We start from the raw sequence: 288,358 nt of genomic DNA on the forward strand, positions 1-288,358 counted from the left end.
TCTCTCTCTTAGGCCAGAATAAGTGCTAATGACTGCATGATCAGAAAGCTAGCCAACTTTGTAGCCAAGGCAACGAGCAGCGTACCAACAATGACTTGACTCACTGGCTAGAGCAGTTCTAGCTAATCGTATAGCCCTTGACTGTATACTTAATGAACAAGGAGGTATCTGTGTGACTGCCAATACTTCCTGTTGCACATGGATAAATTCCTCTGGGAAAGCAGAAATTCAACTGCACAAAATTAGGAAATTAGCACATTTCACCGAACAATCCACGGTCCTTTGATCACTTCAGCTGGTTACCTTCAGGTCTGGCCTCCTGGTTTAGAATCATTGAACTGGACTTGTCATTATTACTTTTAATTTTGCTTTGTAGAACTGTTATTAAGCTTTGTACCCATGGCCACCAACCCTTTGTAAAAAAACAATATGCCCAACAGGGTAATGGTAGCTCAACATTTTGAGCTGATCTCCCCACCCTTACAACACTTACAAGATATAGACTTTAAGTGGGAAATGCCCGAATTCCCCCTCCTACCCTTCCTTTTTACTCAAATGTGGCCTAAACGGTTTCCAACCTGGGTACTTTCTCTCTACTGTGAGACGTGACAACGAAAAAAGGTCCTTTCTGGTACTGAGGAACAAAATCACTAAATGCAGAAAACCTGAGTCCTGGTCATCCAATGAGAAACTGCCACATCTCAGCCAATGAGAAGTAACCACAAGCCTGAATTCTTCTCCTCCCCCAAACTTCCCTTCAAACTCTCCCTCCCAACCTCTTCCTTTCCTCTATAAAAGCAAGCCCCTCTCCTTCATTCCTAGAGTTGCCTACGGTTTGCCATAGTTTTCATGTTTCAAATTGCATTTCTTCTGCTATTCCCAAATTAACTCATTTTGGTGGTAAAATAACTCTTTTATTTTTAAGGCTGACATTCCCCATTCTTTGGTGAGAAAATAGGATTGATGAACTCTTGTAAAAACGTGAGCTTCTCTACACTGATGGAAATAATGGGACAGAATTCATAGTTTATAAGTGGCGTGATTTTGCAACTTGTTTTTATAAATCCTAACAGTTTTACTCCGTTTTGACATTTAAATTAAAATGGAATTAAAACTACAAAACTTCTGAAAAGAAGTCCCTTAACATTCTACAAGTCTTTTAAAAATACTGCTGACAATATGTCTACATATTTAAGCTCTGCTTAACTAAAATAACTACCCATTCAAATTAAAGACTCTATGAACTCTTATGCTTCGAAAGTATAAAGTTTAAAAATTATACTAACAATTTTCAATTAACTGATACTTTCCTCAGACAGAATCTTGAATTTTACAGGACTGAACTTGTAACAAAAAGGCTTTCTATAGGATTTAAGCCTCTCAGCCTAAACCCGTATAAAATAATCTGACATTATCTATAATATTAAGCACTGCGCTTTGCACTTTATATATACAGGTACATAATTCTTTCAAAACCCTTGGAGTCAGATGTGTTTCTCAATTCAGAATTTTGGGTTTTAGAATACAATACAGATACAGCATTTATTTTTTAACATCAGCAGGATTTGTGTTAGCATTCTGTAATTAAACATATTAATATTTCTACATCAGAACAGGACTTCATATTGTAAGTTCACACACAAATTTAGTTTTTAGAGCCCTCTGGATTAAAATAAACTCCTTTAACTCCTAACAGCCTACAAGGTGCATATCATTATTATCCCAAGAATTGATCAGCATGAGGTGCCAGTCTTCCTATACTTGTAATAGTTGTTAAGTGTATCTCATTTGTCTGTAATTGCCTGGATTTAAAAAAAAAACAACACAGCACCTTCAACACAAATCAAGACAACCTGCTTACAATACCTTCTATTAAGAGGTTTGTATTCCCAACAGACTTTCCTACTTAAGAAACTGTTAATATTCTGACCTTTTTAAGAATATGCTTTCCCAGCCCACATACAAGTAGAATCAAACAGTTCAACAACTTGCACATTTTCTGCTTGTCAGACAGGTGATTAATAAAAATCACTCACTGCACACCCAACTCATAAACCTGAAGAGGCAGTTACAGCATGGCAGTGGAGTCTCACAGGCCTAGGTTCAAATCCCTGCTCTGTCACTTATCAGTGGAGTAAATGTGGGCAAGGAACTTAACTTTGACTTCATTTTTCTGAGATATAGTAAGATGTTATCACTACTTCACAAGGCTGTTATAAATGAGGTAGTGTATATATAACAGTGACACCTGGCCATATTTGTGTGGCCACATTTGTGTACCACAAAATGTACAGAATAGCTACCACTGTTACCGCCCTAATGGATTGGCAACATATATAGGATTTTAGCTGATTTGGGGGGCAGGAAGTAGGTAGGCAGAGGTAGGAAGAGAGGCTAAGAGTTAATTTCAGAAACAATTTACAAGGATGGTCCAAACAGTAACAGTTGTGCGTAAATCAGTATTTCCAATTTGCCCACAAGTTCCCAGACATTTCCAAAATCAAATCTCTTGGTGTAAAATGAATCCACAATAGAATATGCATAGTTGCAGACAAAGGAACCAGATGAATGCTGATGATTTCTTACATACAACTACTTATAACTCTTTCTGGCACAGACACCATTATTTTGTCCTTTTAAGCTCTATCTTCTCTCCTTGGTTCCTCTGAGCGACAGATAACTGAAATCCATATTCTTATGAGACTATGTAAGAGCAGGCATGAATGGCTAAAGGTAAACTTCTTTAGAACTGGTTACAATGAAAAGTAGCTCTCCTAACAAACCACTCACCCATCCAGAAATTTTCTGAATGATTTTTGCAAATGTCAGTAATAGCTACAAGTCAGAGAGATGCACACTAATCTGGACAAGGAAGATACCAATACAATTAGTAGATCTGCATTAGGCAGATCAGATGGTAAATAGGCAATACTGCTCTGAATCAGTGATATATCTCAGAGATCAATGACCTAATCTGATATGTAGATAACTGGGGAAGGAGAAAAGGAAAGTAAAATGGGTAAGGATAGTCAAAACAATATTTAGGTTATTGAACTAAATTAAAATTTCTACGTATTCACGTTAACATAGTAACATATCCTCATTTTAAATATTTGAAATTTATAAAACTTATAGATACATTTTTATAAGACAGTCCAATTTTCTCCCTTGTTCTACATAGTTAGCCTCAGGAAAACAGTATCATTCAATATTCTGAAGTTAGTGAATACCATAAATCTAAGAGATGAGTATGTTTTTAAAAATGTAGTTATCAATGCAAACCATCCTTTCTCTCCATTTCCATATAAAGAAAAAGAAAACCAATTATTTTTTAAAGTTGGCCTGTAATTACCATGTTGAAGACTGAACTCTGTTATAGCTGGCAACCAAATCTGAAGGAGTTGGGACACAAGACAGAAAATTATCAAAATCGACTCTGATGTTTAAACTGTGGTACAGCCATCTAAAGAGATTACTTGATAGAAGAGTTCAAAGGAGTAGATTATCCCATTCAAAATTCTTTGAGGATAATGTGAGAATTCTGGGAAGTCATCAAGGTGCAAATGATTATAAAAATCAGGAGAACAGATGAAGAATCTAAGGTTAAGAAAAAAATGTATTCCAGGACTAATCCTTAGAAAAGAAAATAAGAAATACTAAGAGAAAAAAAAAATGTATCTTCTGAACAAAAGTTAACCAGAAAACTAAGAAAACCAAATTTAAGAACTGAAAATGGAAATCTAGAAAGAAAGCGAGACCAATTAATAGCTGAGAATATAGAGGATAACGATAAAGAGATTTTTAATTGAAACGGAGGGTTGCTGTTATTTTTTAACTTCCTGGAGGCTTATAAATTCTCATTAACTAGAATGGTGAAAGAGAAACAGTACTCCAGAGTGGTACCATATGCAGCAGTCTAATCCACTTCTCAAAAGTCCCTTCTTTACCCATAAATCTAGTGTACTTGTTTGAACCAGATCCATTTTGTAATATAGTCATGTATATTAGCAACTCCATTTGGCTCAGCAAAATCCTGAATCCCAAACATTAAGCAAATCTAGTCAACAGACAAGCGTACTTTAGATACAGTATACCTTTTTAAAGTACAAGCAAAACTAGTACTAGAATTCTATTTTAAAACAGCCTCTATTACAACAGTGTCCTTGCTAAGAAAGAAAAAAGTTGCCCTTTAGTGGCAAAAATGTTTCTTATTTAGAATCATGGACTTTTAACTCTAAGACGCTAAAGATTATTTACAAATAATGAAGACAAAGACAGGCTAAACCTATTGAAGATTATAAAGCTACTTGACAGAGATTTGCTGGAGCTAGCATTCTTGTCTCTGGTGTAGTGCTGTATGGCCAACTTACGTCACCTGTAGCAAAGCCTCCCTACCCCTTAGGACTAATGGTATACTGAGAAACTCTGACATACAGAATACTAAAACTACTATCAAGTTTCCTCAAGATGAAAATGTTATAAATTCATGCAAGCAAGAACTTAATTCTACCTTTCCTTCAATACTGAAGAACCAAAAAAGTAGTCTGTAGCTGTAAGTGGGCGGAAGGACGAGTAAAAATTCCCAGGTGCTTACATAAGCTTGTGTAAGGTTTGGGCAAGGCTGGTTTATCACGCCACCACCATCCTCATGAATCCCCCTACATTTCAAGTCAAACAATTAGATGGAAGGGACTGAATTCCCACTCTCCTGAAAGTTGAACCAATGGTTGATTTGCCTCCTGTTCACCCTATCCTCAGCTATGAGGGCCCAGTAATGCCTTGTGCCACATTGTGAGACCTGAGAGACACCAACCTCTATGGCATTATAGTTAACAATTATGGTCAGAAAGCAAAGTCAGGCCTACATGTCACCAATGGCCTACACTCTGTAACAGCTTAGACTGCAAAGTATTTTAATCATAAAACACTATTTTTCTGTCTCAAAACTATTTATAATGAGTTCCATAATTCTTTCATCAATAATTTTCTCTGTGCTAGATTATAAGCTCTTTTAAGTTAATGATCATGTCTTTACCTTTTGTATTCTCATGGTATCTATATACTCTAGAAACAGAGTACATACTAAATGTATACCTGTTAATTTACTCTCTCAGCAGCTACCCTAAACCACAGAAACCAAAGTAACCATGGGGACATGAGAAGGACTAATAAAGAAAAAATACACAAAAACAAAAAAACAAAACCCCAAACCAAACCAAACTACCAGTTATTTCAGGACTCCTGATGTGGCAGGAAAAAAAAAAAAAAAAAAAACAGCAAGAAGGTAAGTTGGGCTTTCCTGAATCACTATTTGGCCCAATTTCACAGATTATCCTTCAACACAGATAAATTTGCAGCATGTTAAACTCAGGTGTCTATGTTTTAGACAGGAATTTGGAAAGTAAGGACCAAAATCTCAGTGTAATTACAAATATTTCGCATATAACCAAACAGGAATTCCCTGTGATAATTTCTCAAAGCTCTCATTAAAAAAACTTAAGAAAAAGGTAAATAAACCAAACAACTTCATAGAAAAATTGTATTTACAACTCCATCCAAAAGCAGTTTTTAAAAGCAAACAATGTAACACTTGAAAAAAATCTATGCTCACCCAAAATTGCCAAGTCTAATAAATATTAACGTAATACTTCATCAAAAATAAGGCAATAACCCAAGATATTCATTAATGATTTCTCCACCTTCCATAACTAGGTAGAACTACTCTATCTAGTAGCAAATGATACTTCATTCCATTTCAGCATGTCTGAAATCCTTAAGGACAAAAGTGATAAAATAGGATCTTCATTCTTCATTAGACTCTTAGAACACTTGAAGGAAAATAATTTCTAAAGCACAAAGAGGTAAAGAGGTAAAACCTTTCAAAAAGATACTCGGTGTTCAAAATTCAAGAATGCAATATTAATACACAATGGGCATTAGGTGAATATATGCAATACAGTGATAGCAAATTAATTTATTTAGTACTTTTTCCATTCCATATCATCAGGAGGATTGATTTCAACTTTCCTTTTACCTACATCAGACCAGTTGGTACTCAAAACTGTACCACCAGACTCCATCTGCAATAAGAAATAAAAATAGATTAATCTCTAGACCATATAATCAAAATAGTATTTTTCTAAAAATGTTCCAAGCATAGAGTTCCAAATATAAGCTATGTTTGTCTCAATATAAACACAAGATATCATTTTGATTTAATCTTATGCTTTTCAGAGAAGTTAAGCATGTTCTCTACAACCTAAGAAGGAAACTCTAGAGTAAGGTACAAGCCATCATGTTCATACACAGTCTTATTTCCTTCTGCTAATCAGCACTGAGGCGTAATGTGGAACATCTACCTTTTGATGAAAATACAATTGGCTCCCAAAGAAAATTCTTAATCTCTTTCATTAAAGATAGTAGAGACCAGGCAAAGTAAACTCTTTCTATAGTAGCTGAACAGAACTTTAAGAGACCCTTCTTAAAGCTCTGTGACAATATATACCAGGGAACATGGAATTTTTTTCAAATCACACACAGGTGCTTAATATCAGTATCTCAGTAGAGAACTGGTTATCGATTTACCATCTACAGAATATACCTCCTACCAACAACCCTAGCATATTCATAAATACATTTTAAAAAACTTCTAGACATTTGTTATCTTAATGGAATAAAAATTCATCGACTTGGATGATAGCAAAAAACATGAATTATTAAAATCTAAACATTTTTACAAAACCAGTTGTGTTGCTAGCAAATGTATAAAGTTATACAATTACACTGGAACCTTGATATAACCCCATGCCCCACACTCTCTGTCAAGCTCTCTTACATGGGTTCCTTTGCATGGGATATTCTCCATCCCAGTTTTCTTTCTATTCTTTAGTTACCCTCTAAACATGACCTATCACCATTTCTCTGTGGCCTCATTTGACCCTAATCAGGACTCTACCCTTGTAGGATTTGTACTCTGCATGAAAATAGTTACCATTAATATAATACACATCCCACTACTGTTAGAATTTTAAGGATCTGATTTCTTTTATACCTGCTTCCCACCCTTGGTTCCAACTAAAGCTGAGAGCTCCTACAAAGCAAGAAAACTATCTTACCAACACTTACATACTAGATCTAAGCACAATCGTTGAGCACATGGCAGGCTTCAAATAAAATACTGATACCGATGTTTGTAACTGGTATGTTTGTAAATGGTCTGCATGTGGGAACAGACCTGTACTTGAATCAAACTACATGGTGTATAATGGGTATTTCAAGTAATGCCTTCTTTCATTAAGATGTAAGTGCTTGTAAACATATGTTAGCAGCATATGGGAAGAGCCCTATGCTTATCTCACTAATCTACACTGTGTATAAACTGTTGTTCAAGTAACATCTTCTCTCATTAACACAAACCCACTAACACCCTAAATCCCAATCCTAACCCCTAAACCTAACCCTAAAACCCAAACCCTAAACCTAACTCTAACCCTAAATCAAACCCTCTGGAGAGTTCTCTAAACTTCAGGATATAAGGAACATACTCTCACCCTGCCATAAACCCTAACCTAACCCTACATCTGAGGAAAAAAAATAAAAGAGAGAAAGTAGTGGTATATATACAATGGAGTATTACTAAGCCATAAAAAAAGAATGAAATCTTGCCATTAACAATGACACGATGGAGCTAGAAAGTAATATGCTAACTGAAATAAGTCAGAGACAAATACCACGTGATTTCACTCATTATGTGAAATTTAAGAAACAAACCAAAGAGCAAAGGGGAGAAGAAGAAAAAAAAGAGAGAGGCAAACCAAGAAAATAGCCCCTTAACTATAGAGAACAAACTAACGGTTACCAGAGGGGAGGTGGGTGGGGGCATGTGTTAAACAGGTGATAAGGATTAAGGAAGGCACTTGTGATGAGTACCAGATGTTGAACAGAAGTGCTGAATCTCTATTTTATAAACCTGAAACTAATATTGCATGTATGGTAACTGAAATTAAATAAAAACTTAAAAAAATAAGTAAATACAAACTTTATTTTTTTTATTTTTGAGACAGAGAGAGACAGAGCATGAATGGGGGGAGGGTCAGAGAGAGAGGGAGACAGAGAATCGGAAGCAGGCTCCAGGCTCCAAGCTGTCGACGCAGGGCTCGAACTCGTGAACCACGAGATCATGACCTGAGCCAAAGTCGGACACTTAACTGACTGAGCCACCCAGGCGCCCCATTAAATACAAACTTTAAAAAGAAACAAACTACTCCTAAAAAGACTACAGAAAGATTTAATTTGAAATTTGATATTTACTCAAGACATCTGTTTCCCCAATTTAGCATTTCCCTCTGAGTATTTTATACATGTTGGTCTTTTTGTCCCAATTAGACTGGGAGATCAGAGTCTATTTTGTTTGTTTTCCCACAGCACGTGGTATGTTCTAGGTCAATGCTGACAAAGGGTGGCTTGTTTTATGGGTGTAGATGGTTCAATTACTACTAGCAAAGCCTCTGTATGAAAATGGATGCAGATTCTATAATCTTTGAAATTTTACACACTATTCTGTCCAGCACACTCTTAAAAAAGTCAATATTGAAACTGACTTCTCTTCCTGGGGACACAGGGTAGATGTACTTTAGCCAATTCTTCCCATAAAGTACTATTAAAAATCTCTGACATTACACATATGTAAACAGACATAAGAAAACTCTAAAAGATGAAGGGAAGTAAACAAATCAGCTAGGGACCTTGGGAGCCAGGGAACAACATAATATGGTGGTGAGTCTCTGGGTTTTCTTTTTTGTCTCATGTCTTACAGCTGCTGCTGAAGAAGCTGGAAACACTAAGAGGCACAAATAAAGCTCCAACAAAAACCTGATTTCTCTAGCAAAAAAATTAGACAAAAAGACCACTTAGGAAGACAGAAAAGTTTTAGACTATAATCACTCCACTGCAGCTAAACACCACAGATAAAAACTATGGTTCCATTCCCACCCAAGGCCAGCAAAGGCTGAGTGGGAAGCCTAGACTTCCATCCATGCTGGGCTACCATGAACCCACCTCCTCTGCCACCTGTGGTGCCAGTGAAAATCACATAGATATAATATCTATCCCATTGCCAACAGTAACAAGGGGATGCCTGAGATGTGTAAGGAGGCTGATTAGGGTATCTGGATTTCTACTTCCATCTAGCAATAATGAAGGAATGCCCTCCCTTCCTCTGCCAGAGTGGCTGGGCAAGAAAGCCAACTGAGATGGAGGGGTGAAATAAGATCCAGTCTCACAGCAGAACATGAAAATGTCCAGGTTTCAAATGAAAATCACTTGTTGTTGGTAAAAAAAAAAAAACACCAAGAACCAGGAAACTTTCATACTTTTTTTTTTTTAAAAGGCAATCAATAGATGTTAATGTTGAGATGACAGAAATGTTAAAATTATCTGATAAAGATTTTAAAGTAGTCATAGTAAAAATGCTTTAACTGAGAATTATGAAGTTACTTGAAAAAGATAAATAGAAAAACTCAGCAAAGAAAAAAAGACACAAAAAACAGTCAAACGCAAAGTTTTAGAATTAAAACTACAATTGAAATAAAAAGGTAAGCAGATAGGCTAAAGAACAGATAGGCTAAAGAATAGAAGGGATAGAGAAAAGAATCAGTGATCTTGAAACCAGGACAATACAGATCACTTAATCTGCACAACAAAGAGAGAAAAGAGATAAAATGAAGATAGTCCCAGGGATGTGCGAAAATTGTAACAAAGTATATAACATTTATATCATCAGGTTCCAGGAAGGAGACAAAGGAGGCAGAACTGAAAAATTACTCAACAAAATAATGGCCGAAAATTTCCCAAATTTGTCAAGACACCTAAACCTACAGATTCAACAAACCCCAGTCAGCATAAACCCAAAGAAATCCTTGCTGACAGAAAATCTGTCATGAGCAGATCTAAAAGAATGATTAAAGAAAGTTCTCTAAAGTAAGAAAGAACAAATGACAGAATCTTAAAACATTACAAATGAAAAAAGGTAAAAATATAGGTAAATAAAATAGAATTTGTTTTTTTCTCTTGAGCTTTCTAAATTACGTTTGATGGTTAAGTGAAAATATAACACTGTATGATGTGGTTCTAAATGTATGTAGAGGAAATATTTGTGAAAATTATAAATGAGAAAGGGTAAAGAACATAGAGGGAGGTCTGGTTTCTATACTTCACTCAAACTGACAAGAAAAATGACACCAGTAAACTATGATAAGCTATGTATAATATGGCTACTGTAATATCCAGAGCTACCACTAAAAATGCTATACAAATAAGACACACTAAAAAATATACATAAATCAGAATGAAATTAAAAAATAATCAAAAGTACTCACAGGAAGATAGGAAAAACAAAATCAAAATACAGACCAAAAATAAAATGGTACACTTAAACTCCTAACATATCAAAAATTAAATGTAAATGATCTAAACACATCAATTAAAAGACAGTGACTGACAGAAGAGATTAAAAAACATAACCCAACCATTTGCTGTCTCCAAGAAATTCCCTTTAAAATAGTAGGAATCAATCAATTTAAACATGATATATAGATAGGTTGGAAATAAAAGAACGGAACAAGATACATCATGCAAACAATCAAAAAACAGAAGAATTGACTATATTAATATCAGAGCAAAGAAAATTACCAGAGCTAAAGAATGACATATACATATGTTAAAAAAGGCCAATCCACCATGAAGACACAGCAATCCTAAATGCATATGCACCAAACAGAGCTGCAAAATATGTGAAGCAAAATCAGCAAGGATACAGATTTCACAAGAATATCAAGATAAACCAAAAATTAAAAGATCCAAAAAACTGCTAGAATTGATCCATGAATTCAGCAAAGTTTCAGGAAATAAAATCAACGCACAGAAATCGGTTGCATTCCCATATACCAACAATAAAGCAACAGAAAGAGAAATCAAGGAATTGATCCCATTTACAGTTCCACCAAAAACCATAAAATACCTAGGAATAAATCTAACCAAAGAGGTGAAAAATCTATATACTGAAAACTATAGAAAGCTTATGAAAGAAATTGAAGAAAACACAAAAAAATGGAAAAAGATTCCATGCTCCTGGAAATGAAAAATATTGTTAAAATGTCGATACTCCCCAAGGCAATCTACATAGTCAATGCAATCCCTATCAAAGTAACACCAGCATTCTTCACAGAGCTAGAACAAACAATCCTAAAACATGTATGGAACCAGAAAAGACCCCGAATAGCCAAAGCGATCTTGAAAAAGAAAACCAAAGCTGGAGGCATCACAATCCTGGACTTTAAGATGTATTAGAAAGCTGTAATCATCAAGACAGTATGGTACTGGCGCAAGAACAGACACTCAGACCAATGGAACAGAATAGAGAATCCAGACACGGACCCACAAACGTATGGCCAACTCATCTTTGACAAAGCAGGAAAGAATATCCAATGGAATAAAGATAGTCTCTTCACCAAGTCGTGCTGGGAAAACTGGACAGCGACATGCAGAAGAATGAACATAGACCATTTTCTTACACCATACACAAAAATAAACTCAAAATGGATGAAAGACCTCAACGTAAGACAGGAAGCCATCAAAATCCTCGAGGAGAAAGCAGGCAAAAACCTCTTTGACCTTGGCCACAGCAATTTCTTACTCAACACATCTCTGGAGGCAAGGGAAACAAAAGCAAAAATGCACTACTGGGACCTCATCAAAATAAAAAGCTTCTTTCTGCACAGCAAAGGAAACAACCAGCAAAACTAAAAGGCCACCGACAGAATGGGAGAAGATACTTGCAAATGACATGCCAGATAAAGGGTTAATATACAAAATCTATAAAGAACTTATCAAACTCAACACCCAGAAAACAAATAATCCAGTGAAGAAATGGACAAAAGACATGAATAGACACTTCTCCAAAGAAGACATACAGATGGCCAACCGACACATGAAAAAATGCTCACCATCACTCATCACCAGTGAAATACAAATCAAAACCACAATGAGATACCACCTCACACCTGTCAGAATGGCTAACATTAACAACTCAGGCAACAACAGATGTTGGCAAGGAAGTGAGAAAGAGGATCTTTTTTGCACTGTTGGTGGCAATGCAAGCTGGTGCAGCCACTCTGGAAAACAGTATGGAGGTTCCTCAAAAAACTAAAAATAGTGGGGCGCCTGGGTGGCTCAGTCGGTTAAGCGGCCGACTTCGGCTCAGGTCATGATCTCGCGGTCCGTGAGTTCGAGCCCCATGTCGAGCTCTGTGCTGACAGCTTGGAGCCTGGAGCCTGTTTCAGATTCTGTGTCTCCCTCTCTCTGACCCTCCCCCATTCATGCTCTGTCTCTCTCTGTCTCAAAAATAAACATTAAAAAAAAAAAACTAAAAACTAAAAATAGAACTACCCTATGACCCAGCAATTGCACTACTAGGCATTTCTCCACGGGATACAGGTGTGCTGTTTCAAAGGGACACATGCACCCCCATGTTTTATAGCAGCACTATCAACAATAGCCAAAGTATGGAAAGAGCCCAAATGTCCATTGATGGATGAATGGATAAAGAAGATGTGGTATATACATACAATGGAGTATTACTCGGCAATCAAAAAGAATGAAATCTTGCCATTTGCAGCTACGTGGATGGAACTGGAGGGTATTATACTAAGTGAAATTAGTCAGAGAAACACAAAAATCATGACTTCACTCATATGAGGACTTTAAGAGACAAAACAGATGAACATAAGGGAAGGAAACAAAACTAATATAAAAATGGAGGGAGACAAAACATAAGTGACTCATAAATATGGCGAACAAACTGAGGGTTACTGGAGGGGTTGTGGGAGAGGGGATGGGCTAAATGGGTAAGGGTCACTAAGGAATCTACTCCTGAAATCACTGTTGCACTATATGCTAACTAATTTGGATGTAAATTTTAAAAAATAAAATTAAAAAATAGAAAAAAAAAAAGATAAAATTGATACTTCTACAACACTCCTCCCAACAACAAAATATACCTTCTTTTCTTTTCTTTTTTTTTTTTTAATTAAAAATTTTTTTTTCAACGTTTTTTATTTATTTTTGGGACAGAGAGACACAGAGCATGAACAGGGGAGGGGCAGAGAGAGAGGGAGACACAGAACCGGAAACAGGCTCCAGGCTCCGAGCCATCAGCCCAGAGCCTGACGCGGGGCTCGAACCCACGGACCACGAGATCGTGACCTGGCTGAAGTCGGACGCTTAACCAACTGCGCCACCCAGGCGCCCCTATACCTTCTTTTCAAGTGAAACATACACTTGAAATAGACTGAACGCTGAGCAATAAAACAAAGAATGTAAATGATAAAGTACATGGTCTCAAATCACAATGGAATAAAATTAGAAACCAGTAATAATATGATAACATGGAAATCTCCAAACACTTGGAAACTGAACAACATACTTCTAAACAACCCATGTGATGATGTCTCAAATGAAATCAAAATACATATAAAACTGAATGAAAATATAACATTAGAATTTGTGAGAGAGCTAAAACCCTAAGAAGGAAGTTTACAGCATAAACACACACAAAAGAAAACACAGTATCAAACCAATAATCTAAATTCACATCTGAACAACCTAAAAAAAATAGCAAAATAAACCCAAAGCAAGCAGATAGGAGAAAATAGCAGAAATGAACGAAATTTATAATAAAAAGTTGAAAAAAAATGAAGTAAACAAAGAGTTGATTCTTTGAAAAAAATTCACTAACACTGACAAACCTCTACATCAAGACTGGGGGGGAAAAAAAAAGACAAATTCCCATCACAGGAATGAAATGGAGTATCACTAAAGACTCCGCACATATCACTACAGCTTAGATAAAACAGAATAAATGCTCAAAAACACAAACTGCCACAAGACACTCAATATGAAATAGATAATCTAAACAATCCTATTAACTATTAAATTTGTAATTTAAAATCACACCAAAAGAAGAAATGCGCAGGCCTACATGGTTTCACTAAAGAAAAAATTAACACCAATTCTACACAATCTCTTCTAAAACACCGAAGAGGATAGAGCACTTTCTAATTCATTTATGAAGTTGGTATTACACTGATACCAAAACCAGACAAAGGCAGTATAAAAAAAGAATACTACAGACCAATATCCCTCATGATACAGATACAAAAATCCTTAACAAGGTATCTGAAAATAGAATTGAAGAACACATAAAAGGAATTACACACTATGACCAGGTGAGGCTTATCCAAAGGATGCAAGGCTGGTTCTTGTTGAAATCAGTCACATTAATCATACAAAATCACCACTGTTAACAGGTTAAAGAAGAAAAATTACATAATCATATTGATCACTGCAGAAAAAAAGCATTCAAATTCAAAAAGCCAACAGCCAACAGCTGTGCAGTGCTGGTGGTATAGTGGTGAGCCTAACTGCTACCTTCCAAAAAGTCAACAGCCACTCACGATAAAAATCTCACACAAGGAATAGAGAACTTTTAACCTGATATAGCATCTACAAAAAACCTACTGCTAACCTACTTAATGGTGAAGGAATGAATGGTTTTCCCTTAAGCTGGGGAACAAAGCATAAATATCCACTCTCACCACTCTTACTCAACACAGTGCCACAAATTCTAGCCACTGCAATATGGAGAGAAAAGTCACAAATATCAGGAGGGGAAAAAAGTCCCTATTTGAAAATATGACTGTCTACCTAGAAAATCGCAAGCAATTTACCAAAAAATCTCCCAGAATAAGTGAGTTCAACAAGGTCAGAATATAAGATAAACCAAACAAACAAACAAACCTGTATTTCTAAATACTAGCACATGACACCAAAGTTAAATCTACAATACCATTTACAATCACTCAAAACAAGAATTAAATATTTAGGTATATCTTGCAAAACATGTACAGGATGTGCTGAAAATTGCACAATAGTGATGAAGAAATCAAAAATTGGACTGGAAAATTCAACACAGTAAAAATGTCAATCTCTCCAAATTTATATACTGTTCAACAGGATTTTTTGGTACCTACAGACAAAACATTCTAAAGCTTATGTGGAAACACAAAGGAACTAGAATATCTAAAACAATTTTGAAAATGAAGAATAAAGTAGAAGGAATGACTTCCTGGTTTCAAAAGTTACATAGCTAAAATAATCAAGACTAGTATTAACAGAGGGGATAGATACGCAGATCAATGAAACAGAGAATCCAGAAATAAACTGAGACAAATACGCTCAACTGATTTTCGAGCAACACAAAAACAGTTCAAGGGAAGAAAGACAGTTTTTTCAACAAGCAGTCTAGAGCAACTGAACACACATAGGCCAAAAACAATCCCCCCCCCCCCCCCCCGCCCAAAAACCTCAACCTACATCTCTGCTTTATATAAAAATTACCTCAAAATGGATCATGGACTTCAATGTAATAAGTGAAAGTATAAAAGTTTTATTGAAAGGAAAAACACAACAGAAATCTTTCAGATCTAGAACCAGGCAAAGAGTTCTTACACTTGATACTAAAAGCATGATCCATAAAAGAAAAAAACTGATAAACTGGATTTCATCGAAATTAAATACTTTAGCTCTGCAAAAGACCATCAAGAAAGTAAGAAGACAAACTACAAGCTGAGAGAAAATATTTGCAAACTATGTATCTCCCAAAGACTTGCCAAATTAGTAGTGGCACAGTTTAAAGAGGGGAAGGGGTGGAAGGAAGTGGGTATGGCTATAAAATGACACGAACAAAGGTATCCTATGGCAGTGGAAATGTTCTCTGTCCTAACTATCAATAACATGGTTGTGATACTGTAGTTTTACAAGGAGATTCCACTAGGGGAAACTATGTAAAGGATACAAGGGACCTCTTATAACTGCATATGAATCCACAATTATCTCAAAGTAAGAAATTTAATTAAAAGAAAACCTTTTTAAGTCAACAGTGAAAAGTTGAATCATGACAAGTTATGACATAGTAACTTATGTGGAATATCTGAGTTTCTAAGACATTAACTAAATGCTAATTTGAATATCCCTTGAAAGAAGAGTGACATTTCCAAAGCTACTGGTAAAAGTCAAAGGATTACATCTTCAAGCAAAATAATCAATACAGTTCTACAGTGAGGACTTGTCATTAAAATTCCAAAACTTGAGGCCTAATTAGGTGGTATCTGTTGTCTGGCAAAGGCCTAAATTTTCTTATTCAATAGACAAAATTATTAACAAACCAATGAATAATTAACATGCACCTTCTACTTGCCAAACACTGTTCTGGAAGTTTCCCCTCTATGTTCTTCATCTCTGACACTGAGGCTATACATGGTTCTAATGGAAGCACCTTCAGCTACCGTGATAAATCCAACTACCATAATTAGAGTATTTCTTAAGCTTTCCAAGTTCTAACTTAATGACTAAAAAATATTTATTTGGAATAAACCACTTACTTCTCAACTACCCCACAAGTTTCCAACTTCCTCAATAATTAGTCTAAGTTTAGAGCGGGAAGAAATGTTCAGATGAAGCCTATTCAAAACCACAGTACATGCAATTTTGTTTAAAATTGCCTAATTTCTTTTAAATTTTCTGAAATTTACTACTAAAGTATGCTTTTTTCAAGCGTATGTTCTTACAAATGATTTGTTCATGGCACGTTTCACTTCATCAGAACCATCTGAATAGATCTGCTGAAATAATTTGTTTAAAGCTGCATCTCCCTCCAACTTCTCATTTTTTTCTTCTTCTTTGATCTCACCGACCAATTTATCCCAATTTCTTGTATAATGAGATGATGATGGATATAAGTTCTTTACATCTATGGAGTAAAAAAGATAGAAGTGATTAATCAACACGTGATGACTATGTCAAAAATATGTAAACTTTGTGACCGTGGTATAAAGAACATTGTAACAGTTTATAGTTCACTGAATTTCATATTTATAACAAATGTCTTTTTGGATAAAGTTTATTAATTTTGAGGGGGGGAGGGACAGTGTTTTATTTATCTATCTATTTATTTATGAGAGGCCTGGGGAGGGGCACAGAGAGCAAGAGAGACAGAATCCCAAGCAGGATTGTCACGCTGTCAGCATCGAGCCTGACGCGGGCTCTATCTCACAAAATGTGAGATCATGATCTGAGCTGAAATCAAGAATCAAGACACTTAACTAAGCCACCCAGGCACCCCTCTAATAAATATCTTTTTGATATATACATCAACAGACTTACACTTATCAAAACTGAATCAGTTAGTATAATGTAAAATCTGGGAATTTTTTTTGAGCAAAATAAAGTGTACATTTTTGGTACATTATCCAAGATTAGATTAAAAACAGACTCTTTGTGTTAATAATGGGGGGGACTGGGTGAGAAGTGTACTGGAAATTTTATATTTATAGAAAAGTTGCAAAAATAGTACAAATAACAAAAGATAATAAATAATAATAGTGTTTGTATTTATTTTTTTATTATGAAATTTATTGTCAAATTGGTTTCCATACAACACCCAGTGCTCATCCCAACAGGTGCCCTCCTCAATGCCCATCACCCACTTTCCCCTCCCTCCCATCCCCCTAAATAGTGTTTTTTAAAATGATGCTTAAGAAATTTCTCTTATAAATAAGATTTTAATAAATGTTAAAAATGTGGCTTTTCCTTGGGGTGCCCGGATGGCTCAGTTGGTTAAGCATCTGACTGTTGATTTTGGCTGAAATCATAATTTCATGGTTTCATGAGTTTGAGCCCTGTGTCAGGATCCGCACACTGATCATGCAGAGCCTGTTTGGGATTCTGTCTCTCTCTCTCTCTCTCTCTCTCCCTCTCTGCCCTTCACTTGCTCATATGCTCTCTCAAAACAAATAAATAAACTTTAAATAAAAAATGTGGCTTAGTTTTTCTGAGGTACTCCTGTATCTTTCAGAGTAAGTATAAACTGAAAATATAAGTAATTATCCATACAATTAGACAGTGAGTTAAGACTCCATCCTCTCCCCACGTTAAAATATTTGATTACTTCGACAGGAAATAATAATTCTTCTTGAATGATGAAAAATACACCAGGCAATAATCCAGAGCTCAATGTCCACTCACACACACATAGAAAACATTAGTATCTGTAGGGCATGTTGAAGTTAATGGAAGCTGTTTGCAGCCAGACAGGCTACTGACTAGCCCAGGGGCTCAGGGCACTGCCAAGACTACCCTAAAGACTAATGGAATCAAGAGCCCCTTCACCCCACCCCACCCCACACAAATAATTAAAAACTAATCGGGGCGCCTGGGTGGCTCAGTCGGTTAAGCGTCCGACTTCAGCCAGGTCACGATCTCGCGGCCCGTGAGTTCGAGCCCCGCGTCAGGTCCTGTGCTGACAGCTCAGAGCCTGGAGCCTGTTTCCGATTCTGTGTCTCCCTCTCTCTCTGCCCCTCCCCCGCTCTTGCTCTGTCTCTCTGTCTCAAAAATAAATAAACGTTAAAAAAAAAAAAAAAAAAAAAAAAAAAAAAAAAAAAAAACTAATCTACATAGTAGCTATAAGAGCAGTGCTGTTTACTCTCCAATGGAAATACAATGCAGGCACAAATGTGAGCCACATACATAATTTAAAAATTTCTAGTAGCCACATTACTAAAAAGAATCAGATGAAATGCATTTTAATATTTAACCTAATATATTCAAAACTGTATCAACCTCAACACAAAATCAATATAAATATATTAAGATATGTTGTAATTTTCCTTTCATAAGATCTTCAAAATCTGTATTTTATACTTCCAGCACAACTCAATCCAGACTAGTCATTTCAAATGCTCAGTACGTACAGTGGCGACTATACTGGAAAGTGTAGCTACAAAGCTTTAAAAAACACCCGATTCAAAGTTTCTCTATTAATATATTAGGACACATTAAAAAAAAAACTATCTAGGGGTGGCTGGGTGGCGCAGTTGGTTAAGGGTCCGACATGATCTCACGGCTTGTGAGTTCGAGCCCTAGGTCAGGCTCTGTGCTGACAGCTCAGAGCCTGGAGCCTGCTTCGAATTCTGTGTCCCTCCCTGGCTCTGCCCCTCCCTTGCTCATGCGCTCTCTCAAAAATAAACGTTAAAAATATATATATATATTTATTATTTATTATAAATATATTAGGACACACTGAATGTCCCTCTTCCACTACTGCCTCTCTATCTCCCGTTCCTCAAAATAGTTCAGAAAGGAGAAACCACTAATTGTTCATTTTGTTGTTCCATCCTTTCTCTTCGCCTATAAACCAACTTTCTCCCTATCTATCTCCCAGCAAAACTAAACCAAACCATAATACCTCACACAGTTTTATTTAGGTTAAGCATATGGTTTTCCAATCTACTCTTTCTCTACCAGTAATCCCCTCTTGATCTATGTACATTTTCACTAGTAGCCAAAGAAAACAAACAAACAAAACAATGCAGGTTACAGTAAATTAAGAGCCTAAAAAAACATGGGTTTAATTAATCCTAATGCTGACTCCCCAGAGAATGAAAACACAGATTCTAACTTCCACTTTACACACAAGAAAACTGGCTCAAACGTGTTAAGCAACTTGCCCTTATCTGCAGTCTCCAGCTTGCAGGACACAGGAATCTGACAAGCATATTAATTCCTTACAAAAATATACCAGGACAGGAGGAATAACATCTGAAATATCCAAGGCACTGTGTTTAGAAAAACTCTGCAACTGTAACACTAAAAATCTTTAGATTTAATCTCAGAAAAATTTTAACACCTGTAGATGAAAGATAAACTACTGAGGGATGGTAACCTAACTTCCTTGCTCATTCATTATAATATCAAACAATTGCAAAGATACTCATGTCAGCAGATTTTCCACTGTTAGAAGATGCAGCAACAACCAGTATCACATACAGAGTTTATGTAAGAACCAGACCCAGATCCTGAAGACCAGGGTTTAGTCCTCAACAATGAAAATTGCCAGGTGATCTTAAGCAATCTGCTTCTTCTCTGAGCCTATAAAACAGGGCTGTCTAATTCAGAGGGCTATTGTTAGAATTCAGTGATATACGGCATTTAAAGTGTTTCTCTAAAAAAAATATTTGTATGCCAGTTGGAGCAGCTCCTCTATTCCCCACACCCTTGGGCATCTAGCTGATTGGGACCTCCTGTTTTTTTTCATCTCAGATTTACTGTTGGCAGAAAGCAGGCTTCCAAGTGGACCAGGAGTGGGAAGGGCTTGGTCCGCAGCCCTGTGAGGCACAGGGCAGTAAGTCGATTGATGTAGACTGATCTGCTTGTTTCAGTCTGTCCCATAACAGGACTTTCTCAACTGGAGTTTGAATACAAGCCTTGAAAAAGATTGGCCTTGACCTTGTGCTTTTCTGAGAAAGGATAATTAATAGTTCTGGATGAATCAGTCTCACAAGGCTTTTGTGTAACCTGAAGACTGTCTAGGGGCCTTGTGTGCATTTTGAAGAATAAAGAATTGTTGAACTGTGGTAAAATTTCTAACTTGTATCTTCCCAATCTGGAGTAAGAAAATAAAATTCTTCAAATAAAAAAAAAAAAAAAAAAAAAAAAAAAAAATATTTGAACTATATATATAAACCTCAGCCCGCAAATCCCAGAGAGTCAGCCCCAAAAGAAATACAAAACATCTTTCCTATGTCTTTCAAATCAAGCGTGAAAGCAGAAGCTTAAGAGCTTAAATACCAACTTCAAATACTTCAATATAAAAACTATCTGTTGGTGTCAATTTCCTGGTTTTGCTAATTACACTATAGACTAGTTATGATGCTCTCATGCAGGGAAGCCAGGTGAAGGGCACATGAAAACTCTAAGTATTTCTGCAACTTTGAGGGGAATCTAAAATTATTTCAAAATAAAACTAAAATAAAATAAATGATCTACTGGCTAACTCAGGGTTTTCTAAAAGGTGCCACAAGGAAATGTGTTTTCTGTCACAGAAGAAGGCAGTGGAAAATCTAAAAGTGGCTGAAACACAATGTTAGCTCATTTTGGTCATCAAACTGGAACATTAACTCTAATCAAAAAGAAATTTTTCTCCTCTCATTAATGAGGCCAATGCTGTAAAATACACTCTTAGACTGTAGTTCTAGGAGTGTCTAGCAGATTAAATATTCCATTAGAAAAATACCTGTCTACTGCATATACTTAAAACTGACCCAACGTAATATATATATAATGGAGTATTACTCAGCAATAAAAAAGAATGAAATCTTGCCATTTGCAACTACATGGATGGAACTAGAGGGTATTATGCTAAGCGAAATTAGAGAGATAAATATATGACTCCACTCATATGAGGACTTTAAGACACAGAACAGATGAACACAAGGAAAGGGAAGCAAAAATAATATAAACAGGGAGGGAGACAAAACATAAAAGACTCTTAAATATGGAGAACAAACAGAGGGTTACTGGAGGGGTTGTGGGAGGGGGGATGGGCTAAATGGGTAAATCATTGTTGCACTATATGCTAACTAACTTGGATGTAAATTTAAAAAATTAAATTACATTTAAAAAATTTTTTAAAAATAGAAAGAAAAAAAAATTGACCCAATATAAAGTAGCCTGTCCCTTATTTTTTTTTTTTTTTTTTTTTTTTTAAATTTTTTTTTCCAACTTTTTTATTTATTTTTGGGACAGAGAGAGACAGAGCATGAACGGGGGAGGGGCAGAGAGAGAGGGAGACACAGAATCGGAAGCAGGCTCCAGGCTCCGAGCCATCAGCCCAGAGCCCGACGCGGGGCTCGAACTCACGGACCGCGAGATCGTGACCTGGCTGAAGTCGGACGCTTAACCGACTGCGCCACCCAGGCGCCCCAAGTAGCCTGTCCCTTAAAGGGTTAAAAACAATCAACCCTAGTTTTCTACTCTTCTCCTGGGCTTTTCTGTCTTCATGAACTATTTATGAGCACTTGTACTAAAAGAGCAACATAGTGAAATGGGTTAGATACTTTACACTGTCAAGCCCTGAAATTCCAGGAAATTAGAGTTGACAATATATTCTATTATTATTCTATAAGAAGAAAGAGAAAGAAAAGAAATAAAAGGGAAAGGGAAGAAGAGAGACTATTTCAGGAGAATAAACCACTAATTCACTTGCAACCTAAAAAGAAGTAATAGGAAAGGGCAACACACAAAAACAACCCCCAAATGATATCCTACATTAACTTGGTAAACAATAAATCCCAACTCCCTCAGGGTTTTTGTCCCCATTCATTTGTATTGGGTTTAAGAAGTTAGAACCTTCACATGAAAAGCTAGTTTGTATTCATTACAGAGCAATCTTCTTACACTCATTGTATTTTACCTTGGGAACATAAATAATGTAGGCAGAAAGAAAGTCCATTACTATTTAACTTCAACTATATAACACAATATGAATTTAAAGCTCATCAAGGCCAGAAAACAAACCTGCTACAAACTGTTTTGGAGTAGGCACATTTCCTTGCCCCTCTAGTTTTTCCCATCTCACAGCTTCTGTCTTTTTCATTTTAATTTCAATCTGGAAGAAAACACCAAACAAAATTTATTATTCAAAGTAAAATATACAAAACATTAAAAAAATGCAATTTCTTAAAGTCATAAACTTTTATAGGAATTAAAAGAACCCTTGAGATCATTTCCTTAAAGTATTCAAGGTTAAATTTCAAGAACTTGGAAACATTTATTTTTCTACTTAAAAGCCACCCTTCAAAAACAACAAACATACATACTATAAGCTACAATTAAGAAGAGTCTTAGGGCACCTGGGTGGCTCAGTCGGTAAAGATCTGACTTCAGCTCAGGTCATGATCTCATTGTTCATAAGTTCAAGCCCTGCATAGGGCTCCACACTGGCGGTGCAGAGCCTGCGTGGGATTCTCACTCTCTCCTCTCTCTGCCCTCCCTGATTCATGCTTTCTCTCTCAAAAATAAATATGTAAACTTAAAAAAAAAAAAAAAGTCTTGAAATCCATGTTTTTTTTTTCCAATGCAGTGTTCTCAACGAGAGGTGATTTTGTCTCCCAGTGGAATTTGGCAATGTTTATGGATATTGCTGGTCATCACATCCAGGGTGGGGGTTAGGGATGCATAAAGGGCAACCTTCCCAAAACAAAGATTTATACAGCCCCAAATGTCAACAGTGCCCCCCTTTGAGAAACCCTGTTCTAATAGAATCACTACATTTGCATGCACATTAACCTGTTTGAGAGTGGAGAACACTACCATTATATAAACATATTACAACTGGGGCACCCGGGTGGCTCAACCGGTTGAGCATTTAACTCTTGATTTCAGCTTGCATTGTGATCTCATGGTTTGTGGGATCAAGCCTCACATCGGGCTCTGCACTAACAGCACAGAGCCTGCTGGGGATTTTTTCTCCCTCGCTTTCTGTCCGTTCCCTGTTCACATGTGCGCAAATGCTCTCTCAAAATAAATAAACGTTAAAAAATACAACTAATGCTACCATTTTTATAATCATTCACTAATTATTAAACATACAATATGAACAAGCTGTAATTTTCACAGATGTGGTGGATTTTTTTAAATAGTAAAAACAAGTTCCTGACCATCTTGAAGTATGTGAGATATAAGATACTACAATAAAGTTAACCACGAGGCAAATAAATGTTCTAATAGCTCAGCAGAGATCACACCTGGGTGTAAAAAGAAAGAGTTTTAGCACACCTTGCAGAGCTTTGAGAGGTAGGAGCATTTACAATGGTGGAAAGAGGAGGTCTCTGGAGACGAAAGGAACAGCCTAAAACGAGCCCTGAGGTTTGAAAGGACACAAAGCATCAGGGAGTATGGACAAGACCAATTTGCCACAAGTCCAAGATTTATGTTAGAACAGTAAAAAACTACAGATGGAAAAGGTGTAAGGCAAATTATGAAGAGCTTATGAATGCTAGACTAGCTTCACTTATTAAAATGAAATTTACTGGGGCGCCTGGGTGGCTCAGTCGGCTGAGCGTCCGACTTCGGCTCAGGTCATGATCTCGTGGTTTGTTACTTGGAGCCCCGCATCGGGCCCTGTGCTGAAAGTTTGGAGCCTGGAGCCTGCTTCGGATTCTGTGTCTCCCTCTCTCTCTGCCCCTCCCCTCCTCATGCTCTGTCTCTCCCTCTCTCTCAAAAATAAATAAACATAAAAAAAAATTGTTTTTAAATGAAATTTATCTTTAACTCTCTAATCAAGGTCGATCCCCTAGGGTCTATTCTTAACCCTAACATACACTCACATAACACTTTCATCTATCTTGTTTTCCTTATATTTTAATTTTTTTCTAAGAAAAGAATTACTACTTTTGTAAATATGAAAAAAAATTATACAAAGTTTAACAAAAAGAAAAGCCTATTCACACTGGTTCTTTGACTCCTGTAGATCTGATAAATCATTTAAACTAGCAATTACTGGTAATCTTTCTACCATCTGCACTTAGTGACAGAATCCTTAAAATCTGCATTTCATAATAACTTAAAACACTGAGAAATTGCCAATATTTTTAACCAGACATGAAGTGATGGTATGGAAGGGGTTGTGGTCTCTGAGGATTTGTACTTTCTTTAGGACAGAAATGTAACCAAAAACTATTTTTATAATGAGAAAAACATGAAATGTCACTGGGAAAGAGACCAAAAGTGCACTATTTAAAAAAATTTTTTTGGGGGGCCTGGGTGGCTCAGTCGGTTGAGCGGCCGACTTCGGCTCAGGTCATGATCTCGCGGTCTGTGAGTTCAAGCCCTGTGTCGGGCTCTGTGCGGACAGCTCAGAGCTTAGAGCCTGGAGCCTGCTTCTGATTCTGTGTCTCCCTCTCTCTGACCCTCCTCTGTTCATGCTCTGTCTCTCCCTCTCTCAAAAATAAATTAAAAAAAGTTAAAAAAATAAATAAATATAAATAAATAAATAAATTTTTTTTAAGTTTATTTATTTTGAGAGACAGAGAGAGAGAGAGCATGAGTGGGGAAGGGACAGCGAAAGGGAGAGAGAACACGGCACAGAGCCTAACACAGGGCTTGAAGCCATGAACTGTGAGATTATGACCTCAAAAATCAAAGAGCCAAAATCAAGAGTCGGACACCCCAACTGACTGAGCCACCCAGGCAACCCAAAAAAAGCACAGTATTTTTAACATAATTTATGTGTTTAAATTCTACATAAATAAAAAAATAAACTCTACATAAATAAAAACAATTTTATAAGAATCTCTACAGTTCTCTAAAATGATGACTAATTTTTATAAAGTAAAATGCTATCAATATTTTCTCATATACAATATTAAGTGACAGTAATATTAGCGACAGTATTTTAAAAGTTATCACTGCTGGAATAATTATCAAAAAGGGGCAAAAATCTAGTAGCTGGCAATGACACAGCAATAGTTACTGAAAAGAGCTATTACCCTAAAATTTAAAAAGTCATTTCGCTTCTTTAATTTTCAACTCATCTGGAAGTGAAGACCTGGCAAGCAGTGCATCAACACTATTATACTTAACTAACCTCTGCCACAGAGCACCCTATATTCACACCTCACGTTCCTGCACTTACGCAGGGTCTATGAAAAGTTCCTCGTTTCACCTAAAGAGCAGCACACACTAACATTCATGTCTACTAAAAACAACTATAACCTGAGGAATTGTGTAGTATGAACAAAGAGGCCTTTATAAGGCCAAAGTCAAAGCTCTTAGTAACAACCTGTATCAAGTAAGACATGCTGACCTGAACTTGAAATTATACTTAATCCATTCACCAAAATAGCTGCACATAATAAACCACTTAAAGCAGCTTTTTGAAAAGACAAAAGTGAGGAGCAATACTAATTTTCTGTGAATTCTTTTTTACACGTATTTCACTTTCAATGTTTATATATGCTTTTTAAATTGAAGTGTTAAGTCTTAATGATTCTGGCAGGTACCTCCAGAGTTACCGCCAGCCCAACTTCAGGTACTTTTACTGTGACTATTAAGAAGCTATTCTATTTTCATTTAAGTCAAAAATAATTTAAAAGTTAACTTAAAACTTTGGTAGTGTGCTTGAATGCTACTCTCATATGCACAAGGAAGGCTTTCAAGAATGTCCCAAAGCAGTATTCACAGATTACTAATGAGAATCCCTGCTGTTCCAAACTGTCAGTTCACAAGATTTTGTATACTATCACCCACCTCTAAAGTCTTCTCTGCACAGTTTAATTTTTTCCAATGAAAGGACTTCAGATTTAAAGGGAAGCCATTACTTCAAAAGGGTCATGACATCCAGATACCACCTTAAGAGGAGGTTAAGCTCCCACTTCCTGCTACAGAGGGACAGTGAAGGCATCTTTCTCAACACTATGAGTTGTGGCAGTTTACTGCTGAACTTTCTTTTTCTGGTAGTTTTGACAACCACCTGTTTCAAGGCTGTAGTCATTAAATAATTGTTCCCGACCTTCAGAATGTAATTTTTCCCAACATTCTCTTAAACATTTAATTGCTGTATCTAACCCCTTCATCTGATAATAAACTCAAGTCTTCCTGAAGTCATACTGCACAACTACCATCTTTATTTTTACACTCAAACCATTTTTTTTAAGTTTATTATTTCAGAGAGAAAGAGAAAGAGAGAGAAAGGGGGCGCACAAGCAGGGGAGGGGCAGAGAGAGAGGGAGACACAGAATCTGAAGCAGGCTCCAGGCTCTGAGCTGTCAGCACAGAACCTGATGCGGGACTCAAACCCATGAACCGTGAGATCACGACCTAAGCCAAAGTCACATGCTTAACCGACTGAGCCACCTAGGTGCCCCTACACTCAAATCATTTTATAATCATTTTTTTTAAATGCAAAGAACAGTAATTAATGACAAGAAACTGAAAAATCTTCTCCAAAGTTCAACAAATTTTTTAAAATGTTTTTATTTTTGAGAGAGTGCGTACGAGTACTGAGTTGGGGAGGGGCAGAGAGAGACGGGGACAGGGGATCCAAAGAGGGCCCTGTGCCCGATGCGATGCGGCACTTGAGCTTGAGATCATGACCTGAGTTGAAGTTGGACGCTTAACCTACTGAGCCACCCATGCGTTCCTCTTCCCCAAAGTTCTACTCGCACAATTCAAATATCTGCTTTGTGTCTACCTGGGCCAGGCACTGTATTAGTACAAAAGGTCACAGTCTCTACTCTCCTTGAAGAAATTATTCAAGAAGCGATATTCCCATAAAGAATTCCAGCAGGTATCACCTCTAGTGAAAGATCTAAATATAGGGAAATATTCCAGTTTCCTGGAAAGAAGTATGCCAAAATGTCATCAATAGTGAGACTGAATAATTACTTTCTCTGCTCCTTTACGTTTTTCCAAATTTCCTATGATACACATTTATTGCTTTTACAATCTGAATAAAAATCTAAATAATCTGGATAAAATAACTATAGCAGTAACATTTCTTGAGCACTATTACATACCGTGTGTTTCATATATATCATCTCAGTTAAAAGAACAACCCTATAAAAGGAGATTACCATCCATATTTTAGAGATGAGGCAACCAAGATAGACAACTTGCTGGAAGTGTCTTCTGCCAGAAGTTTTACTTACTTCCTCACAAATAAACAGAGGTTGAAAATAAGGCAACTATCAGTTTTAGAGAAGGGTCATAGATAGATACTACCTGCTGGAAATATGGCCATGAGCAAGTAACTAATCTCACTGAGCCTTAGCTTCTCCTGTAAAAAGGGATTAATAGGGTCTACCTCATTTAGGGTTCTTATGGGGATTAAATGAGCCCATGCATGAAAAGAATAGAGCACTGTATCTGGCAAATAACTGAATGTTCTTATCATTATCTTTACAATCATTATAATCAGCTAAAAAATCTGTGCAAAGTATTTAACATCTCTGGATTCAGTTTTTACCTGTAAATAGGTGATAAAAATACCTGTATCATACAGTAATTGTTAGGATTCCATGTGTAGATAATACACAGCATTCAAAATAGTTACCTACTATAATTCTACACAGGTCAAACAGATAGGACTGACTAAATAAGCTACAATAGATGCATGCAATGAAATACTTTCCTGTAAAACATTTAAGGGCATGAAAAAAATATCCATAATATATGGCTAAATTTAAAAAGATAGTTACAGACAGTATTTACAGTAAAGTCCTTTTCTTTTGAAAATACATGAATATGCATTAAAAAGGTGAAAAGAATACACTTCAAAAACAATTTGTGCATTATCAGCAACTAATTATTTAAAACCATAATTACCACCACCACTGTTATCAAAAAGACATAAAACAACAATCCAAAAGTTTCTACATCCTGCCCAGACATCCCCAACTCCATCACATCATCATTAGGATTCTTCTATGAATATTAAAAAAAGGAATTCACGGGGCGCCTGGGTGGCGTAGTCGGTTAAGCGTCCGACTTCAGCCAGGTCACAATCTCGCGGTCCGTGAGTTTGAGCCCCGCGTCAGGCTCTGGGCTGATGGCTCGGGGCCTGGAGCCTGTTTCTGATTCTGTGTCTCCCTCTCTCTCTGCCCCTCCCCCGTTCATGCTCTGTCTCTCTCTGTCCCCAAAAAAAAAAAAATTAAAAAAAAATATATATAGGGGCGCCTGGGTGGCGCAGTCGGTTAAGCGTCCGACTTCAGCCAGGTCACGATCTCGCGGTCCGTGAGTTCGAGCCCCGCGTCAGGCTCTGGGCTGATGGCTCGGAGCCTGGAGCCTGTTTCCGATTCTGTGTCTCCCTCTCTCTCTGCCCCTCCCCCGTTCATGCTCTGTCTCTCTCTGTCCCAAAAATAAATAAAAAATGTTGAAAAAAAAAAAAATTAAAAAAAAAAAAAAAATATATATATATATATATATATAAAAAAAAAAAGAAAAAAAGAAAAGGAATTCACTCTGAAACTTCTCAAATTTTAGTAAGTTAAGGGAGCCATGGTCTGTCTCAAAATAAAGACACACATTTTTACCTCCCACAATTCCAGTCAAAAGCCTTCATATTTTATAGACATAATACAAAAAATTGCTCTGACTAGAAATAGGAATAGAACTTTTTTTAAAAAAATTTATTTTTAAGTAATCTCTACACCCAATGCGGGACTCAAACCCACAACCCCAAGATCAAAGGTCTCACACTCCACTGAATGAGCCAGCCAGGTACCCCAAAGAATATTTCTACAAAGCATTTTGAAAATTCTCACTTTTTTAGGAGGAGTGAATATTAACCTTTAATATGAGTATTTCACAGCACAGCTGACACTGAAGTTATAAGCCTGTGATTGTGAGCAGAGAATACTGTCATGAAATTAGTAAGATGGAACAAAAGAAACACTACAGTTTCTTAATAAATAAAATGAATTAATAGGCAGATAGGAAAGCTTGGATTCAATAAAAGGGAGAAATAACTGTCAGAGGTACTGAAAAAAAATGAATTCTGACTTGGAAAAATCTAGGTATGACACTGTAAAATATTTAGTTAAAAATGCTATTTCACTGATTGAAGGGTGCTACCTCTCTTATTTTCATTGCAAATTATATTTCCCTTGAATTAATAACACTTAACCAAAGATTATACAAGAATATGCAACATTTCTTCACCCTTGAAGGTGGAAAAGAAAAAAACCGAATTCCCAAAGATATCACCCCTTTAAAGCACACATTTTACAGAATCTCTAATTTTAAGCAGTTTCTTGTGACCAGAAGCATTCTTTTCTCAACTCACATAAATGATTCAAGATACCTGAATTCATATGAAAACCATGTGATTTCATTATTTTCTTAGTGCCATCACTAAATAAACCTCAGTAACCCACAGAAAGATTTGATTTTCAGTATTTAACAGTCTCCCTCTGCTGTATGAAAAAAGATTCTAAATTTTCATTTCCCTTAAGATATAATTAAGTACAATTATTTCAATTTGTTTCCCATAATATACAGCTTAAAAGTTGGTGGTCTAACAAAACTAATATATGTTACTTTCGGCTAGGAAAAGAAAAGTCATCTTCTTTACACATCTTTAGAATGGTAATTCTTTAATCTAGAACTTAGAAAAACCTAAGCAAAGAAGCACTAGCTTTCCAGAAATAAAAGTATTTCCCCTGGGCCAAGATGGATAATTTAGTAACTATGTAAACTTGGGGAAAGCATTTAAAGTCCATGAACCTCGGTTTCTTTTCATCTATAAAACTAAGAATAAAAATAATCTAACAATTTCAAAGGGTTAACATCAGAATCCATTTTAAATTCACTGAGGGGCATCTGGGTGGCTCAGTTGGTTAAGTATCTGACTCTTAGAGTTTGGGCTCAGGTCATGATCTCACAGTTCATGAGTTCGAGCCCCATGTCAGGCTCCCTACTGCTGGTGCAGAACCTCCTTAGGATTTTCTCTCTCTCCCTTTCTGCCCTCTCCCTTCCCCCTTCTTTCTACCCCATCTAACCCCCCTGTCCAAAATAAATATAAACTTTAAAAAATTAAACAAATGTATTCACTGAACAATTACTGAGCAGCCCTATGTACAACACACAGGGCTAGGGTTGACAAATTTAGCAAATGGAATATACTTACACTAAAAAATTATTCAGTTTGTAAAATTAATGGGGCATCCTATACTTTATGAGCCAATCTTACCTGGAGCATATACAAAGACATAAATATGACAAGCTTCTTATCCTCACAGACTAAATGCAAGGGAAATAAAATGTATACATAAACTACTACACAAAAAAGAAAAATAGTTATGTAGCATTTAAAGAAAGAGGAAAGGCACAAAAAAGGTAACTGGGAACACAGCAGGAGCACTGCAAAATGGTCAGATTCAAGAAGTACTCAAGACTCAAAGGAAAATAAAGAATAAGAGATGACAGTGCTTCGTTAACATCCTCAATTCTAGCCACACAGACTTCTGTATTTATTATCACAAATACTATTCTTCCATAAGTTACATGAGGCGACCCACTAACACAAGTTTTTAAGTCATTTACGCCATCTATTCACACAAGTCAGCTTCCATTTAAACTACTTCAAAAGAATATGCATTAACAACCTGTTGATAAAAATACCGTATGTAGGAAAATGCCTAATTCGTAATTTTCTCAACTGTCCCCCTCCCAAATCTAGCCATAGTTTTGTGGTTGATTACTTACCCATCTTCTTTTACTAAACAAATTCTACACTATGTGGATAGGGTCAATAGGACTACAATCTTGGTAAGATTTCATTCCTTTTTCCCACCTACTTTCTATCTTCCAAACAACTGTTTCTTCTCTCCCCCTCATAATTTAACAGCTTTGTACTTTGTAATCTTTAAATAAATTAGTGGGCAAATCATTTCTAACTAGATGCAAAAAATGACCACTTCTTTATTTTGCACTTTTGCTCAAATGCTCGGCAGATACCCTCTTCTTTCCGCAAAGCCAGTTACCATATTCTCCCTGACACTAGCTGACCTGATTCTACTCTAGGATATGAAAATTCACCCAGCCTTAGAACTTAAACTCAATAATTAATAACACAGCATGTTGCAGGACATGTTCGTAAAAAAGGTGCAGCAATGGAAAAAATCTACTTATATCATTTATTGTCATTAAGTCATTACATATCTCCATACAATTTTATAGATGAAAAAATTTCAGCACTCATTTAGTCCATATCTCTCATTTATACAGTGAAAATTTACACCTACAATAATTTTGTGACAATGTAAATTCACAGAGCAAAGAACCAGAGTCAGATTTTTTTGATTTTTCAGTTCAGTACCTGTCCTGTTAAATTATACTACCTACATCTTTTGATTGATATCTAAAACAATATATGAATTTTAATTCCATTGCATACTTTTTGAAAATATAAAGAAATCTAAAAATTACATAATTACTCAAACCACAGTTTGAGTTACTCAGTATTCGCTTGTTAACAAAGTATTCTAAAATTCAACTTAATTAAAAAACAGGAAAAAAAACCAGGCAGATTCATCTTCACAGTAGTATTTTTAACTGCATAAAACAGGGTGAGAAAGTATTTGTACATCAAAACAGACAAGTTCAAGAGAAGAGATACTCACTGTCAGTATCAAATCTTAAATAGAGGCTGATAATTGCTTTTTAAAAAACCTCTTTAAGAACTATTATATCAATCTTAATAAATATATAAACACTACTGAGGTTAAACTGATTTTTACATTCCACTGTCCCAGAATTCTGGGAGGGGAAAATTGTTACTCAAAAATTATTGTTTTTAATTTGAAGACATGTGCCTGAAAGGATCTATAAACTTAAAATCACATGGATGAGTAGTTGACCAATATTTCTAGATTTTGAAAACATCACTACTGACAACTATTTTAAAGTAATATCTACACCCAATGTGGGGTTTGAACTCACAACCCCAAGATCAAGAGTTGCATGCTCTTCTGACAGCTAGCCAGGTGCTCCCACTAACAACCCTTTTAAAATTGTCTTACCTTTGTTGAAAGTACTTTAAATGTGCTCTGTTCTGGTATTATAAGATGAAGAAGTCTCAGTTTCAAATTATAATCCTCTCCAGAAGGAAGTTTCACCAAAGCAGACAACTAATGAATACAAAATTAGCAGTATGTTTTATAATTTATATAATGAAGGATCACTTAAACTGAATATAAGAACAGAATTTCAATGCTGCTACAGATTGTTTTAAATACTTTATATAGAGTACCAGATTTAAGAAACTCAAAATAATCCTTTTTTTCTATCGGGTACCCTTTACATGGATTCTCACATACATCATTAAATAACAGAAAATAGTATGTTTCAAACAAATATTTAACATTTAAATCTCCAGAAAACTCAAGAGCAAAATACAGTATGAAACAAAAGTATTCATATGCAAGACATCTACTTCTACCACTAACTTAAATATCATGAAAGTTTTCTAGTAAATGCTAGCAAACCAAATGATTAGAGGCCATACTAATTTCACGTGGTTAGCAAATTCTAAGACATATAAATCACCCAACAAATAAGTAGATCTTTTTCACAAAAGTGTATCACACAAATGTACCAAATCACATCTTACTAATTAATGTCTTTTATTATTTGTCAACCAGATTCTACTGTGAATTTCAAATCTAAAGGAAAATTATGTACATCTAGCTGTGCCCTACAGTATAAACACTTTTGTCTCAAAATTTAAAATCACTCAAACCGAGAAGCAATGCTTTAGATTTGCATCAGCATTTTCCACATCTCAGGAAGAAATGACGTATCTGATAAACTGCTATAGGTTATTCTGCAATATACTATTTTGCAAATAAAAGTACGTAATCTCAAAATAAAAGATAGTTCAAAGACAGTAATAACCTCTTTTTCTGAAAATTCCACATTTACATTATTCTTCTGAACATTCTTGATCATGAGTGTAATGATTACTTGAGATTCTGTTTGATACCAGTCATACCTATTAAAAGAGAAAAAAAAACCTCAGAACATCTAATATTCTCAAAGTTGTTGCTTCTTTATGTTTTGTCAAGATAAAAACTACAATATGATAAACAACAAGAGCTCCACCTTGAGGAACAAAATAGAAAAGCAGCTGGTGATTCACAAACAATTTTATATAACTGTATTTCCTTTGATCTGTACTAATGAACAGTGAGGTATAATCCCTAAAATGTTTCCAGGAGATTTAAACACTTACATGATTTTCGGGTTTCTGACTTACATCTGTATTACTGTTATGCTTAATCTAATGTTGAAAACAAAACTGATTCTAAACAACAAACCATTATTATATACCATCAATAGTTTTACACTTCCATTTCAATCTAATACGAAGAAAAAGCACTCTATCCCTATTTTACAGATGAAAAAATATAAGCCCAGAAGGGCGAAGCAATAAGCCAGTCAGTGGTAGGTGTTACACTGGACCCACATCAACCTGACTTCATACTCCAAAATCTCTTAACTGAAGCTGGGGGCAACAGCCCTGAACACAATGAGCAGAAGCAAATGAGCTAAAAATTAAAATAACTTAAAAGTTTAACCCATCCTACCAAACACAACATTAAGCACAGTATCTTCTTTCAGTCTCAAGCTACATGGGAAAACTAGTGGGCCTAGAAATTCTAATTATGTGTATCTTTCCCACAGAAGGCTCTAAAACTGTAGGGATCCTCACTTTCAAATTAGATTAGATTAGATTAGATTAGATTAGATTAGATTATAAACTCCATGAGGGCAGAGCTATTTATCTATCCTGCCACTATTATATTCCTAAGACTGAGCACAGTGCCTGGTAATATGAAATCAATGTTAGATTATCTTACATTCTAACATCATAGTTATTATTTGATGTTTGTGTTATACTCTTGATGCTGCCACCAAGCTAGTCAAATTTCCCTGTCTATTTGGTACTTGGAGACTCATCCTAAATCTTGCCAGAAAGAACATGAATAAGTTGTTTTAACATTTTCAAGCAATTTTAGGTAATTAAAATGCACCTTGATTAACGACATATACTTTAAGAGTCTCAGTTTCCTGCTGAAATTCAGTGAGGATGCAAAGCTCCAGATCAATGCCTTGTGTTTCTGTTACAGTCCTAAGAATACGAGTTGTACACATGGCTAATGAATAATTAAAAATAAATTCAAATACTTGCTAGATGCTTAATTCATCATTGTAACTGTTGCCCTGAGCAATAGTAACTTTCAACTCATGTAGAATTATCCTATGAAAAATATACTCTAAAATATAAAAGGCACAATTCTGTCAAGCCTACTAACTTATTTACCTGTGTAATAACACCTAAAGAGGCTCTTGTCATCTCAAGGTGACATAATATGGAACCAGAAAAAGCAAGTTTAAAGTGAAGTGATTTTAATTTACCCTTAATTATAAAGACTAACAGGAATCAGCAAACAGCTCGAGAATTTGTTTTCTCAGGCTAAGCACTATTTCTAAAAAAACTAAAAAACACTTAAAATCACAAAGTAAGGACTTGCTCATTACTATTAAACAATAGGATTTTTCCCTTTAGACATACACATCATGCATTATTTCATGAAAAAGAAACACTTACTTGATTTTTGACTGATGAGTCCTCTGGGATGCAGACTGATTTTGGCAAGTTGAAAGAGAAAAATTTTTACAAACTGGTTTAGCAACTGTATATTAAAATGCACATATTATTAATCTACCCAGTGCTATGGTTACTTTGATATGGAGTAACTACATGAAAACGTCCTCAAAGACAAAGCATAATATTCATAATTGTTAAGTAACACTAGTCATCTCAAAAAATTAGAATATTCAGTATTTTTATAATTTTAAGATTTTTCTTCTAAAATAAAAGCATAAAACCCAAAATACTTTCTAAAGGTATGATTGGAAAAGCTTACATCTAAAATGTTCAGTACTAACTCTTTAAAATGAAAATAACAGGGGTGCCTGGGTGGCTCGGTCGGTTAAGCATCCGACTTCGGCTCAGGTCATGATCTCATGGTCCGTGAGTTCGAGCCCCGCATCGGGCTCTGTGTTGACCGCTCAGAGCCTGGAGCCTGTTCCAGATTCTGTATCTCCCTCTCTCTCTGCCCCTCCCCTGTTCATGCTCTGTCTCTCTCTGTCTCAAAAATAAATAAACGTTAAAAAAAAAAAATTTTTTTTAATAAAATAAAATGAAAATAACAATGACATTTAAAAAACCATTTTTCAGAAATAGTGTAACTTGGGTCGCCTGGGTGGCTCAGTCGGTTAGGCATTGGACTTGGGCTCAGGTCACTATCTTACGGTTTGGGAGTTTGAGCCCCTCACAGGGTTCTGCACTGATGGTACAGAGCCTGCCTGGGATTCTCTGTCTCCCTCTCTCTCTGCCCCTCCCCAACTTGCGCATGCACTTCTCTCTCAAAATAAATAAATAAACTTTAAAAATTAAAAAAAAAAAAAAAAAGAAATTAGTATAAACTTCATGCTTAGCAATGGCATCAAACATGGCTCTGGAATATATGAAGGAACATTTTCATGGTACCTTCCAGATAACAGCTTACTCCATTTATAGTCTCTCAGTAACAAACATTCTAAACTGCCCATCAAAAAACAAAGTGACTCTTGACCAATCCATACTTTCCTAAACTACATGTGTGCCAGTTAAAACTATGTAAATCTGAAAAACTTGCCCTGGGTCGTAAGTGACCTCTAAATTGCCCCTAAATGATAAGTGAAATGATGGGGTTTAAAGGAAGAAAATAAAACCCCTCTACAGATCTGAGTCTAACTCAGAATCACCCTCCAGCATTAACTATTGACAAATACCTCAATCTAGATATCAGATGGAGATAATGACTAGAACAGATTATTCCAGTTCACCTCGGTATAAAGATAAAACTACACTGGTGTCAACTACAGCAGCGACAAAATGCACTGTGACTATACAGCAATTTGTGTCACCAGACAAAGTATTATCCAAATGCTACTCTGTTGTTTTCAGGACTAGTTCCAATCCCCAAAATAGTAAGCCATAAACAAAAATACCAGCAGTGTGAAAGAAGCCAACTTTTAAATACTTCCCTCACCTATCATACTTAGGAATATACACAAGCCTTGGGGGTATAGGGATAACCAGACAGGGTTCACTTTTGGTGATATTCAAAACTCCAGTCGCTACATATGCACATACCTGGCCTCATGCTCACAACCTGTCTAAAGCAGATTAACTCTAGCAGACCCGGTTTACAAATGAAGAAAACCCAGAGAAAATATTTTCTCAGTGTCACAATGTAATTCTGGAAGACAAAGATGTACATTTTCATTCAGACTTGAAGAAAGAGACCCAAAAAGGTTAAGTAACTGCCCTCAGAGTTAAGACCACACACAAGTTTCCTAAATCCTTGTCATTTTATTGACTAAATTGTAGATGATCACTGCTAAAAAACCATTAGCCGTAATTTAACTAAAAAACCATTAGCCGTAATTTAACTATGCGTGTTATTTATAAACATTGTAGTTTAAAAAAGTCAAATAATTTTCAACTCCACCATAATTTTAATTTTTTTTAAATGTTTATTTTTGAAAGAGGGACAGAGTGCGAGCTGGGGGAGAGGCGGAGACACACAACCCAAAGCAGGTTCCAGGCTCTGAGGTGTCAGTACAGAGCCAGACATGGGCTCAAACTCACAAACCGTGAGATCATGACCTGAGCCGAAGTCAGACACCTAACCAACTGAGCCACCCAGGCATCTCTCAACTCCATCATAATTTTTAATTTTTCAGTTTTAAAAGACTTGAAAGTCTTCATGTCCAAACACCAAATATAAAACTAAATTAGACAGATAAACATTTCCAAATTCTAGTTAACTTTTGTGTGTGGGGTTGTTTTTTTTAATATTTATTTTGTGAGAGAGAGCAAGTGAGCGAGCATGCGTACATGAGAGATGAAGAGAGAGGGAGTATATATATCCCAAGCAGGTTCCGTGCTGTCAGTGCAGAGCTGGATGCAGGGCTCGAACACACAAACTATGACACCATGACCTGAGCTGAAACCAAGAGTTGGACGCTCAACCAACTAAGCCATCCAGGCGCCTCTGACTTTTGTGTTCTTATTAAACCACCATAAACCCTGCAAGTGCTTCCAAGGCAGCAACTGTTCAACCTAAATGTGAGGACGTTTCAGCAAGGAAAAGAAAAAAAAAAATAACCATCCTGACCATACTAAAACATACCAAATCAACTTGACTCATACATTAAATGAGCCCAATAATTTTCATGGCTACAAACCTCTACATTTATTTCATCAAACCAAAATGTATTATTTCAGTTACTAAAGGAAAAAGTATTTGCATCAAATTGCTTAAGATATAACTAAAAGAAAGATCAGTCTGAGTCCTGTCTCAAATATGCATGGCAAAATTATAATTAAGTAAAAACACGAAGGAGAAAAACTTTGTACTTACCACCTCAGATTGCGATCCTATTAAAAACATAAAAACATCTCCGGTTAACAATACACTTATAGACAAAGTTATACACATAATTTCTATGGCGCAAACATACTGACTGATTGCATAAATCAATTTACCATACATCCCAAATAAAAGAAAGTGGTTTAATTTTGCATTCTGGAGTCACTTTAGACTTCTTAGTAATTTCTTACCGGTAATATAATGATACAAATCTACCTAAATCATCCTTTCAATATAACAGTACCTTGGAAATCCCTATCTGAGGGAACTAGTTAAATTTATGATGTATAAAGTTATAAAGTTACAAATAAATTTGTTTAAATCCAAAAATGTCAAACATTTACTTCTTTGTAAACTGAAAGACCTTTAGAAACCTACATGCTTACCATCCTGAGCTTCTTGACACCTTTTAATCCAGACAGTGAAATCAGGATCTGTACCTAGAAAAAAAGAGTGTAACATCACTCATCCGCACCATCTAACATATTCATTCAACAAATACTTACTGAATATCTACTATGTTCCAAGCAGTGCTTTAGGCACTCGGGGATTCAGCAGTAAATTAGACAGAAACCCTTGTTGTACCACAGGTTATAGCAAGCGTAAAATTACAGCTACAAATACACTAATAGGTTTAACATCTAGACATTCATCCTGAAGAATAAAAAAAAAAAAAAAATTGCTTCTAACCAGTCAACCTTACTGGTTCCCAGATACACAGAATCTCTATTTCCCCTCACCCTCTTCTGTTAAAGGAGCTTCCTCCAGCACAACGAAATCAGATCTGAATTAGAGTCCCTACACACCATCATTTAGTGTGGAGTGGAAGCCTAGTAACAGACAGCTGGACCGGGATCTAAAGGCCTCTCCTGACCCAGGTTTTTTCTCCAAAGCAGCTACCTGCCTATTCTGTCTACTATTCTCTCAGTGGCCTTTCTTGTTACCATGCCATTCTTACCAATGGCAAAAAACACCTCTGGGGCGCCTGCGTGGCTCAGTTAAGCGGCCAACCTCAGTTCAGGTCATGACCTCACAGTTCATGGGTTTGAGGCCCGAGTTGGGCTCTGTGCTGACAGCTCAGAGCTTGGAGCCTGCTTCAGATTTGGTGTCTCCCTCTCTCTCTCTCTCTCAAAAATGAATAAACATTTTTAAAAAATTTTTAAAAAAACACTTCTGTACTTTGTGTAGTTGTCGTATCTCCAGATTCCATGGGAGCCAACAGACGACAGATGGTGAACTATACACTTAAAAGACAGCAATGCAAACATGTATGTAAGCAAATTATTACAAGACTTAGAACAATGATGATATCTAAACAGTACAGGGTCTAATGAAATATAATGTTTAAAATTATTAAAAGTATTCTAAATAAAAGTTTACATGCTCAATCTAATTACAAGCAAGATTATTTTGAAAAATAAAAATTTCTTAAAATGGGGTGCCTGAGTGGCTCAGTTGGTTAAGCATCCAATATGGGCTCAGGTCATGATCTTGCGGTTTGTGGGTTCAAGCCATGCATTGGGCTCTGTGCTGACAGCTCAGAGACTGCAGCCTGCTTTGGATTCTGTGTCTCCCTCTCTGCCTCTCCCCCACTTGTGTTTTCTTTCTCTCTCTCAAAATTAAACATCAAAAAAATTGTTTTAATTTCTTAATATGAAATTTCCTAATACATTAATTTATAAGTGAAATTCAACTACACAGGCCTTAATACCTACATACATGTACATACATATTCATTTTAGTGGGCGAAACAATTACATCAAAATCTTTGATTTGAATAACCTATTATTCAAATTAATCAGTAAATAAAAACCAAGCTTTCTACCATACCAAAGGAAAAAAAAAGTAATATTCTGAGTTATAAATTTTTTACCTTGTCTAATAAGGGAACCCTAACAATTTAACATAAATTTCCCTAAAATTAAAAGAGCAAATCTGTTTTTAAATTAAATATCCTCAAGAGCAATTTTACCAAAACCACACACCTTCATTTGAGGCAGATTGAAGTAATTCTAAGATAGAAGTCCATGACAAGAAGGTATTAAAAAAGAAAAATTTTAGATGGGGAACTTTTTTTGCTCTAAAAAAAGAAATAAAATAGGGCTTTGAAGTCTAGAAAGGGGAATGATTCATGTCTCTTCAGGGTTTTCATATATGTATCATACAAGAAAACTGGACTCTAGAATTTGCTAGGAGTGGTGGTACGCTGGCTTGCTAAGCGAGTAACCTAATGGTTCACATACTACCACTCTTTCCTAATTTGTAGGTTCCTATTGCAAAGTTGGGCGCGCTGTTCTCTCCCGAGCAGGTATACAGAAGAAAAGCAAATAATCAAAACAATAGAACAGTAAATTTTTAGAAATATAAAAACACAGTCATGCAATACTTTAAAGTAGAGATTCACAACCTCAGCACTACTGATATTTTGGACGAGATACTTCTCTCTGTTCTGGGAAATAATCCTGTACAACACAGAATGTTTACCAGTATCCCTGGCCTCTACTCACTAGATGTCAATAGCACATCCCCCATCCATCAGTCATGGTCATCAAAAATCTCTTCAGACATTATCAAATGTCCCCAAGGGAGTAAAATCATCCCTAGTTAGGAACCACTGCTCTAGAGAACTGTGAAAAGACTCTATCATTAGAGGAAGATAAAATGACAGTACACAATACACAATAAGAATTCTGTAGTCTACGATTATCTATGAGATTACTTACAACTTTTCTCTGCCAGTATTTTGCAGACTTTTCTGGTTTTTTGGCTCTTACAATTTCTATACATGTGCACAGATATCCAAACTACTAATTTTCACATACTTCTCTGAAGCTGACGTTAAAAACCCACAGTACTTTCAAAGCTCCAAGTTTCTTCCTATCACAATTTACCCAAACTGACACTACACTTCCTTATAAAAATCTCTGCTGTAAAACTTCCCATCTCAGCTACCTGAATAATAACTTAAACTGAATAGACTTCTGAAAAAAGAGCAAATGAAACTTTCACTTGTCTATCAGAAAAATATAAAGCCAGGCTAAGTAAAGGGAGCACACTGAGTCTTTATATACAGTTTTTAACTTCTAATGGCAAAGTTTACCTGTGATTTAAATGCTAAAGAAAGGACAATTTAATCAATTTTAAGTAAACTCAAATTTTGCAAACAACAGGAAATGTCAGTAAGAAAAGAAAAAAAGATGTTGGGTTTCTACAATGAACTTGAGATGAATTTGAGATTACACTAACAAAACTGAGCTGTGGTATTTAAAATACAGAAATAGTGGGTTAGTTTATTAACATACAATTCCAATACTTACTATCTAATTTCTGTCCTCCTACAAAAGTTTCTAGAGCAGCAGCAAAGTTTTTTTCATGGTATTCACATATCCTGCATGAGCATATTAAAAACAAATACCACACACACGTGAGATCATGAAAAAAGGCTTTCTTTCTAATTAAATATCTTAGCATGCTCTACTGGTAAAAGAAATATTTTAAGCATATGTTAATAAGCCAAGAAGTTTTCTAATATACTGTAACATTAAATATATCTCCCATTAAAACCCTATTTTGGAACTCATTTCAGAAGGAATTTCTTGATTTTAATTATGTACACTTGCTTATTCCAAAATATAGTTACACTAAGAAATTAAAGAAGTTTCTTAAGAATAAAGTTACACTTAACAGAAACAAGCTGGGATATAAAGTACACAGATACAGCGCTTTCACAGCATTAAATGTAGCTTGTCTAGCTTGGTTGAGAAATATATTCTCTAGTCACTTAAATATAGTAAATCCCAAACAATGAACAAAAAGGGGTATGAAATCCATCAGTTTCATCTATACCTTGCAATTACTCCAATCATTGCTATTTTAAAAAACACTAGTTATATATCTCCTATCACATACTAACTAGTTATGGAAGTATAAAATTATATTTAAAATTAAATCCTATTTCAGCTGTAAAATGTATTAATAAAATGTATAAATACAGAATTTACTATATACATAAAACTTAAAATTAATTCATTCAACAAACTAAACACCTACTATCTATAGTCCAGATTCAATAAGAAGAGTGGTTATTGCATACCCTTTTCTCAGCATAGCAATGGAATTATTTGGATTAAGTTCAAGAGATTTCCTTGCATCAGCAACAGCATCTATATACCAAAAAAAAAAAAAAAAAAAATGGGGTTTTTAGTCAGTTATTTGTGGATCCTAACAAGTTACATACAGAACTTGAATCAGCCTTAGATTTTTAAGTTTTCAAGTTTGAAAATGGACAAATGCTTCTAAATTAGGAAAAGCTAATCCAAGATAGAATTCAAAAAACTTTACCCTCATACCTTATGAGCCTAATATTTAGCTTCCTTTTTAAAGCTATTCAGTCTATGAATAAAGCTCTGTGATAAAGTTCATCTAATTTTCTCATTAACATCATTTATGTAATTTGTCTCAAGGTATTTAATTTTTCCCCACCCAGATTCTCTACCCAGAATAAAGTTACACAATACAGAAAGGTATTCTTTTTTATAAAAATTGCAAATAAGAACATTTCATTTAAATACTCTGTGAAATAGTAAATGTAATGCTATTTTTTGTTAGCATATAAAATAACTACAAATGAACTCCATATAAATTGTCCACCCACTGAAGGAAGAAAAGACACCCAGAACATCTGTTCGGGTGTTACTCAACAAGTTTGCCATGTTTCAGCTACTTTACACCTTGTATGAAAGACCAATTTAAAAATCCTCAAAGATAATCTCTACTGTGTATGATTCACTGTATCTTTGGCAAAATTTACAACTTAAGAAAAAATACAGTCAGTAAGAAAAGTTACCACAGTAATTCCCAAGAAGAATGTAACAATAAGCTCTTTGACAATAATATTCTGCATCATCTGGTTTCTGTTCCAAAGCCTTAGTCAGCTCCTAAAATATAAACATGTTGACTGTTAGTACATGTTTTTTTAAAAGCAACTGAATTCTAATTAAACATGATTTTTAATCAAATAACCTATTATCATAAGCTATTTGGAGAAAAGATAACAGGGAATTAAAATAAGTCTGGAGCTTTTCTTTGCAAGAGAGTCGGTATCTCCCCTTCTCCGCTCTCCCCCACCAAAACCCACAATCTAATGTAGTATCTTAGCACAATTCCTGGCCTACAGTAGAAACTCAATAAATGGTAATTATTATCACCTCATTTATTCTGAAGAATTTAGATGATATACATTGACCATCACAGATTTTCTCCTCCTAATTTGGAAAAGACTCAAAGATCATGTAGAAGTTGACATGCCTAGAAAATGCAAAGCTGTCCAATAAAAACAAAGAAACAAACACAAAACCTAGAAGTTAAATCTAAAGCTCAGGGAAGTTAACAGAATCAATAAAGACATAATCAAGCTTATCTGGCCCTCTCCTATCCTGTCAATGGCAGGGAACCCTAAGAAATTACAGCATTCTGTTTAAAACCCAGATACAATATCTCATAGAAAGCTACTATCAATTGATCAAGATTTAACATCAGATTAAAAGTTTGCCACCCTGGGCAGTCAAAAAAGTATGTTAAGTGGTAGCTGAAACAATGATGCAAGAAGACACAACATGATCACAATCGGCAAACGACAAATATAGGCCAATAGGAATGCTTTCATTCTCTACCCAGTGCTCACACATCCTAGGGATTTGGTAGTTTTCTTAAAAGGTAAAATCATTTCAAAAGCCACACATCATTAATTTTGCTTTAACCCAGTAGTGTGGTTCTCACAAAGCAATGTATACTATACATGGTAATCATTTACCCAAAATCCAACACACCTAAGATCCACACCATTTTTTACTATCTTCACCTCTACCATCCTGATTCAAGCAATAATGAAAATCAAGATCTGGTTTACATCAATAGGCATAAAATGCTCCAATGTCTTTCGCTGACTCAGGACAAAGGCCCAAGTTCGTCCAGTGACCTGCAAGGCCCTCCCTGATACTACCCTCTGCTAGCTTTTCAACCTCCTCTCTTACTACTCTTCCCCTTGTTTGTCTACCCTAAGCAAATTGGCCTCCTTGCTGTTCTTCAAACACCTTAGGACTCTGCACCTGCTGCTTCTCTCACTGGAAAGCTCTTTCCCCAGACATGCACAGAAGATCCATTCCTTTACTTTCTAGTTAGTGATGAGGCTGTGCCAGAGACAGGATTCAAATCCAGTCTGCCTGACTCCAAATATGGTTTTAAACACTGCCTCTAGGTAATGTTGTTCCAAGTATCTTTCACACACCAATGACATTTTATTAATGTGTTTTCCTAACACTTTAAAATTCCTAAGTTAAATGATACCATCTTGCACTAAACTTTCAACAATTTTGAAAAGAGTTAATAGCTTCTTACCTATCTACTCAAATATATCTTCAAACCAAATTTCTAGCCTCTCCTAAGCAAGAAAACAGGTACATTTCAGTTCAAAAAAGCTACTATAAATTATATTAATATCTGGATCATCTAATTGTTTTATCTTTAACGTTTATTTAAGAGTGCGAGAGAGGGAGGAGAGGCAGAGAGATAAGGAGAGAGAGAATCCCAAGCAGGCTCCAGGCTGTCAGTGCAGAGCCCGACACAGGGCTTGATCTCACAAACCATGAGATCATGACCTAAGCCGAAATCAAGAGTCAGACGCTTAACGACTGAGCCACCCAGGCACCCCGGGATTATTAACTTAGAAAGCATTTTTAAACATATGTTACATAACAAATCCAGGCCAGACACTGGGGGTACAAAGATAATTAAAATTAAAATGGAGTCAAGTAAAAACTTCTGAATTTCAAAGAACCAACTTGCAAATAACCTTTAAAAGCACAAACTAACTGGTTAAGGAGAAACAGTTACGTGATTCAGTTAAATAAAGCAACTTACTTGTTAGGCTGTTATTTTTGAAAAGTTACCAAGGGACAGAGCACAAACTGAACATTATGACACAAATTTAAATCAAAAACTACAATAACCAATTTACTTTGAATAAGCAATACACAGTATAATAAAACCAGAAAAAGTTAAGTTAAAACAATAATTTGTGGTTGTATGAACTACAACGGACTTGTGGCATGTTTTGAGAGTTCTACTGTTTCTGTGACAACAGTTGTTCACTGCTGGAGTACAAAGGGACTGAAGAAAGGTATCTCAGAAGGCAAGGACTTCAGTGCCAACATTTGAATCATAGTGGCAAAAGGTCATTATGTAATGCAGACCAATGGGAAACATACTGTGAACATGTCCAAATATATACTTCCATAAAATGGGTTATGCTATGGTCAAGCAATTTATAGTTCTAAAAATAAAGAAACTCAGTGAACTCTAAAGTATAATTACACTGAAATCTTTACCAAGATAATGACAAAGGAAATAAGGGAAAAAAAACTCCTTTTTAAGGCATTAAAATTTGGACCTGAGAAAATGAATTTCTAAATCTTTCCAGTTTTAGGCTTTGTAAAAATGCTACTCAACAAGATAACTTGTTGTTAAGGTTAAAAGCTAAAGCGGACTGCTCAGAGGGACCTAACTGCTGAAGGTATGTAGCTCTAGGTATCTCAATTTGACTCCATTTCCCTTTTTCTTCTAGCCACGCTAGTCCCCAATCACAGATAATAAACAAGAGTGTCAACCGTTCTCCTTTCCTAAACTATCTAGCACTGCTGAAAACAAAAACCACACAACCATGCACAACTGGTAACATTGCACATTTATGCTAACCAGCTACACTCTCAACAAAGCTATCAATGGTCAGCATCTTTAAAGTCAGCTACCAAACCTTTAATTATATTATACATCCCTAGACCTACCTCCTCCTCCAGAGGATGACCTTGATGCCTTAAACCCAGAGACTTATCACTTCTCAACTATATAACCTTGAGCAAGTTAATCTCTTTGGCCTCAGCTTCCTTGTGAGTAAAATGCAAATACCCACCTCAACTGTTCGAAGAATTATGGGGGGGGGGGGGGCGGGAGGGGGGGGCGGAGGGTGCCTGGCGGCTCAGTTAAGCATCTGACTTCGGCTCAGGTCATGATCTCATGGCTCATGGGTTCGAGCACCGCATTGGGCTCTGTGCTGACAGCTCAGAGCCTGGACCCTGCTTCAGATTCTGTGTCTCCCTCTCTCTCTGCCCCTCACCTGCTCACGCTTTGTCTCTCCTAAAAATGAATAAACGTTTAAAAAAAAAAAGATGCACAAAACCCCTGCCACCTTACAGTTTACAATGGGGCCCACTTTAGATAGGATGGTCTAGGAAAAAAAGCTGAGATGACATTTCAGCTGAAATCTCAATAGGTCTTATCTAGTCCCACTTCACAGGAAACCTGATCCAGAGTGACAAGAGGAATTTTCCTGAGGTTATGGATTTATTATGAAACCAGGATTTTGGATCCAAGCACTCTAATTCCAGAGCCTTTACTTTTTTCTTTCATTTTTTTTTTTTTTAATTAAACTTTACCCCCAGTGTGGAGCTCAAACTCATGACCTGAAGATCAAGAGTCACATGTTCTACCAACTAAGCCAGCCAGGCACCCCCAAAGCCCGTGCTCTTAACTGTTTATACTGGGTCTCAAAAGATCTCATAATCCATAAATATGTTTTCTCTCCCTAGTGAGCTGAGACATCCTGTTCAAGTGTTTGACTACCCTAGTTAGTCTCTGCTATGTTCTCAGTGTACTTCATCACCACTCCATTAGAATATTTACCTTATATTTTACTAATCTGTTGATTTGTCTCTGTCTCCACTAGAATGCAAACTTCCTCAAAGCAGTCTTTTCATCTTTAGATACCCGACTCCCAGCACAAAATTCACCAGTAATGTATATTGTATACTGAATGAATGAAAAAGGTGAATCAGCTTGATACATTTCCCCTTTAATCCTAATTGGATAGTCTTATATAAAAATGTAACATTTTAGGGGCTCCAGGTTGGCTCAGTTGAACATCGGGCTCTTAATCTCAACTCAAGTCATGATCTTGCAGTTTGTAAAACCAAGCCCCACATAGGGTTCTGTGCTGACAGCTTGGAGCCTGGGGATTCTACCTCTCCCTCTGCCTCTGCCCCTCCCCCACTGGCTCCTGCACTCTGTCTCAAAATAAACGTAAAAAAAAAAAAGTTAACATTTTAATTGATATAACATCAAGTGTCCTGAATTTCAAAATGACTAGCTGACTCTTGAACAATGAGGTGTGTTAGGGGCACTGACCCTCACACAGTCAAAAATCCAATCTAACATTTAACTCCCCAAAAACTTAATCCATAGATTTCTACTGACCAGAAGCCTAATAACATAAAGAGTCAACTGACACATATCCTGAATGTTGTATGTATTATATACTATATTCCTACAATAAAGTTAGAGAAAAAAAATTAAGAAAATCACAAGGGAAAAGCATTTACAGAATGGTATGTACTGGGACACATCCATGTATAAGTGGGCCAATGCAAACCCATGTTGTTCAGGGGTCAACGGTACTGCTAAACCAGCCCTTGAGAAAGTCTAGAGAGAAACAGCCTCTCATCAAGGTTCCAGGCTTACTTATCATTACCAATTACTTAGTAACTAACATTTACCTGTTCATCTTTATGAGAAGGTCTTCTCAAGCTTTAAAAAGAACACTTCCTCTTAAAACAACTGGTTCTCCCCACTCCCAGTTTCTGACTCAGGTCAGAAACTCAGGTCTGACTCAGGTCTCAGGATGGGTCCTGAGAATGTGCATTTCTAGCAAGTTCCCAGGTAATGCTGCTACAGGTGGTCTGGGGAGGATACTTTTGAGAATTACTTTCTACAACACTAGACTCAGTGTGGAAATTTGTGTCCTGAGGGCCCCATTCTGCCTCTAATTGGCTATATACATCTTTGTGACAGATCATTTGGATTTCTTTGGGTCTGTTTTCTTCTGTAAAATGGAAGGGTAAGTACTAGACCACATGAGGTGTAAGAACTTTGAGTCCATCTGAGGTGGGGCCCAAGCATTTGCACTTCTAATAAATTCCCAGGTGACGCTGATGCTTCTGGTTCAAAAGCCAAGGTACTAAAGCTAACCACATGCCTATTCTATGCAATTTCGTTCTTAGGAATATACCCCCAAAACAAAGTGCACGTGTTCACCAAGGTACACGTACAAGGAAATTCACAGTGGCTTTACTCATACCAGCTAATAACTGGAAATAACCTAAACATCTACTGTTAGTATAAACTGTTTTTGTTTTTTTTTTTTTTGAGAGCACACATGTGCGTGAGTGGGGGAAAGCCAGAGGGAGAGGGAGAGGGAGAGGGAGAAAGACTCTTAAGCAGGCTCCATGCTGAGCATGGAGCCGGAGGTGGGACTCAATCCCATGACCCTGGGATCATGACCTGAATCAACTGAGCCACCCACGTGCCCCTGTGCTGTATTTTTAACCAATGAAATACTACACAGCAGTGAAAAAAATAACTACTTCACACAATATGGACATATCTCACATGTTTAAAGCAAGACACAGTACCAAACTCAACTGGGTAACTAGTCTATTATTCCGTTTATAGGAAGTACAAGAGAAAGCAAAACTAATGGTGACAGAGATCAAAATGGGAGTTTTCCTGGTGGGTAAGGGGAATTACTGGCTGGGAAGAAGGATGAGGGAGCTCTAAGGATGGAAGTGTTCTCCATCTTGATCTGGGGGGATATACGCATGTGTAAAACTACAACTTCAGTAGCTGCAGACTTACGATGTTATACACACAACCTCAAAAAAATGTTCTTAAATAAAACAAAGGAGAAGTGACAACAAAATTCATTGCAACAATATCCTTTAAAAGCAACCCATATAAGCTAGATTTCCAATGAAGGCAGTGGGGCTAAGACCACCACAACAAATGTAGCTTCTGAAATTAACAGTTGTCTAGATGACCTACTGAATTATGCAGAAAAATGCTCAGTGCCTCCTGTAACATTATTCTAATCCTGATCCCAGAAGCTTCACTGGGAAACAGAGCACAACAGATGAACCAACCATTTTATCCGAGGGCCTTCATATCTAGACCCAAAAAAACACACCCCAACTTCAAAGGTTCTAAAGGACCTGGGCCCTGGCTTCCTCCTGGCACCATCACTCACTCCTCTTTCATCCCCCTCTAGTGAAATGGGCCTTTTTGCCGCTCCTTGAATCGGACAGCCTCAAGACTTTGCATTGGCTCTTTTCCTGCCTGGAATGCTCTTTCCCCAGAGCTTCACATCACCCTCCCTCAGGTCTCTGTTCAAACATCACCTCTTCATTGAGACTCTACTACCCATGTGGCAAATTTCGTTTAGCAGTCCTAGCTAGAAAAAAAACATCTTTTGCCTCAAACTGCTAACCTTACCTGTATTAGATATAACAACTGGACAAGGTTTGGTTTCCTCTTTCCCTCCTACTTCAAACCAAGAAAGCCCTGGCTGTAGTTTGCGACCAATTGCATCATGTATCCCTCGCTTGGGCTCTCTTTATTACTTTTAAATATTACTTAAATCTTGCTCTTTTGACTTTTCTTTCTGCCTTTATAGTCTTTCACTTCACACAAATACAAAGTGTCCTGTAAATACAAATGCAAGACATAATACAAGACTTTAATCCATAGCAATCAGTGTCTTGTACAAAGCAACTCCAAAAAAAAGTTCCGATATATGAGTGGATAATGAACAGTGACAGGACATCTGGAAATATTCAGGAACACGGTAAAAGGTTTTTGTTCCAGCAGTCTGCACTTTTTAGCACAGCACCTGGTATGTACGGATGGCAAGAATTATCATCAAGTGGAAAACCGAATTAACAAATATAATCAAGCCTAGATTTCACTTTTTCTCCTACTCACAAATGCCATTTAAAAACAAAACAAAACAAAACAAAACTGTTTCCAGGCCAACTATGAAGGTTAACTACGCCCCCAAGAAATAAAGAAGGCATTCCTAAGCAGCTACGAGGATGCAGTTAACGGTCTACAACTGGGAGGGGACATGAACAAGGTTCTGGAGTAACTGGGCCACTGTGGAACCGAGGACAGACGGACACTGTCAGGATTAAGGATGATACACAACATCAATAGTAACCCCGATCCCAGGAAGGCAGCGCTGAGAAAAGGCGGGGTCCGCTGGAACCCGTGGGGGCCGCGCTCTCCCAAGAAGAGTGGAGGAAGCAGAGACTGATCTCTCACCTCTAACGCCGCCTGGGGGTCCTCGTCGATCAGAGCATCTGAGAAGCTCCGGAAAAACCTGCCAGCGAAAACGACATGCTCACTAAGGAGAGGGTGAGTGGGAGAGGGAGATAAAAAAATAATTAGCGAAAAGAATAAAAACACGCACTTCTGGGCTGTTGCAGGTTCTGCTGCAGCTGCCGCCATCCCTAATAATCGCTGTTGCTGTTAGAGCTGCTACCACCGAGGTTACGAGCTGCGCCGCCGCCCAAGGGGGAAACTTCTGGAGAAACACAAACTGAGCTTCCGTCCTAAGTAGCCAACGAGCAGCCACGCAGCGTGCGGCGGGGGGAGGGGAAACGAAAAGCGAGCGCAGGGCGGGCTGGGACCGTGGAGGACTGAGTCTCGCGGCCGGCCGCGTCCCGTGACCAACACTCCCAGTCCCCCGCCCTTCGCAGCCATGGTTACGGACGCGTGGGCTATTTACGTCTCCGCACTCCAACAGAGCCTTGGGGGGGGGAGGGGGGGTAGTAGTTCAAAAGCATTTTTGTACCATACTGTTATTCCCCAGGAGCGTGTGACGCTTGGGAAAGTTTTGCACGTCTATTAATAATAAGCCACATCGGGCTCCATTTTCAGCACAGCTCACTATAATTCTTATCATGGCTCCCCGAGGCAGCCGAGGCTTTCATGACCTGTGACGTCATTCTGCACTACGTGTCTTTTCCGGGAGCGTAGTTCCGGCCTGTGCGTAGTTCCTGTGATTTATGCGCTGGGAATCCTAACGGACAAGGATTTGCCGGAAATCGTCCTGCCCTTGCAGATGCTAGACTGAAGGATGCACTTTGGTTCCGGTTCGCGTGTACTATTCCATTACCCAGGACTCCACAGCCGCAGGCTTTTTTCCTAGTTGGCTTCCCCGAGTGAGAAGAAAACTTGTTACATCTAAAGGCACCAAAGGGAGGAAGGTGGCCTAATATTGTGTCAGTACTGTTTTACTTTTCCCATCTAGTCAGGTCCTGTCCTCTCTCACCGCCCTTTGACACACGAAGATCTGATGGAAGCTTCTAGCAAGTTCCATGGACTAGGGGTGGAGAAAGGAGGAGGAAGTGGGAGCGAGCTGCCCAGTCAGTAGACATTAAACAAGTAAATGAACTTGAGTGTCTACTACATCCAAAATCTAAACTAAGCCCTGGGATTCAAAGATGTTAATATCCTCTCCAGAAATTTAAACTCATTGTTTTAAATGCTGACGTGAATGGGAATAGCCATAATAGCAAGGACAGGCACTCAGCCCAAAAAAAGGTATAAGGATGGATTTCTCAAAGGTGTGATACCCGAGCCCCAGCCTCAAAAGCTAAATTAGAATTAGGGCAGACAAGAACATGTGTTAGAAAAACGATGATATGAACTCTAAAATTGGTAGAGCCAAAATTCAAGTCAGGTGAAATGCCAGGTCATAAACAGGTAGATGTGGTCTTCTGAGGAGCTTGGATGTAATGCTCTTAACGATGCTAACCCATTACAGGATTTCTAACTTAAACAGGCCTTAAACAGTCACATTTGCATTTTTAAAAGTATGTTATTGTCTCTGTGCTATGGAAGAATGGTTAAAGGGAAAACAGTTGTTGGGCGACAACTGCTGTGTTTCAAGCCAAAGTGACCCTCTTACATAGGTCAGTAATTGTAGGGATGGACAGAAAGGTAAGAGCAGAAATATGTGAGGTAAAACTGGCTGGGTTTGCTGATCTTTTAGGATCAGTGCTTTTTGTGTCATATTAATAAGGCTTCACCTACTCCAAGGGCATGAGGCTATTTTGTGTTCTCTTCTAGATGCTTTATTAATTTAGGTTTGACATCCAGGACTATGATTTATCTCGTTAATTTTTGAGGAAGGTATGAGCCTGAGATCAAAGCTCTTTTCCCCCAATATGGATATCTGAGTGACCCAGCCCTATTTACTGAAAATGCTGTCATCTATTATTTCGCCCATTAAATTCTTTTTTTAAATGTTTTATTTATATATTTTGAGAGATAGAGAGCACGTGCACACGTGGGGAAAGGGAGAGAGAATCCCAGGCAGTTTCCATGCTGTCCGTGCACAGCCTGATGCGGGCTCGATCCTGTGAATTGTGAGATCATGACCTGAGCAGAAATCCAGAGCTGAACACTCAGTTACCACCCAAGCGCCCCCACCCCCACCCCACTAAATTCTTATGGTACTTTTGTTGTCAAGTAGAAGACCATGTGTATGTGGGTCTGTGTGTCTAACCTTGTACCAGTACCACACTATCATAATTAATGTAGTTTTATAATGGATCTTGAGGTCCTAGAACTTTTCAAGTTTGCCTTGGCTATTCCAAATCCTCTGTATTGCCATTATTTTATACATCTTATACAATTTATTTCCACTTAGTTACAAATTTTAGAATGAGCTTGTCAACTTACAAAAAAAAAAAAAAGCCTGCTGGGATTTTAATTGGACTTGCATTGGATCTGTAGATCTGTTTGGAGAAAACGGACTTAATATTGAGACATAAGTATCATTCATACACCCTCCATTTGTTTAAGTGCTCTTTAATTTCCCTCAGCAGTTTTGTAAATTTCAGTGTAGAGGTATCACATATCTTTCATTAGATTTATACTTGAGTATTCGGCTTTAAAACAAAACTTTTATTTATCTATTTTGAGAGAGAGACGGGGTGGGGGAAGAGTGATCAAGGGAGAGGCAGAGAGGGAGAGAGAGAATTCCAGGTGGGCCCCATGCTGTCAGCACAGAGCCCTATGTAGAGCTCAAGAACTGTGAGATCATAACCTGAGCCAAAATCAAGAGTCAGACACTTAAGCAACTGAGCCACCCAGGCCCTCCAGTTATTTGGTTTTTTTAATGCTATTTTAAATGACATTTTAAAAGTTTTATATTTAGGGATGACTGGGTGGCTCAGTCGGTTAAGCATCCAACTTCAGCTCAGGTCAAGATCTTGCGATCCATGAATTCAAGCCCTGCATCTGGCTCTGTGCTGACAGCTCAGAGCTTGGAGCCTGCCTCTGATTCTGTGTCTCCCTTTCTCTCTGCCCCTCTCCAGCTTGCACTCTGTCTCTCTTGCTCTCTCTCAAAAAATAAATAAACGTTAAAAAAGATAAAAGTCTTATATTCTACTTCTTTGTTTTTAATACGTAGAAACAGTATTTTTACATATTGACCTTATATTTCTTTTTTTTTTTTAACATTTATTATTGAGAGACAGAGTTCTTTTTTTTTTTTAACATTTATTATTGAGAGACAGAGCATGAGCAGGGGAGGGGCCAAGAGATGGGGAGACACAGAATCCGAAGCAGGCTTCAGGCACCGAGCGAGATCATGATCTGAGCTGAAGTCGGACGCTTAACCGACGGAGCCACCCAGGCGCCCCTTGACTTTACATTTCTAATACCTTGTAGGTTCTTTTAGAATTTCTATGATTACAATTTTTCATCTGTGAATAAAGATTGTTTAAGGTCTCGTGAAATGACTATACCTTTCATTTCTTTTTCTTGCTGTCTTTCACTGGCTGGTACATCTCATATAGTGTTGAATAGAATAGTGATAATGGGCTTCCTCTCTTGGCTATAACATCAGAGGGGAAGGCATTCAATAGCAAATGCTTTTTCTGCCTTTACTGAAATGTTCGTATCTATTTTTTTCTTTAAAGTGAATTACTTTGATTTTCAAGTGTTCTCTAAATGGCCAATATGCATAGGAAAAGAAGTTCTACATCAATAGCTATATTAGGGACATTAAAGTCATACTTTGCTACTAAACACTCACCAGAATTGTTTAAAAGGAATTCCAATACAAGCCTAGGCAGGGATATGGGGCACCTATAACTGGTGTATGTTGCTAGTGGGAGTATAAATTGGTGTCATTACCTTAGAAAACATTTTTTTTTTAAGATTTAAAAAAATAATCTCTACACCCTAACATGGGACTCGAATTACAACTCCAAGAGTTACACGCTCCACAGCCAGGCACCCCTAGAAAACTTTTGACACTATCTACTAAAGCTAGTCATACATATACCCTGTTACCCAAAAATTCTACCACTGGGCATATCCCCAAGAGAAAAGAGTACTTAGTTTGCATACACGAATATTGATTACAGCATTATACACAGGAAAAACTGGAAATAAATATCCTTTGATAGGAGAAAAATACTATAGAGCAATGATTAAGAATAAATTGCCAATACACACAACAACATGTAGGAATCTCACATACATACCTCACATACATAATGTTGAGTTAAAGAAGCCAGACAGGGTACATCTGGATTGATTCCATTTATATGAAGATAAAAACTATTGTGAGGGATACCAGAAAGTGATCTCCTAGCTGAGAAGAGCCATGAAGGAAACTTCTTGGATGCAGGAAATGTTACATATCTTGAACCAGGTGGCAATTACGCCAATATATTCAGATGTAAAATTTTATTGAGTTGTACACATAAGATTTGTACCCTTCATGCCTCCATAAATAGGAGGTAAAGATTTAAAACAAAACCAGCAACAGTCAGAATTTGAAATTTATGACATTTACAATAGCATCAAAAATATTAAATACTGAAAAATAAACCTGACAAAGGATACGCAAAAAGTATACATTGAGATTTATGAAACATTGCTGAGAGAAATTAAAGAACACCTAAACAAATGGAGATGCATCTATGGAGACTTAATATTGTTAAAATGTCAGTTCTTCCCAAATTGATCTATGGATTCAACATGATCCCAATCAAAATCCCAAAGGTTTTTTCTGTTTCAGTTGAGAAACTGATTCTGCAAATTCAGGTGGAAATACATAATTAGAATAGTCAAATCAACTTTGAAAAATAACAAAGCTGGAGAACTAACACTACTGATTTCAACACACCAACCTTTGTATGTATTGGCACAAAGATCAATAGAACAGAATAGAGTCCATAAATTCACCTGTACGTATACAACAAGTGATTTTCAACAAAGGTCCAAAGATAACTCAGGGAAGATAGCTGAAAAGGATAGTCTTTTGAGACTTTTTAATTGAAAGGGACAGTGTTTTCAACAAATTGAATATACAAAAGCAAAAAAAGTGAGCTTCCAATACATACCTTGCATCATCTATAAAAATTAACTCAAAATGGATCATGGGCCCAAATGTAAAATTTAAAACTATAAAACGTCTAGAAGGAAGAAAACCTTAGTGACCTGGGATTAGGCGAAGATTTCTTAAATATGACACTAACAGCATGACCCTTAAGAAGTTGATAAATCAGACTTTACCAAAATTAAAAGGTTTCTGCACTTTAAAAACACTTGCGAATCATATAGCTGAAGAACTTGCATCCAGAATACATAAAGAGTTCTCAAAAGTCAGTAATAAGAAAGCAACAGAATTTTTGATGGACAACAAATTTTAACAATCATTTCATCAAAGAAAATATACGGACGTCACATGAGCACATCAAAAGATGCTCAAAATCAGGGGCACCTGGATGCAGGAGCACTTGTATCACAACCAAACTCCTGGGGCAGCAGAGACAGTGATACAAAGCCTAGTGTTTAGTGCTTGGCAACAGTGGCTATGATTTCTCCACAAAATCACTTGTGCAGTTTGTTCCTAGCTGTTTGACTCAGATTGACTCCGATTCTCTAGTCCTTTTGTCTATTCTATGAACTATACAATATTCTTATAATAAAATTTCTTTATGCTGAAAACCAGAATCCATCTCTATTGCTAAGGACCCAGAACTCAAACTGGAAGACAATTTGGTATTTGGAAGTGGAATTCTCCAAAACTGACCCTGGTATGTTGTATAACTGACCGGGTATGTATAAAAGGCAGGATGAAAGGTACTGAGGACACAACTATTCCAGGGTGGGAAAATGGTGACCCTGGGACAGGGCATCAAACTTGTATCATCAAATGGTGTGTTCTAAAGCTGACTCTGGAAAGAGTATCCTGAGTGCTCATACTGGATGTGGCTGTGGAGGACAAGAAACCAGGGGGACACAGCTGATCTGAAAAAGACGACTGCGTATGATCTCAAACATCCCAGGCATGAAACTGGATCGGGCAACAGGATGGGACTTTGATCTCTCTTTGGGAGAGTAATACATGTTTTATGTAGGCATGAGCGTTTTTGAAAGTGTCTGTAAAGAAAGATGCGTGTGGGTGATGGTAGGCCACACCATTCTCCCTCAGTTCTTGCTGGGGAGCCCCGATTTTGTTTGCCACCATACACATCTAAGTCATTCATGGTAACCCTACTTCCTTGACCAGCAATTTGTTTAGGAAGGGGTATATGACAAATCTAGCCAACGAGCTCTGAAGAGATGGCTGTTCAGGGTATTCTGGGAAAGATCTTCTGACAAACAGAAACCTAGAAGGAACTACTGCAGCTATCTGGCAAGTATGGCAGAAGCCATCCTGGAAACTAAAGCAAAATGCTGAGGATGGGAAAGCAGAGAGGGAAGAAACCTGGTTACTATCACCCGAGTTCCTGAATTAACTAACCTGGAAACCTAACTCCAGACGTCTTATTTTGTACTATTTAATAATTTTAAATTGGGTTTTTGTTTCAGGCAACTGAAAGCACCCCAATCCGAACTGACAGGATTTGGAGAGTAATATTTGAAGATAAGGCTGGTGGGACCAAGAAGAGGTAAGACCATGCAGGACATCAACTCTCTGAGGACAGTGAGGAAGGGCTTGACACTAAAGGATTTGACATAATGAAACTGGAATAAACATTAAAAAAATTTTTTTTTAATAAAAAATAAAAATTAAAAAAAAGTGAAAGCAATAAATTGAGAACTTAAAGTAACAGTGAGTTGGGGCACCTGGCTGGCTCAGTTGGTTGAGCATCCAGTTCTTGATTTTGGTTCAGGTCATAATCCCAGGGTTGTAAGATCAAGCCCTGCATTGGGTTCCATACTGAGCGTGCAGCCTGCTTAAGATTCTTTCTCTCCCTCTGCCCCTCTCCCCTGCTCACACACACTCTCTCTCTAAAATTTAAAAAAAAAAAAAAAAAATTTGTTTCTTGAAAAAAAAAAAGTTCAGGGTGAGTTATAAAAGGTTAAATGTTGGAAAGGTCAAGGAAGATAAGGACAGAAATCTGGCATTTAGAAATTAACTACTAGTTAGTGACCTTTGCAACAGTAATTTCAGGGTAATAGGGCAAATGCAATACTATAGAAGGTTAAAGAATGAATGGGAACTGAGAAAACATCAGGTTTTTAGGTTAGGACAGTGAGAGTAACATCACAGGCCAGAGAGCTGGCTATGCTCCTGTTCAGGAGTTCAATATGAGGACATTATGTTAGGGGATGCATGGCTAGCCAGAGTTCTAGAGGAGAAAGAACTTTCCCATGACTCTCTTAGGGTGCTTAGCTGGGCCTAAAAATCAAACTGACAGTTTAAAGAAGGAAAGCATACCTATTTATTTTAATGTTTTACATGATGTGGGAGCCTTCATATGGAAATGAAGATTCAAAGAAATGTTAAGCCTAAGTGTTTTTATACTAGGTTTGATAAAGAATGGGAAGTCATGAAAAATGACAGAAGAAAAGGGTATGAACTAAGGGTAGTAAACTGAGGGAAATTTAGCAAGGCCTATTTGTTCAGATTCTTTTCTGCATTCCTCTGACTTCAGAGATTAAAATGCTCCTTTTAAAATCCCATTTTTGAAGAATATTAACTGACATGACAAAATGAGTAAGCGTGTAAGTTACTACTAGGTACAGGGGTATTGCATTGAGATTTTAATTTTCTTCTCTTTTTCTGGTTCTATGTTTTCTAAGTTTAACAATTAACTGATCTGACTTCTAATTAGAAAACTTGTTTTTTATTTATTATTTTTAATTTTTTAATGTTTATTTATTTTTGAGAGAGTGTGAGTGGGGGAGTAGCAGAGAGAGAGGGAAACAGAGAATCTGAGGCAGGCTCCAGGCTCTGAGCTGTCAGCACAGAGCCCAATGCAGGGTTCGAACTCACAAACCGTGAGATCATGACCTGAGCTGAAGTCAGATGCTTACCAACTGAGCCACCAGGCCCCCCAGAAAACTTGTTTTTTAGAGTGTGTTGAATATTATTGCTAAGAAAATTTCATTGTTTTCTAATTTATAGAGCTTGGCAATCCACGTGTGCCATGTAGAAGCTGCCGTCTGGCATAGCAGAAAGGAAAACTGAGAGGAGGAACTGCATTCAGCAATTCTAATCTGACCGATGGAGCTTATTATACGAATACTTAATAGCATTCCAAATACCAACATTTTCTGTATACTTCTTCTTAAGAAATATTTGCTTAAAACACAAACACTGAGAATTTTTACATGATTTATTTAATAATAAACCAATTAAAGATACAAAACGTTTAGAGGCTTCCAAAATTTAAATTTTTGCTTAAATACAAATTCACTCTGTAATATGAAAACATAGAACAAGAGACCTCTAAACATGATTTTTTTCATCTACAAAAGTTTCTCCTTTGCTGTACTAGAAAATTTGCAGAAAACAATTTTTCTTGTGAAATTAAATGTACATTATTTACAGTTGAAAAGTAATCTAAAAACTATTTCATTTCCGAGACTCAGATATATATGTATATTATCTTTGTACGCAACCCCCCCAACTCCCAATAAAAAAATGATCCAAAATATAAAGCAATTATGCTTTTATAGCAACTGACTACTCAGCCAGATGAGCCCAAGGTGTGGTTGCTTTCTGGGCCCTTAAGAAAGAGCCTTGACTCTTTCAGAATGGCAGTACATCATTTAGCACTCAGCAATGTAAGTTTACTGATGGGCCACGGTACACAGTGGCCTAAAAAGTTAATGAACACAGTATTTAGGAAGAATTCAGATTCATAGCAGATCTTACAGATAACAGAAGAATGAATTTTGTAGGTTGTAGGGCCAGTTATTTTTCTGCAATATGTTAGCCATATTTACATTAAGAAATAAGCTGATAATGTTTTAGTTGTTATAACTTTAAAATATAGGAGCTAGAATCATTAAATTTAGAACCAGAAAGGAGCCTAAAGATCATCTCGTCTAATCCAACATATCCCTTCCTTTTATGGGAGAACTGAGGCCCAAAAAGATCCAGTGGCTTTGCCCAACATCACACAACTAATTAGCAGAAGAGCCACTCTTAGGCTGACGCTTTTATACTATCCTGCTTCTGAAACAGGTTCAGCCGTATCATGGGCAACTTTCAATTTTTAATGTTGTTTTCTACATCTTCATAGTTCCTTATACAGTGCAACCAACTAAAGTCAATCTAACTGAAATTATAATTTTAACAAAGTATAAAATAGGTGTCTTGCATTTGAAAGGGTCAAGACTTTAACTTACGCAAGTGGAATGAAAATGGTTCCTATATAAATCTCCTGTTGCCTTGTATTTAAGTACTGTATTTACAAAAGAATCAGAAAAACTAATACCATGTAAAATTAACAAAGAAACTTAAAAAATGCTTATGGTATAGCAACTGAAAAAAATCTGAAAAGAATGTCTTCATAGTATAAAATGCCTGTTCCTTCACAATTGAATTCTGAAACATTTGCAGAACAAAGAGAAACACTTGGGTACCCTCCCTCATCTAACAAAGTCAAAATTAACTCTAAATTAATATTTTTAACAATTAACTACAAAATTAGGAACATCTGTAGAATTTATCTTAGAATCAGTTTGAATACAACTGGAAATGTTCAATTAAAAAACAATCATCCATAATTCCTTTGGTATATTAATTAAAAAGAGTTGGGTTCCAGCAATTCATTTTGTTTCACAGCTACCTGAGAGGCAAATCCATTGGAATTGGATACCACCATCACATAAGGCTGTGGCTGTTGCTCAGTCTTCTCAATGTCTTCTTTCAAATGATCTTCAACTTCCTTTTTCTCTACTTCCTGTATAAGAGTTTTTGTTTCTTGAGCTTTGATAACCGAAGTGATTACAGTGCCAGGTGGGTGAGCAACAAGTTGTGAACTTCGAGGAGAAAAGGTCACCACAGGAGTAGTAGCACTGAAGGACGGAGATGAAGCCATACTGACGGTTCCGTTGCAAATGGATTGAACATTGCTAGTAAGTACCTGCTGTACATGGGCAGGGCTCAAGACAATCGAAGGAGGGGAGCCTGGCTTCTGTGACTGAAGCATGACATTTTCTTTCAGTACTGTCATGGGCTGTGAGGATGGAATGGCTTGTAAAATAAATTTCTGAGATCCAGCACCTGATGATGGATCTGTGCTGGCTATCACTGTTGTGATTGGCACTGTCTGGAGTGTTACTGTATGCAAATGCTGATTCCCAGGAGAGACAACCACTGGAACTTGGGTTGGAGCCTGTATAGTCCTATTGAGATTATGAAATAAAAGAAAATCAGCATATTCTACACAACTGAAAACTTTTTTAACATTTGAAGTCATTTTGACAAAATATGAGTTATACATTTCAAATGCTACTCTCTGTATTTTCAACACAACATAAACATCGTACCAGACCCTGTTTTATAATGGAATGTCCAACACAAAACTCTCAGGCCATTAACTATGATACCATCTGCTGTACAAAGTGCCACATTAACACAAATGGGGAAGCAATTTCGTTGGGGAAGGAGGAGGATATCAAAATGCTTGGCAAAGAAGTTATTATGAACTGCCTGAAAGAAAATTAGAAATTTTATTTTTTTTTAAAGTTTATTTTTGGAGCGAGCGAGCAAGAGCACAAGCAAGCATGAGCAGGGGAGGGTCAGAGACAGAGGGAGACAGAGAATCCCAAGCAGGCTCCATACTGCTAGTGCAGAGCCACATGAGGGACTCGAACTCAAACCATGAGATCATGACCTGAGCTGAAATCAAGAATCAGATGCTTAACCAACTGAGTCACCCAAGCACCCCAAGAAAATTAGGTATTTTCAAACAAATGTATTAGATTCACTCTCATTATTTTTAATACTTGAGGGATAATATCATCCACATGTTCATCCACAATTACCAGAATTCATATGATTGTAATTGTTTTCAACCTGTTTCTCTATATATAGAGGGAAAATGCTCAATTAAAAAAAAAAACAAAACTCAGTCTTAAATGTATATTGAACAGAACTATAAGAAGAAATTTAATAGTTCACAGTTCATATTGTATTACATAAAACAAGTCATGAATATAATGAACTCATGGGGGTTCTTTAGGTTGGCATTGAGAGCAAACAATAAGGGCAAGCTTTGGCAAAAATAAATGGAAGCATGTTTCAGCAGTTTTCTCAGCTCAAATAATCTTTAACATAAAATCCTTTAATGTACATCAAGCTTACATAAGGTTGTTAATGATATCGTGAGTCAATCCAATTTTAAAAGTTCACTGGTGTGAAAATTATTGTTATGGCCTTTGTTAATATAAAACAAGCACAGCTGAAAACACTCAGCATCTGATCTCAACTGTTTCCTCTTAATTCTATGAAGCTATTATACAGAAGATAGATGACTCTTACTTCAAATGGTCAACAGCTAGGCTGGTGCCCATCACCCAAATGTTAATCATTGCACACAGATTATTATAGGCAGATTTTATATGTTACAGTTATGTGGCTTGTTACATATGTGAGAAATAAAATTCTGGAGAAAACAAATGGGTTAGCTAGGTAGACATAGGAAAAGAAAACTCAGTGCAGCTTAAGAGAAGTTCAAAGCAAGTGGAATGACACAGAATGACTAGGATCCTACCCACTGTGGTAGGATTCTGATTTCCAAGTTCAGATTCCAACCAAGCCGCCTCTGTGACAATCAGCCTAGAGCAGGATGTTAGCAGCTCTTTTGAAGGATGGAATTAGAAGAGAATATGAGCCAGGTAATGAAGATTTAATAGGTGGACAGGCTATGACTAGAAATAGAGGCCAGATATACTGATAATATTGGGCAGGCAATAAAAGAGTTGGAAGGATACAGAATAACTTTGGGATCCAGGCAGCTTTTCCAAAATACACTGTTCTTCCTTCTTCCCCTTGCCTACCTGAATCAGGGTATCTTGGGTGGAATCTGAGCCTGGGTATGTTATCTGACCCTATAGCCAGATATCATTTCTTAAATAAAGGGCTCCCCATGACAAGAGTTCATGGCCATGTACATGTAAATAAGATAGTACATGGCATATAGTAAGCACACAGATAGCATCGATAAATATGTACAGCCTTGCCACCCTGTAAGTTCTATTATCCCCATTTTACATATAAAAAATTAATGCACAAAGAGAGTGAACAGCTTGCATAAGGTGACCAGCTATGTAAGAGGCCAACTGCTGCAAGGCCTTTGTGCTTGACTGTTACAACACACTGCCACTTCTTCAGTCCCAAATAAATTCAGCTAAAGATGAATACTGTCTTTTCTATCTTTAAACTGTGGGCAGTTACACACCTTTAATACACAACTCCTTTTTCCTCTTTTCCTCATTCAGGTGTGGCACAAGCAATAACGTACTTGGAAATTTTCCATATTGCTAACCAGGGCTACCACTAGACTTTCAATGCTTTTATTCAAACTAGAAAAAGACATCCTTTTCTCCAAACACCTGACTGTCCTCTGCCAGAAAATATATATACTCATTTATATATATATAATGTAAATATCCTGGCTTATTTGAACAAATTCTAAAATAAGTGATTTTCACTAATACAAAAATTCAGAGATTAAAAGGTAAAATATCATGCAGCCTTTTCCCAACCACAGAAAATTTTAATTATTTTTTTCTTAGTTAATGATTAAACTGTCAGTTGTGTCTGGTTATATTATATAACAAAGGTTATGTTACAGTTAACTACTTTATAAAATTTCCTACACTGCTTGTAACCACTGGTATATACTGGTAATTTAAAATTCCTCAAACTTTCTGAGACTAAGAAAGGTATACAATGTAACATTTAGTTCTTATTGCATATCTACTTAGATGTCAAGGAAATGTCATTTAACTGTTATGATCACCTGTAACACCATTAACTGTTAAGATCTTTAGAGATGAGGAAACACACTCAGAATAGTTAATTAATCCAATTCAATGTCACATCTAATAATTGACGAGGTTGAAGGGCTGGAAAGTTACGTCTATAGTCTTCCTACTCCATTACTTTGCTTTTAAGATAATTTGCACATTATACATTTTTTGAGGCTAAGTGATTTAAGAGACCCTAAGACAAACTATTGGTGCTTGAATAAATATTACAGAGAAAAAAAATTATGTTAGGTTGGTATGTGGACTTGCAAATTTATCAAGGGACAATTTCAGGAAAATATTTTACCAGAGGTTTACTTTTGTTGTAGCTTCTTTAAATAACATGAAGCTAGAGTCAAAATTAAAGCACATATAAAATTAAAGCAGAGTAAAAACTGAGCACATATACCATAAATCATTTAGAAAAGCTTAACAGACATACATGGAATTATGTGAGATAAAAAGATATGAGCAAAGGAAAAACAGAAAAGAAAAAACATGTTGTTACTTCATTGTAAATGACTGGTAATTCACGAGAATCATGTGACTCAACAGGCAGGGTGGCAAATCATGAGCTCACTGCTTTGAACTAAACTTCTTGCATTAAAACACTGCCTTCACCACTTACTATATGTGACCAGGTTCCTTGGCCTCCTCATCTGTAAAATAAGAATACTACTACCCTATATCTCATTGATAAGTTAGGATATTAGACATTAATATATGGAAAGCATATAAAATACAGAGAGTGCTTTGAAAATGTCAGTTCTTATTGATATATTCATTGAATATTCTAAGTCCTATAAATCTTTTTTTAATGTTTATTTTCATTTTTGAGAGAGAGACAGACAGAGCATGAGTGGGGGAGGGGCAGAGAGAAAGGGAGACACAGAATCTGAAGCAGGCTCCAGGCTCTGAGCTGTCAGCACAGAGCCCGATGTGGGGCTCGAACTCATTAACCGTGAGATCATGACCTGAGCTGGAGTTGGACGCTTAACCAACTGAGCCACCCAGATGCACCCCCCTTTTATTTAATTTTTAATAATTTTAAGTCCTATATATTCCATTTTCTCTTAGCTACAGATCTTTAAGTGGTCTTTGTTTTTATTAATAAGTAGTTATAAAATTAAGAAAAACGTAGCCAAATTACTGCTATTTTACTTAGGAGTAATAATATGACAGTTATTTAGGAAAACCTCTTTATTCTTAAGAACTGTATGTTGAAATGATTAGAAATAAAATGTCATAATGATGTCCACTTACTTGACAAATAACCAAGCATGAAAAAGGGTAGAAATAGAGAGAAAACAAATAAAGCAAAATGCTATCAACTGTGAATCCAGGTGGATTTAAATAGGTGTTCATTGTACTATTTCAACCTGTTGATATTGTGAAATTTTTCATGATGAAAAGTTCAGGTAATTATAAAAAATACAAATAAAAAATAAAGAAATCACTAAATAAGGAAATAATCTAATGAAAAATGATTCTAATAATGCATTAAAATTTCAGAGTAATATGTACAATTTGCTTGAAATTTACTTAACACCTTTTCTTTCTATATAATGGAAAAGAACAATAGCAAAACCAGAGTAATTATATTCATTATTCATTAACTTTGGCCTTAACACATCCAGTAATTTCAGGGAATAAAATGCATTCCATTAGAGGCTTAACTCCTTTAAAATAAGTAGGATTTTTGAGAGATACAAATAAAAGATACAACCAAATGTGGGAACAATTTTTTTTAAAGTCAAAGGAATGATTAAGAATGTGTGTATATATATAAAAAAAGAAAGTGTGTATATACATACATATAAATAGAAAATGATTTATTCAATAAGGAAGTATGTTTTAAACTCTGAAAAGTTAAAGGTTTTAATTTCTTCATTATATAAGCAGTGCACTTAGAGAACTCATTATTCCGAGAGGAGATAAGAATGAATATATACACTATTTCAAAATAAAATCTATAAATCTGAAGGGGTGTTATGTGATAGAGACTATGTTAAGCAGAAGGACAATGAATAAAATGTGGCTCCTGCAGGGTTACATGTATAGGAGGAGACGAGCATTAAAGTCAACTGAAACACCTGGTTCAAGTCCCAGATTGAGTTGCACTGCACACAAGCAGTCAGCTTTAACTGTGGAAGGCAAGGAAGGAAATCATGAGCAGAGAAGTGAGAGCTGGTAGCGGAAGCTCCAGAAATTTAACTGCAGGTCTATGTGCAACATGAATCTAACAAAAGTTGTAAGAAAGTAGCATAGCAAAGCTGTGACTAGTAGTCTTATATAACAGGTTGGACTCCAGAGAAAAAATACTGGAGCCAGGAAGCAGGCAGGGAGTCCACAGAACAATCAGGGACCTTAGAAATGAAAATTCTGAAAAGTACACCAAAAGACAGTTTGCAAATCATGGATAAGGAGTATAATTACAGCATTTTAATATCTAGCACTATTATTCAGAAATTGACATTCAGAGTAATAAAGTATCCAATACAGTATCACAATTTAATATCCATCAGAACTAGAGTTATATGGACTTTTTTTATTGCAAGGTGGGGGGATTTGTTTTTATTCTCAAGGTGTAAAAAAAAGATGCTAAAAAATAACTGAATCACTCCAAGAAGGGGGTCCTAGTGATTAGCTTATGACTATTGGATGTTTCCTATTAACACGAATACACACAATACGACGACAAAGAGCCTAGAAACCAATGGGAGGAATCACGTACTTCCAACTAGATACTCAGTTATCACACAAAACCAATAGGACGTAGAGGAAAATAAAACATTAAAAAGAAAATAGATAAATAAGCACTCCCTTAATAACAGTGAAAGACTGATCCTTCCTGTCCAATTAAAATGGGACAAAGGTAACCTTTCTACTCCTTGCAAGTCAATTTTCACAATGCCACAAGTTTAAATGGACCATACAAGGAAGACTAAAACATCTAACTCTGTCTTGATTCTGGGTAATGCTTCTTACCTCAAGATCAACAGAACAAAAGTCCAGCATTTATATTCAGGAATATACAAATGTTAAGACTGAAGTCAGCTAATAAAAATAATCAAAGAATCATTTTTATTATATTTGGACGGGCTCCTATATTTTATTGTAATTCACATTCTGGAAATTCATGACTGTAGAAAAAGAGAATGTTGCAAATGTCCATCTAATTTTCTGCCTTTCCTCTTTTTCCCCATTCTACATCAATGAGACCAGTCCCAGATGCTGCAAAAGACCAGTTTAAAGCAGACAGGGTTTTCTTGATCAATTTGTTGTTTCATCTTTCCCACGGTTATGAGATAAATTTGATTTGATTGCTATAAAACTATTTTTCCAACTTCTGCTACTCTAAAAGCCCAAAAAATTAGATTCTTGGCCTCTTTGAACTTTAAAACTGTTCCGTGATAGGATCTTCTCAAGGAGTAATGTTGTTTCTTCGAACTCACTATATTCCAGAAGGTCATGATTGTCAATTTATGTTAAATTTTTACAGCTTCTGACTTTGAAAGGAAGATCTGAAACCATTCTCTGGAGTTTCTAATATGTGGATTGCTTCTTGTATGATCAATCCAATCGTACAACGGTACAGTAGACTAGACTTAATAGAATAACATCAAGTAATGTCAAAGTTTAAAAATAAGGAATCACTGATAGAATCAGAGGATTGATGTCATATACACTGCTGCTGAAAACAATCTGTTGAATAAGATTTCTAGCTTGAAATCAATACAATTTTTATTCTCACTTCTGAATCCTAAGGTATTTAACTAATAATGGCTCTGGTCAGAAACATCACATAATGAAATGCATCAATAACTTTATAGTTTTCTCACCTAATACTCTGAACGGAAGAATTTAATGTTTCATCCTGCATGCTACTGGTTACGGTTGCTTCTCCTTCTGGGACAGCTTGTACTGGCTGTACCACATGAATAGTCCGGAAGAGCTGGGTAGGATATGGAGACTGTGTGGGCTGCACTGTCCTCAGAACTTCTGATGGCTGTGCAGCTTCTGCAGGATCTTTGGGTTTTGTAGCTTTAGAATTTCCCGGCTTTAGAACTGTAGTGGCTCCTCCTTTTATCCCTGGACTTGAGGATACTCTCGATCTGCTTGCTTGGCTCCTACTTGAAGTAGTTGTTGAAGACAGTGATGGATCTGAAGACTCTATGCTGGAACCTGGATCCTCATCATCTATATAAATAAGATCTTTTGGCATTTCCTTGAACTGATACACCAAGCGCTGACCTTCTACTTTTGCCAGAATACCCCTTTGGTAATAGTACCTATTCAAAGCAGACAATTTTATCAATATTTTATTCAATTAAACATAAATTAAAATGATATTCAACAACATTAAAAATTCCCTAATAATAACAGAAGTCTCAAGTTGGAAACAAGTAGGAGAAGAATTTCAAAATGAAGGGTAGTAACTTTATATAAGATAGTATAATTAAACATACTGTTTTCTTTAAAAAAAATTGTTTTTACTGTTTTTATATTTGAGAGAGAGAGAGAGAGAGAGCACAAGTAGGCGAGGGGAAGAGAGACAGAGACAGAATCTGAAGCAGGCTCCAGGCTCCAAGCTGCCAGCACAGAGCCTGATGCAGGACTCAAACCCACGAACCATGAGATCATGACCTGAGCCAAAGTCTGACACTTAACCAACTGAGCTACCCAGGGGCCCCTTCTCTCTTTTTTTTTTTTTAGTGTTTATTTATTTTTGAGAGAGAGACATAAAGAGAGAACACAAGCAGGCAGGGGCAGAGAGAGAGGGAGACAGAGAATCCAAAGTAGGCTCCAGGTTCCAAGCCGTTGGCACAGTGTCCAACATGGGGCTTGAACTCATGAAATAGCGAGGTCATGACCTGAGCCGATGTTGGACGCCCTGCTGACTGAGCCACCCAGGTGCCCCAAACACATTCTTTTCTAAATATATATAAAACACACATACTTACATAGAAAAATCCTTATTGCCAACTAAACCTAAAACCAGTTCTGATGAGGAGATTGTTGACAAAGTATATGGATTATACAGTGAACTATCTAGTTCACTTTTCTTCATCTCCCCTTCTTCCAACTTGCCGGAATACTCAAATCTACTACAAACCTCAAGAATTTAGGGGATTTGTGTGTGGCTCAGTCGGCTAAGTGTCTGACTTTTGGTTTCAGTAAAGGTCATGATCTCATGGTTCACGGGCTGGAGCCCTGCGTTGGGCTCTGTACTGCCTTGTGGAGCCTGCTTGGGATTCCGTCTCCATCTCAGAGAGCAGGAATTAGAGCAGGGAAGGAGCACAGAGGGAGACAGAGGGCCCAAAGTGGGCTCTGTGCTGACAGCAGACAGCCCAAAGTGGGGCTTGAACCCATGAACCCTGAGATCATGACGTGAGCCAAAGTCTGACACTTAACCAACCGAGCCACCCAGGCACCACGATGATTGCTACTTCTAGTAAATCTTTTTCAAATAGATGTGTATCTTGAGAGAGAGAGAGCACAGAAAAAACAAACTAATAGTGAGCTTAAGAATAAAATGATACCCTAGTTCAAAATTTCACAGTATCTAACATTATTCTTGAAGCATTTATTCAGGTATACAGATCATATCTGAGATTTACATTTAAAATCTTGGGGCACCTGGGTGGCTCACTCAGTTAAGCATCTGACTTTGGCTCAGGTCATGATCTCACAGTTTGTGGGTTTAAGCCCCACATCAAGCTCTGTGCTGACACTCAGAGCCTGGAGCCTGCTTCGGATTCTGTGTCTCCCTCTCTCTCTACCCTCCCCTACTTACACTCTGTCTCTCTCTGTCTCAAATAAACGTTAAAAAAAAAAATTAAAGAAAATAAATAAAAATGCACCCTCTTATTAAGTACCTGCATTACCACTATTTGTTAACTTTGTGCTGAATTCAAGTTTAATGGCTCCAAACATATGACTCCTGTGGTCAAATTTCTGTTGATGGTTTACATTTTTTAGTCCCTTTATAAGGAAACTGTCTGTTATTTGCATGAAAGAATTTTTTTGAAGGAAAACATTTTCCTAGATTGGAGTCAGATTTCAATTTATACACATTGATTTTTTTTTTTTTTTTTTGAGAGAGAGAGACAGAGAGGGAGGGAGGGAGGGAAGGAAGGAGGGAGGGAAGGAAGGAAGGAGGGAGGGAAGGAAGGAAGGAGGGAGGGAGGGAGAGAATGAATGCATGCACAAGGGGAGGGGCAGAGAGAGGGAGACAGAGAATCCCAAGCAGGCTCAAGGTTCCGCACTGTCAGCACAGAGCCCGACCTGGGCCTCAAACTCAGGAACTGTGAGATCACCACCTGAGCTGAAACCACAAGTCAGATGTTTAAGCAACTGAGCCACCCAGGCACCCCTAAATACATAGTGATTTCTGTAAGTTGTGTGGTTTTAGTAATTCAATAATAAAATTCACCATTTTTGTAATCCTCTAACTTTTTAGAAGTTACCTACTTTGTAGTATTTAGGAAATAATATTCTTAACACAACAAACTACAAAAGCTTCATGTACCTGAGAGCTCTTCCCATGGTCTCGTAATTCATGTCAGGTTTGTTTTTGTGCTTTCCCCACAACCTGGATACTGCTTTGGAATCTACCAGTTTAAAAATGCCTTTTTCTCGCTGGGTCCATTTGATATATTTAGGACAAGTAGCTTTGTCCTGGAGCAGTGCCAGTAAAAACTCCCAAAGATAAATTGTGTTTCCTGAAACAAAAGCAATTTCTGTTGAACTGATTACAATTTCATTTGAAAGAGCAAAATTAAACACAACTAAAAGTCTTATGTAAGATGTCTGGACAGAGCAATCTTGGCAATTAGATTTGTGATAACTTAGGGAGGAAAAAAAAAACACTTTGAGAGGAATTTTTTCTTACCTCTTTAAGAACCATTACCTAAGAAAACCAGTGAAAAAGAGTTATACAAAACATTCAATAGTTGTTCTTTTTATATCAGAGCAAATGGATTGACCTTAATTTTTTTCATATTTGGGCTGCAGTTATGAAAATATGAGAACTTCAAAACAGTATTATAAAGTGTCTATGAACTGAAAGGCTAACCTGGCTGAACTCTCCCAAGAGACTCATTATTTTTTTTTTTTTATTTTTTTTTTATTTTTTATTTTTGGGACAGAGAGAGACAGAGCATGAACGGGGGAGGGACAGAGAGAGAGGGAGACACAGAATCGGAAACAGGCTCCAGGCTCCAAGCCATCAGCCCAGAGCCCGACGCGGGGCTCGAACTCACGGACCGCGAGATCGTGACCTGGCTGAAGTCGGACGCTTAACCGACTGCGCCACCCAGGCGCCCCAAGAGACTCATTATTAAATGAAAGGACACACAGGTACATAAAAAAATCTCTTGAATGGAAAAGTGCCAACTGTACTTTATAAGCATGTGGCAGCAATAAGATCCATTTCAATAAGCCAAGAGAGCTGGTAGTTTTTCCTTACAAAATGCAGATATTTTAAAGCAATCTAACTGTTACTTGACCTATAAGTATTACAAGGAAATTATAGTACTTACCCTTACCATCTTTATTTTTCTTCTTCACAGATATGTTCGGTGTAGTGGCTGGGGAATCTGGTCGTGGAGGTTTTGTTTTTCTCCCTGAAAACAGAACAGCTCTGTGTAAGTATCTGCCCTCAAAAGTGAAAGAGAATGAACAATTTAGCTGTTTATAAATGCTATTTGGTCATTTATCTTAAATTTTAATGCTTTATACATGGATCACACATAATGGTCTCCTAAATGCTATTTACTCAAAAGGAAAATAACTTCAGTGAAATTTTATCATTAGTGTAGGTTAGAGCATAAATACTTTTATGTAGGAAATGATATATCAGCTCATTTATAAAAATAAGGTTAAGTTGGGGCGCCTGGGTGGCTCAGTCGGTTAAGCGTCCGACTTCGGCTCAGGTCACGATCTCGCGGTCCGCGGGTTCGAGCCCCGCGTCGGGCTCTGGGCTGATGGCTCAGAGCCTGGAGCCTGTTTCCGATTCTGTGTTTCCCCTCTCTCTCTGCCCCTCCCCCGTTCATGCTCTGTCTCTCTCTGTCTGAAAAATAAATAAACGTTAAAAAAAAAAAATTAAAAAAAAATAAAAATAAGGTTAAGTTTAAAACATTATATCTTGTCTTTGAGGGAAAAAAACTGACAGTGCTTTCTTAAAATTTGGGGGAACATTCTTGATGTTGATAAGACTGGGGCTCAAAAAATAAGCCATACAAATTTGTCTGTTGGTTACATAAGCTTTTTATGGTAGGAGAAGTTGACTTTTAGCTTTTCTCACATCTGCATACACGTAGTTCTCAAATACTAGAAACGTCCCAAAACTTTAGAGATAGAAAAATATGTGAGGCAAAATTTTGGTGAACCACATAGTCTATTTTTATTTTCCTATGTATTTTTAATCATCTTATTTTTCTGTATCTCTTTTAATTCACACAAAACAGTTTTGCACATTATATATATCATAGTTATGCTTCATTCAATCTCTAAACAAGTCCATTCCAACAGTGTTAAATGTAGTTTGTGCAACCTTAGTCTGGCTCAACCAACTATTCTAAAGCCTTGTTTGTGATCTTCTTTTGCCATTTCTCTAGGAACACAACTTGGTGGCAATGTTGCCTGAGATTTAGGTTGAGATGATCATGCTGTCCGAATAGACTACCATTCTATACATAAGAACCAATGAAGATTAAGCATAAATGGACACCTTAGTTAGCATATTTTATCCCAACATTCTTCAGGCTCTATCTGGTCTAGGTCACAAGGGTAAATTCTGGATTAGTGCAATGTAGAGCAAGAACTTAGAATAACAGAATTCTAGAGATAAAGTCATTAGGTTAAGAACACATCCCCAAGCTGAATAGGAAACATTTCTTTTTTTTTTTTTTTTTTTTTTAATTTTTTTTTTCAACGTTTTTTATTTATTTTTGGGACAGAGAGAGACAGAGCATGAACGGGGGAGGGGCAGAGAGAGAGGGAGACACAGAATCTGAAACAGGCTCCAGGCTCTGAGCTGTCAGCACAGAGCCTGACGCGGGGCTCGAACTCACGGACCGCAAGATCGTGACCTGGCTGAAGTCGGACGCTTAACCGACTGCGCCACCCAGGCGCCCCAGGAAACATTTCTAAAGGTGCATAAGAGGATCAAAAACAGATCACTTTTGAGGAGCCTGGGTGGTTCAGTTGGTTAAGCATCCAACTCCCCTGCTCTCACAAAGTCACTCTTCAGGCTCTTCTTAATGCATAAATATAAAACCTAGTCAGCCAGGTATCGTGACTTCCATCACTGCAGGAATCTGCAGAGAACAATTCATGAGGCAGACACCTCTGGGTGACCACGTTAATGATAACAAATATTAGAAGTGAAGATATTAGAAATATTAGTTAGCTCCCATCCCTCCTACCCTCTTATTTTATGCTTTCTATTTACCTACCTTTTCTGATAACATCATTTTCTTCTTCCCACTGTTTTCACCACTAGTTTCAGTCAAGACAGAGACTGTTAGTAAACCTATCCAATATCCATCCTTTCCATTGGCTTCCTTACTATTCAAGATGGCAATGTGCACAGCTTCATGTGAGTTATACATTAGTTGGGTATAGAATTTTTGGTTGACAGTTATTTCTTCTTAATACTTTGAAGATAGCCAACACTCCCATCCTCTACTGGGAGCTTCTAAGCTGCCAATCTAAAAATCAATCCTCTTCAAGTTTCTCCTCTGGTTGGTTCGTTGTTTCTTCTTCTTCCTCTTCCTCTTCTTCTTCTTCTTCTTCCTTTTCTTCTTCTTCTTCTTCTTCTTCTTCTTCTTCTTCTTCCTCTTCCTCTTCCTCTTCTTCTTTTTTTGGGTGGGGCTAGGGGAGTGCTGTGTTTTGTATTTTTTTCTATAATGTATTTAGACCTGGACTTCTTTCAGTTATGCTACTCAGGATTCACCATGCTGGGATGTCACCTTGGAAAACTCTCAGTCATTACCTTTGAAGACTGCCTCCTCCTTGCTCTACATATTCTCTTTTTCTGGACCTTTGATCAAACATGTAGACCTTTTCATTCAATCCTTACATCTCTGACTCTTTCATGTTTTTTATTCTACATCAGATCTATATTGGAACTCATTAATGCTTTTAAACAGTGACTTATCTGTATATATATATAGGTTAAACCTATATATTATGTGTTCTACTTGGTTCCTTATGACATCAGTCTTCCACTATTAATTAGGATATTAGTCTTTCACGTTAAAAATAGCTTTACAAAGTATAACAGATATACAATAAATTGCATATGGTTAAAGTCTATAAGTCGGTATCTTCCAACATGTTTTTACCTGTGAAATCATCACTATGTTCAAAACAGCATATCCTTCCCTCCCAAAAGTACTTTGTACCCCTCTGTAAGCCTTACATCTTACCTCTCCCACTCTGCCCAATCCAAAGATAACCAACTACTCACATATTTTCTGTCATTATATATTAGTTTGCAGTTTGCACAATTTTATATAAATAGAAAAATATATATTAAAAAATCTGGCTTCTTTCCAAATTGGCATAATTATGCTGAGATTCATCCATTTTTGTTGTATGTATCAATAGTATACTCTATTTTATTGCTGAGTGTTACTTCATTGTACAGGTATACCACAAATTTGTTTATTTAATCAGCAGTTGATAGACATTTGGGTTGTTTCAAGTTTGGGGCTATTATTGCAAAGAAAATTGCTAAGAACATTCATTCATTCATACGTTTTTCTATAAATGTATGGCTTCATTTATTTTGGGTAAACACTCAGTAGAAGAATGGCTGGGTCACATGTTAAGCATGCATTAAATGTTTTAAGAAATTGCCAAACTGAAAAAAGAAAGAAAGAAAGACAGAAAGAAAGAAAGGAAGGGAAAAAAGAAAGAGAAAAAGAGGAAACAAAGAGCGAGCCAAACAAACAAAAAAATTCTCTGTGCAGTAAGGTGGGGTAATCATAGGGTTCACCCTCATTTGTTTCCTGTTTCTCAGAGATCACTTGCTTTTGTTGACTGATATCTACTTTTTAATAGCACTGTTTCATACATTTTGTCTGTATTTTCAAGTTGTTTAAATAGGAAAGTAAATCCAGATTCTGGAGATTTTTTAATTAAAATTTTTTTCCAGCTTTATTGAGATATAATGACATATAATTGTGTATCTTTAAGATGTACAATGCAATGATGTGATACACTTCTATGTTGTAAAATGATTACCACAGTAGGGTCAGTTAATATACCATCACCTCACATAATTACTTGGTTTTGGGGGTGTGAACATTTAAGATGTTAGCAACTTTCTCTATTAGCAACTTTTAAATATATAATACATATTGTACTGTTAACCAAAGTCACCATGCTGTACATTAGGTCCCCATACTCATTTTATACCTGGAAGCTTATATCCTTTATTGACATCTCCCCATTTCCTCCTCCTAGCAACCACCGTTTTCTCTCTGCTTCTAGGAGTTCAGCTATTTCTGATTCCACATGTGAGAGCACACAATATTTGTCTTTCTCTGACTTATTTCACTTAGCATAATGCTCTCAAGGTCCACCTATGTTTTTTAATGTGCAATGAACATGGGAATGCAGGTATTGCTTTGTTATCTTATTTTCATTTCTTTTGAATACATATATCCAGGTGTAAGATTGCTAGGTCATATGGTTATTTGTAGTTTTAACATTTTGAGGAACCTCCATGCTGTTTTCCATAGTGGCTGTACCAATTTACATTCCCACCAACAGTGCACAAGGGTTCCTTTTTCTCCACATCCCTGCCAACACTCATTATCTCTTGCCTTTTTGATGACAGTCACTGTGACAGGTGTGAGGTGACAGCTTATTGTGGTTTTGATTTGCAGTTTTCTGACAATTAGTGATGTTGAGCATCTTTTCATTACCTGTTGGCCATCTGTATGTCTTTTTTAGTCTATTCAATGTCTATTCAAGGCCCTCTGACCATTTTTTAATCAGTTTTCTTGTTGTTGTTGTTTTTTGCTATTGAGTTGTAGGAGTTCTTTATGTGTTTCTGAATATTAACCCCTTATCAGATATATGGCTTGCAAATATTTTCTCCAATTCTGTAGGCTGCCTTTCATTTTTTTGATGGTTTCTTTTGCTGTGCAGAAGCTTTTTAGTTTAATGTAGTCCCACTTACAATTTTTTCTTTTGTTGTCCCCAAATCATTGCCAAATCAGGTTCTGTCATTTCATGTTGTCTGGAAGAAGATGTTCCACCCGGTATTTTTTAACAGTCTCATTCTTTGACCTTGTTTTTCATTCTTTTGCCTTAATAATTGCAGTCATATTCACTGAAAGTTTGTATTTGATAATTCGACTGTCTTAAGTTCTTAGAGAAGTAATCCTACATTCATTCTATGTCTTCTGCTTCTCATTCAGGAATTATCTTCCTTATGTATTCCTTAATACTGCAATGTGACACACCTCAACAGGGCTTTATTTGAGGAAATTCTGTGCAGCTCAGGTTAAATGTAGGACTTGCCAGAGCAGTTTTACAAGAGCTTTTGCCTGGTACCCCAAAGTTATTACCAGCCTGGGTACACTTTTATGTTAATTATGTTAAGTATGGCTGGGAATGCACAAGTGCCTTGGACATCAAGACTGACATAACGTCTCAGCCCTTCAGTGTCAGTTCATTCTTAGTGTTTCTATTTCCCTCTTCAGTTTTGGCTCTTGGATTTACCCTTACTTTTATGTGAAGTTAAGTTACTGCGTGGTTGGTGATTAACCAAGATATTAAACTCAAAATATTATACAAGCTGGAGTAGAATCAGAAGGCAATAAAATGGAAAGAGCGTCAGACTTTAGTATGCAGATATGGTCCTAAATTCGTGAAAAGTTAAAAACTCCCTTTAAAATTTAAATCTAATTAAAATCTAACATTTTCCTCTTCAATTACTTACCTGTTGATTTCCAATTCATTATTTTTCCCTCAGGAATCTTATACTGGAATCTATGCTAGTGATTTTTCTAACTATGTCCTTTGGAAGGAAGCTAACTTCCCTTACACCAACCTCTTTTTGAGTTTGGATAAAAGGGTTTAGATAAAAGGTTGAGGCTTTAATTTTTTATTGAATCTAATATGGAGATGTACCTTTTATGTTTTGTACCCTCATTTTTTATTATGTGAGTTTTAATTGGTATAGAAATATCCTTGAATAAACATTATGTTTAAATTCCACTTCAAGACTTGACTGTTTGCCCTAAACAAATTAACCACCCACCTTTCTTTCTCTTAGGTTGTTCTGGCGATGATGTTCCTGGTGAGTGTGCATATGTCTCTTGAACCTGCTGAGTTTCCACCACTTCAGGAATCCCATCTAATGTGACGGATACATGGGTGATTGGGGCAACAACAATGTCATCTTCAGATGAACTAAATATATTATTATCTAATGGAAATAAAATATCTAATTATAATCAACTTTGTATTATCAAAATAATTTCATCACATAACTTCCTGTTTCTATGAAGATTAAAGTAGAAATAAAATCATGAAATCTAGTCTCTTTTTATTTCTTCTGTCCTAAATCAGACACTCTAAGTCAGACCAGGCTTGACAGGACTAATTCAATGCCTTCTCCGACTTCCTATCACCAGTCAATCTTGTTTCTCTTCTCCATTCTTCTCATTGCTGCTAAAGTTATTCTCTGAAACCCAAGTCTGGTTTGACCATATTATTCATTCTATAAAACTTTATATTCTGAAAATTAGAAGAAGAATAAAATTGACTTATTTTCCCATAGTTTACAGGGGAAAAAAGATAAGAAAACCCAAACTCCACAGCATGCCATGTGAAGCTTGCACAATTTGGATCAAACCTACTTTTTCCAATCTCATCTCCTGCCTACCAAGAAGGCAGCTACACCAAAGTTATACTTCAGCTAAACCAAAGCATTTTTATCCAAACATTTCTCTCTTTTTTACAGGTGTCTCTGGCTCAACCCATTCTACCTTGAATGCCCTTCCCTATCTCCTCTAGCCACTAAAAGCTTATCTTTTATATCCCAGGTTAGAAAATTCCTTCCATAAAGCCTGTCTCTGATATTTCCAACCAGAGTCCTCTTTCCTTCCAGAACATGCTGCTATCCCTCCCATGGCCTTTATTTTTGGCTTTTACAGTTATTTACATAAATATCTTCAAAATTAATCTGTGAACTGGAGGAAGAAAATAGTATCTGTTCATTTGTATATCACATTATTGCCTAATGCATTGTCATGCATACAGAAAATATTCAACATCTTAAACTGATTTAGGAATAATTAACTTAAATTAATAAATTAATGAGTTTGACTACTTTCTTGCCAGAAGAGCTCAAAGGAGAACATGGATTTAGATATAGATGAATAGGGGCACCTGGGTGGAACAGTTGGTTAAGTGTCCAACTCTTGATTTAGGTTCAGGTCATGATCTCATGGTTCAAGATCGAGAGAGGAAATCAAGCCCCGTGTCAGGCTCTGAGCTGACAGAGTGGGGTCTGCTTGAGATTCTCTTTTTCCCCTCTCTCTCTGCCCCTCCCCTGCTCACATGTGCACACATACTCTCTCTCTCAAAATAAATAAATAAAATTTTAAAAAACATTTAAAAGCAGATCAATAATGTGGCAGTGAATTTTTTGCCATGAGGTGTTAGAAATTTTTTCAATGAATTTTTGCCTATTCACTAGTGAATACCTATAGAGATCATTAAATTATAATAGTCTGGGCCATAAATACCCTAATACTTCTACCAATGAGGTTAAGAGAATAAATTCTGCAAAATCTGCTGACGACTAAATACTTTTTTATTCCTGGAGATCTCACTCTCCAATTTTTTTTTTTTTTAAGTGTTGTTTACCTGAATCCTTTAGTGAAGGTGTCTCAACTAATACTGTACCCTAAAATGTACTTGGGACACAAAAAATATAAAAACCTAATCTCTGGTCTCTTGGTATTTACCAACTCTAATAACAAGCAATGGCAAGAACAACTTTTCAAAATATATTCACATGAACAAACCAAACACATGAACACTCACTTATTCGTTTTTCATCCAACATAGGGCCAGGAGAATCCATATTGAGGAGTGCCTCAGCAGCCTCGATTGTTTCAATCGTTTCATCCCCATTATGACAGGAGGCTTCGACTACAATACATTTAAAGAAAACACAAGTTAGCTTTAAGACATCTATTGCTCTAAAACACAAAGATGTCTGGATACATCACTTAATACTTCAGTTTATGTATACACTTTGTATCAACAAATAAAATCTGTACTGAATATGACTCTTAAGTATTTCTCTACTTCTTTTTCTTTAAAAAAAAAAATCACACAAGGGGTGCCTGGTTGGTTCAGTTGGTAGATCATTAGACTCTTGATCTCGGGGTCGTGAGTTCAAGGCCCCATGTTGGGCTCAGAGATTATTTGAAAAAAAAATAAAAATTAAAAAACTATAAAATAGAAATAAAAAACTATACAAGATATGGGGTTTTTATTACCAAACAAAAACCTTTTGCAAGATGCTGAGAAGTAAAGAATAAGCAAAATAGAGCTCACATTCTGGAGGGAAAGCACTAGTTGTTTCTGTGATAATTCTTATTTCAAGAATAAATAAGACAGGCACTGACTTCAGTACAAAGGGTCCAGGAATAATAGCCAGAAATCTCAGATGTGCCACTAAACTAGTATGTCACTGGGCAAGTCATTTTGTGCCCACAGATTTCATATTAGAACATGATTGAGTTGATATTCTTAGGTCCCTTTCAGCTCTACCACTGACTTCAATACTCTTAGTTAACTAACAGGAATGAACATGGGTCTGTTAATCTCCAACTCTTTTCCCATTCTTCTATGACTGAATTGCTACCATCTCTAAAAAGTTTTAGTCATAGTCACATTACTAGGATCTAACCACCCTTTGATAATTAGTATTCTGGCACCATTCTCCTCTAGTGTGTACTGTAGAACACTAATTCCCCGACTGTGGATTTGACCTAGACCAAGTATTTTAATGTTCTTAAAAAATATTAATATGTACATGAAAATTTAATCCAGGTACATGCTAGATACTTGACACATCTCTGAATCCCAGAAAGAAGTCCAAAATAGTTTCACAGTGAATTCCTGGATGGCTTTTAGTCACTTAGCTCTAGCATTAGCACCAAGAAAATACATAAAGAGCTATAAATGCCTTCTTTTCATGGATAAATTCAAGATTCTTGAACGTGATATTCATCATCCAACATCTCTTATACCTCCTCCGTGCTATATTCCCCCCTCAATATCTGTGGGAAAAATCACACATCACTTTTAAGTTTGTATGTGTATGTATGTATGTGTGAATATAAAATCATGACTTTCAGGTTCAGGGTTGGATTCAGAGTATGTAACTTGATTAATAAAAGCCCTTTAATTTTACACAAGATTAAACAGTAAATATTAAACAGTAAATCTAAACACAGTACTTGAAGTAAAAGTTCTTTGTTTTCAAATGAATGAAAGTGATAACTTACACACTGTACTACTCTATTCCTTTTCAATTCAGAGAAGCAACAAAATCATCTTCTTTTTTATTAATGCTATAAACAGATTTTTAAGAAACTGATACGTCTTTGAAATTTAGCTTAACTTTGCATTAGAATATTATATCACTTATTATCCTAAATATTTTTGAACCAGTTCATTCTATCTTTAGATCAAAGATCTTTAAGAACCTACAAAATTCTTAACTGACTCCAAGTGCCTAATTGGCAATATTGAATGCCTAGCTCTCTTGAACAACTGTACTTGGAAATGTGGAAGATGCAATAGTATCAGACATGACCTTTTTCCTTGTCTATTGGTAACGGTACTCAGGTACTATCTAAGAAAATAACAAACTGATTAATTTTGTGGTACAGAATAGACTGACTAGAGGCATACACACCTATAGGCAACATATATCCCTGTAAGTTAGGAAAGTTTTCTGAAGAGAGCCCTAAGCTGAGTCATTTAAGACAGGATTTAAATATTTTGAGAGGAAAAGAGACAAATTAAAGCAAGAATAAAGCAGAAGCAAGGGCATTAGAAGAAGTATTACACATTCAAAGAAAATGAGAGAACTAGTTAATGCCATTATAAAAGAAAATGTGCAACTGCTAAACACTGTTATAACAACAGATTAGTTAACTTGCTTTTATACATTAATTTGGTTGACTGCCTTCCCAAGGAGGAATGGGAGTGGAAGGGAAAAACCGCTTGAAGAAGCAAAGAGCCGGACAATTCCTGAAAGATGAATACAAAACAAAGAAGTTCAGGGTCATAAACTAGTCAGCTCCTCTCAATATAGGAAGAAACTCCTAACAAAGAATATTTTGTCTCATAAGATAATGGTTAACACTGGGAGTCCCCACAATCTGCCAAGCCATAAGAGAAAATATAGAAGATGTATCTGCAGAATTCCAAATTTCAGCTAGTATCCTTAAAACCAAATATCTATAGGTCACATGGAAGTCAAGGAACAAGAAGATAGCCAAAATAAAAAGAGGCAGGATTTTAAAATAGCTTTAAAAAGCTGTTTTCAAAGGCTTTAAATTTCCCAAGTGGTCCCATTTCTGAATTATTACAAAAAGGATCCAAGAGAATCTGAATAGATTGTTGGCTAGTTTTTTAATTCTAAAAGTATATGTCCTTTTTACTTTCATGTCAAGATGCACAAAACTTCATTAGGAGACTAATGATAGATAGAGACTATAGTCTTCATTAGGAGACTATTTCCCCTGATTATAATGAAAAATAAATCAATTAATTTTACTGCCATATTCTATAAATAGAAATACTTAAAAGTCCAATTCCTCCATAGTAGTTAAAATCAGAGAAGATAAATACCTCACAAACTCTAGCAAAGTGATTAAAAGCAGAGCACTGTAACACCTCTTATTAAAAACTTTAGTGTCAGGGCACCTGGAGGACTCAGTAGGTTGAGCGCCTGACTCTCGGTTTTGGCCCCAGGGATGTGGGCCACAGATCAAGCCCAGCATGAAGCTTTGTGCTGAGGCATGGAGCCTGCTTAGGATTTGCTCTCTCTCTCCCTCTGCCCCTCTCCCGTATGCTCCCCCCAAGTACTGTCATGCATGTGTGAAAAGCTCTCTCTCTCTAAAAACAAAACAAAACAAAACAAAACAAAACAAAACAAAACAAAACAAAACACCTCAAGCCTCCTGAGGGCACCTGGCTGGCTCAGTCAGTAGAACACATGACTCTTCATCTTAGGGTTGTGAGGTTGAGCCCCATGTTAGGTACACAGATTACTTTAAAAAATAATAATAAATATAAAAACGTAAGCCTCTATTTAAAGTCTTGTAAATTTAAAGCTTAATAAAAAGCATATTATGGGTGCCTGGGTGACTCAGGCGTCCGACTCCTGATTTCAGCTCAGGTTACCATCTCAACAGTTAGTGAGTTCAAGCCCTCCCTCCCCTTACCCCTCCCCTCCATTCAGGGCACTATGCTGACAGCCCAAAGCCTGCTTGGGATTCTCTCCCCCTCTTTCTCTGTGCCTCCCTTGCTTGGTTGCACTCTCTCTCTCTCAAAATAAATAAATTTAAAAGAAAAAAGAAAAGAAAACGCATATTACTCCCTTTGTCAAGGCTTTGAAATTCTATGAATTGAGGAAAATGAACTACTAAAAGTAAATTTTTTTTTTTTAATTTTTTTTTCAACGTTTTTTATTTATTTTTGGGACAGAGAGAGACAGAGCATGAACGGGGGAGGGGCAGAGAGAGGGAGACACAGAATCAGAAACAGGCTCCAGGCTCCGAGCCATCAGCCCAGAGCCTGACGCGGGGCTCGAACTCACGGACCGCGAGATCGTGACCTGGCTGAAGTCGGACGCTTAACCGACTGCGCCACCCAGGCGCCCCACTAAAAGTAAATTTTAAAAAATCCAGCAAATAAGGCACAAATAACTCCATAATTAATTACCAAGTTCCAAATATTTATATAACTAGATATTTAATTACATAAACAAGTATAAAACAAGTTTGCTGGGTAGATGAAAATGATCTAATTAGTTTGTATAATAATTTAATTGCCTGCTAAGAAAAAAACAAGAAGAATTTCAAACCCTTTGTTAAGCCTTTTCTAATAAAAAAATTAAAACATATACAAAGTAGAGAAAGTCATATAATGAACCCATGTATCAAGAGCCCAGCTTCAATACTTAATAGCCAATCTTCCTTCACCCATACCCCCCAGCCTAAAACACACACACTGGATTATTTTATTTTATTCTTAAAATTTTTTTAATGTTTATTCATTTTTTGAGAGACAGAGAGCATGAGTGGGGAAGGGGCAGAGAGAGGGTGGGGGACACAGAATCCAAATCAAGCTCCAGGCTCTGAACTGACAGCACAGAGTCTGACGCAGGGCTCGAACTCACAAACTGCAAGACCATGACCTGAGCTGAAGTCAGATGCTTAACCGACTGAGCCACCCAGGCACCCTTATTTTATTGTATTCTTTTAAAGTAGGCTCCATGCCCAACGTGGGGCTTGAATTCACAACCCTGAGATTGATAGTTGCATGCTCTACCAACTGAGCCAGCCAGACACCCTTCACACTGGATTATTTTATTATTTTATTCTTTAATGTTTATTTTTAAGAGAGAGAGTGTGAGCAGGGGAGGGGCAGAGAGAGCAAGGCACAGAGGATCCAAAGCAGGCTCTGTGCTGACAGTAGCAAGCCTGATGTGGGGCTCGAACTCATGAACCATGTGTTCATGACCTGAGCTGAAGTCAGACGCTCAACCACTGAGCCACCCAGGCGCCCTTCACAGTCGATTATTTTAAAGTGAAGCCCGGCCTATTGTTCAATTGTAAATATGACAGTATATATCTCTAAAAGACAATACCATGATCATACCTTTTAAAAATTGTATTTTAAATCAGTTATCCAGTTAATACTGAAATTTCTTTAATGCCTCAGTTTTCTAAAAAAGCTTATTCAAATCAGGATCCAAACAAAGCTCATGCATTACATTTGGTGACACGTACCTCCTCCCTTTTTATTTTTCCTTTTTGCCATATATCTTTGAAGAAACAGAGTTATCTGTCTGTAGTTTCCCAGGTTTATGATTTTGCACACACCCCTGTGGTGCCACTCAGTATGTTCCTCCCTGGCCCATGTATTTCCTGTAAACTGGTAGCTGTATCTAGAAGCTTGATTAGATTCAATTTTTTTTTTTTTTTTTTTTTGCAAAACTGATTCTATGTGCCTCCTGAAGCAGTGCTATAAAATCTGGTAGTTTTCATTCAGTACTGTTAAGACTGAGAACCAGGTTCAGGTGTTATCAGCCTGATCTTTCCATTATAAAATTCTCCATCAGCCTTAAATAACTGACTTTAGCAGTTATTAATGATATCTGCCTAAATCCATTGTTCACAAGGGATTCCAAAATGGTGATAATTCTAATCCTACAATTCCTCCAGTATTTGTTAGCTAGAATTCTCTATAAAGAACAACTTTCCTTCATCAACTAGTTATCTTGAACCACAGTTCATACAATAAAGGTAAATTAAATACTTGATATTTTTTACATTATTTACTGATTTTCAGAATAATAAATGGGCTTTCTAGCATCTTTATAGAAGATAGAAGTGGCCATTTATAGAAGGGGCCATTCAGTTACTTTTTAGCATCATTGAAAATATAAAGGTTTTAACATATTATATTCTTCAATCCTTTGCAGTTGTAATTTTTTAAAAAGTTTACTTATTTATTTTGAGAGAGGGAAGAAGGAGTGTAGAGGCAGAGAGGGGGAAGAGAAAGAATCCCAAGCAAGCTCTGCACTGTCAGCACAGAGCCTGATGCAGGACTCAAACTCATGAACCGTGAGATCACGACCTGAGCTGAAACCAAGAGTTGAATGCTTAGTCAACTGAGACACCCATGTGCCCCTGAAGCTGTAATTCTTTTTTTTTTTTTTTTAATTTTTTAAATGCTTATTTTTGAAGGGGGGGGGGGATGCAGATAAGGTCAGAGAAAGGGAGACACAGAATCCGAAGCAGGCTCCAGGCTCTGAGCTGTCAGCACAGAGCCTGACGCAAGGCTTGAACTCATGAACTGTGAGATAGTGACCTGAGAAGTCAGACCCTTAACTGAGTGAGCCACCCAGGTGCCCCTTAATTCTTAATCAACCTCTAAACGTCCCATCTTTGGCCACTGGGAACTAAAGCTGGGGCCTGGGTCTTTCAGACATGACCCAAGTAATAGTTTTGTGCCTTCTGGGAAAAGATATATTACAGGCTATTCTTGTACATTTCCCATCCCAAACCCAGAACCAGTAGTTTCTCCTGGCTATCCTGGTATTGTTAGTGAAAAATTTATTCAGAGACTATAATCTGTACACTAATTTGAGGAACTCAAAACATATACATTTTGAAGGATTTAAAATTATTCTGAAGAATTTTAAACATATTCGAACATAAACAGAATAATACAATGAACTTCTGTGTCTTCATCACCCAGCTTTAACAATTATTGACTCATGGCCAATCTTGTTTTATCTATATCTCCATGCTCTCCTCTTCCTTATTATTTTGATGTAAATTCTAAACATCCTAATATTTCGGTAGTAAATATTTTATAATATCTAAAAGATAAGGGTTCTGTTTTGAAAACGTAAAAATACCATTATCAAACACTTTTTAAAAATCTATATTTCCTTAATATCAAATAGCATACAAATGTCCAACTGTCTGAAATATCATATATGGCGGATGGTGGGAGGAGGGTTGATAGCTGTTGTTTGAATCAGGATCCAAATAAGGTCCTCACAGTGCAACTGACTGATAAGTTTCTGAAGTTTCTTTTCATTACTATGTTACCTTCCATCTCTCTTTTTTCCTTGCAATTAAACCAAGAAAGTAGACTGCTTGTCCTGCAGAGTTTCCCCGTCTAGATTTTGCTAATTCTACTCCTATTGTATAGTTTAACATGTTTTTTCTACATTTGCTTTAAACTGGTAATCAGTTCCGAAGGCTCAATCAAATTCTGGTTAAATTTGGGGGGCGGGAAAGGCTATTTTTTGTATATGATAATTAGCTGGAATACCACAATAAAGAGAAACTTCTCATTTAATAATCTAGTTACTCAGTATATAGTTGAAACAGGGAAAGGAGAATAAATGTGTGATTCTTAACAGTTTTCAAAACAGCTTTTAGCATCACCTATTGGTGACCATTTTTTTGGTGTGTGTAGCATTATGAGATCATGGATTTAAACATATTAGATATGTTTCAACTACTGGTTATTGTCCTTATAATACTCAAGTTGTCCTATGTTTGGCTAAAAAATATTTGTCTTTGTTTTTTTAGAGAAGAAAATCGATCCTGAGTTCATACTAATATTTGCAATTCAAATGTAGCATTATAGAATTTAGTTTTGGAATTACGTATTTATACTGTGTGTTTACATAGAATTTATAGGATTATAGAATTTTTATTTAACTTTGCAATTTAACATTTGTATATCTTATTTACTCTCTAAATCTTGGCTTCTTATGACATTAACTTCATTATTTATTTGATTTGACCCTAACATCTCTTGCACACACACACAAGCTTTTAAATAACAACAAAAATATTACTGAAAACAATTTAAGATTCCTAAGCAGCTTTATTTTTAGTTTTTGCTTTTTAGGCTACATCTCATTAGGAAATGCATGACCTTAAAAATCACATCTCAATAGCTTAATGGGGTTCATCTGTTTTAGTGTGCTTCAATTTTTAGATACTGCTAATTTTTCCTCTTTTGGACTTAGTGTTGTTTTATAATTTTGTGAACATTTACATGGTTCCAAAGTAAAAATGACAAAACAAAGTATGTTTCAAGAATCTATCTTTCATCCCTGTCCCTTCCTTTTCCCTGAAAGAAACCATTCCTATTGGTTTTGTGACTTTTTTTTTTTTAGTTTTATTTATTTATTTTGTGAGAGAGAGTACAAGTAGGGAGGATGCAGAGAGAGAAGGGAACAGAGGATCTGAAGCAGGCTCTGTGATGACAGCAGAAAGCCCAATGTGGGGTTTGAACTCATGAACCACGAGATCACAACCTGAGCTGAAATCAGATGCTTAACCAACAGAGCCACCCAGGCGCCCCAGGGGGTTATCAATTTTTTAAATATAAGCAAAGAAACATACCATTTATATTCTTTGTTCTCCCTTAAATAAAAAGTAGTATACTATTTATGCTACCTGACCATTGCTTTTTTAACTTACTATACAGTAGAAATCATCCCACCGTTATATATAGAAATCACATCACCTTTTGTATTTCAGAAATGTGAGTCAAGCTAAATATGTTTAGTATCAATGTTAATTTGACAACCTTTGTTTATTCCATTCAGCTTCAGTGCTTAGATTGAGAAAAGCAAAATAAACGGGTACGTCCTACATGAAACAGGACAGAAAACCAAAAAAGTGCATCCAGCTTTTAAAAATATTTTTAAAATGTTAGCCCTTCATTAAATGGATAACAAAAATTTCTTCTGGCAATAATAAAACCCGCTAAGCTATTAATGCATGCATTTTACACCTTCTTCATAACAGATTAGCTGTGATCTAGCAACTAGCTAAAATCTATACCAAAGACAGAAGGCATGGATACTATGGTAACTTAGGGAATAATTTATTAAATACATTTGAACTTACTAGAAATTACTAAAAATTGTTTGACCTTGTAAAAACAGAAAAGAATCCATATGAAAGAAGAGACACTTAACGGTATTATTTAATAAGAGAAGATTTACTAATATAGTCATCACTGGTTACCTTTTATTTGAAAAAATATGATTTGTACCATCTCCACTAGTAATTTTACTTTTAGAACTTCAAAGGCTGGCAACGGAAGAAGAATCTCCACATACGTAAGAACTAATGGTCAAATGACTTTCAAAAAACCTTAACACCATGGGGCATCTGGGTGGCTCAGTTGGTTAGGCAACTGACTTTGACTCAGGTCATGATCTCACAGTTGGTGAGTTTGAGCCCCACATCAGGCTCTGTACTGACAGCTCAGAGCCTGGAGCCTGCTTCAGACTCTGTCTTCCCCTCTCTCTACCCCTCCTCTGCTCACACTCTGTGTCTCTCTCAGTAATAAATAAATGTTAAAAAAAAAAAATTAAAAAAAAAAAACTTTAACACCATAACCTTTTTTTTTTTTTTTTAAACATATATTCATTTTTGAGAGAGAGAGAGAGACAAGAGCATGAACAGGGGAGGGGCAGAGAAAGAGGGAGACATAGAATCTGAAGCAGTCTCCAGGTCTGAATTGTCAGCACAGAGCCCAACATGGGGCTCAAACTCACGGACTGCAAGATCATGACCTGAGCTGAAGTCAGATGCTTAACCAACTGAGCCACCCAGGCACCCCACACCATAACCTTTTTCTAAATGAAACTTTAGGTGGAACTCCAACATATGAGCACATAAAAGTGGTAGTTTACCATTATACATTTCTTTTATAGGTTCAGATATATATCAAACTTGATAGGAGATCAACCAATGATAAAATTGAAAGTATTTTGGTTAACATGAAAATCTGCAATCAGGGCACACAGATGATACCTGCAGTCTAATATAAGCTTCAAATGCATAAAAATAGTTCAACCTTTTCATTATTGAAAATTTCAAACAAAATCAAAATTATGGAACACAGTCTAATGAATTCTCACATATCCATTTTCAGCATTAACCACTATCAACACATGGTCAATCTTCTTTCACCCATACTCCAATCACTGCCTCCAAGGCCCCCTCACACACATCACACCCACACCCCCAGGATTACTTTAAAGGAATCCAAGAACCATATTTTATCTCTAAAAATTTCAGCATGTGTATGGTATGTTACTGGCATACCTAAAAATATTAACAATAATTCCTTAGTATCATCTGAAGTGCTACCTGGGACTCACATGGACAGTTTATAAACTCTTCTTTCTCCATCTCTTTCTTTTCCTGTAGTTTCTGCAAAGCACAACATTCTTCCCTCCTTCACTCTGAACTTAGGAGGGCTACAGGGTTCTTTGCTTTCTTATGACATTGCTCAAATAAGGATGGAAGAGTTAAATAAAAGCTCAGGTTGGGAGATTGAAAAGGGAGAAGAAATATGCAAACAGCAAATGTGGTTTTTAAAACATGGCTTATTTTCTGGACCCATTCAATATCAGTTCTATTCTCTAGGAAGCATGGATCCTGTTTGTATCTTGTTATTGGCTATCTTCAAGTCTAAGCCCAAGATGGAAAGAAAGAAGTAATTCTTTCTCCTAAAGATCCAAGAGCCGCTTTCCTAGTCGGAATTTCTTCTCCAAGGACCAATGTCTTCCTTGATGACTAAAACCAGGAATAAATACTCTTTCAGTGGAGACCCTTATTCCCAACCTACAGAGACAGCTGTAGCTTTTCACTAAGGCATCAAGAAATTACAACTGAATATACTAGAAAAACCCACTAGCTACACAACAGATATATGTATAGCAATAGTCATTCTGTTATACAAAACACACAACTCAGTCAGTAATGAATAAAAACCTCTAACATAATTTAATTCCCCAATTGATAAGGAAAGATTTATCAAAAAACTTTCATTGGGTTCCTCTGAACAAAAAATGTGAATAATGGAGAACATGCTTTGTAAAAAACGTATACAAAAAGGACAATATAAAAATTAAGAGTTGTTTGTCAATGTTATCAGTGGGGACCCAGTCACTTGGTGTATAATCTTAGGCAAATCATTTCATTATACCTAATTTCAGTTTTCTTTTTCTGTTGTGAGACATGAGATAATGAACTTTTTAAAATTTACTATGTTAAAAAAATAAAATAAAATCTACTATATTAATATGATGCACTGAGAAGGAGACAATGCTATTTTGGTGGTATTCTTTCTCCAAATTGCATTATCTCATTCCAGTCATGAGAAAATATTACACAAATAAAATTGAAGGACATACTACCATGTCTGATCAGTACTCTTCAAAAGTCTCAAGGTTACTGAGAGACAAAGAAAGACAGAGGAACTGTTATAGACTGGAAGACACCAAGAAGAAATAACTAAATGCAAAGTAAGATTCTAGACAGGATCTTGAAGCGAAAAAGAACATTAGTTTGAAATGGTTGGCATGCAATAAAGTGTAAGTTTAGTTAATGACATTGTGACTAATGCTAATATCCTATTATTTTCAAATTTAAGAATAAATATTCAAATAGCCTTTGCTTCCAAATAATTAATTTTCTCAAACATCTCCAACACCTACCTCTGGCCAAGACAGATGAATGTAAATGTATACAAATACAAATGCATGCACCAATTTCTAAAACTGATGAAAACAGCATTACCACTAGGTCACACTTCACAGTGAACTCTTCACATTTCTAATAGGCTACTAGTTCTGACTTAACCAGAAGAGAAGTCTTTTTTAAACCCTAGTACCTTATCCTACATTTGGTTCATGGCCTCCTATTTTCCTTCCTGTGACAGCAGTAAAAGAAGAACCTTCCTATATTTTTCCCTACAAACAACTTCCTATTGTTACTGAGAATATAGAGCATGGCATATTAAGTGCTCAGTGAATGCCTGACAAATCAGGTTGGCTTGGTTCTCCTTACATACCTCTATTTTGCCACATTCATCCCAATATATTTAGGAAAAAAGGAAGAGCAGGTGAGAAAGCACTACGAAACCCAGGTAGATGAGAAAGAAAATATGATTTCCCTCTCCCTGCAAGGCTCTAGCCTCTTGAAACCAAGCTAGGGACTCTTATGCCCCCAAAATCACAGGACTGAGAAACTGCCCCAGACTATGCTAAAGTACGGTGCTGCTGGGGACACACCTGTGAGCGTGATGTCATCGTCATCTTCATCTATGATTTCTTCCTCGGCAACATCCAGGGAGCTCTCAGTAATCATGTCATTAGGCTCTTCCACACAGGCTAGACCCGCGTAACTATTGAGAATATCAGCACCAGGAACATGTTCCACAATTACAGCAGGAAAAATAGCTGGATCACCAAGCTGGGAAGAGTGAGGGGAAAAAAAGAGGATTAACAAAGTGTTTGCTTTTGTTAAATACAACCAAAAAATATTTTCTGCTGGACATCAATTTAGTTCTTATATCATCAGTTACTGAAATCTTGACAATCTTTCTGGGCTGCAGAGAATGTGTATCTATTAAGGATAAACTTTTCTTATTATCAATCTTGAGGCTTAACCAAATTTTCATTGGAAAATCCTACAACAACATACTTTTAAACCACATTAAATAAAAAAACCTAGTATCATTAATTCATAAAAAGTGGCATACCAATGAAATGTACAATTAAATACAATCTCAACAAAAGTTTGACAGGAAAAAAACCCCACATAAACTTAATAAATGTTACATTGTCACTGGCACACATGCTGTGTTTAACAACAGCTTTTCACTCAAATGGGGAAATTAACTTTCATTTTCTATTTGGTCATACATCATGTAATTTTAGATCATGTCTATCACGATCTTTCTGTATTATTATTTCAATTTTTTTTGGTTTAAGAGTGGTAGAACCTCCTCCCTTAACCCGAGATAATTCATGTATATTTCCAGATACATGAATATTACCTTATATACAGAGTACAATTATCAAAACACTAATATAGTACTAAATTTAATCTATAGAGCCTATTCAAATTTCCCCAATTGTCTCACATTCTTTTAGTTATTTATTTTTAAATTTATTTACTTATTTATTTATTTAGAGTGTACACACACAAGCATGTGACCAGGGAGGAACAGAGAGAGAATGTGAAGCAGTCTCCGTACTGTCAGCACAGAGCCCAACACGGGACTCGATCTCACAAACTGTGAGATCAAGACCTGAGCCGAAATCAAGAGTTGGATGCTTAATCAACTGAGCTACCCGGGTGCCCCCCACTTAACGTCTTTAAAACACACACACACACACACACACACACACACACACGAAAAAGGGGCACCTGGGTGGCTGAGTTAAGCGTACAGCTCTTGACTTCAGCTCAGGTCATGATCTCATGGCTTGTGAGTTCAAGCCCCACATCCGGCTCTACACTGGCAGTGCAGAACCTGCTTTGGATTATCTTTCTCTCCTTCTCTGCACCTCCCCGACTCATGTGCTCTGTCTCTCTCTCTCAAAATAAATAAGTGAACTTAAAAAAAAAAAAACGGGAAAAAAATTCTAGTTCAGGATCCAATCTAGGATCATACATTTCATTCAGCAAATAATTGTATTTCTCCATGGCAACTCCTTTAATACAAATAATTTCTTTAATCTGAATCAGTTCTTCAGCTTTTCTTTCTCTTTTTATGATTTTGACACTTTTGAAGAGTACAGGCCATTTGTTTTATAAACGTCTCCCCCATCCCAATTTGGATATGCATGGTATTTTCTCATGATTATATCAACTTGCATTTTTGGCAAAAACACCAAAGAAGTAATGCTGTGTCCTCATTAAGAGGTCCAAAATATGTACATATTTGTCCTATTACTAGTGATACTAACTTTGATCACTTAGTTAAGATGGTATCTACCAGATAACTAACTATAAAGTTACTATTTTTCCTTGCATAATTAATAAGTATCTTATGGGAAGACAGCTCAAGACCATGTAAATATCCTGTTTCTTGAACATATTCCCATAAAATACTATCTTCTTCTGTTTTTTAATGTTTATTTATTTATTTATTTTGAGAGAGAGAGAGCGTGCGCACACAAGCATGAGCAGGGGAAGGGCAGAGACAGAATCTCAAACAGGCTCTGCACTGTCAGTGTGCAGAGCCCAATGTGGAGCTCGAACTCACAAACCATGAGATCATGACCTGAGCTGAAGTCAGACGCTTAACCACTGAGTCACTGAGGCGCCCCCAAGTATTATCTTTTAAAATGTAGGAAACTGAGGGTTGATGGGGGGTAGGAGGGAGGGGAGGGTGGGTGAAGGGTATTGAGGAGGGCACCTTTTGGGATGAGCACTGGGTGTTGTATGGAAACCAATTTGACAATAAGTTTCAAAAAAAATTTTTTTTAATTTAAAAAAAATGTAGGAAAAAGTTCCTGCCAATATGTAATAATGTCAGGTGTTTTGTAATTTTCCTTGAGTAAATTTACTGTGTTGAAATTATTATTTATGATTTCATTATAACTTACCAGCCTCAATCTTTTAAAATTAACATGTTTGTAGCACTGCCCATGGAGGTTAAATGCTACTTCTATCGTAAGAATTTAACTTCTATCATAAACATTAAGAATTAAGACATCACAGGTGCTAACCATATTAACTGTGCTCTGAAATTTATGGCTAATAACCCTAAAACATACTTGGATCATTTTATTTCAAAATGTTTCTTCCTATTTCAAAAAAGAGGAAGTTAGAAGTAACTGGCTCTCCGTAAGTTTTAAAACACCAAGTAGGAGACTCAGACATTGCACCATAAAACCCAGACACATGAGAGAAAGTATATAAAATGGCCAAAGCATAGTCATTTGGCTTTCCCTTCCTTTTAAGAGGTGAATGCTGCACATTCAACCTAGCATGAACATTTGCTCATTAAAACATCTCTTCTCTCTTAAGAGCTCAAGTTAAGCTCCTAGTCTTCTAATGAGGCTGAGCCCATGAATGATTTAATTTTCACATGATTTCATTTTATGCTGCAGCAGCTTTCTGTACCAGGTAAGAACAGGGCTTATCACCTCCATCCATTGGCAGAGTAAGAATCAGATTAAGAAACTTACCCAAGGTCACCCACGAAGTCAGAGACAGAGACATGTCAAGGCAATTCACAGGAGCAGTCCTCACCCAAATGAAACCAAAGTTTTACTGCCTATTCAAAAAATACTTGGCTTCTGAAATTTGGGGTAGTGAGTGTTAAGCACAACAGTAAAGCAAGGAAATTAGTTTCCTTTGAAGCAAAAGCTTAATTAAGAATGAAAAGGGACACATGGTTCTGTGATTTAGAAGGCAGCAACATGTGAAAAAGAAACACTATGAACCATGAGAGCTCAGGCATTCTCCATCCGACTTTAAATTTTCCTCACTTTAAATGAAAGAGGAGCACTAGCTGATTCTAAGGGCACTTCCAGGTTTTGTTTTGTTAAGATGTATTAAGGCATGGATCCTAAAGTTAAGGAGCTGTGCTGTGTTTAACGTATGACTTTCAATATCATCTTTTGCAGGGCCTCTCCAATCTGAGTCTATTATGGACTTTGTCGTGGGCCACAGCCAGGTACTTCCCAGGATCCCTCCCAATTTAGCTACGCTGTCTTCCTCTAAGGTAGTTGAAAAGCATGGGCAATTCTTTTCTAGTCCCCTGAAATGGAGATGTATATTCAAAGTGTTCTTCTCTAATTTCCCTTGTGTGCTATTAACTCATATAGAACAAACTGACCAACTCCAAATGTCATGTAACAGGCGTGAATCTATATATACAAAATACACGTAGGAACTCCCTCTCAGGTGACTGGAGAGAATCTCCCTCTTGATTACCATGTAATACACACTCCAGAAACTAGCTGCTGGTCTGAGCTCATGATAAATTTCTGCCTTTTACACTGCTTGACTAACAACTGACTCAAGTCTGAGTTACCAGGAACCTAAAAATTTTATGACTACACATTCGAAAATTCCTTATAGAGAAATGGTTCCCAACCTCTTAAATGAAGGTGTGGCAAAATTTCAAATGTTGAATTTTCCTAGATTTAAATTTTAAAAATGAATACAATACTGGGACTTGTATTAGGTTGCTAGGGTCTGTGGAATTACCACAGACCTGGTGGTACCATAGGACCACAGACAGAAACCTGTTGTCTCACAGCTCTGGAGGCTGGAAATCCGAAATCAAGGTGTTGGCAGGCTTATTCCTCCTGAGGTCTGTGAGGGACGGGATCTGTACAGGCCTGTCTCCTTGGCTTACAGATGACTGTCTTCATGTTCACATGCTGTTCTCTCCTGTACGTGTCTGTGTCCAAATTCTCTCTTTTCGTAAGGACACTGATCATAGTGAATTAGGGGCCTACTCTACTCCAGTATAACTTCATCTTAACTAATTACATCTGTAACATCCCTGTTCCCAAATAAGATCACATTCTGAGATATCAGGAGTTAGCATTTCAACACATGAATTTGGGGAGATGGGGTACAGAGAGCAATTCAACACCTAACAGGACCCAATTTAATTTAGCTTTAAGTCTATCACAGGACAGCCAGCTCCCTCTACCCTAAACAGCTTCTCTAGCTTATGGCAATTAAGATTATATATTCTTATATATATTCTAAATTGAGATTAGACATTATTCTTCAAGCTTAAGTGCTGAAGACCACCAAACCTTATGCACCTCAGTTTTTTCCACATCACTTCAACCAGACCCTTTCCCAAGATTTATTTAAAGAAGAACCTCAGGGGCACCTGGGTGGCTCAGTCGGTTGAGCCTCCGACTTCGGCTAAGGTCATGATCTCACAGTTTGTGAGTTCCAGCCCTGCATCAGGCTCTGTGCTGACTGCTTGCTCAGAGCCTGGAGCCTGCTTCAGATTCTGTGTCTCCTTCTCTCTCTGCCCCTCCGCCGCTCACGCTTTGTCTCACTCTGTTTCTCAAAGATAAATAAATGTAAAAAAAAAAAAAAAAAAAAAAAGAACAACCTCAGGAAGGTCAGAGCTCTTCATAAAATGGCCACATTCCTAACAGTCAGCAATAAGCTCTGTTACCTCCTTTTAAGAAATTAAGGTGTCAACACTTTGTTGATGTTCTAACAAAAATATGTTTCATTTGGCTGCCTACTTAAAAAAAAACAAATCTCCAAGTATCCCTAAAACTCTCTGTTTAAATAATTAATCATCTACTCTTCAGTCCCTTTAACTGAATCAGGGAACCTCAGTCAACTCTACCAGTGGATATCAACACCGATATTCACTGGGAAACACCTAAAAATATCAATACCTGACCCTATGTGGGAGCAAACAAATCAGAACGTCTGGGGATGTGACCAGGGCATGTTATTAAATTTCCTTGTGTGGTTCTAATGTGCATGCAGGGTTTAGAACACTGCTCTAAAGAATTACAAAATTCAAAACTGCATCCCCTAACCTGAGTCAACTTGATTTACGCCAATGTCTGACATACTAGTAATCCAAAACAACAAAGTTATATTACTTTATTATGACATGTTTTGGCACTTGCAGATTATTTTCCCATTTGTTTTTGTAACAGAACCAAAACAAATCACAAAACGATGGGTGGGAAGAGAGATGGAAGACTTCTTGGGATTATTACACTCTGTCAAAGATCAGAGTTTTCAAAGCCTCAGTTTCTATGAGCAAATTAAACTGCACTGATAAGCTTTCAACTGTTGTGTGACTTTATTGAGTGTCTTAACAACTCTGGAATGAAAAATACATACCAGTTTTCCTTTCTATTAATTTCAGGTAAATTAAACACATGTGTTGAAAGCGAAACTTCAACCAATTTTTTAGCATCCATAATAAAAATCAAACCAACTTTTGGCAGGAAGGAGAGTTCCCCAAATTTCAACACTGTCCACTATGGACTTGCCATTTGTTGTGGCTGATGACATATGTAGCAATACCATCAAGTTGAAAAGAGGAGGGAAGTGACCAATCTGTAAACAGCAATGTTACTCTCACCAGGCTTGCTTTTCCCTCAATATACCACAACCCAAGGCCCTAGGAGGATATTTAAGAAAGTATGGACCATTATTCCAACCATATGAAGTAAAGCTAATTCAACAAGTCTTTGGATACAAAAAGACAAAAGAACTTTCAAATAACTTGTTTGCCAAGCTTCCCTGACAGCAGAGCTCAATCTGGTACGAGGTTGTTGTGAAACATCCTGCCCAGATCCTCTATGAAACAGCTTAAAATGAAACAGCTATCAAATGTTTTCCTGAAAGAAAAGCAAGTTAAAAACAGTCTTTCAAAACTTCCCCAATGTACATACTCGTTTTTAAGATAGGTGCAAAATGAGCACATTTTCAAGTAGTTTTTACTATCACTTTGCCTCAAAACAAGCCAAAACCAAGAGTGGGGTGGGCCTCACTCGAGCAGTAATCTTCAACAGCTTCCTCACTCGGAGGCCACTCCAATAAACACACAAACACAGTTCATTTGCCATGAAAACACATCTTTAAGACACACTCCTGTGCCTTCTCTTCAAACCAGAATGCTGCCCCAAAGCCTCATCCTATGAAGCCACAGCTTTGAAAGTATTTCCTTCACCTATGATTTAAAAAACCAAAACACAAAAACAAAAACCCAATACCTCAGTCTATCAGGACACAATCAGACAATATTTGCCATGCAGCAAATGCACTAGAAACACACCTGGTGAAAACAGGATGCAACAGTAAGTGCTCAAGCTCTAGAGTTAGAATGATCCTATTTAAGGCCAAACTGTACCATGCCCTGGGTGTTTGAACTCCATCAAAATTTTCAGCCTCTCTAGTTTTAGTTTTCGTGTGTATCAAAAATGAGAATAACTTCTAGAGTTGTTGTAAGAATTCAAGACCATGTAAATATATCATTTGTTATACTGCATGGCACAGAGTAACCGTTCAACAAAATAACTGGATGATTAAGTACTTCAATACTGGATTTAGATAGAAATAAACACTCTTAAAACTTGGCTAACTTATATACGTATATCAAATCATCACATGGTACACTTAAACATGTTATATATAAATTACATCTCAATAAAACTTGGGGGGAAAACTTGGCTTACTATAATCTTACATTAACAGGCATGGTTTTTTGTTTTTGTTCTATTTGAATAAGAATAGTCCTTTCAGAAAAGCAATGAATGCAACCAGAAAAGTAGTGAACACAACCATCTCATCTCAGCAACAACCATTTAAGCTTCAAGGTGAAGCAAAAGCTGAAACATACATGTTTACTTTGTGACAATTTATCAAACTATACATTTAACGATTTGTGCATATTTTTTGTTTACGTAACACTTCAATAAAAAGTCTAAAAAGCAGAGGTCAATCTGATAGAAGAAATAGAACTTTAAAATGTCTCCAGTTCTCTCTGACCATTACTTTGAGACAGAGGTAAGGCAGAGCATTTGCAGGGAGAGGAGACTTGAACCAGATCAAACAAACACTATGGCGATATTTTATTCCCTTTTATAAACCATAAAATTAAAGGAAATCTCTAGACATGGCACATCTAGATAGATATAATCAGGGTGAGTGGTGAACAAAATGAATTTAAATTAAAAATCCTTTAAACAAGTTCCTATGGTGCATTTAAAAAAAATTAATAGATTTTTGGGGTGCCTGGGCAGCTCAGTCAGTTAGCTATCCGACTTCAGCTTACATCACGCATGATCTTATGGTTAGTGAGTTTGAGCTCTGCATCAGGCTCTGCACTGATGGCTCAGAGCCTGGACCCTGCTTCAGATTCTGTGTTTCCCTGTCTCTCTCTCTCTGCCACTCCCCTGCTTGTGCTCTCTTTCTCTCCTAAAAATAAATAAAAACTTAAATAAAAATAAAAAACTTAATAGATTTTTAAAAAGATGTATTTTGGGGAATAGATTAATACATGAACACATTTGTATTCCAAGAGTTTAAAGTATTGTCCCTTTTCCATATAGTTCCCCTCCCTAATAACTACCACTGTTACCAATACATTTTGAATGATTTTAGGAATTGATCTATTACATAAAACAAGCCAGAATTGTGCAATACATCTCCAAGGCTCAGCATAAAGTCCTGTGAAAGCTTCTTCACAGCCAAATTCTCTGCACACTTTAAAAACCCTGTCATTAAAACAGCTTCATTATCTGCAAATAAGAATACTTCTGTTGATTAACTCAAGCTCCCCATTACACGAGCTTATCCGTCTTTATTTTAAAAGAAAATGAAAAAGAGTTTTAGCAAACAGGCAGAAAAATTTATGTACCTATAGTACACACTGCCCAACACGTTGGTCTAAATATAGTTTTCCTTACTAGAGTGTAGTACATGAATCTAGTGTTTAAAATTTTTAGTATGCAAATGTATTTGGGAGAATGTGAAAATTTTACTTATTTATAATCGCTATAAAAGAGGTTTTACTTAATATTCTTCCAGATTCTCTTTTTCCTTCAGGGTTCTTTTTCTCTCTTATGGTTAAGAGTTTGGGCTTCCTCAATCAAAAAGACTCAATTCCAATGCAGGCACTGTCACATTCTACAGTGGTGTTTCTGGGCAACATTCATTTCCTCATTCAACCTCTAAGAGATTTCTCTTTACAGGGGGTTTCCTTATTCATAAAATAAGGATAACAATAGTTGCCACACCATACAGGGTTATTATGCTGAGGATCGAAAGAAAATATGTGAGAGCACTCTCTGCTTTGTGAAGACTGTGTATCCCAGGCAGCTGTCCTAACTTGGGCTCGAATAATACTTACTCTCCTCCTTTCTTTTAGAAATTCTAAAAGAAATTTTGTTCATTTTGTGTTGACACATCCTCTAGAGAAAATATCCTGCACTAGTCAGAATGACTAAAAATAAAATAATTAGAAGAAAAAGCAAGAAGTAAAACATTTTTAAATCAACTGCATCCAAGTGTGACACAACCAAAAACCAGTTGAAAAGTAGATCATTCAAAATAGACTCTTTGGAAGTTGAAGGAACAAAAACGTTATTTTTTAAAGAAAATCTAGAGAAACAGGTTTATTGATCTGGACTTTCTAGTCTGGAGAACCACTTGTCTTTCTTTTATAAATTTTAGATACAGTGTTTTAGCTGATGCTCAAGAGTCTCATTTCAAAAAAATCTCAGATGGTGAGGTGCCTGGCTGGAGGCTCAGTTGGAAAAACAAGTGACTCTTGATCTCAGGGCTGTGAGTTTGAACCCTATGTTGGGTGTAGAGATTACTTAAATAAATAAACTTAAAAAAATAAAAATAAAAATCTCAGATGGCTTTTTAGACACCACTGTGGACCCTACCTCCTCAAGTATGTAAAGAAAAGTGTGTGATTAATTATCAAGCCTCACAGAATAAAGGAACCTCACATGGAGATAATATTCCATCTTTTAGGAGTAACCTTTGGATAAACTTGTAAGAATTCTGTTTTTTTAACCAATATTATGTAATTTAATAAGATCAATTAAAAAGGAAAAAATGCATATTGCCCACAGGACCCAGCAAATGTAAGAGACAATAAATATTAGCTATTATATTAAAATATGTATCCATTTTGGGATTAGCCTACTAATGTGTATGTGCACACATTCCCCCAGGTTTTGGTATCAGTGTTATGTTGACTTTGTAAAAATGACTTAGGAAACTTCTCTCTCTGAACTGAAACTGTTTAAATGATTCATTAAAGTTTAAAATAACTTACCCATGAAACTCTTTGGGACTACCAGTTTTATGCATGTGGCAATTATTCCCTGGCAATTTCCTCAGGGCTTTTTTTTCATTGTTTCTAGTGCATTTTCATTTTAAACAAAACACCAAATATTCATTACTACCTTTCTAAAAACTTAGAAATACTTCAGTGCACTAGCTCAAATGATACATCAAATCCCCATACAGTTCTGTGTTTTTTCTTTTTCAGATTTTTATTTAAATTCTAATTACTTAACATATAGTTTCATATTGGTTTCAGGAGAATTCAGTGATTCATCACAAGTGCCCTCCTTAATCGCCATCACCTATCCAGCCCATCCCCCACCCACCTGCCTCCATCAACCCTCAGTTTGTTCTCTATCATTAAGAGTCTCTTATGGTTTGTTTCTCTCTGTTCCCCCCCCCTCCTTCCCATATGTTCATCTGTTTTGTTTCTTAAGTTGTACATGTGTGAAATCATATTGTATTTGTCTTTCTCTGACTTATTTCACTTAGCATCATACACTCTAGTTCCACCTATGTCATTGCAAATGGCAAGATTTCTTTTTTTCTGATGGTTGAGTAATATTCCATTGTGTTTCCATTGTATACACACACACACACACACACACACACAATCTTCAAGGACATTTGTTCTGTATTATGTCTTAACAGAAATATAAAGAAACCAAGTACTGTCAAAATTGGTGAGTCAATAAACAGCTAATAAGACCAATTACCCACTGATACTCTAAAACAATGTTATTAAATCAGAACTGGGATCCAGATATCTTTAGTAAATAGGCTAGGTAATTTTGAACAGTGCCCTGAGTGCCTTTGCAACTCTGCCCTAGGAATCTATTGTAAGATTCTAATATAGTTATTCTAGCTATCCAGTAATAAATGTGAGAGAATACAATAGGAAATGGAGAGAAATATTAACTCTGTCACAGAATCATTTGTGGGAATCAAAGTGTATATGAAATAGACACTGTAAACTATAAAGTGCTCCACAAAATGTTAGGAAATATTTTTACACTTCACTCAAGACTAGAGCAGGCAGTGTATTTCTGCCATGGAAATCAACTTGCAAAGCAGCAGCAGGGCACACAATTGAATATATAGGCTTCTTGGGGCGCCTGGGTGGCGCAGTCGGTTAAGCGTCCGACTTCAGCCAGGTCACGATCTCGCGGTCCGTGAGTTCGAGCCCCGCGTCAGGCTCTGAGCTGATGGCTCAGAGCCTGGAGCCTGTTTCCGATTCTGTGTCTCCCTCTCTCTCTCTGCCCCTCCCCCGTTCATGCTCTGTCTCTCTCTGTCCCAAAAATAAATAAAAAACGTTGAAAAAAAATTTAAAAAAAAAAAAAAAAAAAAAAAAAGAATATATAGGCTTCTGTCAGTCCCTTCACTTCCCAATGGCTCTCTTTCTTCAATATCCTACGTTTTTATAGATTGTAGATTTTTTATAAACATCATGATGCAGATATTATACTGTAGCCAGTGGCTTGGTATAAGAGAAAAAATATTCAAATCTCTGAAAATTAACATAAGCAAAGCGCTTTCTTAATCTGATTAAAAAGAAACTCACTACAGTGCTATGTAAAAAGTTCTCTTCCAGTTTGTCTTCGAGAGTTCAATAAAATGATCAATATAACAGAATAAAATTAAAATTAAGTGGTATTCCTAACGTGATGGCAGCTACTACGTTAAGTACTTTATATGGCTTATCCCTGTCAATCCCCACAACACTATGCAGTTTTATTGACATCGGGCAACCAGCTAGGAAGAGGCAGAACTGAAACCTGAACCCAGACAATCTAACTCCCAAGTCCACAAGATTAACCATTAGGATAGACTCTAAGAGTACAGGATCCAATAAGTAGATTATGGTCTAACAAAAGTTTCATCTCAGTTAAAGCTTATATATATGTATGTATGTTTTATTTCTGTTGGCCCCAGCAGAGATGAGTGTTTCTGAAGAAGCTTAGCTTCTCTCTTCCACGCCACCATAAAAAATAGTGAGGTCTAAGTAAAATGGTCTTTTCTCCAGAATTCCCCTATTAGATAATGTTCAAAATTCTACTGTAAATCCCTGTGGAGTTGATTTGGCTAACTCTAATCCCAGTTTAGGTCTTTTGTGACTATTGGCTGCCTTTAGTCTTTGCCCAGATTTTTCCTTTTCTCAGTCAGGATAAATTACAACTTACTTGGCCATGCATCTCGAAAAGTAAAATGGTCACTGAAAACAAACTTGGTTTTCCTATTAGAGTGCTCACTTTAAAAGTTCAATACAGGGGCGCCTGGGTGGCGCAGTCGGTTAAGCGTCCGACTTCAGCCAGGTCACGATCTCGCGGTCCGTGAGTTCGAGCCCCGCGTCAGGCTCTGGGCTGATGGCTCGGAGCCTGGAGCCTGTTTCCAATTCTGTGTCTCCCTCTCTCTCTGCCCCTCCCCCGTTCATGCTCTGTCTCTCTCTGTCCCAAAAATGAATAAAAAATGTTGAAAAAAAAAATTTAAAAAAAAAAAAAAAAAAAAAGTTCAATACATTGGTAAGTTAAGGGTATGTGGGGGGGTGGGAGAAACATAAATTTTGGGAAGTATGCTAAATTTTAACCAGGTTTAAATGTTTAGTTACAAGCCAACTAGATAATACCTTAGCGGTCACCATCAGATTGAGGTTTTAACCATGCAGATTCTACATAACTCAAAAAATTTTAAATCATAATTAAGGAGGCAATTCCTACTTCTAAAAGATGGGACTTAGACAAGAATCTTATACAAATATGTATGAATCATTTCCTGAATACAGACAGTTTAGCTACAAAGCCTTTTCCAGAATGGAAAAGTGACACTAGCCAATCGTAGGCAATAAAAGAAATTAGAGTCACTCCAAAAAAACCGAACAACTCCCAGTCTAACAATATTCAAAGAAACTTAACATGCTTTAATGTTAAAGGACAGTGCTCCCCCACAGAATTAATCTGCCAGATTTTTCAAATCCTGAGTGATAAATTTGTTGGCTTATTCTAGAACTAAGCCAGCAAAGAAAAAATAAGGGGGGGAAAAAAAGCTGAATGAATTTGTCTAAATGGTATTCAAATTATAAAAACTGACTTCATTACCTAATTTATCCCAAACAATTAACAGAGTATGCAGTGGTACACACAAACTTTTAACACTTTTTTTTAATTTAATTCAGGTCATTCACAACAGCAACTGCCACATTTATTGACCACTAGGCTTTTGTTAAATACTTTACATAAACACTGGATACTCATAACCTTGGGAGGTAATTCTTTCACTTTTGGTGAAGGAAATCAAAGCTCAGAGAAATTTAAAAACTTGTCTGAAGTCACACGTCTAGTAAGTGGTGGCTCCTGGTTCCCAGGCTGATACTCTGCTACATGTCACAGATTCGTAATTGACAGGAATTACCAATCTGCAGAATTCAATATAATACTGAAGTTGCAGGCAGTTGATCTTAATGCACATAAACGAGTCACTTTTCAATAAATCATTTCCCAGGTAAATCTTCAATACCAAATTATTTCTGAATGTACTCACGCGTTGGGGCAGGGGAGGGGAGAGGAAGTGCCAGTTACTTGAGCTTCCCCGTAGTTGCTGTCCTAAAGGTAAATCGCAGTTTTTCCTAAATACTCTTTGTTTTTTCCATACCAGAAAATAAAGTGGAATGAGAGAAGTGCAGAGCCAAACAAAACCATAAAAATATAACAAATCTTTAAATTGTCACCTAAAATATCACCTTTCAGGAGAGGAAAATTCTTTCCTCACACTCCAATCCCTACAACTCCAGGTCAATTCCCGGATCCCTCCTCACATGCTCAGTGCTCTTCTTCTCAATGTCTCAATAGGTGAGAACAGATGAAACAGGTAAGCTCACAAATGTATTACTAGTCATTACAACATAATTCTTCTTTCCAAAAAGATAGAACTGCCCTAATACTGAGAATTTTGGTTACTGTATCAAAAACAAAACCAAACCCAAAAACTCTGCCCATATTCTAACATCTTTAACATTCAGCATATCAGATTTATGAACATTATTTAAGGACATCACTTTGTTAAATTCACACTCTAACAAATCATTCATGACCGGTTTTCTTTTTACTTTAGTAAATCAAAGGACATTATCTTCATCATTATTCTCAAAATAATGTTGAAAGTGACTTTGGCTTAGGGGGCAAAAAAAAGGCCAGTAACCCTATCTGTTCACATAATGACTTATCCTTCCCTTTATGTGTTACATGCTAAGTAAAACGAAAGGAGGCAAAATTTTCAAGATCATGTGGCTAAACTGAGCTACATCAAAGAGGTACTAATTTCCTTATTCACCCAGCAAGGCTGCTCTAGGTGACTGAGCACCTTCTGGGAGAAGGGAGATGGCCAATTCTACCCCCCAACAAAAAAACTGACCAACACGAACTTCATTTAAAAAAAAAAAAAAAAAAAGCATTTTTTTGAAAAATACACAGAATGGATAAGTACAAAGTGATATACCCAGACAATGGAATATTATTTAGCAATAAAAAGAATGAAGTACTGATACATGCTACAACATGGGTGAACCTTGGAAACATTGTTTAAGTAAAAGTAGTCAGTCACAAGAGACCACATACTGCATGGTCTCTTGTGCATACCATATTCAATGTATACAAAATGTCCCACGACAGGCAAATCTATAGAGACAAAAAGTAGACTAGTGGCTGCCACAGTGTGGGAATCCAGGAGAATGGGACATGACTGCTAATGGGTACAGGTTTCTTTTTGGGATAACAAAAATGTTCCAATACTGATTATGGTGATGGATGCAAAACTCTGTTTACATAGTAAAAATTGTTGAATTGCACAGTTTAAATAGGTGAATTGTACGGTATGTAAATTACATCTCAATAAAGCTGCCATTTTTTTTTTTTTAAAGGTAGTACTCAGGTCTATCAGGTCACAAAGACTATCAACCTCAAGTGCATTAACAGATTAACTAGAATACATAACATTTTCTTTTTGCTAAAATCATAAATGCAAAGTATAATTCTTCCACATTTAAAACCACTTTTTAACTACTTGCATGCATTGGTGGCTGACATTATTCAAGGCACAAGCTGGGTGACAGTTCCCAGTTTTATCATTCCAAGTCAGTTGCTTCCCCTCTCTAAGCCTCAATTGACTCTTCTGGATAGTAGGAATTAAAGTACCTACTTCATAAGATTGTCAAATAGGATAATCCCTGTAAAGTACATAACACAATGCACAGGACAAAATGGTCAGTAAACACTAATTACTAAAGTTTATCACTGGATGTTTCTGGAACTCCATATCCTATCCTATGCGACGACCTCACCCATATTCATTTTTCATCTCTTTTAATTGGCCTCCTGCTCCCCAAAGGGTAACCTGCTTCTATTCTGCTGCCTCAACACCTCAGAACTTCGGTGTCATTGGTCTCAGACACCACTCTGCCATCCATAATCCTGCGTGTGGTGGTCTTCTGGACAATGTGCAAGGAGCTACTGCTGTCCACGGTGTCACCGAGACTGAAATCCTCCCCGTCTTCCAGCAGGTGATGGTAGGCGGTGATCTCAGCCTCCAGCTTGACCTTGATACTCAGCAAGGCCTCATGCTCCTAGGTCTGGTGCTGCCCCTCTGTCCAGGTCTGTGACAGCTCTGACTCCCGGTGCAGCAGGACCCCACTGAGTTGCTCCATCTGCATCATGTAGTGGGCCTCCACCTCCCCCAGGCTATTCTCCAAGCTGGCCTTCAGGTTTCTCATCAAGTCCAGGTTGATCTCCAAGTACTCAGCTCTGGGAGGGTCATCTCAGCTGTTCCTATCTCAGTGGTCTATGAGGTGGCCACTGTGGGGCTCTCCTCAATCTGCTGGAACCAGTACTTGTCCAGCTCCTCTTGGTTCTTCTGAGCCAGCTCGTCATAGGGCTTGGATGCCTGCCATGATCTTGCTGAGGTCCTGAGATTTGGGGGCATCCGACTCCACGGTCAACCCAGAGTTGACAATTTGGTTTTTTGGACCCCTTACTTCCTCCTCATGGTTTCTTTTTCATGAGGAACAGCTCCTTGAGAGCCTTGATCTCTTACCTCCAGCTTCAGTCAAGTGACACTGCTGTCATCAATGATTCTGTGGAGCTCAGGGAGAGCATTCTCCACAGAATGGCACATGGCCAACTCCATCTCATATGGACTCTGAAGTCGCCAGCAACAAGATGTGCACTGTCAATATGCAGAATAATGCAGGCACTGTCCATAGATTTTGCAAAGATCTGAGCCCTCAGCAAAATGCTCTTAAAAGTATTGCCCCCAGTCTCTGACCTGGGGTCCCTTCCTCTCCAGGTGTTCCCAGATTTTGAACTCCAATCACTGATTATCAGCCTTGAGGCTCCTCACCTCCTCCAGGCAGGAGGCCAGGTGGTCACCCAGGTCTTGCATGGTCTCCTTCTTCCTGAGGATGCCCCCTATGCCTGCCAGACCCCTAGCCATCCTGGTGGCCAGGCCTGGGCCCCCCACCACCCTATTAGCTGGTGGAGCAGAACACAGAGATCTGAGAGGCTGAGCCCCTGGTGCCTGCATAGACTCTGGCATCCGCAATGCTGACTGGCAGGACCAAGTGGTTGGGTGACAGCATGGAGCCCTGGGACCAATAGGTGGAGAAGAAGTCGGAATGGGTGGTGAAGTTCATGCTATTTGAGGAGGAGCATGAGAGGCCAGGACTCAGGCTCGGGCCACTCATCCATATTCATTTTAAAGACCTTGTCATGGGGCCTGATGAAATCACTGGGGGGACAGTTAAGGGAAAATTGTGAAAGAGTGTAATAATAATTTCCTACTGCCCTCACCTACTTCTCCTTCATAATAACCATCAGCTTCCTCACTAATAGTTGGCAGGGAGATAAGCCTGGCCAAACACTAGATCATAGGAAGGTTTGTCCCTTCACATAACCTGAAGAGTGCCTCAGGGTGATTCAAAGTCAGACTTTCCAAAATGTAAGCAGACTTATACTATGGGCTCTGTGGCAGAACTCCTCTGATGAGGGTTCCAAATGTACACAAAAGAAACAAGCAACCTCTGGTATGTTAGTTGTACAGAAGGTTAAGCTTTTAATGGATCTGATAAGTCTGATCTGCCAAGACTACAAAAGAAGGCCACAAGAACAGGTAGATTGATCTATATAACCTGGAATTACATGTAAATAACAAAATTCCTTATGTCCATGTACAAGTTAGTTATCACCATCCCAACTTCTTGTCCTCCTGGTGCTGGTGCTGAATAAGTTACATATAGAACACGTCAACTCATCCCTTCTATTTTAATTTTAAGGTACACTTAATCCCTGACCTAACAGAATTTTTCCTAACACAATTCCTTAAAAATGGCCCGTTGGTGTGATCTATATTCTCTACAAAATACAACCTCATTCTCAAGATACAACCATGTCAATGGGGTGCCTAGGTAGCTCAGTAGGTTACGCATCTAACTTTAGCTCAAGTCATGATCTCACAGTTCATGAGCTGGGCCTCTAACTCTGAGCTCTGTGCTGACAGCTCAGAGCCTAGAGCCTGGAGCCTGCTTTGGATTCTGTGTCTCCCTCTCTGCCCCTCCCCCGTCCATGCTGTGTCTCTTTCAAAAATGAATAAACATGGGGCGCCTGGGTGGCGCAGTCGGTTAAGCGTCCGACTTCAGCCAGGTCACGATCTCGCGGTCCGTGAGTTCAAGCCCCGCGTCAGGCTCTGGGCTGATGGCTCGGAGCCTGGAGCCTGTTTCCGATTCTGTGTCTCCCTCTCTCTCTGCCCCTCCCCCGTTCATGCTCTGTCTCTCTCTGTCCCAAAAATAAATAAAAAACGTTGAAAAAAAAAATTTAAAAAAATAAAAATAAATAAAAAATAAAAAAAATAAAAAAAATGAATAAACATTAAAAAAATTGGTGGGGGGAGTTGGAGGGACTGCCTAGGTGGCTCAGTCGGTTAAGCGTCTGACTTAGGTTCAGGTCATGATCTCATGGTTTGGGAGTTCGAGCCCCACATCAGGCTCTGTGCTGACAGCTTAGAGCCTGGAGTCTGCTTCTGATTCTCTGTCTCCCTCTCTCTCTCTCTACCCCTCCCCCGCTCACACTCTGTTTCTGTCTCAAAAATAAACATTTAAAAAAAAACTAAAAAAATTTTTTTTAATAAATTTAAAAAGATACATGTCAAAAACTCCCTTTGTAACTTGAAGGAGTCTCCTGAGAAACAGAAAAATCTATATGGGGGCAACAGAGTGGCTTAGTCGGTTGAGTGTCTGATTCCTGATTTGGGCTCACGTAATGATCCCAGGATTATGAGATTGAGTTCTGCATCAGGCTCTTCACTAAGTGTGGAGCCTGGTTAAGATTCCTTCTCTCTCTCTCCCTCTGCTCCTCTCCCCTGTTCATGCTCTGAATAAATAAGTAAATAAATAAATAGAAAAACTCTGTATGGATATTTACTTATTTATAATTTCAGTGATAAGTTTTGAAAGTTATTTGACATGGTGTTGACTAAACACATACAACAGAACAGTTCTAAATACATAACAGAAGAAAGACTCCATGAGTATTTCTTTCTGGTCTTACAATTGTGGTGGAATTGAGGCAAAACTGCCCATGCACTGAGAATGTGGATAAATAGGGTCCTAGAAAATATATATACTGTAGTCAAGAGAGTTTGGGGAACATTACCTCTCATTCAAAAGTCTTCTGATGTGATAATGTACATATGAAAATGTAATGTGGCAAATAGTTGAACAACGACAGTAAGTGATATAGAAATGACAGGATAGGGGCGCCTGGGTGGCGCAGTCGGTTAAGTGTCCGACTTCAGCCAGGTCACGATCTCGCGGTCCGTGAGTTCGAGCCCCGCGTCAGGCTCTGGGCTGATGGCTCGGAGCCTGGAGCCTGTTTCCGATTCTGTGTCTCCCTCTCTCTCTGCCCCTCCCCCGTTCATGCTCCGCCTCTCTCTGTCCCAAAAATAAATTAAAAAAAAAAAAAAAAAGAAATGACAGGATAAAATTTGTTAATTCCTGAAGGATAATTTTAGGATAAATTTCTAGAATAAGTAGGTTTTGTCCTAAGATTTTGAAAGAGATTAGAACTTCAATAGGCAGCAGGTATGAATGTGGGAGATCAAGCAGGAAAGCACTGGACATTATACAGTAGGCTGACAAAATTAACATAGTATAAGAAACAAAAAAACATGAAACAGTTACACTATGAAAAGCTTCTAACCATAAGTTAAGGTGGTTAGACTGATTATGTAGTCAAGGAATCCGTTAAAAGTTTCAGTACTTTCTACTGTTCCAGAACACTTCTGCTCATTCATTTGTTAGATAAACTGGATCTTTCTACAAGATCCAGTTCTAATGTAACTTTCACAGTGAAGGTTTCCCAAAGTTGCAATGCTGTGTTTCTCAAACACTGCATGGAGAATTACTGGGTATCTTGTTAAAAAGGCAGCAAGGCACTTTTTATCATTTAGGGTCAAGGAATCAATATTCAGAGCAAACCAATTTATACCCAAAGAAGGAATGTTGTAAGACCACCTTCTTATATTGTGATAGGATTCTACAAAAATATTTGTTTCACTTTCCCATGCATGTCACCAAGCTTCTCCCTAGTGAGCTAAGTCTGTTAAGTATAAATAACTATGATTTACTAGGTTCTACTTTTAGAACGAACAACTGAAAAAGTATAAAATGTAATGACATGTCAAAATTATAAAATGCATTAAACTACCAGCTGTTTTTCATTAAATTAACTTCTGGATTATTTGAGCCTATAAGTCAAGTTTTTCTCTTTAGAAACTTGTATCCACAACCTTCAGATTTCTTCCTATTCTCATAAATTCCCCAGGCAAACACACCTGTTTAATAAGGTCAAATCAAGGCACCTCCAAATAAAAGTACATACTGCAATTCACTGATGGTGTTGCTCTCCCACAGAAGTGCTTCATTCTCTGCTACAAATATTCACAGTTTGGAACAGATAGCAAGAAAAGACTTTTAAAAGTGGCTTGTCAGAACCAATAATGTTGGTGTTTCCTTTCCAACATTACCAGCCCCCCAAGCAATTGTGAAAAGAGTATGATACAAGGGAAAATGATCAAGGTGGTGGCAACCAGACATTAACGGTGTCAGTTGCTTTAGATGACATTTATAACCACAGACCATAACTCAAAACAGGAAATGTCTTCTAATCTGGTGCCTTCAAACAGTGATTTTATAAAGAATCAACCAAACCAATATAGGATCATAAAACAATTGTTTTAAAAGATACAAATATTTGGGGCACCTGGGTGGCTCAGTCAGTTAAGCGTCTGACTTCAGCTCAGGTCATGATCTCACAGTTTGTGACTTTGAGCACCACGTCAGGCTCTATGCTGACAGCTCAGAGCCTGGTGCCTGCTTCAGATTCTGTGTCTCCCTCTCTCTTTGACCCTCCCCCACTCACACTCTGTCTCTGTCTGTCTCTCTCTTAAGAATAAACATTACAAAAATTTTTTTTTGAAAAATACAAGATACAAATATTGTATAACTTTGAAAAGTTACAATCCCAACAAAGTTTTATGTAACTTAAGGAGTTAATTCTAAAATTCATTCAAAACTCTATACCAATATTTTTAGGCAGGGGAGAGGGAATATCTTATCAGATGTCAAATCTATAAAATGATACTAATGAAAGTAATGTGGTATTGGCATAATACAGAACAGTTAAATGGAATAAAATAATAAAATACACCAGAAAGTTCAAAACTAAAGTATTATGTGGTAATTTAGTATATAAGAGAGGTGGCACTCTTAGTGTGGAAATCATAAAATATTCAATAAATCTGAACGGTCAACATCCTCACTCGTGGGAGGAAACAGTTGTCAGATCCCTATACCTCACATTCTATTAAAAAAATATATTCCATATGTACTGGGGAGTTAAACACATAAAACAGAAGAAAATATAAACAGAGTATTCCATAATTTGGAGGTGAGGTAGTTTTTGTTCATTTCTATTTAGAAACTCATAAGCTAAAAATGTGTAAGAAAGCTCTTGAATGATTTTATTGGCCTAATTAGGCCTCTGATGCTCCGTCTTCTCTCTTTTCTACTCCCTCTTCTCAGTAGTTGCATAGCCTATGGCACCAAGATGGTCTTGGGAAGAAATTTTCCAGTTCCAGATTCAGAGGTATCACCCATACATATTGGAAATAAATAAGAAAGCCCCACTGCATCAAAAATTTTTTGGTAGGTAAAAGATGAGACTGACCATCTAGATCAATGATTCAGTTTCTCATGAGTAATTTTCCATGTAACTATTAATACATTTTTAATTGGGACCAAGCAATCCTCTCCCTCAAACTTTTTCCCTTCCTAACCAAAGCTCCTCAATTTTAAGGCACCTCAATCCAAATTCTCTTTTATAGGTTATTTATAAATTTTTAGATCTGTCACCTCAATAGACAATACAAACAGCAAAAAAATTATAATTCCCTGTCAAAAGTAAGAATCAATTTTATTACCTGTAGTAACTATGTTTCTAGATTAAAAGTATGATACATTATAATTGGCCAATTAATGTGAAATATTTGGGATTAGGTTTTTTTCAGTATCTAAATCAACTTACTGGGCATATTTTAAACCTGCAGGTCCTCAAAATATTTTTGCCAGTATAGTGAGTCTAACACAGCATCTCTCTCACATCATGTCTTAATTAAATTCCTACATAACCTGTTTAAAACGAAGTAAATTATAAAGTCCCAAGAACCCCTAGCATCTCCCCCACCCTGCAGTGGGAGGGAAGGCAGGGCAGGGAGACTAGAACTAACTTAGATCCTTTTCTCAATGCCTCTTGGATCTTCTTCACATTCTAGAAACAGTAATTTGAACATCACTGAACATAAACTAAGTGAAAGCCAGTTTGAAATTATTCAGTTTAATCCCTTCATTCAACAGATGATGCAATCTAGATCTAGAGAAGTGAAGGGACTTCCTCAGAATCACGTGCTTTGCACTGAAGTGATGTATGATTATGGGACTACTAACATCTTTCCATCCACTTAGAAAACAGCCCTGGATTACAAATACTAATTAAGCAACTATTACAACCACCAGTCCTATATTACACACACACACACACACAAAAAAAAAAAAAAAAAAAAAAAAAAAGTACATGTCTTGTTGTTATGTCCTCTAGAACTTTTCAAACTACTTTGAAATAATTACTTAAGGTATTTTATTTAAAGTCTCATTAAAAAAAACAAACAAACCAAAATTACTACTTCCATGTTCCACACCAAAACTAAGGATTAAATTATTTCTCAACAAATTAACTAGTACTTAAAATATAAGATCACAATTGCCTCCAAAATTTTAACATCTACATTTTTACATTAATAAGGTTTCTCCTATGGTCTTTTAAAGTAAATAATTTTCTGTCGCAAATGGAAGAATCGTAACAATAAATTTATTAAAATCCAATTTCCTCTGGGTCTCTGGGTCTCATACCTGTTGTTCATCCTCCATGACGTTACTAGCAAATTCAAACACTAGGTCGTTCTGTTGGACAACAGCAGCCATAATAAAACATTCCCCTTAGATCCACATGAGAAAAATTCCAAGCAGGTTCAAGTATGAGGCAGCAGAATCCAGTGACCAATTTGGGTAAAAAACCCTCAGCTAAGTCTGTTAAGTTACTGTAGACCAGGTTTTCTTTCAGGACAGCACTACAGGTTTCCTTGGTTCACTGATATTCCACTCAAACAGAGGCAATTTTTCTGAAATTTTTCTTCTTTAGAACTTCTTGGCCTGAAAAACAAAAGCTTAAGTTAGTTATGAAAAAGTAATCGTGCCCATTCAGAATATAACAATTAGTACCAAGGGCAGTGTCTCCAAAGTATTTTTTGTTAATGTTTTTAAACAAAATCAACATGACTGATGGATACAGGCTTTTTTTTTTCTTAAGTTAGATATATATTTTCTTTGAAGATTTCATTCTTGCTAAGATAAAATCACCTCTCATTTCTGAAAGTGAAGCCATTCTCCCTTCCCCCCAGTTAAACTACAGTTAAAGTGCCGAATACTTAAAAAAAAAAAAAAAAGTCCACACAGCAATAACTAGGTTTGTAACTGCAATAAAGGACATATAAACAATTTCCTTCTTGCCAGTAACCCAGCAAACCACACAGGAATTGTTCCTCCATGAGTAATTTCATCTGTATATTTTTGCCCTAGGAGAAACATTCATACAGTGTCCCTGTTATGCCTAATATATATAAGAATTTAAAGTCTGTCTCATACATTTAAAATGCAGTAAGCACTATTTTAAAAGCCTTTAAAAATAAGCAGAAATTAAAGTCCACTCTTTCTGTTCTTTTAAAAGGTTTCTGTTAAGTAGAATGTTTTACCATGCTTAAGCCTGTCTTCAGTGGCTTCTTTTTTAATGCACTGAAATGTATCCTTATCTCTAGCACAGGCTTGCAAGCAACAGGAAGGAAACGGCACTTGACCACGTCATGGCAAATTAGAACATGCAAAGAACTGCACTTTACAATAGTAGAAAAACAGAAACGCAACTTAAGAGTGAAAACAATTTCAGTGGAGGGAGAAATGCTTAAAAAGTGCCTGCCAATGAGGTTTGCCTACTTAAAAAAAAAGCTACCGCTATTAACAAAAGGAAAAAATTTTAAGTTTATCACAATTTTATGAAATACTGCATCATAGGATTATGACTGTAAATGTGATATGAAAAGACAAAGATTATAAAAATAATCACATTAAATAACATTTGAAATAGTGCTTACAATTTTAATTTTAAAGAGACAAGTTAGAGAATGAAGCTGAGCTGGTGAATCAGTTTCCCTGAAAACAGCATGTGCCAGCTGAATCAGATACTCAATTTCCTAATTTCAGTAAAGTCAATATATACCCTGGACTCTGGGGGTCATCATGGCTAACTGTAATTTTCCTAACTGGGAATCAAAATAAAGTAAGGGTTAAGAATTTAATTCAGGTAATACTTCTACTCACTAAACTGAATTCTAACCCAGAAGTGCCCCACACCCACTCTATACCCCACCTCTTTCAATAATGAGTTCAACCCCAACACTGGGAAAGCATTTTTATTTTTAGCACATTCAGGTCGTTTTTGAGCAATTCACCATACCTGGAGGGGAAAAAAATGCTTTCACCTAAATTGATCACAGACAGACATATAAACATAAGACACACATTTGGCTTTGGTCAAATGTTACTTATAATCTTGTCCCTTAAATTACTACCCAACCTAATTCTTCTGCACTGGGCTTGCCTTCTTATGGTCCGCCACACAAACTACATTCCTTCTTGCCTCCCTGCTCAAAATCTACTTATTTGCCATTTCCAGAATACTGCTCTCACCTCAGCACCCATTCACATCTCTCCCAGTCTTCAATACTCAAGTTCCATTTCTTTCACAAACCCCCCAAACCTCTCGGCCTCCACCTATCTGGATCGCTCCCTTCAGAAATATGACACTTATTGCCTGCCATGTTAGCACTAACTATACACTGTCTCACATGGGAAAATCATGTCCCCCTAATTCAATTCAATAAATCTTTGAGTGTCTATGATATCTAAAGCAATACGTCAGGAAGCAAGATAGAGCAAAACTTCTCTAGGTGAATAACCATTGTCTAAAATTCCTTCTGTACCTACCATACCTGGGTGCCCATAGTAATAGTAAAAAGGATTATATTAAAGACAGATACTGCTTAAAAATCTATCATTAGATATTTAAGCTATGTCTACATATATTATTTATAAAGAATGATTGTAGTACTTTTGATAAAGAGGAAACCATTATCCCAAACTTGAAAAACCACAGTAAGAAGTCAAGTAACCAGAATCAAGGGATGTTTCCTGATAACAAAAGTTTCTCTGTAAAAGGTTAGATTCCAAAAGGCCTATTCCAAATCCATTTATTTGGGTTTTTTTAATGTTTATTATTTTTAGTTCTGAGAGAGAGACAGAGTGCAAGCAGGGGAGGGGTAGAGACAGAGGAAGGCACAGAATCTGAAGCAGGCTCCAGGCTCTGAGCTGTCTGCACAGAGCCCAATGCGGAGCTCGAACTGGGAGATCATGACCTGAGCTGAAGTCAGATGCTTAACTGACTGAGCCACCCAGGAACCCTCCAAATCCATTTATTTGTAAATACAAAGTGACACTCTACCAGTGACCAATGTGAACACATCTGTGTAAAGTTTAAGTTTCCTTTCTTTTCCATTGCAATGAGGTACCTTTTCTTACTAATATTTCCACACTATTATGCTTTAATAAATGTTTTTCAAAAGTATAAGCAATCAACATACCCACACCTTCAGGTACACACTGACAACCAAGAATAATAAACCAAAACTGAAATGACTGCCCATGATCACTAGGCCACTTGTTGGGATGGAGACACCTTCACTCTGGTGAGGTAGCTTTGGTACATTTCTATATAGAAGCTCATTAACTAAAAATGTGTAAGAAAAGCTCTTGAATAATTTTATTGGCCTAATACGGCCTCTGATCCTCTGTCTTCTCTCTTTCCCACTCCTTCTCAGTAGTTGCATAGCCTATGGCACCAAGATAGGTCTTGGGAAGAAATTTTCTGATTCTGGATACAGAGGTTATCACCTGTACACGTTAGTGATATTTAAATAAGAAAACCCCATTGCATCAAAATCTCTTCAGTTAACAGATGAGACTGAACATCTAGATCAATGATTCAGTTTCTCATGAGTACATTGAGTCCCTGTGCCCAAGGTCTCACAATCTGAAAGTGTCACATAAGTACAATGAGATTCCTTACCTCTTAATTCAGGATTCTGTCCAGAGCAACAGTACAGAGCCTTCCCTCTAAATCTACCTGACACAAATTGTGTGTGTACACACACACACACACACCAAATTGGAAAAAAAAAAGTCTCCATCTTGAGTTCAGCTCATCTCGAAATCCATGCACTCAACTTTTAAATCCACATCAGTGCGCCCTCAAAGTCAATGTGTCTAAAACATGTCCCAAACTGAACTTATCATTTTATTCCTCAAAGTTGCACTAGTATGAAAAAGACATGGGTACTCAGACTGAGGAGAAAAAGGATTTTTGCCCTCTCCTAACAAATTATAAGGTCTTTGGTTAACTATATGTATTATATTCAGGAACATTCTACTGCATAAGTAATTCTCAAACCTATTTCATTTTCAAAGTGTCACTTAGTCTTTATAAAATACCAAGAAAAAATATATGTGAAAACTGTTTATCTAACATAGACATAAACAGTTAACTTATTTGCACAACTTTGAGAGGTCATCTAGTTGAACATCCACCAAACAGTAAAAACTCCCCAAGTTGGTTCTCATGTCTTTCAACTGGGTCAGGATCATATTCTTATTCTCCAAGGAGACACACACCACAGAAGGGTCTCAACAATAAGGTAGTCCTAGTATCTTATCGCCAAAATAAGCTGCAGATTTAAAGTCAAATAATAAAGCAAGCAAAAACAGTTAAAAGAGCAGTTAAAAGCTCTGGAGTTGGACCACCTGAGTTTGAATCTTCTGTACTGTGACCTTGGACAAGTTACTTACGGTCAGTCTCCCTTTTCTGTGAAACAGGTACAAAATGTAACACCAAAATCTAGAGTTGCTGTAAACATGCTATGCAAAATCCATATACAGAATGCTGGCCACATGAGTTTTGCTCCATACACAACAGCTTCATTATTGTCTCAGTACAATGCAAGGGACATGTAACAGGTGAATGCCACTTAACTGATTACTCCTTAAGTCTCATTTCCATACTCCCTGGGAGTCTCCTTGACCACAGCGATTTGCTAGACTCCAACAAAGAATACTATAGCCCATTATCAACAAAAGTATAATTCTATTCCAGTGCCTGAAAATTTGGCACCTATCTGATAAATCCAGCTGCTTCTAGGCTAAGACCTCACCCTGTCTGGCAAGCTTCCCTTAACACAGAGTTCCATTATGCCCCTGTTCCAAACAACATGAATTTACTGATTGTAAACACAAAACCCTCAGCCACATAGATGGCTACTACAACCAACTCAGTTTCTGTCTCATTTATTATAAAATATTTCAGGTATTCTAAAAACATGACAATCAAAATCAGTTTTTAATACTTCTCACACCTGCTTTCTTCATCCCTGATTGAATGCAAATTTAAGTCTCCTTCAAAAGGGCTTTAAACACAAGAGTCTACAAACCTATTAATTCATAATGGCATTTAAAAACACATCATTGCTACCCTTTGGAAGGTGCCAGGTCACCAACTCATATACTCAAAATGAAAATTAATAAATAAAAGTAATGACAAAAACATTTCAGATTAAATCATTCTAGCCCCAAGGAGGTAAAATTCACTAGCTTAGAGCAATGGGGTGCATGAATGACTACCTTTAATAAAACATTCAGACAGTGCTTGTATGTTTATGTATGTATGAGTATCTAAAAAATTGGAATTCTGTAGTAACGCCAGATGCCAAGTATCTGAAAAGAAAGAATTTTTTATGGAGTAGTAAACTAATACAAGGTCCTTTTCAAGAAACAGACATACCCATCATAAGAAAAGTGAGTATATTTGGAAAAACTATTAGCTTAGAAGAAATACAATAAAAATGAAATAGAATAAGAAAAGAGAAAAGAAGAAAAGCTATGCAAATTAAAATGAGAAGCAAGCAATAAACCCATATACTGTAATGGCTGGAATTTTTGAGTAATATAAGACAGGGCTTTTCATGTGTTTTCTAACATGCAGAATGTTTTACATTAGCTTCCAGAAGACATGAAAATAATAAATCAGGAGTACCAAGATAAATTCTGTACAATTGTCCCAGGGCCTGCCCATTCTCAATCTAAAAAGAGTGGAATCACACAATTTTAAAGCTGAAAAATACCTATGTATTACCTAAAACAATGCATTCATTGACCAGCTAAAGCATTTGAGCCTCGCAAAATCTGACTTGTCCAAGGTCACAAAGACAGTGGAAAAGAAAGCAAAAGAGGCCCAAATTCCCAGCCCAATTCTCTACTCATGTCCCTAAATCTGCATTAATAGAACTTCATCAGTATTGTTCTTTGGCAGAAAGACCTGGAAAATAAGAAATCTCTGCCACAAATATTTATAGCAAAGGTCTCTACACTATTCCATACAACTTCTTGATATATGGTAAGTCATTTTTGTTCATATTTTTAACCGGAACAACTTTAAGTAGAGGAGTTTGTGGATTTTTCTATCATTGTTTTAAATCTTCAAGTTTTACTCTTATTGCTCCCTCATCATATTAGTTTTATCTTCACTCACCCTAAAAAGTGAGAACATTTTTATAAAGCTACCACACTTAAAATTTATTCTAAAATATTTTTATGAGTTAATAACTGACATTATGCTTGCTAGTTCTTTGAATACAGTATTTCTACAGCTTTACATTTTTAAAAATGTGAATCTGGAAAAAGTGATTTAAAAAATATACCAAAATGTAGTTACAGTTAAGGACCCAGATTTGAACTTCCTCAAACAAGGGTGGTTGGTCTCTCAGTTCCTACTGAGTGAGAAAGAAAGAGAAAGAAAGAGAAAGAAAGAAAGAAAGAAAGAAAGAAAGAAAGAAAGAAAGAAAGAAAGAAAGAAAGAAAGAAAGAAAGAAAGAAAGAAAGAAAAGTGGGGGAGGGGGCACCAATTGTAAAAGAAATCTCACTCTATAGCCCTGTCTAAATCATGTGCTGTACACACAACACAAAAGTTAAAACAAAAATACAAATTTAATGTCACAAGAGGAATAAATCATTCCCCACTGCGTTCAGGGTTCTCATATTATTTCAAACATTCACAGAACTTAAGAAAATTTAGAAAAAGTTAAAAAATATGTCCTTGAAATCTATGTAAGTGCCATATACATATATTACCACCAATATCTTCTAAATAGCTATCCTGCCTTAAGCATCTTTCATTCCAACTTGGGGAGAAGGCAAGGGGAATGGAAGTACCTAAAACTTTTTCTAAAGTATAATTTTATTTTCATGTAAATGAAGCACAAATTGGTGTTTTTTTGTATAGAAAGCCTCGGTCAGGCTTCCAGCGACATATGCAAAGCTAAAGCAGGGCATGGAAACATGAATATGTTCACCTCACCCCAAGCCATGTTAAGGTAATATCTCTCTCTCTCTCTCTCTCTCTCTCTCTCTCTCACACACACACACACACACACACACACATACACACACTCTCACACTCACTCACTCACTCAATATGATCAAGTCAAGCAGGATGACTTCTCTATGTTTTCGCCTTTTTTGCTGACACCGGGATGGACAGTTCCAGGACTCTGAGGGCAGGCTGCAATAACTCACTGCCTAGACCTGAAATTCCGGTTCTTTCACATTGTTCTCCACTTTCCATCCTTGGCCACTTGGGCCTACCTGGTGTCAGGTTACACTCAGGCAGCATTTATAGCACCTTGCAAAACAGCCAAACAGATCACATACCTAGACCTGTCAATACCTGCGATCTCAAGATTAACCCTTTTTCTGAGCATTTTCTGAAAAGAGAATTTAAAACCAAGGAGAAATATCCAACAGTAACCTGACATTGTTTAAACTTTGGTCACACAAAAAAGAATTTAACTGCTTTCCCATCTCAAAATGGTTGAAAGTGATAATTATCAACCAAAATGCCATTAATTGATGATTTTTATTATGCAAATTAACTAAAGGAACTTTCTTCCCTTCGGCACCCCAAACCTGAAATCTCACAGAAACACACTTATCCAGTGAACACAAAAATGCTAAAATGTGCTTATCAGAAAAACCAGTTCAGCAGTTTAAAATTCTTCTCTCTGTAACAAACAAGAATCAACTTGCAAGGAGATTCTATTTCATTTCTGTGTTGGTTCATTCCCCTGGTTAATAGATTCATCCTCTTAGAAAATGCTCACTGGTGCAATCGTTCCCCTATCTGTGCACACGACGGGTTCTCATCGGGAAGCGTTTCACTCTGGCCCAGACTGCAGGGGAAAAGCCAGGGGTAGGTTGTTTAAAGGTCCCCCAGGAGATTTTGCAGCATGCCACACCTCCCCACACCTTCAACTTCTACACGACACAACACTCTTCTAGAATAAGCTGTATTTGTCATATGAAGTTTTACTCTTATGGACAGACACACTGTCCCTCCAGTGTACCACTCTTACTTTAGCTCCCCTGGAGCTGTTCTTCAGCAACAGAAGCAACTTAGCAAAGATAAAAATATCAGCAACTTACTTCTCTACTGCCTCCACTGCCTATAGGAAAAACTTCAGATCCATTAACAGGGATTAAGCAAAAGGCATGAGAAAACGTGGTCAGATTTGTAAAACAGAATAATCTCAACAGGATAAGGACTGAAAAGAGTGAACAGGAATATTCCATGGAGCAAGTTTAAAACTATACCTCTGTCACAATTTTACTACTCTTTACTCTCATCTCAGAAAAGGTATTCCACCATTTCTGCATTTTATTGTCCTCACAGTCCCCCAACCCCACACTAGTATTAAAGAAGCCAAAGTCAGGGGTGCCTGAGTGGCTCAGTCAAATCACCGTCAGACTCTTTGGCTCAGGTCATGATCACATGGTTTGTGAGTGAGAGCCCAGGGTAGGGCTCTGCAGACAGCTCAGAGTCTGAAGCCTGCTTCGGATTCTATGTTTCTCTCTCTCTCTGCCTTCCCCTGCTTGTACTCTGTCTCTCTCTCAAAAATAAACATTAAAAAAAAATTAAAAAGAAATAAAAAATAAAGAAGCAAAGTCAGTGCTGCCCCATCCCCCCACCCCAACACAGTAGGCACCACTCTTTTCCAGGCTTCTGTCTGTGCTCACTGTCATGTTCAATCCAGATCTCTCCATGCATTCTTAGCTGGTCACAATCTTTTATACCTGTGGCATTTTAGGGTCCTCTTCAAAATCATAGTGGGACCAGACTTAACATTAACTCCAGGGGTGTCTGGTGGCTCAGTTGGTTAAGCAACCAACTCTTGATTTCTGCTCAGGTCATGATCTCAGTTTGTGGGACTGAGCCTCACGTTGGGTTCTGTGCTGACAGCTGACAGCGCAGAGCCCGTTTGGGATATTGTCTCTCTTTCTCTCTCTCTGCCCCTCCCCTGCTCTGGCTCATGTTCCTTCTCAAAATAAATAAACATTAAAAAAAAAAAAAAGTAAAGAAAAATAATATCAACTCCAGAGAAGCAAAACTGTTTTCACCTTTTTCCAAGTTACCAAGGTTGATGGATTTTAAGATTCCTTGGGCACAAAATTTCCCCCTCACACATATGAGAAGACCCCTAATGACCTGGTGTTTTCATAATATTACCCCCTTTCTTCTTTAAATAATAGAAATCTATCTTAAATAAGTCTGGATTTAATCAAACAATTCTGGTGTCCCATGTCAAGATCCTTAAAATGGAATTCTTCCTATAATTGTTCTCACAACTGTCTGGCAATCAGCTAAGATTCTAAATTCAGTGGCACCAAAACACTAGACCCAAATAAAACCGCAAGACGAGAGGTAAGAAGGTAGAAGGGCAAGGGCTTAATACTGTAACACACATACTTAAAATATACACATGCAACATTTATAAATTATACATGTAGCTTTTTATCTTCCTACTGTACAAATTTTAGATAGAAGCAAACTTCTATTACTACTCATAAGAAATATGCAAATTTATAATACAGAATAATTAAAATATTAGGCCTTCCACCTTTCATAATATAATTGCTCACTCAAATTTTCAATCATATGAATCCATTTTGGTTACTGTTAATTGAAGTGCATCAACATCTTGCATTAGGTCTTCTCTGAGAGGAAACAGTTTTGCTACACTTATCTTATATCCAGAACTAATCAGAAGATCCCATAGCATTCATTTTTAAAAGAAAGAATGCTTCTACTGATTGACTTAGTGGTAAAAAGCTGATGAATATTTACTGATCTTCCCCTAAACTCAGTACCATGGTAAATACAAAAAGATAATGCATGGCCTTGTTCCCATGACATGTACAATTTAGTTCAGGAAACAAGAGACAATAACTGAACACCAAAAGGTAGTATAAAATTAAATGCTCATAAAGCTGGTCAGTACTACAGCATTTCAGAAGAGGGGATGGTCAAACAGGTCAAGGAGCACTCACAGACAACAAAGGACTTAAAATCAATCTTTTAAAGGAAGGTAATAGGATGTGGAGACACTAAGGGAAAGGATAAGATAAAGTATAGCATGTGTGTGCATTTGCATGTATGCTGAAACACAGAAGAATGCAGAGAATCAAAACTGACCAAAGTAAACCTGAAGACACTTAGCAGCTTGACAACAGCTAAGGAGGCGTCAACAGGAAATGGTAGAACACGTGGTTAAATAAGCAAAGTAAAACCAAATTATGGAGTCTTGAAAATCAGGCAGTAGTATTTAGGCTTGATTTGGGAAGAGGCATAAAGTCCCTGGAGATTTTCAAATCAAATGGCAACAACAGAGTGTAGTCCCTATGAACACAAAGCCCAATGCAAGTCACATGCGTGGGATCTGGTAACTACTATCCAAAAATGATGGGAAGAGCTTAAACAAACATTCCACAACTTGACTGCTACACCAATAGCTTCCAGGCACCAATGTGGACACTGCCCTCCTTAAATTCTTCATTAATTACTTATCGAGATTCTCAACAATGGTTTTTTTTTTTTTTTTTCTTCTTAAGTTTATTTATTTTTGAGAGACAAGGAGAGAGCATGAGCAAGGGAGGGGCAAAGAGAGAGGGAGATACAGAATCCAAGCAGGCTCCAGGCTCTGAGCTGTCAGCACAGAGCCGGATGCCGGGCTCAAACCCATGAACCGTTGAGATCATGACCTGAACCTAAGTCTGACGCTTAACCAACTGAGCCACCCAGGCGCCCCTCAACAATGGTTTTTAAACTGCCTAGAGTGTTGGAAAATTGTTTAAAAAAAAATTCACTTAACTAATTTACTTAAGTTTTTGTTCTCTGCCTAAAAACTGGAAGAGAGGGGAAACAAGAAAATAAAATTTTCAAAAGATATTAACATTACCACATAACCTTTCTTGTAAGTTACTCATTTGAACATCAAAACTGCCTTACGTCCATTCGAATAAGAATGGAACTTTGAAATATGTGAACTAGTTGAATCTAGAGAGGTTGTATCCTGTCATTTAGTATTAAGTATTTTGAATAGATGATACTGATTTAGTTACTCAATGAAGAAAGATGTCATATTCATGACAGATGCAAATTTCTTAGTCACTTAACAGAGACTGCTATCACCAACATTCAAGGAGTCTCTACTTTCTTCCAGATAGATGGCCAGAAGACAGGTGGTCCTGTGAACACATGTAGTTGACCAAGTAAGGGTACATTAAACCTGCTCTTTAGCAGAGGTATGTTCTACTTTATGGCTTTGCCTTACTCTTGCAAACTTCAAGAATTCCAAGTCACCTTAGTAGATGTAATAGGCACTTATTAAATTTTTAAAATATACCTTTGCATAAAGACACATCCAGAAATTGTACAAGAGCACAGTAAGGTTTATTGATAATTTTTAGTAATACCTAATGTCTAAAAAGTGCTTTATAATTTTCAAGGCAAAACATATATACTACCTTTACTTAAGTCTTAAACACTGATAACAAGCACTGGATTTTTAAAAAAGACACAAAGAACCATGACTCTTATCCTCAAGGAGCTTGAGAAAGAAATGGTAACAACTTGGAAAATAAGTATGTGGAAGAAAGTAATAGATAATCCATTTATGTGTGCCAGGCCCTATGCTAAATACTTTACTGTATCTGTCATTTAATCTTCATATCAGTAATATCCACCTCACTTTATTTACATAAAGATACAAGGATTGAGAGAGCCAACCAAGTAAGGGCAGGGACATGGTCAGGGTCACCACCATACTCCCCCATCTAACACAGATGCTTCAATGATAAATATCTGCCAAATGAACGCTCAAGCTGTTCGGAGAGTTTGAGCACATGTCTCAATTCAGCTCACACTCATCTACCTATTTATGCATTCAACAAATATCCACTTAACACCTACAATATCTCAAGGCTCTGTTCTGTGTTAAACAAGTAACAGCAGTGAACAAAACAGACCAAAACTTCTACTTTCATGGGGATTCTAATCTAGTTACCTTTTTTTTTTCCCTTTCTATTTCATCCATCAGCCCACCCACCTCCCCTTTGGTAACCATCAGTTTTACTTTACGGAGTCTGTTTTGGTTTGTTTCCTTTTTTTCCCCCTTGTTTGCGGTTTTGTTTCTTAAATTCTACATATGAGTGAAATCATATAGTATCTGTCATTCTCTGACTCACTTATTTCACTTAGCATTTATACTCTCTAGCTCCATGTTGTTGCAAATGGCAAGATTTCATTCATTTTTATAGCTGAATAATATTCCATTGTATCTATATTTCTATGTACACACCACATCTACTTTATCCATTTGTTTATTAATGAACACTTTGGCTGTTTCCATAATATGGCTATTGTAAATAATGCTGCAATAAACATAGGGGTACATGTATCCCTCTGAATTAGTGTTTCTGTATTCGGGGGGTAAATACCCAGTAGTGTGACTACTGGATAGGAAGGCAGTTCTGTTTTTAACTTTTTGAGGAATCTCTGTTTTCCAAGTGGCTGCACCAGTATATCTGTATTCCCACCAACAGTGAACAAGAGTTCCTTTTTCTCCACAGCCTCACCAACACTTGTTGTTTCTTGATCTAATTCGTGATTTTAATGAGGACAATTATGTTTCCCCTCAAACTATTCTGAGTTAAAAATGTGGGACATTAAAAATGTCAGGCAATACAAGTTGCTATTTTACACCATGAGTAGAAACTTCTGCCACTCTCCTTCCATGTCTATCTCCCACTATCTCTGACCCCCCAACAATTGGGCACAGAAAATGTGACCTCTCCTACTCCAAGAGGAGAGTAAGAGTTGTGGGAGAGGTGCTGCATCTTTAAGACAATTTGGAAGTACCTATGAAAAGGGAAAGGGAAAAACAGGAGATGGGAATGTAGACAGGGGAGAGCTAAATCCAAAGGCAGGTTTCTTTCAGGCAAAGCTGATTAATAACCTAGATGTAGATTCCTAAAGGCCTCTATTTCACTTTAATTTTTATTTTGACTTTAAGTGAACTGAAATTTAACCACAATAAAGTTTATTAGGATTTTAAAAAGCATTCTCTTTACAAATATAAACATTTCAAGGAAGAGACCATTCTCCCTGTATTATCTCTTCTTATACTCTAGATGGCCTTCAGAAATCGTGTCAGTACTATCTATATTTTTTATTTATTTAACAAGCACTCATAGGGACCTATCTGCCAGATGCTGGTGGGTGAGGGAGGACAGGGAACAGACAGTGGCTAAGACCCAGTCTTGCCCTATGGGCAATCACAGTCTGCCAGCTAAGACAAATGCTAATCACAATAATACTCATGATATAGCAGGGGTCGACACAAATTTTATTTTCCCATGCTATCCCATAATTATTTACTATGTCCCATCTCTTAAGGTTATAAGCTACTTGAGAATAAGACTTATATAATTTTTTCTGTATGTTCCTCATTAACATAATTTAAAAGCATATTAAAAGTATACGGTGTTGGAGAGCCTGGGTGGCTCAGTTGATTAAGCGTCCAACTTTGGCTCAGGTCACGATCTCACAGTTTGTGAGTAAAGCCCCACATAGGGCTCTGCACTGACAGCACAGAACCTGCTTTGGATTCTCTGTCTCTTTTTCTCTCTCTGCCCCTCCTCCACTTGCTCCCTCTCTCTCTTAAATAAAAACAATTTAAAAAAACATTAAAAAAGAAAAAAGTACATTGTGTTGAGAGTCAAAATTAGGCCACAAGATCAAAGGACATTGCCTTTTGTTAATAAAAAAGACTTACTGAAATTCTCTATTAAAATGATAAAAGATTAGTGTTTCCATTTGTCTGCTTTAGCATTTCACAGAATTTTACATGATGTCCTCACCTGCCAGAACCAACTGGTGGTATGCTAGACTTTGCTATGCTCAAAGTGACATCTATACATGTATTTTCTGATTCAAGCACAGAAAAACACAAATACAGAAATACCACCAGCAAATGGTGCAATAATGGGAAGCCCTACTCAACAACCCTATGAACTATTCTCCACATGTCTAGCCTTTGTCAGGTGTTTTTGTTTTGTTTTTTAAATCAGGTTTTAATAAATATTAAGAACTACTTCACTGGTTCTTCTGAAACTCCTTAAAAAATGAAATTCATATACTTTATAATTTTTCCTTTAATCTTTAAAAAGCAGATCTGAATCCTAAGATTTGAGTTAATGTTTTTTACTTGATCATTTAAATTTGATTTTTAAAAATAAGATAGAGGGGTGGCTCAGTCAGTTAAGTATCCAACTTTGGCTCAGGTCATAATCTCACGGTTCATGAGTTTGAGCCCCTCATCAAACTCTCTGCTGTCAGCACAGAGCCCATTTCAGATCTTCTCTCCCTCTCTGTCTGCCTATCCCCTGCTTGCACGTGCTCCCTCAAAAACAATAAACATTTAAAAAATAATAATCAAAAATAAATAAAAAATAACATAGGAACCTGTATCAATTTTCAGCTGGAAAAACTGTTAATACATGAACTTTTTAAAAACATTCCTAGAGGGGCGCCTGGGTGGCTCAGTCGGTTAGGCGGCCGACTTCGGCTCAGGTCATGTTCTCATGGTCTGTGAGTTCGAGCCCCGCGTCGGGCTCTGTGCTGACAGCTCAGAGCCTGGAGCCTGTTTCGGATTCTGTGTCTCCCTCTCTCTCTGACCCTCCCCCGTTCATGCTCTATCTCTCTCTGTCTCAAAAATAAGAATAAAAAAAAGTTAAAAAAAAAAAAAAACAAAAACATTCCTAGAATAGAGAGATCTAAGCTAAAGTCCTACTTGCAAAGAATCTTGCTCTGTTGATAATAAGGCTAATTTAGAGGCTCCAAATCACTGAAGTACAAAACACTTTGAGACAAGAACAGAAAATAACATAGGGAAAAGAAGTAGTAGTAAAGGGAATTATTCCTTTCAGTGGAGAAACCAGGAAAATTGTAATGAAGAGCTAGACATTTTCACCAGATTAATCTAAAGACAAAAATAAAAGATTTTTTTAAAATGTTTATTTATTTTGAGAGAGAGAGAGAGGGAGGGAGAGAGAGAATTCCAAGTACGCTTCTTGCTGTCAGTATAGAGCCCAATGCAGGGCTCGACCTCACAAAGTGTGAGATCATGAGCTGAGCTGAAACTAAAAGTTGGATGCTTAACCTACTGGGCCACCCAGGCACCCCAAAAGTTAAAGATTTTTGACACTCAACAATCAGTGATAACTAAGGTATTCTCAGCTACATTTCTGAGTGAACCAAAAAACAATCACCACTGTTAATATGCTGCAAACACTAACAATTTCATTAAGAATACTTGATTTCTACAAAAAGGAAAAAACAAACAAGTGGAGGGCAAAAGTAGGAAAGAAACCTTATAATGAAATTGTTTTTACAAATAAACCATAAAGGAATATTGTAGAAAAGAGTCACATTGTAGTTCTTTAATCAGCTTTTTGTGTCTAGAATGGAAGAAAAGAAGTATCAAGCATGCATTTATTCCTCCAAAAAGTAATCTATTATAGGCTAGGTACTGGGTATACAAAAATAAAGAAGTAGCTAGTTCACTGCCTAAAGCAAGAAAAAAAGCATATAAACAGATAACTATAAAACAATGTAAATAAATAAGTTAACCAAGTGTTAAGGGAATAGAGAGAAAGAGATAAATACCTGTGAGAACTTGAGAAACTTCACAAGGAAGTGACATGTGGGTCATTTCTTTAGGGATAGTGTATCTTTTTCCAAAGTAGAGATAATGTAAGGGGGAAGGGACATTCCAGGTAGAACAGGCAAAGGTAAACTCAAATATTTTAATCATGGAATAATAACTAAATAGCAATTTAATGAAAACAAACTTTTTCCTAAAAGGACATAGGATGTAGCATCAGAAGATATACATTCAAATCCTAGTTCTTCCATCTACTATATTGTCTCGAATAAGCCAAGCTCTATGACCTCCCTTTTGTCATTTTAAAGTTGTACCATAAAATGCTTTAAATATTTTAAAGAATCTGGATATGCCAAAATACAAAAGTAAATTAACACTTTAATACTAAAATTCTGAGATAAAAATATTAGCTTATCACTTCATACTGAATGTATATCATATATACAAATTTGAAAGCCAATCTCTTATGACCTATAAAAATTTTACAAAAGGGGGCACCAGGTGGCTTAGTCAATTAAGCGTCCAATTCTTGATTTCGGCTCTGCTGGGTTCCATGCTGGGAACGCAGAGCCTGCTTGGGATTCTCTCTCTCTCCCCCTCTCTCATCCCCTCCCCAACCACATTTTCTCTCTCAAAATAAATAAATTAAAATTTTTTCCACAAAAATAAACACATTTTTAATTATGTAAAAGTTATATTTTCTATATCAAACATCTAATTGTAATCCATAGTCCTTATAATAGAAAACAAGGCTACAACATAACTAGAATTAACAAGTGACACAGGTTTAATGAAACAAGTCTTATACTTAACTGGTCTCCCTAATGGGAAATTAAAGCAGCAATTGTACATCTGTGTCTCTGTTCCTCTCATCGTGGTTTAACTGACAGGAAGCAGACAACAAGATATGGCATACAAACGTCAAGTATTTCCTGCCTTCTCTGCTACATTTTTATGTCTTGTTTTATAAATAGTCCAATAGTTTACGTGAAAATGTATTAAAGCACAGTCAAATATACCATACAAATGGTGAAGAGTGTTTATGAAAACAGAGCAAATAAAAAGGTATTTTGAGGTTGGGATCTAAGTTGCACACAAAAACTCATTATTACAGTTTTCTAAAAAAGTATTCTTAGGAGTTAACATCTTACAAATTAAGACTTAACCACAATGACGGAGTAAAACATCAAGTGTCTAAACAACAGAACAAGCCCTCAAACTGGTTAGATAAGTAACACTTGACCACCTAGATAAGTAAAAGATAAGTACCACCTTAAAAAAAAATTAATCTTCAAGCAATTGTCTCACAACAAAGCAGGACAGATTACTTGCCTCTCTGATCTTTGGTCACTTTGGCTTCTTGTCAGCACTCTTCCCAAATTATAATTTGTGTCCCCACCCCCTGCAACCAAGCTATCTCTACTCCCTTGCCCAAATTGGCTAATATTACTTACTCATTTATGTTCAACTCTCAACTATTACATAAACTAAATAAAACTCTATTCTCAAAAAGTGAATTCTTACTGCTTCAAGTCACGTTAAGCAAACTTCCAATTAATTACAACTAAAACAGAGATGCTTAATTTTCATCATGCCAAATTGCCTTCCAAACCAATAATTCTTAAGAACCACCTCAGTTCATCACTCATATGCCTCAATCTATAAAGTTCTGGGTGCAATGCAGCCATCTTCTCCATTCATATTGGTCAATTCTTACCTTACCACAACTACATTTCACCAAGATTCAGTGCCATTCCTTTCTAGGTCAATGTTCAAAATGACTCAATATTTTACTGCACATAAACCTATCCTGAGCTTCCTGTCACCTCTCTTTCCTAAACAAAGCTTAGTATGCACTTAATAGTAAACTTCAAGCATGGAGCCATGCTCCTGAAGTAACATTTATTAAATGACTGGCTTGGAAAACAATTTCTTTCTTACCCAGTATTTTTCAGTGGAAGGATGTAGTTCATTCTTCTCAAGAGTGTACGAGTTATTAGTGTCTTCTTAGCATGTCTTTAGTACATTGCTGCTCTTACTTATAAATAAATGTATTACCTCAACCGTCCCCAGTATTTAGGAATAAATGCTCTCGGAACCACAAGGGAAGTATCCATTTCCTTACACATTAGTTCCTTTCCCACAGCCTGTGACTCTGTCTGATGCTTGGTCAATCACCCTAAATGGTGGGAAGTCTCATAGCATCTAAGAACCTATTATCCACCACCTTCTCAAAAATCAAATATGCTAACAATGGTGTGCAACTGTTTGATTGTAACAAGGGCAAGAATGTGTTACGCTTTCCCTTTCAGTTTATTCCTCAGACTAAGAGGCTGTAAATTATTCTATAATACACAAATTTGTCTCTGATCCACAGATCAAAGGATCAAACAGAACATCTAGTGTAGAAAGTTCATATCATAAAACATTTTCAGTAAGGTTATTTACAAAATAAATCATCTGTTTCTAAATGCAAACTGTTTCAAACTGTCTCTCAAATTAAAACACACATAACATTAATTTTAATTACTCTAATTTAAATCTAAAATGTTTACATTAATTTTCTTTAGGCTTTAATATGTAAGTGTTTTGTGTGGTATATTTTAAACTTTACATATATAGTACCATATCATATATATTCTCCTAGTATACTTTAATAGATGTAAGATACAAATTTCTGAATAAACAAAGATTATTTGAAAGAAATTTTAAACATTAAACAGTCTTGACTTCGTGCTTAGAAAAGTATTATTACTGAAGACAAGTCATGGTTATTAGGCTTCCATTATAACAAAGAGAAAGATCTAAGATCTACAAAGCAGCCTACCTTCAATGATGCCTCTCACGAAAAGTGTTCTTTCTGCAGAACACAGGTCACCATAAGACAACCATGTGTGGAGATCTTAAACAAGAAGCCTGGGGCCGGGGGGCGGGGGGGGGGGCATCTAACAGTAACAGTTTCTGACAGCTTAAAGGCTACACCCTCCACTACTGACAGTGATGGTTCCACCAGCATGAATATGTTATATCAACTGCAATGAGAAAATCTCTGGCTATGTTTGTTTTCAGAAACTTACGTCTTTAATTCACTCTGAAGCTGAATAATACACAGCAACTCAAAGTTCTCCCAATTAAGAACACATTAAGAAAATGTAAATCAGAAAATGCCAATGAGGAAGTGAATCTACATGAAGAAGTGAATTTGAAGGCATATTTCACCTCTTTCCATAAACCATATAAAAATGATTGATACTGATATTGATCCTTTTATATTGAAAATTAAACTCAGAGTTACTACACAGAAACCCCTTGGACAGAAGAGAAGCCAGCAACTGCCTTCTTGGCCTTTTAATTTCCCCTTTATTAATCACAAAATCACCAATTAAAGGAAAATGTTGCAGGTCAGGATCAATACTTTCACTTTCTTCAAGAAATGTTGATTTCCTCATTAGAGAAGTACCCAACATAGAAAAATACTGTATAATCGGCTTTTATTTGACATAAACTTTCACAAATTTAAATTCTATCATAGAACTGTGTAGAAGAATCATCCCTTAGTTAACTAATCCCCATTTCTGGACTCTTGGACTATTTCTAAAGTTGCCATATTACAGTGATTCCCAAAATGTACTTCTCAGAGCCACAGACGATTCATAAACCTTTTCAGAGAGTTCACGAGGTCAAAACTATTTTCAGACTAACACTCGGTATTATATGCCTTTTTGCACCATGTTCACATTTACAACTAATAGTGCAAAAGCAAAGGTGGATGTAACTGTTAGTGCCTTAGCATGAAGCAGGGCTAGGTTACCAAACCACACTAGTCATTATAAAAGAAGCCAGTTTCACTTAAGAATATCCTTGACAAAGAGTAAAAATAATTTCTTAAATCTCAAACATTAAATACATGCCTTTTTAATGATAAAATAGGAAGTATGCATAAAGTGCTTCTGTCAAATTCTAAATAGAATGGTTGTCTTGAGAAAAAATACTAATTATTTGAGTTGTGAGCTAAACTAGCTGCTTTTTTTCATGGAATGCCATTTTTACTTGAAAGAATTACTCATTATTCATAATTGGATATTTGGCAGACATGTTCCCAAAAATGAATAAAGTGACCCTGTCACTTCAAGGAAAACAACAGCATTTGTCACCAATGATAACATGTGAGCTTTCAGAAGTGCCTAGATGGCTCAGTCAGTTAAGCGTCCGATTTTGGCTCAGGTCAAGATCTCTCCAGGTTTGTGACTTTGAGCCCTGCACCAGCCTGCTCTGCTGTCAGCACAGAACCTGCTTCTCATCCTCTGTCCCTCCATGTCTTTGCACCTCCCCGACCTGTGCTCTCTCAAAAATAAAACGTTAAAAAAAAAAAAAAATGAGCTTTGAACTGAAAATCAGAATTTTGGAAAATTTATATCCACTACTTTGGTCTTATTAGCTTTTCCAATACTTAAAAAGACTTTTTGATAAGATTCTTTTTTTTTTTTTTTAATTTTTTAATGTTTACTTTTGAGAGAGACAGAGCAGGAGAGGGCAGAAAGAGAGGGAGACACAGAATCCCAAAAAGGCTCCAGGCTCAGAAATGTCAGCACACAGCCCAATGCAGGGCTCAAACTCACAAACAGTGAAATCATGACCTGAACCAAAGTCGGACGCACAGACCAACTGAGCCACCCAAGTGCCCCTAGTATTTTTTTTTTAATGTTTATTTTTCAAAGAGAGGGAGAGGGAGAGACAGTATGAGTTGGGGAGGGGCAGAGAGAGAAGGAAATACAGAATCTGAAGCAGGATCCAGGCTCCAAGCTGTAAGCACAGAGCTCCACGCTGTCCACACAGAGCCTCACAAGGGGCTCGAACTCAAGAACCATAAGATGATAACCTAAGCTGAAGTTGGATGCTTAACCAACTCAGCCACCCAGGCACCCCATAAGATTGGTACAGTATTAAAGAACGTGATTCTTAGGGGTACCTGAGTGGCTCACTCAGTTAAGCATCCCACTCTTGATTTTGGCTCAGCTCATGATCTTACAGTTCATTAGTTTGAGCCCTGTGACAAGCTCTGCACTAACAGTGCACAGCCTACTTGGGATTCTCACCCTCCCTCTCTCTCTCTGTCCCTCCCCTGCTTGTGCTCAAAATAAACATAAAAAAAATATGTCAACATTTGGAATACTCAGTTGACCAATGAATGTTACAAAATCTTGCTTAGGAAAATATTAATTCATTCAAAATGCAAGGCAGACAAATGGACTTCAATGTTACAGAGGACAAAAAGTTCATTGATAGGGTTTCAGAGTCCCTTGCACCTTTAGGAGACTAGCATTTGTTGAGTTTTAGTGTAGTATCCACTATACAGTAGTGTAGTAGAAGAAATCCACAATCATCTGAAGCAGCTATAAAATACATCTCCCTTTTCCAAGCAGACATCTAAAGTAGGCCAAATTTTCTGCACGTTGTTCAACCAAAGGAACATACTGCAACAGATTTAATGTAGAAGCAGATATGAAAATCTAGCTGTCTTCTGTTAGGCCAAAGATTAAAGATTTGCATTTCTTCCCATACAGCTTTTGTTTTTGAAAACATAGTTGTCTTTTATAAAAATAATTAAGTTAACATGTAATGAGTTTATTATTTTAAGAAATTAATGTACCAATATTTATTTTAAAAATTGCTTAATGTTTATTGAATTTTGAGAGAGAGAGACAGAGACAGAGTGTGAGCAGAGGAAGGGCAGAGAGAGAGGGAGACACAGAATCTGAAGCAGGCTCCAAGCTCCAAGCTGTCAGCACAGAACCCAATGTGGAGCTTGAACTTCCAAACTGTGAGATCATGACTTGAGCCAAAGTTGGACACTCAACCAAATGAGCTACCCAGGCACCCCAATATATTGATATTTTTAAATTGTGCTTTCTTTTTAAAAATTTTTTTTTCTTTAATGTGTATTTACTTTTGAGAGAGAGAGAGAGAGTGTGTGTGTGTGAGCAGGGGAGGGACAGAGAGAGAGAGAGAGAGAGAGAGAGAGAGAGAGAGAGAGTCTGAAGCAGGCTCCAAGCTCTGAGCTGTCAGCACAGAGCATGACATGGGGCTCAAACTCCCAAACTGCAAGTCATGACTTGAGCCAAAGTTGGATGCTTAACTGACTGAGGCACCCAGGTGCCCTGTGTTTTAATTTCTAATACTGGTAAATACTGATGAATGTAACTCACATGAATAAGAGCTCTTTGTGATCCTCCATTATTTTTAAGAGTATAAAGAAGGCAAATTTTGAGAAGATATAAAGTATAAAACTTGTAAACTGCTACACTATTAAAACCAGTGGTTCAAATATCTTCAGAGCTTACTCTGTGTTCCCATCCTTAAATTTTCTTTAAGACAGAGTCCTACAACTGAGATTATGTCAAAACATTTGATATACGTCAATTGCTCTCCAGAAGGTTTTTCAGTTAATACTTCTATCACTAGAATACACACAAACACATTTCATGGTGTTCTCACCATTCTGCAATACTTTAATTTTTTGTCAGTATGATAGGCAAAAAAGGTAATTTCATTTAATTTGCATTCCTTTACTACAATGTAATATTTTAACATTAAACATAATATTTAAACATAAGTGTAATTATATTAAATATACATTACATATTTATATAATCACTATAATTAATACCTTCTAATGTATTACATATAAGTAACTTAATACCCCAATTTTAGTAACTTTTGCTGTCGTTGTAAAAAGAACTTGGAGGGGCACAAATAAATATATGGTAAAAGTGATCACCTAAGATCTTCATCATTGGGGAAAAAACCTCCAAACTGATGTTTTTATTTTAGTTCTGGTCTAGAACACTTGTAATTTTTTTTTTTAAACTCTGATTTAATTTATGTAAAACTCTCCTTTATTATTAATAGGAAAAAGGACTAAATCAAATGCTGTAAGCATCAGTGATCTATTAAATTACTCACTCTTAGGCAAGTTACTTAACCATAGTTTCCTAAATTAAATTTAAGAATGGAGGGAAAAATCTGTAAGAATGGTATTTAAGCCACCGGTTGCAATCATGCAACATTCTTTTAGTGTCAAGATCCATTTATACTCTTAAAAGTTACTGAGGACCACAAAGAGCTTTTGTTTCCATGGGTTATATCTGTCAACATACAAATTATTTACAAGGATGGGCTATTATTTATTAAATGCCTTTTACAGAGATCCTCTCTCAGAAGAATACTATATTGAAAAGAAAACTCTGGGATACAGTTTTTCCCCAGTAAAATAAAGCTTTTGAAAATTAAGTTCTAGTATGCTTTCTTCATCAAAAAACACTTTGAGGACCACTAATCTAATCTATTTGTAACTTTTTCTAATCTTTGTATACATTAGAATACATCTTAAATGGGTGTTAATTAATAGAACATAATTCATGAATAAATTTTCTATGTTTTATTCATGGATATATTCCGTAGCATCAAGAATAATGCCTGTGTTGCTTAGTTGGTTGAGAGTCTAACTTTGACTCAGGTCATGATCTCATGGTTCATGAGTTTGAGCCCTGCATGGGGCTCTCTGCTGTCAATGTAGAGCATGCTTCAGATCCCCCATCCCCTTCCCTTTACCACCCCCCCCCCCACTCTCTTTTTCAACACTAATTAAAAAAAAAAAAAAAAAAGAAGAATCCTTCTGAACCATAAAATCCTGTGACTTCTAATTTCATTTGTTCTTTTTTTGTCCCTGCCACTACTTATACATACACTGTGGGAAATATCTTAGAAAAGAGAGCCAAGAGATGATTATGAAAGCAAAAACCTGGATTAAGATCTATGTTTTCACTTTTTTATAGCAATTCCTACAATTATATTATTAAATTTCAGAACCCTTACATAGAGAATCCACGTCAATTTTATAACAACAACAAAAAAACCCACTAAAGATACAGGAAATGCTATCATTATAATAAGGATTTTAAGGAAGCCAGATGAAACATCCATTATGTCAATAAATCTGGCTAGATGCGAAAATTTAGGGTATTAGTTCATCAGTGTCAATTAGTACTCTACCAACTGTGTGTTTTATGAATCTTTTCGTTCTGAAATGTGTTTTTGAATATTTGAATGTGGGATGGTTCTAAATATTAAATTATTTCTGGCAAACTATAGTTCCAACTTGTTAATGGATCTCAGCTGGAAGTTATCCATGAGAAGTATGTCTAGGGCCATCTTGTTAGCTGTATGGGATAGACACAGTCTTATGTAACTTAGTTCTGAATCTAGCTAATCATTCAGTGAAGCAGGAAGTTAATATTTTTTATGATGTAGATAGAGCTTATTCACCATTTTTAAAAATTACCTTCTAAAAATAAAAAAAATCTAAAAAATTAAAAAATAAAAATCGACTTCTCATCAAATGAACATTATTTCTCAGTTATTTATAAATGTGGGACAAAAATAACTACCCCTTAGACAGGAAAATTTATTATGAAATAGCTTTATACTAATATCTTACCATATTCTGCTTCAGATTCTTAAGAGAAAAAAAGGCCACATATAGCTAAAGACTCCTATATATCCCCTCTCTAATCTCATTTTATCCCTCCCAACTATCCTAAATTTGATGTTGTCCCTATCTGTCCAATTTTTATACCTTTAATACATATGTATCAATAATCATATTGTTTTTATGTATATAACTGGGACCATATTATATCTATTGTGTTAAAATTTTAATTCAAAATTGTTTGAAATAACTCCAGTTAATAAATGACAGGCATGGTAAACTGTTTAGTGGTCAAATATATTGATGTCTGCAACATACTCTGAAATGCATCAATTGCCCATCTGTTTAGGGTCCTCAAGGATTTTATCCCCCAGGACAATACACCATAGTAAGTAAGATGCTGAATGGGTAAGAAGGCATCAATGGCAGGCATCTGTTGCTAGGAAAGATAATGAAGAACTCTAAATGATCTTAAACTATCCATTCTCTCCATACTTTCTGTAAACTTCTCTCATACCTCAATGTGATGATACCGCCTTAGAGAACTCTTGCACATATGTTCCACAAACCATGTTCAAGAATGTTTCCAAACTAGAAATAATCTAATGTCATCAATAAGAAAGAGTGAATACATTCTGGTCTGGACAGACAATGGAATATAACATGGCAATTAAAATTAATTAAAATAATCTCACAGAGTTGAATGAAAGAAGCAAGTCACTACAGAATATATATGGTGTGATTCCATTTACATGCAGTTCAAAGGGGTAAAAGTATAATGAAAAAAGTCAGGACAGTAATCATTTTTAAGGAGAAACAAACATGGGGCGCCTGGGTGGCGCAGTCGGTTAAGCGTCCGACTTCAGCCAGGTCACGATCTCGCGGTCCGTGAGTTCGAGCCCCGCGTCAGGCTCTGGGCTGATGGCTCGGAGCCTGGAGCCTGTTTCCGATTCTGTGTCTCCCTCTCTCTCTGCCCCTCCCCCGTTCATGCTCTGTCTCTCTCTGTCCCAAAAATAAATAAAAAACGTTGGAAAAAAAAAAAAAAAAGGAGAAACAAACATGACACAGGAGTGGGGGACTTCTAACATAATGAGCCCATTTCTTAACCTAGGTTGTGATATGGGTAAACACTTTGCAATTATATTTAAACAGTACATGTTTTATACATTCTCCTACATGCACATTTCAGTTAAAAAAAAAGAAAGAAAGAAAACGAATCGCCCCATTACAATACTAAGCTTCCATTTAGTATTTTGATGTAAAAAAATAAGATTCACACAAACTAACAGTTATTAATTCAACACCTCATATTTATAGTTTTACTGTAAAATTTGTTTCACTGTTCATGACTGTTTTTTCTTAAACACAGAAAATAACCAATTTCCTTTAATTTAAATGTTTTAAAGTATACAATTCTGCATAAACACAAGGCCCTATATGACTGGGCATCCATCAGATAATGAACTTCACATGATGTTTTACCTTGTAAAATCATACTAGTTCCTGCTACATTGAAGAACTTCTACTATAAGAGTAAAAGTCTGGACAAGGATAGATCCAAGAAAATAAATGTTTTAAAAAAACCCCAAAACTTCTCTAAGAAGTGGCTGCCTCTGAGAAGCAGGACTGAGAATGGTAAGGGGGAGAAGGGGGAGGCTGCTTTTCATTACAGGCTCGCTGTAAAACACGGACACGAAAAAGAGCTGACACCCTACTATTCATCAATTAAAAAAGCAAATGAAAGAAAAGATAGCTGAATTCCTATAGCAGGGAGAGAATGAAAGTGAAAACAGAAGTTTAGGAAGAGTCTTCTCACGATAATGGTGTTAATTCAGATATTTATAACTGGAAGAGAGGAAATCAAAATGCTTCTGCAGAGAAATTTATACGACCAAAGATCTGCTGCGTAATTTCTTTCTATCCACCAACAGAGCAATTAGCAAATGAGTTACATTTTTGTAAAGGGTGAAATGCCTAGACACTTGTAGTATAGATCAAGAGCTACGTTTACTATAGTATACAGACCATCTGAGAAAACACAAAGATAGATATGAGATGAAAAACTTTCTCTTAAGTAGGTTCTTACACTAATGGGAGAAAGAGATTACTCCAACAGTTGAAAACTGCCGTAATCATTTCAGTTGACTCAATGAGATTACTAATTCAATTTCTACCATCCAAATGAAGCAGCTGCTAAGCAAAGGAACAAAATATTCTAGCCAAACAATGGAAGCAATAATTATTTTCACACCATTCAACTAATGGACTGTTCTTCACAACCTTACAAGAGTCTGTGAATACCTTTGTCCCATTAGATGGGATGTAATGTAAGATAAAGCCTACAAATATGCAATCAGTGATAGAGTTAAATGTCCAAAGAAACCTCGATCATGTCCAAGCATCACACGGTATTAAAAATAAATAAATAAATAAATAAATAAACAAACAAACAAACCTCCTTACCAGACTCAAACAACTGTAAATAATAATAGTGTATTTCCCAGGACAGAAAGATTTTCAAACGCTGTAAATGCTACCCTAAATCAGGAAGGGATGTTTTGCCTAGAACCCCAAGGATCAGGGAATGGAGATGCCATGAAACACCAAGTGGAACTAAAAAAAACTAACACTGAGAAAGCAATGGTTTACTGAGATAAAAAATAGGTTAATTACATTTGAAAAAAAATAGTTTATTTACTGTGGTCAATATAGCAGTGGGTTTGGGAGCAGAAGGAGAAGCAGAATTAGAGAAGCAGAAAAAGGGAAAGCCACAAAGTTGACAGACACAGAACAGCAAAAAATGGAATAAAGAAAGAAAAAACTGGGCGAGGGAGAAGAGGGTAAATAAGTTATAATACTGATAATAAACTACTCCAGCCACTTTCTTTACTTAGCAGAGGCTGTGGCCTTCAAAATATCACTGGTGCTTGAAAATTCAAATATTAAAATGCTAAGTAACTGCTCTTCCTAAACATGTACTTTTTCTGAAAGTGTGGCCTACAAGCACTTGCACCGCAATCATTTAGGGTAATTATTACAAATGCAAACTGATAAGCCAAACCCTAGGCCTAATGAATCAGAATCTCAGGAGTTGAAGCCAGGTGATTCTCTATTACACCAAAGGTTGAAATTACTCCTTTAAAACATATACTACCAAGTAGATTTTCATTTTTTTCTTTGGTTAGGAAGTGCCGACACCAGACAGACTACGCTGAGGGCCACATGCCTTTTAAAGATTTGCCACCCCTAACTTTAGCAGAATTTGCCCAACTGAGTAGCTAAGGGTTTGATGCAGCAAATAGTAACTGTTTACTAATATGTGCTTGGTAGTTTTGTCAAAGGTTCCAAAAGACAAAAAAATAAAACATTTCTCACCTCAAAGAACTTACATTCTCATTCTTATTGGTGAAGGCACTCCCCTTAAGCTAGGCAAATGCTACTCAGTCTTCAATACTAACAATTCCTAAAGATCCATATACTTCCCTATTTTAAGTTGCAGTCATGTTTTCACCTTTAGGCAAATAGTCTGAACCTGAATTTAACTTCTTGGTGGCTTGGTTCCATTCTTATCTTACTGATGTTACCACACCCTGTTTTTCCAGTAAGAATCTAAGTTTGTGAGGAGAGAGCCTATGTTTTCTGACTGTTTCTGTGCTCTCTGTTGCTTAGGACAATGAAAACCACCTTGTGGAGGGTCTGATATCGCACTGGGTTAGAGGACTTGGAGACGTAGGAGATGCAACAGTTACATGCAAAGTGATTTAAAAAACCAAATTTCAGACCTAAAGAAAGGCAGATCGAAAGTAAATTTCAACCATTCCAATAAAATACATCAAAAAGTTAACAAGGATTTTGTATTCCCCATTAGTTTCTTAAAGTGCCTAGTATGTATAGTCAACTCTCAAAGGAGGAGAGAAGATATGACAAACAAATGGAATGAGATTACTAATTCTGGAAAGGTTCAGTTCAAGAGGAGTGTAATGTTAAAGTTTAGAGACTTGTAGACTTTGTAAACTTATATGCAGGGTTTTACACACACATACACTTTAATATAACAAGGCATCATATTAAACAGTATTTGCCCTCCCAAAAGAACAAGAGATAAAACTAAAGCAGAAATAAACCTGTCTGGCTCTGAAGTTCAAAGTAAATTCCCAAATCCTCATAATTCCATCCCCCTGGATTCATCTTAAATAAGCAATGACACAAACAATGCTTCTTCAACTATGAAAAAATGCTAATAATGAAAAAAAAAAAAGCTGTTGTAGAAATTAAACAAATGCATCATCTTCTCTCTGATGAAAAAACAAACTAGTTGGAACACATTTTCAAGATCATTGGTTAATTCATTTGGTACATCTTATTACCAAACTTATCACCAAGCAACTTAATTAAGGTTTTATTTACTCTTAAGGAAACACAGATCATTTCAAACAAAGCATCACTTGTTAGTGTGGACTAGCATGAGCAGCTCTGGGCTGGAAGCCCTGCCATTAGGCACTGCACAACCTTGAGCAAGTCACAAGACCTCTTCGGGCCACTGTTTCTTCATCTATACAAGTGAGGCAGCTGAATGATCTTCAGTGTTTTTCAGTGCTTAAGTTCTTTAAATGGGTAATTCTAAGTTTCATTCTGATGACTCGATCTACACTTATATTCAACCTTATGAAAGGAAAACAGTGGGAAGAAGACTGCTAAGTAAGTCTTTCTGGCCTTCCCTTGCTTCCATGTTTTTTTTTTTTCCTTCCCTTGTCCTTGAAGCCCCACTTCAGTCTTCTTCACATAGTAAGAAACTGAAATATATGATCAGTATCTATTTTATTTATACCAGCTGCTTAATTTTAAGAAACTAAATCCTTCTACTTCCCTTTAATAAATAAAATCTTATTTAGTTGTTTGTCCCTAGATTTTTCTCTCATGGGTCACTGGCTTTTAAAAACTTAAAAAAAAAAAAAAAGCCAAAAGTTTCCTTAGATTTTTCACACAGACCAGACTAGAAGTAAATACAGGCTCTACTTACTCAAAGGCTGACTAAACCAGCAAGATGCAAACAAAGATGATAGCAAATGGCTCAGAGCTGAATTGGTAAAATGTCTGCTATGTCTTTCCTGCAAAACCACAAAACTGAGACCTGTTAATATAAAAACCCTTTCCAAGAGTATGAAGTAGTAACTAACTGCCTTTCTATCTTCCCTTTCAGCAGATAGGCCTTTAAGCACTTAGAAAGTCAGTAACAGCAAATTTCCAAAGAACTAGCTAAACATCATTATAGTCAATAATATATGACTTAAGTTTTATTTCCAAATATTTTATTCATAATCCCTACATATTCAAATTTTACTTGCATTCAAATTTTAATTTCATAAATAACTTTCGTAAGTAAAATACTACTTCACTCAGCTTCTCAGAGGACCTAGAACTTGAAGGCACACCAGAATATACACTAGCCAAAATTTCGTAATTTCAATGATGATAAATATTCCAGGAAAAGACTAAGCAATCTTTTCTTTCACACAAAAGGTATTACTTTTTTTCTTCAAAACAAGCAAATTTTAACAACAACAGTATAGAGGGAAGGCCAATATTCTTTATTTTTTCTTTACACACAAATTGAAATACTACATGCTTCCTCAGAAGCCAGACATGCATCTAAGGTTGTTTCTCAGAATAAGTTTCCAGTGTGAATTATAAAACTTTATTATTTTTTTCTGATACTAAATGAACTGGTCTACTCTTTCTTCCTCTTTATTTAATAATCACTTTTACTTATTATCTATCTAAATGGCTTCATTTTCCTTAAACTTCTATTTAGTTTTCAAAAATTAATGTTATAATTTCATTAATTTAAGAAAAAAGAGGAAAGAACAGTCAATGAGCAATACCTATGACCGAGTTGTCTCCAAACCTCCCTTTAATCAAAATGCCAAAACAACACCACTGCCTCGGAATTTTTTTCTTAACATCCGTATCACACACGCATAGTACATGAATTTACTTAATTGTAACTTTCTAGCTATCCCACAAATACAACTGGATTTTTTTTTTAAATGAACACTTGACTGGTTTGTTTTGTAGTATGAAAAAGAAAGAAAAATCTCCTTTATTCTCAAGTCATACAGGGGGCAAACAAAGAAAACAAATTATGTAAAATATAAAAAAAATGCTTTTCTAAGAAGATCTAAAACTTTCCAGAATTTGAATGCTTTGTTTCCCCCTAGCAGTTAAGTGCAATCAGGCATGTGACTGACTACACACATTTTTTTCAGAGAGTTAAAGAACACATTCAGCCATGTTCTTCGACAGGTAAGAACCACCCTCCGTTTATCAGCTCATGAAACAGACGGAAGCAAACACACAAACTCATAACAAGTTACCTTCAAATATTCTCGTTCTCTTTTTGTCCTTTGGGCTTGAAAATAAAAAGCAATCCGGCAAGTTTTATGCTGTTAAAATGGCTCCTGTAGATTGGGGAAGTGGTGTCTGTGCTTCAGCCTATGAGTCATACATGAAACTAAGTGTTTCTAAGGGAGGCACGCCCATGTTGCTGTGGACCCAATTATTCTGCTAGGTCAAACATGCAAATCTACAGGTAAAAACAGAGGAGAAGTACAGAAAAAGGAGAGACAGAGAGCCAAGGAGCAAGATCTACCTTGATTAAACCATTATTCAGCTCATGTTAATTACCATAATTTAACATTAACAATAAAATAGAACTCAGGATCTACACAGATACAAAATTAAAACCGTATGTTGTTTTACAAAATGAAATCTCAACTTTTAAAAATTATATTAATATATCAAGTAAATAAAACTATGAAAAGAAAAAAAAATGTGGGAGGGAATGGAAGGGAGACAGCAAATTTTCTGGCTTTTAGTGTGACAATGGACTGGTGAGTCTAACCAGGCTACTCATTAACCCTTACATGAAAGGGGTACATTGCTATGTAATCTGGAAAAGCTAGCCAACCGCAGTATCAGATGCAGATTTACAAGTCCACTAAACATAAAATCTAGAAAATTCAAAGTTCAGTAGAAAAATAAGTGTGAATTAACCTGGTTTATAAATTTTTTTACGAATTCAGGGTTAGAAAGGAGCTAAAGTCTAATATAGCAAAATGATTTTAAATAGTATCGCAAGCTTGATAAAACTCTATTTTAAACAGATTACCAATGCAATCACGGTTCATGATTCTATGCTCCCAATTGATAGCCACCGTTTTCTTTACCAAAATATTCCACAAATAAAAACGTACTATGTGCCAGGCACCCTGCTGCACCATACATGGTGACCCTAAGGTGCCAACAAATGATGTGGACAGTGAAGTTTTGCTCTCCAAGTCATCGTACATCTGACAAGGTGCCCAAGCAGCTGAGATGTTAGTGCACTACTTACCCTGTCCCCTGGATGAATATTAATTTATTCTAAGAGTGTAAATTGATCAAAATGGCTTGAAAGCATTAAGCACTCTCAAAAGTGCTTTACATGACAAAGTACTACTCACTAGACTTCATCTTAATATTTTACAAAAAGTAAATAGGATTTGGCAAAGTTTTCTGCTTCAGTTAATTACTTGGAAGTAATCATTTTGTCTTACTAGAGGCGCAGCTGAGAGGACAAGCTGTCACTGACTTAGGAACTTCACAAACTGCAACAGAACAGAATGGTTGTGAACCAACTTTCTGCCCATTAAGTGCCTATTTATTCCATTCTACTGAACACTGTTTGGTTTACCTTTTTACTAAGATAATCCCCATGGTTTAACAAATTATTAATAAAAAATTATGCTAAAAAGAAAAACACATCACTTCTTCTGCCGTCAAATACCATATTTATCTTACGTTAGAGCTCATTTATTTAGAATGACTGTTTGGAGCCCCAAAAACAAGAAAAAAGGCCCTCTGAGCAGTCACAGGAGATGTTCACTGGAAAACCCCTAAGTCGTTTCCTAAAGCTGAAATTTATTTTAGACCATATCCATGTAAGCCCAATAATTTGATAATCTTTTACCTAATTAGAAATGAAGTTATAGGGGTGTGAAAGAGGGAATAGTGAAAGGATGATGTCACAACAAACAAATGACAGAGTGGAAAGTGGAAAGTGAGAGAAGACTAAAACAAAAATCTATAAAAATCACAAATAAATATAACTTTAAAAGTCCTGGCATCTAAAGCCATCATATAAAGGTCAGTAAGTTCTACACACTCCTTGAGTGTATCGCCAAACAGTAAATGCCTTGAAGTCAACATTATTATAAAAGACAAAATGAGAAAAATGTGTGTGTGTGTGTGTGTGTGTGTGTGTGTGTGTGTGTGTGTGTGAGAGAGAGAGAGAGAGAGAGAGAGAGAGAGAGAGAGAGAGAAATCTTTTATGGTGTATGGATACCTAAAAGGAGAAGCTTCTGCTATTGAGAACATCCATTTATATAAAGCACCTCATTACTTGATAATGGCAGACATGTGGAAAGTAATTTAAAAGAAGTACTTTTCACCACCGGTATGTAGAAGTAAGAGACATAAAGTGAAAATAAGTACCCTTCTTCAATAGCAACAAATATCTGAGCTATTCCTAGGGAGAAGATTCCAGAGTTTCTGCTACAAATATATTGCCCCTTTGCTGGTGTCCCTATAAGCATTGTTTTACCACCTATAGAAACTAGATCCTAGTTATATTCACAACCCCAAGAAATCAATCACCACAGAAAAAACAAGTTGGCAAACAGTTCAGCACAGGTTCTAGAGTCACTCTGCTTGGGTGCAAATCCCAGCTATGCTACCTATCTGCTGTGTGATCCTGGGCAATATTTAACAGTAGTGTGCCTAACTTTTTTGTTTGTGATTTAGGCTAATAGCACCTACCTCAGAGGACTATAATGAGCATTAAAACCAATGAATGTACTACTACGCTTAATATAAAAAATTTTTACAACTTAAAAATAAGAAAACAAACTAGCCTTTAAAATTGTCAAACAGGTCTGAATAGACATTTCACCAAAAAGAGATACAGATGGCAGAGAAAGACAGCAAAAAATCTCAACGTCCTTACTCAACAGGAAAATGCAAATTAAAGCCACAGTACCCGTGCACATCAACAGAATAACTTAAAAAAACAAAAACAAAAACAAAAAACTGAAAATACCAAGTGCTAGGGAGGATGTACAGCAACTTCAACTTTCACATGCAAAGTTGGGAATGCAAAATGGTACAGCCTACTTGGAAAACCATTTAGCAGTTTCTTGTAAACATATACTTATTATACAATCCAGCAGACTCAATCCTAAATATATGCCTAAGGGAAAGGAAAATATATGTCTATTAAAAACAAAACAAACACAAAAACAAAACCTTCTACTGGGGTGCCTCAGTGGCTCAATCAGTTAAGCATCTGACTCTTGATTTCAGCTCGGGTCATGATATCACAGTTGGTGGGATTGAGCCCCACATTAGACTCTCTCCCTCTCCAAAAATAAATGAATATTTAAAATAACAACAAAAACTTCTACTTAAATATTTATAGAAATTTTATTCAGAATTACCAAATCCTGGAAACCCAAATATCCATCAACTGGAGAACGGTTAAACACATTGTGGTACATCCATACAACGGGATGTTATTAGCAGTAACTTTCGAAATACAGCTACCACATGGATAAATCTAAAAGCATTAGGGAGTGAAATAAGCCAAACTCAAAATATATACTATATGACTCCACTTACACGATGTTCTGGAAAAGGCAAAACAAAGAGGGCAGAATTCCTATCAGTGGCTGCCAGGGATTAGGAATGAGGGGAGGAGACTGACTACAAAGGGGAACAAGAAAACCGTTTGGAGTGATGGAAGCATTCTGTATAGGGATTGTGGTATTGGTTCTATGACCTATATATGTTGTCAAAAATCATAGAACTGTACAACTAAATAGGGCAAATTGCACTGTACATAAAAAATAGCTCAATAAACCTGACTTCAAAAAGAAACTAGTTCATGTGTAATACAGTTATTAATATTGAACTGAGCACTAAGTAAACACTTTATAAACATGAACTTATTATTATGCTTCTTAGTAGAAGCAATCAGTATCAAATAGTTCAGGATGAGAAAGGTTAAGTCTTTAAACTTTTATATAAATAAAATGTGGCATCTTAGGCTTGTGATGCAAATATATTATACTTGTACATACAGTTGATGTCTATTTCTATAATTAGATCTCTATCAAGTCAGTATATACCTTAATATAAAGCTGTCATGGCTACTTGGAGGAATTTTCAGCATTTATATTTGAACTATTAGTTTAGCAAGATTAGGTCAATTAAATGAATTGAATGCAGCTAAAGTTAGGACACTGTAAATTTCTTTCTTTAAAATACAACTTATAAAAAGAATTTACAATGCAAGCAAGGACTCTCTTCTTTCCTTTCATTGTTACTGCTTCTCTTTGAACTCAAATGTGAAAAATCCCAGTATCTGAAAATATTAAACAGTCTCATGCTCATATCTAGAATACCTGGGCTTTAAAAAAAGGCTTGCTCTAGGGGCGCCTGGGTGGCGCAGTCGGTTAAGCGTCCGACTTCAGCCAGGTCACGATCTCGCGGTCCGTGAGTTCGAGCCCCGCGTCAGGCTCTGGGCCGATGGCTCAGAGCCTGGAGCCTGCTTCCGATTCTGTGTCTCCCTCTCTCTCTGCCCCTCCCCCATTCATGGTCTGTCTCTCTCTGTCCCAAAAATAAATAAAAAACGTTGAAAAAAAAATTAAAAAAAAAAAAAAAAAAAAAGGCTTGCTCTGAATCTGTCCCCTCGTTCAGGAGCCAACAGGAGAGATGGAAGAAGCATGCAAAGATCAAATCATTAAAATGATAAATGACCAAAATCACTATTCTCTACTACTTATTTTTTTAAGTTTATTTATTTTGCAAGTGAGAGAGAGCACAAGTGGGGAGGGGCGCAGAGACAGAGAAAGAGAGAGAGAGACAGAGAGAGAGAATCCCAGGTAGGCTCCAAACTGTCAGTGCAGAGCCTGAGGCAGGGCTCAAATTCACAAACTGTGAGATCATAACTTGAGCCAAAGTCAGATGCTTAACTGAGCACCCCAGGCACCTGTCTCCACTATTTAAATATAAAAAAAAAAATTTTTTTTTAAGACTGGGATTCAGTGTTCTAAATATTTCAGTGGGAAAGGATTCTCAAAGTATAATCCCAGGTTCTGAACAACATGCAGCATTTCCAAACGTGACCTTAAATGTCAAACATAGTTAATTATCATCTATCGCTAGTGGGTTAAAACAAGGCCTCCTTTCCTGTTTCTGCACCCATTATTAAGTAGGACATATCCATAAGGAACATTCTCCTGGACAAGCATCTGTGTGTTTTAAAAGGCACACCAAAGTCAAAAGGGGCCATCGCAGCGCCTGGGTGGCTCAGTGGATCGAATGCTGACTTCAGCTCAGGTCATGATCTCACGGTTAGTGAGTTCAAGCCCACTGTCAGGCTCTGTGCTTATAGCTCAGAGTCTGGAGCCTGCTTTGGATTCTGTGTCTCCCTCTTTCTCTGCTCCTCCCCTACTTATACTCTGTCTCTGTCTCTGAAAAATAAACATTAAAAAAAATTTTTTTTAAGAAGGGAATCAGGCTTTGGCTGGTTTTGTTTACTAATGTATTCCTATCATTAAGACAGGGCCCAACACACAGCAGAAACTCAGAGACATGAATAAATAACTTTTCTAAAACAGTTCATTAAAGGAAAATTATAGCATATCAGGATTTTACTGCACATTCAAATATTTTTTAAAGACATGATTTGGCCCATAATTTGATACTGCAAAATTCATGTACCTACCTGTGTTATAAGATTCCATCGTAGGTACTATTTTGGATGTTGTTCTTTCCCTTCTTCTCAAAAACAACCCAAGAATTGATTTACAATTATATTTTTTATGATGCTCCCAGGTAATATTCTGACTGCAATCTCAAATTTCATATAGATGTATCTTTTATACATGATGTGATATATCTTTTAATCTCTTTTGATTAAATTTTAAATTCAATGTTAAAGACAATGTGTCCTTTACTTCAGTGGATTGTAACCAGGGATCTACCTGTGAATTACCTAAAGGAGCTTCATGCCTACTGTTGGAAACAGACTGAATAATGTGGGTAGAAGCCATGCTTCTGAGCACCTCTGCTCTACTGCTCTGCAGCCTTACTATCTAATGTAGTTAGTGGTCTTCACACAGCAGTCACTCAAAAAGATGCTTGTTCCCTTACTATTTAATAATTTCTAAATGTCGTGGAGAGGAAATCCTCTATTTTTTACATTGAGTTTAGAAACTTAAGATCCTCCTTTGCTACTGCATCATACTGTAGGAAAAATAATATCGCAACAACATCCTAACTGTCCCTTTTCCTACCACCAACTACCTATTTCCAATTCACCTTTCACTCTGCTATCACAGAATCTTCCTTTAAAAAAACACTATGTGAAGTGATGTGATTATCAACTCATGACTAAAAAAAAAAGAAACTAACAAACTTTGATTCCCCCAAAATAAAATAACCTAGACTACCTACCATGGTTTTCAAACTTTTGTTACACAGTTGAATTCTTACAAAAATCTTCAAGGAACTGAGATACTACATACATTTAAGTCTTTGTTGTTTTCAGAAAGTCTAAAATTACCAATCCTATCCAAACTCATTTTAAAAATAGGGAAAGGAGGGGTGCCTGGGTGGCTCAGTTGGTTAAGCCTGACTTTGGCTCAGGTGATGATCTTGTGGTTTGTGTGTCCAAGCCCTGTGTCAGGCTCTGTGCTGACAGCTTGGAGTCTGCTTCAGATTCTGTGTCTCCCTCTCTCTCTGCCCCCCCCCCCCACTTGTACTCTGTCTCTCCCTCTCTCAAAAATAAATAAACATTAAAATTTTTTTAATTAAAAAAATAAAAATCGGGAAAGGAGATAACTGACTTGCCCAATGTCAAGTTCATGACTGATCTGAGGTACTCCTAGGTATCCACTCATTTAACATTTACTGAGCATCTACTATGTGCCAGGCACTCTTCCAGGCCCTTGCTACATAGCAGTGAACAAAGGAGACACACTGTTGGTAAATGATCCCTCCCCACATGGCACTTATATTCTAGTAAGGGACAAACATTATGGACTAAATACAGAGCATGTCAATTATAAATAAAAGATAAAATACACATATGCTAGTGATAAGGACAAAGAAGGAAAAAAACACAATAGCAAAGAGGAGAATAGAACATTTTAGACTAGCTAGGGAGGATTTACTTTTGCCATGTCACCTTTGCATAAAGACTTCTAGCCATGTAGACATATCTAAGAAAGAACATTCTAGACAGAGAAAGCCTGTGCAAAGACTCTAACAGGGAGCTTAACTGATACGTTTAAGGAAAGCAAGGAGGCCAGTGTGGGTCAAGTAGAGAAAATAAGAAGAGTAAGAGGAGGAGAAGAGTACTAGGAACTAGTGGAGAGCCTCACTGTTTAGAGACTTAATAGTTGGAGAGTTTTCAGCATATGAGTCATAAGATTTGACCGCTGTGATGAAAACACACTGCAAAGGGGCAAGGAAGGAAGCGAGGAGAAGCTAATGCAATAATCCAAAGAGGATAATGACTAAAACAAAGGAGGCAGCATAAGAGGAAGATCTGACTCAATTATGGATGTTTTTGAGGAATACCCAATGAAATTTCTGAATGGACGGAAGTAGTTGGTGGGGAAAGAAAGGCTTCAAAACTCCATTTCTGGCAACTGAAAGACTGCTGTTGCCCAAACTGAGCCAGGAAAGACTACAGATGATGACGGTTTAGGGTATGGAAACATCAGGAGCTCAGTTTTAAACTCATTAAGTTTGAGATGTTCATCAGCTCTCCAAGTGGACATGTCAAACTGGACAGATTGCCTTGGAGTTGCAGACATAGTCCTAAGGCCATGGGAAGGGATATGGGCTAGGTATAGAAATTGTAGTCATTAACATATATACAATAATAAAGCTACAGGTAGAAAAGGTAAGGACGACAGACCTCTGGGACACTCCAATATTGAGAGGTAGAGGAGAGGAGGTAAAGTTAGCAGAGAAGGCTGAGAAGGAGTATCCAAAAATATTGCAGGAAAACAAGGCAAATATGGTACTACCCTGGAATTTGAGTAAAAGTGTTTCCAAAAGAAGGGATTGAGCAACTGTGCCAAATGCTGATGACATATCAAATAAAATGATGTCTGAGAAAAAAATGGCAGTTGAATTTAGCAACATGAACGTCACTGTTAATTTTTTTTTTTTCTGATGTTTTAATTTATTTTTTAAGACAGAGAAAGCATGAGCTGGGGAGGGGCAGAGAGAGAGGGAGACAGGAATCGAAGCAGGTTCTGCACTGACAGCAGAGAGCTTGATGCGGGGCTCAAACCCATGAGTTGTGAGATCATGACCTGAGCTGAAGTCAAGATGCTTAGCTAACTGAGCCACCCAGGCGCCCCACATCACTGTTAACTTTGTTTTCATGCTATGATAGAAAAAAAAAAAAAGATAAGTAAAACATCAGATTACAGGGAATTTAACAGAGATTGAAAGGTGAGAAACTGTTGTGAATGAGTCAAGAACAGATTTGAGAGGGGAAGGGAGGGCTTCTTTAAGAAAGGCAGTGACAGGGGCGCCTGGGTGGCTCAGTCGGTTAAGCGTCCGACTTCAGCTCAGGTCACAATCTCACGGTCTGTGAGTTCGAGCCCCGCGTCGGGCTCTGGGCTGATGGCTCAGAGCCTGGAGCTTGCTTCCGATTCTGTTTCTCCCTCTCTCTCTGCCCCTCCCCTGTTCATGCTCTGTCTCTCTCTGTCTCAAAAATAAATAAATGTTAAAAAAAAAAAAAAAAAGGCATTGACATTTCTATTGCCAAGAACATTCCATTTTGTATTGCAGTTAATTTTGTACAAGTCTATCTATACATCGATAAACTGGTAACCCATTCAAGAGCAGGAACCATACCCTGCAGCTTGTACGACCGACTGTGACTGTGGACAGAAGTTTGAAGATTGGAGAACAAAAATCACAACCAGGCTACATTTAAGAAATAAGTCTCCTGGGGTGCCTGGGTGGCTCAGTCAGTTGAACATCCAGCTCTTGATTTTGTCTCAGGTGAGGATCTCACCGTTCATGGGATGGAGCCCAACACCAAGCTCTGCGCTGGCACACAGTCTGCTTAAGATTCTCTCTCTCCCTCTCTCTGCCCCTCTCCTGCTCTCTCAAATATAAATAAATAAATTAAAAAAAATAAAGAAGTCTCCTCATCAAAATTTTACTTAACTGAATACATAAAATTACCAGATATTCAGAATAACTGGAAATTTTTATAATTACCCCCAAAATTCAATTACATTTATGTCAGTTCACTAATAAGATATTTTTAAAAACACAAGAAACCCGATACCAATATTTTGGAAACTTTTTTTTTTTAATCCTATGGCAGGAGAATATTTAAGCAAATGGGCTTTTAGCACAAGTTCAAAAAATTTATCTCTAATACCCCAAACCTCCATGCTCTTTAAAAAGAGAAAGAAAAGAAAAAGACATCTTTTGCCATTAGTAAAGTTTAAGATTATGGTAGAAAGCAAACCTCTTGGGGTGCCTGGGTGACTCAGTCGGTTGAGCGTCCAACTTCAGTTCAGATCATGATCTCACTGTTTGTGGCCTCGAGCCCTGTGTCGGGCTCTGTGCTGACAGCTCAGAGCTTGGAGCCTGCTTCAGATTCTGTGTCTCCCTCTCTCTCTGCCCCTCCCCCACTCATGCTCTGTCTCTCTCTGTCTCAAAAATAAAATAAACATTAAAAAAAAAGCAAACTTATTTTAAAATAGCCTGATTTACACTATTTAGACTCTGTCTATTTTTATATAATATTTATTATCTAACACAAATTAAAGATCCTGTTTACAAAGAGATTAAGAAAAAGCTTAGTATTTACGGCTTTAATTCTCATAAACAGATGAACTCAAAGTTAATTCATAATTGCTTGTGGACTGATGACTTACTTGGCATGACTTTCTGCTTAGGACTAAATCACAGAATGCTTAGCCCTAAATATTATAACCCACCAATGTGAAAAAAAATTACATTCTATTATTTTTGCTCTTTAATAAAAATAACTAAATATAAACAAAAAAGGGGAACTTTAGGATATGTTAAAGGAACATGAACTTCAATTTCTAATTGTACTGCTGGTCAAAATCGAGAAATGAAAAAACCGACATTAGCAACTAGCCATGTAGTCCAAAGCATAGGCTTTAGAGTAGGTGACCTGGGTTCGGTCCCAGCTCCACTATTTTTTTTTCAACGTTTTTTTTTTTTTTTTTTTTTTTTTTATTTATTTTTGGGACAGAGAGAGACAGAGCATGAACGGGGGAGGGGCAGAGAGAGAGGGAGACACAGAATCAGAAACAGGCTCCAGGCTCTGAGCCATCAGCCCAGAGCGTGACGCGGGGCTCGAACCCACGGACCGCGAGATCGTGACCTGGCTGAAGTCGGACGCTTAACCGACTGCGCCACCCAGGCGCCCCCCAGCTCCACTATTAACTAATTGCATGACTTAGGGCTATTTAAACTCTCTGTGCCTATGTTTTTACTTCTGTAAAAAGGATCATGCTAATCCCTATTTCACCAAAAAACTCACTTAAATTGCTTATTATAATACCAGGAGGACACATGATGTGTTCTCAATTATTTATCAAAAAACAGGAGGAGAGGAGATAACATACTAGAAGTACATTTATAATCAGCAATAAAACGGAATGAACTATTGATAAACACAACTTGGATGACTCTCAAAAACATTATGAGGAGTCAAAGAAGCCATTGTCAAAAGGTTACATACTCTAGGATTCCAAATATATGACATTCTCCGAAATATCAAAGTATAATGTTGGAGAACTGATCAGTGGTTGCAGGGGCATTGATTAGGGGTAGGATGTGACTATAATGAGAGAGCATGAGGGAGTTTTGAGGGGGGGATGGAATTGTTCTACATCCTGATTTAAAGAAAAAAAAAGGTGGGGGGGCACCTGGGTGGCTCAGTAGGTTAAGTGTCTAACTAGATTTCAGCTCAGGTCATGAACTCACGGCTCATGAGTTTGAGCTCCATATCAGGGTGCTGTGAGCACAGAGCCTGCTTGAGATTCTCTCTCTCTGACCCTCCCCCACACTCACTCTATCAAAATAAATAAACTTAAAAAAAAAAAAAAAACAAGACCTGATATATGTTGCTCCCAAAAAATAATTTTTAAAGGCCAATTTTACTCTGTAATTTTAAAAATGAAACAATTGGGTCACCTGGGTGGCTCATTCAGTTAAGTGTCTGACTTTGCCTCAGGTCATGATCTCACAGGTTCAGGGGTTTGAGCCCTGCATCAGGCTCTGTGCTGACAGCTCAGAGCCTGGAGCCTACTTCAGATTCTGTGTTTCCCTCCCTCTCTCTCTCTCTGCCCTTCTGCTTGTGCATGCTCTCACTCTTTCAAAAATAAATAAGAATAAATATAAAAAAAAGTAAAATTAAACAATTTGTTTAAAACCCAAAAGTCCAAAAAGTCATTACTCCAGTCCCTGACCATGAGAGAATAGAAGACAAAAGACAAAATCAAACTGAGGGACATTCTACAAAATATCTGCCTGATAGTCTGAAAATGTCAGTCAAAAAAAAAAAAAGACAAGAAACCATCAGAGATTTAAGAGAATTAAGAAGACACAACAATTAAATGCAGGGCAGCTGGGTGGCTCAGTCATTAAGCATCTGACTTCGGCTCAGGTCATGATCTCACAGTGAGTTCAAGTACCACATAGGGTGAGCTTGAGCCCTGCTTCGTGTGAGCCCCACTTCGGGTGAGTCCCGCTTCTCCCCTTTCTCCCCCCACCCCTCGCTCACTTGCACCCCCTCTCTCAAAAAAACAAAGACAACTAAGTGCAACACATCCTGGAACAGAAAAAAGACATCAGTAGAAAAACTATGAAAAATCCTAATAAGGTTTATAGTATTCTACCAGTCTTAGTTTCTTAGGTTTCTGGGTTTTGTTTTGAGAGCAAACATGGGGGAGGGGCAGATGGAGAGGGGGAGAGACAGAATCTTAAGCAGGCTCCACACTCAGCAAGTATTCTGACTCCTAGCTGGATCTCTCAACCATCAGATCATGACCTTAGCCGAAATCAAGAGTTGGATGCTCAACCATCTGAGCCACTCAGGCGCCCCTTGATTTCTTAGTTTTGATAGCTGTAATGTGATTGTGTATGACATTAACATTAGTAGAAGCTGGATGAAGAACATAGAGAAGCTCTGTACTATTTATGCAATTCTTCTGTAAGCCTAGAATCACTTCAAAATAGGTTTAAAAAGATTAAATACCAGAAAAAGTAAGGTTTGCAATAATTTCATGAAGCAAAAATAGGTTATTTCTCTTCCAGAAACCAACCAATGCCATCCTGCATATTTTCATTCCCTCAGTGTAAGTTTAACTACCTAGTCTAGTTTGTACCTACATTAAGATAATATATGTTATCTGAAAGGGATAAAAGATTGTACCATAAATGATATAACTTATTAGCTATGCTCACTTCCAGAATATATGTTTATACCTTTAAAAATTGTATCGGGGCACCTGGGTGGCGCAGTCGGTTAAGCGTCCGACTTCAGCCAGGTCACGATCTCGCGGTCCGTGAATTCGAGCCCCGCGTCAGGCTCTGGGCTGATGGCTCGGAGCCTGGAGCCTGTTTCCGATTCTGTGTCTCCCTCTCTCTCTGCCCCTCCCCCGTTCATGCTCTGTCTCTCTCTGTCCCAAAAATAAATTAAAAACGTTGAAAAAAAAAAATTGTATCAACATTTGATTTCCCAATTCAAGAATGATGCTTTTTAAAAAAGGAATTTCTCATAAATCCTACCTCTTAATATTCCTATTAAAAAAAAAAAAAAAAACCTTTCAATAGCCTACTAGTGCCCACAGAATAAATTCTAATATAAGATATTTTTGCATCTTGACTTTGGTCTACCTTATTGCATCCTTACTTGTGGCCTTTCCACCTCCCAACAAACACCCACAATCCAGCTTTGCTGAGCTTAATTCAGAGCATGTCATGCTTTCTACCTCCATATTTGCTGGCCTTCCCCACCAAGTAAATCTCCTGCAAAGCCCCTCTCTCCATCACTACAAGAAAGAAGTGGTCCCTTTGAGCCTCACTCTGTATTTTAAAAATTGTCTGATAGATGCATGCATCACATTGTGTATGTATTCACGTAAACATTTATGTACTGTTGTACAAAGCACTCTGACAGGTTTTGGGACTTAAAGATGAACTGATTTCCTTCATAACTCTTCCTGACTACTCTGCTGGAATAACTGGTGAAGAACATATCGTTGTTGTTGTTGTTTTTAAATCACTTGTTTACATGTCTCACTGGTCACATATTTTAGCCTGATAGCATTCCTGACCCACAATAGTTCTGTAATAAATATTTGCTGAATGAAAACATTTGGAAGTCAACTAAATATTGGCTCAATGATAAATCTGTTTTTTCTCTTCCACACAAAACAAACCATTCTCAGGTCATTTCTGTAGAAGTCTAAATTACACAAAAAGCAAGGCCTTTTCCTCACTTTCCTGAATGGACTGATATCTCTGAATAGGTTGGTTAAGGCTGGGTCTGGCAGCCCTATTTGGGGATCAAGGCAAGAACAGTAAACTTTATATTCGTTAAGAAATCACAGTTTCTGGGTTAGTCCCCATGCTCACACCTGAACATCTCATTGTGTTAATAGACAATGAATACAATTAAACAGAGAGAGAGGCATGGAGAGAGAAGGAGAGAAAAAAGAAAAACTCCCAATAGAGTAGAACTGATTATCCAAATAGGGCCCTTTCCCTCAACTTTTGGTCTTCTGTCCCTCTCAGGCTTTTACTTACACAACCTTCTGTCAATAAGCTAATTCTAAATAATTAGAAACAAACTGGTAATTGTTTCAGTAAAAAGGAATATTCAAATGAGATACTTAGCCTACAGGCTTTATATTTCACAATACTGTACACATGGAACAATTAGTGACTTCTTTAAACTCTTATTTTACTACCATCACAAAGGATACACTTTAGCTGTAGCTAAACTGCTCTGCTGCTCTTCTTCCCTACTTGAAACCATATCACTGGTACAAATGAAAACTTTAAAACTTAAAAGTATTTTAGATCTACGATCATTTCAGAAAATATTTCTTGGACTCACACAATGCTCTCAGTACTTCAATGTAAGTATTTTAGATCTACGATCATTTCAGAAAATATTTCTTGGACTCACACAACGCTCTCAGTACTTCAATGTAAGTATTTTAGATCTACGATCATTTCAGAAAATATTTCTTGGACTCACACAACGCTCTCAGTACTTCAATGTAAGTATTTTAGATCTACGATCATTTCAGAAAATATTTCTTGGACTCACACAATGCTCTCAGTACTTCAATGTAAGTATTTTAGATCTACGATCATTTCAGAAAATATTTCTTGGACTCACACAACGCTCTCAGTACTTCAATGTAAGTATTTTAGATCTACGATCATTTCAGAAAATATTTCTTGGACTCACACAACGCTCTCAGTACTTCAATGTAAGTATTTTAGATCTACGATCATTTCAGAAAATATTTCTTGGACTCACACAACGCTCTCAGTACTTCAATGTAAGTATTTTAGATCTACGATCATTTCAGAAAATATTTCTTGGACTCACACAATGCTCTCAGTACTTCAATGTAAGTATTTTAGATCTACGATCATTTCAGAAAATATTTCTTGGACTCACACAATGCTCTCAGTACTTCAATGTAAGTATTTTAGATCTACGATCATTTCAGAAAATATTTCTTGGACTCACACAACGCTCTCAGTACTTCAATGTTCTCAAATTTCTATCTCCAGGTCTTGCTCTTGAACTCCAGATTCTTCTATCCAACTTGACAACTCCATTCAAATGTCTAATAGACTTTTCAAACTTACCTCATCCAAATCTGAATTCCTGATCTTCCCTCCAAAACCTACTCTACCCAGTTGTCCCCAGTTGTCTTGGCAGAGATTCAACACTTCTAGCTGCTCACACCAAAAACTTTGGCCACTGACTCTTCTTTCAGTCCTCTAGTCATATCCAACCTGTCGAAAAAATCCTGTTGGTTCAATCTTCAAAACATATATAAAATCCGAAAATCATTCAACTTCATTGCTACTCTCACGCTGCAAACCACCTTCTGCTCTCATCTGCATCACTTCAGAGTCTTCCTGCTTCTATTCTTTCCCTACAACATACTCTCAAAGCAGCAGCCAGAAGTAACCTATTTAAAAAGACAAGTCAGGTTATATCACTCTCCTGCTTCAAAACCCTCCTGTAGTTCTTCTTTTCACACGCAAAAATAGAAGTCTTCATAACAACTTCAAGGATAAGATCCTACTCTGGCCCCAACCTCTATGATTGTATCTCTTACTACTTCCTGCTTGCTTGCTCTCTTCTCATCATACTGACCTCTCCTTGCTATCCCAGGAACATATCAAGCATTCTTCCCCTCCAGGTCTATGCACTGCCTGTTCTCACCGCTAGGGAGCCTTTTCTGTTCGATATCCAGGTAGCTAACCTCCTCTATTTCTTACAGTAAACCACTGAAGTAATAGGTACTAAACTGTTCAGAGTTCTCAGTGTGAAATATGACTCTGCCTCTTCTCTATCCTTTAAATATGGAATTGGCCAAGTAATTTACTTTGGTCAATGACATAATAACAAAACACAAGCACAGGCCTACCAAGTATAGGTACACGGGAGCTTAACCTCTCTTGCTGCTTGGGATCCCTCCGGCCACCACTAAGGTATGAGAGCCACACAGAGAGCCCCTCAGCCATGTGAGCAAAGCCACTCTAGATTAAGTATATAGCCCCAGCCGAGTCAGTTCTGATCTGAAGAATCACCCAATCATAAAAAATAACAATATACAGGATACACATAGTTGCTAAAAAATCATGATGTGCTCATTTAAAGCCAAGATTAAAAACCATTCTCACTATAGAATCCTATGTCATTTCTATAACATCCCAAACTTTTTAAAAACGTCCTATTTTGAACTTTAGAATTTAGTGTGAACCACCTCAACAGACATTTCCCAAATTTAAAGATACTAAAATGAGCGTGTATAACCTGCTATACAAATTAAGAATTCAGATAATTACAAATTAGAGAAATAAGTCCCCAGGACTTACCAACCTCTCTCTGCTTTTATTTTTGCTACTGTTTCCCACTATCCTTTCTCCCCATTCTTCAAGACTCTGCTAAAGTTGAGCTGAGAGAATATATAAGAAAAGTGATGAAACCTTTAAAAAAAAAAAAAAAAAAAAAAAAGGATATGCCTTAAATTATCTCAAGTATCTAAATGTAGGTAAAGACAGGGACACCTGGGTGGCTCAGTCAGTTAAGTGTCCGACTCTTGATTTTGGCTCAGGTCATGATTGCAGGGTCATGGAATCAAGCCGTGTCAGGAACCATGCTGGGTGTGGAGCCTGCTTGGGATTCTCTCTCTCTGCCCCTGCTTGTGCTTGCTCTCTCTAAACAAAACAAAACAAACAACAACAACAACAAAAAACCCAACCCCAATTTTGACAACCTCAAACCTATCTACCATTCCTTCTCATTCCCTTCACAGCTAAACTTGCTCAAAGATTTATCTGTATTCCATTTCTCCATTTCTTCATTTCCCACTCATTCTTAGACTCATACTAATTTAATCTAATCCTACCACTATCATGCCACTAAATCTGTTCTAACTAAAGTCAATGACCAGACAGGTAAACCCAAGTAACGCTTTCAGAACTTGTTTTGTTGGACCTGATAAATGTTCTGTCCTGGTTTTTCCCCAATTCTGGACTACTTTCCCTTAGTCGTCTCTGCCCCGCCTCCACGTACCTCCCCACTGAACAGTAGAGGTTCTAAAGATTCCACTGAAAGCCGCCTTCTCTCTCTACACTCTCCCTGGGCAAATCCATCCATTTCTAGGGTTTCAACTACCAAGTTAGAGTATAAAGGTGAAAATCACCTCTGTTCAATTACCCTTGATATTCCCCTTAAATTTGTTAAGTACATGTCACCACATCAACAGGCCACATTGACAATCAATATATCATCTGAATAAATACAAATGAACCATTTTCCCCTCTGACATTCAAGCACCAGATTGAGTAGGTAATTCATATTTAAAAGCCACATTGTAGGAAAAGATACAGTTTTCTCCTTACTTCCACTCCATTCCACCAACATACTTTTTGGTTTAAAACTCATCAATGTCTGTCATCTTTGCATAAGATAATATTCAAACCCCTTAACATGGCCTACAATGCCTTACATAATCTGATATGTGCCACTGTCACCTCCCACCACTTTTCACACATCACAGCCCTCAGGGCCTTCTTTCATCTCCCAAAGGATACCCTTTCCTTCCCAGCTTTGGAGCATTTGCAAAATGCTACTCCCTCAAGTCTCACTTCCCTTTCTGTTTGTTCCCTGCTTTTTCCCAGCCACTGCTTACTCTTCCTTCAGGTCTCTATTTAAATGTCATTTTCTTAGAGAAGCTTTTTCAGTATAGCCTTTCCACCTACTGTCAGGGGTCTGTCTCCCTGGTGTGTGTGTAACACTCAAGCACACTTTTTTACTTGTTCAGTCGGTATCTGTCTCCCACACTAAACTGTAAGCTTCTTGAGGATCTTGTCTGCTCTTCTCATGGTTCTGTCCTCAGCACCTAATGCCTGAATATCGACCAGATTAGTAACTTCAACCTCATTACAGAGGTTTTTATAACCTTACATTCTGCATATCCAAATATAAATTCAAATTTCCCTTTACAAAAAACTACAGTAAAATATACATAAAATTTACCATCTTAACTATTTTTAAGTGTGCAGTTTAGTGGCAATAGGTACATTCACACTGTTGTGCAACTGATCTCCATAACTCTTTTCATCTTGTAAAACTGAAACTCTCTACCCATTAAACAAATCCCAATTCCCCCTTCCCCCAGCCTCTGGCAATCATCATTCTACTTTGTCTCTATGATTTTGATTACACTTTGATACCACAAATAAGTGGAATCGTGCAGTATGTGTCTTTTTGTGACTAGTTTATTTCACTTAGCATGTCCTGCAGGTTCATCCATGTTGTAGCAAATTGCAGAATTTCCTTCCTTTTTAAGACTGAAAAATATTCTACTGTATGTACATACCACATTTTGTTTATCCGTTTATCCACTGAAGAACACTTAGGTAATTTCCATCTTTCAGCTATTGTGAATAATGTTGCTGTGAACATGGATGTACAGAGTCTCTTTGAGACTCTGCTTTTGATTCTTTGGGCAGATAACCATAAATGGGAATGCTGGATCATATAGTAATTCTATTTCCAACTTTTCGAGGAACCACCATAAAACTTTCCAAAGTAGCTGTGCCATTTTACATTCCTATGAACAGTACACTAGAGCTCCAATTTCTCCACATTCTCTCCAACACTTGTTATTTCCTGTCTTTTTTTTTTTAATAGCAGGCATTCTAATGAGTATGTAGTTTTGCTTTTATGCAAAATGTATGTGCTTTCTTTTTCCTACAAACCTGTGGTAAAAAGCCCCCTTAAAATATTCCCCATAAACTAACCTAAGACATTCTAGAAGGTATTGAAAACAGAAACGAGACAGTCTTTGACAGCAGGATTTTAAGGAACAGTAAAATTGTGGTTCATGTGCAATGGCAAAAAAACACGGGAAAACAAAAAAAGAAATGGCATTCCTACTCATACCTGAAATTCCCTGATGTCAACTGCCCACTTGGCATTTTGAATTCCTTACGCCTATGTTCTGCCTTCCATCAGGATATCTCCCCTTCGTGCTTCTGTGCACCTCTGTACCTTCCCACAGTGCTAGGAGTCTGCCTGAGGGCAATCTCTTTCTGTCACACTCTTCCTTTCTACTTCAGCTCTTACAACTGGGGTGACTGCCTGCCTTACTCAGGGGGTGATTGAGTAGCAAGGCCCCATCCTTCCCAGTTAATAGGGTCATCTGTGTTTCTTGACATAAGGGAGTATCAGTGATAAACACAGATGTCAGGAAAATCATAGTAAAACAAATCCCATTAGAATTTTGAAAGTTTGAATTATATAATTAAATTGGAAACAAAAAGCTTCACACAAAGCAATGTATCAACACATCCTAAACCAGAAATGCATCCTGGTCTTGGGATTTTAAGTCCAAAAGAAACTTTAACTAAATTAAAAGATTAAACTACAAATAAAGATTTAAGACTATAGGGACTGTATGAATGTAGAAGTCACTAGTTAAGTACCTTCCCAGAGAACTAAAATAAAGCAAAAAAAAAAAAAAAAAAAAAAGTTTTAAATAGAAGTTATTTATTTAATAGTGAGTGGTCTGCACTCATATATAAACTTTTAAATTTGCGTGCACACACACACACACACACACTTATGAAATAGTGGTTATTTAACAAAATTCAACTAACCTAGGCTGGAATTACTTTTCAGAGAACAAAAGGTTTTATATTTACATTTATGAAAATGTCTTAAATTTACATTTATATTTACAGATGTAAAAAGTAAAAGAAAACGCTATCTACATTATTCCTGAAATAGTCACCATTCCAGCATAAAAAGGCAGACACTGAACAATAACAAAGTTGCTTAAGTTCAGACTAAATATCCAACTAAAAGCTTTTGATAGAAATTTAATGTCATTTATAGTTTTAAAAGCGATGATGATGATGATGAAACCACTAAATATTAAAAAACATAAATCCATCTCTAACTTTACTAGCTCTTTGTCCCAATATTTAGGAAAGGAGCAAATGAGCCATGAAGTATTTTGAAAGTTACTTTCCTTAAACAATATCTAAATAACACTGTTTTTTAAAAAAAATTTTTTTTTAGTATTTATTTTTGAGAGAGACAGAGACAGAATGCGAGAGGGTTAGGGGCAGAGAGAGGGAGACACAGAATCCAAAGCAGTCTCCAGGTTCCAAGCTGTCAGCAAAGAGTCCCCCATGGGGTTCGATCCCACAAACTGTGAGATCATGACCTGGGCCGAAGTCAGACCTTTCAACCGACTGAGCCACCCAGGCGCACCTAATAACACTGTTTTTTACTGAGCAATATACCTTGTAAACCTAGGTAAACATTTGTAATTCTTCACTTAAATGAAAACTTAAATTACAAAGTATATATACATCGACTGTAGAATATAAGATATAAATGTTGCAGGGGTGCCTGGGTGGTTCAGTTGATTAAGCTTCCGACTCTTGATTTCGGCTCAGGTCATGATCTCACGGTCTATGAGTTCAAGCCCCACATCAGGCTCTCTACTGACAGCGTGGAGCCTGCTTGGGATTCTCTCTCTCTCTCTCTCTCTCTCTCTCTCTCTCTCAAAATGAATAAAATAAACTTTTTAAACAATGTTGCAAAAAAATTTATAAAGGTCACCCTCAATCCCATACATTTACTTTGAAAAAGTTAAATAAAATAAAACAATTTAAAGTATACTATACGTGTCATGCTACACTTTTAAGAAAAACTCAGAGAAAATTTAATTATTTAAAATCATTAACACTCAGGACACGTGGGTGGCTCAGTCGGTTAAGCATCCAACTTCGTCCAATTTCAGCTCAGGTCATGATCTCAGGCCTCATGAGTTTGAGCCCTGCATGGGACTCTGTGCTGACAGCTTGGAGCCTGGAGCCTGCTTCAAATTTTGTGTCTCCCTCTCTCTCTGCCCCTCACCCACTTGCGCTCTGTCTCTCTAAACAATGAATAACATTAAAAAAATTTTTTTAAATCATTAACACTCAATTTGAAAATCTCTTCATTACCAAAATGTAAGGTCCCTAAGATGAAGTATCAGGTAACTTTAAGGGGCTGGGGGTCCAGATGATACTTCTTCATTCTTCTCCTCAGACTGGGTATCACATTCAGAAAGCATGCACAATTGCTGACCTCAGAATTCTGCTTCAGCTCAATTCTGCTTTACTGCTAACACAAATTTCAAGCGCTAAATGGCCACTCCACCCCTCCTGACACCTCAGGGAATACAAGCCATTTACAACATTAGGCTTGTAAACAGCTCTTCTGCTGGGAAAGTTTTATTTTGTAGAGTTCTAGACAGAACCATTTCCTGAGTTGCAGAGAGCAAATAAGTCTTTCACAATCATGATTTCATTTTGATGCAAACTAGCTCACCAGTTTAATTTGTGAGCAGACTGCCCTTCTACATAAGTAACACAGAACAAAATCCAAATTGTTTACATAAATACAATTAAGGCAATTCATCAAAGCACGAAGAACTTCTAACAATAAAATCCAACTCTACAAAAAATGAGAAGGGAAGGTCACTTTCACTTAGCCAAAGAAAAGGGGGAGGGTGGGGAGTTTCACATATTTCTCAAGAAACAGAACTCTCAAAATCTACCATGTTATAACATAGGATGAAAAAATTAGTACAATAGAAAAAAAGACTATTTTACAACATGCCATAATGTTTTAAAAAACACACTCTTTGATAGGAAATTTCTGGAGCAAAGAGGTATCTAAACAGCATTCTTTAATTTCTTTGTAACTTTAAACAACTGATTGTATTTTAAACTCCCCTTCTCTAAAAGCCTCTGAAAAAGCTCAGAAAACTAATTTTACTTTTCAATTACCATAACCCACAAATACAGATGTGGAAGAACCATCATCAGCTCTAAAATAGTGAATTTCAAATGAATGAAGTTTTATCACAATTCATACTGTCCACAGGGTGGCAGTCTGACAGCCTTAAATTTGTCTCTGGACTTAATGCACAATTTTAGTATTCAAAAAGACACATGCACATACAGGTGGGCAATAATAGTTTCCTGTCTGACCAACCCTAGGAGCAAAAAAAAGAAAAAAAAAAAAGTCTATGCTTTTTAACTGCTCTATTTCTTTTAGGAATGCTTACTTCCTGACATCTTCAATTTTTCCTTCAATGTGCCTTTTTAAAAAATCTGATCCTTTGTATTCTCCCGCCACCACCCTAGTTAAGGCCTGACCCAAAGGGTGAGTGAGAGCAAGAAGAGGAATAGGAAGACACAATCTTTCCATCCTCCAGTTTATCCTGCACACTACTACCAAATTAATTTCATCAAAACACAAGAAATCTCTTCTCCCAGCTAATTCCTTATCCCAAATTCAAAGACCTGCACAATCAGAACCTTCCAAAATCTATCTAAATGTTCTGGAAGAGTCAAGGGGATCTGTAAAATAAACTTTACTTTGAACAGACCTTCCAACATTCTGGTTTTCATTCATTCATTCATTCATTCAAACACTTCTAAATGTTCTCCAAGTGCCAAGCACTGTTCCAGGTGCTGATGATACAGAAGAGAATAAGTCAAAGTTCCTGCTTCAAAGTTATTCTCTTTACTGGACAGTTTTGAGTTCAAAGTTGTTAGGGGTAAGGGGATAAGCCCCCAAGCACTTCCAGTTCTCCACAAGTATGGGCCACTGGAAACACACTAGTGGTTGAGGGGGATGATAAAGATACCAGAGATCTGCCAGCACTGACATTGTCTGCTACAAGCCCTAATCTATTTTTGCAGCCTTATTTCCTATTCCTATCCTACATGTACCCTCAGTTCAGCCAAAATGTGCTACAAACTGTTAATGTGCCTCTGCTCCTGCTTGCTTCCTTCTTAATGCTTTGCCTTTCACCGTATCATCTCCATGAGCAAAAGCCTAACCAGACTTCAAAGCCCATCTCAAATGTTGCCTCCTAGAAGAGGCCTCTCCCCATTCACTTCACGTGAATCCAGATGTGATATTTTAGAGACCTTCAAACTCATGGCTTTTATGGGCATTTATCTGAGCATTTATCACACTATACATTGCATCATAATGATCTGTATACTTTAACCCTCTTTCATCAGTTATTTATTGAACACTTGATACGTTCCTGGACTATCTAGGAGCTAGAATTGCAGTGTTAAATTATTCCATTAACATTTTAAAAATACTATCCAAATGCTAAATGTAAAATGTAATATTACATGTTTTTTGCTTCAATCTTTTAACAATTTTGTTGATATAATCTACATACCATCACAAAGTTCACCCGTTCAAAGAGTAAAGCTGAATGATTTTTAGTTTACAGTTGTGCAACCATTATCATTATTAGATGATTAAATGATTTTAAGACCTTTCAACCACTCTAAAAAGAAACCTTATACCTACATTAGCAGTTACTCCTCATGTCCTTTTAACCACTGTGTCCCCTGCCCCCAATCCTCGGCAACCATAAACTATACTCTTTCTCTTCTAGATTTACCTATTCTGGACAGTTCGTATAAATGGAATCATAGAAAATGGAGTCTTTTGAGCCTAGCTTCTTTCACTTAGCATATGGTCTTGAGATTGATCCATACTGTGTCATGTACCAGTTCATTCCCTTTTACTGCCAAATAATATTTGACTGTATGGATATATTCTCATTTTATTTATTCAGTTGATAGACATTTGGGTTGTTTCTACTTTCTGCTTATGAATAATGTTGTTATAAACGTGTGTACATATTTTTTTGTGGACATGTGTTAATTTATCTTCAGTATATACCTAGGAATGGAACTGTTGGGTCGTATTGTAATTCTATGTTTAACATTTTGAGGGAACTGCCATCCCGTTTTCCAGAGTGACTGTACCATTTTACATGTCTACCAGCACTATATGAGGGTTCTAATTTATTCACTTTTGCTTGAATCTTAAAGAATAAGAATGATCTCACTCTGATATCCTTACCCTCATGGAACTTACATTCTAGTGGAAAAAGAAATAAATAGAAACAAACATGCTAATTTCAGATAACTAAAAAAAAGGAGAAAACAGAGTAATATAACCAAAAGAAAAGGGTGGTCAAAAAGACCTCACTGAGAAAGTAAGGTTGACCTGAAATATGAATAGCTGGAGGAGAGATATTCCAGGCAGTGGAAACAGCTAGAAATAAAAGTGATAAAAGAAGAAGTTTGGCACATTCAAGGAACAAAAAGGAAGCCAGTGTGGCTGATGCATAACGAAGAGGCAGAGAAAGCAGGAGATGAAGTTGGGGATGTAAGCAGAGGCCAGATGATATTGGGCCTCAGAGACCACAGTAACGTCTTTGGATTTTAAAATGCCACCACCCCTTGTATTTCTTTTCAATCCTTTGTATTTCTTTAAAGACAGGTGTTCATCTGTGAAAATATTTATTAAACTGTCACATATCTTCTGATTGCATCTAACAGTACCAAAGATTAAAGAGACCATTTGGGTAAATAAATGCGATTCAAGGGGCATCTGGGTGGCTCAGTCGGTTAAGTAGCCGACTTCGGCCCATGTCATGATATCACGCTTCATGAGTTTGAGCCCCATATCAGGCTCTGTACGGACAGCCCAGAGCCTGGAGCCTGCTTCAGAATCTGTGTCCTCCCTCTCTCTGCCCCTCCCCTGCTTGCACTCTATGTCCCTCTCTCTCTCTCTCAAAAATAAACATTAAAAAAAATAATAAAAATAAATAAATGCAGTTCAATTAGTATCACTTTATTCTGTGGTCCAGGAGAGAACACCTAAAATGTGACTACCAATGGCCTTTTAGTAACAAGGCAAGAGCACAAATTTATCACCTAGTCTTAACCTATTTAAGGTGTATGCCTTACTGACCGTAACTAGCACCTCAGTCTTAGAATATTAAGGTCATTTTCAATAAAGCAAGCTAGTAAGAATATAATTGCAAATAATTCTCATGATTTAAACTTAGATTTCATTTTTTCAAATTGAATTCTGACTGCTTTTCTCATTCTATTAAAAGTTAATATTCAACTAGTAAACATAAAACCTATGGGCACATGTTTATATTACTTGAATTTTTTAAAACAGTAAGTTTTCACATGTTACTTCTCTACTTGGTTTTTTCAAAGGAAAAGGGTTGTTAAAACCCTGGTCACATAAACACCACTCCTTTGATAAAAGAACCTCTCACCTCGTCAAAATTTATTAAGGTGAAATTCTCTTCCACATGCCTCTCACTCCAAGCACTGTGTCCAGACTATTTGCCAGCTTCATACTTGTTGATCCCAACTCTCCCCAGCTCCCCCACCCTCAACTCCCCTCAGCTTTAGGAGGCACATTCTCCACCAGGAGAAATCCAACCAGTTCTCCAAGGTCCAGGGCAAATACTCTCCCTTCTACCTCTCCTTTCCATTCCTCTTTCCTGAACAGAACTGACATCTCACCTCTGGGTTCCTGTAGCACTCACTTCTGCAACTCAGACACCTTGTTTGGCCTGGTCTATAACAATACATGAATCTGAGAAATACCGTCACCAAACTCCTGCCCTCAGCATACCTTCAAGTATACATAAAGCTATTTGCAATTCCTGGGTGCTCAACTGAAAATCACATCCATTTTAGCACCATTAGGTACAGTATGATACCAAATCATCACAAAATGTAAAGTCAAGAGTTAAGCCCTCACTGGACACGAGGAAGGGGGCTTCGTTCCACCCAAATTCAGACCAAAGTCTTCAGTAGTTTCTCAATAATGACATGATCCCATTCTTCATTTTAAATGAAACTTTTCCAAAAAATAAAAAATAAAAAAATGAACCTTTCCCACTCACATTACCTATTCAAGAATGCTCAACAATCCTTGCCATTTTATCTAAAGTTTTGGAGTGATATGTATTATCAAGAATTTATGGCTGTAAACCCAGAGTACAGAGAAGGTGAAAGATCCACAAAAAGTCAATCGCAAGCTAATGACAGGAGCCAAAACACAATTACATTCAGTGTTGTACCCACAACTTACACCAACATCAACAACAGTAACTTTCAAAAGCATGTGATGGTGCTTGGTGTAAACATTTGAATTAAAAAACATATAGGGGCGCCTGGGTGGCGCAGTCGGTTAAGCGTCCGACTTCAGCCAGGTCACGATCTCGCGGTCCGTGAGTTCGAGCCCCGCGTCAGGCTATGGGCTGATGGCTCGGAGCCTGGAGCCTGTTTCCAATTCTGTGTCTCCCTCTCTCTCTGCCCCTCCCCCGTTCAAGCTCTGTCTCTGTCTGTCCCAAAAATAAATAAAAAACATTAAAAAAAAATTAAAAAAAATAAATAAAAATAAAAAACATATAAAATACTTCTAGTTCTGGGAGTTTATTTACAATATAAAAGTGATTAATCCTTAATCATGCGGATCACGTTAACAGATTGTTTCAAAACTCATTGTGCCGGCAAAATATAAGTTTGGGAATGCGCACACTAACCACCCAATCATCTGCTCTTAGTAATGGCACTGACCAGAAACCCATCCACAAGAGCCACTTTTTCCTTCTCTATTTGTTCCCAGAAGCCCAATGGACTAAACATTATAACTCACCCCCTTTTCTAATTTCAGCTTGCATTTAAGATAACGCTTTTGTTTCATTTACAGCTCACATGCTGCTGACACAGCTGCCCCTTCTTTGTAATAAACACAGGGCTTCTATACTTAAAAATACAGTGAAACTTTGTTGGAACATCCCCTCCCCAGTCTTCAGCCAATTTTCTCTCTTCCAAGCCCCACCTCCACCCCAAGATTTTCTATCAGAGGCGCTCAAAACGTTAGACCCTTTGGAAAGTTAAATTTCTTCTTGAAAGGCATCTCATCGTAGTGGTGTTTTTTTTTCCTCCGCAACATGTGCGCGCGCGCGCTTTAAAGCGGGGTTGGGGAGGGGGGGCGCGCATTCCCTTCCCCAGAGGCCTTCCCAGGCAGAGACAGGCACTCGAGCCTGTGGCTCTGGAGTCCGCGGTACTTTTCTGAGCTGCGACCAGCGGCCCCGAGGTCAAGCTGGGACAAGCTGGCCGCTGCGGGAGAGCCGCGTGGACACGCGGCCGGTCGGGCGGTGACGGGCAGCTGCGCGGACGGGAAAGCGCGCCCGCGGGCACCGAAGCACGCCAGACCGCCTCGCCGCCGCGTGCCCCGCGACAGGAGGCTTTGTGCCGGGGGCCGAGGGGGGGGGTTCCCGTGAACAACAGCCGGCGGAATGAGAACGAGGACTCCGAAAGGGGCGCGGGCTCGCGGCGGGCAGGGGACGAACACGCCCCCGCGTCGCCTGGGACCGTCGGAAAACTGCGGCCGCGGAGGGTGTGGGCCCCAGGGGGGCGCTGGGAGGAGATAAGGCGAGGCCAGAGTTAATCATCACCTCCCCAGCGTCTGGGAAAGGACGACTCGGGGCGAAGGAGCGGGCGGGCAGCCCCTGGGAAAATGAAACTCCTTCCTGGCGGCTCAGCCCCTCCAGCCAGAGGAGGGAAGCGAGGGGACCCTGAGCGCACTCGCTCCTCCAGCCAGCCGGGCGCAGCACGGGTCACGGAGTCGCTAACAACTACACTAATGCTCGTTTTTCACAAACTCATCATGAGAAGGAGACAAGTAGAAAGCCAGAGCTACTGAAAATAAAATAAGTGAGATCCCTCATTCGGTTTAAAAAAAAAAAAAAAAAAAAAGCTACGACATTCCCATACCGGGAGTCGAACCCGGGCCGCCTGGGTGAAAACCAGGAATCCTAACCGCTAGACCATATGGGAAGTGCTGGTAGGGACACTGCCGTGACTCACCTGACAGACGCAGACGCTACCGCTGCCTCTGCTCCACTTGCCCGCGCCGCCGCTCCCCGCTGTCGCCTTTGCGCCGCTGGAGCCGCCGCCGCCGCCGCTGCCCACGCGCTCTCGGAGCGAAGAAACTAGCACAGCCCGTGCGCGCGGGCGTCGCGGGGGCGGGGCGGGGCCACTCCGCCGCCTCCGGAAAGTTCTGAGGCAAAGCCCAGCAACTCGCGGCCCCGAAACCAGCTGTTTCACCTTTCTTTTTTTAACTCCGCCAACGGCCCCTAGCCTACAGGTCCGGGTTGCTCCGCTGGTCAAAGGGCGTGCGGACTAGTTGGCAAAGTTGAGGGCGGCGACGTCTCGGGGAACAGCTGTTTGCGCTCGGGGCGGAGGCGGCGCGCGAGCTCCTTGGCCACGAGCCAGCGAGCCTAGAAGAAGGGTGGAGGTTCTGGATCCCAGGGGAAGAGAGAGAGTGAAGTCGGGATGATTCGGGAACTTGAGGCGTGAGGTTCCGGTCCTTCGGCTCAGGTCCCGTCGCGCTTTCACCCTTTCTCGGTGACCTCAACCCCTTTATACCGACCCCACCTCTCAGGATCCTGGAGTACCGCCCCTGTAGGGGGAGGGGAAGAGGAGGAGATTTCGAACGCGGATTGAGTCGCCTGGGCACCCGTAGTTGGGAACCGTGGAACACTGGTCCCGGGGAAAGAGGGAGGTGTCCGGGCTTGGAGGCTCGGGTGGGCCTCGCGGCGGGCCGGGCCTCACCTCGCTCCGCGCAGGGAACACGAGCTCGAGCCGGACCCGGGGGCGGCGCGCGGAGCGGCTGGTCCAGTCATGTGAGTCGGGTCTCAGGCTCTAAACAACGAAGTGTTGTTTCTCTGGGCGGCCCTTTCCCCGCGGGTCTCGCACTCCACCACCATCCCTCCCCACCTCCTCCTTTCGGCTGGAGGCGTGACGGAGGTGTTCTTAACTCGCTCGGGACTGTCACCAGACAGGCCGGGCCGGTTCTCTGGGCGGGTAGAAATGCTACCCTGCGGAGCGCCTTGGGGGCCTGAAGCACGGGCTTGGGGAGGGAGGCTGGCGGCCAGTTGGGGTTAGACTGCCTCCCGGGAAGCAACCGCGTGCTCACTTGCACTGTTGGGGGTCGCTAGCACTCTGTTCGATGCCGTAGCACTTGAACGTGGGGTGTTGTGAAACTTTAGGGTTGGACTTCGGCCACGGCTGCCCTCCTCCGCCTGGTAGAAACGGCCAGTCTTGGCTAGCGTGCTGACTTTTTTTTTTTAAGTCTTGCCGGCTGAGAGGTCTCGGCTTTTCCAACTCTCTTGCCCTGAGGCTCGAGAACAAATTGTATTAACTGATAGTCTCGGAGGAACCACCGTCTCTCACCTGAGGAGTCTTGTTCTTTGCTTTTTTAATGGAAAGAACTTGATTTAAAGCAAACTTTGAGTTTTTTCGGGCCTCCCATTACAACAGCTTCCCAAACTGCCAGAAAGACGTAAAGAAATTAAATCTTTTCCAAGATGTTTCTTATTTCGGATGGCAAATGGAAAAAAAAAAAAAAAACTTTTTAAAAACAGTTTTATGTAAGGGAGTTTTAAATCCGGTGCAGACTTCTTTCCTTTTTACTGGCAACAATTTCGACTAACTGCTGCAGTGAGATAAATAATAAAATAAGGTAATGTGTGTAACAAGACAACATTCAGTAGCAGGGGCTTATGATTGAAACTCTAAGAAAATGTAAAGCATGCACAATTTTACCTTTTTATATTATAAATAACCTTAGACTTGTTTTTACCTTTTTCAGGGCAGACTACTGGAAGTCGCAACCAAAGAAATTCTGTGATTACTGCAAGTGTTGGATAGCGGACAATAGGCCTGTATGATAATTACACTATAAGAGAATCTAATAATATTTTATTCACGTGTTCCTTTTTGTCTAAACTCAGCATTTACAAAGTACCTTCATATATATTGCTCTTGATTTTTCAAAGTTGAAGGATTTCTGTTGTCTTTTCATTTCTTGTAGGAGAGCTGTGAGCTTCCTTCTTTTTCATCAGCTTAAATTTGATTATATAGTAAGCCAAATTATTTCTCTATGGTCCTTCAGTGACATTCAGGAAATGGATAATGAGTGGGTAATCTCATCCGTGTTTAGCCACACGATGTTTGTAATACTATCTGTAATACTATCTACTATCGTGTACAAAGAAATATAAAAGGACAAAGCCCTTAATGTGTAAAAAGGAGCAATTATTGTAGTTTATCTTGTATTTTTTCTATTCTAATTAAATATATTTGCAGAATTTTACAGCTATAAATGGTTACATTTTAAATAATATCATTACCTCTTTCATGGGATATGAAAATAGCTTTGTTAAGCACTTTACTACTGTATCTCTTAATCTAGATTAAGCTTTTAAGACATGAAACAAAAGCATCACTGATTTCCCCCCCTTCAAATACATGTCATAGCAATATGTATGTAGTACATAAATACTAGTGTATCTTTGAAATATATATTCATCTCCTTTTTACTTGATAGAGTTGCATGCACAAAAAAATAGTAGTCCCATCTTTAGTAGTGTTGTATTTCTTTGGTAGATATTTATTATCGTCTACAAGGAGTTTGGGGATGTTTTTCTTCAGGGTTTTGTCTGGGTATTTGGTCTTTTGAGTAGTTGCTGAAGTTTTCAACTGTCTTGTTTAACTTAGGCCTTCCTTACACATGAATGCCAGAAATTTTGAAATCTATGCATGTTACTGGTAGTTTCTCTTCTCTTCAGCTACCCAAGCAGTTCAATGAATTTTAGGAGTCACAAAGGGTAAATAATCCATTCTAGGATGTCTTTCTTATCCTTGGATTGTTAATATGCATTGATTTGCCCTTTAATTAGAAGCAAAATTAATGTCTGTTAAATGGGCCTTTAATATTCTTTGTGTGGTATAATTTAGGAAAACCAGTGTATGAAAAATAGAAGATGAACATTTGTTTTATAGTGTTACCATTTAAAGAGGAATTCACTTTAGTGCATTGTAGAAAATTTACCCAAAATGCCTTACTGTATACAACCAGACATCTGTAATTTAGGGAGCATTCCTGGCTGTTTTAAATAGGTAATAACATTCACTTACTCCAATGTCCCATCCAGTTACCATCATTCTTTGTAGGTTGCCACTTTTTTCATTTTCTTGTCTAATTTTTCCATTGTTTATGTATATAGAGGCTTCTATTCCAACATACATAAAATGTAGGATACCATATACACTATCCTTCATAGTTTAGTGTGGTTTTTGTTTGTTAGTTTTTTTCATTGAACAGTAGATCCTGGAGCTTTCTCCATAGAGGGAGCTTTATTCTTTATGCCAGCAGCCAAATTTTGGTAGATAGTGCCAAATTGTCTTTCACAGGAGTTTTACATTTTGTATCATTACCACATTCTATAAAAGTATTTGTTTACAATTTAGGAGGAATCCTTTACTGTCTACTTTTCTCCCAATTTGGAGGAATAAGGTTCTAAGGATTATTGTTTATTCTCTATGTCCCTTGCCTAATGTGGCAAATAGAGTAGTGCAAATTCTAGGGACTTAACTGGTTTTGAGTTTTTATGTTGAGAGGTGTTTCTTGAAGTTTTTTTTTCCACTCCTCTTTTGGCTTCTGGTTTTGTTTGAGCCCTCATTACAATCATATTCACTAGATTAGTCATCAAGGGTATCTTGTATTTTTCTTCATTGATATGGTCATCATAGTTTATTTTAAGCACCAAAGAAAACCTGGTCAGAGGGTATGATAATAAATAACATGGTTCAGTTCCCTAGCATCATTTGATAAAAAAAAAAAAAGGTCTAATTTGCTTTAAAATTATTTTTCTTTTTTCTGTCAATCATTTTTTATTTCAATCTTGTTATGTTACATTCCCAAATTTACTGTTACTTATTTAGTGTGAACATTATGATATTTTATGTAGCTTTCCTTTGCATTTTCTCTTTTATTCATTTTCAAGAGTGTTGAATTTCACGAAAGAGGGAAGAATCATAAGGAAAATGTGGCAAAGAGGATCAGTGAGGTAATTTAGTTTATTTCTTTCTTTGCTAATTTTTCTGTGTAAATATCAGTCCTTCACCTGGCTTTCACTTTTATACGTGTCTTCCATAGATTAAACAGAAAAGCCTGGATAAGGCAAAGGAAGAAGAAAAGGCATCAAAGGAGTTTGCCGCAATGGAGGCAGCTGCCCTGAAAGCCTACCAAGAGGATTTGAAAAGACTTGGCTTAGAGTCAGGTAAAAAAGCAGCCAGCATGTTTTAAAACTAACATCAGAGGTCATGCTAAGTGAGCTTTTATTGTTTCCATAAAGAGGTTATACACTCAGGGTATATGCTTAGTGCTTTTCCTATGCATCATAGCTGTATTTAGACTGTGGGACTTTACTCCTGCACTTTGTTTTACTTTAAATCTTCATCTTTTAACACCTTCATTCACAACCATACCATTTTGGTAGTTAGCTAGTTCCTAGTTCTGTTTTAGATCAGTGTTCATTTCAGAGACAATTGAGTGTTTTAGGTATTTGGCTAAAAGGAACTATTCATTAAAAGATAGGCCTTTCGTTATACCCACTATTCACTTTATCCATATGGTCAAAACTATAAATTATGTTTGTTTATATAGTTGAGTTATAATGAATTAGCCTTTTGTGGACAAATTTACTGATTTTACCACTAGAAGGTAGATAATCTTTTTAATTGGATAAATTTCACATGTAAATTTGACATGTATAAGTTTAAGATATGCAGGTGTTATTCTGATACATTTATATATAATGTGATTGCTGTTTTAGCAGTATTTATCACATTACCTAATGACAGTATTTGTTGTCTATATTCATTATACTGTGTATTAAATCTCTAGGGCTTATATACTTACTACTTCTTGCCAGTTTGTACCCTTAAACAATATCAGCCTTAACCCTTCCAATCCCCTATTCCCTGGTAACAACAATTTTGCTTTCTGGTTTTTAGGAGTTTGACTTTTTTTAGATTCTACTTATAGGTGATATCATACAGTATGCTTGTCTTTTCTTTGACTTGTCTCATGTATTAGCATATTATGCTCAGGGTCCATCCATGTTGTTGCAAATGACAGGATATCCTCCTTTCTCGTGCCTGCATAGTATTCCATTGTATATATGTACTACATCTTTTTTGTCCATTCATCTGTTGATGGGCATTTAGGTATGGCCATACTTTGGCTCTTGTGAGTAATGCTGCAGTAAGTGTGGGAGTACATATATCTTTTTGAAATCCTGTTTACATTTCCTTTGGATATATACCCAGAAGTGGAACTGGTAGGTCAGATCATAGATCTATTTTTATTTTTTTGAGGAACCTCCATATGTTCTCCATAGTGGTTAGACCAGTTCACATATAATTCTTATATAAGGATACCTTTTTTTACCACATAGTCGCCAGCAAGAAGGTAAATAATCTGAAGGTTTGAGGAGAACTCAGTTCCAGATAAAAGGCATTTATTTAAGTACAGTGTATGTATCTTGTTGATGAATTTAGGCTTTAACTCAGGAACATTTCTGTCAGCATTTCTTCCATGACAAATCCACTGTCCTTAAACCAGGCAGATAAGCAGTCCCAGTTGTTGATCTTGCATAATAGTTGAGATAGTCAACATGGAATGGTATTATTCTCTGAAAACTTCTTTCCGTGAAGTTTTTAAGCAGAATAAGAAGTTAATTGGCATTGCCCTCATCAGATAAGGACAGTTGTAACCAGACTTTGAAAATATTATCCTAGGGGCACCTGGGTGGCTCAGTCAGTTGAGCATCCAACTCTTGGTTTAGGCTCAGGTCATGATCTCACAGTTCGCGGGTTCAAGCCCCACATCGGGCTGCACCGAGCCTGTTTAGGATTCTCTATCTATCCCTCCCCAACTCATGCTGTCTCTCTCAAAATAAATAAAAAGAAAAAAACTTAAAAAAAAATACATGTGTTAAAAATATTAACCTAGACATTGTTAATTAAAAGGAAGGGGTCGGGGCTGTATTTCCAATAAAGGATAAAACTGTATGTTTAAAGGAGAAAAAGGATGAATGTGTTCCTGCAGAATTAAAGAGGAGTAGTTGAAAATTGATCTCACCAATTACATGGATTGGGAAGTTTTGTTATGCTGCCCTGTGAGCAAATAAATCTTAGCATTTTGTATTTAAATGTGTTTAAGTAGAATTTTTTCTATTAAATATTTTTCATAGCCTTGTTTGCGTAAATAGGGTATACATTTCTCTAAAAGTATAATAATGCAGTACAAAGAAAAAAGAGTTTTAAAAACTAACTGCTTTTAAGATTTTCCCAAACATCTTTAGAATTTTCTTTCTTTTTTTTTTTTAATTTTTTTTAAAATTTTTTTAACGTTTATTTATTTTTGAGACAGGGAGAGACAGAGCATGAACAGGGGAGGGGCAGAGAGAGAGGGAGACACAGAATCTGAAACAGGCTCCAGGCTCTGAGCTGTCAGCACAGAGCCCGACGTGGGGCTCGAACTCACGGACTGTGAGATCATGACCTGAGCCGAAGTCGGACGCTTAACCGACCAAGCCATCCAGGCGCCCCTAGAATTTTCTTTCTTAACTTATACTCCAAATTTTATGTTACAGTTTTTTGGAGGTTGTCTCATTTTTTCCTTCAATGATATGTCAAGTACTTCTTTTCCTTTAAACAATTAAGGATGTACATCATTTTTAGTGGCTACAGAGTGGTTAGGAGCACAGGCTTTGGAATCCACCGGAATTGCCATTTGCTAGCTATACAACCTTTGATTTTCATAAAAACTAAATAATGTAATGGTATAAACTGTTTATTATAGACCATTTGTAGCAAGTGTTTAATAAAGGGTATAAAATGCCATAAAAGTGGGATTTCTCTTCCTAACATTTAGGTTGCTTAGAGTTTTCACTGTTAGAAAGAATGCTTCAGTGAGCACCCCTATGCAGGCATGTTTTCACATTTATTTCTGTTAAGCTCTAGAGGTAAGACTGCAGAATTACCTCTTATGAATATATTTTATATGTTGATAGCTGATACCCAGCTGTCTCCAGAAATGTTGGGCTAATTTATACTTTTGTAGAAATAACTTATTAAGTTATTTGGTAATAACTGGCTAATGTTTTTACAAAAAAGTAAAGCCATTAAAACTACTCTTATCCCACCCATGTAAATACCTAATGGATTAGATTAACTGTATTTGATTATTCTTTTCAGTACTTAACTAATGCAGAATAAAATTACATTTATTTATGTTTCTTTGAATATTGGTGAATGTATGTATTGTCTTGATTACTTTTAGTCAAGATTACTTTACTTGATTACTTGATTACTTGTATTACTTTTTGTCCATCTTCTGTTAGAATGTTGGATTTGTTTATAAGGGATCTTTGTTACGAACATTAACCCTGTGTCATATTTGTTGTAAATGTTTATTATTTGTCTTTCTTTTTTTTTTTAAATCTTAACTCCATTATAATTAACATAGTATATTCTTTGTCTTTTTTTTTTTTAATTTTTGCTATGCAGAATATTTGGATTCGTATCTAGTTAAGTTTAACATTATTTTACTTCATGTTTTTTTTTTCATGTGTTTCTTTGATGTGAAAGATTAATATCAAGACATGGGAGGGACCATGGATTGGGGAATAGCTTTACTTTTTTCTAAGTAATTAACCAGAGTAAGTTTTAATATCTGGTAGAAGAGCTTCCCCTTAGCCTTTCTCTTTTATAATTATGGGTATTTGTACATATTTGGTTTTCCAGATGAGCTTTATAATAACCTATGAAGTTCCCAAAAGAATCTTCTCGTCAAGCTTTTGATTGAAATAACAGTATTGTCTTATACCAGAAAAAAAGGTTGCATTGGTACTTCACCTTTCTTATGTCTTTTTCTTTAGAAATTTCAGAGCCAAGCATATCACCAGTAACAAGTACTGTCCCGCCAACCTCTGCATCAAATCAGCAGAAGGAAAAGAAGAAGAGGAAAAAAGACCCTTCAAAGGGAAGATGGGTAGAAGGCATAACCTCTGAGGGTTACCATTACTATTATGATCTCATCACAGGAGGTAGGTCATTTAGGCATAGAAATAGTAAGGAACGATAACTGACAGTTAATTTTGTGTTAATATTAGCACATTTAAGCAGTAGAAGAGTATAGCTTTACATCTTTGCCACAATAGTAAAAAAAGTTATGTGCCCTTTAAATACCCTTTTTGGGGCACCTCAGTGGCTCAGTTGGTTAAGTATCTGACTCGATTTCGGTTTAGGTCGTGATCTCATGGTTCCTGAGATTGAGTCTGGCAAGCTTTTTGGGATTCTCTCTCTCCCTCTTTCTTTGTCCCTTTCCTGCTCACTCCCCCCTGCTCCTCCCCCCCTCACATAAATGAATAAATAAGTAAGCATACAAATAAGTGTATAGTTATAGATATATATATATAATCCTCTTAGAATGACTTAACATCATACTTCATTAAAGCCTTAAGAATGGATTCCTTACAAATAAGTTAAAACTATATTTTTCTCAAAACTTTCCAAAACTATGAACTAAATGGAAATAAAACATTTTACATAGAAGTAAGGCGTTTCAGATCCACTTTGCAAATTGCAGGGATTCTTAAAATACTCTGTCAGAAAGATTTTTCTATCCAAAAGTGGACTGGGAACCAGAAGCCATTTTCTTTTTTATGTAGCTGTCTTGATTACCTAGTAAAGAACTACCCCCTCCACCCCAGATTAATGCTTTGGATATCACTTTCTAACAAAATACATAATGGTATTTTCAAGTGAGAATATCAAAAACATCTTTTTGTTTTCCTTTAAAACTAAATGTATTGGGGATTTTTGTTCCATATAAATTCTGAGATAAATACATTTTTTGTACATTTATGAAGCATCTTACTCTCAGAAACATAAAATTTAAGGTTAGAAATAAACATGATAAAAGGAATTTTAAAGTGTTACAGTATAGAGATATAAGTAAGATTATAAAGGAACTCAGAATACTGAGGTATTAATTGTAATTATGTGGATCTGACAGATCATCACAGAAATTGATTTTGAGCTGATCTGTAAGATGAGAGGATCAGGGGGGCCCTGGGTGGCTCAGGCAGTTAAGTATCTGACTTGGGCTCAGGTCATGATCTCACAGTTTGTGAGTTCGAGCCTTGCATCAGGCTCTCTGCTGTCAGCAGCAGAGCTGCCTTTGGGTCCTCTGTCTCCCTCTGTCTCTCATCCACATGTGCACACACATTCTCTCTCTCAAAAATAAATAAATATTAAAAAAAAACCAAACAGATGAGAGCATCAGGAATGATGTCTTATTCACTATTTGCATCTCTAGCACCAAACACAGGGCCTAGCATGGTACAGACAGTTTATAGATATTGATTGAAAAAAGATTATATACTAGGTTGTTACAAGGGTAAAGCAAGCTTTCAATTTTTTTTTTTTTTTTTTTTTTTTTTTTTGGGACAGAGAGAGACAGAGCATGAATGGGGGAGGGGCAGAGAGAGAGGGAGACACAGAATCGGAAACAGGCTCCAGGCTCTGAGCCATCAGCCCAGAGCCTGACGCGGGGCTCGAACTCACGGACCGCGAGATCGTGACCTGGCTGAAGTCGGACGCTTAACCGACTGCGCCACCCAGGCGCCCCAAAGCAAGCTTTCTAAACAGGTGTAGTGATACGAAGCTTTAAAAAGTTTGAAAGTTTAGGGAATAGTCGTCATCTGGTGGAGGTAAAACACACAGTTCTTTTAAGATGTCCTAGCAGAAGAAAGAGGCTGGAAAAAATAGATTGGTGCCGTAGCATGGAGGATTAGGAGGATAATGCTGCCATTTACTGAGGTATGAAATGCAGAAAGAGTAAGTGAAAGTGGGACATAATGAATTCAGTTTTTGGTATGTTGAGGTTCAAGGTACCTCTAGAACATTCACATGGTAACATTCAATAGCTGATTAGAATCTGGAATTAGAGAGATAAATTGAGTCTACAAATGGAGATAATGTATTAACTTTTAGGAGTATATGAGATCACAAGGAGAAAGGAGAGAACAAGAAATACAAAGAGTGGGTAGTACATATATTAAAGGAATGGAAAGAAGGAAAGCCAGAAAAAAGTTAAGTAAGAATGATCAGAAAGGAAATGAGATCAGAGTTAACCATGCAGAAAACCTTGGGTTACAAGTATTATTATAATTGTTAAGGTTTTTAGAATCACAGTATTAGACTACATAGGAATAGTATTAATCACTCACCATTTGCAATGAGCCTTAAGAGAAGTGCATGTGAGATAGTTCAGCAGTGAACCATGATTGTATGCTAGAGATCATAAGTCTTGCTCAGATTTACATTGAAACTGCTAATTATGTGTTCCTTCTAAATCCTATTGTCTGCTTCCTTTGTCTGCCATCCTACTGTATATACTCTTGTTCTCAGCAAGACCCTTGGACAACACAGGTATTAGGGGCACTGAAAATCTCCTTATAACTTTTTTTAAACTACAGCTGACATGCAATGTTATATTAGTTTCAGATGTACAAAACAGTGATTTGACAATTCTGTTTTTTTTTTTTTTTTTTTTTTTTTTTTTAATTTTTTTCAACATTTTTTATTTATTTTTGGGACAGAGAGAGACATAGCATGAACGGGGGAGGGGCAGAGAGAGAGGGAGACACAGAATCGGAAACAGGCTCCAGGCTCTGAGCCATCAGCCCAGAGCCCGACGCGGGGCTCGAACTCACGGACAGCGAGATCGTGACCTGGCTGAAGTCGGACGCTTAACCGACTGCGCCACCCAGGCGCCCCTTGACAATTCTGTACATTAACCAATGCTCTCCACAAGTGTAGTCACCATACAGCATTATTGCAGTATTATTGGCTGTATTCCCTTTGCTGTACTTTTCTTCATCTCTATGGCTTATTTATTTTATAACTGGAACTGTGAACCTGTTAATCTCCTTCACTTGTTTTATCTATCCTCCTTCTCCCCCCTTCTATAACCACCAGTTCTCAGTATTTAAGAGTCTGATTTGTTTTGTTGTTTTTTTAGACTACACATGTAAATGAAATTATATGGTATTTGTCTTTCTCTGTCTGACCTACTTCACTTAGCATAATATTCTCTAGGTTCATCCATGCTGTCACAAATGGCAAAATTTTAATTTTTTTTTTATGGCGAAGTAATATTCCATTGTGTGTGTGTGCATGTGTGTGTGAGAGAGAGAGAGAGTTGTGAAAGAGCTATGTATCTCACATTTTTATCCATTCATCTATCAGTGAACACTTAGGTTGCTTCTATATCCTGGCTATTATAAATAAATGCTGCAATAAACATAGGGTACGTATATCTTTTCGAGTTAGTGTTTCATTTTCTTTGGATATATGTCTGTAGTGGAATTACAGGATCATAGGGTATTTTATAACTTTTGACTCCCCAAAAACTTAACTACTAATAGCCTATTGTTGACTGGAAGCCTTATGGATAACACAGTCAATTGACACATATTTTGTGTATGTGTTGTATACTGTATTCTTACAGTAATACCTTATTAATTTTTTCATTTCTAGACTACATGGTTCATCTAGTTTTTTCAAATTGTCACAAATCTCTAAAAAAATTCTCAGTTTATTTATTGAAAAAAATCTGCTTATAAGTGGACCCATGCAGTTCAAACTCCTGTTGTTCAAGGGTCACCTGTACTTATTTTTTCCTGCATCCTTCATCTTGTTCCTCTTCTGAGTCATTCTTTCTGTCCCTCACTTTCCCCTCCCCAGGATGTTAAACTGCCATCTCATACCTTCAAAACTTACCAAGCCTGGGGTGCCTGCCTGGCTCAGTCTGAAGACCATGTGACTCTTGATCTCTGGGTTGTGAATTCAAGCCCCAAACTGTAGAGATTACTAACAAAAAAATAAATAAAAAACTTAAAAACTTTTCAAGCCTGAATTCTATGAAGTCTTTAGGAGAAGTCCTACCTGGCTCTAATAATTCCTTTGAAAGTACCGGTAATTTCTAATCCTTCATTCAGTTCTTCCTTCTTGGTTAAATATTATTCACATGTGTTCTATACAGTATTACTGGGATATATGTTCTTTTTATTTTTCAATTATATTTTTAATTATAGATCTGCAGTGTTTTGTACACATTGAATATCTTGTAAATTTTTGCCAAATTTTTTGAAGTTTTTCTTCTTTTTAAGCGAAAAAATTTTGTAAATGCAATATATTTTGCTTTAAGCATCCCAGTGGGAGAGACCTGAAGGATTTCAAGGAAACTTAAAAAAGGTAACTGAAGCACATTGATAGTGTCTTTGCTTTATTCTTTAAACTGATTGGTTCCCGGGGTTTTTATAGAGTTATCATAAGCTAATTTTCTTCCAAATAAGCCCTTTCTACACACTTTGTTCCTTTATTTCTTTAATTCTTTTGTGAGAAGGCTGGGTGGAAGAAGAAAAGTGGTATCTACCTAAAAACTCCATGTAGGGCAAATATCAGTTGATTAACAGTCAGTTGCCATTCAGATGTCCCTACCCATCTGCAAAGAATTGTTCCTGGCTTTCAGAGGTGAGATAGTCTCTCCCTGAGAGTTGGCTCAGTATTAACACAAACCAAGCTTCCTGACCATAGTCAGTACTGTCACCCATAACTCCTGGTGTCAAGAGAAAAGGAAAGGTAGTTGACTCTGCCTTAGTTATTTAACATAGTAAAACTACATCATTGTCTTCAGTTTATGCTTTTTTTTCCCCCTCCCAATAGACAGCAGGGAAGACTGTTTGGGTAGAAGGTTTAAGCGAAGATGGTTATACCTACTATTATAATACAGAAACAGGAGGTAAGTATTACCTTTGATTATTCTAACTATATAGAATTGTACCTGAAACTGCTTAGTAGCCTGCTAATAAAGGAAACTTGGGGGTTTTAGTATAGTGATAAACATGTTTCTATAGCAAGTATGTATTACTTTTTGTTGTTTGAAAGCAATACAATAGAAAAGCAGAAAGATTCTCATTTATAATATGCTGTACTGCTTATTATTCTCAATTGATACCCCATTCACAAATTTTAAAAATCATTTTAACTTTCACTGCCATTATTGATTTTTATTGTGACTGTTATAGGAGTATAATCATTAACTTGGAAGGTACCTTAGAAATCATCTAATTCAACTTGCCTTTTTTCCTTTTCTAAAAATCAAAACAAGCTATTTTAGCAGTGGCTGAAATTGTCAAATTTTCATTTTTACTAATTCAATAACGTTTTGGTTATATATGAATATAAAATATAACTACTGTTACCTAGTTATTATGTAGGTTTTTCAAATTAAGATTTTATCTAATTTAATTTTATAAAATGGGTTATCAAGTAATTGTATTTAGTTTCTACTATAATTAAATTTACCAGGATGTGTATAGTATCAATATAACTTTAGGAGACTTTATTAATTAAATTTCTACTATCGAAAACCCTCTACATACCATTAAATCTTTTAGGGGGAAGAGGCCTTCTTAGCCTCCAAGTAGATACCTAGCCTGCCCAGTGATAGTAATCATTCTATCTCAGTAAAATTGCAGTACTGAGTCTTTCTAAAGATAAAATAATATAGTAATACAGCTAGAGAGTTGGATCTGAGTTTAATGCATAGCTTCTTCCCTTAGCAGCTATATGATTGTGGGCAAGTCACTAAACCTATAGCTGCTCTTATGTAAAGTAGAAGTGATTATATGTACTATCTTCGGTCATGAGGGTCACGTATCTATAGTTCTCAGAACAGTACCTGATACATAGTAGGTGCTTAAGTTATTTACTTCCTGAAAGTTTTTTTATTTATGTGAAATATAGATAAGGAAATAATGTTTTTATTAATGTTGTAAAGCATCCTTTTTTTTTTTTTTTTTTTTTTTGTAAGATTTTATTTTTAAGTAATCTCTACACCCAACATGGGGCTCAAACTAACTCATAATCCCCAGATCAAGAGTTGCACACTCCACCAACTGAGCCAGCCAGGTGCCCCGGAAAGCATCCTCTTTAATAAGAGACAAATTGATTTGCCCTCAAACAGTTCCAGTTTATGTCTAGATGAGTATAATTATTAATAGAGCCCCTTTCGCTCTTAAAAACTGTCTCCGTTGGGCAGTAAATCTTAGAATCCCTTTTCCTTTTATTAAATGAAAAATAGAGAATAACTGCAAGATAATTAGAAATGCTGTCATTTCTGGACCACTGGATGGCAGTAGAATTCAGTGGAGATTATTTTTTTCCTAGTATAAAAATGACAAATTATATTCATTCAGATCTTCACTGTATGATTTTACTTTGTGAGAATCCCAGGAAATCTTTGTGATAAATAAAGATTTATAAATTCCAGGAAATCTGATATGTGTTCAATATCACATATTGGTGTAAGTTATGAGAGTCTTTAGAAGGTATTGCCCAATTCTTAGGTCTCTTTCCTTTGGGGCTGTAGTTATACATCTAGAGAATCCAGATTGAAATCAGCTTCTAAAAGGTAAAAGAGCAAGAGCTTTGGAAACTCTTATTTAAGTTACCTTCTTAAATGAATGATGGTGGGAAATAAATGCAATGTTGTTATTTAATACTATATTGTAAAAAAAAAAAGGTTAAAAAAAGTAATGTATTTTAAGTGATAGGGAATGTTATATCGGGAGTTATTTCTGAATAGAATTGGTAATAAGTAAATAACACGACTATTAAAATGTGTTGAATAGAATCCAGATGGGAAAAACCTGATGATTTCATTCCACATTCTGGCGACCTGCTTTCTAATAAAGTCAGTGAAAACTCACTTGATACCCTAGAAGAGTCCAAATCATCAGATTCTCATAGTGATTCTGATGGGGAGCAGGAAGCAGAAAAAGGAGAGGCCTCTACAGAAACACAAAAGCCAAAAATAAAGTTTAAGGTAGGTTCTTGTTTTATTCTTTACAAAACTGTAACAGTTTAAAGCTTGACAGACTTACCTAGTTTTCTGGTGGAAGATAGAAATAAAACCAAGACGTGTATTTTTAGCAAATGGATAGATGGTTATTACCATTTATTAGTATCCGTTTGGTAGCAAGACAATCAGTTCATTGTCCTCATTAACTGTCCTCTCCTCATTAGGAGTTAGACCTCCTAAGTTTGAAATACCTCTAACATCCAGAGAGCTGTCTGAACATACAAGGCTGAGTATCTAGGCTAGAACTACTAATTTGAGTATTATCAGCTTACTAGTAGTAATTTAAATCTCAGATTGGGTGAGATAACCTAGGAAAATGATTTTGGGTAACATTAAACATTTCAGTGACTGGCAGGGAAAGAGGAGCCCACAATGAATAGAGTGGCTAGAAAGTTATACAGAGAAGCAAAATCTAATATCCAAGAAGCCAAAGGAATAGAGAACATCAAGGATTAATTAGGTCTAGGAAAAGAAAAATGTCCATTGAATTTTACAATAAAGAAGGCCTTAAGCCCTTCCTGCAGTTTTACCAGAGTTTGGGGTGGTGGAACTCAGATTGTATTGTACAGCTGAAACTAGTATTATACTATATATTGACTAACTGGAATTTGAATAAAAATTAAAAAAAAAAAAAGATTTTAGAGGAAGGGCAACTGTTTCATGGTGTATATGTGGTTTGGATATGAAATGAAAAGTAGAAATTAGTTGACAGGCTGATGGCTGCACATTGACTCTTAATCATGAGAGGTTTATGGTGGTGATGTGTTAAGAGGGACTCCACAAAGGAGATAGAAAGGGGATACCAATAAGGGTAGGCAGGCTGGTCATGGAGCAAGGAATAAACTCATTTTCGGTAAGAAGATAAGGTTTTCCTTTAAAAAGTAGGACTATGGATGAGTTGGTATCAGGGAAGAAATTGAGAGTCATACCCTTTTAGCCTTAGTTTACTCATTCATAAAGAAATTAAGATTGCTTGCTGAGAGTGAGGAGCTTTGAAGAGCTTGACAACACTAATGGATTGAAACAGTCACTCAGCTGGGGTGTGAGACGAATTGAACCAAGTAATAGGATTCACAGGTGGTACTGAGTCCCGGGCCATAGCCGGAAGGTAAAATCAGTCATTTCTGTAGTATTGTTAGTCCTCCTTTTGTGATCTTTCCAGCAAGAGCTCAGGTGACAAGGCAAAAATGACACATAGCATTGATTCATGGTTGACATTACTGACCTGAGAAGTGAAGAAAATTCAAGGATGCTGGAAAGAGAGTATTTTGAGACCACATATAGGATCTCATCATAGTTTTGATTTGTATTTCCATGATGATGAGTGATGCTGAGCATCTTTTTATGTGTCTATTGGCCATCTGGATTTCTTCTTTGCAAAAATAGCTGTTCATGTCTTCTGCCCATTTTTTCAATTATTTGTTTTTTGGATGTTTGTATAAGTTCTTTATGTATTTTAGATATTAACCCTTTATGGGATGTGTCATCTTCAAATATTTTCTCCCATTAAGTAGGTTACCTTTTAGTTTTGTTGATTGTTTGCTTTGCTATGCAGAAACTAGTTATTTTGATACAGTCCCAGTAGTTTATTTTTGCTCTTTTTTCCCTTCCCTCAGGAGACATATCTAGAAAATGTTGCTACAGCCCATATCAGAAACATTACCACCTATGTTCTTTTCTAGGATTTTTATGGTTTTAGGTCTCACATTTAGGCTTTTAATCCATTTTGAATTTTTTTGTGTGTATGGTTTAAGAAAATGGTCCAGTTTCATTTTTTTGCATGTAGCTGACCGGTTTTCCCAACACCATTTATTGTAAAGTCTTTTTCCCATTGTATAGTCTTTTCCCATTGTATAGTCTTTGTCAAAGATTAATTGACCATATAATTGTGGGTTCATTTCCGGCTTTTCTGTTTTGTTCCATGGATCCAAGTGTCTATTTCTGTGCCAGTACCATACTCTTTTGATCACTACAGCTTTGTAATACAACTTGAAGTCTGTGATTTTTTTTTCCCCTCTTAGTAACACTTGACACACCAATGATTGGATAAGTCTGTGTTGAAATTTTTTAGGTCCTATACAATAGACAGTCATGGGGACAAAGATATTTAAGGGTGCAGGCAAAAATATATATTTCTAAAATGATTCCCTGTGGACATGGAGCTCTGTAATGAAGGATGTAAAATCTGTCAGCATCACTGATCATCAGGGAAATGCAAATAAAAAGTATAAGGAGCGGGGCACCTGGGTGACTCAGTCAGTTGAGTGTCCCGCTTCAGCTCAGGTCATGATCTTGTAGTTCACAAGTTTGAGCCCCGCGTCAGGCTCTGTGCTGACAGCTTAGAGCCTGGAGCCTGCTTTGGATTCTGTTGTCTCCCTGTCTCTCTGCCCCTCCCCCACTTACACTCTGTCTCTCTCTCTCTCAAACATAAACAAACATTAAACAAAAAAATTTTTTTAAATAAAAACTACAAGGAGATACCACTTCACAGCTCCGAGAATAGCTAAAATCAAAAACAGTAAACAGGTGTTGGCAAGGATGTAGAGAAAAAGGAACCCCCTCACACTGTTGTTAGGAATGCAAACTGGTGGAGCCATTGTGGAAAACAGTATGGAGGTTCCTCAAAAAAATTAAAAATAGAACTACCCTAGGATCCAGTAATCACACTACTGGGTATTTACCCAAAAAATACAAAAACACAAACTCAGAGGGTTACATGCACCTGTATGTTTATTACAACATTATTTACAATAGCCAAACTATGGAAGCACCCCAAGTGCTCATGGATAAAGAAGATGTGTATATATAGTGTTTATATACACAGTGGAATATTATTTGGCCACAAAAAAGGAGTGAAATCTTGCCATTTGCAAAGAAATGGATGGAGCTAGAAAGTATAATGGTAAGCAAAATAAGTCAGTCACAGGAAGACGAATGCTATATTATTTCATTCGTATGTAGAATTTAAGAAACAACGCAAATGGGCAAAGGAAAAAAAGACAAACCAGGAAACTAAACCTTAGCTATAGAGAATAAGCTGATAGTTACCAGAGGGAAGGTGGGTGGGGGGATGGGTAGAGTAGTTTATGGGGATTAAAGAATACACTTCCAATGTTTTAAAGAATGATCAAAAATAAATAAAATGATTCACCATGGATGTGGATCTCTGTAATGATGAGGTCAGCAAAGTAAGGACACAGAGAAGTTAAGGCATTAGAGATGGTATTGAGGTTACAGACAGGAGGTAAGGAAGGGAGGAAGCCAGAAGAATAACTTACTGTAGTTAGAAGGGGGGACTTTTAGAGTTTAAAATTTCCCAAGTGGGACATTTTTGAGTGATGACATAATTCAAATTAAAAAGGAACATAGATGTGAGGATTTGCTATTTGAATACTACCTATGTACTAGGCGCTATGTATGATGGAAAATATATAACATTAGGTGACTGAAATATAGCGAAAGGCACAGTCCTTGATTTTGAGGCTCACAAAACAGGCTAGGGAATTTTTAAGGTCCAGAATGATGAGTTGAATAGAAAGAACATGGTAAAAAACAACAACAAAAAATATGGTAAAGACATCAGTGTATATGGGATAGTGGCCAAAGGTCATTAGCTCATGTAAGGAAGCGTGGAAGACAGCGTGTATAGGAGGTGATATACGCTCCAGAGGAGGAGGCATTTATTACATTGCATTAGAATCAAAGCATAAATTATGATCTCTGAAAATCTGTTATTAAAAAGAAGTCAGAGCTTGGAAACAGTGAAGAGAATGCTAAAAGCAGATGCTGCTTCCTATCTTTATGATGGAACAGCATGAGGGAATGAGTTAATATCCACTTAAAGAATTACAGAACAGTGTCCTAGGATCACCACACATGGTTGTGCGTTTTGAAAAGAGGCTGAAATCTAGTGCATGGTCCCTTTGCCAAACTGGATCGTAGGGCTTTGTTATTCCAGATGAAGGGGTGCCATAAGAATACCAATCCTAGGCAGGGGCTCCCATAGGACCTGCTTCTCCCTCAAGGGTGTGTCTTTTCTCATTTCATGGTTAGCAGTTATTGACTCCACTGAGGCTTTGGCACTGTCCTCAATGTGAAGACAGATTTCAGTTAAGACTGATAGGTTGAGGGAGTTCTTTACAAAGACAGTATAGAAAGGTTTAATGGCATGGCATTAACTTCAGAAAAGGTACAGTGTAAGGGGAGATGACTGTAGAATATGTAAGTAAGGAGAGAAGGCAGAAAAGAGTATTAAAAAGGCCAGTGTATGTCTTTAATGGTGGAATGTTAATACAATTGTTTTAAAAGCCAGCCTTAGTAGCACCTGTGCGGCTCAGTTGTTTGAGCGTCCAGCTCTTAGTTTTGGCTCAGATCATGATCTCACGATTAGTGAGTTCGAGCCCCGAGTCAGTGCTTGGGATTCTCTGTCTCCTTCTCTCTCTGCCCCTCCCTGACTCGCTCTGTCTCTCTCAAAATAAATAACCTTTAAATAAATATATGCATACATACATATATACATAACAGCTTACAGGGCACCTGGGTGGCTCAGTCAGTTAAGCATACATAACAGCCTTGACCATGATGTCTTATCATTTTAGACATAACCTAATCAAGTATTAAAATTCTTTTATGTATATTTGTTGTTATGTGCAAATTAAAAATACTGAGGTAATGTATTATTTAAATCAATAATAAGACTATGTTAAAGAAATTACATCCTTATAATTTTGCTTAAAGTATGTTTTTTCTTGACGTTGGCATTTCAGGAAAAAAATAAAAATAGTGACAAAGGAACTGAACCAGAAACACAGAAAGAAAAAACTACCCAAGAGCAAAATTCATCAGGTCCAAATGAAGAAAAATCCAAAGCTCATAAAAAATCAAACCCGTATGGAGAATGGCAAGAGATTAAACAAGAAGTTGAGTCTCAGTAAGTACCTGAAACTTAACCCACTCTTCCTACAAATTGTATTATATATCTCAGTACTTCCTTCCATACATTTCGGTAACTCATTTCAAGGATAAGGTGCTCTTGGAAGGTGTGGCTCATTTCTTTTATTTCTAGAATGGTTTTATTTCTTCTAACTAAGTATTCTTAAATATTTTAAAATGTAAACTGTGGTTATTTAAAAAAAAATTTTTTTTAATGTTTATTTTTGAGACAGAGAGAGACAGAGCATGAACGGGGGAGGGTCAGAGAGAGGGAGACACAGAATCTGAAGCAGGTTCCAGGCTCAAGCTGTCAGCACAGAACCTGACATGGGGCTCGAACTCACGGACTGTGAGATCATGACCTGAGCTGAAGTTGGATGCTTAACCGACTGAGCCACCCAGGCGCCCCAAAACTGTGGTTATTTTAAAAAGTAAGCTAATGATTGGGTTTTTTGATAGAGATGCCAATATATTGTTATTTTAATTCCAGTATAGTCAACATACAGTGTTATATTTGTTTCAGGTATACAATATAGTGATTTAACGATTCTGTATATTACTCGTCCAGGCTAATGATTATTTTGATTCCTACCCAAACATAGCATTTCTTTTTTTTTTTTGAATGTTAAATATTTTGTAGTTTCATTGAGTTTAATTGAATCGGAGTACAAAACTTATGCATATTAATTTGTAGCTCATTAACATATTATGTACATATTACAAACAAAACCATTCTAGACAGTACTGGGTTTCCAAAGAATTTTTTCTTTTTTTTATATATATTTATATATTTTTTAAATTTAAATTTTAGTTTTTTAATTTGCATCCATATTAGTTAGCATATAGTGCAACAGTAACTTCAGGAGTAGATTCCTTAATGCCCCTTACCCACTTAGCCCATCCCCCCTCCCACAACCCCTCCAGTAACCCTCTGTTCTCCATATTTAAGAGTCTCTTACGTCTTGTCCCCCTCCCTGTTTTTATATTATTTTTGCTTCCCTTCACCTGTTTTGTATCTTAAAGTCCTCATATGAGTGAAGTCATATGATATGTGTCTTTCTCTGACTAATTTCGCTTAGCATAATATCCTCTAGTTCCATCCACATAGTTGAAAATGGCAAGATTTCATTCTTTTTGATTGCTGAGTAATACTCCATTGTATATATACATATACCACATCTTCTTCATCCATTCATCCATTGATGGACATTTGGGCTCTTTCCATATTTTGGCTATTGTTGACAGTGCTGCTATAAACATTGGGGTGCATGTGTCCCTTCGAAACAGCATACCTGTATTCCTCGGATAAATACCTAGTAGTGCAATTGCTAGATCGTAGGGTAGTTCTATTTTTAAGTTTTTGAAGAACCTCCATACTATTTTCCAGAGTGGCTGCACCAGTTTGCATTCCCACCAGCAGTGCAAAAGAGATCCTCTCTCCGCCTGCTCGCCAACATCTGTTGTTGGCAGAGTTCTTAATGTTAGCCATTCTGACAGGTGTGAGGTAGTATCTCATTGTGGTTTTGTGTTTCCCTGATGATGAGTGATGTTGAGCATTTTGTCATGTGTAGGTTGGCCATCTGGATGTCTTCTTTGGAGAAGTGTCTATTCGTGTCTTTTGCCCATTTCTTCACTGGATTATTTGTTTTTTGGGTGTTGAGTTTGATAAGTTCTTTATAGATTTTGGATACTAACCCTTTATCTGATATGTCGTTTGCAAATATCTTCTCCCATTCCGTCAATTGCCTTTTAGTTTTGCTGATTGTTTCCTTCACTGTGCAGCTTTTTCTTTTGATGAGGTCCCAATAGTTCATTTTTGCCATAGCATTTCTTGTGACCACAGATTCAGACACTAACTCATACCATTTATATATGAACATTGTCACACTCACCATCCATATTCTGTCGGAGAAACAAATACCTGCATATTTAATGAAGGCTTCCATAGATCTGAAGAGCAGAAAAAAAGCTTATTTTGTTACTGTCTTGAAAATGGTTTATTGCAGTTCAGCAAAGTTTTAAAGCCAGTATTAAAGAAACAGAACAGTTTTATCAATTAAACCAGTATCATGGTGGGGATGTTACCTGATTTGTATTACTAGGTTTGTATTACTAGCTCACATGTTTAAATTACTGTCTTGAGAGTATTTACACAATAAAAGGAAGACTTCACTCCCAGCTCCACAAATTAGTGTTTCTTAAATGTTTAAGTCTTCAGGTGAATAAAAAAAAGTACGAGTTAGCAGTTTTTCTTCAAAATATTAATGCTTTGAGATGATAGTTTAGATGACTACTCTGTGGATACTTTTACAGTGAAATTATTTATAGTTAAAACTGTACTTTAATGAAAAGATTGTATTTTTTCATAAGATAGAGTAACACAAGTTTTGGCCAGCTTTGTACCGATGGTTTGACTTACGATTTTTCAACTTTAAGATGGTGCAAAAGCAATATGCATTCAATAGAAACCACACTTCAAATTTTGAACTTTTTCCTCAGCCTAGCAGTACCCTGCCATACAATACTCTGTACACTGTCAGGCACCCATGCAATCATGAGGGTAAACAGCCAGTATACTTAGAACCATTCTGTTTTTCACCATCAGTATGGTATTCAATTAATTATATGAGATATTCAATACTTTACATAAAATAGGCTTTGTGGTGAAGGATTTTCCCCAATTTAGGCTACTGTACATGTTCTGAGCTCATTTAAGGTAGGCTAGGTTATGATGTTAAGTAGATTAGGTGTACTAAATGCATTTTCAGTTTACAGTATTTTCCATTTACAGTGGATTTATCAGGACACATAACCCCATCATAAGGGAAGATCTATATGCAATTCTAATAAGAATTAATTCTGGGGGCGCCTGGGTGGCGCAGTCGGTTAAGCGTCCGACTTCAGCCAGGTCACGATCTCGCGGTCCGTGAGTTCGAGCCCCGCGTCAGGCTCTGGGCTGATGGCTCGGAGCCTGGAGCCTGTTTCCGGTTCTGTGTCTCCCTCTCTCTCTGCCCCTCCCCCGTTCATGCTATGTCTCTCTCTGTCCCAAAAATAAATAAAAAACGTTGAAAAAAAAAATTTAAAAAAAAAAAAAAAAAAAAAAAGAATTAATTCTGTAGGGGGCACCTAGGGTGGCTCATTCAGTTAAGCGTCCACCTCTTGATTTTGGCTCAGGCATGATTTCACAGTTCATGAATTCAAGCCCTGCATTGGGCTGTGTGTTGACAATGCAGAGCCTGCTTGAAATTGTCTCTCTCCCTCTCTCTCTCCCCTTCCCTGCTCCCACGCTCTCTCTACTTCAAATAAATGAACTTTGAAAGAACAATTAATTTTGTAGAGATAACATACCATAGTATAGATTAGAACTGCTGTCAAACTGTTACTATTGTTATGAGAGTTTAGGTTGTATTTGTTACTGTGATAATAGATAAAATGCGTTCAATGCAGCATACTGCCAAGCACCATGATAAGCATACTGACTGTATATACTGAAATTGCAGAAATAACAGGCTGCATTACTTCAGCCCCTGAATGATATTTTAAGTGACTTACAATAGGAAAGTGGTCTTACTATACCAGCATTTCTTAAAGTTAAGATTTCTTGAAATTCGACTGTTTGGTTTTCTGTGTGGTAAGTGTACTGTATGTAAAACCATGCTTGTCAAATTTCAACATTGTCAGTCATTTTAACATGTGATGGATTATGTCTGACTTCGCAAGTAGATAAGCCTAATTTCTTAAGAGGTTCCCCCCTAAAAATAACCAATATATTTTGATTATGGAAAATTTTTGAAATTGAAGAAAAGTTTAAGAATAACTGTTCAGTTACCCAGAGATAATAGTAACATTTTGGAGTATCTTCCTCAGCTTTTATCTTTTTCCCTACTTAGTATTGTATTATTAATATCCTTGTACTTTGTTAAAATTTTGTAAATGTTATTTTTTTTTAAGTTTATGTATTTATTTTGAGTCGGGAGGGTCAGAGAGGAGAAAGAGAATCCCAAGCAGGGTTCACACTCCCAGCATGGAGCCCAGTGTGGAGCTTGAACCCACGAACCGTGATATCATAACTTGAGCTGAAACCAAGATTTGGATGCTCAACCAACTGAACCACCCAGGCGCCCCTATAAGTGTTATTTTTAACTGCTATATAATATTAATCTTTTAAGATGTGCTTTCATTTTACTCAGCCATTCCCTGTTAGGCAGTTAGATTATTTTTGCACATTTTGTTGTCATAACATTCTGATTACTGTATAGATATATCACTCTGTACACATTCCTGACAATTTCTAGAAATGGAATACCTGTTGAAAGGATGTGAACATGTTGAAAATCTTGATTCACAGTGCCGAATTACTTTCCAGAAAGAGCATACCAATCTATACTCCATCAGCAGTTTCTGAAAATGTCTGTCCCATTGGACCCTTTCAGCATTAGCTATTTCTAAATTTTTTAAGTATTTTCTATTCAGCAAAAAATATCTCATTTTAGTTTTCTTTGATTTACTCATAAATTTTTTTCATATATTAGTGTTTTGTATTTACTCTTCTATAAATTATTGGTAGTCCCTGTAAATTTTTCCATTGAATTATTAGTCTTACTTCTCTAAGCTCCTTTTGTAGTACAGATGCTAACCATTGATTAGTTGTAGGTATTGTGGATTTTCCACATCTCTAGTTTGACTGTTAATTGTGTTTATAATGGTTTCAGATGTGCACAATTTCATCAGGTTTAACTAGTCCACTTGTTTTTCCTTTTGTGATCTATTTTATTGATGTCATTTTCCATCCAGAAGTCAAATATGTACTTGTATTTCCTTCTGGTTTGTGTGGTCTGTCAACTATTTAATGCATCATATGAGATGAGATTCTAAAGTAGTTGTTTATCCTACCTGCCCAACTAGTTTTGCCAGTACCATTCTTCCCCAGTTTTATGTACCATTCTTTCCCCCACTTTTTTAAGTGACACTTATTTTTTAATCTTTTTTTTAAGTTTATTTATTTATTTTGAAAGAGAGGGCATGCGCACAAGTGGGGGCAGAGCACAGAGAGAGAGAGGGAGAGAGAGAATCCCAAGCAGGCTCCACACTGGCAGTGCAGAGGGTGAGGCAGGACTTGAACTCACAAACCCACGAGATCATGACCTGAGCCGAAGTTGTATACTTAACAGATGCTTAACTGACTGAGCCACCCATACGCCCCTAGTCTTGTGTTTAATTCTCGAGTTTACCACTTTGTTTCTAGCTGCTTTTTTTGTTCCATTAGCCTATCTATTCTTGTGATAGTACTGTAAAGATGTAATTATTGTAATTTAATTATATGCTTTTATACGATATGTTCTGACATCTGGTGGTATGTCCTTTATTTTTTTTAATTTTCTTAAGTAGTTCCTTCCTGTTTTTCTTTTTTTTTTATTTTTTTAAATATTTATTTATTATTGAGAGTCAGAGACAGAGCGTGAGCATGGGATGGGCAGAGAGAGGGGGAGACACAGAATCTGAAGCAGGCTCCAGGCTCTTGAGTTGTCAGCACAGAGCCTGATGCGGGGCTTGAACTCACAAACTGCGAGACCGTGACCTGAGCCAAAGTCGGACACCCAACCGGCTGAGCCACCCAGGCGCCCTATCCTGTTTTGTTTTTCTTTTCATTCTTTTCCAGACAAATTAAATCCTTTTGTAAATGTTCAACAGCTACAATCTAATTTTAGTCAAAATGATTGAAATTATATTTTACTTGTTGAATTTGATTTTTAAAAAATTGACATGTTTTCAGTATTTTAGGTTTTCACCCAAAAACGTCGCATATCTGTTTTTACTCAAGTCATCAGGTATGATTCTCTACACAACTTTTGTAGCTGCCTCTTTGTGAGTCTCATACTTGGATTCTTGAATATAGGCAAGGTAGCCATTTAGTCTACCTTAGTTCACTTCTGCACCCAAAAAAGTAAAAACAGTGCCTGGCACATAGTAAATCCTTAGTAAATGTTAAGTACGTAAATTTTTACATGTTTTGCTTTTTGTAAATTGTGGATTTAACCCATGTTTTCTACTATTTTTTTAACCAGTAATTATAGTATGAAGAAGCTTGAGTCCAATTGTGGTGCTTAATTATTGTATTATTTATAAAACTTATTTTTTTGAATCTTGGGTTTTTCATGAAGAAATTTGTCTGCAAATATTTTGTAATCCTTTTTCTGCTGATTTTACTTCCCATTTATTTCATGTTCTATTTTAGTTAGATTTTCATACTCCGTGGTATAGTGATGAAAGTGAGCATTTATGTTTTCTGATTTCAGTGGAAATGTCTCTAAAATTTATATTAAGGATTATATTGACTATTGGCTTAAGATAGATAATTTTTATTATGTTGAGGAAGCATGCTTTATTTCCAGATTTTTAAAGGATTATTAACAGGGACACCTGCGTGGCTCAGTTGGTTAAGCGCCCGACTTCAGCTCAGGTCATGATCTCGCTTTTTGTGAGTTGGAGCCCCACATCGGGCTCTGTGCTAACAGCTCAGAACCTGGAGCTGCTTCATATTCTGTGTCTCCCTCTCGCTCTGTCCTCCCCTGCTTCCATTCTGTCTCTCTTTTTCTCTCAAAAATAATGATTAAAAAAAAGGACTATTAAGTAGCTTTTGATGAATTTCACTGGTGGTAGCTTTAATGGTGGTCTATAGTTTAATTGTGTTTTTGTTAGATGTGTGATATCGTTATCAGATTTTTGTATACAACTTATGCTAAATAAAGTGAATTAGGTAGTTTTCCATTTTTATTTATGCTTTTTTCCCCCAGTAACTTTGCAGTATCTTTTTTTTTTCCAGTAACTTTCCATTCGTTCATATTCTAGAATACAAGTTTCTCAGCAATTAGAAAGTTTAAAAGAAAATACTAGTATAGTCCTCTGGTCCTGGAATTCTAGGGGAGTTAATTTTTTTATAACTTACTGGTTTCTTGCTTACTATCTTCGTGACTATGGGCAAATTGCCTAATGTACCTAAGCCTCGATTTCTTCATCTGTAAAATGCCATAATAATAGTTCTAATTTCTAATTTATTGTGAGGAATAAATTAAAAAGACAAATCAAAGGCACCTGGGTGGCTCAGTTGGTTTAGCAACCAACTCTTGATTTCAGCTTAAGTCATGATCTCATGATTCATGGGATTGAGCCCCACATCCAGCTCCATGCTGACAGTGCAGAGTCTGCTTGTAGTTTCCCTTCTCCCTCTCTCTGCTCCTTCCCCACTTATGCTCCCCCCCCAAAATAAATAAATGCAAAGTAAAAAATAAAAAGCAACACAGCATCACTATGCAGTTGGTCTCTAGAACATCTAAATACTCAATAACTTACACGCTTGCAGCTGTTGTTCTTGGGGAGTGGAGGATTCTTGAGTACTAGTTTTGGTAATTTATATTTATATTCCCTAGAATTTATATTCCCTAGAATCTTTTTTTTTTTTTTAATGTTTATTTTTGAAAGAACGTGAATGGGGAAGGGTCAGAGAGAGAGAGAATCTGAAGCAGGCTCCAGTGTCTGAGCTGTCAGCACAGAGCTCAACATGGGGCTTCAGCTCATGAATTGCAAAATCATGACCTGAGCCAAAGTCAGACCCATTATTGACTGAGCTGCACAGGCACCACTCCCTAAGATCCCATCAAAGCTTAAATTTTAAAACATATGGTAATACATTGAACTTTCTGTATATCTTGAGTTTTTCAGGTGTTAATGCCTCCTTTTGTTTTTATTTTATTTTTTTATTTTTTTACTTAAAAAAAATTTTTTTTTTTTAACGTTTATTTACCTTTGAGACAGAGAGAGACAGAGCATGAACGGGGGAGGGGCAGAGAGAGAGGGAGGCACAGAATCGGAAGCAGGCTCCAGGCTCTGAACCATCAGCCCAGAGCCCGACGCGGGGCTCGAACTCACGGACCGCGAGATCGTGACCTGAGCTGAAGTTGGACACTCAACCGACTGAGCCACCCAGGCGCCCCTTTTATTTTTTTAAATATTTTTTAATTTACATCCAGGTTAGCATATGGTGCAACAATGATTTCAGGAGTAGATTCCTTAACCTCCTTAACCCATTTAGCCCATCCCCCCTCTCACAACCCCTTCAGCAACCCTCTGTTTGTTCTCTATAAGAGTCTCTTATGATTTGTCCTCCTCCCTGTTTTTATATTATTTTTGCTTCCCTTCCCTTGTGTTCATCTGTTTTGTATCTTAATTAAAGTCCTCATATGAGTGAAGTCATACGATATTTGTCTTTCTCTGACTAATTTCGCTTAGCATAATACCCCCTAGTTCCATCCATGTGGTTGCAAATGGCAAGATTTCATTCTTTTTAATTGCCGAGTAATACTCTATTGTATATATACCAACTGAGCCAACCCTCAGGGTGCACCATTGTATGTATATATACCACATATTCCGGATAGCTGTTGAATTTATGGATGGCTTTGAGCAGCATGGACATTTTAACAGTATTCATTCATCTGATTCTTGAACATGTACTGTCTTTGCATTTGTGTCGTTTTCAGTTTTTTCATCAGTGCCTTGTACTTTTCAGTGTACAGATCTTCCACCTCTTCTGTTAAATTTATCACTGAGTATTTTACTGTTTACGATGATATTGTAAATGGGTTTTTATTTTTTTTAGATATTTTGTTGTTAAGTGCATGCAAACAACTGATTTCTGGGTGTTGATTTTGTATCATTCAACTTTACTGAACTCACTGATTAGTTCTAACAGTTTTTTGGTGGAGTCTTTAGGATTTTCTGTGTATAATATGTATCATCTACAGACAGAGACACTTTTCCTTCTTCCTTTGTAATTTGGATGTCTTTTATTTATTTATTTCTTCTTGCTTGATTGCTTTGGCTAGGACTTCTGGTACTATGTTGAATGGGAGTGGTAAGAGTGGGTATCCTTGTCTTGTTTTTCATATTACAGGAAAGCTTTCCATCTTTCACCATTCAGTATGATGTTGGCTGTGGGTTTATTATATATGGCCTTTGTGATTTTGAAATATGTTCATTCTATATCCAGTTCATTGAATGTTTTTTATCATGAAAAGATGTACTTTGTTAGTTTTCCTGCCTGTTGAAATTATCTTTCATTCTATTAATGGTATATTACAATTCATTTGCAAATGTTGAACCATCCTTGTATCTTGGGGATGAATCCCACTTGGTCATGCTGTATGATTCTTTTAATGTGCTGTTGAATTCAGTTCACAAGTAATTTGTTGAAAATTTTTGCCATCTATATTCATCAGGGGTATTTGTAATTTTCTTTTCTTGTGGTGTCCTGCTCTGGCTTTGGTATCGAGTAATACATGCCTACTGTAATGAGTTTGGGAGTGTTCCCTTCTCTTCAATATTTTGTTAATTACTGTTAGTTCTTCTATAAATAGTTGGTAGAATTCACCAGTGCATCTGGTCTTGGGCTCTTTGTGTTGGCATTTTTTGATTACTGGTTCAATATCCTTATTACTGGTCTGTTCAGATTTTCAGTTTTATCATGATTCAGCCTTAGTAGGTTGTGTGTTTCTAGGAATGTATCCATTTCTTCTAGGTTATCCAATTTGTTGGTGTACAGTTGTTCATGGTAGTTTCTTACGATGGTTTGTAGTTCTGTGGTGTCTATTGAAATGTCTCCTCTTTCATTTCTTCTGATTTATTTGGATCTTTTTTTTTTCCCTCATTCTAGCTAAAGGTTTGTTAATTCTGTTTTTCTTTTCAATGAACTATCTCGTAGGTTTCTTACTGTGTTCTATTCTGGCTTCTGTTTCTGCTGTGATCCCTGTTATTTCCTTCTTTTTGCTAACTTTGGGCTTAGTTTGTACTTTTTTCTAGTTTTAAGTTGTTTGAGATATTTCTTTTTTCTTAACAGGCATTTATTGCAAAACCTCCCTCTTAGAACGACTTCTGCAGCATTCTATAGTTTTGGATATGTTGTGTTTCCTTTTATATTTCAACATTTTTTTTTTTTAATCTCCCTTCCCTTCTTGGTCTTGTTAACTGTTGAGCAGTTTATTTCCACATTTTTGTGAATTTTCTAGATTTTTTCCTGTTGACCTAGTTTCTTGCCATTTGGTCAGAAAAGATACTTGGTATTATTTCAGTCTTAAACTTGCTAAGATTTGTTTTCTGACATATCATATGATCTGTCCTAAGGAATGTTCCATGTGTGCTTGAGAAGAATGTGTAGTCTGCTGTTACATAGAATGTTCTGTAGATTATATTAGATCCACTTAGTCTAAAAAGTATGATCAAGTCCAGTGTTTCCTTGCTGATTTTCTGTCTGTGTGATCTATCCATTATTGCAAGTATCATACTGTACTCCCCTGCTATTTGTTGGAGTCTGTTTTTCCCTTCCAATCTATGAATATTTGCTTAATTTATTTAGGTTCTGCAATTTGGGGTACATACATTTGCACCTTGATGACAATGATATAATTGTTATGTCTTTTTGATGGAATGACCCCCTTTTCATTATATAATGGCTTTTTTTTTTTTTTTTTTTTTTTGGTGTCTTGATACCATTTTTGGCTTAAAGTCTGTTTTGTCTGCTATAACTATAGTTATCCTTGCTTTCTTTTGGTTTCCATTCTCATGGAGTACTTTTTTCTGTCCCTTCACTTTGAGCCTGTGTGTGTCTTTAAATCAGATGCAAATCTCTTACAGGCAGCATATGGTTGGTTCTGGTTTTTTGTTGTTTTTTTGTTTGTTTGTTTTTAATCCACCTAAACATTCTGTGTGTGTGTGTGTGTGTGTGTGTGTGTGTGTGTGTGTGTGTATGTATATATATTTTTTAAACGTTTATTTATTTTTGAGAGAGAGACAGAGTATGAGCGGGGAAGGGACAGAGAGAGAGGGAAACACAGAATCCCAAGCAGCTCCAGGCTCTGAGCTGTTAGCACAGAGCCCACATGGGGCTCGAATCCACAAGTCATGAGATCATGACCTGAGCCGAAGTTGGACAGTCACCCGACGGAGCCTCCCAGTTACCTCTTTTCTATATATCTTTTTAAGATTGTATTTTTAAGTACTCTCTACACCCAATATGGGGCTTAAACTCACACCCCCAAGATCAAGAGTCACATGCTCCACTGCCTAAGCCAGCCAGGCGCCCTAGCATTCTTAATCTTTGATTGGAGAATTTAATATATAATTGTTTTTTGGCTATTTTGTTGTTCCTTTTCCCACCCCCACTCTTGCTGCTTTCCTTTCTGAATTCATAGTAATATGCCTTGATTCCCTTCTCTTTATCTTTTGTGAATCTACTTTAGGTTTTTGCTTTGTAATTACTATGGTGCTTTTATTAAAAATTTTATACATATTATAGAGTACTTTACACTGATAAAAACTTCAATCACATACAAAAAGTATCTTTTTATTCATACCCTCCTTTTATGGCTTTTGATGTCACAATTTACATCTTTATGTATTGTGTATCCATTAACAATTGTTTACACTATAACTGGGGTTTGGTTTTGTTTCGTTTGTTTTTATTGGAGAGAAAGAGTCAGAATCCCAAACAGACTCCAGGCTCAGTGCAGAGCCCAGCATGGGACTCAATCCCACAACCCTGAGATTATGACCTGAGCTGAAATCAAGAGTCAGTCGGCTTTACCGACTGAGACACCCAGGCACTATTTTTAATTGTATTTGTCCTTTAACCCTTATACTAGAGCTGAGTTTAACACACCATCATATTATGATATTAGAGTATACTGAATCTGACTAGATGCTTACTTTTACCATTGTTTTGTGTGTTTTCATATATTTTCACGTTAGTAATTAGTAGCTTAAGCTTTTATTTAAACTTAGAGAACTGCTTATAGCACAGCACCACTTTAGTGGTGATAAATATCCTGAGTTTTGGTTGTGTTTTGTTTTTTAATTAAAGAAAGTATTTATCTCACCTTCATTTCTGAAGGAGAGTTTAGCTGGGTATTCTTGTTTTCCAGTTTATTTCTTTCAGCAGTTTGAATATACCATCTCTTTTCTGGCTTACAAGGTTTCTGCTGAGATCTACTGATAGCCTTATGGAATTCCCTTATATGAGAGAAATTTTTTTTCTTGCTGTTTTTAAAATTCTCTCTTCATTTTTGATTTTACGTTTATTAAAGTGTGTCTTAGAGAAGATCTTTTTGGATTGAAACTTTTAGGTGACTTGTTAGCTTCAACTTAGATGTACAGATCTTTCCCCACATTTGGTAAGTTTTCACCCATTATTTTTTACTTATTTCTGATAATACCCCTTCATTTATTTTTCTTTAACTCCAATACAGTTAATATACAGTGTTATATTAGTTTCAGGTTTACAATATAGTGATTCAGTAATTATTCTATACATTACTCAGTGCTCACATGATAAATGTACTCTTAATCCCCTTCACCTGTTTCACCCATCCCCCTACTCCTCTCCTCTGTAATCATCAGGTTCTCTGTAGTTAAGAGTGTTTTTTCCTTTGTCTTTTTTGTTCTTTGTTCATTTGTTTTGATTCCACGTATAAGTGAAATCATGTGGTATTTGTCTTTCTCTAATTCATTTATTCTACTCCCCCCCATTCCCTCACATTCAAGATATATGGTGTCATACTTTATTTACATGCTTTTATTTTGTGAATCCCTTGACTGGTTTATATAGATATACTTAATCTTACTGCTTTTGTGCTTCCTGCTTTTCTTACTCCTACTTATGGTCTTTCCACTCAAAAAATTCCCTTTAACACTTCTTTGTTTGTTTTAAGTAGGCTCCACACCCAGTGTGGGGCTCAAGCTCACAACCTTCAGATTGAATGCTCTGTCAACTGAGCCATCCAGGCACCTCCCCACCTTAACATTTCTTGTAGGGATAGTGATGAATTCCTTAATGGTGATGAATTCAATGGTGGTGGTGAATTCCTTAACTTTGGGAAATGCTTTATCTCTCCTATTCTGAATGATAGCATTTCTGAATAGAATATTGATTGCAGGGTGTTTTTCTTCCTGCATTTTGAATATATTGTGCCACTCCATCCCATCCTGCAAAGTTTCTACTGAAAAATTTGCTGAAAGCCTTATTTTGTTTCTCTTGTATGTAACTGTTTTCTCTTGCTACCTTTAAAATTCTCTATCACTACTTTTTGCTATTTTAATTACTGTGTGTCTGGGTGTGGACCTCCTCGGGTTGATTTTGTTGGGGGCTCTTTGTGCCTCTTGGATCTGGATTTCTGTTTCCTTCCCCAAATTCAGGGAAGTTTTCAGCTATTATTTCTTCAAATAAATTTTCTGCCCCCCTTTCTCTCTCCTCGTCTTCAGGAATCCCTATAATGTGAATGTTATACTTGATAGTGTCACCAAGTTCCTTAAGTCTAATTTACGTTTTTTTTTTCCCCTTCTCTCTCCTGTTCAGCTTGATTGCTTTCTGTTATGTCTTCCAGGTCACTGATCTATTCTTCTGCTTCCTCTACTATTTACTCCCTTTAGTGTTTTTTTTAATTTTATTTATTGAGTTCTTCATTTCCCGTTGGTTCTTTTTTATGATTTCAATCTTTTTTTCGAGGGTCTCACTGAGGTCCTCCACTCTTTTCTCAAGTCCAGTATCTTTATGACAATTACGTTTAAGTTCTCTATGAGGTATATTATCCATTTTATTTAGCTCTCTGTTATTTTGTCCTCTACTTTCATTTGGGACATATTTGTCTGTCTACTCATTTTCTCTAACTCTCTCTATTTCTGCATGTTAGGACAGTCAGCTACATCTCCTGCTCTTGAAAGTAGTGGCCTTAATGGGGCGCCTGGGTGGCGCAGTCGGTTGGGCGTCCGACTTCAGCCAGGTCACGATCTCGCGGTCCGTGAGTTCGAGCCCCGCGTCAGGCTCTGGGCTGATGGCTCGGAGCCTGGAGCCTGTTTCCGATTCTGTGTCTCCCTCTCTCTCTGCCCCTCCCCCGTTCATGCTCTGTCTCTCTCTGTCCCAAAAATAAATAAAAAACGTTGAAAAAAAAAAAATTTAAAAAAAAAGAAAGTAGTGGCCTTAAGAAAAGGTTCTGTAGTGCCCTGCAGTGCAGTGGCCTCCTGTTCACCAGAAACTGACACTTCAAGAGTGTCTCTTATGTGTATTGTGTGCACCCTACTGCTGTGGCTGAGCAGTTTGCCTTCAGAGCAGTCACCTGCAGTGGCTCTGTTTGCCTGTTGGGGGCAGGGTTTCATTCATGTGTCATAAGTGAGCCAGTCTGGGGCTGCCTTGGGCCTGAGTTGAGTCAGACCAGACATTTGCCAGAGGTTGGGTAGCAGCAAAATGCAGGGTACTTTCCCTGTGTTGTCATCTGAGAAGCTTTCGTTGATGGGCGGGGCCTGCAGTCAGACCTAGTGTCTGCCCCCAGCCCGCTGCTAGGGCTGCTGTAGGGCTGGTGTGTCTGGTTATCTTATCCTCAGGGCAGGTGAGGAGTGGTGCTGGTCCCTGTCAAGAGCTGCTTGCTTACTGTCAGGCTTGAGGCACCACTTTGGATGGACTTAAGCCAAGGGCATATTGGAGGGGGCTTGGTCTTCGGGAGAATACAGGGGCAGGGGCGCAGTGTTAACAAGGTTTTGTAGGTCTGTTGTGGTAGGAGACCTGGAGCCACTTTAGGAAACTATTACCACAGGGCTGGAGGGGACCAGTCCTCAGGAGAGAGCAGTGGTGGGGCTCGATGCCAGCAAAGTTTATACTGATCCGCTACAGGAGCCACCCTGCTGGGTCAGGGGGGCAGGTCGTAGAAGGAGGAAAGTATCAGCACCACACTGATTCCCACAGTATCCATGTGGCTAGGCTGGGGGTGTAAGGGAGGGAAATGGTACCTGCCACCTTCTTTGTTCCTAGAAAAGTCTCCTAAAGATCCCTGCCCCACCAAAAGATCCCTAGTCCTCTAGCACATGCTCTAAAACTAGTAAATAAGGCTCTTTCCTATATATGCCACACATTTTTCCATCTGCTGCTTCTGTGCTTTTTCTTGGTGCAGGGCTATTTGTTGTGCTGTCTCTTTAAAGGTGGGGGCTCAGTTTTCCTGTTGACCTCCAGCTCTCCCACAGCCAGGCTTGATGGTTTTTAAAGTTCCAGATGTTAAGCCCACTGATTGTAAGAACTTGTGAAATTAGGCCCCCCCTGGTTTTCAAAAGCCAAATGTTACAGGGATTCATCTTCCCAGGGCAGGTTCCCTATGCCTGGAGTGAGTGTCTCTCTACCTTCTCCATGCCCACAGCATCCCTCCCTTCTGTAGTCTTGCCAGTCTGACCGTGTCTCTCCGTCCTTCCTACTCTCTTTGATGTGGCCTCTTCTCTACATTTAACTGTGGAGAGTCTGTTCTGCCAGGCTTTGGGTCATTTTCTGGGTTGTTTACACTGATGTGGATGTTATCTAGTTGTATGGGACAAGGTAAGCTAAGAATCATCCTACTCTGCCATATTCCCCTAAGTCCTCCAGCCATTATTGCTTTAAATAAGCTTTGTAATCCTTTCTCCCTCCCTTTTCCTTCTGAGATTCTAATGATGCATACATTATACATATACATATACACTGCAGTGGAAGCTGGTGTCAGGGGTTGGGCTAGGGTATACAGGTGTGCAGCTAGAGGAACTGGCTACAGATGAGCATGATCAAGCAGGCCAGTGACAGAAGATATAGCTTGATTCAGATCCAGAAGCAGCTTCAGGGGACCTAGCTGTTAGCATGATCTCCTGTGCTGTAGTGCCTTCACCTGTCCCTGGTGTGCACACTTCAGTAGAGACTGGTAATGGGTGTTAGGGTGGCCCCATTTTTTTTTAATTTTTTAAAATTATTTTTGAGAGAGAGAGAGCATGCAGGGAAGGGGAGGGAGAGGAGACACAGAATCCTAAGCAGGCTTCATGCTGTCAATACAGAGCCCGATGCGGGGCTCGAACTCACAAACTGTGAGATCATGACCTGAACCAAAATCAAGAGTCAGATGCTTAACTTAGACACCCAGACGCCCCAGGGTGGCAACATTTAAATGCACAGCTAGCCCTAAGTGTACAAATAGCAGTGGGGGGTCAGCCACAGATGTCTACACTGGCATCTTGCACTTGCACAGAGGCGTGAGCTGGCTGTTAGTGTGGTTCCAGGCTCTGGCAGAGGCAGGGGTGGAGGGACTCAGGCAGTTGGCATCAGGGAAAGCTAATACCTCTTGGGTGAAATACCTGGTGAAAGTCTGGAGTAGTTGTGCTATTTAGTTAGAAGTAGGAGCCATTGGTTCGTTCTTCAGTGGCAAAAGCTGCTGAGTTTGTAAAGCAGGTCACCGTGAACCACAGTCACTCCTGCTGCATGACTGCTCTTGGTAGATCCTGCCTTTTTTCCTTGTTCCTATCCATCTCAGTACATCTCAGCTTTGCGAGTCAGAAGTGAAACTGAAGTACTTCCTGCAGTACCCCAAAAGGCTAGATAAGGTGGTCACTCACTCCTCTCTTGATAACCTGGTGAAAGGAACTTTCTAGCTGAGAAGTTTCCTCTTGACTCTGATCAATGTCACCTTGGCAAATGAAATGATACAGGCAACATGAAGAGAAAGAACCTTCTCTTTTGCAATTCTCAAGTTTTTTTTTGTGCTGCTAAAATATCTTAAGAGGACTCCAGAGTTCTCCCAGAGCTGTTTTTGTTTACATATAGCTCTCTAATTGTTGATCATTTTATGGGGGAGCAGAAGCTTAGGTCTCCACTAAAGGATTTTTTAAAATACATTTTTACTTAATGAATCAGCTCTTATTTTTAATTGTCTACTTTATTATGCTTCTAGTTGTTAATGGACTTTCTGTTTATCCATTTTTACTTTTATTTTTCTAATTTTGTTACCCTGACTTTTCTTAAGTTTCTTTATTTTTGTTCTTTCTTCAGATAAACACTTAGACTGTTGACAGGGCATGAGAAAGGGATGTTTTTGTTTCTTAACCAAAACAGTTAAAGTTGTTCGATCTCTGAATATAGTTATGCCCATATATTGCATAAACTTTGAATGAAGGTTCCGTGATTTCATGGTTTATGGAATAGTTTAGTATTGTATTTTTGCTCAGTTTTTGATTTGGTGGTTTTCCAGGAGAGTATTTGTTTTTGTTAACCTTAAAAATAAAACTGCCAGTTATTTTATCAACAAAAATGGGTTTATTCGGGAATAGCAGATAATTGCATTCCAGGACTAGCAAACTATGGCAAAACCATAGGCAAGTCCACAGAACAAAAGAGAGAAATGCTCTTTTGTAGAAGAAAGATACTGGGAAGGCTGTTATAAACAAAAAAAAAAAAAATCCATTAGAATAAAGTGGGAACTTGGAAGTATAGTGGCTTTTCATTGACTGGGTTGTGATGGTCTCTCATTGGCTGGACTGTTGTTGCAGGGGTGGGGATAGAGAAAGAAAGCCTTCCTCCTACTGGGATACTAAAGTGGTATCCTTGTTCTCTTCCTGTAGGGTACCACTCCCTGGGGAGTGGAAGGGTGTGAAAGTTCCCCCTGCTGGCCTCCTGACTCCATTCTAAATGAAGTGTCCTTTTATTAATTGTCATATCCTCTCTCTACTTTTTTTTTTTTTTTGACTCAAATAAGACAAGTATATTTTTCTCTGTAATATGCAGAGATCAAAGGTGATTCAGAGCAGGTAAGTATCTATATTCCATAAAATCATTCAGTGATGCAGGTTCTTTCCATCTTGTTCTGCCATTCTCCAAGATGTTGTCTGTTGGATTGTCAAAACTGGGTCACCACCATATCCATGTTTCTCCCCTGAGAAAGGAAAAAGAGTGGTGGAAGACACATCCAGTGTTTTAAGGCCAAGACTCCGAAGACCCATGAATTGAACTTAGTTTACATGGCTGGGCATACCTAACTGCAGGAGAGGCTCCAAAATGTAGTCTTGAGAAGCCATGTGTCCAGCTAATGCCCTAATACTAGGGAATAAAGGGAGAATGGATTTAAGGGATTACTGGATCCTAGGGTAATTCTATTTTTTTTTTTTTTGAGGAATCTCCATACTGTTTTCCCATAGTGGCTGTGCCAGTTTGCATTCCCACCAGCAGTGCACAAGGGTTCCTTTTCTCCACATCCTTGCCAACACTTGTTGTTTCTTATATTTCTAATTTTAGACATTCTGACGGATGTGAGGTGATGTCTCTTTGTGGCTTTAATTTGCATTTCCCTGTTGATCAGTGATGTTGAGCATCCTTTCGTATGTCCACTGGCCATCTGGATGTCTTCAGAGAGATGTCTTATGCCCATTTTTTAATTGGATTATTTCTTTTTTTGGGTGTTGAGTTGTATCAGTTCTTTATATATTTTGGATATACTGACCATTTATTGGATATGTCATTTGCAAATATCTTCTCCCATTTAGTAGGTTGTCTTCCTGTTGTGTTGATTGTTTCCTTCACTGTGCAGAAACATTTTATTTTGATGTAGTCCCAGTAGTTTATTTTTGCTTTTGTTTCCCTTCCTTCTTTTAGGAGATATATCTAGAAAAATGTTCCTATGGCTGATGTCAGAGACCGTACTGCCTATGCTCTCTTGAAGGATTTTTATGGTTTCATGTCTCACATTTAGGTCTTTAATCCATTTTGAATTTATTTCTGTGTATGGTGTAAGAAAGTGGTCCAGTTTCATTCTTTTGCATGTAGCTATCCAGTTCTTCCAACACCATTTATTGAAGAGACTTTTTTCCATTGTATATTCATTCCTCCTTTGTCGAAGATTAATTGACCATATAATTGTGGGTTCATTTCTGGCTTTTCTATTCTATTCTTTTGATCTCTGTGTCTGTTTTTATACCAGTACCATTACTGTTTTAGTTACTACCACTTCATAATGTAACTTGAAATCAGGAATTGTGAAACCTCCAGTTTTGTTTTTCTTTTTCAAGATTGCTTTGGCTATTTAAGGTCTTTTGTGGTTCCATACAAATTTTAAGATTGTTCATTCTAGTTCTGTGAAAAATGCTATTGGTATTTTGATAGGGATTGCATTAAATCTGTAGATTGCTTTAAGTGATAAAGACATATTCTCACTAAAGACAACAGTATTTGTTCCTCCAACCCATGAACATAGAATGTCTTTCCATTTTGCATTGTCACGAATTTCTTTCTTCACTGTTTCATAGTTTTCAGAGTATAGGTATTTCACCCCTTCAGTTAAGCAGATATTTTATTGTTTGGGGTATAATTATAACTGGGATTGTTGTCTTAATTTCACTTTCTGCTACTTCATTATTAGTGTATTGGAATGCAGCAGATTCTATACAGTGATTTATATCCTGCAACTTTACTGAGTTAATTTATCAGTCTTTAGGCTAGTTTTGTATATATAGTATATTGTCTCCACATGATGACAGTTTTACTTCTTCCTTCCCAATTTGGATGCCTTTTATTTCTTTGTTGTCTAATTGCTCTGGCTAGGACTTTTCAGTACTGTGCTGAATGAAAGTTGTGACATGACATCCTTGTCATGTTGTTGACCTTAGGGGAAAAGCTCTCAGTTTTTTGTTGAGTATGATGTTGGCTAAGGGTTTTTCATATAATGCTTTTGTTAAATTGAGTTATATTCCCTCTGCACCTGTATTGCAAAGGATTTTGTATACATACATGGATGTTGTACTTAGTCATATGTTTTTTATCCTTTATCTTTTGAAGTGATGTATCACGTTGATTGTTTTACGAATATTAAACCACTTTTTCATTCTGAGAATAAATCCCACTTGATTGTGGTGTATGATTGTTAATATGTTGTTGGATTCAGTTTGCTAATACTTTGCAGAAAATTTTTGCATGTATGTTCATGAGAGATACTGGTCTGTAGTTCTCTTTTTTTGTGGTGTCTTTCTTGGTTCTGGTATTAACAGTGAATGAATTTGAAAGTTTTCCTTCTTGTATTTTTTGAAGTAGTTTGAAAAGAATAGGTATTAACTCTTTTTTATACAGTTGGTAGAATTCACCCGTGAAGCCATCTGGTTCTAGACTTTTTGTTTTTTGGAAGTTTTCTGATTACTGATTCAATTTCATTCCTTGTAACTGGTCTGCTCAGTTTTTTTTTTTTCATTTTTCTTCATTAATTTTAATAGCTTGTATGTTTCTGTGAATTATCCATTTCTTCTAAGTTGATTTGTTGGCATGTAGGTTTTCATAGTATTGTTACAATTGTTTGTATTTCTGTGGTGTTGGTTATTTCTCCTATTATTGATTTTGTTTATTTAGGTCCTCTCTTTTCTGATGAGTCTGGCTAGAGATTTATCAATTTCCTTGATCTCTTTCAAAGAACCAGTTCCTGGTTTCATTCACCTGTTATTTTTTTAGTTTCCATATCATTTATGTCTGTTCTGAGCTTTGTTATTTACTTTCTTTGCTGTTTGGGGGTTTTGTTTGTTCTTTTTCTAGTTCTTTAGGTATAGGCATAAGATTAAGTTGTTTGAGACTTCTCTTGCTTCTTCACATAGGCCTGTTTTGCTGTAATCTTCCCTCATAGGACAGCTCATTTCATCCCAAAGATTTGGGGTGATTATGTTCTCATTTTCATGTATGTCCATGTAATTTATTATTTCCTCTTTGGTTTCTTGTTTGACCCATTCATTGTTTAGTAGCATGATATTTGACCTCCATATATTTGCCCTATTTCCAGATTTTTTCTTGTGGTTGATTTCTTGTTTCATACCATTGTGTTCAGAAAAGATAACCTGGTATGACATCGATCTACTAATGTATTACCTTCAATTATTTCCTTTTTGTTTGCTATTAACTATTTTATGCATTTTGGTGCTTCTATTTTGGGTGCATAAATATTTACAGCTATTATTGGATTTTCCCCTTTATTATTATATAGTGTTCTTTGTCTCTTGTTACAGTCTTTGTTTTAAAGTCTGTTGTGCCTGATATAAGTATTGCTACCTCGGCTTTCTTTTGACATCCATTTACATGATAGATGTTTCTCCATCCCCTCACTTTCATTCTTGAGGTGTCTTTAGGTCTAAAGTGAGTCTCTTATAGGCAGCATATAAATGGGTCTTGGTTTTTTATCCACTCACCAGTGTCTTTTAATTGAGGCATTTAGTCCGTTACGTTCAAATACATCAGTATGTATTTATTGCCATTTTTTACTTGTTTTCTGGTTATTTCTATAGATTATTCTCTGATCCTTTCTTGTTCCATCATGGTTTGTTTGCTTTCTTAGAAATACATTTGGATTTCTTTCTCTTTATTCTTTGCATATCTATTACTGGTTTTTGAGTTGTGGTTATCATTAGGTTTATATCTTCTGCATATATTCTGTATTAACTTGACGGTCACTTAAATTTGAACCCCTTCTTTACTCCTCTACCCCATTTAAGTATATGATGTTATATTTTACATCTTTTTATTTTATGATTTTATGATTTTTTTTTACAGAAATATTTTACTGCTTTTGTGCGTTTTACTTTTCATACTATGATTTATGGTCTTTAATTCCCAGAGAGGCTCCTTTAATACTTCTTAAGGGGTTGGTTTGGTGGCCATGAACTTTGTTAGTTTTTGTTTGTCTGAAAAACCTGGGGGCGCCTGAGTGGCTCAGTCAAAGTGTCTGATTCTTGGTTTTGGCTCAGGTCATGATCTCACGGTTTGTGAGTTCAAGCCCCATGTTGGGCTCTACGCTGCTGATACAGAGCCTGATTAGGATTATCTTTCTCTCTCCCTCTCTCTCTTCCCTTCCTCCGCTTACTCACACTCTTTCTCTCAAAATAAATAAATAAACTTTAAAAAAAGAAAAGAAAAGCTGTGTCCCTGCCTCTATTCTAAATGATAGCCTTACTGATTAGAATATTCTTGGCTGCAGATATTGCCCTTGCAGCACTGAATATTTCATATCACTCCCTTCTGACCTGGAAAGTGTCTGCTAAAAATCCACTGATCACCTTATGGGTTTTCTCTTTTATGTAACTGTTTTCTTTTCTCTTGCTGCTTTTAATTTTTTTTTCTTTATTGCTACTCTTTGCCATTTCAATTATTATGTATCTTGCTGTGAACCTCATTGGATTCAATTTTTGGGGAGATCTCTGTGCCTCTTGGATCTGGATATCAGTTTCCTTCCCCAGATGAGGCAACTTTTCAGCCATTATTCTTCACATAAATTTTCTACTCCCTTTTCTCTGTCTTCTTCTGAGATCCCTATAATATAAATGTTATTACATTTGATGGAGTCACTGAGTCCGCTAAGACTGTTCTTAATTTGCATAATGCTCTTTCCTCTCCTTTGCTCAGTTTAGTTACTTTCTATTACTCTATTTTCCAGGTCATTAATTTGTTACTCTGCTTCATCTAGCCTGCTATTTATTCCTTCAGGTGTATTTTTAATTACATTTGTATCCTTGACCTCTGGTTCTTTATCTCTGTGTTGAGGGTCTCATTGATGTTCTCCACTCTTCTCAAGTCCATTGAGTATCTTTATGATTTTTTTTTTAACATTGATTCATTTTTGAAAGAGACAGTATAAGCAGGGGAGGGGCAGAGAGAGAGGGAGACACAGAATCCGAAGTAGGCTTCGGGCTCTGAGCTGTCAGCACAGAGCTTGATGCGGGCCTCGAACTCATGAACCGCAAGATCATGACCTGAGCCAAAGTCGGACGCTTAACCGACTGAGCCACCCATGCGCCCCATCTGATGATTTTTTTTAAGTGTATTTTGAGAGAGACAGAGACTGCATGAGTGGCGACGGGGTAGAGAGAGAGAATTCCAAGCAGGCTCCACACTGTCAGCGCAGAGACCAACGTGGGGCTCGAAGTCATGAAACCGTGAGATCATGACCTGAGCTGAAGGCAAGAGTCAGACGCTTAACCGACTGAACCACCCAGGCCAACCCAATCATTATTTTTTTAATGTTTATTTATTTATTTTGAAAGAGAGGGGGTGCACACATGAGCTCAGGAGGGGCAGAGAGAGAATCCAAAGCAGACTCCATGCTGTCAGTGCAGAGCCATATGTGGCGCTCAAACTCACAAACTATGAGATCATGACTTGAGCCGAAATCAAGAGTCAGACACTTAGCTGACTGAGCCACTCAGATGTCCCCTGTGATCATTATTTTAAATTCTCTATCAGGCATATTACTTCTGTCCATTTGACTTAGCTCTCTTGCTGTGGTTTGGTTCTATTGTTTAATGTGAGAGATGTTTCTCTGCTTCCTCATTCTGTCTTTCTGTGTTGTTTCCATGTGTTGGGAAGGTGAGCTACTTCTCTTGTTCTTAACGATAATAGTCTTATGAAGAAGAGGTCCTGTAGTGCCCTGTAGTGCAGTGTCTCCTGTTCCCCAGGGCCTAGCACTTCAGAGAGTGTTTCCTTTATGTGTGTTCTCTGTGTTGAGTCTTGACCTCTTTTGCCCTCAGTCCAGTTGTTTGCCGAGTCTGTCTTTGCCTGTTGTGGGCAGCATTTGGTTCCCAGCCTTTTAAAGCGTACAGTGGTCTGCTTGCAAAATGAGACCTGCCCCCCACAGGAACTGAGGTTTCGGAAAACATGTGGGTCTGGAGATGTGGAGTTGGCATGATTTGCACCAGACTTCTCAGGGAGAGGGGCTGTAGCTCTGGGATTGAGGCAGATGTGACTGGGAAGGGCAGATCCACTAAAGTGCAGAGGTGGGTGCAGTGGGGCTTGGTATAAGCAAAGTAATGACTGCCAGCATCACCGGTTCCCACAGGTGGCCATTGTTTATGCTGGCAGACAGGGGAGGGAAATGGTGCCTGCCAGCTTCTTTGCTCCTGGAGTTTCCTCGCAAGCCCCGAGTCTCAGGGCATGCTGTGAAATGAGCAAATCACTTTCTCTCTTGTCTATTCCCGGTGTTTTTCAAACTACTGGTTCTACGCTGTATCTGCCTATGTTGTTTGCTGTGCTGTCTCTTTAAGGGCACAAACTCAGCTTCCTAATGCCCTCGGGGTTCTCCCAGAACTGAGCCCTCTTATCTTTAAAATTCTAGGCTTTAAGCCTCACTGGTTGTTAGAACTCACAAAATTCAATCCCTCTCACTTTAAAAGACAAACGTTATGAGGATTCATCCTCCGCATTTATGGCCTCCTGGCATAAATGTCTAGTTTTTGCCCTTCTCCACACCTACTGACTTTCTCCCCACCACAGATGGCCACAGTCAATTCTACTCTCAGACCACATCTTTGCCTTTCCTGCTTTCTTCAGTGTGGCCTCCTCTCTACCTTTAGTTGTGGAATTTGTTCTGCCCATTTTTGGATCGTCTGGATTATTTACACTGACGTTATTATCTGGTTGTATCCATGGGACAAGGCAAGCTAAAGGTCTTCCTACCCCGCCATCTTCCCAGCCAGCCCTCCACATTTCTCCCTTTTGATCAAGTTTCTTTGAAAGTATCACTGATAAGGGTGCTTGGTTGTCTCATTCAGTTAAGCATCCAGATTCTTGATCTCAGCTCAGGTCTTGATCTCAGAGTCATGAGTTCAAGCCCCGTGTTGGGCTCCACACTGGGTATGAAGCCTACTTTAAAAAAAAAAAAAAAAGTATCACTAATCAAGTCAGGTTTTCCATATTCAGTGTGTTTATCCCTCAGAGTCTGGAAGAACCTTTCCAGGTTGTCATGTGTAATATCAGAAAGAAAGTGTATAGCAGTTGGAAACTACTTAAAGCCACATTTGATTAACTAGGAAAGTTAAGAGGAAGAAACTCTGAGGTACTCCCACTTAAAGTCCCAGTCTTCTTCAGGTTCTAAGTGTTGGAGGTCATCTTAAAGTGTTGGGCCAACATCACTTTATTGGGTACACTTTTTTTTTTAGTTCAATAGGCAAAAAATATATAAAACTTAAAATAATTTACACAAAACAGAAGTAACAATTCCAAATCATATAATGGTTCCAAACCAGATTCCAAACCAGGACTCTTGGTCTGAAAGTAGCCAGGTGAAATATTTTTTGGCACTTATTCCAACTTAGGGGAGAATGGTTCTCCCTGTGAAGGCAAACCTGGGCTTGTGTATGCCTCCTTTCCAGAAGTCCCCACTTAAAGCAACCATGAAAACACAATAGTAGATACTGCACACTGAAAGAACTAACCAAATGCATTTTGGAAGATACAGTGCAGGTATAATCATGAAGCAAAAGCTGGTGAGCTTTTTGCAAAATAGCAAAACTTGAAATTTCGACTTTTTTAAAGTGTTATCTCAGAAGAAGTATCTAGAACCAAATGTGTTATGAATAATACAGTCAGTAAGTTTGCAAAATTAGAGACCCATTATTTTGGATAAGAATCTAACGTCAGTTAATAGTTTAGATGAAATAAAACTTCTGTGAATTCTGAAACTTCTGACCCTTTAAAAAAGCAGGTAAAAAATTAATTTGTCCTAGGATCATGAAAAGGCTTTTTCCTAAAAGCCATAATCAAAAGAAGGGGGTTTTTTGCAAGGGCTTGAGAAATGCAGATGAGTACCTTGTCTTTCCATGAGAAAGAAGAAAGTGAGAAAAAGGTATTCAGCCTGGTCCAGACATAGGGAAAACTATGTCATCAGATGTCATCTGCTTCAGTTTCAGCAAATCTGTACTTTCAGGTCACCAGGTGATGTACAGATCCAGTCAGGGTTTGGTTCCTTCCTTCCTCCCTCCCTCCCTCCCTCCCTTTTTAATGTTTGTTTATGTTTGAGAGAGAGAGACAGAACACAACCGGGGGAGGGGCAGAGAGAAAGGGAGACACAGAATCAGAAGCAGGCTCCAGGCTCCCAGGTGTCAGCACAGAGCCTGATGCGGGACTCAAATTCATGACCCATGAGATCATGACCTGAGCCAAAGTCAGACACTTAACTGAGCCACCTAGGCACCCCAGGTGTTTTCTTTACATGAACCAAAAGTCTAGTCCCTGGAGTTTGGAGGCATAAGGATTGGTTTGTAGTTCCCGATAAGAACCTTTCTAGCAAGGTAGAAGAGTATGTGGAGGTGCATTTTACAGCAGACAAAATCCTCAGTTTGCAAGATGTGATACTTAAGGTCTTTGTCGCCTCCAAAGTGCACTGTGAAAAACATGTACCAAAACATGGTTATTTTTGATAGAAGCAATTAGGTCTTTACAGTGTTGAAGTATATTTTCTTTCTTTTTTCATGTTTATTTATTTTGAGAGAGCACGTGTGAGCAGGGGAAGGGCAGAGAGAGAGGGAGAGAGGGATCGCAAGCACGGAGCTCACAACTGTGAGATCATGACCTGAGCCAAAATCAAGAGTTGGACGCTTAAATGACTGAGCCACCCAGGCGCCCCTATGTTCTTTTATTAACTGTGCGTCAGAGGAGACAAGAGCCAAGTGTATTGGAAATCCTGTGACTGTCTCAGAGAGTGAGAGGTTTTGGTCAGGCTTTTGGAGGGTCTCTACAAATTGTACCAGTTGTAGTACTTAATAGTGCTGTTACTGCATGTGAGTAACTGAGGATTAAGGATGGTATGCACAATGAAAGTGTTCTAAAACTGGCCAAACAGCATAGATTTGTCAAAGCACCTGGCCAATAAAAAGGATTCCCCACTCACTGTGAAATTTGAGAGGGGTTCCCAGGTAGAGATAATCTCAGAATTTTAGCCACAGAAGCATTATTGGCTTGTCTACAAAGGAAAGCTTTGATTCAGTGAGAAAACATGCAAACCATGACTAAAACATTTACCCATGAGAGGGACAAGTTGTATGAAATCCATTTTTACAAACAGGTTTCCCTGGAATGTACTTTGGAAAAGTGGGACAAGTGATTTAGGCACTTTTTGCTGCCTTATTAACTTTCCTCACCAATATTGGTTGAGGAATGCTATTATTTTATCAGTAAACCACAGGTTTAAAGCATATACAGAGCTAAGTATTAGGAATCTTAGAACTACTGGTAAGACTAGATTGTTATTTAGTCCAAACCAAAGTTGTCTTTTTATCAAGCCAATGATTATTACATTTCAAATAGTGTTCCTGCTTGCCTGGGGCCAATTGTTAGATATCACTTGTCAGTTTTTCCAGATTATCATTTGGGATAATATCCCTGTGGACTTGATAGAGGTTTGGCTATTGGTCTCCTTGAGTGCAGCATTTTTGGCAGAGGTATCAACGAGGTGGTTTCCTTTGGCCTATAAGAGAGTTAAGTCTAGAATGCCTAGGAACCTTAATAATAACTAGAGCTATTGACAAAAGCACAACATCTGATAAATTTTGGACATAAGTCATTTTTAGTTTCATTAGAGGTAAGGACACCTTGTTTCTATAATATTCCAAAGTCATTAGCTCTCCCAAAGGTATACCAACTGTCAGCTTAAACATTTATAGTTTTACCATTGATTAAGGTACAAGCTCAAGTAAGGATGTGTACCTCAGCTTCTTGGGTTGAAGTAGTCAAAGGTTAAAGGTGCCACCTCAATGACTTCAAAAGGAGTATGCAGTAATATACCGGGCATAATATTTACCATTTTTATCCTTTAAATAAGAACCATCAGTAAACCATGAAAAATCTGCATTGGTTTAAGGAATTTCCTGTAAATGGTCACAGGGAATCAAAAGGTGAGCTGTCAGCATTAAGTAGTCATGAGGGATTCATCCATGAAGGAGGGGAGAATAAGAGGGTTAAGGTTATTGCAATGAGAAAGAGTTATATCGGGAGCAGTTAGAAGGATTTCATATGAGGTGAGCAAGAGTGTGAAGAGAATTCAGGAGGGCTTCTGCTGCACGGGCTCGAGGACACATGAAGAGAATCCCCTATTTCATGAGTGGCCTTAACTAAAAAAGCAGTGGCAGAAATGGCTCTGAGGCAAGGGGGGGATATCTCTGTGCCACAGGGTCTACTTGGCTTTAATAGCATGTGGGTCCATGATGGTCCTCATGTTTTGGGATGAGTACTCCAAGGGCCTTCCCTTCCCTCTCATATATGAAGGAAAAAGAGAAAGTTGATAATTAGGATGTCCAAGAGCAAGGGGCTTTATTAGGCTTTAAGTTCTCAAAGGCCATGTCATCTTTCCCAATAACAGGGTTATGTTTGTCACTTTTTAATAAAGCATGTAAAGGTTGAGCCATTATAGAGAAGTTAGGAATTCAGTTTTGACAGTAGCCAGCCAGTGCAAGAAAGCCTTGTAATTACTGCTTAGTTTTAGATTGGGGGAAATTCAGGATGCCTTGAAGTCTACCTGGATCCAAATGTAGTCCTTATTTTGAGATCAGTTGCCCTAAGTGTCTAACCTGAGTTTGAGCAAACTGCAATTTTTCTTTGGAGATTTTATGTCCCTTTAAGGCCAAACAGAGAGGCATATCATCTACATTTTATAAAACAGACCTGCAGAAAACTTGATATCCAAATCAGCTTTTAAGGTTGTGAAAAAGAAGTACCCTGGAGAATTACTCTCCAGGTGTATTTCCATTCTTTCCAGATGAAAGCAAAAAGATACAGGCTATCCCCATCAACTTTAATACTAAAAATGTACTTTTTAAGTCGATTACAATGAAAAGTTTTCTTTCAGTAAAAATGGCAGCTAGTAGCATATGGGGGTTACCAACAACAGGGTGTCAAGGGATAGCAGTGTTATTTATTGTTCAGAGATTTTGGAAGAACCTCCATCCTTAGCCTTTGGTAAAGTACTTACTACAGGGAATAGGGAAGAGGGATAGTGAGGCCCTGGGCCTCGTAATCTAGTATTACAAGTGTGAATCCTGAAAGGGCTTCTTTACTTATCTGGTATTGATTAATTATAAGATGAGGTTTTGAGAACACTATGTGAATCTTGATGGGAGGTTCACTGTAGATTCTGCCAATATCACTTGGGGATTTTGCCCATAAAGAGGTTGGTAGCTGATTCAATAGGAATAAAAGATGTCAAAGGTCATCTAGATCCTCTGTTTGGCTATTTTGATTAATACTGTCAAATTCTAAAATTATTTCTCTCTCTTGGGATAAAGAAGTTCTGACATAATATACTCATCTAAGAAATCTAGGCCCAATAAATGAATAGGGGTGTAAAAACTAAGGGGGAAAAAACCTAGACAAAAGGGAATAGATTCAGAGATAGGTACCTGATGACGTTTATTAGAGACCCCCTCTATTTGAACTGTTTTACTACTCCGAGGCAGGGGCTGCCTTGTAGCAGTGGGGTGGATGACAGAGTATAGCTCTGCTGTCGCTACGAAGAGAGAGATTTTTTCCCAATCTGGAGAGAGGTTTCCCAAAGCTGATTAAGAGGGAAGAGTCCCTGTAGTTCCTCAGAGCCCCATCATTGGGAATTAGGAATTCATTAGAAAGACTGACTAGAGGGCTGAAGGTGCCCAGAGAGCTTAAGTTTATAACAACCTTCTTTTTTTTTTTAAACTGCCCTGGCTCTTTGCAGTATAATAGCAGACACTAGGTTCGTTTGGTGCGTGCATGCATGTGTGTGTGTTTAGGGGCCTTCATTTGCCAGAGTTGAAAATTGATCATTTTAGCAGTCTTTCTTGTAGGTGACTCACCTAGGATGCAAGTGAGCAGGTTTGCCATGTTAACTAAATCTGGGGTGGGCAATTTACCATTTCAACCTAGTCCTTTTTTTTTTTTTTTTTTTAATATAATTTATTGTCAAATTGTCTTACATACAATACCCAGTGCTCATCCCAACAAGTTGCCCTCCTCAATGCTCATCACCCATTTTCCCCTCTCCCCCACCACCCCATCCACCTCAGTTTGTTCTCAGTATTTAAGAGTCTCTTGTGGTCTGGCTCCCTCCCTCTCTGTCTGTAACTATTTTTCCCCCTTCCCTTCCCCCATGGACTTCTGTTAAGTTTCTCAAGATCCACTTGAGTGAAAACATGTGTGTCCTTCTCTGACTGACTTATTTCACTCAGCATAATACCTTCCTGTTTCATCCATGTTGCTGCAGATGGCAGGATTTCATTCTTTCTCATTGCCAAGTAGTATTCCATTGTATATATAAACCACATCTTCTTTTATCCATTCATCAGTTGATGGACATTTAGGTTCTTTCCATAATTTGGCTATTGTTGAAAGTGCTGCTATAAACATTGGGTTACATGTGTGCCTATGCATTAGCACTCCTGTATCCCTTGGGTAAATTCCTAATAGTGCTATTGCTGGGTCATAGGGTAGTTCTATTTTTAATTTTTTGAGGAACCTCCACACTGTTTCCCAGAGCGGCTGCACCAATTTGCATTCCCACCAACAGTGCAAGAGGGTTCCCATTTCTCCACATCCTCGTCAGCATCTATAGTTTCCTGATTTGTTCATTTTAGCCACTCTGACTAGGGTGAGGTGGTATCTCAGTGTGGCTTTGATTTGTATTTCCCTGTTGAAGAGTGACGTTGAGCATCTTTTCATGTGTCAATTGGCCATCTGGATGTCTTCTTTAAAAAAGTGTCTATTCATGTCTTCTGCCCATTTCTTCGCTGGATTATTTGTTTTCAGGTGTGGAGTTTGGTGAGTTCTTTATAGATTCTGGGTACTAGCCGTTTATCCGATACGTCATTTGCAAATATCTTTTCCCATTCCATCGGTTGTCTTTTAGTTTTGTTGATTGTTTCCTTTGCAGTGCAGAAGTTTTTTATCTTGATGGGGTCCCAGCAGTTCATTTTTGCTTTTAATTCCCTTGTCTTTGGAGATCATGTCGAGTAAGAAATTTCTGCAGCTGAGGTCAAAGAGGTTGTTGCCTGCTTTCTCCTCTAGGATTTTGATGGTTTCCTGTCTCACATTTATGTCTTTCATCCATTTTGAGTTTATTTTTGTGTATGGTGTAAGAAAGTGGTCTAGTTTCATTCTTATGCATGTTGCTGTCCAGTTCTCCCAGGACCATTTGTTAAAGAAAGAGACTGTCTTTTTCCATTGGATACTCTTTCCTGCTTTGTCAAAGATTAGTTGGCCATACATTTGTGGGTCCAGTTCTGGGGTCTTTATTCTATTCCATTGGTCTATGTGTCTGTTTTTGTGCCAACCAGTATCATAATGTCTTGATGCTTATAGCTTTGTAGTAGAGACTAAAGTCTGGGATTGTGATGCCTCCTGCTTTGGTTTTCTTCTTCAGTATAACTTTGGCTATTCAGGGTCTTTTGTGGTTCCATACAGATTTTAGGATTGCTTGTTCTAGCTTTGAGAAGAATGCTGGAGCAATTTTGATTGGGATTGCATTGAATGTATAGATTACTTTGGGTGGTATTGACATTTTAAGAGTATTTATTTTTCCAATCCATGAGCATGGAATGTTTTTCCATTTCTTTGTATCTTCTTCAGTTTCCTTCATAAGCTTTCTATAGTTTTCAGGATATAGATCTTTTACATCTTTGGTTAGGTTTATTCCTAGGTATTTTATGATTCTTGGTGTAATTGTGAATGGGATCAATTTCTTTATTTCTCTTTCTGTTGCTTCATTATTGGTGTATAAAAATGCAACCGATTTCTGTATATTAATTTTGTACCTTGTGACATTGCTGAATTCATGTATTAGTTCCAGCAGACTTTTGGTGGAACCTGTTGGGTTCTCCATGTAGAGTCTCATGTCGTCTGCAGAAAGTGAAAGTTCGACTTCTTCTTTGCCAATTTGGATGCCTGTGATTTCATTTTGTTGTCTGATTGCTGATGCTAGGACTTCCAACACTATGTTAAACAACAGTGGTGAGAGTATACATCCCTGTCGTGTTCCTGATCTCGGGGGGGGGGGAAGCTCTCAGTTTTTCCCCATTGAGGATATTAACTGTGGGCTTTTCATAAATGGCTTTTATGATGTTTAAGTATGTTCCTCAGCTTTCTCGAGGGTTTTCATTAAGAAAGGATGCTGTATTTTGTCAAATGCTTTTTCTGCATCTATTAACAGGATCGTATGGTTCTTTTCTTTTATTAATGTGATGTATCACATTGATTGATTTGCAAATATTGAACCAGCCCTGCAGCCCAGGAATGAATCCCACTTGATCATGGTAAATAATTTTTTTTATATGCTGTTGAATTCGATTTTCTATTATCTTGAGAATTTCTGCATCCATGTTCATCAGGGATATTGGCCTGTAGTTCTCCTTTTTTGTGGGATCTCTGGTTTGGGAATCAAGGTAATGCTGGCTTCATAAAATGAGTCTGGAAGTTTTCCTTCCCTTTCTATATTTTGGAACAGCTTGAGAAGGATAGGTATTATCTCTGCTTTAAATGTCTGGTAGAGTTCCCCAGGGAAGCCATCTGGTCCTGGACTCTTATTTGTTGGGAGATTTTTGATAACTGATTCAATTTCTTCACTAGTTATGGGTCTGTTCAAGTTTTCTATTTCTTCCCATTTGAGTTTAGAAAGTGTATGGGTGTTTAAGAATTTATCCATTTCTTCCAGGTTGTCCAGTTTGTTGGCATATATATAATTTTTCATATTCCCTGATAATTGCTTGTATTTCTAAGGGATTGGTTGTAATAATTCCATTTTCATTCATGATTTTATCTATTTGGGTCCTCTCTCTTTTCTTTTGGAGAAGCCTGGCTAGAGATTTATCAATTTTGTTTTTATTTTTTCAAAAAACCAACTCTTGCTTTTGTTGATCTGCTCTACTGTTTTGTTTTGGTTTTTTTTTTTTTTTTTATTCTATATTGTTTATTTCTGCTCTGATCTTTATTATTTCTCTTCTTCTTCTGGGTTTAGGGTGTCTTTACTGTTCTGCTTCTAGTTCCTTTAGCTGTACTGTTAGATTTTGTATATGGGATTTTTCTTGTGTCTTGAGTTAGGCCTGGATTGCAATGTATTTTCCTCTTACGACTGTCTCTGCTGTTTTTGCTGTCCTCTTAGGACTGTCAAATCCCAAAGGGTTTGAACTGTTGTGTTTTCATTTTCATTTGTTTCCATGTATTTTTTAATTTCAAAGACTTAAAATCAGCAGTGAAAGAGAATAACCACCAACATCACAGAAATACAAAGGATTATAAGAGAATATTACAAAAAATTATATGCCAGCAAATTGGACAACCTAGAAGAAACACACAAATCTCTAGAAACATATATATAACCTCCCAGTCAGGAATAGAAAATTTGGACAGACCAATTACCAGGAATGAAATTGAATCAGTAATCGAAATACCTCCCATAAACAAAAGTCCAAGACCAGATGGCTTCACATCTGAATTCTACCAAACATTTAAAGAATTAATACCTAGTCTTCTCAAACTATTCCAAAAATCAGAAGAGGAAGGAAAGGTTGCATATTCATACTATGAGGCCAGGATTACCCTGATACCAAAACCAGATTAAAACACTGCAGAAAAAAGAATGATAGTCCAATGTCTCTGACGAATATAAATGCAGAAGTCCTCAACAAAATATTAGCAAACTGAGTCCAACAATACATTTTAAAAATCATTCACAGTCTAGTGGGATTTATTCTGAGGATGAAAGGGTAGTTTAGTATTCCCAAATTAATCAGCATGACACATCACATCAACAAGGGGAATGATAAAAAGCATGTTATCATCTGCACAGATGCAGAAAAAGCATTTAACAAGGTACAACATTTATTCATGATAACCCTCAACAAAGTAGGTTTAGAGGGAACATAGTTCAACATAATAAAGGCCATATATGGAAACCCCACAGTGAACATCATACTCAGTGGTGAAAACCTGAGCTTTTCCCTTAAGATCGGGAGAATGACAAGGATGTCCCCACTCACCACTTACATTCAACATATTGTTGAAAGTCCTGGACACAACAATTAGACAAAAACAAAAAGTATTCAAATTGGAAAGGAAGAAGTAAAATGTTCACTGCAGATAACATGATACTATATGTAGAAAACACTAAAGTTCCACCAAAAAACTACTAGAACTGGTAAGTGAATTCATTAAGGTCACAGGATACAAAATCAATATATAGAAATACGGGGCACCTAGCTGGCTCAGTCAGTGGAGCATGCAATTCTTGATCTCAGGGTCGTGACTTCAAGCCCCATGTTGGGTGTGGAACCTACTTAAAAAATGTTTTTCAGAAATCTGTTACATTTCTATACACATAATGAGGTAGCAGAAAGAAGTTAAGGGGAAAAACCCCTTTTAGTGTTACACCAAAAAATAGTAGAAACCTAACAGTAAACTTAACCAAAAAAGTAAAAGAACTAAACTCCCAAAAACTATGAAACACTGGAAAAAAAAAGAAAACAACCTATGAAACGCTGATAAAAGAAATTGAAGAGGACACACACAAATAGAAAGACATTACAAATATTGTTAAGATGTCCATACAACAAAAAAAAAATGTGTAGATACAATGCAATCCCTATCAAAATACCAACAGAATTTTTCACAGAACTAAAATAAATACTAAACTTTGTATGGAACTACAAAGACCCCAATAGCCAAAGCAGTCTTGAAAAAACAACAAAACTGGAGGTATCACAACCCCAAATTTCAAGATATACCACACACCTGTAGTAATCAAAACAGTATGGAATTGTCACAGATATAGACACATATATCAATAGAACGTTATAGAAACCCAGAAATGAACCCACAATTATATGGTCAATTAATCTTTGACAAAGGAGGAATGAATATACAATGGAAAAAAGTTTCTTCAATAAATGGTGTTGGGAGAACTAGATAGCTACATGCAAAAGAATGAAACTGGACCACTTTCTTACACCATACACAGAAATAAATTCAAAATGGATTAAAGACCTAAATGTGAGACATGAAACCATAAAAATCCTAGAAGAGAGCACAGACAGTAATTTCCCTGACATTAGCTGTAACAATTTCTAGATAGGTCTACGGAGGCAAGTGAAACAAAAAATAAACTACACCAAAATAAAAGCTTCTGTACTGCAAAGTAAACAACGAAGAAACATGAAAGCCTGCTGAATGGGAGAAGATATTTGCAAATTACATATATGATAAAGGATATCCAAATATACAAAGAATGTATACAACTCAACAAAACAAATATTCCAGTTAAAAAATGGGCAGAAGACATGAACTGACTTTTCTCCAGAAGAGACCAACAGATGGCCAACAGACATATGAAAAGATACTCAATATCACTTATCATCAGGGAATTGCAGATCAAAACCACAATGAGAAATCTCTCACATCTGTCAGTATGGCTAAAAACTAAAATACAAACAATAACTGTTGGTGAGTATGTGGAGAAAAACTGTTGGGAATGCAAACTGGTACAGCCACAGTAGAATATAGTATGGAGATTCCTCAAAAAATTAAAAATAAAACTACCATATGATCCGCTGATTTCACTACTGGATGTTACCAAAGGATACAAAAACACTAATTTGAAAAGATACATGCACCTATATATTTATTGCAGCACTTCTTACAATAACCAAACTATGAAAGCAATGCAAGTGTCCATCAGTAGATGAATGGATAAAGAAGAGGTTGTGTATACATACAATGAAATAGTATTCAGTCATTTAAAAAATGAAATCTTGCCATTTGCAGCATCGTGGGTAGATCTACAGGATATAATGCTAAGTGAAATAAGTCAGAGAAAGACACATACTGTATGATTTCACTCATGTGAAATTTAAGAAACAAAACAAATGAACAAGGAATAAAAGACAATCCAAAAAAAAAACCCAAACTCTGAACTAGAGAGCAAAGTGATGGTTATCAGAGAGGAGATGGGCAGGAGGGGCGGTGCATGACACAGGTAAAGGGGATTAAGAGTCCACTTATCTCAATGAGCACTAATATACAGAATCCTTGAATCACTGTATTGTACACCTGAAACTAATACTATATGTAAGAAAAATTTTAATAAAAAATAAAATAGGCATCCCAGTCAGTTGTGTTTTTGTTTTTCTGCAAGTCACAGCTTTCTAATTTAGAGTAAAACAAGTTTGTGAAGATTAAAAGTTTCCCATAATAGCCATTGAGGTTCAAAATTACTTTTGGCTAAGTTGATCCATTTAGTTATAAATATACATGCATGAAGACGATAGATTTTTTTTAATTTTTTTTTATTTTATTATTATTATTTTTTTTTTTGAAAAGACAGGGAAACAGAATCCCAAGCAGCCTCTTCCCTGCCAGCACAGAGTCCGACGTGGGGCTCTACCCCACAAACCGCAAGATCATAACCTGAGCTGAAGTCAAGAATCAGACACTTAACTGACTGAGCCACCCAGGCACCCCAATAAGAGACCCTTTTTTTTTTATGTTTAGTTTTGAGAGAGAGAGTGAGCATGAATGGGGGAGGGACAGAGAGAGAGAGGGAGATACAGAACTTGAAATGGGTCCCATGCTCTGTACTATCAGCACAGAGCCCAATGTGGGGTTTTTTTGTTCTTATTTTAGAGAATGAGTGAATTGGGGAGAGGGGTAGAAGGAGAGAGAGAATTTTAAGCAGGCTCCATGCTCAGTGCAGAGTCCAATGCAGGGCTTGATCCCACCACCCTGGGATCATGACCAGAGCTGAAATCAGGAGTAAGATGCTCAAGTGAGCCACAGGCACTCCAGGACGTTAAATTTTAAACATAAAACCAGCCAGAGTCCCAGAAACATGAGGAGAAGTGGGGGGTACCCTCAAGCATTTTGATAACTGTTCTCCCATTTCTTAGAGGCTTTTCTCTAGAGCAGAAAGAAATTTCTAAACAGCACAGTTTCAGGGCGCATGGATGGCTGTCAGTTAAGCGTCCAACTTTGGCTCACAATCTTGCAGTTTGTGAGTTTAAGCCCCACATCAGGCTCTGTGCTGACAGCTCAGAACCTAAACCTGCTTTGGGTTCTGTGTCTTCCTTTCTCCTCCCCTCCCCCACTTGTTCGTTTTTCTCTCTCTCCCAAAAAATAAATAATAAAACATTTACAAAAATAATAAAAAAATAAACAGCACAGTTCCAACAGGAACAGTCTGGTTCTAAAAAGGAATCAGACCAAAGGCTAGAACAGTTTCAGTAGGCACAGTCTGATTCCAGGCAGGAGTCAAGCCAGAGACCAGCATGGTTTCATCATGAAGTCTCGTGTCCTAAACGGAGTCAGACTGAAGGCCACACAAGTACTCTCAGAGATTGAAAAAACAAAAACAAAAACACAAGGCCTGAAAACAGATTGCAAATGAAGCCTGGAGGCTTAAACACAAAGCAGGGCGCTCAAAATCCAGGAGAAAACTTACCTTCAAACTCTGTAGGTGGTGAGAAGACAGCGTACCCAGTTGGCTCTGTAGATACCGTCATCTCTTCGCTCACCAGCCTTAGAGTTGTTGAAGGTCTTCACTAGATCTCATTTTTGATCATCAAGTAATGCTGACTTTAAAAATAAAACTGCCAGGGGCACCTGGGTGGCTCAGTTGGTTAAGCCTCTGTCTCTTGATTTTGGCTCAGATCATGATCTCATGGTTCATTAGTCTGAGCCCCATGTGGGGCTTCATGCTGATGACACAGAGCCTGATTGGGATTCTCTCTTTCCTGTTCTCTCTACCCCTCCCCCATACTCTCTCAAAATAAACTTTTAAAAATAAATAAGATTGCCAGTTATTTTACCAGCAAAAAAAAAAAAAAAACAGGTTTATTCAGTAATACTAGAGAACTGCAGTCCAGGACAAACAAGATAGGGCAAAACCATAGGCAAGAATTCAGAAGGAAGGAGAGGAATGCCCTTTAATAAAGAGGAAAACAGGATGTTGAGAAAGCTGTTATAAACAAAATCCATTAAATTGGGAACTGGAAGTATAGTGGGTTTTCACTGGCTGAGGTGTCAGTGTCTCATTGGCTGGATTGTTGCTTGGGGGAGGAGGAAAGCCTTTCTTCCTCCTGTTGGGATAGCAAAATAGTATCCTTGTGCAAAGTCCCTCTCTTCCCGTTAGGTCTGGAACTGAGAAGTGAGAAGTTGTGAGAGCTTGCCCTGCTGGCCTGACTCCATTCTAAATGAGATTTCCTTTAAAAAAAAAAAAAAAGTTTCCTTTAATTAATTTTCACATTTTAAAATATGCATGTGGCGGGGGTGTTTATTTTTTCACCTTTATTATGTTGTGTTCAAATACTATATAACCTTTACAGTTCTTGCATTTTGAATTTGGAAATGAGTATGGTTTTGTGGAAGTGCTTGTATAATTATTTTTTGTAGCTGTTCCAAAGTTATTTGAATAGACATTTCTCTGTAATAGATTTACTTGCAGTCTATTACCTTTTCTTTCAAATACAAACTTCTTTTAAATCTGTCATAAGAATATATATCCTACTTTACTGCCACTTCTGTTAACCTCCACTTAGGAACTTCGTAGAACCATCATTTCAAAGATGGAACCCTTCTCTATTTTATCTTTCCCATAATTCCCCTTAAGAAATGCTAGGGGCGGCTGGGTGGTTCAGTAGGTTAAGTGCCCAACTTGATTTCGGCTCAGGTCATGATATGCAGTTCGTGGATTCAAGCCCCGCATCAAGCTCGGCACTGGCAGTGCAGAGCCTGCTTGAGATTCTCTCTCTCCCCCCCCTTCTCTGCCTCTACCCAGCTCTCTCTCTTTCTCAAAATAAATAAACTTAAAAAAGAAGACTGTTACAGCTTGATCACTCTAACAAAATATAATATGAAGCACCAAGATTCAAATGAAATAAATGAATCTCACATCAAATTTTCTTGGATACAGATTCATTTTTCCAGTGACCAAACCCTGCTACACTTCATTCCTCAAATGTTTCTCTCCTTGGCTAATAGAATTTCTTAGTTTCACCTGGAAGCAGAGTGGTCTAGGGGAAAAAAATACAGATTTTAGGTCAGAAAGGCCTGGGTTTTAATCCAAGCTCTATGTACATAACAGTTTGATCAAGTTATTTAACCTCTTTAAACCTTAGTTTCCTCTCCTGTAATAAAAGAATAAAAGCCAAGAATTAATACTGCATCAACTGCAGGGACTACTAACCTTAGAAAAAACACCATCGTTGGCAGTCTAAGAGAAAATAGGGAAGTAGTAAAAATAAATAAAAATGGCATTTATTATATATGTATATAATAATTCTATATGTATATAATCAATTATATATAATTATATTCATATAGCATATTAATATATAATAAAACATTTTATATAATGTATACATTATGTGTATATATATATATATTTTTTTTTTTAAGTATTTGTTCTTTTGAGAGAGAGAGGCAGAGAGAGAGAATTCCAGGCAAGCTGTATACTGTCAGTACAAAGCCCAATGCAGCGCTCAAACTCATGAACCATGAGATCATGACCTGAGCTTAAACCGAGAGCCAGCCACTTAACCAACTGAGCCACCCAGGAGCCCCTAACATATATTTAATACAGTAAAAAAAAGTTTTGGAAGGCATGTTTTCAAAACAAATCAGATTTAAGACCAGTTCCAGTGAGAATCCCTATTTGCTGCATCCCCTCATCAGATTTTGAGGAAATGTTTATCACATTATGATCTAAGATAGATGCTTTCTCAAGTGTTTGTTATATTATGTGGAAAAGTTTTGTTTTAGTTTTGAACTAGCCATTACTAGCCTGAAATTTTATTTTTATACTTATATTCTCTGTTTTTGTTTTGTTTTAAGACTAACAAATTTCCAAACTGTTTTTACATTTAAAAAAAATTAGTCGTGCCTGGCTGGCTCATTTGGTAGAGCGTGTGACTTGATATCAGGGTTGTGAGTTTGAGCTCCACAGTAGGTGTAGAGATTACTTAAAATCTTAAAAAATATTTATTACAGGGGCACCTGGGTGGCTCTGTCGGTTCAGTGTCCGACTTCGGCTCAGGTCATGATCTCGCGGTCCATGAGTTCGAGCCCCGCGTCGGGCTCTGTGCTGACCGCTCAGAGCCTGGAGCCTGTTTCAGATTCTGTGTCTCCCTCTCTCTGACCCTCCCCCGTTCATGCTCTGTCTCCCCCTGTCTCAAAAATAAACATAAAAAAAAAATTTTTTTTTTTTTAAATATTTATTACAATGCCTAGACACCTATTTTTTTAAACCTGTTTTTTATTCATGTGTATATAGGATGGGACATGAAAAGATTTTCTAAAACTATTTTTACAGGCCTTTCTACAGTCTTTCTGAGGGAAGCAAATTATCTTAAAAAATTATCTTAAGATTTAAGATAATTTAAAGATTATTTAAGATAATTGGCCTGATAGCATATATTAAGTTTTAGCCAACACAAACAAATGGAAAGATATTCCATGCTCATGGGTTAGGAGAATTGATATTGTTAAAATGTCCATACTATTAAAGCAATCTACAGATACAATATAATCTCTATCAAAATACCAACAGCATTTTACACAGAACTAGAACAAATAATAAAATTTGTATGGAACCCTAAAAGACCCCAAATAGCCAAAGCAGTCTTAAAAAAGAAGAATATAGCCAGAGATATCACAACCCCAAATTTCGAGATATACTACAAAGCTGTAGTAATCAAAACAATATGGTATTGGCACAAAAATAGACACACAGATCACTGGAACAAAGTAGAGAACTCAGACATAAACCTGTGTTTATATGGTCAATTAATCTATAACAAATATTAACCAGTTAATCTTTTGGTTTCAAGTGATAGAAACTCAAGTTACCTTAAATAAAAAATAGGTTGTTAGTTCAAAGATTCCCAGGAAAGTTCTAACTACCAGGCTTGTGAGAAGGGCAGGAATTGGACTCAGCCTGAGGGGTTACTAGAGCAAGTCTTGAAACATTGGCAGGATTCTCTTTCCCCCTGCTGCTCATTGCTCCTTTTCCCTATAAGCCACCTTTATTCTCAACCATTGCAGGATTCCTTTAAATAGGAAGATATATAGTTCCCCACAGGTTTTACACTCTTAGTCACTAAACAGTTAGTTAAACATAATGGTCTTTCTGGGCCATTTTCAAAAAGCTCATGGGTGGGACTGATGAGTGTGGCATGGCTTAGTTGCTCTTTCAGGGACCAGTTGACTGTGTGGAGGGTGGAATACTGTGATAGGTTCATGTCAGTCAGGTACCAATCTCTAGACTAGTCAACCGATTACTTTCACTAATCATGTGGGTGGCTAGATCTTAGATAGAAAAGGAGTGCTAGGCAAACAGCCATGTAGAGTCTCCTGCCCTAGGACAGTGGGATTCCATGGTTTTCATCATGTGCTCTGTAAGCCCCCAGAGCCCTTGTCAGTTCATGGCAAAACCAGTTTTCCATAAATAACTGTCACATATCCACCTTTGCAACTTGTACTGCTAGTTCTGTATAAGCACAAGCATTTCCTTTGATGATACATGCTTTGTGCAGAAGGAATAAAAGAACAGAATTTAAAAGAATAAAAAGAATTTTCCAGACACGTATCCCCCTAAATAGGTACTCTGTATTTTAAATAATATTTTTCAAGTTTCCTACTTTGAAATGACTTTTAACTTCTCACTATCATTAGAAAGATGATCCTGGGCTTTTGGTGGACTCAGAGGTTAGGTAAAGGTTTGTCTTAGTCTAGTAAATAATGGTTTTGTTCTTACTTTCTGTTTCAGTGAGGAGGTAGATTTTGAACTTCCATGCATTGAAAATGAGTGTGTATCAACTTCAGAACCTGATATTGGTGGACAATCTAAAATGGTATTTAAAGAAAAAACAGTCACTTCTCTTGGAATCGTGGCAGATGGAGTGGCCCCAGTCTTTAAAAAGAGAAGAATTGAAAATGGAAAATCTAGAAATTTAAGGCAACGAGGTGATGATCAGTAATTGCAAAAGAGCTTTTTGTACCTGCTTTTCAGACCGCATGGAGACTGTACATCTTGAAGCTCCTCTGTGTTTGTTTAAATGCTAAAAATTTAGATTTATTCTAAATGTATTTTCTGTGAATCTAAAATAAATCTTTTTTCATGTGAAACTTATTTTTGCTCCTAAAATGGAAGCCTACCACCACATTTCATTGTAATACAGTGTATTATATTGAGTGTCTAAAAATGCTAATTATGTCGTAATATAAGATGCTATGTATCTGTTACTTAAAACATGGAAAAACAAGGCCTTTATTCCATTCTTACTCATAAGCACATTCTTATCCTGCACCGAAAATGCATTACTTTTGCACACTGATACTAACTTATCCAAGAAATAAGAATCAGACCACATAAGAGAAGATTCACAGGCCCATGAGGGTTCAGTTCTAAGGATTCTGTCAAAAGGCTGATACAGAATGTTTATGTGTGTTGGCCTACCATACCCAGTTTAAGGCTACGGGCCAAGAACCAGGACTGCAACTCAGGAACTTTAAATGTAGTGCTTAATATGGAATGAAATTTGGACCAAAGGTAGAAATGTGTATTTCCCCAGTTTGGTTCAAAGCAGGAAGCATTGTTTAAACATTATTACTTACCTTGAGCTAGGCATTATGCTAGGAGCTGAGGATATAAAGATGAATAAGCTATATCCCTGTTCTTCATGATTTCACATGCTAGCAAAGTCCTTCTCTCAGCCATGCACTCTGATTCAAACAGCCTTAGATATACTAGAAAGTAATTTTTCAGGCTTATTTAAAGCTATGTAGATAAAGGCTTGAACAAAAATAGTATGATCTCTGACTTCAGTAAAGTTTTAGTATTCCCTTAGACAAATTGGAAATATCTTTTCTGGTTACATTTCTTAACAAGTAGAATTTTCTTATTTTATCCATTTGAAGATGGTTTCTTCCCTTTATTACTCCAAATTCTTAAAATTATATTTTTTATAAATTGTACAGTATTTAACGTTTGGTAGTAAATATTTGTCTTTTTAAGTTTACTAGTGTACATGTAAGAAAATGATAGCTTATTAAAAACTTTATGAATAAGTTAATATTGGATTGGATTTTTTTTTTTTTTTTCCTAATACTGATCAGAGTTAACAGCATTGGTGAAACAGTATTTGGAGATTTGACTATATTTGATCAGTCTACTTATTTAGGTATTTCATGAATACATAGCGTATGAAGAAATATTTTAGGCTCTCAGTGCATTTGTCATCTACCTAAGCAGTACATTTTGGTGCTCAACTGCCCTTAATTGGAGAAAGTAATAAGACCATAAATGGAATGCTACTTTATTTTACCCCCATGTAGCTCATACAAAATATGCAAAAAACACCTTATCATCAGGAGCTTGGGAAGATGGTGGATTAAGAGAACCCCAAGCTCACCCTGTCCCACATTTACAACTAGATACCATCCATATCCAGGTCAATAAACCAGAGAATGATCTGAAGACTGGCAGAACAAACCACAGCTAAATATAGACGTGGAGCTGCCTCACAAAGGTCAGGACGGTCAGCTAGGCAGAGGGAGGCTGCCAGCAGGAGAGAGGGAGCTCTCCTGTATGGAGAGAGCAGAGATACAGGCCATCGCACGCAAAGAAAGCTAATCCCCATAAGGTTGGCTTTAAAAGCCAACCTGTGTTTGTAAAACCAGTGGGACTTGGATCCTGGAGTCAGCCAACTCTGCACTGGGCAAGCGATAGCTGTGTCTCTGCTCTTACAGAGCAGCTGGCTTGGAGAGGCAACATAAAAATGGCAGCTTACACAACGCCAGGAACAAATAGGAGAGCTGTTCCTACCGAGTATGGACCATGTTAAGGGATTTGGAAAATGAGGGAGCTGGCAGGTACTGTTTTCCTCCCTCCCCCACCAGCATAAACAGAACCACCTGCAGGAGGTGGTACTGCACAGACACTTGCTTCCAAACGTACTACCAATATACCATCCCCACAAGTTCTCCAGAGCACTTTCCCCCTCCAAGCCTGGAGGCCTCGTCCCTGGGCTCAGTGCAAATTTTGCTAAAGCTATGCTTACACCCTGCCTAGCCACCAGGTATTGCCTGCCACTGTGCAAATCACCCAGCGCTGCCCCATGCCCAACCTTGAACACCCACCACTTGGCTCCAATGCACAAGTTCCCAGCTGCCACAATATTTTGCGAAATCTAGCATAGGACTAGGGTCCCAACACAAATTTTGCTAACACTGCTTCCCACTCCCAAGTTCCCCTGTGGGCACAGGCCATCAGAGCTGGTCTGCCAGAGTCCCACTAACACCACAGAGAACAATCACAGCCCACAACATGCAGAGAGTCAGTGCAGACAACTGCACTGAAAGGAAAAGTGACACAACACCAGGATGTCAACACACATGGGTACTTTCCTGCAATGTCAGGTTCTGATGAACAGGGGATACTGCACTGCAGGGCACTCCAGGACCTCCTGTTTATAAAATCGCTACTTTTAAGAGCAGAATACCTAGCTGACAACACACAGAAACAGAGAGAAGCAGACAAAATGAGAGAAAATTTTCCCAGCTCAAAGAACAAGACAAGTCCATGGCTAAAGATCTAAGCAAAACAGATACATCTAACACACCAGTTTAAAGCAATGACCACTAGATACTCACTGGACTTGAGAAAACTGGACATGAGACACTTAACTCTGATAAGGAATAACATAGCAGAGATAAAGAGCTCAATAAATGAAATAAGAAACACGCATGACAGAATGAGTAGTGGGATGGAAGAAGCAGAGGAACAAATTAGTGACCTAGAAGACGGAGTAATGGAACATAATCAAGTTGAACAAAAGAGAGTAAAAACAATTACATGAAACAAGAACAGACAGGAAATTTAGCAACTCCATCAAATGTAATAATTTCATATTATAGGACACCCAGAAGAAGAGAGAGAAAAAAGGGGGTAGAAAATTAATCTGAAGAAATAGCTGAAAGGTTCCCTAATCTCGGAAGGAAACACCTCCAGGTACAGGAGGCACAGAGATTTCCCATCAAAATCTACAAAAGCAGACCCACACCAAGATACACTGTAACTAAACTGAAAAAATGTGGTGATAAATCTTAAAAGCAAGACAGGGGTGCCTGGGTGGCTCCATTAGTTGAGCATCCAACTCGGTTTTGGCTCAGGTCACAAGCTCATGGTTTCTGAGTTCAAGCCCTGTGTCAGGCTCTATGTGCTGAAAGCTTGGGATTCTCTCTTTCTCTCAATAAGTAAATTAAATAAATAAATAAATAAATAAGAAAGCAAAACGAAAGAAGTATCTTACAAGGGAAACCCCATAAGTGGCATGACATATTCAAAGTGCTGAATAGGAAAAATCTGCAGGCAAGAATACTTTATTCAGCAAGTTTATCATTCAGAATAGAAGGAGATATTAAGAGTTTCCCAGACAAAAACTAAAGTTCATGACCACTAATCAACCCTGTAAGAAATATTAAATGGGACTCTTTGAGTAGAAAGGGGGGCATGGCTAGCTCAATCAGTAGAGCATGTGACTTTGAGCCCCACAGTGGGTGCAGAGATTATATAAATAAATAACTTTAAAAAAATAAAAAAAAATACAAATTGGTATATATATATATATATATATATATATATATATATATATATATAAAGGAGAGACCAAAACTGACAGTAAAAAGGTAGGAAATACAAAATCAGTATAAATGAATATTTCTCTATAAAATCAGTCAAGGAACTACCCCCAAAAAGGATATAATAATATATACCTAAAACATGCAGAGGAAAGAAGAATGAGTTCAAACTTAAATGATCATCAACTTAATATAGACTGCTAATGCAGAAGAATTTATATACAAACCTAATAGTAACCATATATCAAAAACTACTAATAAACATGTGAAGAATAAAGAGAAAGAAATCCAAATAAATTTCTAAAGAAAATCAGCAAAACTTGAAAGAGAGAATGACAAGAAAGGGTCAGAGAAAATCTTCAGAAACAACCACAAAACAAGTAACAAAATGGCAATAAATAATATCTGTCAATGATTACTTTTTAAAAATCTTTTCTTTGAAAGGGAGAGGGACAGAGAGAGAAAGAATCCCAAGCAGGCTCCACACCCAGCACGGAGCCCAAAGCAGGGCTCGATCTCACAACCATGAGATCATGACCTGAGTGGAGCCACCCAGGTATCGCAATAATTACTTTGAATGTAAATAGACTAAATGGTCCAATCAACAGACATAAGGTGACAGAATGGAAAAGAAAAGTAAGACCTGTCTATATGCTGCCTACAAGAGACTTATTTTAGATATAAATGCACCTAAAGATTGAAAGTGAGGGATGGAAAAATATCTATCATGCAAATGGATGTCAAAAAAGCTGGAGTAGCAATACTTCTATTAGACAAAAGAGACTTTAAAACAAAGACTGTAACAAGAGACAAAGAAGGACACTATATAATAATAAAGGGGATGATCCAACAAGAAGATATAACAATTATAAATATTTAGGCAGCCATCATAGGAACACCCCAAAACATAAAATAGTTCCTAACAAATATAAAGGAACTAATCGATAGTGGTACAATAATTATAAAGGACATGGAGTGCCTGGGTGGCTCAGTCTGTTGGGTGTCTGACTTCAACTCATGTCATGATCTCATGGTTCGTGTGTGCGAGCCCCACATTGGGCTCTGTGCTGACAGCTCAGAGGCTGGGGCTGCTTCAGATTCTGTGTCCCTCTCTCTCTGCCCCTCCCCAACTCGCACTCTGTCTCTCTCTCTCTCTCAAAAATAAATAAACATTAATTATAAAGGACGTTAGCTCCCCACTTACATCAATGAAGAGATCATCTAAACAGAAAATCAACAAGAAAACAATACCTTTGAGTGACACACTGGAACAGATGAATTTAACACATATATTATGAACATTCCATCCTAAAACAGAATACACATTCTTTTCAAGTGCACATAGAACATTCTCCAGAAACAGTAACATTTTAGGCCACAAAACAAGTCTCACAAATTGAAAAAGATTGAAATCATACCATGCATCTTTTCTGAACACAATGCTATGAAACTAAAAATGAACCACAAGAAAAAAATCTGGAAAGAACACAAATACATGGAATTTAAATAACATGCTGCTAAACAACAAATGGATCAACCAAATAAAAGAAGAAATTAAAAATACATGGAAACAAATAAAAACGAAAGCACAATGATGCAAAACCTCTGGGATGCAACAAAAGCAGTTCTAACAGGGAAGTTTATAAAAGCAGTATAGGTCTAACTTAAGTAGTAAGATAAATCTCATATAAACAATCTACCCTTACACCTAAAAGAGCTACAAAAAGAACAATAAAACCTAAAACCAGCAGAAGGAAGGAAATAATAAAGATTAGAGCAGAAACAAATGATATAGAAACTAAAAACAAAAACAAAAACAAAAAAAAAACAGAACAGGGACACCTGGGTGGCTCAGTCATTTAACCACCTCACCTTGGCTCAGGTCATAATCTCACAGTTCATGGGTTTGAGTCCTGAGTCAGGCTCTGTGTGCTGACAGCGCAGAGCCTGTAGCCTGCTTCAGATTCTGTGTTTCCCTCTCTCTCTCTCTGCTTCTCCCCTGTTTGTGTTCTGTCTCTCTCTCTCTCTCTCTCTCTCTCAAAAATAAAAAAAAAAATGATAAAAAAACATTAAAAAAAAAAAACCAATGGAACAGATCAACGAATCCAGGAGTTGGTTATTTGAAAAAAATTAACAAAATTGATAAACCTCTAGCCAGGCTTATCAAGAAAAAAAGAGAAAGGACTCAAATAAAATCACAAATGAGAGAGCAGAAATAACAGCCAACACCAACAGAAATACAAATAATCATAATATTATGAAAAACTATATGCCAACAAACTGGACAACTTAGAAGAAATGAATAAATTTCTAGAAATGTATAAACTACCAAAACTGAAAAAGAAAGAAATAGAAAATATGAACAGACAGATAAGCAACAAAGATATTGAATCAGTAATCAAAAAACTCTTAGCAAAAGTCCATGACTAGATGGCTTCACAGGCAAATTCTATCAAATATTTTAAAAAGAGTTAATACTTATTTTTTTCAAACTATTCCAAAAATTAGAAAAGGAAGGAAAACTTCCAAATTCATTCTATGATGCCATTACCCTGATATCAAAACTGGATAAAGATACCACTAAAAAAGAGAACTACAGGCCAATATCCCTGATGAAAATAGATGCAAAAATTCTCAATAAAATACTACTAAAGTGAATTCAATAATACATTCAAAAACCATCCCACGATCTAGTGGGAATTATTCTGGGGTTCTGAGGGTGGTTCAGTATTCGCAAGTCAATAAACATGATACATCACATCAATAAAAAATAAGAATAAAAACCATATGATCATTTCAATAGGTACAGAAAAAGCATCTGACAAAGTACAACATTCATGATAAAAACCATCAACAAAGAAGGTTTAGACGAAACATACTTCAACATAATAAAGGCCACATATTGAAAACCCACAGCAAAATCAAATTCAATGGGGGAAAACCTGAGAGCTTTTCCCCTAAGGTCAGGGACAAAACAAGGATGTCCATTCTCACCACTTTTATTCAACATAGTACTGGAAGTCCTAACCACAGCAATCATAGAAGAAAAAGAAATAAAAGGCATCCACATGGGTAAGGAAGAAGTAAAACTTTTATTATTTACAGATGACATGATACTATATACAGGTAACCCAAAAGACTCCACCAAAAAAAATCCTGTAACTGATAAATGAATTCGGTAAAGTCCCTGGATAAAAAAAAACAAGGTACAGAAAGCTGTTGCATTTCTATATACCAATAATGAAGCATCAGAAAATAAAATTAAGAAAATAATCCCATTTACAATTGTACCAAAAATAAGAAACCTAGGAATAAATCTAACCTAACCGAAGAGATGAAGAACCTGTACTCAGAAAACTATAAAACACCGATGAAAGAAATTGAAGACACAAAGAAATGGAAAAATATTCCATGCTCATGGATTAGAAGAACAAATATTATTAAAATGTTTATACTATCCAAAGCAATCTCCACATTTATTGCAATCCTTATCAAAATACCAACAGTACTTCTCACAAAACTAGAACAAACAATCCTAAAATTTGTATGGAACCACAAAAGATCCTGAATAGCCAAAGCAATCTTGAAAAAGAAAAGAAAAGCAAAACTGGAGGTATCACAATATTGGACTTCAAGTTATACTACAAAGCTGTAGTAATCCAAACATTATGGTACTGGCAGAATAGACACACATGTCAATAGAACAGAATAGAAAACCCAAAAATAAACCCACAATTATATGGTCAATCTTCGACAAAGCAGGAAAGAATATACAATGGGAAAAAGACAGTCTCTTCAGCAAACGGTATTGGGAACACTGGTCAGCTACAGGCAAAAGAAAGAAACTTGGCCACTTTTTTACAAAATAATAAATTCAAATGGATTAAAGACCTAAATGTGAGACCTGAAACTGTAAAAATCCTAGAAGAGAACACAGCCAGTAACTTCTTTGACATGGACCGTAGAAACTTCTTTCGAGACATGTCTCCTGAGGCAAAAGAAACAAAAGCAGAAATAAACTATTGGGATTACATCAAAATAAAAACTTTCTGCACAGCAAAGGAAACAATCAACAAAACTAAAAGGCAGCCTATGGAATGGGAGAAGATATTTGCAAATGACATATCCAATAAAGTCCTAGCATCCAAAATATATAAGAACTTATAAAACTCAACACTGAAAAAACAACTAATCAATTTAAAAATGGGCAGAAGATATGAACAGACACTTCTCCAGAAAAGACATAGAGATGGCCAACAGACACATGAAAATATTCTCATTATCCCTGATCATCAGGGAAATGCAAATCAAAATGAGAATGAGATATCATCTCTCATGTGTCAGAATGGCTAAAATCAAAAACACAAGAAACAACAGGTGTTGACGAGGATGTGGAGAAAGAGGAACCCTTGTGTGCTATTGGTGGAAATGCAAACTGGTGCAGCCACTGTGGAAAACAGTATGGAGATTCCTCAAAAAGTTAAAAATAGTGGAGTGCTTGGCTGGTTCAGATAGAGCATGCACCTCTTGATCTCAGGGTCTTGGATTCAAGTGCCACATTGGGCACAGAGCTTACTTTAAAAAAAAAAAAAAAGTTAAAAATGGAACTATCTTATGATCCAGCAATGGCACTACTGGGTATTTACCCCCAAAATACAAGAACATTAATTCAAACAGGTACATGCACCCCTTTGTTTACTACAGCATTTTTTACAATAGCCAAGTTATGGAGGCAACCCAAGTATCCATCAATTGATAAATGGATAAAGAAGATGGATGTGTGTGTGTGTGTATCATTATTATTCAGTCATAATATTATTCAGTTATATTATGGAATTATTATGGAATATTATTCAGTCATAAAAAAAAGAATGAAATCTTTCCATTTGCAGAGACATGGATGAAGCTAGAGAATATTATGCCAAGTGAAATAAGTCAGAGAAAGACAAATACCGTATGATTTCATTCATATGTAAAATTTAAGAAAAAAAAACAAGCAAGGGGGAAAAAAAGAGAAACAATAAAGGAACTCTTTTTTTTAATTAAGTTTATTCATTTGTTTTGAGAGAGAGAACACAGGTGGGAGAAGGGCAGAGAGAGAGAGAGAGAGAGAGAGAATCCCAAGCAGGCTCCACGCTGCCAGTGCAGAGCCCAACACAGGATGTGAACCCATGAACCGCAAGATCATGACTTGAGCCCAAATCAAGAGGCAAACATTTAACTGATTGAGCCACCCAGGTGCCCCAAGAAAGGGACTCAATTATAGAGAACAAACTGATGGTTACTAGAGGGGAGGGGTGGGAGTCTTTTAAACAAGTAATCAGGATTAAGAAGTGCCCTTGTCCAGATGAGCACAGGGTGAAGTATGGAAAGGTCAAATCACTACACTGTACACCTGAAACTAATATGTCACTGTATGTTAACAGTACTGGAATTAAAATAAAAACTTGAAATAAAAAAATAAATATAAAACCACACTTCATCATATAGTAGTTCTCTCTGATGCATTCTTTTTTTTTTTTTTTTTTTAATTTTTTTTTCAACGTTTTTTATTTATTTTTGGGACAGAGAGAGACAGAGCATGAACGGGGGAGGGGCAGAGAGAGAGGGAGACACAGAATCGGAAACAGGCTCCAGGCTCCGAGCCATCAGCCCAGAGCCCGACGCGGGGCTCGAACTCACGGACCGCGAGATCGTGACCTGGCTGAAGTCGGACGCCTAACCGACTGCGCCACCCAGGCTCCCCTCTGATGCATTCTTTAAATTATTTCCTTTACCTTTGGAATAAGAAGGATTCTCCAGGTGCCTGGTTGACCCAGTCAGTAGAACATGACTCTTAATCTTGGGGTCATGAGTTCAAACCCCATGTTAAGCATAAAGAAGAAAATAAAAAAGATAGTATTCTCAAAACTTTGGAAGTAAATCTCCTTATGTTGAACTAGTTTTAAGAATTGCTCAGGGAATGGGCTATGGGCTAAATGGGTAAGGAGCTTAAGGAATCTACTTCTGAAATCATTGTTGCACCATATGCTAACTAACTTGAATGTAAATTAAAGAATAAATTATTAATTAAAAAATAATAAATAAAATAAAATTTCAGAGAAATGCACAAGGTACGTTCTAGTTCAGCTAATTTGTTAACAAAAACATTCAGATAAATTTTAAAAAATAAAATTCAGATAAAACATTAAAAAAAAACAAAACAAAAACAAATTGCTCAGAAAAAACTGTTGTCAAAAATGTAAGGAATCAAATCGGTAAAAACAGTACTTTTCTATTTGCTTTGAAAGATTAGAAGGGCACCTGGGTGTCTCACTTGGTTAAATGTCTGACTCTTGATCTCAGCTCAGGTCATGATCTCACAGTTTGTGAATTCAAGCCCTATCTAGGACTCTGTGCTGACAGTGTGGAGCCTGCTTGGGATTCTCTCTCTCCCTCTCCCTTTGTGCCTCTTCCACTGTGTGTGCATTTACTCTCTCTCTCAAAATAAATAAACATAAAAATTTGTTTAAAAAAAAAAGAAAGATTAGAGAACATACGAGCTTTAAATTACCTGGATTTTTCAAGAAGTTAAATATTTCATGTCATCATTTCTACCATCACCAATTATTTCATATTTTTAATATATGTGTACATTGATCGTAAATAATATATATTATTATGAATATAAAACCCCAAATAATAAAGAAGTAAAAAAAAAAAAAAAAAGTCCTGATAATCTCTCACTGCTCTGCAATGATCACTGTGGGCTTTTTTCCCTGAGCATGTCAAGACTGTGGATACAGTGGGTAACCTTTATGACGTTTGGCTCCACGAGGTCCATTCTGGAGGAATCTTATACACTGCTAGTTAAGATATATACATTAATTTTTTTCTGTATTTCATGGATGTTTTGAGGTCTTAAAAGCTTGCTGGCCCCTCCTTTCTTAGAGATAGCAAAGGGCTTGCCCTGGAGCACATCCTTCACATACAAATTAACTCATCCCAAACCCACCCTCCAGCCACCTCCTTATCTAATTCTCACACACCATTCCAATATTCTCTCTGTCCGAAATCATCCGAGGGCCAGATAGCCCAGCAACTAGAGACTACTCAATAGCCCACCACCCCCTGGCATTATTCAAACCTGCCAATCCTATTTACTTTGGCCTACCTTGCCTTGCTTTTCCCACAAACACTTCAATAAAGACTTTGGCCTAGACTTTTCCCTTACTCCTGTCTTCTGCCAAAACCTAGTAGTGTCCCTGTGGCCCAGTGTGGCATGCAGTGACCTTCTCTGATATAATAAACTTTCTCCTTCCAAGCCCCAGTCTTCTCTTTTCTTGTGGCCACACCTACTTCACGATGCCATATCCAACAGGTGCATTTGTATGACACTATGTCAATACAACATTTATAGAGAAAAATATATAAAAATGTACAAGTATGTATCTGTTAAGCTGGTGAGTCCATGTTCAGGAATGCTATAGGTATCTTATAAGTACTCTCACACATATGGGAAGGAATGCTTCTCTGAAGGCCTGATAGATGAGGGAAGCCATTTTAGATTTCTTAGTCAACATGACTGTATATTAACTTTGTTCAAATCAAAAGCCTGATTTATGGCCCACCACACATGCATTGTACATCTACTTCGTGAATAAGTAGCCAAAGGAAAACCATTTTGCCCTTGAGATATTGATCAAGGCTCCTACTCTCCCTATTCCTTGATAAAACTCGTAACTCCTGCCTATCTGCTAATTTATCATCTTTTGAGCTTTTACAATATGTAAAAAAGCACGTAACTGTGTGAAACCTGTTCAGTCTCTGGAGCACTTTGTTCCCTGTGAAGAGTGTGTTTCCCGGGCAACTGTCCTAACTTGGGCTCGAATAAAACTGTCTTGCTTTTAGAGATTCTACAAGGTCTATCCAATTTGCATTGACATTTCTTGTCATCGTTGGCAGGATATCAGAGCGCCTCACCTGACGACACCTGGGGGTTATCTGGAACTCTGTGCTTGGTCCCAACCTGGGCCCCTTTGTGCCCTTCCTACTTCTCAGCACCTCACAGGTATGTCAGTGAGTTCTCCTGATATCTGGTCCTCCTCAATTTGAGTTGATGGTCCTGATTTTTACTTGAGCTGTTCAGGGTTATTAGTAACGATCTCTAGGTGGGAATAACCTAGAGAGGTTGGAGGTGATGGGTTGGTTGTTTTAATTTGGCATTATACTAGTTGATGTTTTTTGTATAAGGCCTGAGTAAATTTTCTGGCTAGAAATAGGAGAGACTGAATGATTCAGCTCTGAAGAGGAGTGACACTTGCCTCTTCAAGCTGAACAGTACTTTCGGGTGACTGAAAGCACAGTGGAGGTACTCAAAACCCATAGAGGTCCCATAGGAATTTCCCATCTCATAAGGTAATTGATGATGGGCTTGTCCAAGGACACACACGTGAGAACTGATTATCCAATGCTCCAAGGCCCCTTGATAGTCTTAGGTCTTACTGAGAGAAACCAAGGCACATCAGAGAATGTATCACGGCTGTGAGGAAGGGACACTCACAAACGGCACCCTCTCAATCCATCATACTCACCATCCTTAGATTTTGCTCAAACCTTATTCCAAAACTGAAACTAAAATGAATAGGGAGACAATTGAGCTTTAAAGGCCAAACAGCTCCCAGGAAACCAACAACAATTCACAGGGACTCTGGCAGGTATACACACAACACACATAGAGTCTCTACATGGAAGTGCTTACCTAAGGGGGAAATTTTAACTAATAGCTTGAGTCTCGGATGGCCCAAAGAGGGTTCTTTTGACATGTCTGCATTCGTTTTCTTGCATGCACAATTAGAGAAAACTGGCCATAAGACCAAGCAACCAGAAACTAGGAAGCCATTTGGTTCAGTCAGTGAAGCCCCTGGCTTCTGGGAGGAACCAATGCTCACAGAGGCACTCTGGGCTTCATTTGGTTTGTTTCTGCAACTTTTGGCAACTTTGGACAAAACCAGCCATGTTAGATTAGAAAATGGGAAAAGACTAATCAATGGATCCATAAATTATAATGCTATCTTATGATTAGATTTGCTTTAATAACAGACAGATATACGGTAGAATATTATTCAGCCATTAAAATGAATGAAATCTTGCCATTTGCAATAACATGGATGAAGTTAGAGAGTATAATTAACACTAAGATTTAAATCAGTCAGAGAGAGACAAATATCATATGATTTCACTTATATGTGGAATTTAAGAAACAAAGGAACAAGGGGGGAAAAGGGGAGAGAGACAAATCAAGAAACAGACTCTTAACTATAGAAAACTGATGGTCACTAGAGGGGTGGTAGGTGGGGGGATGGGTGAAATAGGTAATAGGGATTAAAGAGTGCACTTACGGTGAGCACTGACTAATGTACACAGTGGTTAAATCACTATGTTGTATACATGAAATTAATACACCAAAGCTGGGGACATCACAATGCTGGACTTCAAGCTGTATTACAAAGCTGTAATCATCAGGACAGTCTGGTACTGACACAAAAGCAGACACATAGATCAATAGAAGAAAATAGAAAACCCAGAAATGGACCCACAAATCTATGGCCAACTAGTATTTGACAAAGCAGTAAAGAATATCCAATGGAAAAAAGACAGTTTCTTTAGCAAATGGTGCTGGGAAAACTGGACAGCGACATGCAGAAGAATGAACCTGGACCACTTTCTTACCCCTTACAGAGAAATAAACTCAAAATGGATGAAAGACCTAAATGTAAGACAGGAAACCATCAAAATCCTAGGGGAGAAAACAGGCAGCAACCTCTTTTACCTCAGCCACAGCAACTTCTTACGAAGATAAAAAGCTTCTGCACAGTGAAGGAAATAATCAACAAAACTAAAAGGCAACGAATGGAATGGGAAAAGAATTTGCAAATGACATATCAGATAAAGGGTTAGTATTCAAAATCTATAAAGAACTCACCAAACTTAATACCCCAAAAAACAAATAATCCAGTGAAGAAACGGGCAAAAGAATGTGAACACTTTTCCAAAGAAGACATCCAGATGCCTAACAGACACATGAAAAGATGCTCAACATCACTCATCATCAGGAAAGTACAAATCAAAACCACAATGAGATACCACCTCAGAATGATTAAAATTAACAACTCAGAAAATAACAGATGTTGGCAAGGATCCGGAGAAAGAGGATATCTTTTGCACTGCTGGTGGGAATGCAAATTAGGGCAGCCACTCTGGAAGGTAGTATGGAGGCTCCTCAAAAAATGGAAAAAATAACTACCCTACAACCCAGCAATTGCATTAATAGGTATTTATCCAAAGGATACAAAAATGTTGATTCAAAGGGACTCATGCACCCCAATGTTTACAGCAGAACTATCACCAATAGCCAAAGTTTGGAAAGAGCCTAAATGTCCATCAATGGATGAATGGATAAAGAAGATGTGGAAGATATACACAATGGAATATTACTCAGCGACCAAAAAGAATGAAATTTTGCCATTTGCAACATTGTGGATGGAACTAGAGTGTATGCTAAGCGAAATAAGTCAAAGAAATGTATCATGTGATTACGCTCATAAGTAGAATATAAGAAACAAAACCGATGAACATAGGGGAAGGGAAGGAAAAGTAAGATAAAAACAGAAGGAGGCAAACCATAAGAACTCATAAATACAGAGAATAAACAACTGAGGGTTGCTGTAAGGGTGTTGGGTGAGGGGATGGGCTAAATGGATGATGGGCATTAAGAAGGCACTTGTTGGGATGATCACTGGGTGTTATATGTAAGTGATGAATCACTAAATTCTCCTGAAACCATTAATACACTATATGTTAACTAGCTTGGATTAAGAAAAAAAACTAATATAACACTGTATGTTATATTTAAAAAAATATTAGAATTAAAATTAAAAGTTTAATTAAAAAAATTTCTGGGAGTGCCTGGCTGGCTCAGTCTTTGGAGCATGTGACTCTTGATCTCAGGGTCATAAGTTTAAGCCCCACATTGGACAGAGAACTACTTAAAAATTTTTTTTTCTGAAAAAAAAAAAATGTAGAAACTATGTTTTACTTGCAAGAACTACAATTCCTGATGACATACTTACTGGTGTGGGAAAAAATGGTATTCTCACCAAAAAATAGTGGAGAATTGGAGAAAAGAATAGTCTTTCTATTTGATTTTGAGTTTTATTATTTTTCCTAACAAAATAAAGAGAAAGATTTGGAAATTGCACTTTTAATGACTTCTTCACAAATATTAATGAAACAAAGACTAGATTTTGTTTGCACCTCGTTTGTGTATGTGTGTGTTATAAATGTGAGATATTTTTTCTATGTCCAGATGGTATTGTTAAAATTAGTTTGTAAAAGAGCTCTATTTAATTGTTTTAAAGTCAAATGTTTGGGGCGCCTGGGTGGCGCAGTCGGTTAAGCGTCCGACTTCAGCCAGGTCACGATCTCGCGGTCCGTGAGTTCGAGCCCCGCGTCGGGCTCTGGGCCGATGGCTCGGAGCCTGGAGCCTGTTTCCGATTCTGTGTCTCCCTCTCTCTCTGCCCCTCCCCCGTTCATGCTCTGTCTCTCTGTCCCAAAAATAAATAAAAAACGTTGAAAAAAAATTTTTTTAAATAAAGTCAAATGTTTACAGGAATTGTGCATTCTAAAGCTCAGAAAGAGACTAACACAAATGTTTTTCAAGTTCATAGGATGTAAGAAAAAATTCAATAATTAAAACTAGTGTAAGTTTGGGGGCACCTAAGTGGCTCCGTTGATTAATCATCTGACTCTTGATTTCCACTAGGGTGATAATCTCATGGTTTGTGAGATCGAGCCCCACTTTGGGCTCTGTGCTGACAGCAAGGACCCTGCTTCAGATTCTCTCCCTCTCCCTCTATTTCTCTGCTCCTCCCCTAGGAGCGCTCTCTCTCTCTCTCTCTCTCTCTCTCTCTCTTTCAAAATAAATAAACTCAAAAAGAAAAAATGAGTTGAAGTTTGTTGTTTAATTAAAATAGACATGTCTTTAGATTTACTAGCATTAAATATAAAGCTATTCTACCAAAATATACTAAAGGTCAAATAAGCTTGCATTATCTCTTCCAAATTGTCAGCAAAAAATGACTTAAAATGATGGTTGGTTTTGTCTGTCTCATGAGGTTTTCATGCATAACTGTATGAGCAAATAGGTTAAATAAATAAAAAGTTTTATAGCTTTCAAAATCTTTGGTAGCCTGAAACTTTGAAGTTCTGCTAAATTAAATGGTACATTGGGCTGAATTCATTGGGTATATAGGTATCTAAGTCTTTTCCAACTAAGAATACTAAAGTACCTGATTACTGATCTTAGGTTTGTCTGCTTTGGCCTCTTATTGCAGAGAAACTGGAGGATACTCGGGTCTGTTGATAAACATGCTTTGTACTTAATTGAAAGATTGTATGATGGGGGAAAAAACATGTTTCTAGAAATTAAAAAATGTATTCATAAATTTCCAATCTAAGGAATTCTGGTGTAACAGTTCACAATTGGTTACTATTTAGTTTTCAGTGGAGTCTGAGGTTTCTCAAAGTTAAAATCCTGATAAATGTCGTGGAGACTGCTAGAAATGATAAGGGAAACAACTCCATCTGCAGGAAAAATAAGATGTGTTTTTGATAAGAAAGAAGGTATGAGGAAAAGGGAACCATTTTTGCTGAGGGAAAAGAAAGCAAGTTTGTCCTAAATAAGGCTGGTTGTTTAGAGAAAGAAGACTTAGGACAAAATCTAAATGAAAAAGAAAGTTGTAGAAAGTTTGTAAAGGGAAATCTTTGGAGAAGAATTTTATGGGTGGTCAGGGCTAAATAAAATTGGAATGAATGAGTTTTAAATGTACATTGATAGAAGATTGAGATTTAGCCTTTCTCTCTGTTTTCTTGGATTGTTGGTCTGCTTTTGATAAGAAATTATAAGTGAAGTTTTTATCTGCCCCCACTCCCCTCCAAAAAAAACCCCCAAGAACTTTCTATGCTTTGTCTTTATCAGGTCTTTAATTACGTGAGGAAGTTAAAACTGAATATTAAAAGGATCTAAGTTTTGCTAAGAACTAGATAACCTTCTGTATTTGCCTTTTGAATCTCTTATTGCCACCTTGGTAAATAGATAATTAAAAATTAGGTTTTTTGGGGCGCCTGGGTGGCTCACTGGGCTGGGCATCTGACTTCGGCTCAGGTCATGATCTCCCAGTTGTAGCCGTGTCAGGCTCTGTGCTGACAGCTTAGAGCCTGGAGTCTGCTTTGGATTCTGTGTCTCCCTCTCTCGGACCCTCCCCAACTCATGCTCTGTCTCTCTCTCTTTCTCAGAAATAAAAATTAAAAAAAATTTTTTTTTAATTAAGTTTTTTAATGATCTGTAATCCCACTTAGGTATGTGCTTTAAAACCTTCTGAGGTTTTTAACAAAACTTCCCAAGATTCGAATTCTAAATGAAGTCATTTTGACTAATCAGGTTTGTTTACTTGGTATGGTAAGTTACATGGGAAGCACTGTCAAACAACTAATGAGACACCTTCTTACGTTATATTGTATGGGTAAATGCTGTAACTGTTTTAGAAATTATATGAAATTCTTGAAGTTTTAATATGTTCTGGTGTAAGGTCATCTAATTATTAAAATGCGTGTGTCACAGAAATAACTGAATTTCCTAGTCAAATGCATTATTACGAACACTCATCAGATCTTTAACCATGGCCATTTTTTAGTCTTTTGTCATTTAGTGTTATTGTTCTGATGCTCTTGCAAAACGTGTTTCCTCTTCAAGCAGATTCATGAAACTTTTTGACAAACTCCGGTTTCTGATATATTTAAAGCAATAAAACTAAGCTGAGTAGGAGTTTGCAAATCTAAAGGAAAAGCTGCATTCAAACAGAACAAATATTAGTAACATGAAACTGAATAAATTAAGGAAGATGATTATAGTCGTGACCACTTTTGTTTGAAACATTGCTGGTCCGGGGTGCCTGGGTGGCTCAGTTGGTTAAGCATCTGACTCTTGATTTTAGTTCAGATCACGATCTCACAGTCGGTGAGATGGAGTCCCACATCTGGCTCTGTGCTGACAGTGCAGAGCCTGCTTGGGATTCTCTCTCTCTTTCCCTCTCTCTCTCCCCCTCCCCCCACTCTCTCTCTCTCTCTCTTTCAAGATAAATAAATAAACATTAAAAAATAAAATAAAAAATGAAACATTGCTGGTCGTCTAATATCTGCTCTTCCAGATTTAAGGAAGACATTTATGACTTACAGAGATATGATAAAGTATTCCTTTCTGAACAAATGGAAACATTTACCTTCCAGAATTCAGAAACTTGCAGTGAGTATTCTTTCTTTCATGGCAATTACAATTATTTGCTTATGTTCAGTAAGAATCTGTTTTCCTTGTAACAAGATACCATTGGAAATACTGGTTATGTTACCAAGGCTTTGACTGGAATGTCATATCTGGGAAAGACATGCATATACTCAGATATGACCAGACAGCTTTAAGGAATTAAGGCTGACTTTATGGATCCAACAAAGCCCCTTGGAAATATCAGCCTGAAATTTTGCTTACAGAGTTCCCCCCAGCCTTACCAGGTGAGTAAAAAATGTCACGTCCTGGCAGGTGCAGAAACCTCACGATATTTTGGAGACCTCAAGAAGAGGAATTCCCCCATATCTACAGGTATTGCAGGCAAACCCGACAGCAGGAATTCGGCTTGGGGGCACCTGGGTGGCTCAGTCGGTGAAGCGTCCGACTTCAGCTCAGGTCACGATCTCACAGTTCATGAGTTCGAGCCCCATGTCACGCTCTGCGCTGACAGCTCAGAGACTGGAGCCTGCTTCGGATTCTGTGTCTCCCTCTCTCTCTGCCCCTCCCCTGCTCACGCTCTCTCTCCCTCTCTCAACAATAAATAAACATTAAAAAAATTTTTTTAGAAAAAAAAAGAATTCGGCTTGGCTTCTGGTCTTGAGAGGCTGAGAGGCTATTAAAAGTTCAACCTAAAATTGCTTATAAAAAGTTCCAGCAAAGCAGATCCAAAAGAACTTATATGGTCAATCACTATTCTTCCTGTGCTTACGTAAATAATGAGGCCATGTTGATTAGAACTGATTACAAGCAAATCAGTCTTAATTTGGCTCTTTTGGGTAAAAATGAGGGTGATAATAGAAAAAAAAATGTTTCAACAACACATCTTTGTAGATATTAGATTTTAATACTATTCACTGTGCACTAGACTAGATCCTGACTTCTAGCAATGTTCTCCAATGCCAGGCTACAGCTGTCCAAACCAACACGTTGATTTTCCTCCCACCTTTCTAACTTGGAATCATTTGAGAACTAAAACTGTCCTTTTCCCTGAAGCCCTGCAAATTTCAAATATAAACACCTTGATGTAAAGAAACTACAGTAGTTCATGCAGCATCAATCTTTGTGCCTGTTGCTCAGTGGGCCACTCAAAGATCATCAGAGACATTCAAGCTACAAACTACCATGAGAAGTAGATGACATCAGGGTAGACAGCTTTTCCCGAGATTCAGGACCAGGCCTATATTTCCATTCTTCTTTTAGAATTGTAATATTAGGGGTGCTTGGGTGGCTCAGTCAGTTAAGTGTCAGACTTTGGCTCAGGTCATGACCTTGCAGTTTGTGAGTTGGAGCCCCACATCAGACTCCCTGCTGTCAGCGCAGAGCCCTCTTTGGGTTCTCTGCCTCCCTCTCTCTTTGCCCCTCCCCTGCATGTTCTCTCTCTCTCTCTCTCTCTCTCTCTCTCTCTCACACACACACACACACACACACACACACACACACACAAATAAATAAACATTTTTTACAAAAAGATCAGGGGGTGCCTGGGTGGCTCAGTCAGTTAAGCATCCAACTATTGGTTTCAGCTGAGGTCATGACCTCGTGGTTTGTGAGTTGGAGCCCCACATGGGGCTGTGTGCTGACAGGATGCTCTCTCTCCCCCGCTCTCTGCCCCTCCCCCACTCACTCTCTCTGTCTCTCTCTCAAAAATAAATAAACTTAATTTTTTTAAAAAAGATCATGTCTGCTCTATGGATCTTAAAAAAAAGAAAGAAACATTACCTAAGTCACATTTAACCTGTTTTATACATAACACTTAACAGATTGACAATTTTATCTCTATAAACTTAGGTGATAATTGAAGCAAGCCCCCCAGCTACAACAATGGGAGAAACTGAGCAACAGCTTGTCCAACATGCCAAAATATCCAAATGTACTCACATTGTGTGGATGGAACGGCCTGAAACAAAATAAGAAAAAAACAATGGCTATCTGTCAGAGATGCTACTGAAGGAATAACTTGGTGGCTTCAGCCACCTCTGAAATCTAACTCTACCATACAACCCATAAGGTTCTGAGGTAAATATGGGTCCGTGACCTTCTTTATTAACTGCAGAAACCCAAAATGTACAGCTTTCCTAATGTGTGGGAAATCATTAAAGACTTCTGTAAGTTTTATAATGTTTATTTACCTCCTTAATACCCAAATTTATGGCCAACCAGACTTATTTCAACACCATAATAGGAAAAGAAACTATTGTAAATACCACCAGAGTTCTTCTGATTAGAGGAAGATAGGCCTTATTAGCCAATGATTCTTACTGGATTCCATTATATACAGACATCTGTGAATTCAGGCAAGATATATGATTATTCCCTGAACAACAATGGAACCCTGAATTCACTCCAATTTGGTCCATAATGGCTATGCCTATACAAACTAACACACAGTATACAGGAAAAAGGAAGATTTTGTTGGGAAGGTTTACAAAACACTTCTGTATTACTCCTTGATTTATTGTGTGACCAGAGTACTTTTTATTATAATGCTACTGCTATATAGTATAAGATTGGCTTTACACCTCGAATAGAATTGCCTGACTCTAACAAAAATTATACTAATATTGATATTAATAACCAAATGTTTTGGGAGATAGAATTACAACCACCACAAGATGTAATATCTATGGAAACTAATTGACCAGAGAAATGATTACTTATTTATAATAACATAAAATTTAATGACTATTTTTTATTTTTATCTATTTATTTTTTAAGTTCATTTATTTATTTTGAGAGAGAGAGAGAGAGAGAGAGAGAGAGAGAGAGAGAGAGAATCACAAGCAGATGCAGGGCTCAACACCAGGAACCATGAGATCATGACCTGAGCTGAATCAAGAGTTGTACACTTAACCAACTGAGCCACCCAGGTGCCCCTTAATGACTATTTTAAACCAATCAGATAAAACATCATAAAGTACAAATAACTAGGTAAAAAAGGTAAACAGATACTCAAATTAATTTAAGATTATCAAAATAAATGTAATGGATATTTTTAGATTCTTCTCTTGTCATGTATGTCTGTCCCTACTCTTCGTTAGTTACTTTGAATGTTATTAACTGGATTTTTATATTATTTCTATATTTATGCTATAAGTGTTACCAAAAAATGTAAAGGCAAAACTCACCACAAAGCACACATACAGTGTTTGCACACAGTTTCATTTCATTGATGGCACACCTGAGTGGCTCAGTAGGTTAAGTGTCCAATTCTTAGCTTCAGCTCAGGTCATGATCTCACACTTTGTGAGTTTGTGCCCCACCTTGGGCTCTGCACTGACGGCAGGCCCAGAACCCACTTGGGATTCTCTGTCCTCTCTCTTTGCCCCTCCTCAATTCGTGTTCTCTTTCTCTCCTTCAAAGTAAATATATATATATTAAATATAAATATATATTAAATATATAAATATATATTAAATATAAACATATATTAAATATATAAATATATATTATAAATATATATATTAAATAAATATAAATATATATATATCAGGGTACCTGGGTGGCTCAGCCAGTTGAGCATCCAGCTCTTGATTTCGGCTCAAGTTGTGATCTCATGGTTCATGAGATCAAGCCCTGCGTGGGGCTCAGCTCTGACAGCTCTCAGCCTGCTTAGGATTCTCTATGTCTCTCTGCCCCTCTCCCACTTGAACTCTATCAAAATAAATAAACATTAAAAAAATAAATATATAATTATTATATCCCCTATTAAGGACCATACTGTTGACATCTCTCCCCCCCACGTAGACTCCTAGGTAATCCAAAGCAGGGACGTGATGGACCCAGGGCAAATAAGCAATAACCCTAGTATCGAGGGACAAAATAATGATCCTCAGTGCTTTCTGTCAAAAGATTATTGATCAAAAGGAGAAAATGATGAAAAAGAAACTCTAAGACCTGATATAAAGGGAAGCCATTTTAGATTTCTTTCTTAGTCAACATGATTATATATATTAACTTTGTTCAAATCAAAAGCCTGATTTATGGCCCACCACACATGCATTGTACATCTGCTTTGTGAGTGAGTAGCCTAAAGGAAAACCATCTTGTCCTTGAGATATTGATCAAGTCTTCTACTCCCTGCATTCCTTTATGATAAAACTTGTGATTCCTGCCTATCTGCTAATCTATAATCTTATGAGCTGTTACAATATGTTAAAAAAGCACATAACTGTGTAAAAACTGTTCATTCTCTGAAGCACTTGCTTCCTTGTGAAGAGTGTGTTTCCCAGGCAACTGTCCTAACTTGGGCTCAAATAAAACTCTTTCTTACTGTTAGAAATTCTGAAAGCACACATTGACAGCAGTGACATGTATAAGATTAATGTAGCATTATTTCTAAATCAGATTAGAAACAACTTGAAGGTCTAGCAACACAAAACAGATTAAATTAAAAGGAACTCTATAGGTGCTTTTATGAATTGATCTGCAACATACATTTTTAGGTAAAAGAAGCAAGATTCAGAAAAAAAAGTGCACTGGTTAAAGATAAAGTTCTATTGCCAGATGGATTCTGCCAATCCCGCCTTTGTACGTGGCAGACCTTGGAAAATTTTAGGCAAGCTATTTAAACTCTCTACCTCTACCTTCTTATCTGTAAAATGGGGATTTTTAAAGAAAGGTTTTAGGTTCACAACAAAATTGAAAAGAAGGTACAGGGGTGCCTAGCTGGCTCAGTCGGTTGAGCATGTGACTCGTGATCTCGCTGATGTGAGCTGGAGCCTCACATTGGGTGTAGACATTACTTAAAAAATAAAATCATTAAAAAAAAGAAAAGAAGGTACAGAGACTTCCTATGTACTCCCTGCCCCCACATATGTATATCTTCCGTTTTCAACATCCCTCAACAGAGTGGTACATTGGTTACAACTGGTGAACCTACATTGACACATAATCACCCAAAGCCCAGAGCTTACGCTAGAGTTTACTCTTGGTGTCCTATACTTCTTAGATATTCTGTTCCAGTGTTGTTTTTCATTCTTTTATTTCTTTGCATTTCACACTGGGAGATTTCAATGGACATACCTTCAAGCTGACTGATGGCTAACTTGACCATGTCCAGTCTACTAATGAGCCCATCAAAGGCATTCTTCATTTGTACAATGTTTCTTATTCATGGAATTTCCTTTTGATATTTTTAAATGATTATTTATTTATTTAGAGAGAGAGAGAGCAAGCAGGAAAGGTGCAGAGAGAGAGGGAGAGATAGAGAATCCCAAGTAGGCTCTGCACTGTCAGCATGGAGCCCGATGTGGGACTCGAACCAATGAACTGAACTGTGAGATCATGACCTGAGCCAAAATCAAGAGTCGGATGCTTAACTGACTGAGTCACCCAAGGTGCACCTCCTTTTGATTTTTTTGAGGTTCTCTCTCTCTGCTTCTGTTTCCATCTCTCTATACATCACTCTTCTGTTCTTGTATGTTAACCACTTTTTCCATTAGAGCCATTAGCATTTTCATCAGTTATCTTAAACTTCTCATAATTCTAAAATTTCTGCCATATTTATATCTATTTCCGATACTTGCTTTGTCTCTTCAGACTCGTTTTTATCTCTTAGCATGCCCCGTAATTTTTTTTGTTGAAAGCCATTCATGATGTATTGGAAAAAGAAGTGAGGTAAATAGGCCTTTCCTGTGAGATTTTATGCTTGTTTCCCTTGGAGTTAGGCTGTGTTTAATGTTTCCTACAGCTGTAGATGTCAGAGGTTTCAATTTGATCTAATGTCCTTGTTTTTCTCTCCTCTGTTGTCTTGGCCTAGAAATTCCTTCTTAAATAGAGCCTGAGCCTCGTGGTTCATTCTTTCAGCTGTTTGCACTGTTACTATACGGGGACCCTGTTGATGTGGTGCTAAAGTGGAAGGGAAGCATCCTATTATCTGGTGATTAAGTCTCGGTGTTCAGTGGGTTGTGACCTTCATAAGTACTTGTCAGCGTCCTCTCTCCCCCACCTAGGTGATACTGGAAGACTCCAAGGTGCTAGAGTTGGAATTTCCCTTCTCCTACCTTCCTTAAGGCTCTGATAAAGCAGTTTCCCATGATGGTGGGCCTTTGTTATGAAAAACAATGCACTTGAAGGTATTTCAAAATGATTCTTTTCCCCCTAGGCATATTTCAAAATGGATATTTTCCCCCTCCCCCTGAGCAAAACGGAGGGAACTTTTCTCAGGTCTTCACTATGAGGACTGGTGGCGCTCCAGGAGGTAAAGTCAAAGAAGCTTGTCCTCCCTCACCCCCCCACCCCACCTTAGACTGGGCTCTCAGGAGCTGGTAACTCAGGCAGTCCACCTTCAGCCTCCAGCGATTTGTCAGTTACCTTTGTTACCTACAGTACTGGCTGCAGGGCTTCTACTGCAGGTAAGCTGACACGTTCTCGGTATTTAAGCAGGTAAGCTGACACGTTCTCGGTATTTACTAGTCTCTCTGGTAAAGACTAGCCAGTTTTCTGATGGCTGTAAGAAAATTTATTGATTTTAATTTTGTGAAACATTTTTCTTCTTGAGAGGGCTGGAATTGATGGCTTTCAAGCTCTCTACGTGTTACAGCTGAGATTCTAGCAATTTTTTTTTAAATGTTTTTATTTATTTTTAAGAGAGAGAGACAGAGACAGAACATCAGCAGGGAAGGAGCAGAGAGCAAGGGAGACACAGGATCCAAAGCAGGCTTTAGGCTCTGAACTGATAGCACAGAGCCCGATGTGGGGCTCGAACTCATGAACCACAAGATCATGACCTGAGCCCAAGTCAGACACTTAACCGACTGAGCCACCCAGGCACCCCCTACCAATTTTTTAAAAATCTATTTCAAATACATATTTAAAAATCTATTTCCTTTGGACAAGCCTCATATCTTCACGTAAATTGGTTAAGATCTATATTCAGAAGGCAAATTTGCCTGCACTGACCTATAGATATTCTACAAAAGTGAGTCTTGAACCACTACTAAACTTTTCCTTTTGACTTTACTTTGCAAAAGTCAACGTCACACCTATGTCTCAGTTTCTACACCTGTGAAACAGGTATGCTGTTTTGTATAATTCTGGCGATGCATGTTGTAGAATTGCTTCCCAGCGGTAGAGGGAAGTATTGGCCTGGGTGTTTCTAGAAAAGGTAATGCAGAGACCTCAAGTAACTGCTGGCACTGGGGCAAATGGAGAATCAATCCCAAGATTTTTTTTTCTCCTTATCAGTTCAGACAAGTTCCTTAATTCTTTAATTTGCATTGGGAATCTAGCTTTCAGGGTCCCAGGCTTGAAATTAAACAGGGACCACTCTAAGTGCTTAGAGACCCGTTACTGGCTGGAGTTCTTTTCAGAGGTGGAATTTTCCCTTCCCATCAAGCTTCTCGCTAGTGTTTCATTTCCCTTCCTTGTCTCCTGTGTTATGTAGTTCTCCACTTCTTTGACAAAGAAGATGAAAGCAATTATACAAAGGACTGCCCAGGGCTCTGCCATACAACAAACAATTGCAGTGGACTCAGGAGAAAGAGCCTTACTCTGGACCAAAGATAGATCTTCTCCAATATCTTGAGACTAGAACATCATTCTGTCTTCTTATTTTACAAGTTCAAATTGAAGTTTGAGACGTCAGGTCTAGCTCATAAAGTAAGTCTTTATCAGCACTTGATTACTACCTGAGATCAAATTTCTCCCTTCCTCTTGGAGTTAGGATGATGGAGAAGTCTGCAGAGAGAGCTTGGAAATTGTTAGCACCAATAACAAATGAGCTGGTCCTCCAGGACCAAGGAGCTAAATGCGAGTTCCTTAATAAACCACTATGTGATGCAGAATAAATTAAATTACATCACTTAAATAATTGGCAAAGCTATTGGCAAGCTGTTCCTAAAGCCTAAAGTAGCCCAAACATTATAAATTGTGGCACCGCATGCTGGCTTGAGAAGTTTTTTGTTTTTGTTTTTCTTACTATAAGCTTCATTATGTCATTATTTCTGAAACCGCAATCAGACGTCTGAACTGTAGACTTTGCTGTGGTTGCACTGCCTTCTCGAACATTATTTCAGTTCAGAGATCAGAAGGTAATTTTGGCTTTAGCTGGCTGAACTCAGCTGAATTTAGCTGGCGGAATAAAGACAACATGTCCTCATGTTTCCTAAGTATTATCCATACTAACAACAATTTCAATATTTATCCAGAGACAGATGAAATAATGGCCTAGCAAATCTGTGCCATACACATATTTCAACAGCGACTATAAAAAGAGCTCACACATCATGCTCAGCTCTGTTCCCAAATACATTTTTTGACAGAAGGAAAAATTTGACCATCGCACTGCATGGTGATGGGACTCATCTCTCTATAAAGGTTCGATTAAATGCCTTTGACCCTTGTCATTGACCACAGAAAGGAGAAAAAGAGAAAAATAAATTCTGTCATTACAGAAAATGGGCTTCTCTGGGAATCTGGCACAATCAGCCATAGGGTCTATGTTCCTTTGCTTTGCCCTATGCCCAGATGAAAGAGCTTCCTGGAACAAGGTCAGATGGAAAAGAGAAGAGGGCTGGCCTGAGGTGGAAGTGGAAGAAAATTGACAAGGGATGATAATACTAAAGGCTAGGCAGTCATAGGTAAAATCTGTGACCCAAACCATGTAAATAGGACAAGGGCATGTCACATCATCTTTGAAAGATTCAGTTCTACCCACATGGGTTGAATATCTGTTGTAACCAATTTTCAAATTCATGCAGACTGTAAAGATGTTCACTGGTTCTCAAAATGTCTGTTGACTGTAGCTCCACGTAAGAATGCCATTTCCTGCCTTCTGCCATTCCTGAGGCCTCTGACCCAAACTGTTATGTCTGAGACACTACCTGTGTCCATTGATTTTGAGGAATATTTTCATAAAACTAATATCACTGTGATTTCCCCATAAAAACGGAACCAAGTAGGAATGAAAAAGATGGATAGATGGATAGGAATGAAAAAGATGGTCTCTTGCTACCCCTCAATCTCAGATTTCAGAGAGAACACATTGGTAACTGCATCTGTCAGCACCTTGATCTTGGACTTCTAGCCTCCAGGACTGTGAGAAAATATACTCTGTTGTCAGAGCCACGCCGTCTGTGTTGTTTGGTTAGAGCAGCCCTAGCAAACTAATACAGCACTGTGGATTTGAGAATTTGAGAAGAGTTTTCCTATTTTTTTTTTTAATTTAAAACTTTAAAAAGTGTAATATGCTCATTGTGGGGCGCCTGGGTGGCTCAGTTGGTTAAGCGCCAGACTTTGGCTCAGGTCATGACCTCACAGTTCATGGGTTCGAGCCCTGCGTCGGGCTCTGTGCTGACAGCCCAGAGTCTGGAGCCTGCTTCAGATTCTGTGTCTCCTTCTCTCTCTCTCTGCCCCTTCTTGGCTCACACTCTGTCTCTCTCTCAAAAATAAATAAACATTAAAAAATAATTTAATAATAAATAAATTAATTAAAAGTGTAATATGCTCATTGTAAAAAATTCCAGTGATATTCAAGTATCTGAGGGGGAAGGTTAAAATGTTCCACTAACCTTGTCTGTCAGCCCCTCTACCCAGAAGTAACCAACCACTGTCTTGTATGTGCCCTTACAGATAGTTCTCTAAACACCCACATGCATGTGTATGTTGGTTTTGTTTTGATTTGTTTTGGCTTTATAAAAATAAGAATCACTGTATGCATATTACTTGTCAACTTGATTTTATTCTCTTCTTTTTTTAGTAGGCTTCACGCCCAATGTGGGGCCTGAGCTCACAACCCTGAGATCAAGAGTCACATGCTCTATCGACAGCCGGCCAGGCACTCCTTGATTCTTTTCTTAAAAATTGATCATAGCTCACGGACATGTAGGCCTAGGTTCTTGGTTGCAAACAACAGAAACCTCCTCTGGTTAATTTAGGCAGAAAAAGCAAAGGCAGAACCCTAGCTCTGAAAACATACAGAAATAAACATTTCTTAAACAAGCAGAAGTCAAGTCAGAATCAAGTCAGAGCAAAGATCTATAATCTAGTAACACATTCTGGGAGAGGATGTAGGGAAATGGCATTACCCACTGCTGGTGGCAGCATAAGTTGGCATAACTTTTCCAGACGGCAATTTTGTAATACCTCATCAGAATGCCAAATGCACATACCCTTTTAGAACTTTGTCCTACAGAAATTTTGGCAAAGATATGAAAAGCATCCAAGTACAAGAGCATTCACAGCAGCATTGTTAGTAATAGCAAAGGACTGTCAGCCACCTAAATGTCCATCCAGAGAAACTGATTGGATTATGATATATTTGTACAATGTCTACTCTAAACTATCAGAGAATGAACATGTTCCTGACATACTGATAGAGAATGTGCTCCCAGAAGCAGCTTATACAGAATGTTGCCATTTTAGGAAAAAAAAAAAAAAAAGAAGAAGATATGCATACTGTCAAATATGTCCAGAAAATATGCCTGAAAGGATACACACAAAATTATTAACATTGGAAAAGAAAACTAGGTGTTCAGAGGACAGGGATAAGACGGACAAGGAAAAGGAGGGGGACCTCTCATTATATATTTTCTATACTCTGTGAATTTTGTGGGTTTTTTTTAAGTTCATTTTGAGAGAGAGAGAGAGAGAGAGAGAGAGAGCGAGAGCGAGCAAGAGAGCACACACGTGTGACCAGGGGAAGGCCAGAGACAGAGGGAGAGAGAGAATCCCAAGCAGGCTCCATGTAGTTAGTGCACAGAGCCATCAGATGCGGGGCTCAAACCCACGAAAGTGTGAGATCATGACCGGAGCAGAAATCAAGAGTTGGATGTCTAACTGACTGAGCCACCCAGGTGCCCCTGCACCACAACAAATTCTATGGCAAACATTTTCCCATATCAGTGCACACAGCTTCACATTTTTTCGAATAGCTGCATGCGGTTCTGTCGTCCTTACTGAAAATTCTGTAAATCCTTACTGAATATTTGTGTATTTGTTTAGGATATGAATATTTGCTGATGAACTTTAATGACTTTTTTAACGTTGCCATTATAAATAATACTACAACAAACATCTTTGCATATATAGTCTTTATCCTATTCGTGTATGCACATGGGCACACATATAGAACTTTTTGTGAAATGAGGAAGTGTGACAAAATCACATAAAATCGTATCTATAGTATGAACTATAAAATCTGTACAACCAAACTTGTTTTCAAGAAAAGATTTGAGGAAGTATGACAAAATGAAAAGGGTACTGTAACCCAACTTGGAATATGAAAGGAACATGTGAGTGTGAACTCATAAAATCTTGAGTTGTTTCAATTATTAATTTTAAATTTTTGTTTAATTTTTGTTTTAGACAGAGAGGGGGTGGGGAAGGGGCAGAGAGAGAGAATCTTAAGCAGTCTCCCTGCTCGGCAGGGAGCCAATGTGGGGCTTGATCTTCCCACTGTGAGATCATGACCCGACTGAAAGGAAGAATCCAGTGCTTAACTGACTGAATTGCCCAGGTGTGCTATTCCAGTTATTAAATGAGGGTCAGGAAAGATGTTGGTTAAGAAATGACACATAACTATGAGTCCAAAAGAAAACGATCTTCAAATCCAGAAAGTAAGCAAGAGATTGAGAATAGATGAAAAAATACATGAATATCTTGTTTTGAGAGGTTAAGTTACTGTCTTTGAGCAGCTCCCTAATATACATAAAAATGATCAGAATCATACCTAAAATCTCAAGGTATAACTTGTTATTCCAAACAGAATCTGTGTAATCTATTTCTAAACCTAGAAAATTCGCAGATTCACCTCTTCATTCTCCTGAATTGAATCCAACTTTCCTTAAGTGTAGCATTAAAACATAAACTTGGAATTATTATGTGATAATTAAAAAAAATGTTTTTTAATGTTTATTTAGTTTTAAGAGAGAGGAAGAACACAAGCAGTGGAGGGCAGAGAGAGTGCGACACAGAATCTGAAGCAGGCTCCAGGCTTCAGGTTGTCAGCAGACAGCCCAACCTCAGTCTCAAACCCATGAACTGTGAGATCATGACCTGAACCGAAGTTGGACACTTAACCGACTGAGCCACTCAGGCGCCCCACATTATGTAGTACTCTTACTTTTTCTAATTCGTTTTGATATGCCAGTATTTGTTTCATTGCAAAATACGATATTTTGACTTCATTTTGGGCTTCTGTTCTTCACATGGACCCTAACCTCGATGCTGAATTGTCACATATAGCCTGCCAGTATTATCACATGCTTATTTCCATTATGGCTCATAACTGTTCTGTTTATTATTAAAAGAACTTTTTTTTATGTTTATTTCTTTTGAGAGAGACAGAGAGAGTGTGAGCAGGGGAGGGGCAGGAAGAGGGGGAGAATCTCAAACAGGCTTTGTGCTGTGAGCGCAGAGCCTGTTGTGGGGCTCAAACACCTAAAACCGTGAGATCGTGACCTGAGCCAAAACCAAGAGTCGAATGATCAACTGACTGAGCCACCTAGGTGCCCCTGTTCTGTTTTTTAAAATAGAGATAGGGGCGCCTGGGTAGGTCAGTCGGTTAGGCGTCTGACTCTGGCTCAGGACAGGATCTCACCGTTCGTGAGTTCGAGCCCCACATCGGGCTCTGTGCTGACAGCTCGGAGCCTGGAGCCTGCTTCCGATTCTGTGTCTCCCTCTCTCGCTGCCCCTGCCCCACTCATACTCTCTCTCTCTCTCTCTCTCAAAAATAAATAAACATTTAAAAAAATTTTTTTAAATAAAATAGAATAGAGATAGAGGAATACTTCAGATTGAAAAGCAGTATCAGATGCAATGGTTTCCTAACATCTTTGCTCGACTTGTTTTTCCAGTAGATAGAATCACTAATATCTGTACAATTGTCAGTACGTGACATTGACGGTATCCCTCATGTAAAACAAATAATAAAAAGGTAACTGGGTCGGTGCATGGTTTGAAATTCCACAAGTAACAAGAGTTTGCTGATCCTTTCTTCCTGCTGTCGAACCCCTCTGTTTAAATGTGTTAAAAATGACTGGGTGGCTCAGTCATGATCTCACGGGTCATGGGTCATGGGTGTGAGTTCTGCATTGGGCTCCATGCTGACAGTGCAGAGCCTGCTTGGGATTCCCTCGCTCTCCCTCTCTTTACTCCTCCCCTACTTGCATGTGCTTGCTCTCTCTCAAAATAAATAAATAAACTTTAAAAAAAAAGGGGAAGACAAATCGAGATCATCCGTTTAGCATGAATCCCTTTACAATGCCTGCTAACTGGCAGCTGTGGGTGGTTACTGCTTTTATGTCAAAACCCAGAAGGCAAGTTAACTGCAAGACAATTTTCATTTAGATGAGGTTGTGAGACTGCTCACTGGTGGTATTATAACCTTATTGATGAGAAAAGCATTCAGAACTGCGCAGAGGAAGGGTGTGGTAACGATTACCACATTGGATTACCACAATGATTACTTCCAACGGGTATACACTGGAACGGGGCGGTACCTGACTCCCCAGTACGTGATGAAAACCTACAGAAGAGAAAATGCGTCATAACATACAGGTAAAATGGTGCCCTCAGCGTATCCAGCAGTAGAGAACAGGCTCTGCCTTTGAAAACCTACATTGACGGCTGGCTGAGTGGCCCAGATAAACCCTGCTGTATTGAACATTTCTATGATTTCTATGATTACTCCCTCAGTTTAATAAAACCCTCTTGAGGCTCCTGAAACTAAAATATGAGCGGAAGGAACAAGGGTGCGAAGTACCTAATTTGGGACCTTTTCAGCACAAATCTCAATTTTTGTAAGACTATCATTTGTAAAATTATCATTCGCTAATTTTGTGTGAAATTTAAGAAACAAGCAAGGAGGTGGGACACCTGGGTGGCTCAGTTGATAAAGCATCTGACTTTGGCTCACGTCATGATCTCATAGTCTATGGGGTTCAAGCCCCATATTGGGCTGGCTGCTGTCAGTGCGGAGCCTGCTTCAGATACTCTGCTCCCCTCTCTCTCTACCCCTCCCCGGCTCATGCTCTGTCAAAAATAAACAAACTAAAACAAAACAATAAAAAATAAAGAAGAAAGAAACAAGCAAGGAGGAGAAAAAGGAAAACTAAGCCATGACAAGAGCTCTTTAGTTTGTTTTGGAGCAATTAATTTTTAAACTTCGTTAACAACTCAGAAAACCCAACTAAATTCACAGGTACTTGTGGAAAAGTGGAGAACTTGGAGAGGATAGAAAGGCTTGGGGGTTTAGAGATATAGTAATTATACTGCTTTATATCCTATAGCGTTTACAATCTGAACAGATTTGTTTGCTTTCTAATTCCCTGCATTCTTTATAAAAGATAAAGAAATATACAGTGTGAGGAATGTGATTTATAATAGCATCATTATTCCGTAATTGAAAAAACCCTGCGTTTGGTTGTCTGGTAGAATATGCCCATCAGAAATAACCTGTAGCTCTGGAGGCCAGTGGGTTGCTATGACAACCAGACAAAAGAGTTTAATAATAGCTCTCCCTCAAAGCTGGAAAATTGACAAAAAGATGAGATTTCTAAATGCAAGTGTTTCTCATATAAATGCAAACAAGCACCAAATACGTTTATTTCTTTGTTCAACAAATATTCGTTGAATGCTGATGCTGTGCCTGGCTATGTTAGGAGCTGAGGCAAAGACAGACGTGGTCCCTCCATGATGGAGTTCACATTCTAGAGCAGGAGACAGATAATAAAGAGTAAACAAATCAATAAACTGAATAATTCCCGCATGTGAGAAGGTCCTACAGGAAAGAAAGTAATTGGGTTGTGATACTAAACCAGAGGTATCTAGTGCAGAAAATGCAGAAGGACCCAGTCACCGCATATATTAAAAATCGTGTCTTTGGGCTTATAGGAGATCTAAAAGAAGTGAAATAGAAAATGGAGTCTTAGAATCTTTATTAACGTAGGGATAGAAACAGAACTACTAACTGAAGTATTACTCTTTACTTGCTGGTAGAGTTTAGGGTTCTATATAAAAACAATGGTTGTTTGAATGTGTTTTTAAAATAAATATGGGTATTTGTAATGAAAATTATAATGATAAAAACTATATCACAAACTTGACAGAAGCGGTTATTCAAAATGTTCTCTGCAGCTGTTGTGAAGTTTTCACAAACACAGAAAGTGACACTTTATGTGTATATTGAATAAACTATGATTAACCGGAAGTCAGTACAAGAATTCAGCAAGAAACTAGGTTTTGAATAGACTATTGTGGCTAACTGTCTGGGCTTCAACAGAGGGGGAGACGAATAGATTTATATTCACACAGCACTGCAAAGATGATTGAGGGACAGAAAATGCTAGAATGTTGCTAAATAGCTGAGCTTGTTCTAAGAAACTTCCAGTTTTCATCATTACTCTGTGATTCTGATATCTTTTCTTTTCTTTTTAACAGAAGCAACATTTGCTATTTAAGATAATTAATACTACCATTGATTATACAGAGCCATTTGTCAGTACTCTATTCTTTCCTCTCAGGAAGTGGAAACATTCCATGATATAATGCCAACACTAGACTTTGGCTAATGATCTAGGGTTTCAGTATACACATAGTCTACGAAGCTTTATTTAGTCAAAACAAGATGAAGTGCCTTTCCTTGCCTTTTCTGTTCAGGGCAGCAGCAAGAGCCCAGGGAGCTCCCCAAGGCTTTCTGGAGTGGAAAGCCCAGCCCATGTTACGCGGATTGCAATCACCCCTGGGGATGGTGTTATCCCTTTGGCTGCCATGTGATAACATCTGGCCTGACAGATGGTGTGGTAGAGATTGCTATTTAACCTAATAGCCTTTCTCCTCCATTCTATAAGAAGGAACCCCTGAATTTTAACTCAATACACGTTGTTCTAGAATAAAGACTACCTCTTCTAGGCAGTCTTCAAGTTAGGTATGCCTACGTGGTTAAGATCTGGTGTAGGTCATGTGACTGGAAGTGATGTGTACAACTTCCTTTATAAGGAAGGCTCATGCCTTTCCCTTCCCCTTCCTCTTTTCTTGATGGCTGGAATATGGACACAAGTATAAACCAGTTTAAACCGTGTGGACCAGGACATAACCCCAAGGATGGCAGAATGGGGAAACAGAAAAGCCTGGGTCTCAGGGGATTTTCTGGATGAGGGGCAAAAACATAACAGATTGGACTTTTATAGGAGAAACTTATTTAAATAACTATTGGGTCTCTATTACAAACAACCAGACCTATATTCCAGCCAATATACAAAGTGAGAGAAAACATTAGGTCTTCTCTAAACAGAGAAAGCCCTGAAGACACTGAGACTCTATCTAGATCAGGCTGTGCCTGAAGTAAGTTCCCTTGCTGGATTTTTCTGTTAAAATAGGCAAAAAAAAAAAAAAAAAAAAATCTACTGAATTTTCTTAAGATGATCTATGTTAAGGTAATGTTGCTTACAATTGAGTTCTGGCTCTTCTTTTCCTCTAAGGCACAAACATTTGTTTGAAAGAAATTATTTTGTCCGACACATAAAGTCCCTTTTTGCTAATTTCCCTAGAATTAACAAATAGTTTGCCCCAAAACAGTATTTGATTAAGATATGGTGTTTCTAAGCAGCAATTTTAACTTTGGAGGTGAGAGTGTAAAAGGTTGAGTCCATTAGGTGACAACAGACTAGGTTGTTTTAAGAGAAAATGGGTCTCACATACAGATGGGATGTTATATAACAATATGTTCCCTACTCTCTCTGTGCCTTGGACCACGTGGAGTCCTCAAGGTTATATATGTAAGGAATGGCAGTTTGATGAAACAGATCCAGGTGACAAATGGCTCAGTCAAGAAGGGGATCCTTTTTCCTGTTCTACACAAAACCTATTGCCTCCATGGCAGCTCCGGTGAACATTATCTCGTTTATTATTATGTAAAAAATCAATTGGTTTGTATATATTCTATACTCTTGTTGGTTTTAAAAGAAACATTAACTCTTACATTTCTACTGTGAGTCACATTTTCTGTAAATAATTTTGCTTCCTAACCTTCCCTGCTTTATCATATTTGCTATAATGAATGTTTCTTTAAAATTAGATGAAAAGGGCCTTGACCTTTTTAAACAGATAAGGGAAGGAGACTGTCACATGTATTCTTACCTCAGTTAAGATGAGCAGAAGTGTCCTGTCATCTTTGACATTATAAAATTATAACAAATTTGCCTTTTTCTTAAGAATAAATCAAGGGGTGCCTGGGTGGCGCAGTTGGTGGAACATCTGACCCTTGATTTTGGCTCAGGTCATGACCCCAAGGTCGTAGTATCACGCCCCACATTGGGCTCCTCACTGGGCATGGAAGCTGCTTAAGATTCTCCCTCTCTTTCTCTCCCTGCTCACGCTTTCTCTAAAATTTAAAAAAAAAAATTTTTTTTTAATTTAAAAAAGAAATAGATCAAAAGCTTTCCCCAGATTCTCAAAAACGTCAGGTACAGAAACCTTAAAAATCTCTGCTTAACTAAAATCAATGAAAAGAGCTATTATAATTTAATTTCTTTCTTTAATCCATATATAAACAAGCCAATTGCTAAATTAGCTTCTAGTTTATCCTTTTGGAAACCCTAACGACACTTATCATTCAAACTTAGAAGTTATAAAAATTTGGGTTACACTTTTCAGACTACAGGAACAGACACAAAGGTAATTAAGGTCATTCTAAATCTTAAGAAGAGTAGTCTTGCAATGTTCTATCGAACATCTGCTAAAAGATGTGCCGATTAATTGGAAAACTGAGACAAAGGTGCTTCCCGTCAAGAAGGGATTTCAACACTGCTGGTTGCATCATTCAATGCACAGGCAAGAGCATTACACACTTAGCACAAACACTGAATTAAAAAGTCAGGAAGTTTAGGTTCTAATACCAGTTTTATTTGCAACTAATCACATACAAATCACTTACCTATAAAATAATGATTAACACCGATTCTCTAATTCACAAATATATCACGAAACCAAAATTCTTCCCAAGAAAACTTCTTTGTAAACCAAGATATCACTGCTACTTAGCTTTTACCTAACTCAAAGGTTGAGAATGACAAATCAGAGAATTTGTCACTCCTCAATCGTTTGCATACCTTAATTCTGCAGATGGACAATCCGGTTAAGATCAGCACTGTCCTATTTCAACCTTACAAAACAAAAAGCTACCCACAAGAAGTTACTGGTGAAGAAAAAATTGGCCAAATACACTACTGAGACACAGCTTTGTGTTAAGTACAGTGCTCGTAACAACCCTGCTGTTAAATAGAACAAAACGTAGTCTTACACAACTAAAAGCATGTTTGCCCTTTTGAAGGAACACGTACTGTTAGGACAAGCATCTTATTTCACTAAAAATGTTAAACAGGAATGTTTTGTAGTATCTTCAAATGGCCAATCAAAATGGCTGACAACCTTTTTTTCTTTTTTTCAACCTTTTGTGTCTCCCTTTCTCCATTTTCATCCTATGGTATTTCATTAAAAAATTCAGGTCCCCACCTGAGAGCACAATCCTCTGTACTCAGCCAGGGTGTAAGAAATGTTAGCATTCTGTCACTAGAGCATAAACGTCGAAGAGGAATTAGCATGTTACTAAATGAAGATTCAAGAAGAAAATTCTAACTGGGTATAGAAAAAACATATACACCATAAGCAACCGGTCATTATCACGTGTATGTAGCGTGACAACCATATCTAGTAAACCCTCAAGAGGTAAGCACTTGTATTTAGCAATGTCAGTTTTGTATGATTTAGTCTCTGTTTCTGAACATTCCCTTACGTAGTGTGACAGAAACAAAGACTGGAGCGTGGTTCACAGAGAAACACAGAACAAATACAAATATCCTAATAAAATAACCATGTATACCACTGCTTAGGGAAATATTTTAGACGAAATATACTTTCACTACTGGCCCCAAATGCCATCATTCACTTATGTTATTTAACTGTAAACTTTTAATACAAAAATACCTTTAAGCTGATAATAACATTTAGTGACTTACAAAAACTGACAATATTTCAATGCTACACAAAACAGTTCTATACACAACTTAAAGTTTTAAAGTCCTTTGCTGGCACTTGATTTTATAGTTGATAGACACAATATCTACTGATCTCAATAAAATACTGTTCTTAGCTTACACATATTTTCAAAACGAATATTATCTCATTAAACAGCAAAGAATAATCACATTTTGCTGACAAATCTCAGATGAACACTAAAATTGTACAGCCCAAGTATTTTAAGAATCACATAAACTTTTTAAGACAATGGATACAAATTTACACAATCGTCTCCAGTGAAAAAGAGGATTATTCCTCTGATTCTGTGAAGCATGTATCAAGTATAGGTCAAAAATGTGAAGCGACAAAGCAAGTTAGTTTTGTTTTTGTTTTTTTTAAGGTTTCTCAATGACTGGTGACACTACTAGAACAGATGGAAAACTGGTCACTGTTTGCAAATACACATTTTATATTACAAATTTAAAACAAATTTCTTTCCAAACAGTAGAATCCTGTTTGTGTTTGCTTCGTTTTTACTTTTAGTGAGCTTACTGCCATTCTGCACATCATTACAAATGAAATCACCAGTCACATTAAACATATACGCTTTCTTTGTTTCTCTTCTTCACACAGGGGAGGTAACTAAGCTAAAACCTGGCAAACTATATTTAAATTAGAACACATTTTGTAATAACCCACTAATTTAAAGTTGTGGAAACCTACTACCCTGTTCTGAAGGAAAATATATACTTTCAAAACCCCACCTGGTAATTCCTAGCCAGTAAGTTTTCTATTTTAAAAATCAAAATTCAAGTCACAGTACTTGTGGCACGAAACAGAATATAAGATTTAAGAACAGAAGACTAAATTAGTATAATCAAACATAAACATACCAAACAATCAAATCAATATAGGACTTCTAGAACAGTAAATTATTAAATAGGTTGATTTCTTTGAGTGTATAAACTCCCTAACATTAAATATGTTAGTATTTCAAACAATACCCTTTCTGAACCAAACCTGAAATTAATCAACCTGTTTTGTTTTGTTGTTTTCCCAGCAAAGAGAAAGGGTATCTCTTTAAGACACTTTCCAAAGCAGTAAAAACACCGTAGTGTTTCAACCTGTCTACAACAAATTCTGATCCTGTGCATTTCACTGAGGAGCTACCTGAACCCACAAATCATCATCAGATAGAGAACTTGAACTTCCTGACTCAGAGTCCAGCTCACTGAATCCACCTAAATCCCATTCAGTACTGGATTCACTCGGCACATCTTCTTCCTCCGTGAGGAAACTGTGACCAGGCTCGAGGCAGGAAGGATAAACACGAGCTGACAGGCAGAAGAAGTTGGAATCAAACTGGAAGAGGCCTAACGTGGTACCTATGTTAATCCACTGGTCTCCCCTAGTGTCATATTCATACACGGTCACCCGGTTCTTCTTCCACTGTGGGGTGCGCGACGTGATCAGCAACAGTTTTTGGCCGTGATTGATTATCCGGTAGTTGTTGGTCTCCGACACCAAGGGAATATTATTGATCTGCCTCCACTCTCCTCTGACTGGATTGTAGACCTTCATGACTGGGATGTCACAGATACAGTAGATCTCGTCGTTGAAGACACAGGCTTCCTGAAAGTCATTGCGCTTCAGAGAAACACACTTCAGCCACATATTGTGGCTAGGATCGTAGCAGAACATGCGCTTGCTGTTGAGAGCATAAAGATAGTTCTGAATTACCATTAGATCGAAGGATATAAAAGAATGGGGTAGCGGAGCCACCAGTGCCCACTGGTTTCTCTGAACACTGTAGCATTCCACTTCCTTCAATTTAACGCCGGTAATCGGGTCTCGCCCACCCAAGATGTAGATGTAGCCATTGAGGTAGGCCACATCCATGCCCTCGCGACACAGCAGGCGGTCGGCAAGCTGCTGCCAACTATTCTGGGCTGGCTTATACACCCACAGGTCTTTCCGGGGCTGGGCAGCCAGGTAGATGTCATGGTCTGGAGAGACACAGACAGCTAAGGTGGTTACAGTCCTGGTGTGAGCAAGGCAGGTCAGAGGTGACGGCACTTTGTAAATATCTCCGGTGTACGGATCACAGCACAGAAAGGGATCCCTAGGATGTCCAAAGAAGATCACCATCTTCTTAGCGCACACACCCAGCCTCTGGGGCGGATTTTCTGATGTAGGTACCATAGAGCTGCTGCTGCTACTGCCGCAGCCGCTGCCGCCGCCGCCGCCGCCACTGCTGTTGCCGCTGCCGCTGCCGCCGCTGCCGCCGCCACCGCCGCTAGTGCCGCTGCCGCTGCTGCCGCCACTGCTCTCTGGCTTCGGCACCAGAGACTTGCACAACTTGTCACCGTATCGCATCTGCAGGGCCCCTTCGATAAGGTCCAGACAGTACTTCTTCACAATGGTGTTGGTCAGCAGCCCTTCCAGGTAGTCCTTATTTTCATCTGTGAAGTGGGTCCAGCGGACACACTTGAAGACTTCCGCAGCGTTGGGACCGCGCTCCTTGGGAGACGCTTCCAACCACTGCACTGCCACATGACACACGGTCTGCTCAAGCTCTATGTTTAGACTATCAAGGCGCAGGATAGACAGCAACTGGGCGAGGGTCAGGTCTGCCAGAGTCTCTTCCCGAATCGAACCCATCTGGCTGAGCTGCTTGAAGTTGTGGGCGATGAAGGACTGGGCCTGTGATCGCAGTTTGCGATGGCCGAAGGCGTCGGCAAACTTAAAGATGGCGGTGCAATTGGCCAGGTCAAGGCGGCGGGCTAGGAAGGAGGCACAAGCTTCCCGCACGTACTCGAGCTGCAACATGTCAGAGGCCGCGTAAAGGCGTTCCACGTTGGCTTCACTCAAGGATACACGACCTGTGTAGCAGTAGTCGACCAGCACCTCGAAGGACTCGGCATCCACATCATGCATGGTCACATTCGCCTGGTGGCTCTCGTACATGCCACCTGTGAACATGCTCTTGAAGTAGGGACACGCGGCAGCCAGCACGTTACGGTTGCAGGGGAAGAGGCGGCCGGTGCCAGGCCCGCTGCCAGGTGTCACCACCTCGATGGTCACATCACATAACAGCCGCGCGTCGTAGAAAGACTTCAGCTGCGCCAGCAGGGCTGCAGAATGAGCCGTGTCCTTCAGCTCCTCCGGGCCCGTGAAAAAAGCCGAAACCGTGGGCTTGTGAACCCTCTTGGGCCGCTTCCCACCGCGGGGACTGGCCAGGCGGCGAGAGCGCGGAGCTTCTTCCCGGGACTGCATGGTGGAGATGGCGGCGGGGTACGAGGGCGAGAACGGGTGCAAGGACCGGGCTCTGGCTCCTCCTCGCCCTCTTCTCGCTGGCGCTAGATCGCGGTGTCTCCGGAGAGACTGCAGCACGGGTCCATTTACCTAATTCAGTCTTATGCCGCAGTGCCGCCTCCCTTTATCACGTAGCCAGCGCCTGACTCACCCCTTTCCAGTTCCGCGCCCTTTCTCCGCCTCAGCTCGCTTTACAGAACCCGCTGGACGGAACCGAGATCCGCCACTGCCGCGCTGGCAATACCGGTAGGCGTCCAAGAGGACTACGGTTCCCAGGCTGCCTTTCGCGCCTTGAGGCATGCCGGGACCCTCCAGACTCCAGGGGATAGGCGGACGGACCGAAGCCGCTGTGCATTTTGGGGGTAGTAGTTTCAATAGTATCGCGAGATTTATCAGCCGTTCATTGTTTCGGGTGACGGAATTAGAAATCGCTAATTTTCTTTCGTTCTGTTTTATGGTTTAGAACTTTGGATTTGGAATCCAGATGAGACGCCGGATCTGTATTTGTCAATTGTTTGGCTTTGCTCTCAGAACTAGTTTTAAAAATGTGAAGAACAACAGTATATCATAGCCCGATGTGACGACGACATGAATTGCGTAGGTTAAATAGGATGCTCTGAATAAATATTTGCGGATTAGGTTAATAAAGTGCTTACGCAGTGTCTATAATGTAAGGGTTAGATAGGTTTTAGCTTTTCTTCTACCATTTGTGAAAAATCAAGCACCTACTCATTTGAAATCAGGAGCCTGGAGGAAAAAATTCAAAATGCTGCAGGTTTCTGCAGAGATTCCACCCCCTCACCCTGCCACCCCCGCCTTTTAATATCTCTTTTTCTCCAAATATTGTTTCAGGTGTACAATATAACGGTTCAATAATTCTATACATTAATGGCTCGGTGCTCATTAAGACAAGTGTACTCTTAATCCCCTTTATCTCTTTCACCATCACCCCACACCCCGCCCCCCCTTCCCTGGCAACCACCAGTTTGTTCTCTATATTTAAGTCTGTGTTTTGTTTTGTTTTTTTTTTGCTGTTGTTTGTCTCTTTTTTTTCTTTATCTGTTAATAACGATTTTATTTTTAAGATCAGTTTTAGGTACTCCAAAAACTGAGCAGAATGTGTAGATAGCTTCCAAATACTCCCATCTCCTTACAGTTTTCTCCCATTATTAACATCTTGCATAAGTGTATGTGTTTGATACAGGTGATGAATTCACACCGGTACATATTAATTAAAGCGTATAGTTTCTATTAGGTTTCAGTCTTTGTGTTGTACAGTTCTATTGGTATTGAAAAAGGTATAATGTCATGTATCTACCATTACAGTTACAGAATAGTTTCACTGCCTTAAAAATCCTGTGTTCAATCTATTTATGCCTCCTTCTCCCTGCCTTCCAACCATTGATTTTCTTGCTGATTTTCATAGAAACCACTGATTTTCTTGCTGTCTAGGTAGTTTTAACTTTTCCATTATGTCATACAGTTGGAATCCTACCATGTGTAGCCTCTTAATATGTCTTCTTTCACTTAGCAATATTCATTTCAGGTTACTCCCTGTCTTTTTATGGCTTAACAGCTCATTTCTTTTATCATTGAATAATATTCCATTGTATGGATTTACCATAATTTATCCATCACTCACTGAATGACATTTGGTTTGCTTTGAGTCTTTACAATTGTGAATGAAGCGGCTATAAACACACGTGCTGGTTTCTGTGTGGACCTTAGTTTTCAACTCATTTTGGTAAATACCAAGGAGACTGATTGCTGGGTCCTAGGATAAGGACCATGTTGAGATTTGTAAGGAATTGCCAAAATGTTTTCCAGACTGGTGGCTATCCTGTTTCTGCATTCCCACCAGCAATTAATGAGCATTCCTGTTGTTCATTCCATATCCCTCCTAGCATTTGCTGTTGTCAGGGATTTGAATTTTTGACCTACAGATTTTAAACTTGCCTCTGGAAGAATTCTGAAGGATAGGGTAGTATTTTAAACATTCAGCAGTATCTGCAGGGCCATTAAAGTTCAGTCTTGGGGAGCAGTATATATGAATTATGTCAAATTATGTAAATAAGGACTATAAATAGATGCTTTGGCGGTCTCAATATTTCACGTTTGGGAAGCAGTGCTAAAGTCTTTCCGTTAATCTCTTAATGTAAATGTTTATAACTAGGCCAGTACACCTTCTTGCACTACCATCCCCAAATCAATGGAAGATTCTGGAATTCTAATTATTGTGGATAATTTTAAATAAAAATATTTCAACAAAGAGACCCTGTTCTGCTCAGGATCCTTAGAACTCAGTATCATACATACTTAAGCATCCCTTGAATTAGTATAATCTATGCTTCATGAAAGTGTCGAATATTTGTATTTATCAACTTCGTCTCAGGATACAACCCTCAAAATAAATTATGTTCAGTCACTGAGTTTTAACTTCTTCATATATGCCCTTAACAGGATTATTTGCTTTAGACTGCTTTTCACAAAATGTAAAATGTTTATTAGACACTGTACTCTCAGGCCTACAGCAGTATTGTTCAATAGACTTTGCTGTGATGATGAAATGTTCCATATCTACAAGCCAAAGAGAGAAGTCTAGAACAGGTCCTTCTCTCTCAGCCTTCAGAAGGAACTAATCCTGTGGACATCTTGATCTTGGACTTAAAAGTATGAGATTATACATTTCTTTGGTTTACGCCACCCAGTCTGTACTACGTAACAAAGTACCATGTAGACCCTAGAAAACTAATACGTCTGTAATTTTCTGTAATTACGTCTGTAATTTTCCCACTAACCTCCCTTGGACTGCATAAATCATACCTGCAGTGGGATTGATCATCTACCCATTACTTGCCTCTGTCTACATCGTTTTCTGCCTCCTTAGTACCTCTCACTGCATACCATGACTTAGTGCTTAATTCCACTGCCCCAGTAACCTTTCTGGGAGTAGATTTACTTCCCAGTAGGAATATCAGGGGTTTTTTTTGCTCCCCCAAATGCTTCACCATTGAAGTACCTGGCTCTGTACCTATGTTCCTTTGCCTTTTTAGGACTCATTAACCATCAGACTTTTTTTGCTCCTGTAAAAAATCCCCCAATTATTTGAGTACAAACTATGTTAGTTATAATACCTGACTCCCTTTGGGCGGCTCACTCCCTCTGACACAGGCCAAGTCTGGGAGGCCAAACCTCTGCCACTCCCATGCCACTTCTAAGATTTCCATGACATATTTAAAACTAGAAGCCCTCCAATATTTTCGCCTGATTCAAGGCTTTGTTGACACATCTTGTAATAATCCAATCTCTCCAGTAAAGAATCCTAGTGACCAAGGAGACTGGCTAGTTTAATTTAACACTTGTGAGCAACGAAGTAGTTACAGCCAGGTTTCCTTTAGTTCCTAACCCCAATACCATCTGGTCTATATGTGACCCAACACCACTTACTTCACAGTCATTAACTTCTGTTCTTCATTTTTTTGGTTGTTTTTCCACTACACCCCTTCACCCTGACACAAATATCTTTTGGGCTATCACATGGAAAAAATCAACAATACACACGGACTGCCATGCCTGAGGGGTTTCTTGAGGCCAGTAATTATTTCTCTAGGACTCTAAATGCAAACCTGAGAAATCTAATCTTTCCCTGTAATTCTCTCCTTATCCATCATGCAGATGACTGTCTTCTCTGCTCATCTGATTTTAACAACTTGTTTGTTACAAGCTCTTGCCCACAACAGACATACGGTTTCTAAAAACACAACGTAATTTATTCAGCCCCCTCAAGACCATTAGCTAGGACATGCTATCTCCTCATGTGAAGGGACAACTTTGTCCCCTAAATGTATTAACATCATCATTAATTCCCCTTTCCCTGAGACCAAAAGCCAACCTTGAGGATTTCTAGGATTGGTTGGCTAATTGCTAGAGCCAGACCCCTAGCGTTTTAGCTGTTGCCCTCTCTTGTATGCCCTAAGAAAACAATGCCCTTCTCTTTAATTGGGACTCCTCTTCCAGCTCTGCATTTTAAAACCTGAAAACCTCTTTATCTGTTTCTCCTACTTTTAGACTCTCCAGTTACTCATTACCCTTCCCCCCCCCTTTTTTTTTGACAAAAAAGGAAGGACATTCATACCCTTGTTTTCAGGGTGGCTAGAAGCTTTTCTTTGCAAACAGCTACTGCTACCACTATAGTTAAGCTGCTACCAGAGAGAATTTTCTCTGCTCTGGAATCCCTTTGTTCTTCTCTAGTGATTGAGAAATTCACTTCAATGGTAAGGTTATTCAGGATATTCAACAAGTACCTACGCTGCTACAAAAATTTCACTATTCCTTACCTTCCTCAGTCCTCTGGGGAAAAAACAAACCAGACCAGACCAAACCAGACCAATCACAGTGATGCTCTCAAATTAAAAACAGCCAAACGCTGAGGAACTAAACCTGCAACAGGTTTTGAACTTAGCTCTGATGATCCTTGACCCCTCCTCCTCCAAGCAACATTGATTATTCCCTTATGAAATAATGAGGATTATTATTAATCCTCATTAATACGCCAGTGAGGATTCCTTACCTCTTCTGGTCTTAGGTGCCCTTCATTTGATCACTCCAACATCTATCCTTAAATACTGCTAATGTCTTATTAAATGCATGTATTAAATTACACTCATTTATCATCAACAGGTCAGGTTGACTTTCCCACCACAGTCCTTACATGATCTTCAACTTGGACATTTAATTTTCAGGAAAAGACATCACCAGAAGACCAATATTGAATCCAAGTGGAAGGGATCTTACATTATGTCCTACCCACCAATACTGCCACAAAAACTGTAAGGTAGAATAACACATACTTTATATCTCACCAAAAAATAAATAAATAAAATTGGAATTCCCCACTTGGCCTAAAAACAAGTAAAAATCTGAACAGACTGAAATATCAACAACTCTTCTTAGATTCATGACAGACAGGAAAACACTGGGCAAACAGCTGCTCCCAAGACTGAAGACACAGACCCGAGACTACAGGGGGTCACAGCTTACCTGAGCAGACACCCAGCGGCTGAAACTGCTGCAGGAACCAGTGCCAAGGTGGAAAAACCTGAAATATGAAAACTGATGAATTGCTGAGGGCTCAGTGTGGACAACTCGAGAGTTAACAACTCCAGGGGACCCAGTCATGGGTGGGGGTCGAGTGGTGGGCACCAAATTGTAAGATTTACCTCCGGGACCTTGACCAGGCTTCACAACAAATATAGAGAAAAATCCCCTCATACTTCTGAAGGGAGAGAGGGAAAAGCAACCATTTTTAAATCCGTCAGAACCCTCTGTTCTTAATAAGGATCATTCTCAGGAGAAACTAGTTAATCAGAGCCTCACCTGCTGGGGTCTTATTGGAGCCTAACTGACCTAAAGGAAGAGAAATACCCACCTCCTGCTCACTCAATCCAAATTGTATCTGACCTAAGGGGAAGGAAAAGAATTTAAAAACAAAAACCTTGAAAGCTCACAGTTCAGAGGTATGAACTCTGAAACCTAATCATAGAATGACAGAACCATAGAACATGTGCCCTCCACACACACCTCACCACCACATCACTACAGGCCTACTTACAACAGTGCCTTTTACCCAGTACATCATGTTTGGCTATGAAGAAAGAAAGGCCAACATCTGAAGAGACAGAGCAGGTGTAGTATTTATTTTATTTTGTTGTGTTTAATGCCCCCCCCTTTTGCATTTGAGTACAGTTTACACACAAGGTTATGTTACTGTATTTTTAAAAATTATAGTTGGCACATAATGTTAGTTTCAAGGGTATAGAGCAAGTGCATTTAATAAGACCATTTGAAGAGACAGAGCAAGCACCAGAACCAGACATGGCAAGGGTGTTGGAATTATCAGACTAGGAACTGGAACAATTATGAATAGCATGCTTAGTGCTGTAGGCTAAAGTAGACAACATGCAAAAATTGGGCAATGTAAGAAGAGAAATGGACATCTTAAGAAAAAAAAAAAAAAAAGAAATGATGTAGGTTCCAGTTCAAGATGGTGATATAGGGGCCCCTGGGTGGTTCAGTCAGTTAAGCATCTGACTCTTGATTTTGGCTCAGGTCATGATCTCACAGTCATGAGATCAAGCCCCATATTGGGCTCTGCTTTGAGTGTGGAGCCTGCTTAAGATTCTTTTTCTCTTCTTCTGCCCCTTATCCACTTGCACATTCTCTCTCTCTATATATATATAAAAGAAAAAAAAAGATGATGATATAGGAAGATTCTAAACTCACTTCCTTCCATGGACAGACTGAATTTAGAGCTATTTACAGAAAAATTTCCTCTGGAAAAAAAAAATTCCTAAAACTGATGGACTGACCCCTTTGCATTAGCAAATGAAGGGGAATCCACATGGAACGAGGTAAGTAAGGCTGAGAACAATCTTGCCATTTACTCCACCCCCAGTGGAAGAACACACAATTGGGAGAGAACTCACAACCCAGAGCTGCTTCATGATGGATGAAGTGTTCATACCCCACCGTGGGCATGCCACCTTTTAAGACCATCAATTAAGAGATGAGCCCCCAAAACATCTGGCTTTGAAGACCATCAGGGCTCCCATCCATAAGACCCAAAGGGCTGCAGGAACTGAGGAATGGCTCTTAAAGGTCTCACATGCAGACTCACCCTTCCCAGGGCCCAGTACAGAAGCAGCCTTTTGGAAAGCACCTAGACTTTACATGAAAGAGACTCATTTGCACATTTAAAGCATTGGTCAAAGGGGCATGGGCTTGATGGAATATTCTCCAGGAATGGAGGCTAGTAGGTGCCATCCTCCTGCTCTCCCTCTACCTTTCTAGAGCCAATAGGCACCTTTTTTTGTTTTTTGTTTTTTTCCTTTCCAGCAGTTCTCATCTTTATGCTCCACTAGGTGGACACTGTGAAAATCAATAAAAGGAAAACTCATTTAGAATGGAGTCAGGGGGCAGCTGGGTGGCTCAGTCGGTTAAGCGTCCGACTTCGGCTCAGGTCATGATCTCACGGTCCGTGGATTCGAGCCCCGTGTCCGGCTCTGTGCTGACAGCTCAGAGCCTGGAGCCTGTTTCAGGTTCTGTGTGTGTGTGTCTCTCTCTGTCCCTCCCCTGCTCTCTCACTCTCTGTCTCTTAAAAAAAAAAAAATGAATAAACATAAAAAAAAAATTAAAAAAAAAAAAGAATGGAGTCAGAACTGGGGAATGGGAGGGGTGGGGGGGAAGGCAAGTGCTCAGCCCTACCACTCCTAGCCAATCCCAGTGGATATTACTTTACTTTCCCAGCAAGAGGAAGGAAGGTTTCTTCTTGGCCCCCCTCAACAGTCCAACCAATGAGAGAGAGTCATAATTCAGCCAATGAAAAACCACTATACTTCCAGCTCTCAGTTTAAGCCAATGGAGTTTTTGCTTATAACAGCCCTTCCCAACTCCTCTCTCTCCTCTTTAAAAGAGCTACCTTTCCTTTGTTCTCCAGATTTGCTTGTGGTTTTCTAGCTTGCTTGTCTTAGATTGTAGTTCTCTGCCGTTCCCGAAAAAAAAAAAATTATCTTTTGCTGGTAATATAACTGGCAGTTTTATTTGTAAGGTTAATAGCATCCTCTTCCTACAACAAAGTGGATGGAACTAGAATGTATTATGCTAAGCGAAATAAGTCAGTCAGAGAAAGATAAATATTATATGATTTCACTCATATGTGGAATTTAAGAAATAAAACAGATGAACAGAGGGGAAGAGAAGGAAAAATAAGACAAAAATAGAGGGAGGCAAACCATAAGAGACTCTTAAATACAGAAAACAAACTGAGGGTTGCTAGAGGATAGGTGGTGGGGATTGGGCTAAATGGGTGATGGGCATTAAGGGCACTTGTTGGGACGAGCACTGGGTGTTATATGTAAGTCATGAATCACTAAATTCTACTGGAACCATTGGTACACTATATTAACTAACTTGGATTTAAATTAAAAAAAAGTCATCTTCCATGTTCTCACTCTGCCTTGCTAAAACCAGTGGACACCATCTTTTATTTTTTCCATTTTCTTCTTCCTCCTCTTCCTCCTTCTCCTCCTCCTCCTTCCCCTTGCACTTCCCCTTCTCCTTCCCCTTAATCACCTGGCTACGGAGGCCTGGGTCCCAAAGGACTGTAACAGAGAGACAGTTATTGGCGGACTCCCTCTCCCAGGGCACTACACAGAGAGCCAACTGAAACACACACCCAGGCTTTCTGAGAAAGAGGCCTATGTGCTTTGTCTAGGAGCTTTGGTCTTGGGGAGCAGTTCTGGTTTGGCACACTTAGAGGGCTCTATGGAGCTATTCCCAGGAAACAGAGACCAGGGGATGCAATCTTTGTGCTCTCCTGCTGCTTCACTCCCTCTCAATGGTATTTTCCAGAAAGGAGCTTATATACTTGTCTGGTATACTGATTTTTGCAGCTGTATTCAGGGAACACCCCTACATTGCCTGACTCTAGGGGCTAACAGGGCTTAAGCTTGTGGGTCCCACAGGACTGAAACCAACTGAGAAAGAGTTCTTAAACAGATACCACCATGGACATAGCAAGAGGTCACAGACTCAGGAGCTCATTCTTTCTGTGAAAGAGGCCTTATCATCATAGGTGCAGCCTGAGGGCCAGGCTTCTAATTAAATGTACTTATAGGAGCTGACTGTAAACCTTTCCAAGACCAGGGAGGGAAGGCACTTTCTTTGTGCTCTCCCTCTGTTCAATACTCCAGAGTGCCAGCATCTCAGAAAGCAAATCTTCATACGGTTCTGGTGCCTGGCTTTGGAGGCCAGGAGGGCTTGCAGTCCTGGATTCCATGGGATTGTAAAAATCAGAGATGGTTTTTAGCTGTCTACTACCCCTAGGGCACTGCACAGACAATAGTCTGAAACACTGAAAGAAAAAATTAAATAGAAGTAAAATTGATATGCCAAGAGAGAAGAGAAAATATAATTATATAAAATGCACTTCAACACCTATTAGAAATTGATCGGTCCAGCAGGCAGAAAATCATTAAGGATATATATAGTAGCACTCTCTTATCCATGGTTTTGTTGTCCATGGTTTCATTTACCTGTGGTTAACTGTGGGCTGGAAGCAGATGATCCTCCTTCTGACGAATTGTCAGGGGGTCAATAGTAGCTTAATGCAATGTCACAATGCCTGCGTTATTCATCTCACTTCATTTCATCCCATATGCATTTTATCATCTCAAATCACAAGAGGAAAGATGAGTACAGTTCAGTCAGATATTTTGAAACATCACATTCGTATAACTATCAGTACAGTATATTGCTATAATTGTTCTAGTTTATTATTAGTTATTGCTGTTAATCTTACTGTGCCTAATTTATAAGTTAAATTTTATCATAGGTGTGTATGTATAGGAAAAAAAACAGTATTTAGAGGTTCTGGTAGTATCTGCTTGTGCAGGCATCCATGAGGGACCTTGGAATTTATCCACCATGGATACAGGAGGACTACTTTAGTTGAATAGAAAGGCACCATCAATCGTCTGACTCTAAACTGACATTTGAAGAATCCTTCATTTTCAACAGCAGAATATACATCCCTCTCAAATTCACATGGAACATTCACCAAGATAGATCACATTCCAGGCCATAAAGCTTACCTTAACACATTTCAAAGAATAGAAATCATGTAAAGTATACTCTCCGAACACTGTGGAATTAAACTAGAAATCATTAACAGAAAAATAACTGGAGAACCCCAACATGTGTAAGGGGTAAACAACACACTTCTTTCCTCCCACCTCTCAGCTTTACTGGAGTATTATTGACAAATAAAAATTATATATAGTAAGGTTGTACAACACGATTTTTTAAAGGTGTATAACATGATGATTTAAGATATTTTGTGTAAGGATTAGCACAACTAAATTAATACATCCATCCCTTCACATAGTTACCTTTTAAAAATTTTTTTGTGGGGGCGCCTGGATGGCGCAGTCGGTTAAGCGTCCGACTTCAGCCAGGTCACGATCTCGCGGTCCGTGAGTTCGAGCCCCGCGTCAGGCTCTGGGCTGATGGCTCGGAGCCTGGAGCCTGTTTCCGACTCTGTGTCTCCCTCTCTCTCTGCCCCTCCCCCGTTCATGCTCTGTCTCTCTCTGTCCCAGAAATAAATAAAAAACGTTGAAAAAAAAAAATTAAAAAAAAAAATTTTTGTGGTGAGGACATTTAAGATCTACTCTTAACAGATTTCAAGTATACAATACAGTATTATTGACTGTAGTCACCATTGCTGTACATTAGACACCTGGAACTTAATGCATCTTACAACTGAAATTTCATACCCTTTAACCAACTTGTCCCTATTTCCTCAACCCCAGTCACTGGCAACCACCATATATTCTCTGGATTTATGAGTTTGAGATTTTTACATTCCATATATAAGTGATCATACAGTATTTGACTTTCTGTGCCTGGCTTATTTCATTCACTTAGCATAATATCCTCCAGGTTCACCCATGTTGTTGCAAATGGTAGGATTTCCTTCTTTTAATGGCTGAAAAATATTCCATTATATGTGTATGCTACATTTTCTTTACTCATCCATCAATGGATACTTAGGCTATAGCCATATCTTGGCTCTTGTGAGTAATCCTGTAATGAACATGGGAGTGGGGATATATTTTCAAGATATTTATTTCATTTTCTGTGGATATACACCCAGAAGTGGGATTGCCGGATCATACAGTAGTTCTATTTTTAATTTTTTGAGGAATCTCCGTATAGTGTTATATAGGGCTACACCAATTTAAATTCCTCCCAACAGTGCTGAATAAAGCATTTGTCCACATTCTTGTTATCACCAACACTGGTTACCTCTTGTCTTTTTGATATTATCACCCTAACAGAAGTGAGGTGACAGCTCATCGTGGATTTGATTTCTTTTTTCCTGATGATTAAGTTGATTATGTATTGATGAGAAGTGGTAAGTGTGGACACTCTTGTCTTGGTCTTAATCTTAAAAAAAAAATCATCCAACTTTGCACCATTAAATATGATGTTAGCTGTGGACTTTTCATATATGGCTTTTACTGTGTTGAGAAGCATTTCTTCTATAACAAATTTGTTGAAACCTTTTATCATGAAAGGATCTTGAATTTTGTCAAATGGGGTTTTTTTTTTGCATTGATTGAGATGTTCATGTACTTTAATCTTTCATTTTATTAATGTGATTGATGTATCACATTTATGGATTTGTTTATGTTAAGCCAACCTTGCATCACAGGGATAAATCTCACCTGATTATGGTGTGTTTTTCTAGTCTCTTTTATTTATTTCTGTTATAATCTTTCTTCTTTTCTTCTCCTGTCTTTGGATTTAGTTTGCTCTCTTTTTTTTAATTCTTGAGATGTAAAGTTAGGTTGTTTACTTGAGACTTTCTTTTTTCCCAATTTAGACATTTATTGCTCTAAACTTCCCTGTTAGAATGGCTTTTGCTGCATCTCATACGTTGTAGTATGTTGTTTCTATTCATTTGTCTCAAAATATTTTGGGTTTTCCTTTGATTTCTTCTTTGACCCATTAGTAGTTCAGAAGTATGTGGTTTAATTTCCACATACTTGTGAATTTTCTAATTAACCTCCTATTATTGATTTCTAGTTTCATACTATTGTGGTAAGAATAGATACTTGGTGGTATTTCAACGTTTTTAGTTTTAAGAGTTGCTTTGTGGCCTCACATATGATCTATCCTGGACAAAGTTCTATGTGCCCTTGAGAAGAATGTGTATTTTACTGGTATTAGATGGAATGTCTGTTTGTCTCTTAGGTCCATTTGGTATAGTATTGTTTACACTTGCTATTTTCTTATTTATTTTCTGTCAAGGTGATCTCTCCATTGTTTATAGTAGAGTATTAAAATTCTGTATAATTATTTTATTTTGTTCATTTCTACTTTCCTTTCCATTATTATTTGTTTTTTATAATTAGAAGCTCTAATGTTGGGTGTATAAATATTTACAATTTATATCCTCTTGATGAATTGACCCTTTTATCATCATATAATGACCTTGTCTCTTGTTACCCTCTTTTACATTAAGTCTATTTTGTCTGATATAAATGTAGCTACCCTTGCTCATTTTGGTGTCATTTTCTTGGAATATTTTTCTCCATACCTTCAGTTTTCACCTATCTATGCCCTTAAAGCTAAAGTGAGTCTCTTGTAGGTAGCATATCATTGGAATTTATTATTTACCCATTTAGTCTTTCTATGCTATTGCTTGGAGAATTTATGTTTAAGTACTTTTTGATATGTAAGGACTTACTATTGCTGTCTTAATGTTTTCAGATTTTTGTAGTTCCTTTATTCTTTTTCTTTACTATTTATTTTTGACAGGGCGAGAGAGAGAATGCACATGTAAGCAAGCAGGGGAGGAGGAGAGAGAGGGGGACAGAGGATCCCAAGTGGGCTCTGCACTGACAGCAGCAAGCCCAATGTGGGCTTCAAGCTCACAAACCAAACCACGAGATCAGGACCCTAGCAGAAGTCAGGGCCCAACCAACCGAGGCATCCAGTCACCCCTGTAGTTCCTTTATTCTGTACTTCCTCTGTTGCTATTTTTCTTTGGATGTGATGAACTTTTTTGTAGTGGTATACTTTGATTCTTTTTTTTTTAATGTTTTGTGTTTCTTTTTTTTTTTTTTAAAGTATATTTATTTTGAGAAAGAGGGAGAGCACATATGTGGGAGAGAGGCAAAGAGAGAGGGAGAGAGACAATCCGAAGCGGGCTCCACGCTCAGTGCAGAGTCCAACTTGGGGCTTGATCCCATGAACCATGACATCCCATGGGATGGGATTCTTGATGAGAACCACCAAGAATTGTGTGCTTAACTGATTGAGTCACCCAGGCACCCCAATCTTTGTGTTTCTTCTACACGTTTTTTTCTCTGTGGTAACCTATCAGCATACATAAAGTATTTTATAATTATCCTATTTTAAGCTGATAAAAACTTCAACTGCATACAAAACTCTACCTTTACTCATACCCTCCCCCCTTTTTGGTTATTGATGTTACAATATACATTTTTTTTTATAACAACGCTTTTTATTTTTAAGTTTATTTATTTTGAGAAAGAGAGCAAGCAAGCACGCGAATAGGACAGGGGCAGAGAGAGGGAGAGAGATAATCCCAAGCAGGCAGAATTTCTGCACCACCAGCACAGAGCCTGGTGGGGAGCTCAAAGCCACAGACTGTGAAACCATGACCTGAGCCAAAGTTGGATGTTTAACAGACTGAGCCACCCAGGCACTCCTACAATATACATATTTTAAATAGTGTGTATCCACTATCAAATTATTATTGTTATATTTATTTTTAACACACTAATTTTTTTAAAAGTAGACTTTATGCCCAACATGGAGCTCAACACAGGGCTTGAATTCATGACCCTGAGATCAAGACCTGAGCTGAGATCAAGAGTTGGTCACTTGACTAACTGAGCCAACCAAATGCCCCATTATATTAATTTTTGAAACTTTTAAATTAGAGTTGAAAGTAATATATGCACCACTATTACAACATTAAAAAATTCTGACTTTGACTATATATTTGTCTTTACCATTGAGTTTTTATTTATTTATTTATATGTTTTTCATCATTAATTAGAGTCCTTTCATTTCACTATGAAGAAGTCCCTTTACCATTTCTTGTAAGGCAGATCCAGTTGTGATAAAGTCCCTCAGCTTTTGCTTGTTTCAGAGTACACTGTCTCTCAGGACAGTTTTTCTGGGTATAATATTCTTGTTTAGCAGTTTTTTCCTTTAATAGTTTGAATATATTCTCAGACACCCTCATGGCCTTCAAGAGGCCTTTCTCAGTAGAGGCCTTTCTACTGAGAAATCTGCTAATCTTATGTTACTTCTTGTATGTGATGAATCAGTTGCTGCTTTCAAAATTCTCTTCATCTTTGACTTTTGACAATTTTAATGCATCCTGGTGACCTTTTCAGGTTCATACTATTTAGGGACATTTGGGACTCATGAACCCAGATGTCCAAGTCTCACCCTAAATTTGAGAAGTTTTCAGCCATTTTTTAAATATACATATATCTGTGTGTGTGTGTGTGTGTGTGTACATATATATTTGAATTTATATACATATAATATTATATATAGATATAGATACAGATATAGATATAGATATAGATATATATAGATATATATTTTAGAGAGAGAGACGAGCAGGGAAGTGGGGCAAATAGAGAGAGAGAATCCTAAACAGGCTCCACACTGTGCATAAAGCCTGATGAGGGGCTCAGTCCCACGACCCTGGGATCATGACCAAAGCTGAAATCAAGAGTTGGACACTCAATTGACTGAGTCACTCAGATGCCCCTATTAATATATTTTTGTTAAATTTCTTTGTATTTTTTTCCTGAAAGACTTTGTTTTGACAGCACTGTTGTAGTTTAACTTCAATCCCAAATTTCTGAAACAGAAATCAGAAGTACATTAGAGGGGAGGGAGGGAGGCAGGCCAAGGAGTAAACAGAGTTTGACTAGAAAATAGAAGAGGGCATGTGTGGTGAACATTCCCAAGCAAGGCCATTCCTTGATGGAGGGGGTTGGCAGGCAACTTGCCTTATGCAGGGGAAGGAGGAAAGATCCCCTGGGGACCCTACAGAGGGGTCCCCCTCTTCTTAGAGCTTCCTCCTCCAGGGAAAGCTTTCCACAGAGATCAGCCACAACCTCAAACAGGACTGTCCACCCACCTCTCATCCTGGTTTGACTCCCACCTCTGTTCTGCTTGGAAAGTGTGAGATTGGCCTCCTTTGATCACTCTTTCTGTTGTTTTCCTATTTCACAAGATTCTGATGTGATGGGGGAAGGGTATAACCCACTTAGAAACTACTAAACTTGTCACAGCTTTTGGTGCTCTGTGAGTTCCTGTTATCTAGGTTGGTTGTGTTCCCCAGAAATGCCTCCCTCTACCCCCAAGCCACAAATGCCAGAGTTGGGGAGTGGCCTCCTAGCTCAAGTGCCTCTGACCTCTGTGACATAAATATCTTCTTCTGGCCCCTTAGAAATATAATAAAAGTTCACAAGTGAGTCAAAACCAAGTAAATAAACTTTTAGAGGGAGAGAGGAGGGTGGGAGAGGTCGGTGGGTAGATGTCATTGCATTGGACATTTATTTCCTTTACACATTGCTCTTGATACCAGACATTTCTTGTCATTTTTCATTCTTTTTCATTTTTTAGAGAGAGAGCACAAGTGGGGGAGAAGGGAAGAGGTTGAGAAAGAGAGAGAGAGAGAGAGAGAGAGAGAGAGAGAGAGAGAGAGAGAGAGAGAATCTCAAGTAGGCTCCAGACTCAGTGTGGAGCCCTGCACTGGGCTCGATCCCACGACTCTGGGATCATGACCTGAGCTGAGATCAAGAGTCAGATGCTTAACCAAATGAGCCACCCAGGGGGCCCCCAGCCATTTTTTCTTTTAAATAGACTTTCTGTCCTTTGTCTCTGTCTTTTCTCTTTTTGGGATCCTCATTATGCATATAAAGCTTCCTTTGATGGTGTCCCATATGCTTTCTTCATTCTTTTTCTTTTCTTTTTCTTTTTGATTCTCTGATTGGAAAATTTCAAAGGACGTATCTTCAAGTTCACAGCTCCTTTCATCTGACTGCTGGCATGCTATTGAAGCTCTTTATTGACTATTTCACTTCAGGTGTTGTATTCTTGAGATCTAAGATTTGTTTTCTTTTTAATGATTTTTATTTCTTTGCTGAAATTCTTATTGTGCTCATGTATTGCTTTCCTAATTTCATTTAGTTGTCTATATGTGTTTTCATCTTGTTCACTGAACTTCTTTAAGATGAATATTCTGGATTCTTTGTCACTCAGTTCATAGATCTAATTTTTTAAAGGGTTATTGGAGCTTTATTAGTTTCTTTTGATGGTGTCATGTTTGTCTGATTACTCATGATTCTTGGATCATTGCACTGGTATTTGTATATTTGAGGAAGAGGTGTCTTCCTCCATTGTTTACTGGTTTACTTTAACCGGGAAAGATCTTCCCCAGTCAGCCCAGCCTGGGGTTCTGGGTGTCTCAGCTGGAAGGCAGGGACTGCTCTGGATCTCTAGTTGTGCAGGGCCATTGCTTGTGCTCTGATGTTGAGAAAGGCACTGCTCTGCAGTCAGGCAAAGTAACTGTCTAGGGTCCCTGGTGAGATGAGTCTGTAGGCTATGCTTCTCAACTGGTCAATGTCACTGGTTGACCTCTCTGTTTGGGTGGGTTTGCAAGCTGTGCTCAGGAAACAGGCAGGGACATAGGCTGAGCTCTGCAAGCAGGTGGGGCTAAAGGCTGAGCTCTACAGATAGACATGGTTGCTGTCCAGGATCCTTGCACAGTTAGGGTCTCTGGGTTGGGTGGGGCCAGAGGCCATGCTTTGCAATTGGGTGAGGCTGCTGGCTTGGCTTTCTGTTCAGTTGGGGTGTTAGAATGGTCTCCATAGCGGGGTTGAACTGTTGACTGAGGATCAATACTAGACAGAACTGCCAACTGCGTTCCCTGACCAGATGGAATAACTGGCTCAGATCCATGGGTGAATGAAGTCACTAGCTGGGTTCTCTGGTTGGGTTGCCACCACCAGTAGGAATGCAGTGCCACAGCACGATCATTGCACTGATTGCTGTGAGTTTGTCCCTTCTTCTTTGTTTCTAGCTGACCCCATTTTGTATAGCCCTGCTTATTTTCCCAGTGTTCCATGTGAGGTGAGACAGAGCCAAGCCTCTGGGAAGCATGCTGGAAGGCTGGATAAACTAGATGTCAACCCCAGGCCCCATTTTCTCCACTGGAGAAACCATGGGTCCAGGGGAACTCTGTGTGGCACTGTGCCAACCTGTGGGAGAGGCACGTTGGTCAAAGTGAAACCACTCCTTTTAGACTTCTAATGTGGCTTTTATCCATTTTT

General features: G+C 37.6%; 4 protein-coding genes, 1 long non-coding RNA gene, 1 other non-coding gene and 1 pseudogene across 10 annotated transcripts; 2 read left to right on the forward strand and 5 right to left on the reverse strand.

Moving 5' to 3' along the window:
- Positions 1-5,954: 5,954 nt before the first annotated feature.
- On the reverse strand, positions 5,955-50,454 carry SUGT1 (SGT1 homolog, MIS12 kinetochore complex assembly cochaperone). The gene is made up of 13 exons (XM_058683851.1): positions 50,290-50,454; positions 50,142-50,199; positions 42,784-42,874; positions 42,031-42,100; positions 41,255-41,325; positions 38,324-38,377; positions 37,929-37,945; positions 35,063-35,097; positions 33,346-33,442; positions 32,472-32,579; positions 22,468-22,558; positions 16,683-16,864; positions 5,955-6,080 (listed from the first exon to the last, which is right to left on the reverse strand). The coding sequence occupies exons 1-13, from the start codon at positions 50,325-50,327 to the stop codon at positions 5,979-5,981; spliced, it is 1,014 nt and encodes a 337-aa protein (XP_058539834.1). The 5' UTR covers positions 50,328-50,454; the 3' UTR covers positions 5,955-5,978.
- A 222-nt stretch (positions 50,455-50,676) lies between these two features.
- LOC131484982 (uncharacterized) lies at positions 50,677-58,858 on the forward strand. The gene is made up of 3 exons (XR_009248553.1): positions 50,677-51,103; positions 56,721-56,800; positions 58,264-58,858. It is a non-coding gene; the product is annotated as an uncharacterized LOC131484982 (long non-coding RNA).
- Positions 58,457-169,857, reverse strand: ELF1 (E74 like ETS transcription factor 1). 5 transcript variants are annotated; one of them, XM_058683795.1, is made up of 9 exons: positions 169,593-169,857; positions 112,071-112,370; positions 90,034-90,214; positions 78,201-78,308; positions 76,408-76,575; positions 70,667-70,750; positions 69,655-69,847; positions 66,965-67,414; positions 58,457-60,494 (listed from the first exon to the last, which is right to left on the reverse strand). In XM_058683795.1, exons 2-9 carry the CDS (start codon positions 112,140-112,142, stop codon positions 59,891-59,893), a joined length of 1,860 nt encoding a protein of 619 aa, XP_058539778.1. In that variant the 5' UTR covers positions 112,143-112,370; positions 169,593-169,857; the 3' UTR covers positions 58,457-59,890. The 5 variants fall into 5 exon arrangements, with proteins under 5 accessions (XP_058539778.1, XP_058539802.1, XP_058539797.1 ...); XM_058683819.1 differs by lacking the exon at positions 169,593-169,857 and adding an exon at positions 142,295-142,442 and having other exon boundaries at positions 76,408-76,503; XM_058683814.1 differs by lacking the exon at positions 169,593-169,857 and adding an exon at positions 142,295-142,442 and having other exon boundaries at positions 70,673-70,750.
- On the reverse strand, positions 102,841-107,221 carry LOC131484965 (keratin, type I cytoskeletal 18-like; annotated as a pseudogene).
- TRNAE-UUC (transfer RNA glutamic acid (anticodon UUC)) lies at positions 169,491-169,562 on the reverse strand. Its single transcript has one exon. It is a non-coding gene; the product is annotated as a tRNA-Glu (tRNA).
- A 399-nt stretch (positions 169,858-170,256) lies between the features above and the next one.
- Positions 170,257-231,248, forward strand: WBP4 (WW domain binding protein 4). The gene is made up of 10 exons (XM_058683840.1): positions 170,257-170,410; positions 171,379-171,451; positions 173,576-173,638; positions 173,728-173,851; positions 177,518-177,685; positions 181,855-181,901; positions 182,373-182,448; positions 184,343-184,536; positions 189,339-189,502; positions 230,886-231,248. Coding segments are annotated over exons 1-10 (1,122 nt in total). The 5' UTR covers positions 170,257-170,408; the 3' UTR covers positions 231,097-231,248.
- Positions 231,249-266,956: 35,708 nt separating this feature from the next.
- Positions 266,957-271,708, reverse strand: LOC131484987 (kelch repeat and BTB domain-containing protein 6). Its single transcript, XM_058683870.1, has one exon. The coding sequence runs from the start codon at positions 271,365-271,367 to the stop codon at positions 269,247-269,249; it is 2,121 nt and encodes a 706-aa protein (XP_058539853.1). The 5' UTR covers positions 271,368-271,708; the 3' UTR covers positions 266,957-269,246.
- Between the last annotated feature and the right edge of the window lie 16,650 nt (positions 271,709-288,358).

This window comes from Neofelis nebulosa, chromosome 1, assembly GCF_028018385.1.
Source record: "Neofelis nebulosa isolate mNeoNeb1 chromosome 1, mNeoNeb1.pri, whole genome shotgun sequence".
Classification (NCBI taxonomy): domain Eukaryota; kingdom Metazoa; phylum Chordata; class Mammalia; order Carnivora; family Felidae; genus Neofelis; species Neofelis nebulosa.

Excerpts from the sequence above, each read along its gene's own strand:
- SUGT1 (XM_058683851.1), bottom strand. The coding sequence starts at position 50,327 with ATGGCGGCAGCTGCAGCAGAACCTGCAACAGCCCAGAA. Across the intron at positions 42,101-42,783 it reads TCTTCTTGGGAATTACTGTG|ATGCTGTTGCTGATGCAAGG; the intron begins GTAACTTTTCTT and ends TTTGGTATATAG. Across the intron at positions 22,559-32,471 it reads TTAAAGTACTTTCAACAAAG|ATTGAAATTAAAATGAAAAA; the intron begins GTAAGACAATTT and ends GTTTTCTTCCAG.
- ELF1 (XM_058683795.1), bottom strand. The coding sequence starts at position 112,142 with ATGGCTGCTGTTGTCCAACAGAACGACCTAGTGTTTGAATTTGCTAGT. Across the intron at positions 78,309-90,033 it reads CGATGACATCACGCTCACAG|TCGAAGCCTCCTGTCATAAT; the intron begins GTGTGTCCCCAG and ends AATGTATTGTAG. Across the intron at positions 69,848-70,666 it reads GAAAAATAAAGATGGTAAGG|GAAACACAATTTATCTTTGG; the intron begins GTAAGTACTATA and ends CTTTTGTTTCAG.
- WBP4 (XM_058683840.1), top strand. Across the intron at positions 173,852-177,517 it reads AAGACTTGGCTTAGAGTCAG|AAATTTCAGAGCCAAGCATA; the intron begins GTAAAAAAGCAG and ends CTTTTTCTTTAG. Across the intron at positions 184,537-189,338 it reads AGCCAAAAATAAAGTTTAAG|GAAAAAAATAAAAATAGTGA; the intron begins GTAGGTTCTTGT and ends TTGGCATTTCAG.
- LOC131484987 (XM_058683870.1), bottom strand. The coding sequence starts at position 271,367 with ATGCAGTCCCGGGAAGAAGCTCCGCGCTCTCGCCGCCTGGCCAGTCCC.